This window comes from Microcebus murinus, chromosome 22, assembly GCF_040939455.1.
Source record: "Microcebus murinus isolate Inina chromosome 22, M.murinus_Inina_mat1.0, whole genome shotgun sequence".
In the NCBI taxonomy this organism is placed as follows: Eukaryota; Metazoa; Chordata; class Mammalia; order Primates; family Cheirogaleidae; genus Microcebus; species Microcebus murinus.
In genome coordinates, this window is record NC_134125.1 from 8,974,782 (window position 1) to 9,249,237 (window position 274,456).

The following is a 274,456-nucleotide window of genomic DNA, read 5'->3' on the forward strand; positions in this document are numbered from 1 at the left end:
TCACGCCTGTGAGCCCCAGCACTTTGGGAGGCCGAGGCGGGAGGATCGCTTGAGGCCAGGCGTTCAACACCAGCTTGGGCACCGTAGTGAGATCCTGTCTGTACAAAAAAACAGAACAATTAGCCGGGCATGGTGGTGCACGCCTGTAGTCCCAGCTACTCGGGAGGCTGAGGCAGGAGGATCGCTTGAGCCCAAGGAGCCGCTCCAGGCTGCAGTGAGCTGTGATCGGGCCACTGCACTCCAGCCTGGGCCACGGAGTGAGACTCTGTCTCTAAAATAATAATAATAATAATAATATACACTCGGAGAGCAGAAGAGATGTGAAGATGGCAAGTCGGGAGGGGACACAGCTGGGGCTGGAGCACTTTCTTGCGTCACTGCCTGTGCTTCCTTTATCTATAATCAGAACACAATGCGTGCTGCCTCCGCTTTCCAAAGCACTGGGGTCCTTCCTGCGTGGCTCTGCACGCCGCCTCCAGGAAGCCCTCAGGGAGGGGCAGGGAGGTGGCCGAGCCTTCCCACCAGCCCCCATGCCCCATAGGCACCGCGCTGTGACCTTGGTCTCTTGTCCCCTTGCTCTGTGGCGATTTACATGCTCGCCTTATCTCCTAAATGTCAGGGACAATGTCTGATTCATGCTGCGCCTCCCACACTGCTTGGCGGGAGACTCCACACACACTTGCGGGTTAGGTAGAATCCGCTTCCCCTCTCTCTGCCGATGATGCTCGGTGGGCTGTCCCCTCCGCTCTCCCACCGCGCCTAGGCCGGCAGATCCCTCAGTGTCAGCCCCCACCTGCGCCAGCCCCGCCACCCCAAACCAGGAGGCCGCCTGTGGTCCCCAGGCCTGTGTCCCCTCCTGGCGAGTGGCCCCATGCCTTCCGAGGAGGCCAAGACCGGGCGGGGCAGGGGAGGGCCCGGCTGGGGTGAGGCCTGGGTTCTTTGTCAGGGAACACAAAGCCCCGTTTGTGGCTGCCGGGCACGATTCCGGGCAGGGAGCCACGGGGACAGGAGGCAGCGGTGGGAGGCGCACACGGGCAGGGTTTGCAGGCCCTCCCGCGGGCTGGCTGCCGAGGAAGCAGGCCCCGTGAGTCCCCTCCTCCCCCCCCCCCGGCCTGCAAATGAGGTGTCTGTCTCCCCGCCAGCACCCCCACTTCCTCCTTCCTCAGCCCTGCTCTCCAAAGTGCACCCCACACCCGCCTGGGAATGGAGAAGTAGGAAGGGGGAGGCCGCAGAAGTGAAGCCTCAGATTGGGGGGGGTTGTTTCCAGAGCTGGTTGGTTTGTGACCAAGGGCAAGGTCAGCTGAGAAGTCGTGTCCTGCTGTCACTCAGCACCCAGGAGGCAGGGACAGAGACAGAAAGGAGGCCGAGCTGGCGGGAAACTGGGACTCCTGCCTCGCAGGAGAACTTGGGAGAAGCACCCCATTTAACAGAGGGGAATGCTGAGGCCCGGGGTGGATTGGCTGGCCTTCTGAAGACAGGTGTTGGGGGGTGAGGGTGTTTCTCGTCTCCTTCAAGCCATGAGCAGCCCCAGAGCAGGGATGGGTTGAGTGATCTCTATAAAAACAAACGTCAGTCCTCAGAGGAGTCGTTGAACTCCCCTGGGCCTCGGTTTCCTGTCTGTCACTTTTTAGCAGAGATCTGGCCCCTGCTTGGCTCCATCCAGCCCTGACCTAACCATCATCCTTGAATTCTGCACACCAACCTACGACCAGACCAATGGTTGTTCTCTCCTGGGAGGGGCCACACCCTCCTGCCTCAGGGCCTTTGCACATGCTGTTCCCTCTACCTGGAACACTCTTCCCCTTCTCTACTCAACCCTCCTCATCCTCCGGGTGTGGGCTCACACTTGCTCTCTCAAGACCTCCCTGTCCCACCTCCTTGCTCTCTAGACCTCTCCTGCTAACCCTCTTCATGTATTTGCGGGGTTATTCGATTCCTCTGGCCTCTCCGTTGGCCTCCATTGAGGGCGGGTTTTATCTCGTCCACCACTGTATCTGCGCATCTAGCGCAGCGCCTGGCATAGCGCAGATACTCAGGAAATGCTTGCAAAAACCACCTCTAAAGGAGTAGACATTAACGGCCAGGTGTGGTGGCTCATGTCTGTGATCCTAGCACTCTGGGAGGCCGAGGTGAGAGGATTGCTTGAGGCCAGGAACTCGAGATCAGCCTGAACAAGAGCGAGACCCCGTCTCTAACAAAAATAGAAAAATTAGCCGGGCGTGGTGGCGCATGCCTGTAGTCCCAGCTACTTGGGAGGCTGAGGCAGGAGGATCGCTTGAGCCCAGGAGTTCGAGGCTGCAGTGAGCTGTGATGGTGCCGCTGCACTCCAGCCTGACTGAGACCTTGTCTCTAAAAAAACAGATTTAAATTTTTAAAAAATAGAATAAATGAGATCATAAACCTGATTGCAAATTCACATCAATATATGCAGAAAAACAATATGTACAATTTAATGTAAAATGTTCAAAGACAAAAATGTACCTTATTTCAGTTCTATTTTTAAAAATATGTTCTTGCAAAATCCTTAGGAGTTGTTTTAAGCAATGTAGGCATTACAAGTGAGTGTAGATTTTTTTTTTTTTTTTTTTTTTTTACCTCCAAGGTTCTGCTTGAGTGAGTGTAGATCTGTAAAACAGCATTACTCTACAATAAGAAAATATGGGCTGGGCGCGGTGGCTCACGCCTGTAATCCTAGCACTCTGGGAGGCCGAGGCGGGCGGATTGCTCGAGGTCAGGAGTTCGAAACCAGCCTGAGCAAGAGCAAGACCCCGTCTCTACTATAAATAGAAAGAAATTAATTGGCCAACTGATATATATATAAAAAAAAATTAGCCGGGCATGGTGGCGCATGCCTGTAGTCCCAGCTACTCGGGAGGCTGAGGCAGGAGGATCGCTTGAGCCCAGGAGTTGGAGGTTGCTGTGAGCTAGGCTGACGCCACGGCACTCACTCTAGCCTGGGCAACAAAGCAAGACTCTGTCTCAAAAAAAAAGAAAAAGAAAAAGAAAATATGTTTGAGTGGGGAAAAAAATACTTAAAATGGAAAATAAAATGACCTGAAGCAAAGATAAGGCGCTAGTGTTTGTAGCTTCCAGATGGAGGACTCACTGGGATACTTTTTCTTTTTGAGATAGGGGTCTTGCTATGTTGCCCAGGCCGGATTTGAACTCCTGGGCTCAAGCGATCCTCCTGCCTCAGCCTCCCGAGCAGCTGGGACTACAGGCGTGCGCCATAGCACCTGGCATCCATGGGTATTTTTTTTTTTTTTTTGAGACAGAGTCTTGCTTTGTTGCCCAGGCTAGAGTGAGTGCCGTGGCGTCAGCCTAGCTCACAGCAACCTCAAACTCCTGGGCTCAAGCGATCCTCCTGCCTCAGCCTCCCAAGTAGAGTGGCTGGGACTACAGGCATGCGCCACCATGCCCGGCTAATTTTTTCTATATATATTAGTTGGCCAATTAATTTCTTTCTATTTATAGTAGAGCTGGGGTCTCGCTCTTGTTCAGGCTGGTCTCGAACTCCTGACCTCGAACAATCCGCCCGCCTCGGCCTCCCAGAGTGCTAGGGTTACAGGCGTGCGCCACCGCACCTGGCATCCATGGGTAATTTTTATATTACTCTGGGTACTGTTCCCTGGAACCACCACCTGCAGGGCCGGGCTAAGGACTGAGTGAGATGCTATATGCAGGGTGGCGCGCCGAGCACGATGTCTGATCCACAGTAATTGCTTAAACCGCGTCAGCGTCCCCCCTACTCCCAGACCTCACGCGGGGACGTCAGTCCTCCCAAGCTGGCCTCCCCCGGGTGCTAATCGTGGTCTCTGTTTCTGTCCCTAGCCAGGCTGGGGGCTCAAGGGGCAGGGCCAGGGCAGCCCCCTCTCCCGCAGAGGTGGAGCCTCGCAGGTCGGGACACGGTAGGCGGCCAGCACCTTTCCCTGGAGTGGGCGGCCACCCCGCCAGGAAGCGGCTTGGCCCAGCGAGGGGCGCCAACAGGGGCGACGTCTGGCCCCCGGTGTAGATCGGGAGTTAAAGGCTCCTCCCTCCCAGGGAGGGTGGGTCCCCCGGCCGCAGCCTGGCAATGGAATGTTGTGTCGCCGGTTGCCCAGGCAACCAGGGCCTTTGCTCGGCGGCTGCTAGAGTGGGAGCACACTCGCTCGCACGCCGCCCTCGCCCGTCAGAAGCCCGGGGGTCGCCTGGGCTCGTGCAAAGCTCCTGCAACTGCCGGGAGCATGGAGGTGCCCTGGGAGGAGTACGCCCGGCTGGCCTTGCAGGAGAAACTGCCCGCGTGAGTGGGACGCAGGGAGGGCTGCAAGGAGGGCGGCAATGGGTGAGGTGGCCCTTCCCGTCTCACTCGCTGCTGCCCGGGTTCTGGCTTCTCTGGGCAGTTCACGGTGGGGGGTTACTGCCCCCATTTCACAGAGGAAGAAACTGAGGCTGGGAGAGAGATGGTGACTGGGGGGGGGGAGCTCAGGGCTGGTTAGGGCAGAGCCGGGCCAATCATAGCCCGGGTCTCTAACCTGCTGGGGCTCCTCGCCGACATCCCCAGCTGACAGCCAGCTGAGATGAAATCCTTCGAAGCCAGGTGGGAAGGATTATTCCGCAGGTCTCGTGCCCCGGCCGCCCCGCCCCAAGCTGCATTTTGAGGCGGAGCAGAGCACCCTGGCTCTGAGCTCGGCAGGCAAGTGCTGTGTCTCCGCTTGGCTGCGACAGGGAGCTGGCACCCCCCAGCTGCGAGGTCCCGTCTTCCCCACCCCTCCCCACTCATCAGCTCTGCTCTCGCCTCCCCACCGCTACCACCTTGAGCGGAACCCCATTATCTTGGAATCCAGATTCAAACTAAGAAAAAAAAAGAACCCCGTTATCTCTGGAGCATCCCGCCGCCCCCCCTTGGTGTCCCGCGGCTGTCTGCTGTCGTCCTCTCCAGCCACGCTGGCCGCCTTCAGCACGCCCAGCCTCTTCCTGGGGCCTTCGCATTGTCTGTTCCCTTGGCCCCCACTCTGTTCCCTGGAGACCCGCTGTGGCTGGCCGCTCTCCTCTCCCGGGCCTGCGCTCCAATGCTGCTCCTCAGGCTTTCCCGCTCCCTACGGGGAGAGTCCTTTAGGCTGCTTAGATTTTCAACTTGGCGCCTGCCATGTCCTGGCGTCATCAGGAATAGCGAGGAGCTTGAGTTGCTGTGGCCTGGCAGGAGGCCAGCTCGTGGGGGCCGGGTTTCGTCTGTCCCTGTCCCAGCGGCGCCTGCGGTGCCTACAACAGCGCCGGGCACACAGAGGTGCTGCGGTGATGCAGCAGCGCAAGAGCGGAGAGCCCTGCAGCCAGCAGGTGGCCGGCCGAGGGGCACTCCGCACAGCGGGGGGCACAGAGCCTGGCTCGGCTCCCCTCACCCCCACCTCCTCCTCGGGCCCCTCAGGAAGGCGCGGGAGCAGAGCGGGGACCGCTTCCCGCAGGTGCACTTCCTGCGGCTGCTGGACAAGAGGCAGGAGCTGGCGGACGCAGACCGCGGCCTGCAGGCCCAGAAGGAGGTGAGCCCCACAGGGGACAAGGACTTTCCGGGACTCGTGGTGAGCAGAGGGCTGGGAAGTGATGGGGCCGACTTGCTGGCGACAAAGTCTGAGTCAAGTCATTTCTCCACCACGGGGAGCCTTGATTGCCTCGTCGTCAGTCAAACGGGGCCCAGGTGAGACCAGTTGTCGGTGCCAATAAATTCGGGTGCATTGAGCACCGAGTATGTGCCGGCACTGCATTGAGACCTGGAGTGCTCGCCGTGGCCCCTGCCTATGTGGGCACACAGTCTAGACAGGAAAACGGAGAAGTGCCCACGTGGTGGCCGCTATGGGGAAGCGGCACTGGGCAGGGACTGTGGGAGCCCAGAGGAAGCCCTACGTCCACATGGGGGTGGTCAAGGAGGGCTTCCTGGAAGAAGTGGCATCTTGGGGACTGCTGAAGAGCAAGTTGGCTTATCAAGCAGAGCAGGATGGGACAGGAGGGAAATCCTATGCAAGACTAGAAGGCAAGGACAAAACAGGTAGCCGGGCAGCTGGAAGACAGCCCAGGAGGAGAGAGGGTGAGAGGTGGGAAGCGAGGAAGGACAGGGACAGTGGCCTTCAGGGCCTACAGGAGGCGTCTGGGCTTCATCCTCGGGCAATGGGAGCCATGAACGGTTGGAGCAGGGGCGCGGCCCCAGGACCAATGGACGGAGGGCCCAATTGTGAACCTGGGCGCATTGGATGCCTTGAGCCCCCAAACACAGACACCCCGCTCCTCACCCCCAGGTGTTCCAGGCCACCATGGCAGCCCTGAAACGGCGCTGGGAACAGCTGGAACAGAAGGAGCAGGAGCTCAAGGGGTCCTTCGTCCGTTTCAACAAGTTCTTGCAGGTGGGTGCAGACGCTGGGGGCGAGGCAGGCGGTGGCCGACTCCCACTCCCGTGGGGGCCAGGTGGGTCACATGATGAAACAGGCGGGTTTAGTAACACAGAAGGGGCGGCGGGAAGTAAACGCGCCCTGCCTGAGTTTTAAAAGGGGACGTCGGGGTAGGAAGGGGCCGAAATCCGAGACTCTCGCCGAATTTGGCCCGCGGGCTGTGCGCGCGCGTTAGGATGTGAGGGCGGGTGGAGGTGGCGAGTCCTGAGTCCTGCGTGTCGCCGCCTCCCCGCCCTCGCTCCCCAGGACGCCGAGGCCCGGCGCAGCCGCGCGCTGCGGAGGGCGGCGGAGGAGCGGCACCGGGCGGGCCGCCTGGAGGCGGAGGCGCAGCGGCTGCGCGCCCAGCTCGAGGAGCTGCGCCGGGAGCGCGCGCGGCTGCGACGCCGGCTGCGGCGCCTGGAGCCCTGCGCGCGCCTGCTGGAACGAGCGCTGGAGCAGCGGCCCGAGGTGAGGCCCGGGCAGGAGGCCGGGGCTCGGCGCCACCGCGCGGCCTCCGGGACGGCTTAGGATGGGCGCACTACTGGAGCGCTGACTGTATGCCAAGAAGCAGCACTTATTGAGCGCTCCCTGTATGCCACTTTGTTCTTAACTTCCGCCCCTCCCCCCAAAACACACAATGGAGAGAAGCGGGTCCTGTTGTTGTCGACCCTATCTGACAGATGGGGAAACTGAGGATTCAGAAAGCTCTTTCTCGAGGTGACAGACTTAGACTAGTGTTGGCGAGGCAGGGTCCGACACTCGATAAACGTTAGTTGAACGAGTCAGGCATCAGTATGAATCACAGGTGCTGAGGCTCGGCCGGGTTGGTGGGGGAGGGGGAATAGGGGTCGTCCCAGCCCCTGTGACTCCAGTGGTCCCCACCTCCGGGCCGCGCGAAGCCCCCACCTTACAGTTGGGCTGACAGGCAGCGCCGGAGGAGCGTGGGCGGCCAGGTGTCGGGGGGGGGACTGCATGCCCATGTGAGTCCCCACCCCCAGTTCCAGGAGGTCCCCGAGCTGGTGGCGCGCTTCGACGGGCTGGCGGACACGCGGGCGGCGCTGCGGCAGGTGGAGCGCGAGCGGCTGGCCGAGCTGGAGGCGGCGCGGGCGCGGCTGCAGCGGCTGCGGGACGCGGGGCAGGACGAGCTGCTCGCGCTGGGCCAGCGGCGAGCGCAGCTGCACGAGCGCCTGGAGGCGGCGCGGGCGCGCAAGCTGCAGTGGGTGCGGCCCGCCCGGGAGCGAGAGGGCGCAAGAGGGCGCCGCCGCCGGTGGGGAGGGGTGCCAGGGCCGCTGAGCCCAGACGGGGCATCGCTTAGCCCAGAGCGCGGCTGCACCAACGAGGGGGTCTCGGGCACCCGATCGCAGCCGGCACGCGGCTCCCGGACCCGTCTTCTCCAGAGCGCCTGGCTGCACCAGGGCGGTGGGAAGAGGCCCCAGTCCCCTTCGGGCCACGTCCGGCCTTAATCGGGAGGGGCGGGTGTTCTCTAGGAATCCAAGTGGATTCAGATCCAGAACACAGCGGCTGCGAAGACCCTGCTCCTGGGGCGCGCTAGCATGTCAGTGCTCAACCTGTACCAGTTGGTGTGCCAGCATCGGAAGCAGCCGCCGGCCCTGGACGTTGAGGACACAGAGGGACAGCTGGAGCAGGCGAGGCCCCCCTTTTTATGTCATCTCCACCCCCCCCCCTCTCTCTTCAGAAACAGGTGCTTAAAATCCCACCATTATCGACGCTTCTGGGTTAAGCACTGGTTGGCCCCTTATGGTTAGGTTAGATGGCCAGCACCTGGGAGTCCTCGGGTCATCTGGGCTGTGATCGTGATCAGCCCTGTGGCCAGAGGAAAGACACACAGCCCCTGAGTCTCAGGGTCCACTCTTGAGCAGGAAGGCCAGGGTTCATGCCCAGAGTCCCTCTTTTCTCCCGGGATCAAACAGCAGAAACAAGTGGTAAGATCTATAAGAAACTAGGTTAAGATTCTGCTAATTAACCCCTGACCCTCTGATGGACAGGCCTGAACTTCCTCAGGGAGGGTGCGGGTGTGCAGGATTGGGCGGTGGTCTTTCTGCACAAGGGCACCACCAAATGTCACTTTGGCTCAAGTACACCTGGTTTTGTCTCCCTGTTGCCCTGTGTAGAGTGCAGTGGCATCATCAAAGCTCATGGCAGCCTCAACTCCTGGGGCTCAAGCCATCCTCTTGCCTCAGCCTCCTGAGTAGCTGGGACTATAGGCATGTGCCATGATGCCTGGCTAATTTTTCTATTTTTAGTAGAGATGGAGGGGGTCTCTTGCTCTTGTTCAGGCTGGTCTCGAACTCGTGAGCTCAAGCAACCCAGCCAGGCCTCCCAGAGTGCTAGGATTACAGGCGTGAGCCGCCAGGCCGGGCCTGTGTTTTCTACTTGGTCAGGTTTACAAGGTTGTAGAACACGTGATGTAAAATAGAGGGGAGGGGGTTTCAGACTTCAGACACTGGACCTGGACCCTGTAAGAGGTGGAGGGAAAGGAAAGACACCCCATCTTACCCATGACCCAGCCCCAGTCCTGTGCCCAATGCCTGGAATTCCAACCAAATGCCAAGAACTGGGTCACCCAAGCCTGCGTTCACTGACGCCACTGTTCTCCCCAGTGTGGCCCAGGTAACCCGTGGCAGGGACACAGGTTCCGTGGGACGAGGCAAAAGGCAGTCGCTTTTCCATCAACTCTAATCCTGCCGCCGTGTCAGTGCAGGGGTCCCCGCCCTCCGCCTCCTGCAACACTGCAGGGTCGTAACAGCTCCGTTTTCATTGTGTTTTTCCTGTCACCCCAACTTATGACAAGGGGTAACTTCATTTCCATGTCTAGTGGCGATATAAAGTTTCCCTCTCAGATGTTCACGTAAGTGACAATTGTGAGGGGAGCCCCCAGATAGTAACAGTTGTAAGTTCCCCGTCAAGTTCTAGTTCTAGGCATTGGATCTGTGGCATTTGTTAAGTTCATACCAACAGGTAAGTTAAAACTAAAACAAGGAACCCCCCCCCCCAGGAGAAGATGGGACTGGGTCACAAAACGGTGGATGCCACTGATCCAATTAAAAGAAAATGACATCCATGCAAACAGTACTTGCGTGATGGTGCAGGCGACAGCATCTGGAACTCCGTGAGGGGTCTGCTAATCCCCTCGGAGGCCTGGCCTGGGGCTTTTAAGACCCTAACAGTTTGGGATCTGTCACTGCCTCTGGGCACCACCACCATCGTGACTTTAACAGTGACTCTCAGGCGCTGGGATGTGACTTGGCTGTCGGGTCCCCCAGGTGAAGCTGTTCATCCAGGACGTCTCTGCCATGCTGGCCAGCCTTGGCCAGGCCAAGCCTGCAGCCCCAGCCTCCTAGCCCTGCCACAGGTGAGCTTGGGGGGGTCCCCACCTTTCCTGGGGGGGTGTGGGCTGAGTGGCACAGCAGGCCCCTAGTCCTTACCATCACCTGCTCAGGGCAGTGGGGGGGGGCACCACCTCCTGAACGGGACCGACTAGGCCCGGGCAGTGGGGCATGAAACACACTGGGCTTTGCCAGGTGCTTAGAACAGGGTACATTCCACACTAGTGGTTGGTAAGTAAAAGCACTAGGACCAGCAGGAGGGGTACCCGCTCCCTCAGGCTCCCTTCACCCTGCCTCTGCTGGGTGGGGGGCCCACCCAGAGACCCAGCTAGAGGTCAGGCCCTGCCCCACGCCCTCTTGCCCCCCACCCTCTGCTTGAGGCAGGGGCCCCTTGGCCCCGCCTCCTACTCCCCGTATGCTCAGAGCCTCATTTTCCTCACCTGCTGAATGGTGGCGGGACTCAGCCACCAAGTTAGTTGAGCTTTTAGTACCCGGGCCACCAGAAGTGCTCAGTGAAGATTTATTCCATTAACAACTCCATCCCTGGACCCGCGGCGCTCAGGCCGGTGCAGCCGCGACCTCTGAACCCAGAGCACGTGGAAGCAGCAGCAGCTGAGTTGCCAGCTCAGGTCTGGGCCTGCCTGGCTTTGTTGGTGAACTCCTACACACCCTTCACGACCCCGCTCCACTGTCTCTGTCCTAGGCAGCCGCTGCCCTTCTGGGGCCATCCGGCACTCCTTCTCACGGACGGACGAGGGCTCCTGCCGGGAGCGGCCCTGGTGCCCGGCACGCAGCAGCGTGCGGGAAGCGTCTGCTGCTGTCCCCCCGATGGCCGAGCAAGGTGCTGCAGAGCTGGGTCCTGGCCCTCACATCCTCTTCCTCATCTTGCCCTTCTTGGAGGGGGCGCCCCGGCCGAAGGCGCCCTGCCGCAGCTCCTGCGCGCGGCGCCGGTTGCGGGCCGAGAGCTGCTTGAGGCCCCCGCGCTGCAGGAAGCGCAGCTTCTGCGTCCTTCGCCGCTGCTTCAGGATCTGCTGTTTGGTCTTGAGCTCTGAGCGCACGCGGCCTGCAGGGGTGCCGGGGGTGCGGGGCTGGGACGCACCTGCCGAGAGAGTCCGGGAGCTTAGCCTGGGGGGCAGCTCCTGAGGTGGCCTCCACCCAGAAGCTCCTAGACTGTTCCCCTGCATCTGTATACAGTGAGAGGCTAATAAAGACCTAGGGAGTCTACTGTAGTGGTCAGTAGCGTGGGACCTCAGGCCAGAAGTGCTGGGGTTCAAGCCCCAGCTGTGACTTCTTAGATTCTGGGCATGTCACTCAACTGCTCTGGGCCTCAGTTTCCCCATATGTGAATTATGAATAATCCACCTACCTTGTTGGTGCTCAGAACACAGGCTGGCCCTTAGTAAGAGCCTCTTACACCAATTATCCAACAAATGTATAGTGAGCACCTACTGGATGCCAGGCTCTGGGGCCCCAGCAGTGACCAAGACAGACCTCAATCTCTGCCTACATGGACTGCAGGCTCTAGAGGCCAGAGAGGGGGAGGGACTGCTCTGAGGACACACAGCAAAGGGGCAGCAGCAGAGGAAAACAGCTCTGCCCCAGCCAGACAAGCAGGTGTCAGCACAGCCTGTTCTTCCAGCCTCCCTGGTGCCACTAATCCCTGTGTCATCCTCCTCCTCCTCCATGCTCCCTGTCCCCAACAGCTGCCTCCCAGGCCAGTGACCACTGAGGCGGCCCCAAATATCTCCACTGGAGCCAGACACCTGCCAGGGACCCACCACCTCCACTGAGAACAGAGCACAGGAGAAAACGCCTGCTTCTGCCCCCTGCACGGCAGTGCTGTGTCACCCAGGTAGAAACGGGGGCTGACAAGTGAGCTGTCAGTGGGGGCAGGGACAGAAAAAGGCACCAAGAGGGAAACAGATAAAAGAGATGGAGAGAGGGACAGAGTCAGACATGGAGAGAGACGTAGAAAGTCAAGGACGGAGGGAAGGAGTGATGCTGCCCAGGAAACACGTCCACCCAGGAGAGAACTGGCAGGGGATGGCAAAAGGAAATCAGAACAGGTCCCACGCTAAAGGACAAAGACAGAGGCAGTGACCAGCCCCAGGGTGGCCCAAGAGAGCCCAGGGCACGGTCCCAAACTCCCTCTCCCCAGCAAAAGCCCCAGGTGGGTCGTGGCAGGCAGCTGGGTGACCCAGATTCAGTCACTGCCCTCGTGAGCCACCTCGGTTTCCCTGCCTGTAAATGGGTACTCAGTCTTCTCGCCCCCAAGGTCACATATGGCACGTCTAGGACAGAGCCTGCCCCCACCCAGCAAGTGAGAGCCCTTCCCTGACAGCAAGCTTGCAGTGGGGGGCAGTGGGAGGAGCTGCAGTGTCCCCCCTTCAGCATACATCAAAGGGTGTTAACTGGGGGGGGGGTCGCTGCACATGGGCTTTGGCAACCCACACCCCGAGGAAGATCCTTCCTCAGTCTCCCCAGCAATCACCTCCTCCTAGAGCCAGGGCTGCCCTCCCACTGCCAGCTTGTGCAACATGAACTTCCCTGCGGCCTCACTGAAACCCCGTCCCCCCCCCCCAGTGCGTCTGCAGGGAACCCTTCCATGCTCACTTCCTGCCAGGTCAAACCATGTGCCACTGCCATTTGGCAGGCAAGAAATGGCCCATAGCAGCACTGGCGCAAGGTCCCCCCCACGCGTTCCCTAGGCTTTTGGACAACGAACTGCAATAGGTGAGCTGGTCATCTCCCACAAGTTTTCTATCCCACCCGTGAAGTGGGAGCGGTCAGGGCCATGCACCTGAGGCTCGGGCCGCCCAGTGCCTGTCAGGTGGCGCTAGTGACCATCAGAGGCCAGGCGAAGTCCACTGAGGGACAGCGGAAGGGGGAACCTGGGTGTGTGCATGTGAGAGGGACCCAGGGCTCTGACACCGTCGACTCCAACAGACCCAGGTCTAGGGCCCCACGACAGCCCCCGCACCCCTCCGCCCCGGCTGTTCTCTAACCCCACCTGCCCTGCCCACCTGCATGCCCACCCTGGCTCTCACCTTGGCCGCGGCCTCGCTTCCCGCCTCTTCGCTCTGGGCCTCTCCGATCAGATGCCCCTTCCTCCTCCGAGTCACGGTCATCAATTTTCTGTTTCTGTTTCCACTTTTGGTAGCTGGGAAGCCGGGTTAAGAAAGCTGCCCGTGGAGTCGCGAAGCCCCTGGGCTGCGAGCAGGCCCCGCCCCCTCCCGCCCAAGCGCCTCCAGGTCCCACCTACGGAGAGCTACGGAGAGCCCCTACGGAGAGCCCCGAAGCCGGGAGGGCGGGCCCCGTCCCTCTTAGTAGCGCTGTGCACGAGGAAGCCGCTCGCCCCGCCCCCTCCAGGCCCCGCCCCCAGCAGACTCGAGTCTCTTATTGGAGCTGAAGCCGCCCGCCCCGCCCCCTCCGGGCCCCGCCCCTAGCAGACTCGAGTCCCACTTATTGGAGCTGCCGAAGCCATTGGGCCCCGCTCTCCCCACCCTGCCCCTCTGGATACAGGTCACGCTTGTATGAGCTGCTGATGTAGCGGCCGCTCTCGGTCTTGATCTTCTTCTTGTCCTCCTGTCCTGACTGTCCCACGAACCGCTTCTTCTTCCGGTCCCTGCGGGAGAGGGAGTTAGGAGGGCTGCCGAGGGGGCTTAAGTGCGTCTCGGGGCCTGTTTCCTCGCCTGACCTCACTGGGTTGCTGGAGTATTGAAGCGTGCGTCTGGCACGCAGGTGGCGCTCAATAAACGTCTGTTTCCTCTCTCTCCTCACCTTTCCCTGGCAGTCTGGGTCTCTAGAGAGACAGTGGGGTCAGGGGGTCGGCACCAGCACTGGGACCGTGGCTCAGGGCCAAGGGTCTCCGGCAGGGTTTCTGATCCCCTGCCACTTCCTGGCTCCGTGACCCTGGGATCGTCCCATCACTTCTCTGGACTCTGGGGCCCTCATGAGCACACTGGGTCAGGAGCCCTGTCTAGCAAGACCTACTGCAGAAAGGACAGGCAGGGTCAAGATCAAAGCAAGGGGCCAGGACAGGCACAGGATCACCCTGCCCAGTGTCACCCGGGAGGAGGCTCTCGGGGGCCACCCTGGCTGCTGGGCGGGCAGTGGAAGGGGCCGTGGGCTCACTTGCGCACTCACCACTTGAGCTGCTGCCGGCCCCTGGTCAGGTTCTGTGCTTCGTCCCCCATGAGGTCCAGGACGGCCCCGGCCACCTGCTGCTCGAAGGTGCCCCCATCACCACCAATGCTCAGGCTGCAGAGGGAGGGTGGGGAGACCAGACTGGGTTAATGGGGACCCAGTGGGCCCCACTTGCCCCGCCCGGAACGCAGCCGGCCACTCACCCCCGCTCGCTGTCGAAGTCCTTGGGCCGGTAGGGGACGTAGAACTCCTGGTCCCGCTGCTGGGCCTCCTCCCTCCGCCTCTTGGCTCTCCTGCTGGGTCCCGGCTGCTGCCGCTTCCTGCCCAAGACCTCTACGAAGACGTCCTGGCAGACCAAGGCCCAGAGTCACGCCTGCAGGCCCTGGGGCGCCCCCAGTCTCCCCGCCCACAGCCCAGCCCCTGCCTCAACGACCAGCAGGGCAGGAGGGATGGGTGGGGCGAGGTGCCAGCCGGGGTGAGACCTGTGCTCTACAGTAGTGCCACCTCAGTCCCCCAGTTGTGTGACTGAGGCAAGGCCCTGCCCCTCAGGGCCTGGCCCGCTCTATAGTATGAGTCTTCAACTAAGCTTTTTGGCTACTAAACCCTCTGTCCCAGTGAGACACACGAGAGGGACACACTGGTGGACGCGCAGGCCCCGGACTCCCCTGCCAGGCGGATGGGACACTTCACGGTCCCCCAGCCCTGCCTCCCGGCCCCGAGGCCCAGGCCTGACACTGCCCTCATCATGGCCTGGCCGCTGCCAACCTTCCCTCCTCTGCCCTTCCGCCCGCCCCCACCTCAGGCGGGGACTGACGCTGCCACAGCTGACGCTGCCAGGCGCCTGCGGGACTCAGCACACGCTGGGCCCTGCGTCTGTGCCGGCCACGAGGCAGGAGCCGCAGCCTCTGGGCTGCAGTGCGCCAGTCCACACAGCCTGGAAACGAACTTTCCCGAAATTCACCCAATGTCAAAATCCCACCTCAGCCAATGGGGGCTACCCAGCCTGTGTGGCCCCGCGGTCTGGCTGCGGGGCCCGATGTGTCTGATGGCTCGTGACACCCAGACCCCACTGAGGGCATGTCACACGCAGTGCCTGCACGCTAGAGGGCCGAAACCCAAACTCATCAGCAGCAGGCTGTCGATGAGGGACGGTGGGCGAGTACCACGGCCGCGCCCTGCAGACGGGGACGTGGGGGCTGTCACCGCGTCCACCCCATCCGCCACTCACAGCCCCAGTACAGCCCGCGGGCTGCTAGGACTCACGCCACCCCTCCCCCACCCTAGGTCCAGGGTCCCCGGGGCAGGGCCTGTACCTCCACATTCTCTCCTTCCTCCCCCTCCTCCTCCGGCTGCTCCACCTGCGGTGCCGGACGGCTTGGGGCTGGGCCCACCGGCCCCTCCTGTCGCCCCTGCTGGAACCTGGTGATGGCCTTGCGGTCCCTCTGCCGCTTGGCGCGCATCACCTGGCTGCTCAGGTCCCGGCTGGAGGCGTTGATCTCAAAGATGGTCTGTGGAGGGGACACCCAAGTCCTCTGTCCGATGGCTCCTGCCCCAACCACCCTCCCCCACGGTGGGCTAATGGCCACTCCTCCCCAAATCTTCCCCACCGTCCGAGCTGGGCACTCTCATTATCTGCACTTCAGACAGACCCAGAGAGGGCGAGTCATCTGCCCAAAGGCACACAGCCAGGGAAAGCCCGAGCGTATCAACCCGTCTGAGTCTGAACGCGCTCGACACTCCCACTCCTGTTTTGTTCCTAGCCGGCTGGCAGGCTGGCTGGTCCTGGGCAGGTCTCCCTTTGCTTTTGTGCACCCCCTCCCACATGCACAAGACGGGGTGCCCAGTGGGAGCCAAGAGGTGAGACAGAGGTAAGAAAGTTCTGGAAAGCCAGCTCCTCAGGCCGCTAGCAGGCCTCGAGAATGTCACTTCCCTCGGTGAGCAGTCCCTAAGTGTAGGCAATGGCTGCGCCACTGGACCTGCCACTGACCAGCAGGGAAGCTTCCAGAAAACAAGGCATCTCTGGAGGCGCTGCCAACGCCGTGGGCACAGGTAAAGGCACTGCAAGCTCACGTGAAAATCCCCGGCAGGCCGGGAGAGCAACCCGAGTGCCGGCACCACGCTGCCCCTGTGGGACCGTGGCCTGCCAGCTGCCACCTCTAGGCTGTCGCCGCCCGGCGCCCGCTCACCGCCCGGCGCCCACTCACCGCGCGCGAGCGGTAGCTGCGGATGCGGTCCACCAGCTTCAGCCGCTGCAGCTCGTCCTCCCGGAAGCGTGAGCCTGGGGGCGGGGGGTGTGAGGCGGGCACGGTGGGCGCCCCGGGGCCCGCCCGCCACCCCCTGCCCGCAGACACTCACTGAAGAGGGGGTGCAGGCCCAGCCCTGCCAGGTCCAGCTCCTTGGCCCTCTTGATGGACTCGGGCGCGGGCGCGGGCCGCGAGCGCAGGTACTGCTGCTGGGCGTTGTCGGCCACGCGGGCCAGGCCGCGCAGCTCCAGCGACCGCTCCAGGCTGCTCTGCAGGCCGCCGTCCTCCTCGTCCACCACGCTCTGCGGCACCCGGCCCAGCACGCCGTCCACGCCCAGCGAGCCTGCGCCACACGGGCCGGTCAGAAGCTGCCCGCCGCCGCCCACCCGCCTGGGCCCATCCTGGGCTCCCAACTGCAGGAAGACGCCTCGCATGACAACTGTCCCTTATTGGGCAGACACTGAGGCCAGACAGCGACCGAGCGCATCCGCCCACGGGCGGGGACAGCTTCTGTGAGTGACGTTCCTTGGGCACGTGGCTCGTCCACACGGCGGGGCACACGCTCCGGGCAGCAGCTACCTCTGGCCTGGAGCCCACGTCCTGCTTCCTGCCTGTCACCCGGCCCGCCCCTGGGGCTGGGACAGGGGCCTCCTGGCACGCCCCTCCCCCACATTTGGCCCCAGCACTCTCTCCTTTGCCCCCAGGGAAGCCCCTGAAACTCGATCTTCAAGCCTCCACTTCCAGCCTCCAGCTCCAGTGACCCCACATGAGCCCCTACCCACCCTCAGCCCCTCCCATGCCCTCCTGCCGACCCTAGACTGTTCCTGCCGCAGCGTCTGCTTCCAACCTGCCTCCAGGCACAGGGGAGCCCGAGCACGGACACTGGGCCCTCAGTCACCTTAGGGAGCCACAGCCGGGATAGTGAATGCTACTGGCAGCCAAGAGGGAGCGGCGGTGGGGGAGGGGACCCGGCCTCTGAGGTGGCTGGGCTGGCCGGGCCCCCGCCGACCACTGGCCGGGCAATGCCGAGGAGGCCGCCTTGACTCTAGGAGTGGGGTGTCGGGGCTCCGGGCAGACCCGAAGCGCAGCTGGCCACCTCCCTGCTGTGCGGCACCGAGTGGGCCTGAGCCCTTTCCCTGTCTGTGAAGCACAGCGATGACAGCCCTCTCCACCACCAACGGACCAGCGACACAAGGTGCACTGGGTGCTCAGCACACAGCGACCATGGTGGAGGCCCACAGTGGAGGACCATGGACAGAAGCAATCGTGACTGCTGTCACCTGCCCCACTCGTTCCCACCCTGGAGTGCATAAAGGAACCATCTGTGAGCTTGGCGTGGACCAGGGGTCCTCAAACTTTTTAAACCGGGGGCCAGTTCACGGTCCCTCAGACCGCTGGAGAGCGCGGCGCACATTCCACACATGCGCACTGTGGGCCCGGGACGAGTCGGCCGCTAAGTAGGACAGGCAGCAGTGGCAAAAACACCCGGCGGGCCAGATAAATGTCCTCGTCGGGCCGCATGTGGCCCTCGGGCCTGGTTTGAGAATGCCTGGTGTGGACGACACTCGGTCTCTCTCCCTCCCCTGGGGCTCCCCTAGTGTAAGTCTCCCAGCAGGGGCCTGCAGGGCCGGGCAGGCTGCAGACGGGAGCGGCAGGCGGGCAGGGCCGCCCACCGTGGCGCCACAGCTTAGCACCCACTGCCTTCAGGGTAACCCAGGAAAGGGCAGACTCGGCCCAGCCAGATCCGACTGTTTCCCAGAAGACACCAAAAATCCGGACTGTTGCGTGAAATCCTGAGTTTAAAACGTACGGATCTTCTCCCGGCATCAAATCCACCCACCTCCTCCCAAAGCCAAGACAGGGCTCAGCCCCCTTTGCAGGTGCCCCCCACTACCCCCCCACCCCATGAACTACACGGGGACCCCCAGCTCCAGCCCAGCCGCCTCTCACCTGAGGGCTCCTCGTGGGGGCGGGCGAGGGTGAGCGCGCGGCCCAGGAACAGGTGCAGGTCCAGCAGGTAGGGGACCTCGTCCGGGGCCACCAAGGAGTAGGCTGTGCCGCTTCGGCCGGCCCGGGCCACACGGCCTGCAGGAGGGGAGGTCAAGCTTAAGCAAAGGTAAAAACATTCGTGATGCACGGTGATGTTTACAAAAAAAAAAGCAGACTATAAAAAGAACAGCCCCAACGATTCCGATTTTGTGCTGGGCGTGTCCACGCGTCCCGTCCCGCCGTGGTTTGTATCTGCATCTCGGGGAAGCGGAGCCTCAGGCACTTGGAGGTTTCATTTCAGGTTGTCCGATCGACCCTGTTGGTCACGTGGCGCATGAGAAATGCCCTTTGGAGGGGCCCTGGGGACCTCTCTGGGGACACGGAGGACCAGCCTTGCGGGACGGCAGACGGCACCGAGAGGGAGGTGTGTCCCCCAAGGCCCGGGGCCGAGACCCACGCGCCCTGCCTGGAGGGTGGCAGGGCGGAGACCCTGCGGTGACCCACACAGAAAGCAGCACCGTGGCTGTGGGGGCTGAGGGAGGAGTGACGGGGAGACGGGGAGATGTCGTCTGGTGGGTGGAGTTGCAGTTTGGGATGATGAAAAGTTCCGGGGACGGGAGGTGGTGACAGCCATACAACACCGTAAATGGACTTAATGCCACCGAACCGTGCACTTGAAAATGGCTAAGATGATAGACCGTATGTTATGTATGTTTTACCACGATAAAATAAAAATTAGAAGGAGGTGGCATTGAGCACCACGATAGTCTTGTGATAATAAAAAATTAAAAAAAAGGAGGTGTCAAAAGACACACCAAAATGACAGGCCTGGGTGACTCGCCTTCTGGGTGCTTTGCCGATTTGTCCCATTTTCCTACAATGGCTACAGTATGGATTGGATTGTATACCCCCAAATTCATGTTGAAACCCCATTACTTTTGTAATAAAAAAATTAAACAGGGGCAGGTGTGGTGGTGGCTCACACCTGTAACCCTAGCACTCTGGGAGGCTGAGGTGGAAGGATTGCTTCTAAGTCAAGAGTCTGGACCAGACTGGCCAACACAGCGAGATCCCATCTCTTTAAAAAATTAGCTGGGCAGGGGTCTGCCGGGTGCCAGCTGGGAGGGGAAAACTGAGGCAGCGTCACTTCAGGCACAATCAAGACCACTAGGCCGGGCGCGGTGGCTCACACATGTAATCCTAGCTCTCTGGGAGGCCGAGGCAGGAGGATTGCTCAAGGTCAGGAGTTCAAAACCAGCCTGAGCAAGAGCGAGACCCCGTCTCTACTAAAAATAGAAAGAAATTGATTAGCCAACTAAAAATATATAGAAAAAATGAGCTGGGCATGGTGGCGCATGCCTGTAGTCCCAGCTACTTAAGAGGCTGAGGCAGGAGGATCTCTTGAGCCCAGGAGTTTGAGGTTGCTGTGAGCGAGGCTGACGCCACGGCACTCTAGCCTAGGCAACAAAGTGAGACTCTGTCTCAAAAAGAAAAAAAAATTAGGCGGGTGTGGTGGTGTGTGCTTGTAGTCCCGGCTACTCAGGAAGCTAAGGCAGAAGGATCACTTGAGCCCAGGAGTTCAAGGCTACTGTGAGCTATGACTGCACCACTGCACTCCAGCCTGGGCAACAGAGCAAGACCCCATCTCTTAAAGAAAAAAATTAAACGGAGTGCATTGGGCTGGGAGCAATGAGGGGGAGGGGGGCTCAACACCCTGATCTGACAAAGGTGGGAAGTCAGGAGATGCCGTCCAGGGCTCAGGGGACAGGAGGCAGAAAGCCGGGACATGACCTAAAGGTTGCAAGGGCACCGGGAGAAAAGCTAAAGGGGCCGTTTTGGGGACAGGACGGCAGGGAGGAGCCGACGGCCACTGTGTCCAGAATGGCAGAGACAGACAGACAGACAAAGCCAGGGCTGACTGGGAGCCCAGAAAGAGGGAGGCCCACCTAAGTCAGAGCGTGGCTGCCGCCAGGACACGCCCAGGCCACCCCAGAGACTCTAAGTCGCCGGCCCTTCCCTGGGCCCTGGCTTCCCGCCCCCAGGGGCAGTGGCAGGGGCTGGCCGGCTCACCCACGCGGTGCAGGAAGAGCTTGCCCCGGGCAGGGAAGCTGTAGTTGACGACGTTGTCCAGCAGGGGGATGTCCAGGCCCCGGGCGGCCAGGTCGGTGACGATGAGGGCGGAGCACTTGCCGTGCGCGAACCTGGCGAGGTTGATCTTGCGCGCCGTCTGGTCCAGCGCGCTGTAGACGTGAGTGCAGCTCACCCGCTGCGCCGCCAGCAGCTGCTCGGGGCCGAGGGACGGACAGGAGGAGGCTCAGAGGGGAGGCTGGAGGCCAGGCCACGGCAGGGGCGGGCACCGTGGTGCCGAGCGAGACACCTGGTCCTGGGGGCTGGCACTCCTAACTTGAATGCCCGCCCTGCTGGGGACCCCGGTTCGTGCCTTCACGGGTATAAACGGGGCTATGCCACCTCCCCCTCTCCGCAGGGCTGTCTGAGCATCAAAGCGGAGGACGTGTGCAGAGGGCCAGGACACGAGCCTCTCCCCACTCTGCCACTAACAAGCTCTGTGGCCCTGGGCAGGCTACCAAACCTCTGTGCCTTGATTTCCTCATCTGTAGAATGGGGACAATAATCGTCCCTCCTCTGAAGCTGTCATGGGGCTCAGATGAGCTAATGCACACACAGCTCTGGGAACAGAGCCTGGGACACAGAAGGGCCACAAAACTGTTCACTGCCCTTAAAAAAAAAATTACTGCACAAAAATTACTGCTTTGGGCTCATTCGCCAGCGACCCCAGCAGCTGCACACAGGAGGCACCGTTGAGCATGGGACCCAGTGAGCCTCGCCCTCAGACCACAGACCGGGTAGTGGCTGCCACCGAGGGGAGGGGCCCCCATGCCCTGACCCAGCCAGGGGTTACACGGGCACACGCACGGAGAGACCGCCACGGTGCCAAGGGCGCCCTGCGCAGCCTTCCCCGCACAGAGCGAAGGGCGCCCTGCGCAGCCTTCCCTGCAGCCTTCCCCGCCCGGTGCGAAGGGCGCCCTGCACAGCCTTCCCTGCCCGGTGCGAAGGGCACCCTGCACAGCCTTCCCTGCACCCTTCCCTGCCCGGTGCGAAGGGCGCCCTGCACAGCCCTCCCTGCACAGCCTTCCCCGCCCGGCGCGAAGGGCGCCCTGCACAGCCTGCCCTGCAGCCTTCCCCGCCCGGCGCAAAGGGCGCCCTGCACAGCCTGCCCTGCAGCCTTCCCCGCCCGGCGCGAAGGGCGCCCTGCACAGCCTGCCCTGCAGCCTTCCCCGCCCGGCGCGAAGGGCGCCCTGCACAGCCTGCCCTGCAGCCTTCCCCGCCCGGCGCGAAGGGCGCCCTGCACAGCCTGCCCTGCAGCCCTCCCTGCGCGCGAGCCGCGCCTGGCTTTCACAGCGCCGGACCCGCTGAACACTGAGAGTCACGGAGCAGCGACAGGACAGGACGGCTGGGACCTGCTTAAGGAAGGTACTAGCTACATAAGACTGGCCATGAGTTGGTAACAGTTACACCCGGATAACAGGCACCTGCGCGTCCATTATACTATTTGACGATGTCAGTGCGTGTCTGAAGTTTTTCCTAATAAAAAATTCAAGAGAATAACAAAGTCTCGAGCCCTGGCAGGCCCGTGGGTTGCTCTGGTGCTGCCCTCTCGTGGCAGCAAACGAAACTGCAGCCCCGACGCCCTGCTGCTCTGGTGCTGCCCTCTCGTGGCCGCAGGCGGAACTGCAGCTCCGAGGAGCCGCCGCAGGCAGCACTGGTCCCCACACAGGAGGGGTTCAGGGGTGTCCTCCCCAACCCGGGCACCATCAGGGCCCCGCTCACCTCCGTGAGATACTCGGCGTGGTGCTTGGTGGCCACGAACACCACTGTCTGGTCCTGGGGCCGCACCACGTTGCGCAGCAGGTGGAGCAGCACAGCCGCCTTGGAGTCCTCGCGAACCAGGAAGAAGGAGGTCTGCGGGAAGAGGGGCCCGCGGTTGGCTCTCGGGGTCCTGGCCACCGGCCACCCGGACCTGTGGGCCTGGGACAGGGTGGCAGGGGCAGCCTCACCTTGAGCTGCTCATTGAGCTTGGCGTCCACGTCTAGCCGGATGAGCACGGGCTCCGTGAGGCCTGCGGGGGCACGGCAAGGTTGGGCAGGGGTCACCGAGGGACGAGACCCCCCAACCCCCGTCTCCACCCGCCTCTCGCTCACCTGCCCGGGCAAACTCCACCAGCAGCTTGGGCAGCGTGGCCGAGAACAGCACGGTCTGGTGGCCGCCGGGGAGGCGGGCGATGATCTCCTGCAGCTGCTCTGCAAAGCCCATTTCGAACAGCCTGGGAGGGCGGGGGCAGGGGGTCAGGGAGGGGAGGGGGGATCAGAGGGTCAGGGAGAGGAGGTGGGGCAGGAGGTCGGGGAGGGGAGGGTGAGGGCAGGGGGTCAGGGAGGGGAGGGTGGGGACAGGGGGTCAGGGAGGGGAGGGGGGATCAGAGGGTCAGGGAGAGGAGGTGGGGCAGGAGGTCAGGGAGGGGAGGGTGAGGGCAGGGGGTCAGGGAGGGGAGGGCGGGGACAGGGGTCAGGGAGGGCAGGAGGGCGGGGCAGGGAGGGTAGGGTAGGGGCAGGGGGTCAGGGAGGGGAGGGGAGGGCCAGGTAAGGGAGGGGAGGGGCAGGGGATCAGGGAGAGTGGGGGCAGGGGGTCGGGGAGGGGCAGGGGGTCAGGGAGGGGAGGGGCAGGGGGTCAGGGAGGGGAGGGGAGGGGCAGGGGGTCGGGGAGGGGAGGGGCAGGGTGGGGGCAGGGGGTCAGGGAGGGCAGGGTGGGGGCAGGGGGGCAGGGAGGGCAGGGTGGGGGCAGGGAGGGCAGGGTGGGGGCAGGGGGGCAGGGTGGGGGCAGAGGAGCAGGGAGGGCAGGGTGGGGGCAGGGAGCAGAGGGTGGGGGCAGGGGGGCAGGGAGCGGAGGGTGGGGGCACGGGGGCAGGGAGGGGAGGACGGGGCAGGGGCGCAGGCCACTCCAGCCAGTTCCTGCCTCACTCCACTCTCTCTGCCACGCAACCTCGTCCTGAGCCACAGAGACCTGGCGATCAGGAATCTGCGCTCCCAGTTGTTTCTCATTCACTCGGGCGGAGCGTGGTTCTAAACAGTCTTTGCTCCTCGTGGACCCCCGCCCGGCACGCGCTACTTTACCCCCACTTTGCAGCGGAGGCAACACTGTGCTCAGCTACAGGGGGGCCCAGCGCGCCCGCGGGCCGGCCCAAGTTCACAGAGCCAGAACGGCAGCTGGGATGGGAGCCCGCCCTGGCTGGCTCCCGAGGCCATGCCCTCAACCTTCTGCTTTCTAAAGACTCTCTGAGGTCGCGCTCGCTATGTTGCTGCGTTGCTTGAGGTCCACAGCCCACGCCTGGGGAGACGCGGCTTCTATCCGGCCCCACAGGTCTCCCGGCAGAGCCGTCCCCGGCTGGCCTCCCTCCCTCCCTCCCTCCGTCTGGGGACACCGTGACGCGGGCGGGGCTGGACGGCAGCCTTACCGGTCGGCTTCGTCAAACACCACGTACTCCACGCTCTGCAGCTTCAGGTTCATCTCCACCACGACGTGCACCAAGCGCCCGGGCGTGGCAATGACTCTGGAAGGGTGCAAGGCCAGTCACCCCCGCGCCCTCCCCCTCCCGCCACTGGCCATCTGGGAAGAGACCCCAGAGCGCCACCCGCGATCCACAAACTCACATGTCAGGATTCTCGTGCAGGGCTGCGAACTGGTCTTCCATCCTGGGGAGGGACGAGGGAGGAGCCTGAACAGGTGTCTCCAGTCTCTCCCCCTTCCCGAGATCAAACGCCCAGGGGAGCCCCAACCTCAGCCCCGGGGACTCAGACTGGGACTGACGACAGGCCACTGCTAAGACACTAGACAAGGGCGCTGCCCTGACGAGAGACTTACGTTGAAACACACACAAGAATTGTTACAACAAACAATTCCCCAAAGAGACACCTTGTTCCCTCTGTTGTTGCTCCAAATAGTAATGACGCTGACTTCGCCGACAGCGCCCTCTAGCCACTAACCCCGGAACTGCGCGCTCCAACTAGCGCCCAGGTTCCCTGCATCTGTGTTCTCGTCCTTTTATCCTTTGGGCACACGACCCCAACCCTAGTCCTCCTCTGAAACACCCCTGGGACACCTGTAGGAGCCAGAACCCCAGGACTAGCCCAGGGAGGCCTGACACCCCCAAGCTGTTGAGATAATAAACTACACTGTACAGGAAAGCACAGAAAAGCAAAACTGGGAGAATTAAGAGGGACCGTGAAGGGGCTGCCGGGTGAGAGAGGACTGTGGGGCGGCGGGCGGGCCGCGGCAGGAGAGTACATGCCGACCCCAGCTCGGACATGGAACCACGGCCTGGTCCCAGCCCATCCCTTCCTCAGTCTGCTCATCTGTACAGCAGGCGTGGCACCTGCCACCGGGGAAGGGGGTGCAAGCACTCAGGAATAACACGTCTTACCAACTTGAACCATTACAGACACTCCTCCAGTTCTGCACGTTCCGCTTTTAAACAAGGTGCAGTTAGGCCTATGGAAAGGTTACACCTGTGCTACCCGTTGATTTCTGAGACTCGGGGCGTGCCCGCGTGGTGGTGAGCATGGCGCGGGGTGAGGGAGCCCTTACTTGTCCCCGCCCAGGATCAGGGCGGTCTTGAGGCCGGTGAACTTGCCCAGCTGTGGAGACAGAGGAAGGGATTAGGGGAGTGGGGAGGCGCCCCAGCCCCCTCCCGGCCTCCCTTCCCGGCCCGAGGCTGCCCCGCTGCCGCCCGCCCGGCGCGGACGCACCTCTTTGGTGAACTTCATGGTCTGCAGGGCCAGCTCCCGGGTGGGCGACAGGATGAGGGCACGGGCCCCGCTCTGGGCGCTGCGCGTCTTGAGCCGCTCGAACATGGGCAGGAGGAAGCAGGCCGTCTTGCCGCTGCCCGTCCGGGCCATGGCCACCACGTCCTTGCCGTCCAGGATCACGGGGATGGCCTGCAGACGCGAGAGAGGGGGCGGGGATCAGCTCCCGCACCCCAACACCCAAGTGGGTGCGCTGGGGGATCTCAGTGAATGTGCGGGGGGTGGGGAGGGGGTTGCTGTCACCCAGCCCTGATCCCATGCCTGCCTATTCTTGCATACCTCCAGGGACAAACAGCTCACTACCCACAACTCTTTCTACTACTGGAGCATCCTTCTTCAGGGTGAGCCAGACTCTACCTCCCTGTCTGATCCTCCTCCTCGGGACCCCGAGACATGCTTTCCCCCACTCGGCTAAACAACTGAGGACAATAACCAGGAGGCCAGGTGATGACGGCACCTGTGAGCTGTCTGGCGGGGGCCCGGCAGCGGCCCTGCTCTCCCCACCGTGGAATGGGCGCGCTACGGGGCTCCGCTGGAGTAAAGGGCCACAGATGCGACAGCCGGGACAAGAGGCAGCTGCCAAGGACCAGACAGGAGGCCAAGCCACCCCTCCCCGCCCCTCACCTTCCTCTGGATGGGCGTGGGCACCTTGTAGCCCTTCTTCATGATGCCCTTGAACACCGGGTAGCTCAAGCCTGGGGGAGACATTCGAAGGGTCAGGAGCTGGGGACCCCCAAAGCATCACACCCCCCCGAAAAAAACTTATAGGACAAATGACCGCTCCATCATCAAATAAATGGCAAGGGAAAAAAAGAAAAGCGATAAACCAGAAACCGAAAGCTTAAATGAGACTTAAGAAACAAATTACCTACAGCAGTGCACGATGCTGATTAGAGCCCACTCTTTTTTTTTTTTTTTTGAGACAGAGTCTCACTCTGTTGCCTGGGCTAGAGTGCCTTGGCGTCAGCCTAGCTCACAGCAACCTCACACTCCTGGGCTCAAGCGATCCTCCTGCCTCAGCCTCCCGAGTAGCTGGGACTACAGCCATGCGCCACCGTGCCCGGCTAATTTTTTTTGTATATATATATTTTAGTTGGTCAATTAATTTCTTTCTATTTTCAGGGGGTCTCGCTCTTGCTCAGGCTGGTTTCGAACTCCTGACCTCGAGCGATCCACCTGCCTTGGCCTCCCAGAGTGCTAGGGTTACAGGCGTGCGCCACCAGCCTAGAGCCCACTCTTAATGTCACGAGGGAACGTGGCATCTCCGAACGCAGAGAGGGTTTAGATGACACTGAGAAGTTGCGTGTTTGTCTTAGGCGCGGTAAGTCCTGCAGGCCCGGAGGTTGTGTGAAGTATTTGCAGCTGTAAGCACCACAGTCCCGGCTGCTTTTTGGTCCATCTTTTATCTTGAGGATTCAGAAAGGCAAAACACACCCACAGGGAGAAGCTGGCAGCTGTTTTCTCTGATGACTGCGGAGGGTTAGCACGTTGCTGGTTTTCTAACTGGCCGTTCACATTCCTTTTGTGAAATGCCTGTTAGTTTTCTTCCCCTAATTCTGGACCCTGGTGTTTGTCTTTTTCTTATTGATTTGTAAGAGCTCTTTGTATATTAGAGGCAGTAAACCTTTGTCCCACAGGTTGCAAATGGGATTCCCAGTGTGGCACTCACATTAAATTAGTTTACATTGCTTTTTGGCATCCACATGCCTAATTCAAACAAACTCAAAGTAAATGGTGCTCAGTCACACTTAGAAAGGTCTTCTTTTCCATTCTAAGATTATAAAAGTAGTCATCTTGATATTTAGTGGGTTTTTTTCAGACAGAGACTCATTCTATACTTGGGCTAGAGTGCCATAGTGTCAGCCTAGCTCATGGCAACTTCAAACTCCCAGGCTCAAGTGATCCTCCTGCCTCAGCCTCCCAAGTAGCTGGGACTACAGGCATGTGCCCGGCTAAATTTTTCTATGTATTTTTAGTTGTCCAGCTAATTTCTTTCTATTTTTAGTAGAGACAGGGTCTCACTCTTGCTTATGGCTCAGGCTGGTCTCTAACTCCTGAGCTCAAGTGATCCTCCCGCCTCAGCCTCCCAAGTAGCTGGGACTACAGGTATGTGCCACCATGCCCGGCTAATTTTTTCTATGTGTTTTTAGTTGTCCAGCTAATTTCTTTCTATTTTTAGTAGAGACGGGGTCTCGCTCTTGCTCACGGCTCAGGCTGGCCTCGAACTCCTGAGCTCAAGTGATCCTCCTGCCTCGGCCTCCCACATTGCTAGGATTACAGGCGTGAGCAGCCACGCCAGCCTCATCTTAACACCCAAATCCTTGCTCTAGCTGCTACCAGTTTGTAAAGAGCAAGAGAGTTCAGCATTACTCAGCCAGCCGGGTGTGCCAACGCCACCCACCCATCCCGCCTTTGCCCTCCCTCTGGAATCTCATCCCGCTGTGCAGGAAATCCCTGATGGTCTTGGCCTGTCCCTGCGCCACCACCGCCTTTTCCAAGGCCTGCGCTGACCGCTCTGTCCTCGCGTCAGGCCTGCTGCCCCACGAGAAGGCCCTGAATGCCTTGGAGACCCCATCTGTTTCCTCTGTCTGCCGGACACCTGCCACCATGCTGGGCCCAGAGGGGACATCAGTCCTGCCCTGAGCGCGGAGGGTGTGGTGACCCCTGCCGCTGCTCCCCCAGCGTCCCTGCATGCCCAGCTCGCTCACCCACCCATGGACTGGAAGCCTCCAGACTTCTTCTTCTTCTTATTCTGGACGCGAACCATTTCCCGGGTGTCCGGCTCCACGTCTGAGGTGCATTCCGAGGTGGGGAAGGTGGGCAGGGGTCTGCCGGGTCCCAGCTGCAAGGGGAAAGCAGAGGCAGCGTCACTTCAGGCACAATCAAGACCACTAGGCCGGGCGCGGTGGCTCACGCCTGTCATCCTAGGTCTCTGGGAGGCCGAGGCGGGAGGATCGCTCAAAGTCAGGAGTTCGAAACCAGCCTGAACAAGAGTGAGACCCCGTCTCTACTAAAAACAGAAAAATTAATTGGACAGCTAAAAATATATAGAAAAAATTAGCCGGGCATGGTGGCGCATGCCTGTAGTCCCAGCTACTCGGGAGGCTGAGGCAGAAGGATTGTTTGAGCCCAGGAGTTTGAGGTTGCTGTGAGCTAGGCTGACGCCACGGCACTCACTCTAGCCTGGGCAACAGAGTGAGACTCTGTCTCAAAAAAAAAAAAAAAAAAAAGCAAAAACAAAGCCCACCAGGCAGGCTGTCCCAGTGCCCGTGTCTCCCCCATCAGGGCCGATGATGCCCCGCCAGATCACAGGACTTCTCTGCTAACAGGTCCTCCTCTGCCGGGCCGGCACCGGGGTGGGCGTGGGCTCCGCAGACACACCGCCTCAGCTGGAACCCAACTCTGTCACTCACCAGCTGTGAGACCTCGGGTGAGGGACTCAATCTCCCTGAGCCCGAGCCTCCACATCTGGAAGACAGGATGGCAAGAGCACGGCCGCACAGGGGGTCCTGAAGACTAAGCGGGCGAGCCTGAGGCTCAGAAGGGTGCCCAGCACGTAGCTGGTGACGTCACCGCCTCCATCACCCTGGCCTGTCATTCAACACCCTTAAAGAGCCAATCAAAACACCCGCTAAGCGAGAGGTACTAGACTCTTCCAAGCTGTCCCGCCCCCTCCCCCAACCAATCTCTGTCCCCATCCATCACCCCCACTCCACCTCCCTCCCTCCACTCAGCCATGACCCTGAAGTCCCCGCACAGCGCACAGCTAAATCCAACCGATGCCTCCTCCAGGGAGCCTTCAGTCCACAGGGCTGTCCCCTTCCTCTCAGAAATAGCATGTGCAGGACAGTACTTCACAGGAATGGCTAAACTCACACGGCACCACGCCAGGGGCTGCTCTGGATAAATTAGCCCACCTAAACCTCATAGCAACCCTATGAAGTATCGCTATGTCTATTTCACAGGGGAAAGAAACTGAGGCACAGACAGGTAAAGTGACCTGCTCAAAGTCACACATGCAAGCAGGGCACCGGGGATTTGAACCCTGGCCTCAGAGTCTATGTTCCTTCCACTCTGACCCTCTATGATTGACCCTAACCCTCTAGGTCACAGCCACAGCCTGTCTTGGACAGCCCATGAGCTAAAAATGGTTTTTACATTTTATTCATTTCTTTCTTTTGAGACAGTCACCCAGGCTAGAGTGCCATGGTGTCAGCCTAGCTCACAGCAACCTCAAACTCCTGGGTTGAGGCCATCCTCCTGCCTCAGCCTCCCGAGTAGCTGGGACTACAGGCGTGCGCCACCATGCCCGGCTAATTTTTTCTATATATTTTTAGTTGTCCAGCTAATTTCTTTCTATTTTTTCTTGCTCTTGCTCAGGCTGGTCTCGAACTCCTGAGCTCAAACTATCCACCCGCCTCAGCCTCCCAGGGTGCTAAGATTACAGGCGTGAGCCACGCGCCCAGCCCAGTTTTTATGTTTTAAAAGACTGTAAAAGGAAAAAAAAAAAACATCAAAAAAGACACTGACCTTACATTGCCCCACAAAGCCTAAAAGATTTACCATCTGGCCTTTTACAGAAACAGGGTGCCACCCCCTGCTCTAGGTACACGAAAACAGAGTGCCCGAGACACACGAGATTTATGAATGAGTGGAATGTACGGTGTGGCATTAAAACTTTTCAACAGTTTCTGAGACACACAACCATGCGCCTTCCACAGATGTGGAATCTGGGCACAGAGAGGTCAAGCGACCTCCTTCGTGTGAGCCACACACAGCCAGAGGAAGCTGTAGGAGGCTACTCTGTGCCAGGCCAGACTGATGGGCACCTGTGGGGACCGATGGACCACAGGTCTGCCCCCTTGGTGCTCACACCTGTCCCCGCTCCGTCCATTCACTCATTTGACACTGAGTAGTGCAAACGGCACAGGCCCTGGAACCTGACAGTCCCCGGTTTGAATCCTGGCTCTTCCACTCACAAGCTGTGAGGTCTTGGTCACATTTCTTAACCTCCTAGGCCTCAGTTTCCCCCTCTGGAAAAATGGGAACGACAGCACTTAGGTCGGGGTGAGAATTATTATTATTTATTTATTTGAGACAGAGTCTCGCTCTGTTGCCCGGGCTAGAGTGCTGTGGCATCAACCTAGCTCACAGCAACCTAAAAACTCCTGGGCTCAAGCGATCCTCCTGCCTCAGCCTCCCGAGTAGCTGGGACTACAGGCATGCGCCACCACGCCCGGCTAACTGTTTCTAATTTTAGTCGCCCAGATAGTTTTAACTATTTTTAGCGGAGACGGGGTCTCGCTCTTGCTCAGGCTGGTCTCGAACTCCTGAGCGCCGGCGGCCTCCCGAGCGCTGGGATCACAGGTTCGAGCCACCGCGCCGGGGTGAGGCTTGTGCAGCTCTTAGCAGGGAGCGTAGCACATGGTCGGCACGTACAAGCGTAATTTCCTATCACGTTCGCAGAGTTCTAGCGTCGCCGTCTCCAGCCGCCGCGCCGGGCCACCCCCAATCGCCCCGGGGAGAGCGCCCCAAACTCTCCAAGGCAGAGCTTGCGCACCCGCACTTCCCATTGGTCGGGGAGGAAGTAGCGCCCGCCCCCCGGGCAGGAGTAGCCAATGAGGGGCGCGCGAGCGGCGCGGCGGGGGGACCCCAGGCCGGACTGGGAGGCTCGGGCGGGCCGCGCGCTGGGGCGGGCGCGGGCCCCGTCGCCGGCCGGCCGGCAGCCCTCGTGCCCCTCGGCGGGGAGCCGGCCCGCCCGCGCCCTACCTCCCGCGCCCGGGCGTCGTCCTCCGCCTGGACCTCGAACTCGCCGTCCTCCGAGTCGCTGCTGCGCGCCCGGGACGCCGCGCCCCGGCGTGGCCGCAGCCCCTTCTTCTTCCTCCGCTGCGCCATGGCGGCTCGCGACCGAGGCCCGGCCGCCGCGCGCGTGCCGGCCGCCATGCGGGCCCGGCGCCGGAAGCGGGAGGGCGGGGCCGGCGCGGGCGCGCCCACTGCGCGGCGGGCGGGGGGGGGGTCTACGCGCTCGCTCCCCCCACGCGGGTGGTACGCGCCGGCCGGCTGCTGTCTGCCGGGTGCGCGCGCGGCGCACGTCGCTAGGGCCGGCCTCGCGCTGCGCCTGGGTGGCCGGCCGGTGCGCGTCCCGGGCCGCCGGACTCCGCAGTCCCCGATGTTGGCGGGGTCCCCGATGCACGCCCCGCGCTGCGCCTAGGCCGGCAGCCCCGGCGGAGCCGGCGCGGGGACGCGGCCCTGGGGCTGCCGCGGGACGCCCGCGGGCGGAGATGCGCAGGTAGGGGATGGCTCGCGAACGCGGGGCCGCGGGCGCCAACCCGGCCGCTGATCTGGGGGCCACTCGGTGGGGTGGGGGGCGGGCGGAGGCCCGTGATCTCCCAAGAGCAGAGTGTAAAGTGCGCAAGCTCTGGATTCACACTAGGTTGTACTTACGCTGTTTTTGCGTTATAGGTGTGACCTGCAAATGTGACTTCACCCTTTGAAGCCTCAGTTTTGTGATCTGTAAAATGGACCAAATCGAAGCTGCTTTACAGTGCTGTCGAGAGGGGTAAACGAGACAATGCTTGTAACGCTCTTTGCACGAGGTAGGCTTGAGATCCGTCTGGCCGTCATTGTCCCCAGCCCTGCACACACACACACAGCATATAGGGGAGTGCCTGTCCCCTGCTCCCACCATGGATTGTTTCTGGTTGGTGCCAAATGGGCACGGGTACATCTCTCCTTCACCCCATAGTCATTCTGTGAATATTTGTCGAGCACACACCGTGTGCTGGAAGTGCATTTTTATTTTTTCATTAAATATTTGCCAAAAGCACCCCTTTCCCCATCACTATGGCAACTAAAAATGTCAAACAGATGTCCTGAATGCGGCCTGAGGTTGACAGCCCCTCTTTGAGGAGGACTGGTCGAAGGGGGCCAGTCTTCTTCCACCGGCACTTCCTGCGTTGGCTCGGGGCTTCCACCCTGACCTGACCCCCTTTCACAGAGAGCCTTGGAGGCGGGGCCTGGCGGACAGGGCACACCTGCTGCGACCCAGGACCACGGGCAGCATGAAGACCCCTGTGGAGCTGGCCCTCAGCGGGATGCAGACCCTCCGCCTTCAACCCCGCTGCCGGGGCGGCTACCGGGTCCAGGCCAGGGCGTCGTACGTGGACGAGACTCTGTTTGGCAGCCCCGCAGGCACCCGCGCCCCCCCACCTGACTTTGACCCACCCTGGGTGGAGAAGGCTAACAGAACCGGAGGAGTGGGCACAGGGGCATCGCAGACCTCGGGGGCCCCGGGGACCTGTGAGACCACGCTCTCCAGGAGCAGCACGCCGACCCTCACGCCAAGGAAGAAGAACAAATACAGGTAACAGGGCGGGGAGATGCATTCCTAGGCTTGGTGGAGCCACCTGGGTTCCTGTTACTGCCCCGCTATTCACCTGCTCTGTGACCTTGGGCAAGCACCTTGACCTCTCTGAGCTGCAGTTTTCACGTGGAAAACAAGACCAGTGGTCCCTCCCTACCTAGTGGCATTGAGGCCTCTCTCCTTGCCTTGCAGGTGGCCACTTCTCACCATGCCCTCACATGGCCTTTTCTCTATGCATGCACTCCTGGCGTGTCCTCCTGTCATTATAAGGACAGCTGTCCTAACTGGATTAGGGCCCCACCCTTATAACCTGTTTAGCCTTAATTACCTCAAATTAATGTGAATAATTAAGGCCAGATATAGTCCCATTTGGGGTTAGACTTCAACATATGAATTGGGGGCGAATGACACAATTCAGTCCATAACAACTGGCCAACTAAATTTAGGGTGCAATATGAGCTAGATTAGATTAGATTAGAAGTTGATAGTTTGGATCCTTGAGCCAGGCTGGATTCGAGTCTTGTCTATACTGCATTCTTGCTGTGGGGCCTTACCCTACCCATGCCTCAGTTTCCTTATCTGTAAAATGGGGTTAATTTTGACATCTACCTTACATGCATGCTGGAAGAAATGATGAGATAATGCATGTGACACGCTGAGCCCTGGGCCTACCAATGAAAAGCCCTCAGTAATTATTTAGAATTTTATAAAGCTGCTCTGATGATGAAGCCAGGCCGGCTATAACAAGCTCAAACCGATCACCCTGTACGTCAGGCACTGTGTTTGGCAGTCTCAAATATGGTATGGGGGCCTACTATATTTGAGACAAAAAGTGGTGGGTAAAAGATGGTAAAGGCCGTGAAGACTAAGGTTGGATTAATTACTTGGGACTCCTGGTTGCAAGTGACAGAAAGCTTACTGAAACTGGCTTCCCTAGAAAAAGGGCATTTGGGGCTTATGCGATGGGCTCAAACTGTAGTTGGGATCGTCTCCATCTTAGTGCTGCTTTCCCTGCATGCCCTTCAGTCTCCAGTAGGAGTGAGGTGGCCTCAAGCTGCTTTGGACTGACATCCTGTCACTTTAGCAGGGAGCAAGGCCAGGTGGTAGGAAAACATCTCTTTCCTAGTAGTTTTGGCCAAGGTCCTAAGGCAGACTCTGATTGGACAGAATTGGGTCATCTGGCCATTCCTGGACCAATCAGTGCAATCAGGGGGATGGAATATGCAAATGGCCAGACCTAGGACACATGCCAGGTAGCTGGGTCAGAATGTGGGGGGAAAGCAAGACGTGGGGCAGTGATGCACGGGAGGGCTCTGGCCTCACTCTGGGTGCCAGTGTAGGGGACAAGGACCCCTGGGATCTGTAAGCAACCCTTCTCTGCTGCTGCAGGTGTCTGGTGGGGTGGGGTTGCTTGTGGCCCAGCTCACTGTGTCTCTGCTCCCTCTGCCAGACTGATCAGCCACACTCCGTCTTACTGTGACGAGTCGCTGTTTGGCTCCCGACCTGAGGGTGCCAGCCGGGAGTCCCCGTGGATGGCCAAGGGGGATGCTGCGAAACTCCGTGCCCTCTTCTGGACGCCGCCGGCCACCCCCAGGGATGGCCACTCGCCCCGCGCCAGGGAGACCCCGCTGCGAGCCGTTCACCCGCCTGGTCCCTCGAAGGCAGAGCCCAGGGTGGCAGCAGACCCCAGGAAGCTGTCCGTGGACGCCTTAGACTCGCCACGGCCTCTGAGGCGGGGACGTTCCCATTCCCTCTCCCACCTGAATGTCCCCGGCACTGGCCACCCAGCCACCAGTGCCCCCCACACAAATGGGCCTCAGGGTCCCGGGCCTTCCACATCAGGGGTGACCTTGCGGAGCCCCCTGGTAACGCCCAGGGCTGGCTCAGTCAGCATGTCAGTCCCAGCTACCCCCCGGCGAGGTGGGGCTACCCAGAAGCCAAAGCCACCTTGGAAATGAGGTTTTTTCATCAGGGTTGCCCCTGGCCAGGGTCTTCAGTGTCCCCTGGGTAACCCCAGGCATCGGAGAAGCCCCCACGAGGGCAGATGCAGTGGGGATGGGCAGTGCCTCTCTTTATCCTGACAATCTCTAGTTGCTCCCCGCCTTTTCCCCCAGTGTGGTTTTGGGGGCCACCCCTTCAGATGCCTCTCTGCAGCCCTGTCTCAGCCACCTTCCAAATTAGTGCCAACCCAGGGGCCCTCCAGCTCGCCTCATGTCTCGCTACCCAGCGTGAGAAGAGTGAGATGACAACCTGGAGGGTCCCTTCCTCTCCCTTCGAGCCAAGCTTCCTGCTCAGGATTAGCTTCCGGCTGAGTCTGGAGGCCTCGGAGGAGTTCTCCCAGGCTCTGTGTGGCCCGTGGGGGAACACAGGGGCATCTGGGAGATACATGGGTGAACAGTTTCTCATTTTAATCATCATGTATTTATTTTCATGTATTAAATATATCAGTAGCTCATCAAAGCCATGAGTGTTCACAATTCCTTTTTCCTTATGGTAGAGGCCGTTATTAGGCCCGAGTTGATGGTGGTAACAAATAATACAACAGGTAGTGCAAGGGTGTGGCAGGGATGGTGGCAGTAGCAAGTGGGTGACTGGAGTTTGGGAACACAGGCCTCGAGCAATGCTGGGCTCCTCCCATGGTTTCCAGCCAGTGCCCCAACTGAAGGGTTGGCTGGGTCTTCCTGAGCTCAGAATATGGACCCTAGTTTTTTTGTTTTCTTTTTAAGTTGTATGTTAACATATGTATACGGCTTCCAGCTGGGCTCCCTGCAGGTGGCTTGGAGGATGGGGGATGACGCCTGAGCTTTCCAGTGCTGGAGGCGGAAGGGTTGTGGGCAGGGTGGTAATCCCAGAGCAGAGCAGTGGGCAGCCTCAAACCTGAGGCCCTGCTCCTCCTGCAGTGCTCACCTGCCCCTGTGCCTGCTGTGACCCACGCCTTGCCCCCAGGTGGGCGCTGTCCCCATCATGCCGTGCTGATTGGGGCTGGGACAGAGGGGCTGCAGCCGAGGCTGAAGTGAGGAGCTGGGCATCTCCCGGCGCTGACACACGGCCAACAGCCTTGAGGAAGTGACGTTTATTTGTGGCCTGTTACTATGAATGTGATTTAAAATGTTTTTGAATTTTAAAAGATCATTAAAACCTTGAACTGCAGGGCTGCCCATCCCGGTGGCTCCCTGGCCTGATCTCTGGGAGGGCGAGGGTGCGACAGTGCCGGGTCAGGGGCGCTCCGGGTGGAGGCTCATTTCTTGCCCTTGCCCTTCGCCTTGCCCTTCTCCTTGCCCTTTTCCTTCTCCTTCGCCTTGTCCTTCGCCTTGCCCTTGCCCCGCTTCTTCCTCTTGGATCTGAGCAGGGAGCGCACCAGGTAGCCCTTCCACAAGGCCTGGATGAGCGTGGCCGCGCGCACCATCCGCACCATCTCCTGCTCCGCCTCCAGCCGCCTCTTGGACAGGATCTCCTGCTCCTCCCGGATCTGCGCGAACTCCTCCAGCAGCACGTCGTGCCTCTGCTGCAGCTCGTTCAGCTGCACCTTCTCCTCCTGGTGGATGGCGTCCAGTTCCTCGTACTCGTCCTGGGGGGAGGGCGTGGCTGGGTCGCTGGGCACAGAGCGCGGCCTCCCACGCTCCACGTGCGGCCCCACCACGCCCAAATGCCCGGCAGTGACTACGCTGAGCCTTTCTGCATCGGAGCTCCGTGGGCGTGAACAGAGCGTGGGCTTGCTCCGGCAGTTGTGAATCCCAGCCCCACCACGCCTTAAGGGACTTCAGCTTTCAGGCTTTTGTTTTTGTGCATCTGAAAGGGGACAATTCCAAACCTAGGGGCTGTTTCCAGGATTACATGGCTCCATGGACACAACATACTGTACATGGTGCCAGGCACCCAGTGGGGACACAAGAAATGGAAGCTGCTGCCTTGGAAGGGGTCAGTAGCACAAAGGTACCAAGAGTGGAAAGAACTTTCTCAGGTCCCACGCTGAGTCCCAGAGTTCTTCCTGTGTCTGACTGCAGTCTCTCCTGCTGTAATTTACACCTATTTTCCCTCCTTCCTCCTACATGTACCAAGAATCTACTGTAAGCAGAGCACTTACGGAGGACACAGAGCTGTCTTCCCTGGGGCACTCACGGCCACACAGAGCAAGGCCCTGGCTTTTCCCTCTCTGAACGGCACACCAGGCTTTGGATCACTCAGGCTGATGTCACCTCCAGTGCTTCCTGGGCATCCCTGGCCCCCAAGTTAGGGCCTCAGGCCACCGAAGTTATCCCAGAGCTGGGTGAAGGGTTTGGGGGTGCCCCAACATGTAGCTACCACTCCCTGGGCCCCTCCTCCAGGCCAGATCCTGTGCTGGCCGCAGATACTTGCAACAATCGAGTGTCCCTGAATCCCCACCTCAGCCAAAAGATGGATAGTACCGCTTCTGTTGGGCAGATGCAGAGACGGTCTCAGAAAGGTCAAGGTCCTTGGTTAAGGTCACACAGCTGGTAAGTGACACTGAGTGAACCTTCAAATGATAACGGGGACTTCCTTTTCTTCTCTGCTGTATCCCAGCACCTGGTACGTCCCAGGCACTCGGTAAGAACTGGCCGAGTGACGGAGTGCAGGGGTGGCGACAGGCGTGTGGGTGCGGGAGGAGCTGAGCTGGGAGGGAGGTGGAGTGTGGTCACCAGGCCCAGCGCCAGGCACTTGCCCCGCGGCCCACAGCTCTGCTCCCTCCTTTCCCGCCTCTCACCCTGTGCTCCAGGCTGAACAACTTCTGGAGACAAAGGGAGGGGACCTGCTGCAGGCCATTTGGGGCCTCCCTAGGGAGGCTCAGAACTCGGCCAATCTGTGGACCGTGCTTGGGCTTCTACTCCCCTTCCTCCAGGATCGTGGAAAAGCACCCGAGAAAGACTGATCCGGTGACACGTACCTGCTTTTCACCCATGTCCGTATCATATTTCTGGATCCAGTTCTCGACTTCTGTCTCCACTTTGTATTTCTTCTAAAAAGATCCAATGAGGCATTGTTGGATGGGATGATATGAACACTAAACAGCACTGAGCAGTCTACGGCAGCCGGCCCTCACGATTGTATTCACACAAGGAGGCTCTTTCTCCCATTCCACAGATGGGGAAACTGAGGCTCAGACATGCTAACTCACTTGCCCATGATGACAGAGCTAATGGGTGCTCCAGTACATTCCAGGCAGTGCGAGCAGCAGGTGCAAAAGCCCCGAGGAAGGAGCAAGCTTGTGTTTGAAGGGCAGAAATTGAGCCAGCGTGGCTGGGACAGAGTGGCCAGGAGGAGTGGTCCCCGACAAAGTCAGAGTGGGAGTCTGTGTCACACAGGGAGTCCCAGCAGGGGAAGCCTTTGCATTCTCATGCAAGGGAGAGGGAGAGGGGTGCAGTGGGGGGACGTGATCTAATTTAGTTTTTAAAAGATCAGCTCCAGCCAGGTGCGATGGCTCACACCTGTAATCCCAGCACTTAGGAAGTCTGAGGCAGGAGGATCCCTTGAGCCCAGGAATTCAAGACCAGCCTGAGCAAGATAGTTAGATTCAGTCTCCAGAAAAAAATATAATAATAATAATAAATTAGCTGGGTGTGGAGGCACAAGCCTGTAGTCCTAGCTACTTGGGAGGCTGAGGAGGGAGGATCACTTGAGCCCACAAGTTCGAGGCTACAGCATGCTGTGATCACATCACTGCACTCCAGCATGAGCGACTGAATGAGAGCCTCTCTCAAAAAAGTTTTAAAAAATCAGCTCCCATGGCCGAGGCAGGAGGATCACTCAAGGTCAGGAGTTTGAAACCAGCCTGAGCAAGAGCAAGACCCCATCTCTACTATAAATAGAAAGAAATTAATTGGCCAACTAAAAATATATAAAAAAAATTAGCCAGGCATGGTGGCGCATGCCTGTAGTCCCAGCTACTCGGGAGGCTGAGGCGGGAGGATTGCTTGAGCCCAGGAGTTTGAGGTTGCTGTGAGCTAGGCTGACGCCACGGCACTCTAGCCCGGGCAACAGAGTGAGACTCTGTCTAAAAAAAACAAATAAATAAAAATAAAAATCACCTCCCATACGTACAATGGAGTTTCATTCAGCCATAAAAAGGAATGAAGCACTGATACGTGCTATCATGTGGGTGAACCTTGAAAACATGGTGCTGAGCGAAAGAAGTCAGACACGAAAGGCCACATACTGTATGATCCCACTTACATGAAGTGTCTGGAGTAGGTAAATCCGTAGACACAGAAAGCAGATCAGCAATAGCTGGGGGCTGGAGGACGAAGGGAATGGGGAATGCCTTCTTGATGGGGACAGAGTTTCATTTTGAGGTGGTAATGATTTGGAACGAGATAGAAGTAGTGGCTGCACAACACTGTGAATGTACTAAATGCCACTGATTTGTTCACTTTAAAATGGTTAATTTTATATTATGTAAATGTCACCTTAATTAAAAATAAATAAATCAACTCCTAATCCTACAGACCAGGAGTTCTTAACTTGGGCACCCTGGGTGGGCTGGCTTCAAGGGGCCTGTGGCCCCCCAAGAATTATCCACCAGGGTGGATGTGTCGCCTGCACCTTTTTTTCTGGGGGAGGGGCCATGGCTTTCGTCAGATGCTCAAGAGTTGTGACACTAAAAGAGACTGGGGACAAGTATGAACAAGGGTCCCCTTTGTGAGGACAGAGATTTGGAAGCTGGGTGCAAGCTGGGCTGGGGTCTTGGCTGAGATGATGAAGAAAGGATGTTTAGATATTTATAGAGCACCTACTATGCACCAGCTCTCCACCTGTCATCTCAGGTAACTCTCATAACAACTCATTAAGACCGATTTTATCATTTTCATTTTCTAGATGTGAAAACAGAGGCTCAGAGGGAGCAGAGCAATTCGCCGGAGCCACGTGCTAGTGCTCTCTTTGCACAGCATCTGGCATGGCATCTGACAAGGCCGGTGTTATACCCCTGCGGGTCAGCGGAGTTGAGGAACTTGCGCAAGGTCGCAAAGCTGGCATGCACCAGGCCTGTGTGCTGCCCCCTCCTGCCTCTCAGGGGACACTGGCCTGGGTTTGGGCTTCTGCTCCCTGCCCCGCCCAACACCGCAGGACCTCCAGGAGTGATAGGACAGCCCCGCCACCTTGCCTGCCCCAGGGGCCCACTGTCCCATCCTCCACGCTTCCCAGGGCACCTTCCTCAGCGCCTGCTCTGCCTCCCGGTTGTCCATGACCAGGTTGTGGAACTGTGACCGCAGCATCAGGATCTCCTGTTGGATCTTGGCCACCCTGGCCTGCGAGGCCTTGAAGTCTGCCTTCTGCTGCTTCTCGGCCTCGTGCTTGGTTCGGAGGAGGCTGCTCTCCGAGAACTTGAGCACCTGATGCAGGTGGCTTTTCAGTTCTTGGATCGTGATATTGTCCTTCTCCACCTGGCCCAGGAAGAGAAAGGGCTCCGTTCACACCTGCACGACAATCCCAGGAGCAGTGGCCACTCCTGCGTCCTCCCCTAGGGCCGGGCATGCCACTTGCATCATTACCTTGCTGAATCCTACCCCCAACCCCACGACAGGAGACAGGGACAGCCTGATTGCAGACGAGGAAAATGAGGCTAAAGGAGGTGGAGTCGTCAGCCTGGGGCGGCAGAGCTGAAGCAAGATTTGAAGCCAGGTCTGTCTGGTTCAGAGCACATGTTCTTGGCCACTGCCTTCATTTCCTTGCATGAGTGAGGGGCATAAGCCTGCCAGAGTGGGGCCACCAGGCAGGTCTGGGACAGCGATGTTCCTACTGGGGCTCAGCAGGGGATGGCCCCGCTGGCAGAGACACATGGCACTATGCACAAAGGTGTGAGATAAACACACACTGCTGGGATTGCCACTGTGTTCTCCCTTGAGGCCTGTCCCCGGCTTGTCCCCTGCTCTGGGTCAGTTCTAGAGCAGGAGCAGGGGTGCACGACGGGACTGTTTTATAGATAAGCTCCAAAGGCCTCTCACAAACATTAGGGTCTCCATCTGAACACAATAGGGCTGTGGCTGCTCATGCCACTGGCCCTGAGCTGGGGTCAGCTGGGTTTAGTTAGCGGAAGGGCCACAGGGGATCTGAATTCACTTCCCGCACACAGCAAGCAGGGATGGAGGGATGCCTTTGGGGCGAACCTATCCCCAAAGACAAGGCTTCCTGCCCTAGGCACTAGGTTTTAGATCAGACAGTATTACGGGCAGTCGGAGCTTCTCTTGTAGGATCGCCACATCATGGTTGATTGGCGTCTCCCTGTCATTTTACACCGACGTTCAATGACATGATGAAATTTGCCCACCTGGGAAAAAATGGAACTTGACCCCGGATCAGTCCCATTTGAAAGCCCCAGCCTGGTTCCACCACCCAAAAGGGATCAGCAATGCCCCTTGAGGCCATCTAGCTGTCCCCTGATGGTGCCCTCCCTGCCCGAGCACCCAGCAGCCTGTCACCTATCCACTCAGCAAGGGTGCGTCATGCCCCTCTCTGGGGCCAGGCTCACTGGGGAACGCAATGCCAGGCCAAAAGAGACAGGTCCCTAATTTCTTGCAGGGAGCCAGACCCCCCACGAGATATCACAAATTACACACATTTATCAATGAAGTCTGATGAATGCCTTGAAAAACAAATTCAGTGAGAACTGCCCGACTGAGTGCATGGGGGAGAGAAGGCAGCAGATAGCCTCGTAGGGCCTTGACTCTCCCATCATCGTGGGGGATAAAAATGGGAGTTTTTATCCAGCAGCACTGGCTGGCTGTCCCATACCTGCTCTGTCCAGAGGTGCCATGGAGTAGAATGTTTGGCTGGGAACATGGCCCCAAGGACAGACTACCTTTCCTAGCAACTCTAGTCACTGAGTGTGGCTAAAAGATGTGCGTGGAAGCACTGTGTGCTACTTCCAAGTGTGTCCTTAAAGGTAGCAATCCTCCTGCCTCAGCCTCCTGAGTAGCTGGGTCTTCGCCTGGCTAATTTCTTCTATTTTTAGTAGAGACAGGGTCTCACTCTTGCTCAGGCTGTCTCAAACTCCTGGGCTCAAGTGATCCTCCCGCCTCAGCCTCCCAGAATCCAGGGATTACAGGCGTGAGCCATAGCATTTGGCCCATTCTTTGGGTTTCTGAACCAGCCAGGTTTATTCCCATCTCAAGACCTAAGTACAAGCTGGGCCTGGTGGCTCACGCTTATAATCCTAGCACTCTGGGAGACGAAGGCAGACGGATTGCTCAAGATTAGGAGTTCAAGACCAGCCTGAGCAAGAGCGAGACCCCTGTCTCTACTAAAAAATATAAAGACATTAATTGGCCAACTAAAAATGTATATATAAAAAAAAATTAGCCGGGCATGGTGGCACATGCCTGTAGTCCCAGCTACTCGGGAGGCTGAGGCAGCAGGATTGCTTGAGCCCAGGAGTTTGAGGTTGCTGTGAGCTAGGATGATGCCACGGCACTCACTCTAGCCAGGGCAACAAAGTGAGACTGTCTCAAAAAAAAAAAAAAAAAAAAAAAAAGACCTAGGTACGCACTCCCCTCCACCTGGAACAGGGTTTAGCAAACCAAGGCCCACAGGCCAAATCCAGCGAGCCCCTGTGTTTGTAAATAAAATTTTATTGGAATATAGCCCATTTACATACTATTGATGGCTGCTTTCACACTGTAATGGTAGAGTTGAGCGGAGTAGTTGCAACAGAGACCATCTGGCCCACAAAGTGTAATGTATTTGCTATCTGGCCCTTTGTAGAAAAAGTTTTCCGGCCCCTGACTTAGAAAGTTCTTCCTCACTTTCCTTGCCTGGCTTACTCCCCCCATACTCTTCATGTCTTGGCTTCAGTGTCCCTGATCCTTTTGGTCTAAGTTCTGTTCTCCTAACACTCCCTTATAGCACGCTGTACTTACCCTTTATTGTACTTTTCAAAACTGTAATGAAATGAGTTCCTTAATACCTACCTTCCCTACTGTGAACTCCAAGAGGCTGAGACCACGTGGGCTTATTTACAAGACTTGACACCGAATAAGTGCTCAAAACAATCTTTGTGGAGTAAATGAATTTTTAAAAGCTATTTAAATCATTGAGGAAAAACCCAACCACAAAAAGATTTGGGCTACTCGGTGTGGCCCTTTCCATAACTTGACCGATATCATGTAGCAATACCTCTGCATCCCTGTTCTTCGTTCTTGCTGCCAATTCATTTTCAAGAGCATCAATGACTTCTTGGTTCCTCCGATTTCGTTTATTGATTTCCTGAATGAACTGGGCCTTATCCCTAGCTTCCATGGGGCTAGTGAGTAGCTTCTCGAAGAGGAAACCCTGGAGCTCTCTCAGGCTGTCAATAAACTTCTGGGCTTCTTCCCTTCTTCCCAGTGTCTGCGTCTGCAGGAGCCCGAGAGCCTGGGGGTTGCTGAGCAAGAGTCTCATGACGTTCTTGGTGGAGTCTTTGATCCGCTGCATAAGCATCAGGAGGCTGGATTTCTGCACCTCCATGGAGAGCTCAAGGTCCCTGAGCCACGCTTCCTCCTCGATCTCTTCCTCATCCTGCAACTGCCTTTCTCTCTCCTCCAGGTACCTGGCACTTTCCAGGCAGGTCTGGCAAAGGTCCTCATGCTCTCTCACTGCTCTCAGGATGTCCACCCCCAGCACCTTCTCCATCTCCTCAGGGTTGGAGGCCATGTACGACAGCGCCGTCACCAGCTCCACCTTGTGGATGGCCTCCTCCAGGACGGACATGATTCTCTTGGCCTCAATGGTGGTGAGTTTGGTCTTAGAGGGGACCAAGGGCTTTAGCAGGTCGGCTGGATTTTTAGATGCGTCTGTCTTTCCTCCTATTTTGTTCATGGCGGGGCTTTGGTATAAAGGGGCCAGGGCTAGAATGTCTAAAGCCATTTTGTGGGCAGCCTTCTTTGCCTCTGTATGCCCTTGGAGGTTGAGACTTGGATACACTATCTGGGTACCGTGTTTTTATTGTCTCTGACAACCCTGAAAAAGGAAGGAGTGGGGGTTAGTGGAGCTGTGGTGATGCATGTGTGGTTAGGGTGACCACAGCAGCAACAACAGTTGACACTGAGAGTTCACCTTAGGTGCTCTGCCACTTTCATGAAGAACCTTTAACTGAAAACAATTTTTAGGGTTGTGAGGGTGTTAGGGCCACCAGGGTAGGAGGATCACGTGTGGAGGTGATTCTCGGACACATGTGTCAGGCAGGGAGCGACCAAGGAAACAGGTGCTGTTCTAAGGATTTAAATATAGGGCACTGGTTATACCAGTGATAGAATAGTTGAGGGGCCAACCAGAGGAAGGTAAAGCCATCCAGCAGTTGTCAATGGCATGCAGCCACCATGTAATGAAGAGGTCACCCAGGGCAAGCTGGAACCACAGTCATTAGATCCTGCTAGAGCCATTGCCGGACATGCAGCACAAAGCAGAGGGCAGGGAGGAGGGGTGCGGGTAGAGGCATACCTGGTTTCTCCCTTCCTGTCACCAGCCAGTCCCACACCTGTGCCTCTCATTGGCCAAAACCGGCAGGAAACCAACTGACAAGTGAGCTGGCATTGCTCAGGGACCAGCAGCCTGAGACCCAGAGCAGGACAGGGACAGAACAAGCAATGGAGCTAAAAGCAAACAAGACTAGGCCCAGCATGTTTTCACTCGTTTTTAAGTATTTATTTTATTTTGTTGTTAGAGATAGGATCTTGCTCTGTCACCCAGGCTGGAGCGTGGTAGCACAATCATAGCTCACTGCAGCCTCCAACTCCTGGGTTCGAGCGATCCTCCCACCTCAGCCTCCCAAGTGGCTGGGACTACCACACCTGGCTAATTTTTCATTTTCTGTAAGATAGAATCTTGTTATGTTGCCCAGGCTGATCTCGAACTCCTGGCCTCAAGTAATCCTCCCAAAGTTAAGTATTGATTTTAAAAATTGGAGGTTGGGGTGAGGAGTAAACAATGACTTTGAAATACAACTTAATAAACTGTCTTCTACTTGGCTACAGTGGTCAAAAAATAAATAAATAACTGTATAACTAAATGCAATGTTGTATGCTGGATTGGATCCTGGAATGAAAAAAGGACATTTCTAGATGCTCAGAAATATGTGAAAAAAAAAATGATTGGAACAACCCAGAGAAATCCAGATAACATCTACATGTTTTTTATTTTTTGAGACAGACTAACTCTGTCACCCAGGCTAGAGTAGAGACGGGGTCTCACTCTTGCTCAGGCTGGTCTTGAACTCCTGACCTCAAGCGATCCTCCTGCTTCAGCTTCACAGAGTGCTAGGATTACAGGCATGACCCACTGTACCCAGCCAAGTCTAAAGTTTAATTAATAGCATTGTACCACCTTCAATTTCTTGTTTTTCAAACATCAATGTTATATAGGATATGAACATTAGGGGGAGCTGAATGAAGGGCATATGGGAACTCCCTATTATCTTTGTAACTTTTCTTAAATCTACAATTATTACAAAATAAAAGGCTTATGTAAAAGACTGTTTGAGTCAGATCAGAGTCTGGGCTGGAGAAAAGGAAAAAAAAAGAATAAAAGACTGATTCAGAAAAATCTACAGTGGCAATCAGAAATCCATCATTTACATTGCCGCCATAGCAGTAAGGCTAAGAGTACTGATTTGCACAGCCCCACTTGGATTAAAATCCTTGCTGGAGGACACCCCCCAACCCTCCAAGCCTGGCTTCCTCCGCTGTAAAGCAGGAATCTTCAGGATTGAAGGGAAGCTTCTAGCACAGGGCCTGGGCACTGTAAGTGTTCAATAAATAACTAATAGTATTAGGCCACGGAAACTGAAATCCCAATTCTGGGACTTGTGATTTCCAATGGCTAGGCCCCCAACACACTGTCTCTACCTCTCCCCTCTTCCTTCTTCCTCCCTTCCCCTTATGCTGTTTACTTATTCCCCAGGTTAAGTGTCACCATCTGACATATCTATATGGACTTGTTTGTTGTCTGTCTTTCTCTCCCAAGAAGTGAGCTCCGATGAAAGTAGGGGCTTTATTTATTTTGATCACTACTGTATACCCAGTCCTGGAAAAAAAAAAAAAGAAAGAAAGAAACTGACCATCATCTTGGGAAAAGATTGGCTGTCACCTCTTTTTTTTTTGAGACAGAGTCTCACTTTGTTGCTGGGGCTAGAGTGCCGTGGCATCAACCTCGCTCACAGCAACCTCAAACTCCTGGGCTCAAGCAATCCTCCTGCCTCAGCCTCCCAGGTAGCTGGGACTACAGGCATGCACCACCATGCCTGGCTAATTTTTTCTATATGTTTTTAGTTGGCCAATTAATTTCTTTCTATTTTAAGTAGAGATGGGGTCTCACTCTTGCTCAGGCTGGTCTCTATCTTCTGACCTTGAGCAATCCTCCTGCCTTGGCCTCCCAGAGTGCTAGGATTACAGGCGTGAGCCACCGCGCCTGGCCCGGCTGTCACCTCTTAAAGATTACCCGTCCCGTTTTTATTTTCATATTCTTGTGTGTGGATGTGGGAAATGTTTGAAGAAAGGAGTGTTAGGACTTGATGCATGAGACAGTTTTGAGTTTGGGTGACTGGGAGAGGATGGTGGGGTCTGTAAGAAACTAGGGAAACTAGGCAAGGAAGTTTGGAGGGAGGACAAAGAGCTCAGTTTTCAACTCATTGAGTTCCAGCTGCCAGACTGGAGTGTGCAGTGGACAGTGATGTCTCAGCTTTCCCATGATCCAATTTTTCTTTGTCAGTTTTCCTTCCAGGATGTGCGGTCTTGGTGGGACTGTCAATCAGAGCCCTGCCCTCTCTCTCCTGGGAGTGTGAATCCAGAAGAGAGGGACACATGGTTGGGGAATGGTGGGAGCTGATTTATGCTCCAGGTGGGTTCCTAAAGATGCTGCTACTAAGATCCCCAGAACTTCCTTAGCTGTTGCTCTTTCTGATGCCTGGTTTGTCACCATTTTGCTTAGCCAGGGTCAGTTTCTGTTGCTTGCAATCAAAGTACCCTAGGTGATAAAATATCATAGGCAACAGACAAGATCAGAGGGCCTCCAGAGAGACCTTGGGGATGGAGATACAAAAGTAAGGTGGAAGGAAGTGATAGTTGAAGCCACAAAAGATACCTTTAGTTCAGCAAACCAAAGAGTAAACAGACAGAGGGGAGGGAATCAAAGGAACACCTAAAGCAACTAAGAACAAGGCGGCCAGATCAGGTGCCGAGGACGCTTTGTTTCTTGGCTGGGCAGAATGGATCCAAAATCAGAAGCCTCTTTGGGAGCTGAGGAGCAAGGCTGAGAAGGGCATTATCCTAGATCACTTTGATTCACACCCACTTCCTGCTCCCCAGTCCATTTCCTGAGATCCTTAGAGGCTTTTCCCGAAAATAAAGTTTTAGGGACAGCCACGAAGCTTCCTCGGCCTCTCAGAGGATGAAGGATCTTTGCCCCATGGCCACACAATGAATCTGAACAAAGTGGCTAATGAACGCACTTCCCCCCATTGTCCCCTAAAGCTCTCAGGCATAAATCAAAATGCCTGAATGCAACGTTCTATGAAATGTTTCCAATTTGCTTTCAGCCAAATTACCTCTTTTGCTTTAAAGGGCAAACTTGTGTTCTTTGATTATGGTGGTGCCCATCAGCTCTTGACAGCTCATTTGGGCGAACAAGAAAAAGCCAGTGGAACTAGGATTGAGGGGAAATGCATCTGACTCTGACGGCAAAAATCACAGGAGAATCTCTTTTCCTTGAATTCTAATATGATCATTTCATGTCCCTTTTAATGCCACCAACCTTAATATTGAAATCATTTCCAACTTGAGCCTCTCTTTTTAAAATTCCTGCCCTGAGAGTGAAGCAAGATTGTTAATGGATGGGGAACTTTAATTGGATCTTCCCCTTTATTTGTCATTAATTTCTGCTGATGAACTTTATAAATGGAAATATATCTTTATCATGCAAATTTTACCTCGTCTTCATTCAAATAGGCTCGTTAGATATTTTATTACTTTCACTCTCAGAACATTTTGAGAGGGGAAAAAATATTTGAGCTAAATTATATCTTTTTTCCTCTGGAGGGAAAAAGGGGAAGAAAACCCAACACCTGCAACTACCCGACAAGTCCAAATAGGTATGTGGAGAAGTCAGAGGATGTTAAACAAACAAACAAACAAACAAACAAAAACTGGAGAGGGAACTGGGTGCCACCTCACACCTGGAATCCCAGCATTTTGGGAGGCCAAGGTGGGGGATAGCTTGAAGCCAAGAGTTTGAGACCAGCCTGGGCAACATAGCGAGACCTCATCTCTACAAAGAAAATGTAAAAATTAGCCAGGTGTAGTGGTGCACACCTGTAACCTGTAGCTACCCAGGAGGCTGAGGTGGGAGGATCGCTTGAGCCCAGGAGTTCAAGGCTGCAATGAGCTATGATCGTGCCACTGCAGTCCTGCCTGGGTGGCAGAGCAAGATCCAGATTCAAAGAGAAGAAAAGATTGTCATGTATGAGAAACACAGCAGATTGATTTTTTGCTGGTCCAGTTCCAATGAATCCAGTCAAGTAGAGACCTGGAGAACAGACATGTTCTAGATTCAGTTCCTATAGCAGTCAATCAACTTAACAACTATAAATATGAATATATATTCATCTTCATATATATTCATACTTGTAAGTATATATGTATATAATTAACAATAACAGTGCATACATGTTTGTATGTTTTTCACAACTGAGCTGTATTTTACACATGCACACCCCCTATGTACACACAGGTACATATACCATGGCCTGAGTAGAAATGCCGGGAGACAATGAGGCAGTCAGGAACATTTCTGGCACTATGACGGGGCAAAGGTCATCACCAGCCTCGGTGTCTCAGATCACAGAGTGGAGGAGGCTCATGGGAAGAAGAAAGATTGCCAGAATCTTACAAGGAGGATACAAGGAAGTGGTAGAAACTACCTGCAGTCTAATTTTATAGCAACACAAAAAATAATATTGAGGGGCCTTTCTGGCTATGGTATTTTCCATATATTATTTCCTTTCTCTTTATTATTCAAATTTTAGCTTTTGTGCTGTTAGAGGGTGTATAGTTATCTCTTCTAATACTCAAGACACCCTGTGTATTATTATCATTCCCATTTTATAGGTGAGGAAACTGAAGTTCTGAAAGGTTGTAAATGAGCATGCTATGGGAGAATGGCTCGTGAAAATAGCTATAACAATATCTTCCATGCCAAATACTCCTTTGCACTGTCACTATGCCACTGCTCCATCAAGAGGTAGAGTCTACTTGACTTCCCCTTGGATTTTGAATGGCCCCACATCCTGTTTTGACCTACAGAATGCAGCAGAAGTGATGCTGTGAAATTTTTAAGGCTGGCCCTTAAGACATCCATAGCTTCCTTCCATCTTCACTGCTCACAACACTCCTTTCAAAAGCCAGATACCATGTAAGAAGTCCAACTGCCTTGAGACCACCATGCAGTGAAGAATCTCGAACTAGCCATGCACAGAGCAAAAGGCCATTTGGAGGAGGGATGAGGCATCAGACATGTGAGCAAAGCCTTCTTGGGCCTTACATGCCAGCTCAGTTGCCAGATGAAGACAGCTGAGTGACTGACTCCAGCCAACAACACATGGAGCAGAAGAACTGCCCAGCCAAGCCCTTCCCAAATTCCTGACCCATAGAACCCTAAACAAATAAAATGGTTATTGCAATAAACTGCTTTGTTTTTTAGTTGTTTGTTATGTAGCAGTAGACACCTAAACCATACACCTATAGGGCAGCAAGGACCAGAACTAAGCCAGATCTCTTTGAGTATGAGGCCCAGGCTCTTTCTCCCTCACTAGAGTTGATCTACGTTTCTGTCTACCACTGCACAGTGATCATGCTGGTGTCATGTTCCCATGGGCACATCTAGGATTAGACACAGTTTGTGACAGTGTCACCCTATCCCTTTCTCCTCACTTAGGAAAGCTTATCAGAATGCAAGTAAATGAGAGTGACTAAATTATTTTAGGAAAAGCTTTGAATCATCTCTCATTGACTTTTATGTTTGTTTGGTTTTTTCTTTTTTTAGTCAGTCATGTACATACTTTGGAACTTATTATTAATCAATTATCAAGACACACCTCAAAACTGATTACAACATGGGCATCCTTGGGCAGCATGGCATCTCACTGCATGAAACAGGACTGGTAGACCAGGAAAGAGGCCTTTAATCAGTATTGCCCAAATTTCTCTCACTAGCATACTACCTTATGATTTCTGCCAAATCTACAGACCAAGCTGTACTATTGTCAACTCAATTTTTCCTTTAAGTATACTTTCATTCTTAAGTACTTTTCACTAAAAAGGAAACTTTATATCTCCTCTGTTGACATCTTGATATTATTTCATTCTAGCTAGATACTATTATCCAGGAAACCAGAGACTGAGACCAAGATTTCTCTCATTAAAAAGATTAGACTGGGTATGGTAGTTTATGCCTGTAATCCTAGCATTGTGGGAGGTTGAGGCAGGAGGATTGCTTGAACCCAGGAGTTTGAGACCAGTCTGGGCAAGAGTGAGGCCCTGTCTCTACTAAAAATAGAAAAATTAGCCAGTCATGGTGGCACACACGTGTAGTCCCAGCTACTTGGGAGGCTGAAGCAGGAGGATCACTTGAGCCTAGGAGTTTGTGCTTGCAGAGAGCTATGATGACACTACTGCACTCTAGCCTGGGTGACAGAGTGAGACCATCTCAAAAAAAAGCAAGATTAAGCAGGGCATGATGGCTCACACCTCTAATCCCAGTGCTTTGGGAGGCTGAGGTGGAGGAGGATCACTTCAGGCCAGGAGTTTGAGACCAGCCTAGGCAACATAGTGAGACCCCATTTCTACAACATAAAAAAATTAGCTGGGTATGGTATCATGCACGTGTAGTCCCAGCTACTCAGGAGGTTGAGGTGGGAAGATCACATGAGGCCAGGAGTTGGAGGTTGCAGTGAGCTATGATCACACCACTGCACTCCAGCCTGGGTGACAGAATGAGACCTTGTTTCTCAAAAAAAAAAAAAAAAAGCAAGATAGATTAGCCAGTGGTAGAGAAATGTTAAAGACATACTAACAAAAAGAGAAAAGACACAAATTATTAGTATCAGAAATGAGGCCAGGTGAGGTGGTTTATGTCTGTAATCCTACCACTGTGGGAGGCTGAGGCAGGAGGATCACTTGAGGTCAGGAGTTTGAGACCAGCCTGAGCAAGAGTGAGACTCTGTCTTTACCAAAAATAGAAAAAGCCGAGTGTGGTGGCGCATGCCTGTAGTTCCAGCTACTCGGGAGGCTGAGGCAGGAGGATCACTTGAGCCCAGGAGTTTAAGGTTGCAGTGAGCTAGTATGATGTCATTACACTCTAGCCAGGGCAACAAAGCAAGAACTTGTCTCAATCAATCAATCAATCAAATCAGTGGTTGCCAGGGAATAGGAGGAGGGGGGAATGAATGGCAGAGCAGGGAGGATTTTTAGGGCAGGGAAAATACTCTGATACTACAATGATGGACACATTCATTACACATTTGTCCAAACTCATAGAAGATATAACAACAAGAATGAGCCCTAATGTAAAGTATGGACGTTGGGTGATAATAATAATGATGTGTCAGCGCAGGTTCATCAGTTGTACCAAATGCACCGCTCTTGTGGGAGATGTTGATGGTGGGCGAGGCTGTGCGTGTCTGGGGACAGGGGACATGTGGGAACTCTCTGAGCCTTTCTCCCAGTGGGAAATCAATTCCCCAGTAGGGACTACTGTTAAAAATAAATGAAACAGAATAGAAAATATCAGAGTGTCGTGCATGTAGTAAGTATTCTTTTGTGATGAAACGTGTGTGCTGGGTTGAGCAGGATAATGTATTTCTTTGGTTTGTGGTTAAAAAAAAAAAAACAGGCCGGGCGCTGTGGCTCACGCCTGTAATCCTAGCTCTTGGGAGGCCGAGGCGGGCGGATTGCTCAAGGTCAGGAGTTCAAAACCAGCCTGAGCAAGAGCGAGACCCCGTCTCTACTATAAATAGAAAGAAATTAATTGGCCAACTGATATATATAAAAATTAGCCGGGCATGGTGGCGCATGCCTGTAGTCCCAGCTACTCGGGAGGCTGAGGCAGGAGGATCGCTTGAGCCCAGGAGTTTGAGGTTGCTGTGAGCTAGGCTGACGCCACGGCACTCACTCTAGCCTGGACAACAAAGTGAGACTCTGTCTCAAAAAAAAAAAAAAAAAAAAAAAAAACAAAAAAAACCAACCCGTACTGTTGGAAAATCTCCATGTTAAAGGCATTTAATTGGATTCGTTTGCCATAGGATATAACCTGTTGCTGTAATTTGAAAGCTAGGGTCAAAGAGATACTTTCCCCTGATGCTCAGTTTTTAAAATGTTCTTGATTTTTAATCACTTTTACTTTCAGTTCCACTAATTAGGGCCCGAAGGGAAAGGAGAGAGAGAGAGAGAGAACATTTGCTTTGCATGAAACTATCTCAAACCTCTGCACTACTGACATTTGGGGCTGGATAATTCTTTGTGGTGGGGGCTGTCCTCTGCATTGTACGATGTTTAGCAGTATGCCTGGCCTCTACCCACTTGATGCCAGTAGCATTATTCAGTTGTGACCAGTTGGAGACAACATGTCTCCGCACATTGCCAAATGTCCCCAGGGAGGAGGGTAGAAGTGAATGGAAATTGTCCCAGGTTGAGAACCACTGGTCTATAAATAAAGGCCTTGCTCATTTGTGAAACTCCCAACTTCCCCACCCTCAAATCCAGTGCTGCGTCCGAGTTCAAAGGAAGCATGTCCAGGTCTAGCCCAGCCCTGCCTGGGGAGCTGATGGCTGTGCCACCTAAAGTCACCATCAGTTACAGAATCAAGATGAGATTCACAAGGTGGGTGTCCGGAGACCTGGGTTCTGACTCTCCCCTGCTTGGCCCTCTTGGAAAAACTCTGGGCAAGTCCTTTATCTCTGTGGGAACTGTGGAGACTGACACCTGTCCTAGCCACATCAAAAGGGGGCTGGGTGGAGGACAGGAAAGCCCTTTGGAGAGTTCAAAGCCTTCTTCAAAGGCAAGTGATTACTATCATATGCAGAAGCATAAATCAGGTGGTGCACCGGCCTCATTGCACAAAGGGAAACGCATGGGAAGTTAGCAACTGAGTAAGCAGGGAAGCATCACCCCTTTAATTTAATTTTCACTGGGACTGAGTATACACCCCAAGCTAAAGCCATGACATTTACGAAAGACCTTGTATGCCTGGAATGTGTTCCCCAGGGAATGCCCCGCCCAGAGCCAGGGCACCTGGGGTGCTCTGGGCAGCCTGTCCCGCCTAGAGGCAGGGGGTTGGATGCTATGACCCTGCAGCCTCTGTTGCTGCTGTTTTCAATCAAAAGACTGTTTTTGGCTTTCTGGGTGGCAGGTGAAGTCTGGGAAAGGGGACGGTGGATTTGATTCTTGCCTTCTACTTTTTTTTCTTTTTCTTTTTTTACTCACACAGGCATAATAGACCCGTGACCTCAGAACGTATCCACTCTCCTTCTCAACGTCACCACTGTTTTCACTACTTGGCCTTTTGGCCTGGCCTGGTTCTTCTGGTTATGACTCTCACTTCCTCTTGGTCACAAAACAGGTGGCTCAAGGCATAAGGCGTCGCTCTGATTTGATTAGGTGAGAAAATTCGGCATGACAGCTTCCCTTGCTGCTCGAGAGGAGGAAGAGAAAGGTCGGGGGAGCTTTAAGCAGGGAGTGAATGACATGGCCAGATTTGCAGTCTGGGATTAAGTGTGGCGGAAGGGTTGGCGGGTGCATGATGGCAGGAGGATCACATCACATTAGTCACAGTCCCTGGAAGAGACGAGGGTGTCCCTCAACAGGGACGAGGCAGTGCTCATGGAGAGATGTGAATGGGCTCTAGAAATACTGGAAAGGTAAAATCGGTGGGATAAGAGAAAGGCATGGGCACGGGTAATGAGGGAGAGGACAGGGCTCAGGATGAGGTGGTATTTACCCAAAGCACAAAGACTGGGAAGAAGCAGGGGGTGAGGAGGTGATAAGAAACGGCAATCTCAAAGCCCTCCTGCTGGCAGGCTCTTACAAATGATGTTCCTTTGGCCTGCGAGCAACCCCCACTGACCCCTGTGTTAGCTATTTCTTATCCCTTAGGTCTTAGCTCAGTGCCTACCCCTCCTCAGACTAGAGCAGATAGCACATTATAAGCTGTGTAAACCCCCTCTACCTTTCCTGAATAGGTATAATTACACCTGTAATCACAGGTGTAATTATTTTTACAGCTCTATTGAGATCTAATTTACGTTACCATAAAATTCACCCATTGTTAAGAGTCCAACTCAATGACTATTTATGTAAACGTATATAAAGTTATGTCACATCACCACAACCCAGTTTTAGAACATTTCTAGCACTCTCCCAAATTCCCATGAGCTAATTTGCAAACAATTTCTGTTTCTACCCACATTTCACTTCCCTGGATATTTCATCTAAATGGAATCATACAGTATGTAATCTTTTGCATCTCACTTTTTGCTTGGCACGGTGGTTTTCAAGCAGGGGAAACTCTGCTTTCCAGGAGACATTTGGCAACAATCTGCAGATAGATTTGCTCGTCACAATTGGGACAGGTACTCCTGGCATCTAGAGGCCCATGATACTGCTAAACATCCTACAGTTCCCAGGACAATCCGCCACCACAGAGAATTATCTGGCTCAATATGTCAATAGACCTGGGGTTGAGAAACCTTGATTTAAATCCTAGCACTCTGGGAGGCGGAGGCAGGTGTATCCCTCGAGGTCAGGAGTTCGAAACCAGCCTGAGCAAGAGCGAGACCCCATCTCTACTATAAACACAAACAAATTAATTGACCAACTAATATATATAGAAAAAATTAGCTGGGCATGGTGGCACATGCCTGTAGTCCCAGCTACTCAGCAGGCTGAGGCAGTAGGATTGCTTGAGCCCAGGAGTTTGAGATTGCTGTGAGCTAGGCTGATGCCACAGCACTCACTCTAGCCTGGGCAACAAAGCAAGACTCTGTCTCAAAAAAAAAAAAAAAAAAAGAAAAGAAAAGAAAAAAAAAGAAACTGCCAAACTATATTTCAAATTGGCTGTACCATTATATTTGCTTACCAGCTATGTGTCAGAGCTACAGTTTCTCCATATACATAATGATATTGGCATTGTCTGTCTTCATGATTTTTGAATCTCTATTCAACTCTTTTGCCCATTAAAAAAAATTGGGTTTGGCTAGGCACGGTGGCTCACGCCTGTAATCCTAGCACTCTGGGAGGCTGAGGCAGGAGGATCGCTCGAGGCCAGGAGTTTGAGACCAGTCTGAGACCAAAGTGAGATCCCTGCCCTTACAAAAAATAGACAACTTTAGCCAGGCATGGTGGCTCATGCCTGTAGTACCTGCTACATGGGAGGCTGAGGAAGGAGGATTGCTTAAGCCCAGGAGTTCCAGGTTGCAGTGAGCTGTTATGAGGCCAATGCACTCCAACCTGGGCAACAGAGCAAGATGCTGTCTCAAAAAAAAAAGAAAAAATAGGGCTGTCTGTCTTCTTACTGAGTTATAAGAGTTATTCATATATTCTAGATATAGTCTTTTATAAGATATGATTTGCAAATATTTTCTCCATGTCTGTGGCTTGTCTCTTCATTTTCTTATGAAAATGTCTTTTGAAGCTCAAAGTTTTAAATTTTAATAAAGTCCAATTTATTAATTTTCTCTTTTATGGCTCATGATTTAATGTTGTATCTAAGAACTTTTTGCCTAACCCAAGGTCATGAGGATTTTCTTCTATTTTTTTTCTAAGAGTTTTGTAGTTTTAGCTCTTACATTTAGGTCTATAATCCATTTTGAGTTAGTTTTTGTGCATTGTGTGAGGTAAGAGTTTATTTTTTGGCATATGGATATGTAGTTGTTGAAAAGACTATATTTTCTCCATTGAAATGTTTTGATACATTAACCATAAATGTAAGAGTTTATTTTTGAACTTTCAGTATTGTTCTATTGATGTATCTGCCTATGCTTACACTAATACCACATTTTCTTGGTTACTGTACCTTTATAGTAACTTTTGAAACTGGGTAGTATAAATATTTTTCCAACTTTGTTCTTATTTTTCAAAATTGTTTTGGTTATTCTAGGTCCTTTCAACTCATAATTTTTTTTTTTTTGAGATAGAGTCTCACTTTGTTACCCAGGCTAGAGTGAGTGCCGTGGCGTCAGCCTAGCTCACAGCAACCTCAAACTCCAGGGCTCAAGCAATTCTCCTGCCTCAGCCTCCCGAGTAGCTGGGACTACAGGCATGCGCCACCATGCCCGGCTAATTTTTTCTATATATATATTAGTTGGCCAATTAATTTCTTTCTAATTTTATAGTAGAGACGGGGTCTCGCTCTTGCTCAGGCTGGTTTTGAACTCCTGACCTCGAGCAATATCGCCCGCCTCGGCCTCCCAGAGTGCTAGGATTACAGGCGTTAGCCACTACACCCGGCCATCGACTCATAAATTTTGAGATTAGTTTGTTAGTGTCTGCAAAAATGCCTGCTGGGATTTTGATAGGTATTGTGTTGAATCTACAGATCAATTTAGGGAGAACTGACATCTTCACAACATTGAATCTTCTGATCCATGAACATGGAATGTCTCTCCATTTATTTAGATTTTCTTTAATTTTCTCAGCAATGCTTAATTAACTTTATTCTAGATATTTTATTCTTTTTTAATGTTATTGTGAATGGAATTGCTTTCTTCATTTTTAGAGTGTTACTAGCATATATAAATACAGTTGATTTTATTTTTTTTGAGACAGTTTCTCTCTGTTGCCCAGAAGAGTGCCGTGGTGTCAGCCTAGCTCACAGCAACCTCAAACACCTGGGCTTACGTGATCCTTCTGCCTCAACCTCCCGAATAGCTGGGTCTACAAGGCATGCGCCACCATGCCTGGCTAATTTTTTGTATATATATTTTTAGTTGGTCAATTAATTTCTTGCTATTTTTAGTAGAGACAGGGTTTTGCTCTTGCTCAAGCTGGTTTCGAATTCCTGACCTTGAGTGATCCACCTGCCTCGGCCTCCCAGAGTGCTAGGTTTAGTTGATTTTTAAATATTGTGCCCTTGTTAAACTTGTTTATTAGTTGTATTAGTCTTTTGTGGATTCCTAAGGATCTTCTACATATAGAATGATGACAGGTTTACCTCATCCTTTCCAGTCTGAATACCTTCAATTCACAACCCCCGACTAGCATTGACTAGAACCTTCAGTGAAGTAATGAATAGAAGTGATGAGAGCACAGCCAGGTGAGGTGGCTCACACCTGGAATCCTAGCACTTAGGGAGGCCAAGGCAGGAGGATCACTTGAAGCCAGGAGTTCAAGAAGTGATGAGAGCAAACATCCTTAGATTGTTCTGAATCTTAGGAGAAACTAATGAGCTTATGTTAGCTGTGGGTGTTTTGTAGATGCACCTATCAAACTGAGAAAATTCACTTCTATTCCTGATTTATTGAGAAGTTTTTGTTTTGTTTTACCATGAACAAGTGTTGGATTTTGTCAAATGCTTTTTCTGCATTTATTGAAATGATTATTTGATTTTTGTTATCTATTCTATTAATATGGCATATTACTTTGTTTTTCAAACGTTAAACCAATCTTGCACTTCTATAATAAATGTCAATTGGTCATGGCGTCTAATCCTTTCTATATATTGCTGACGTTAATTTGCTAATATTTTGCATCTATGTTATTGAGGAATACTGGTCTATAGTAGGAGTTGGCAAATTTTTTCTATAAAGGGCCATAGAGGAAACATTTTTGGCTTTGTTGGTTTATAGCCTCTTTGTATCTACTCAGCTTTGCTGTTGTAGAGCAAAAGCAGTCATAAACAATATATAAACAAAATGTCTGTGTTCCAGTAAAACTTTATTTACTGAAACAAGTGACAAGCCAGATTTGGCCTCTGAAAGAGCTTTTGAAGGATTCATATTATTTCTTCTTTAAGTATTTTTTTTTTTTTTTTTTTTTTGAGACAGAGTCTCGCTTTGTTGCCCAGGCTAGAGTGAGTGCCGTGGCGTCAGCCTAGCTCACAGCAACCTCAAACTCCTGGGCTCGAGTGATCCTTCTGCCTCAGCCTCCCGAGTAGCTGGGACTACAGGCATGCGCCACCATGCCCGGCTAATTTTTTTTTTATATATATGTCAGTTGGCCAATTAATTTCTTTCTATTTATAGTAGAGACGGGGTCTCGCTCTTGCTCAGGCTGGTTTTGAACTCCTGACCTTGAGCAATCCGCCCGCCTCGGCCTCCCAAGAGCTAGGATTACAGGCGTGAGCCACAGCGCCCGGCCCTTTAAGTATTTTTTGATAGAATTCACCAGTGAGTAAATATAACCTTGGGTTTTACTTCGAGGGAAGATTTTACATTTTTAATTCAATTTCTTTACTTGTTATAAGTCTATTCAAATTTTTGTCTTTCTTCTTGAGTTATTTTCAATACTTTGTCTTTCTAGGAATTTGTCAATTTTACCTAGAGACAAGGTCTCTCCTGTTGCCCAGGCTGGAGTGCAGTGGCTTGATTATAGCTCACTGCAGCCTTGAATTCCTGGTCTCAAAGGAGCCTCCTGACTCAGCCTCCCAAATAGCTGGGACTACAGGTGCGTGCCACCGCACTTGGCTAATTTTTTTTTTTTATTTCTATTTTTTGTAGAGTCGGGGTCTCACTAAAAAAAGAAAAAATACATAGCGGGCGTGGTGTGCGCGCCTGTAGTCCTAGCTACTCGGGAGGCTGAGGCAGGAGGAGGCTCCCTCCAGCCCAGGAGTGCAAGGCTGCAATGAGCTATGAACGCGCCACTGCACTACAGCCTGGGTGACAGAGCGAGACCCTGTCTCAAAAAATAAAAATTAAAAAAAAAGTTAAAAATAAGTTACTTGACTGACTGGTACCATCCCCGTCTGAGGGATGAGGAAGTAAGGCCACAAAGTGGACAGGTGGAGGGGCCAGAATGGAGGTGGGGACACCGAAGGGGATGGCCTGGGGTCCTGCAGGCGGGCGGTCCAGAGGGAGGTGCAATGGAGGCAGGTCTTGGGGGTGTCCTGAAGGTCCTGAAGGGGGTCCTGAAGCTGGGACGGGATCGCAGAGGGCCACCTATTCCCCAGGGAGCCAAAGGAGAGCGGGCTGGATCCCGTTCCACATCTTCCCCGATCTCCAACCCTTCCCCACCTGGTTACTCACGGCTCTGAGGGCGCCAGGTTTCCGTCCTCAGTTACCTGCGCGGTCCCTGTGTTGCTAGGTTACCCGCCAGTCTCAGAAGGAGGGACTCGGCGTCTGACTGACTTGCCTTTTCACCATTCAATTCCCCGTTCCGCTCAGTTATCCCCACCTCCTTAGATCTGACCAATCAGAAGCACCGTCTCTCTGACTTTCACCAATTGAAGACCCGGGACTCCCTTTGGGTTGGGCAGAACAACAAAGGCGGGGAGGATGGGAGGAGAAAGGGGCGGAGCTTTCCGCCTGGTCCCTTCTTAAGGGGGTCCTTGCATCGGCAGTGGGCGAGAACTGTAGAAGGACGTGAAGCTTGACCAACCAGAGCTTACCCTGGCAGCCCAGCGAGCCAACAGGCCGCGGGAAGGGGAAGTGGGGCGGGGCCAGCGGGGTTGAGAGGACGGTAGGCGGCGGACTGGAGAGCTGGCGCAGCTGCTGGGGTGGCAGCGGCTGAAGTGGCGGCCGCTGCGGCGGCTGCAACAGCTTCGGGCTCGGGGTGTTGGCGGCAGCGCAGGCGGGCTGGGCTGCGCGGTGCGGACCCAGGCGCGCGGTCCATATTGCTGGGGCGGCGCGTGTAAGAATCCAAGGGGTGCGAGGGCTTGGCCCGGGGGAGAGGGCAGGGGTCAGGGGTCAGAGGGTGCGGAGTGAGAGGTTGCGGCTGGGTACCCGGGTGTGGGAGGTGGGCCGGGCGGGCCCAGCGAGGCCGCTGGGACGTCACTACCGCGTTTCTCTCCGTCCAGCCCAGGCTGGGGCTCTGCACCCCTCTCCTCGCCCCGGCTTCCTGGGGCGACCCCCACGTGGGCTCCGCGACGGGGCTGGGAGCACGTGGAGTGGAGCCGGCGCTCCTGCCTCTGCCTTCCTCCGCCGTGGCTGGTCTGTCCGCCGCCCTCAGGTGACCCTGCAGGAAGCTCATGCCCCAGCGGACAGCGGGGTGGCACTGGCCCTCGTTCCATGCCTGGGTCCTCTCCCCAGGGCTGACCTTCTGGGTCTTCTGTGGATGGGGGAAGCAAAGCCCGCCAAGGGGCACTGGGCTGGGACTCAGAGGTCCTAGCTTCTAGCTCTGCCTCTGCACTGTGTGACCTTGGGCAAGTCCCTTTCCCTCTCTGGGCCTCATTTTTCTCACCGTAAAATGCTGGGTTTGAATTCAAATTGGGGACCTGGGTCTAGGAGTAAGGTATAGAGTAGTGGTTGAGCGGAGAGAGTCCATGAATTCAGACTCTCTGGGATGAAATCTGGGCCGTACCATTTCCCTGCTGTTTACTTATAAGAGGCAAGTTAAGTTAACCACTCCAAGCCTCAGTTTCCTCATCTGTAAAGTGGGGGTATTAGCTAAGATAGGATTTCTCAACAGCAGCACTGTTGACCTTTTGAGCCACATAATTCTTTGTTGTGGGAGGTCTCACTTTTGCGCCGTAGGGTGTTTAGTGGCATCCTAGACTCTACCCACTAGCAGTCCTCTGACTCCCATGTTGTGACAATCAGAAATGTCTGCTGGTGTCCCCTGGGGTACAAGATCACCTCAACTGAGAGCCACTGAGCAGCGTGTGCAAGCAAGTAGTCATATATTAAACAGAACTGAAAAACCACTAGCCGTTATGATATTAATGATAAAATTAAGAAGCCTCGGTGAGTTGATAGAGTCTCCTGCCTTCAAAATAAATACAGGAAATAATTGTCAAAGCTGAGTAATGAATACAGGGAAGTTCATTTGTATATCTTTGAAAATATCCATGGGAAAAAGTTAAACCGAAAAAATAATAAAAATGTAATTCTTAAGACTGTAGTGTCTCATCTGAGATTTCCTTTTCTGCCTCCCCCCTATGGAGATTTAAAAGGAAAATAAATCCCTAGATCTGGAGGAAACTTTGGAAAGTCTTCTCACAGGAAGTTTGCTGGGCAGAGAGCTACAGCAAGTAGAACGGTGTTTACTTTTGCTGCCTTGTTTAAAAAGATGTACTGTTCCCTACTGATGCACCGGCACTCCCTGTTTATGCACAGGGATCTGCCTGGAGTTACTCTGATGATTTATGAAAGAAGTAAATTGCCCAGTTGCCATTCACTGGGTCAGTTCAGAGGCAGAGTTGACTGAGCCCAGAGATCGCAGCTTGAGGAAGGAACCTGCTGGCGTTTTCAAGTTCAAAGGTCTGCAGTCAGATCTGCTGAGTCTTTGCTTTTCCTTTGGTCCTTCTAAGCGGAAGTGGGAATGTGTATAAATAGGAACGATAACAGGCTAGTTCTGAGTGTTTTAAATTGGGAGGTAAGGATGAGCACTTTTACTGTGTGACTCTGGACATCATTTTAAAAAAATACTTTTGTGCTTTTTCCTTTTCTCAGATGCCTAAATCTAGGAGAATGATGCCTACATAAGAATGATACGTATTGTTCACCAGCAAAGTTCAGAATGGTCTTGGGAGTCTGTGTCTAACTTCTCCTGAGAGGCTGTTTAGTAAAGCTGAAGAGAAAGATGTATATATTTAAATATACATACACAAATATATATATGGGCCAGTATAGACCACCTGCTATGCTAACTCTTAACTGGTCATTGAAGCTGGGTGCTGCCTAAATACAGCACCTGGACTTTGAGGAATTATAGTGTGATGGTTGGGAACACAGATTGGGAGGCGGGCTGCATAGTTCAAAGCTTGGCTTTCCAGCTGTGGGTTCTTGGGCAAGTTATTTAACCTCTCTGTGCCTTAACTTATCCCCCTGTAACAGGGGGATAATAATCCTATTAATACCCATCTCTTGGCTGTTTTGAAGTTTCAATCACTTTTTACTTATAAAGTGCTGGTGTGTAATAATATTCATTAACTACTATTATTTTAATGGTTGTATATAATATATTTTAATATATATTTAAAATCTTTATAATATATAATCTAATATATAATCTATATATAATATCTATAATATATAATATCTATAATCTATATATAATCTAATATATATTTAAAAATCTTTATAAAACTCACAAATAAATGTAAAGGAGGTAGAGATGGAACATATTAGCCCTAATCTCATTCTCAAGACATAATTACCTTTAACTTTTCAGTATTTGTTCTTGCAGGGTTTTCCTCTCTTATTTTAATGCTATTACACTGTAATAGCTCTTCCTTTTAAAAAAAAAAAGTGGAGATGTAATTGACCATTTTAAAGAGTATAACTCAGTATTATAGTGTATTCACAAGGTGTGTAACCATCACCACTATCTAATTCTAGAACATATTCATCAGTAATGGTTATCTTTTAATAATTGTCTTTTTTTTTTTAATCCCCCAAACCTAGAAGATGTCTCTAATGGAATTTCTGAGAAGCACCTCTGGCCCAGTGGCTTTGAAACGGAGCTCAAACCAGAGACGATTCAAAGCCTTGTTCATCACATCCTGAGGGCTGCAGGAGAGGCGGACATGGCTGTGAGCCTGGATGATGACGTGCCCCTCATCCTGACCTTGGACGAGGGTAGCAGTGCCCCCCTGGCGCCCTCCAACAGCCTGGGCCAAGAGGAGCTGCCCAGCAAAAGTAAGACGGTGGGGTGGGCTGGGGGGACCCCTACTTTTCTGTTTTAGAGTGGGGGAGATGATATGGGCTTTATGGTGTGATAGGAGAGGTGCGTAGCCTGTTACCTGGCCCCATGTTTGAGCCTCAAGTTCTGACACAGAAACTACTTCTGGGAGACTGTGGGGTTCTGATCCCACGCCCCCAGCTTTGTCATGCTCCCAGGGGTCTAGTCTAGCTTGCCCTCCTCCAGCCCTCGTTCCCTCAGCCACTCGCCTGCCTTGCACCTGAGTTACCTTGGCTTGTCCGTGAATGCTTGGCAGGGACCTCGGGCAAACCTGCTCCTTGGCTACCTTCCCTGCCCCATTCCTTGTTAAAAAAAGAAACAGATTTCAACACCAGCCTCCGTCTGTCCCGATCCGAAGCCGTTGGCAGGAAAGCGGAGCTGACTGCTTCTCTCTGCTCCCTCTCAGGCCCCAAGTTGCCCAGGACGGGGTGGAAGGGGGCGAGCATTTGTCATGATCCATTGATTTGAGGGTTTGGGGTTTTGCTTTGTCTTCCTCTGAACCAAAGCCTAGCACAAAGTGAACCCGAGAGAGCTGGTGAGCTTTACATTTTTAAAAGTTTTAAGTGTGTTTTTGGCAGGATGGGAGGCCTTAAAAACCTTTCTGGTCCTCATCCCGAAGCCGTTCGTTTTCATTTGCTCAGGCCTTGGGCTCAGGGAGAGACTTAAAATAACCTGTGTTTCCTGGAGGGTCCTATGATGTTGGGGACCAGTGCTTTAGGGTCTCCTTAGCGAAAGGCTGATCCGCCAGTGCCCTGCAGCCAGGGCGGGGGCACCATTCCTCTCCTGCTCACAAGGGAAGACCCTTGGGCCCAGGGACAGATGAGCCAGGCTCAGTGGCCTCCCCTGGGAAGTGAAGGGGGCAGTCAGTGTTCCTGGGGACGAGAGTGTGGCACGGGCCCTGGCTTCCGATAAACGGGCCTCTCTTTGCCTGGGAATTTCACTCCCATCTAGGGGGACAGAGCTGGGCTGCCCGGCAGGATTAGAACATAAACCAGATTCTTCCCTAAGCACCACTCAGGGCCAAGGAAGCAGTGACTCTGACTTCAGGCCCTTATCTAAGATCCCCTTGCAAGGTAGGGAGTCTTATTCCTCTTTTATAGAGGAGGAAACTTGGATCAGAGAGGTTAAGTAATTTGCCTGAGGTCACACAGCCAGCGAGTGGTTGAGCAGACAGACTTTGAACCCAGGAATGTCTGACTCCAGAGTTCCTTCCCCTCCTCTTCTTTCCCCTTTCCTCCTCTTCCTGCTCTGCCTTCTCCTTTTCTTCTTCCCTTCCTCTTCTTTCTCCTTTCCTCCTCTTTCTGCTCTGCCTTCTTTTTTCTTCACAAGCCTTTTATTAAGAGCTTGCGAGCTCAGGCCCTTAGTATTTACATTATCTCATCGTATAACCGCAAACTAGAGTTACTGGTATATCTGTATTTTACAGAGGAAGAGACAGCCTTAGAGAGGTCTGGTGACTCGGTGCTTTGGCCCAGTCTCGGCTTCCGAGGATACCAGCCAGTGAGGGAGGGTGCTTGGCCTGCTAAGGGTGTGGCTCAAGTCTGCAAATAGCCAGGCTCAAGATCCTAAAGGGAATCCTGTCTGTCACTGCGAGTGACCCTTTTAAATCCCTCCAGAGCGTCTGAGCCGAGGGTGGGCGTCCAGCTCTCCTGTGGGATAAAAGTGGCGAGAGCGACCCAGTCCTGTGTCAAGATCAGGCTTTGAACCGGTGATGGAGCTTGCTGAATAGGAACTGGGCCACAGCGACAATAAGACTCACTTTGGAGAGGCCGTCAGTGAGGTTGTTTTTATCTAGGTGAAGTCAGCGGCTTATTTTGGTCTGCTTTTTAAGAAAAAAAGGAAATATATAACTCACCGCCGGGGTCCAGGGACACTGTGTTTTCTGCATAGTGCATTAGTGCCTCAGTTTCTCCCTGTTATTGGGTCACTTGTTAAAACTGCAAAGGACTCGTGGGTGTGCTCCCCCAAGCTTGGCTGGGAGGAAGGTAGGGCCACTGGGCAGAGGAGAGATGTGAGAGGAGCTTTGCTCTGCCCCAGCATAGACCTTTGTTCCTCGTCCTTTCATTCTGGCATCGACCTTCCTCCCTGCTGTCTGACATCCATCTAAAACACGCATCCAGGCCGGGCGCTGGCTCACGCCTGTAATCCTAGCACTCTGGGAGGCCGAGGCAGGAGGGTCGCTTAAGGTCAGGAGTTCGAAACCAGCCTGAGCAAGAGCGAGACCCTGTCTCCACTAAAAATAGAAAGAAATTAATTGGCCAACTAAAAACATATAGAAAAAAATTAGCCAGGCCTGGTGGCGCATGCCTGTAGTCCCAGCTACTCGGGAGGCTGAGGCAGGAGGATCGCTTGAGCCCAGGAGTTTGAGGTTGCTGTGAGCTAGGCTGACGCCACGGCACTCACTCTAGCCTGGGCAACAAAGTGAGACTCTGTCTCAAAAAATAAAATAAAATAAGTAAAACACACATCCAACCCGGCAGTTGCCCTGTCCTCGAGCTCCTCAGGACCTGCCCATCCCTCTTCGACTCGCGCGCACGGCCTTGCATGTTCTCGCGCCTTCTTAATTGACGGGTCGTCTTCCCTGCCTCAGCCCACAGTGTCACACTGCTTTCAGTTGGGTGAGTCCCCAGTGCATTCTTTTTTTTTTTTTTTTTTTTTTTTTTGAGACAGTCTCGCTTTGTTGTCCAGGCTAGAGTGAGTGCCGTGGCGTCAGCCTAGCTCACAGCAACCTCAAACTCCTGGGCTCAAGCGATCCTCCTGCCTCAGCCTCCCGAGTAGCTGGGACTACAGGCATGCGCCACCATGCCCGGCTAATTTTATATATATATATCAGTTGGCAAATTAATTTTTTTCTATTTATAGTAGAGACCGGGTCTCGCTCTTCCTCAGGCTGGTTTTGAACTCCTGACCTTGAGCAATCCGCCCACCTCGGCCTCCCAGAGGGCTAGGATTACAGGCGTGAGCCACCGCGCCTGGCCCCCAGTGCATTCTTAAACCTCTCCACCTTGCTGGAAAGTCTGTCTGGCATGCCTTCCTCAGCCTCTGTGTGCTCTTTAGCTCCAGCCCTGTCTTGAAATCCCTGCTGATAACACCTTCTCTTTTGAAGCCTTCTCTGAACTTCCCCTTCCTGGCAGAGCTAATTACTCACTGCCCTTTTCTGTTGGTATCTTGATGAGGCAAGTAGTTTACTGGGTGGTAATTACTTGTTTGGCTGGCTGATTTACTTCCTAGGCCCTGAGTTCCGTTCATCTCCGTATCACGTAGCTCAGTGCCTACATCCATAGGTACCTACTACTACAAATCGTGGCCAGAATAAACCTAGTTGGGTTTCATGGCAGGGGCTGAGGGCCCTCGCGAGAGGTGGGCAGCGTCCATTCCTGCCTCTTCTTCTAACCACAGTTCAAGTCCCATCTCTCCCAGCACAGCTGATTGTCCCTGAGGCCAACGTCACTGACCAGTGAGGGAGGGTGCTTGAGGTACCTTGAGGTATTGGGGAGTTGGCAGAGTGCAGACAGAGCAGTCAGCAGAGCTGGCAGTCACATGGGCATGAGCCATTGGCAACTAAGCACATTCTCTAGGGTGTGATCCTTGAGCAAGGCTGGGCCTTTGTCCTGACCCAGTAGCCACTGTGGACTTCGTCTGGCTCAGAACCTACATTCTCCTCGTCTGCTTAGGTGTGGCCATAACTAAAATACCGTGGGTTGGTACTTGAACGACAGAAATCTAATTTTTTTTTTTTTAGACAGAGTCTCGATTTGTTGCCTAGGCTAGAGTGAGTGCCGTGGTGTCAGCCTAGCTCACAGCAACCTCAAACTCCTGGGCTCAAGCAATCCTGCTGCCTCAGCCTCCTGAGTAGCTGGGACTACAGGCATGCGCCACCATGCCGGCTAATGTTTTCTATATATATTAGGTGGCCAATTAATTTCTTTCTATTTATAGTAGAGATGGGGTCTTGCTCTTGCTCAGGCTGGTTTTGAACTCCTGACCTTGAACGATCCACCCGCCTCGGCCTCCCAGAGTGCTAGGATTACAGGTGTGAGCCACCACTCCCGGCCCAGAAATCTAATTTTTTACAGTTCTGGAGGCTGGAAGCCCAGATCAAGGTGTCAGCAGGTTTGGTTTCTTCTGCGGGCTCTTTTCTTGGCTTGCAAGCAGCCACCTGGCTGTGTCCTCACATGATTGTCCCTCAGTCAGTCTGTCCATACTCTTCTTACAAGGACACTAGTCCTATTGGATTAGGGCCACCCATACGACTGCATTTTACCTCAATTATCTCTTTAAAGGCCCTGTCTCATGGCTGGTCCATTCTCACTTGATTGTTCACAGTCAGTTACAGATTGAACCCCTTGTTCTGCTACTTTCCCCCCTCCTCACTACTGCACTTGACTAGTCTTTAAAAAAAAGAAAAAACATGGCCCTGTCTCCAAATACAGGGACATTTGGAGGTAATAGGGGTAGGGCCTCAACATGTGAATTGGGGGGGGGGGCAATTCAGCCTTTGACCTTCCTACCCTTTCCTTGGAGGTAAGTACCCAGGGATCTGGCTGAGCTGTCCGTGACCTTTAACCCATGCTAGGGCCTTATCTCTGCAGGAAACTGGAGGGTTTGGATTTTTCTCCTTATGTAGGTGAGAAAAGAATGGCTGCTAAAATGCTAATGAATGACTCACAGGCAGAACCGGTGTCAGGTTGATAAAGGAGGCAGGTATGAGCAGAAGTATTTAAAGCCTGGGGGCTGATGCACTCTGGGAGGCCTAGGCAGGTGTATTGCTCAAGGTCAGGATTCGAAATCAGCCTGATCAAGAGCAAGACCCCAAATAGAAAGAACTTAATTGGCCAACTAAAAATATATAGAAAAAATTAGCCGGGCATAGTGACACATGCCTGTAATCCCAGCTACTCGGGAGGCTGAGGCAGGAGGATCGCTTGAGCCCAGGAGTTTGAGGTTGTTGTGAGCTAGGCTGACACCACGGCACTCTAGCCCGGGCAACAAAGTGAGACTATCTCAAAAAAAGAAAAAAAGCCTGGGACTCAGGAATAACGTTGAAAACAGTGAGCGGGGCTGGTGTGGGATGGGCCAGTTGAGGGAGAGCCCGCGGTCCACACTGCGTATCAGGCAGTGTCTAGACCAGCACGTTCACATTGTGGGCAGAATAAGGAATTTTCCAGCATCAGCCCGATCACACTCAGCTTTTGCCTTCTTATTGCCTTTAAACTCTACCGCTGCCTGAGATGGGCTGCACCATTTGCCTTTTCTGCGTGAGGGAAGGGTTGGGGATGGGGGGGATGGCTGAGGTTTGAGCAGGGCGCTCAGTCTCTGCCTTGGCGCTGGGTGACAAGCCATGCACGGGGAGGCTCAAGGTAGCAGAGCAGAGAGCTCCCCTCCGCCTCCTCCTCCCTGATACCTGGCACGCCATCGGGAGTTACTAGGACCCAGTGCCAGTGTCCTCAGTGTGGAGGGTCACTGCCCCTGGCAGGGGCTGGCACGCGGGGCTGTCTCTCCAGAGTCTTCATGAAGCCAGAGCAAGTTGGCGGCAGGCTCAGTCAAGGTGGGCCGGAGCTGGTGGCCCGGGGCAGACACAGCCAGCAGGAGCTGGGGGAGAGCAGAGGGGCTGGTACCAAAGCACGACCCACCCCAGGTGGGCTCTGTCGCAGAAATCTGTGCTGTGGCTCCTTTCTCTGACCTCATGTCCCATGCGTACCTGTAAAAGAGTGAAGGAAGCCTGAGGGACTTGCAGCTTCTGTCACTTGTGATACCCTGGGTGGTGGAGTGGCTGAGCTGAGTGCAAGCCTTGGCCTCCGCATCTGTGGCATGGGACCACGATGGCATCTGCCAGTAGGGTTGTTAGAGGGGACTTGGTGAGAGCATATGTGTGGTCACACAGTCAGTGCTGGGGCAGCCACGGGCGTCGTTGTCATGGAGGAGACTGGGCTGCTGCTTTGGGACACCCTCCACGAGCAGAGGTCCTGAGCCCAGGCTGAGACCCGGATCCTTTTCGCCTGTCTCCTGGCACCGCGGGTGTCCCCTGCAGGCTGGGAAGCTGAGGCAGCAGCGTGGCAGCTGGAGGCCAAGCAGCAATTCTGTTTCACGGCCTCCCACAGAGCCTGGGCATTGACACCGCCGGAGTCATTCCCCTGGCTTTTTTAGGGTCTCACCAAGGCAGAATGCCAGGTGTCACCAGGCTGGCGGTGGCACCAATTAAAATGAGCAAGTATCCAGCATGCTGGGCTGGAGCCTCATAACCGAGGCTTGAAGCCGTCTCTTCCCAGCCCGCCATATCTTCATGGGGGGATCCTGTCTGTTGCCTGGGGGCCCCCTGCCACGAGATGCCGTCTCTCTGCCCTGCACGCAGGAAGCTGCCGTGTCTAAATGGCAGTCGTGGCAGCTTGGTGCAGGCTGGAGCGCCTGCTGCACTCCCTCCCCTGGCGGCCTTAGGGAGGGCTGAGTTCACGTTTGCTCTGAGAGCACTTCATGAGCCAGAACCGTCGACTGACTTCTCAGCCTCCCCGTCGGGGAGGGAACAGGGGAGGGCTTGGATGGCTCACAGAGGTGCTCCTCTGGGGTATCCGGTCGCATTGCCGTCCCCGAGGCGGCCTCAGAATACAGCACAGCGGCCCAGGAACGAAGCCTGTGTCTTCTGAGGAAGCACCAAGGGTCTAAACCCAGGAGGGACATCAGTCCTGTCCTGAGGCAGCCCCCATCCGGTCCTGCCTTGGTCACAGGGAGCCCCGGGGACAGCTCTCCATTCTAATCTTTTTGCTGGAGGGAATTCTCTCATTTAGGCATTTCCCGGGTCTAACTCTTCTCTGCTGTCAGGTCAGCCTGAGTAAGCGTGTGCACTACGACAGTGGCCACGGGCCTTGAGCCCTCGTGTGCCAGGCAGTGTCCCGAACGCTTTGCGTGTGCTGCGTCTCTCGTGTTTTTGTGGTCCTCCCAGCAGATCTCGGGGATCGGCCCTTACACTGTCATCGTACAGAAAAGGCCTTCAGGTCACGAAGCTGCCTTAGCAGCATTTGAACCCGTGTCCTCTGAGTCCAGACTAGTCTCCTACCTAACATGCCCCTGCCGAGAAGTGAAGCCCTGTGAATGAGGCATTAATAGGATTTGACCTGGATGTCTTTCCCAAAAGGAAGTTCGTTTCTATCTTTATCTTTTTTCTTAATTAAACTTTTCGTTTCCTACAAGACAATTATTCAAAATTAGAGTTCCACACCTGGAGCTCCCTTTCTTATCGTAAAAATTGCAGAACTGCCGGTGTTTCATTATAAAAGCTGTGTCGGGTCAGCCCAGGGAAGCCCGAAAACACAGGCAGGCGAAAACCAGACCTCAGAGACAGCCAGGATTTCTCCTCCCTGCATGCCCTGTCCCCGTTGTTCCCCTGCACGAGCGTGTGGCTGTCCCTGTTCTTCCCCTGCACGGGTGTGTGGCTGCATTTTCCATCTTGGTGGCTGGAACAAGACAATCTGTGCTGAAAATGGGAATTCTCAGGAGGCTGGGAAAGGGGGAGCAGCTTGGCGGGGCATAAGGGCGGGTGACCTTGCTGAGGGGGTGACCCCCTGAGGTGGTTGGTCCCAGTGGCAGGTGACCCCACTTCGGGACTTGCCTCGAAGACGTGCCTGGTCTGGGATGGGTGTCCCATTGGGGCCACTGGTGCTTGTGTTGCCTTTTGTACCTGGAACCCCTTTGCTTCATTTGCCTTTTGTTGGAGGTTCTTACCCCGCTGCAAAAAGCACAGTTTGTCCCCTGCCCAGACCATGCCTGAGGCCCCGGTTCAGAGGAAGCAACCTGAGAGCGTGGGTGGCCTGGGGCCTTCGGGGACAGTGTGCTCTCCGAAGGGGCAGCTGCTGCCTGGCTCAGCCCTGTCGTCATCATGCGGGATCACAGGCCGATTGTCAATCACAGTCTTTGATTTTTCAAAAGAAGTCAGAACCTACGCTTTTCATGGAAAGGCTTCTGACATTCATTCATTCATTCATTTATTTATTTATTTATTTATTATTTATTTATTTATTTATTTATGAATGACAGAGTCTCACTCTGTTGCCTGGGCTAGAGTGCCGTGGCGTCAGCCTAGCTCACAGCAACCTCAAACTCCTGGGCTCAAGCGATCCTGCTGCCTCAGCCTCCCGAGTAGCTGGGACTACAGGCATGCGCCACCATGCCCGGCTAATTTTTTCTATATATATTAGTTGGCCAATTAATTTGTTTCTATTTATAGTAGAGACGGGGTCTCGCTCTTGATCAGGCTGGTTTTGAACTCCTGACCTTGAGCAATCCGCCCGCCTCGGCCTCCCAGAGTGCTAGGATGACAGGCGTGAGCCACCGCGCCCCGCCAGCTTCTGACTTTTAAACATTGGCAACAAATCCATGCGTTTTCAACCTAGCCAGCTGAATAAAATCTGGGCAATATGCTGCCACTTTGTGACCTTCTGACATGGAACCTGATGTGGGACATTGCCAATTCAGCCTTTGTTTTTTCTTCAGAACAAACTACTGGAAATTACTGAAAAAAAAACAGCACAAAACCAACCAGCAAACTCTCTGTGGCCAGTGAGGTCATCTTCCCCTCGGGGTGGCATTCGGTGGGAATCAGAACTGGTCAGGACCTCTGGGAGGCCAAGGTGGGAGTTCGAAACCAGCCTGAGCAAGAGCGAGACCCCTTCTCTACTACAAATAGAAAGAAATTAATTGGCCAACTAAAAATATATAGAGAAAAAAATTAGCCGGGCATGGTGGTGCGTGCCCGTAGTCCCAGCTACTCAGGAGGCTGAGGCAGGAGGATTACTTGAGCCCAGGAGTTTGAGGTTGCTGTGAGCTAGGCTGATGCCACGGCACTCTAGCCCAGGCAACAGAGTGAGACTCTGTCTCAAAAAAGAAAAAAAGAACTGGTCAGGCCACTTCCACTTTGCCTCTGAGTGCTTTTCCTGAAGAAAGACCTGCTGCTCCAGCTTCCAGCTGCCTGGGAGCCTGAGCCTGGCCTGGAATTGCCGTGTCAGCCTGGTGTGCTCAGTCCCCACCTCCCCTCACCCGGGCTCCCCCCGACCACCCCACCATTCATAGGCCATTCGTCTCTCTCTTTAACCTCTCTTTTTGTAAAATTGGGGTTCTGTTTTTTGGTTTTTTTTTCTCATTCCCGTAGCTCTTGCTGAACATCAGCTCAGGCAGAGCGACCGTGCTGAGTGCCGGCTAATGGCTTGGAGCGGCTCCGAGCTGCCGGATGCGTTGGCTGTGGCTCGTGGGTGGTCATCGGCAGGCGAGATGTCTTCTCTCTGTGGCTCTCCAGGGGCCCCTTTTCTTGCGGGATCGGCCGTTCACACTCGGCTGGCCCGCCTGCTTGTTTGGAACTGCAGTTTTTACTGCACACCCCGGAGCCAGTCTGGGCACCTCAACAGGGCTCGGGTTTTATTAGTGCCAAAGTCCACTCCGCCTCCAGGCTGGCTGGCCCATTTGGTTCTGTTGCATGTTATTCTTTGCTCTTTCCTCTTGGAGACCGGACAGCTGTCCTAGAATGTAGGGGCTCCAAAGTCTGGAGATGGGGGTGGCACGGGCACACTCCCGGGCTGTGACGAATGCGTGCGTGTTAGGGGAGTGGAGATATCTGCTGACGCTCTGCGGCAGTTTAACGTTTCTTCAGAGCCGCTCCGTGTGCTGCAAAGGATAGGGTTGCATTTCTGGCGTCATCTCTTGTTAGCTGAGCAGCCTTGAGTGAGGAGCTTTTTCCTTCCTGAGTTTCAGTTTCTTCATCTGTAAAATGGGGATACGAATGTCTATAGTCTGAGTCCCTGAGTAGGTAATCAAAGAGCCTCCTGCATTAAGGATTTGAGCTCTTTCTTTCTTTTATTTAACGTCTCCAGCTTCCTCTCAAATGTGAGCTGGTGTTTTGCATTTGCTGAAGTATGTCGTTGTAGCAATGGAGGGACTACAGTCAACTTCCTTGGCTACCGTTCCGGTTGAGTTGCCGGGAGAATTAAAACCAAGTGGCTCCATCTCCTGCCCATTTTTTGGCGTGGCTTCTGGGTTTCCATTGTATTTTTCTTTATTCACGATGCCTCTCTTGGGCTACCTTCCCCACTTGGCAGAAAGGGAAACTGAGGCAAAAGGAAGGGAAGGCTGTGCCCAGTGGCTGGCTACGGACTGCACGGGGTTTCTGGTCCCTGCAGAAGTGGCACGCCTAGGACGCCAGGCTCTCTGTAGGACGTAGACTTCCTGCTACCTGCCACTGCCGCGAGGCGCCTGTGCCTCCCTGCCACCTTGCCGCTTGTTGGCGCTCTTCTAAACAAAGCTGCCCGTAGCAGCAGCAGATCTAGTGCCGGGTGTGCCCAGCGTTTGTGGAAGCCGAGTCCAGCCAGCCCCCGAGGTGCTGCTGGGACCTTCGATCTACGCTGGGTGGACACCTGAGCTAACACCTCAGCAGCCTTCACGCAGGTTGAGTCTCAGACCTTACTTGCTCTCCTGAGCACGAGTCGTCTGCCAGCCCCTCGCAGGGGGTCAGAGAGCACCAGTGCACCGTGAAGAATGCCTTCAGTTCCCATTTGCGCTTCCGTGGCTCCCCCCGTCCCCGTGCATCTCACGATTAGCATTTCTGATGCCGCCAAGTGAGTGTGGAGCAGATGTTCGCACAGGTGCTGCCCTCTTCACTGGGTAAACAGAGCAGCGTTTGCGGGCCTCTGTGTGTGCGCGTGTGGGAGAGAGGGAGGGGCGCGGAGCCTTCACAAGTGTCGCTTCAAGCATCAGAAGCACTTTACACACGGTGGGTGCTCAAGAAATACTTTGTGAGTGAGTGAGTGGTGGGAGGAAAAGCCCTTTGTTTCAGAGTCAGCCCAGTGGCAGGGGGGCAGGAAGTACAGTGCCAAGTTGGGCCTTGAAATTCACGGACTAAAGAAGTCACGTCCTGCCTCACCAAGACACTGCCCCTGGACATCTGGCAAGCCGTGGGGCGTGTGGCGGGGACAAGACACAGTGCTGTGTCTCAGGGAGGGTGGTTAGGAGCATTAGACAATGAAGATGACTTCTGGTGGCCCCTGGCGGATTTAACCTGCCCTGTACAGGTGAGCTGCCCACGGCTTCCCCTGGAAAAGGGATTTGCGGTTTTGCCCGTGCAGAGTGTTTGTGGATGGGCTATGCGGTTGACCAAGACCGCCTACCTTGGCTGTGTGTTTCCAGGTGGCGCACGGGTTACGATGCTCCGCCGTGAGGACCCAGGCACTCAAGGCCAGCTCTTCTGTGTGGCCCACCGCCCGGCCCACAGCTCCAGTCGGGCGGCAACAGCGGAGGCAGAAGCTAAGAGCTCAGCTGCCCGTCCACGTCCTCACTGTGTGACCTTGAGCAAGTCGCTTTGCCTCTCTGGGCCTTCGTTCTCCCCTCTGTAAACCGAGGATAGTAACAGGGTCTCGTTTGGTAGGGCCTTTTCACACTTAGAAGAATTAATCAGTGTAAAGCCCCCAACTGCGTCTGGTGTGTAGTCAGCGCCGAGCGTGAGCCGCCGTGGCTGGCGTTGTCGCTTCCTACTGCATCAGCCTCGTCTCTGGCTCTGGCTCTTTAAGCTTCAGGATTACTGAACCCTCTGCAGCCTCCCAGACACGCCCTTCTGTTTGCTTCTCTGCTTATGCCTGGCCTTCCCTGTTTCTGGAATGCGCCCCCCGCCCCGCCCCCGCCCACCTTGCGAACACCTGTCACCCTTCATCCTTCAAAGGCCAGCTCTGGCATCGCCTCTGAGCCCCTCCCCGCCGCAGCCCGGGGGCCCCACGGAGGAGGGCAGTTGTCACCACAGCCTGTTCTAGGCTGTTGCAACTAACAGATGACTTCAGTGCCCCAGGATCACACTCCACGTCACTCCTGATTGGGCGCTCCATGAAGACAAGAGTCCTGGTTTTGCTTTTTCAGATACTGAACCCAGCACAATGTCCGGTGCACAGTAGGTGCTGAACAAATGTCCCCTTGCGTTAAACCATTTGTGTTTGCATACAGGGGGTCAGCCTTTTTAGGCTTCACTCTCCCTTTTTCTCTACAAAAGGACATGATTTATTAGGGCTACTAGACATGTTTGCAACCTCAGGATGTCTTCCCATGAGTCCCTCATGCGGCTGGCTTGGGGGTGGCCACCTTGGGCCACAATCACTGCCCAGATGACCACGATGTGCTCATTTGCCGGTCCCTCCCCCGCCTGCATCGTCTCTGCCCCTGACTCCCAGGAGCCCGTTGTTTCTGATCTGCACCCTCCTGCCTTCCACGTCCCCTGGTTATGGCCACGGCTGTCAGCTTTCTAGCCCCTTTCCCTGCCAGTTCAAGGCCCCCCAGGGCTGGCCTCATGGATGACAGAGAATCCCGTTGGATTTGGCCACTTAGGTCTCCGCCAGGTGGCTGGAAGCAGTTGGAGGTGGCACAGGGCTGGCTACTTCCAAACCAGAGTTCCTCCTTCTAGAACAATGCTTGAGCTACGGGACTGCCCTGTTGAGCCTTTCTTTCTTCCTTTCCTCCTCTGGCTTAAGCCTTTGGCAGGACAGATTTTGGGCTTGAGGCCAGCGATTCAGCTGGGAGGGCTCCGTGCCAGTTCTTGTCTTTCTGGAGGTCGGTGCGCTTGTCCAGGGTCTGCCTGGCTCTGGAGCCTTTACTGATGTGCATGGGTAGTGTGGGTTGACCCTCCACGCCGTCCTGCAGCCAGTTTTCAGGAAGAGAAGGCCTGAGCAGGGGCCAGTGCTTTCTGCGTTCTTTCCGAGTAGCATCTTTCGCTCGGTTTTTATCTGACTTTGTGGAGCTGGCCGGCACAGAAACACCGCGGCGACGCCAGGCCTGGAAAACTCATCAGTGTCACTCTGGTTTGTTTTCCTCTCCTCTTTGAGCTTTTTCCCATGGAGTGGGGCTCTCAGTGACAACTGGCAAACGGTTGGGCGACTGCTCGTTGTCATTCTGGTAGGCACTGGCTTCCGGAGGGCTGCGAGTGCTTTGTGGGTACTCACATTTGTTTCTGCGATGCCCGGAGCACAGTTGGCGCCGGTCCCAGTTTTTAGATGAAGAAACTGAGGCTCTGGGAATTAAGGCCATGAACTGGGGGGAGGGGAGGGCCACAGCTGGAGTGAACTTGGGCGTGCAGGGTCACGGTGTGTCTTGAAGAGGACGCGCAAGGCTGTGTGCGGGAATGCATGGGGTTATGTGCACTGAAGGGAGTGAGGAGGAGGGAGGATAGAAGTGGGGCGGGGTCCCCGGTATAGCCTGGGAGAGTCACTCTGCATTGTTTCTGATCAGAGCTGCCTCCTAGGAGGAACTCACAGCCCTTTCATCCAAGCAGCCTCTCCCCAGGCACTAAAGGAAGGCTCCAGCGGTTTCCCGAGCGGACTGTGCTTGCTGGGCAGGGGTGGGTCGTGGAAGCCCTCCCTGCCTGCCCGCTCTTTCGCCCCTCCCCGTGCAGCTTTATGGCCGGCATATGGAAACTGTTTCTATTTATCCAGCACCACCAGGATGCTGCCGCACGCTGCGCTCCGGCGAACGGAAACCTTGGATTCCCCGCAGGGTCATTTCAGAGGCTGCATGCAAAGCAGCCAGCTGTTTTGCAGGGGAGCGTCTGGGCCCTGTGACATCAGCGTGGAGGAAGCGTTACCATCTGTGCAAACAGGTCATCCTGGTCTGTCTGCCTGTCCTCTGAGTGGGAGCTGCTCCCAGACTTTGAGTCAGAGTTTTTGTTGTTTATTGCAGTGCCTGTCGGGTCAGCTGTTTTCTTTCTGTTCTTTCCCTGCCTCGGAGTGATTTTCTGTTCTCCCCGCACCACCCCCGTCCCCCGACCCGGGCTGATTGCCAGGATTCAGGGAGGGTGGTTAAGGGGTAGGTGCCATGTAAATCTTTAGTGGCCACAGTCTGCAGTCCGCGAGGCTGTGCCTGTCCTGTCAGTCTGCGTTTCCCAAGGGAGCTCTCTGCCGAGGGCGCTGGAAGTGCAGTGCACAGCGTTCCCCTTCGTGGAACTCTCCCCGGCGGCAAAGAACGAGATCTGCCTGGCTGCCAAGAACGTTCCTGGTCAGCCTCCGCTGGCCCCTCTTGAAACCTGCTCGCGGAGAAGCTCTCCTGCCATGAGAGCCGGGGAGACTCTCCCGTCGCCAGGGCTGCCTCCTTCCCTCCCGAGTTTCCGGCCCAGCTGCCTCCCAGGGAGGGCGACATGCAGCGGCGGGGGCCACCCGTCACCCTCCTGGAGGAGGCAGCGGAGGGCGGGTGCCCTGACAGCCCCGTGGTGAGGTCGTCCCATCTGCGCCAGCTGGGCCCTCGTGGTACGCCTGGGTCCCTGCCTCTCCTGCTGGCCTGGGGGAGCCTGCCCTCCCCTGGGCACGAACGGTGCAAGTCAGAGGCCGCAGGTGTGGATTCGTCCGTGGGCTCTAATCACCACTTCGAGAGGGCCGGTCCCAACACACAGAGGATGGGGCTGGACTTGGGCGAGGTGGCGTGTGCACTTTGTTGGCTAGGACTCTTCCTGTTGCCAGGTACTTCAAAGGTGCGAGCTCCAGTCGTTTACCTGGAGGCCTGGGAGCCTGTGTTTCTCCCAGTGAATGCAAATTCGGTGCAGGAGGAAGGCAGGGCAGGCTCCAGCCCACCAGAGCAGGGGCTGCTAACAGCCACTGAGGCTGCCCAGGCAGGGGTCCCGGAGCGGGCCAGTGGGGGTGCCCCATGGGCTTCCGTGGGCACAGACCCTCTCCAGGCTGCATGCCCAGTGACCAGTCAGGGCACCCAGGAGTCCCCGCACACCCCCGCCTCCTGCTTCCAGGGAGCTCATTCCAAGAAGGCCACACTGGGGTCCCAGACACCACCGTCTGAACTGCAGGCCCACACGCTGACTCACCCGGACGGGGGTGCCGCCCTGGCACCGTCACCTCCAGCAGGTCCCCCTTCCCCCTGCCGGCCCCCTTTGCATGGACCTTCACTGCCCTTTTCTTTGGGAGGCTTTTGTGTGGACCTTCCGCTGCAACAACGCAGCACTCAGGAGTTGGAGGTTTCCATCGCCTCTCTGGCCACGTGTCCGGCCTCGGAAGTGGGAAAGAGGGCTGGAGCAGAGCTGGCCGGGCAGTGAGTCAGCGACCCACGGGGCAGCCCGGCCCCACCGCTGCAGTGCCCTGGAAGTGCTTTTGGCCTTGGCTGGCACGGCTGGCCGCGGTGCTGTGTGAAGGCCGCACATAAAAGGAGTGGGCCGGGCCTGGCTCCCTGCCTCCCGCCAGCGCCGTCTGTAATCCCTAAATGGGCCGCCCAGCCTCGTGCCGGTGTGAAGGAGGCTCTTTGAAATCACCTGTGGCTTCCCTGAAAAGCCCCTCGGCAGCCCTTGTCACCCTGGGCCTTTCAGCTCTCTCCCCGCACGAGAGCCACAAAAGAGCTGTCGCGCTTTGCCTTTGGGGACCTCGTGAGCACGCCACGTCCTGTTTCCTGAGAAAGTGTAAGGTTGAATGGTTAGACGCGCAGAACAAAGTCCGCCCTGGGAGGGGAGAACTCTCCATTCTCTCCCCTTAGCGCTTGAACCGTATTTTGGACGTTCTACCCTAAGTTACTCTAATACAGAATAGCCCCTCTTCAGCAAATCTGTAAAAGAATGATCTTTAAAAATACGGAGCAATCATGTCACGCCACTTCCCGACACGCTTTGGCGAGGCCTGCTGCACCCCGGCTGGAGTTGAGCCTCCTTCCCGAGGCCCGCCGGGCCCTGCCGGCCTCAGATGCCCACGGGCACGTGTGGAGTCTCAGGACAAGATGTTCTGCTCCACTTCAATTCGGAGGGCGTTTGTTGACCGCTTATACGTCGTGCCCGAAGCTGCCCTGGGCCCCGGGACACCACAGTGAACAAGACCGAGGTCCCTGCCCAGCCGGAGCTGGCGTCTGGGCAGGGAACCAGGCCCAGGAGCACACAAGTGCCCCGTCAGCTTGTAGCGCAGCCCCTGGAGGACGCCGCGGGCAGTGTGAGGGTGGAGCGACTTCGGGGAGGCCGGGGGCAGCCTCTGCTGGGACAGTTTGGGTGGAGACCCGGAAGGTGCGAGGGGCTGGCCTCCAAAGGTCTGGCAGGCAGAGGGAGCAGCACGCAAAGGCCCTTAGGTGGAGCGTTCCGGCGTGTTCCAGGATAACAAGGAGGCCATTGTGGGGGCGAGTGGGACAAGATGACGCAGAGAGGTCGTGAGTTGGGTTCCACAGGACCTTTTAATCCAGGAGAGGCTTGCGTGTTTGGGGCAGAGGAATGATACCATCTGGCTTAGTTTTCTTGAAGATTACTGTTGCACCAAACTATTACAGAAAGTTGACTTAAGAGCACACGTGCACAACAGGGTTCTCTGACCGGGAGGGAGGGGCAGGCAGGGCACAGGGAGACAGGGGCTTGTGTCCGTCCAGGGAGGGATGGCTCAGGCCGTGGTGTCGGGGAGGAGGGTGAGAAGCAAGATCTTGTGGCCCACTGTGCTCAGCATAGTCCCGGGAGGGGCTGAGCCTCCCGGTTCCCGAGGCCCCTCCTGCCCCGGATTCTCTATTGATGCAGCCGTTCCGTTCAGCATTTGCAGGGCAAGGGACATAGACCCTGTCACCCCACCAAGACCTTCTGCCTGTCTACCAGGCACTTGTGGGCCCCGGGGTGCATCCCAAGAGCTCTGGCCAGCGGGGGTAATGGTCTGTGTGCAGACCAGTCGCTTAGCCTCTTTGATTTGGGGTCACAGACAAACCTGTGTCACAGCTGCGTGCTGTCAGTCAGAGCAGACAGTGGCCGAGGGCCACGCCACGGCACAGCGCCACCCTCACGTCTCTCTGGTGAGACGTAAGTGATAAGTGGGTGATCCCGGAGGCCTGCGTGCTGGACCTGCCCTGTGACCCATCGGCCCCATTACGTGGGGACACCACACCCCCTCCCTGGCCCTCAGTTTCCCCATCTCCCAAAGGTGGGCACGGAATTAAGCGGTCTCCAGGATCTGTGCCAGGCCTCGAAGTCCCCATGTACCTGTGAACACAGCTCCCCACTCACCAGCCAGACCTCATCGCTGTGGAAACACCTTTTGGAGGCCCCGTGGTGGCAGCATGGGGGGAGGGACAGGTGCTCCTGGAGGGCAAGGGCTGTCCAGGCACCTACCTGCAGTCCCTGCCCAAGGCCCAGCACCTGGGATCCACCCGCCACCCCAGGGAATGCCCACTGAAGGAAGAGCAGGTGAACAAAGCAATTATATCTAAGGCTCCCCACGTCCTAGTGCTCTGTGGCCACCAGCTGCCCTCTGGAGCCGGCCCCGAGCCCCAGGGCGAAGCCCACCTGCCGTCGGGAGTTTGGCACAGGAGCGGGGGAATGGAGAGAGACGGAGCTGGAGTCTGAGCTCGCTTGTGTGCTGTTCCAGGGAGTCTGAGTCTTTCTCTGCGGGCAGGACAGCGAGGGGTTTTAAGCAGCAGAGTGACACGGGCACGCTTAGTCTTTACAGAGTTCACCCTGCGGTAAGGTGCCTGGCTCAGGTAGTCGGGGAAACGACTGGCCCGCGAGAGGCTGTCTGAGGGCTGCGGCGGCTTTCAGGCGGGGACAGGAGGCCCCACGAAGGTGGGCAGAGGAGACGGGTGGGAGAGCCGAGACCCTCCCAGATCCGGCGACTTAGGCCCGGGGGAGTGGAGAGTACGTGGCGTCGGAGATCTGTGGCTCTGAGGACTGTCCTCCCAAGGCAGCCAGGAGCTGGTCCTCCTGTCCCCGAGGTCCCTGTGGGTTTCAGCTGCGTGGAGCTGTTGTTTGCGGCTTCGAGGGGGTTGTGTATCAGGGAAGAGGGACTGTCTTTCACCCAAACCAGGACACTTCGGATACCAAGAGTTACCCGCTCCAGGAAAAGCCCACTGCTGGGAGTGTGAGTGGGGCACCTTAGCAAGGAGCAGCCTGCGCCGTAGGACACACGAGGCCACCGGCCACGGGGAGTTGCTGTGTGAGCGATGAGGACCAAGTGTCCTCTCCCTGCCAGGGGTGGGCGTGAGAGGGAAGCCCCAGTCAGTGCGCCGAGACCCCCTGTGAGAGGAGGGGCTGGGAAGGCCCCCTGGCGGGGGTCTCCAGGCAGCGGCTCACGCAAGACACTCAGGTCTAGCGCAGGCTGGGGAAGTGACGCTGGTGGCTGCTGCCATCTGTGCCAGCTTGCCGCAGCTCACCCTGCTCCGTCACCGTTACTTATTTTACCCGGGGCCCCGCTGTGTCGCCGGGGCCCCGCTGTGTCGCCGGGGCTGGCTCCTGCCGGGGCACGTGGAGGTCTCGAGGACGGGGCCGGGCACGTGAGGATGCGGCTCCATCCGGCTGCCCGCCTGTGGCTTGTCCTCCTCGGTCACATTCTGACTCATGCTTCCCTGGTCCATGTGAGCGGACGGAGGAAGTTTGGTTTGGCCTGCCCCTGTCTCTGCCTGGAGGGCTCAGTTGGTTCAGAAACGGGGCTGGGATCAGAGCAGGGAATGCTGCTCTGTCGGCACCGGGTGGGGAGGGTCAGAAGGACCGCGCTCAGGCCGCGTGCGGATGTCCCCCTCCTACTTGTGACTCCACTCTAGGATGTGAGGGAGCCGCTCTTGTGGGTTTGGTCCCTTCGCACTAACTACCCTGTCCCCCTCTTCGAGTGTCTGGTTCTTGAGGGACACGTAGCCCACTGACTAGGAGCCGAGCCGCCTGGTCTGTACCCCAGCCCTGCCGCTCACGAGCCCCAGGACCGCAGGGGGCGACTCAGCCTTTCTTTTTTTCTGAGACAGAGTCTCGCTTTGTTGTCCAGGCTAGAGTGAGTGCCGTGGTGTCAGCCTAGCTCACAGCAACCTCAATCTCCTGGGCTCAAGAGATCCTGCTGCCTCAGCCTCCCGAGTAGCTGGGACTACAGGCATGCGCCACCATGCCCGGCTAATTTTTTCTATATATATTAGTTGGCCAATTAATTTCTTTCTATTTATAGTAGAGACAGGGTCTTGCTCTTGGCTCAGGCTGGTTTCGAAATCCTGACCTCGAGCAATCTGCCTGCCTCAGCCTCCCAGAGTGCTAGGATTACAGCGGTGAGCCACCGCACCGGCCGACTCAACCTTTTGCACCTTAGTTTCCTCAAATCTGAATTGGGAATAATACTACCTACTTCACAGGGTTGTTGTGAGAGTTAAAGGGGTTAAAGATATAAAGTACTTAGATACATATCAGTTATCCATTGCTGCATAACAACAAATCACTCCCAAACATAGAGCCTTAAAATAACATTTATTTTGCTTGTGGGCTTGCCATTGGGGCAGGGCTTGGGGAGGTGGCTTCCCCCTGCTGTATGCAGCATCAGCATGGACACTTGCCTGGGCTGGAGGATGCGTTTGGGGAGGGCTCATGTATGTGGCCGAGCAGTCAGGGCTGCCTGTCAGCTGGGCGCTCGGCTAGGCTGTGGCCCTGGAGCCTTGATTCTTCTCCACGGGGCTCTCCGCCGGCTACTTGGGCTTCCTTACAAAATGGCTGCTAGGTTCCCAGAGTGAGTAGCCCCAAGAGCATGAGGTGGAAGCATTTTTTAAAAATATAAAATGGTATAATCATTCTGGAAAACAGTTTGGCAATTTCTTAGAAAGTTAAACATAGGATCTTGGCTGTTTCACCTTTAGGTATTTATGGAAAAGAAACAAAAGCGTATGTCCACGCAAAGCCTTGTACATCAGTGCTCATAGCAGCTTCATTTGAAATAGCCAAAAGCTAGAAACAGCCTGACTGTTGATCAACAGGTGAATGTCCTGCATCCCCCCAGTGGGATACTATTCGGCAATAAAACAGAATGAACTGTTGATACGTAGCACAACGTGGATGAGTTTTTAAATAATCATGCTGAGTGAAAGGAGCCAGAGGAAAGAACACGTACCGATTCCATTTATGTAGAGTTCTAAGAGATGCAGATTCATCTAACGGGGACAGAAAGCAGATCCGTGGGTGCCTGGGGAGGGATGGGCAGGGAGGCACGAGAGGGTGGTGGACACGTTACCTAGATTGTCGTGATGATGTCGCAGGTATGCACGTGTCAGAATCAAATTGCATACTTCAGCTATGTGCAGTTTTTTAACGTGTCATTTATACCCCCATGAAACTGTTCTTCAAAATGGATGGGGAAGCACTTTGCACATGGCCAGACTCGGTTGCCCTTGCTGGCAGTTCAAGATCAGAAGGGCCTTTTGTGACCCAACAGCCCTGTAAGCCCAGCCGGTTTCCTGCCCTGTCCCGTGTGGTTGGGAGCCTGACACGTTTGCTCCCTGGCAGCGGCGCAAATCTCGGTATCCAGGCATTGATTCCATTCTTTATCTTCCTACAGGCAGATCACTTACAGTGTGGATTATGGGGAGCCAGACTTTCATCCTAGATTCACTTCTTCCCAATAACTTCACAAGTTGAGAGTCATTTCTGGCTGTCACCACTTACCATGTGTAGCAGTAGAGACACTTGATTATTGTGACAAACCCAGCTCAACAGACTCAAACAGCTCAGATTTTGGAAGCGAAGGGGTGGATTTCGGTGCCGTGGGTGTTATCTCTTGCTTATTGTTTTGTTCTGTGTTGACTTCCTTCCCAGGCAGGCTTTCCCACGTGATGGCAGAGGCAGCCGCCAGTGACAACAGGGAAAGAGCCCCTCCTTCCTAATGGGTCCAGGAATAGTTCCAAGTTCAGCCCTCACTGGCCAAGCTGGGGCCAGCACCCCTGGCCTGATCCAAATCCCTGTGCCCAGGGGAGACCAGGGGCTCGTATTGCCAGGCCCGGGTCCCCTGCCCGAGGAGCCAGGCTGGAGTCGGCCAGGGCCACAGATGTGGGTGGAGAGCGAGGAGGGTGGCTCTGCAAAGGCAGACCAGGGCGGTGCTGTTGGAACAGGAGGCCGTGGATGTCGGCCGGGAAAAGCAACAGCTGGCCTTGCACCGCGGGGCAAATCTAGTTATTTTTAATTTTTAACCATGTAGAGTATTAACATGCTTCCAAAAGTCAAAGTGTACACAAAAAAACGCACTCCCTTTGAGTGACACTTCTACCCTGTCGCTCACCCCCCTTACAGGTAACCAGTTTCATGGAGTTCTCATCTTCCCTTCCTGCGTTTCATTTTATAAAGATAAGTGGATATATGTGTGTTTTCTTGTTCCCTCTGTTTTTTACACAAAAGATAGCAGCCTGTATATGCCCTTCTGTACTTGCTTTTCTTCACTTAACGAGAGAAAGAAATTTTTAACCAGCCATACTCACTCTCGCTGTCCCTAGAACACAGGATGGAGTGTTGGCTGGAAGATTATGGGATGTACGTTTGAGCGTGCGAAGTGACTGCCAGCCTTTCCCCCTGCTGAATGGTGTCTTTATTCTCTCCAGCCTGGGTGGTCAGTGACTCTCTGTCTTCCTCCAATGCAGATGGGGGCAGCTATGCCATCCACGACTCCCAGACTCCCAGTCTGAGCTCCGCGGGCGAGAGTTCCCCCTCCACGCCCACCAGCCCCAACTGGGAGATGAATTATCAAGAGGCAGCGATCTACCTCCAGGTGAGTGTCTCCCACCCGGCACCTGGCCGCTCTGTGCACCTGTCGGCTGGGTGGGGCAGCCGGGGCTCTCTTAGCTGCCCAGAAATTCAGTTCTGCCCTAGGTGCCCGCTGCTGCTCACGAGTGAGCTAGTTGTTCGTAAGACGGTCCTGCGAGCTAACTTGATCGTGCTCACAGAGCAGCAGCTTGTCCGCTGACCCCCAGTTTGGGGCTGTGCCTGCCCCAGGGCTTCCCTGAGTCTGTCTCCTAGCCCCCCCCCATCTTCTCAGGCCACTCTGAGGGGGCAGGTTCTCAGGAGGAAATTCTTTGTGTGCTCAACGCTGTCCGTAGCGGGTTTGCCAGCATGGCATGGGGCACTTAGAGCTCTTCCTTTCTTTCCTGTTTAACTTGCTGCTGCCTTCGTGTTTGCTATTTCATGATTGGTTTTCCCTTTTTTTGAAAAAAAAAATATTTTTAATAAAAGTAATGCATGCTTAGTACAACAAATTGAGCTATAAAGAGGAAATGAAAAACATTCACCAAAGGCAGTCACTGTCAACTGTCATTTCCTTCCAGGTTAAAAAAAGAATATGTGTTTTAAGAATAATATATATATTCTAAAATAATTTGAAAGTCATCTGGTATCTGCAGTTGTATAGTCTTTGTTTTATAGCATGTATTATAGTATAAGTTTTTTTCCCTCATGTTTTTATAACACTTTTGTAAACATAATTTAAATGGTTTTAAATTACATCAGGTAAATTATCCTAATTTACTTAACTATCCTGATAATCTTGGATATTTTTCCTTATTGTGAATGATAACGTAAGGACAATCCATGCATTTCTCTCTCTCTCTCTCTTTCTGTGTCTCATATCTAGGGTAATTTTACTAGGAAAGACTCTAAGTAATAGATTTACCAGGTGGAATCAACATTTTTTAAGGCACTTGCTATTTAGATATTTGGATATAAGGCTGTTCCAGGTGGAGCCTTCTCCAGGGGAGAAATTGCCTTTTTTACTACTACCAACCCCACTGGCCGTGGCATTTTTGCCTTAATCTTGCCATTCTTGTTTCTGTAAGATTTCAGTTTCTGTATGCATTGAGTAAGGGTTTGGATGAGGTTTTTCTTAAATTCATTTCAATGATAATTTTCCCTTATCTTTTTTGTCTGAAGCAGCTCTCCGTTGCCAGTATTCGTTTTCTCATTAAAAAAATAATTAATACAATTCAGACATTTATATGATAGTTCAGCGTCTGTCTCTCGTGTGTTCATGCAGGATCACATAGACCTGTGCTCCTAAAGCAAGGACATTTTGTTTCAGGTGAAGGGGACAGAAACGTTTTAGGACAGTTTTAGCCAGCGCAGGCATTCCTGTTAATGATCTAGCAGGGTCGCCTTATTCATGCCACCTTCTCCGAGGTTGAATAGGAGGGTGGGGTGGGTCAGAACACAGAGGCAGAATGGTTGGGGACCTCAGGAACCTGACAATTCCTCCTTTCCCTGAGCAGGTAAGGACGTTGGTAACAAAAATATGGGACACCTGCTAATCTTTGTATTAATAACAATCCTCTGAGGCCCTTGTGATTATCTCCCGCTTTACAGATGTGGCAACTGAGACTCAGGTGGGCCACGTGAAGTCCAAGGCCACCCAGCTAGTAAGTTGTAGGGCTTGGTTTTTTGTTTTTTTTTTTTTCTCTCATTCAAGGTTTTTATTTTTATTCAACTATAAGCAAACAGCAGAATTAACACAACATTCATCAACTCCAAACCAGCTTTTCTTACCCAATGAAGAGTGATGGATTTAGGGCCTGCTGATAACCAATCAGCTAGCACTGCTGCCTGCCTGGATGGCCACACCTCAGGGCTTGGTTTTAAACTATCCACCTAGCTTCCTAATTATGTTTGTTCTTCTATACATTGTTGCATTATTTCTGTACCTGACCACGTGTGTCCATATCCACGTGAAAATGGGTCACGTATTTGTGGAAAAGTAGTTACAGAATAGCAGGTGTACTGTGATCATTTTCATATAAAATTTATGTACACTTAGCAGCATATACGTGGGTATATGTACAGACATCCACACACATCTGGAAAGTTATTCTGCATATCAAAGGCAATTGTCTCTGGCTGATGGAGTTTTTACTACCTTCCAATTCTGTGTATTATTTGAATTATTTTACTGAAAAAGTATCATTTTTTAAAAATAAAAATAAAAGCAAAACCCAGATCCCTGTGAGCAGTGGGTCATGGCTGTTTCTGGAAGATGGGTTTAGCTGGTGTCAAGATGTTCTTTCTTCCTGTGCTCGCAGCTGCTCGAGTGCCCGCGGTGAGCCGGGTTGCTGGAGTGCTCGGGTAATTGGCCCTGGCTGTTCTGAGGGTAACTGGTGCCGGCGGTTTTCTCTCCTGCCACATTTTACCTGCTAACTCGCTCACCCTCGGGAGCCACCTGCTCAGCGGTCCTCTGGCCTCTGCGCCAGCACTCATTTCTGTGTGGACTTCCACCCTAGGGAGAAGAGAGCGAAGGCTCGGAATCACGACAGCTGGCCTTCCTTGTTTTTCCTAATCCAGTTTATAAATAGCAGCCAGGAAAAAAGGCCCATGTCTTCCTCTGGGGTTTGGATCAGAATCCAGTGACGTCAGTAACTTGTCCCTCCGTCCGCCCCCTGTCTCCTCCGGGGCAATTCCAAGACCCAGAGTTAAAGTCTGAGCCTCACGTGTCAGTGATTTCTTCTAGCCAGGCCTCCAGTCCTGGCTGTTTGTTGGAAGAAATTGCTCGAGAATTGCGTTTTTAGTAATTGAAACCAGAAGCTTCCCAGGCCACTGTGTGTGTCCTGCCCCCACCCCCCACCATGAGCATGGAGGTGGCGGTGCGAACCGCAGCCGTGCCCAGCCTGCCCGCCATCTGCCTGCCGGGATGTTTGCTCCCTTTGTTGGGCCTGCCCCGCGGGGTCTGCGGCCAGGTCTGCGGTTTGACTTTATTTTTTGCTAATGAGGGTAGCAACCTATCCAGCTTCAAGGGAGTGACTCGCTCAGTTACTCTGCAAACCTCAGGCAAGGCCTTTCCCAGAAGAGGGGTTTGTGAGGATGGCAAGGGTGGTCTCAGCCCAGAATAATCGACGTCTCGGCTGCATTCCTGGACAGCCGGGATGCTTTCGGAAGGGCTCTGGGTGAGGGAGTTCAGGCTTACGTGCCGGCTCCTCCACTCTCCTCCTCTAGGAAGTGGAGCCCGTGGGAACAGTCTCCACTCCGAGGTTTGTGCAGGAGTGAGTGAGGCAAGGCCTCCGCCTGGGCCGCCCGGGTGGGGCTGGATCGTACTGCGCAGTGGGGGCATCCTGTGCATTGTAGGATGTCGCGCAGCATCTCTGGAATCTGCCACTAGACGGCAGTAGCGTCTCCCACCCCCACTGTGACAACTAGAAATGTCTCCAGGCATTGCCAAAGGTTGGGGGCATGGTGGGGTGGTGGTTTTGCAAAATCATCCCCCGGTGAGAAGCACTGAAGCAAGGTGATGCATGCAGAACATGTGCCAAATAAGTGCTCACGAGGTCACTAAGCATGAGCTGCTGGTGACCGCGGACAGAGCTGCTCAGGTGGGAGCCCCTGCTTCCCCTGTGCCCGCCAGCTCCAGGGAGGCAGTGGAGACCTCGCCCTAGAAAGCTGACCCTAACGAGGAGGGTCAGCAATGGCCTTGGCGTGTCACATGCTTTTGTTTTCTTTTCTGAGATGGAGTCTTGCTCTGTCCCCTGGGCTAGAGTGCTGTGGCGTCATCGTAGCTCGCAGCACCCTCAAACTCCTGGGCTCTAGCGATCCTCCTGCCTCAGCTTCCGGAGTAGCTAGGACTACAGGCATGTGCCATGATGCCCGGCTAATTTTTCTATTTTTAGTAGAGCTAGGGTCTTGCTCTTGCTCAGGCTGGTCTCGAATTCCTCAGCTCAAGCGATCCTCCCGCCTCGGCCTCCCAGAGTGCTAGGATGACAGGCGTGAGCCACCGCGCCCGGCCTGCTTGTGTTTTCAGGTGGACCTCCAGGGCTTTGTCATTTATTGTTTACCTCAGTAGCAGAAGGCCAAGATGGTCGTTAGAGCAGAGATGCTGCAACCTGACCGTCCGACTCTATCACTCCAGGCCGCTGCTGAAACTCTGCCTGCTGTGGTTTTCTGATCTTTGTCAAATGCAGATAATCAAAGTCCCGCCTGAAAGGGAAGTTGTCAGGAGTAAATGACAGGAGTGATGAGTGACAGGAGTGACAGGAGTGAGAAGGGCTCCGGTGAAGGGCCAGCACGGCGCCTGGTCCTGGTGAGCACTTGCGTAGGGGCAGCTGCTGTCTGGTTACCGTCGGGGTGAAGGGATCCAGGGCGGGGCCCACCCTTCTGCAGAGATTAGGGAATTAGAGAGAAATGGCAAAGTACGTGGAGAAGTGGGAAGTGGGCATGGGACATCACCGCGTACCTGTTGGACCAGCTGTCCCCCGAGAGATGAAGGATAAGTGTGGGTGAGGACGTGGAGGAAAGGGAGCCCTCACGCACTGTGGGCAGGAGTGTCAGTTGTGCAGCCATTATGGAAAACAGTACAGAGGTTCCTCAAATCATTAAAACGGAGCCACCGCACGAGCCAGCAACCCCACTGCTTGTCTGTCTCCAAAGGAAATGAAGCCAGCGTGGCAAAGAGTTATCTGCACTGCCAGGTTCACTGCAGTGTCAGCCACAACGCGTGCCCATCGGTGGGTAAGTGGATAAGACACTGTGGTGTATTAATATAACGAAATACTGCTATTCCGCCTTTCGAAAGGAGGAAATCTGAGTCATTTGTGACAACAGGATGAAACTGGAGGGCATCATGCTAAGTGAAATAAGCCCGACACAGAAGGACAAATACTGCCTGGTCTCACTCACGTGTGGAGTCTAAGAAAGTTGAACTAGCAGCGGCGAGAAGGGTGGTGATCGGGCAGGGTGGGGAGTGGGGCATGGGGTTAAGGGCACAGAGATCCCGTTGGACAGCAGGAATGCGATTTTGAGATCCACTGCACTGCATGGTGACCGTAGTTAATAATGGAAGGTATATTTCAAAGTTGCTGAAAGAATAGATTTTTTTTTTTGAGACAGAGTCTCACTCTGTTGCCCTGGCTAGAGTGCTGTGGCGTCAGCCTAGCTCACAGCAACCTCAAACTCCTGGACTCAGGTGATCCTCCTGCCTCAGCCTCCCAAGTAGCTGGGACTACAGGCATGCGCCACCATGCCCGGCTAATTTTTTCTATATATTTTTAGTTGGCCAGTTAATTTCTTTCTATTTTTAGTAGAGATGGGGTCTCGCTCTTACTCAGGCTGGTTTCGAACTCCTGACCTTGAGCAATCCGCCCGCCTTGGCCTCCCAGAGTGTTAGGATTACAGGCATGGGCCACTGCGTCCGGCTGATGAAAGAATAGATTTTAAATGTTCCCACTGCAAAAGAAAAAGTGGCATGTGAGGTGATGGATATGTTCATTAGCTTGATTTTAATAATTACATAATGTATAAATATATCAAAATGTTACATTATACCCCATAAATACAATTATTACCTGTCAATTAAAAATAAAGTAAGATATAGGGAATCCTGAGTTAAGTAACTGTATGGTAGCGACACCCCTCTGGGCAGCTCTCGATGGGTTTAAAGGGTCTGACTAGGTGGGGCTTTTGGCTTGTTTTTTCCCCATAATGTTCATATAACCTATAATCATGATGGCTGAATCTGTGACGAGCTTACCGTGTGTCAGACCCCGTCCCAGGTGCCTTACACACGTTCTCACGTTTCCTCCTCTCGGTCGCCTTGTGCCCAAGCACCGGTGTCGGCCTCTGCACACCCCTGTCGCCCAGGCCGGGCTGGGACTCCTGGTCTCCAGCGAGCCTCACACCTCGGCCTCCCAGGTAGCTAGCTGGGACCACAGGCTGGCATCACGCCCGGCTCTCTCGGGAGCTTTTTATCCCTGGTTCCTCCAGGTGGTTTTTAAGAGGCAGCAGGTCTCTTGAGCCCCCTTAGCGGGCCGGGGTGACACTCGGCCAGCGTGCAGTTTCCTGGGGAATGTAACTTCGATTTTCCCTCACCTTCCGTCCCTGGCCCGGACCTCCCCTCGTCTGCCCGGGGCCTTCCTGTCCTCCTGCCCCCGGCTCCTCCGTGGTGCCCACGGTCTCCCAGCTCACGTGCCCACGGCGCTCTTGTCTTTTCAGGAAGGCGAGAACAACGACAAGTTCTTCACCCACCCCAAGGATGCCAAAGCGCTGGCGGCCTACCTCTTTGCACACAACCACCTCTTCTACCTGATGGAGCTGGCCACGGCCCTGCTGCTGCTGCTGCTGTCCCTGTGCGAGGCCCCCGCCGTGCCCGCGCTGCGCCTGGGCATCTACGTGAGTGCCCGCGGGAGGGCTGCGCAGAACCCCGGGAGGGAACGTTCTGGAAGGGTGGACACCACAAATGGACTTGAGACGGAGAGGTGTGAGGTGGTCCTAGAGGCCTCGGGAACAAATGGCTCGACCGTCTTGCCTGGGTGTCCCCGCTGGAGTGACCGTCCTCCCCCCAGCCTCTCTGGGATTCTGCCACCAGGGAACTCCAGGGAAGGGCAGGTCCCGTGGGCCGCACTCAGGGTCGGTGGATGGAGGCTGCAGGTGGGCAGGTCACCTGATGGGCAGTCACAGCAGGCTACCGCCAACCCCCAAGGAGAAGGCAGTCGGGTGTGGTCACCCATGGGCGGCTGGGGATGTGTCGTGGGCAGCCCAGCCGCAGCTGTCCTCACACCCAGGCAGAGCCAGCGTCCAGCGTGTGGAGGCGTCCTCGTCCCCTTCTCAGAGAGCATGTGGCAGGCACGGAAGGAAGCCCTGCCTGAGACTGCTGCAGCCATTCCCAGCTGGTCTGCACGCCTTTCTCTCCATGCCTCCCCCATGCCGCCCCCCTCCCAGAACCCTCTCCCCAGCCCTTCACCCTGCCAGCCCCTGCGGCTGCACCTGCCCAGCAGGCCGTTTCCCGCGTCCTGGCAGCACGTGACTTCCCGGCTGGGCGGGGGGTCCAGGAGGGCAGGGGCCACGTGGACCGGGTGCTCATTCAGGGTCTTTATCTGGCTTCTTGTTGGTCACTGCGTGTTTGTCAAGGGCCGGGTGAGACAGCCGAGAGGACTGGTCCCTGGAGAGGCTGCAGGCAGCCCAAGTAGAGGGAGGCTCATTTGAGGATTTCCTGTCCTTTTGTCCAAAATGAGGACAAGAATTTTGGGGGCTGCTATCTGCTTGACAGCCCTTGTCTCTTGGACTATTGGATTTTCAGTTAATTCTGGGATTCCCCCGCCCCCGCACCTTTTTTTTTTCATTTGACATTTCACTCTGTCACCTGTGCTAGAGTGCCACGGCATCATCATAACTCACAGCAACCTCAAACTCCTAGGCTCAAGCGATCCTCCTGCCTCAGCCTCGCAGAGTGCTGGGATTACAGGCTACCACGCCCAGCCAGTTTTTGTTTTATAGCCCCTAATTCATGCTTCCTTAATGTCTTTTATAGGTCTTTTGTAAATTATATGAAATGCTTCCTGGAACAAAGCTAGATATAAAATTTTATTTTATCTCTTTTTTCTTTTAAACTTCAGGCTCCTCACAGATTTTTCTTTTTTCTTTTTTTTTTGAGACAGAGTCTCACTCTGTTGCCCGGGCTAGAGCGCTGTGGTGTCAGCCTAGCTCACAGCAACCTCAAACTCTTGGGCTCAAGCGATCCTCCTGCCTCAGCCTCCCGAGTAGCTGGGACTACAGGCATGCACAACCATGCCCAGCTAATTTTTTCTATATATTTTTAGTTGGCCAATTAATTTCTAATTTTAGTAGAGACGGGGTCTCACTCTTGCTCAGGCTGGTTTCGAACTCCCGACCTTGAGTGATCCACCCACCTTGGCCTCCCAGAGTGCTAGGATTACAGGCATGAGCCACCGTGCCCGGCCTCCTCCCAGATTTTTCGTTGCATGGGTCAGCATGTCTGTTTCATGAATATCAAGTTTTTGTTTAGTTGTTCCAGGAAAGGCCCCATCACCAAGGCTCAGGCTTTGGGTGCCCAGGGCCGGGGTTTGGAGCTCTGGTGTGTGTCGGGAGGGGGTCCTGGTGGGGCTGGGCACAGAAGGAGCTGGCTGCGGGCTGGCTGGCGATGACGCCTCCCCACACCCTCCGGTTGCAGGTCCACGCCACCCTGGAGCTGTTCGCCCTGGCAGTGGTGGTGTTTGAGCTCTGCATGAAGTTGCGCTGGCTGGGCCTCCACACCTTCGTCCGGCACAAACGGACCATGGTTAAGGTGACGTGTCCTTCCGTCTGTCCATGTCCCTGCAGCATCTCCTCCCATGCCACCTTCAAGCCCGCATCCCAATTCAGAGTCCCCTGTGGGCCCAGTCTGCGCTCAGAGTGTCCCCACCATGCCTCCGGCCGTGCCGGATGCCCCCGGTGTCCTGGCGACACCAGCCGTCTCAAACGTGATTCAGTGTTCAGTACGTGCCGGCCCTGGCACGGTCACCTTGGAGGCGGGTGTGTCGCTGTCACTGTCCTGTATTCGTCCAGACAGAGGAGACTGGGATCCAGATCCCAGAGAGTAGGGTCGCCCCCAGCTCTGCCTGCCCCCCAGGCCGGCGCTGGCCTGTCACTGGTGGTGTGCCCCTGCTCTCTGTGCTGCGGAGCGTGGCGTGGGTAGGAGCGTGTCCGGGTGGCACTCTGTAGTGTGAAGGACGAGAGGTGGTCTAGGAGAGTGTGCCCAAGGAAGCAGAGACGAGGATGAGCTGCAGACCTCAGGGCTTCCTGGTGCTGTTGGGGAGGCCAGGCAGGGGGACAGGCAGGGGGACAGGCAGAGGGGACAGGCAGGGGGACAGGCAGAGGGGACAGACAGAGGGGACAGGCAGAGGGGACAGGCAGAGGGGACAGGCTAGGAGACAAGCAGGGGGACAGGCAGGGGGGGCAGGCAGGGGGACAGGCAGAGGGGACAGGCAGGGGGACAGGCAGAGGGGACAGGCTAGGAGACAAGCAGGGGGACAGGCAGGGAGGACAGGCAGGGGGACAGGCAGGGGGGGCAGGCAGGGGGACAGGCAGGGGGGACAGGCAGGGGGACAGGCAGGGGGACAGGCAGAGGGGGCAGGCAGGGGGACAGGCAGGGGGACAGGCGGGGGGGCAGGCAGGGGGACAGGCAGGGGGACAGGCAGGGGGACAGGCAGAGTGGCGGCTTTGCTGAGAGAGCTCTGTGCTGCCGCCCTGCAGACTTCCGTGCTGGTGGTGCAGTTTGTTGAGGCCATCGTGGTGTTGGTGCGGCAGACGTCCCACGTGCGGGTGACCCGGGCCCTGCGCTGCATCTTCCTGGTGGACTGTCGGTACTGCGGTGGCGTCCGGCGGTAAGGCTGTGTGGGGAGCTGGCCAGAGGGTCGCCATCGGGCCTGACCTCCGGGCGGGGAGCAGGACCCTGGGCGTCAGTGAGTGGTGGGGTCAGCCCTGCACGGTGGCGGAAGACACGGAAGACACGCACGCTCGTGCTCCCTCTGCCGCGTGACCCGCGCGGTGGTGAAGGCAGTTTTCTTGCTGCAGGGTAGGGTTTCTGGCTCCGGGTCAGGACTCTTGCCGTCTTACCTGCGGCCTTCCGGAGCTGGCTGCTGTCTCTAAGCTTGTTACCTGCCCAAACGCAGCAGGTGACTCACGCAGGCTCTCGTGACACCTCCACCGAGGCTGTGGGACTGAACTCAAACCAGACCCAGCCTAGACTTAAATTTCCTTTTGGAAACTGTGTCTGGAAAATTTCTTGGGGACTGTTGATGAGAACGGGCTACCGAGTGATTCTCCGTGCCCGTCCTCAAAGCTGGGAACAGGTGCCCCACGACCGGGTGGCCCTGGAATGTCCTCGTGCAGCCCACATCCCACTCGTGGGAGCTGACCTCTGTACTCAGGGTTATGCTCTTGGCCTTCTGCCTTCCTTGGCCTTCTGCTCCTTCCTCTCTGGCAGGGCATTTGCCTGCCGGGGCTTCACCAGGTGGAGGTGGCCGCGTGTGCTGTGTCTGTCGCAGTTCTTCCCTGTCACCCCCAAGTGGGGGTCTCAAGCCACTTTAGGAAAAAACTAATCACACTGTCACTCCAGGGTGCAGCGGGGTTTGGTATTCCGAGTCAGCGCAGCAGGCCCCCTGCTGATGAACGTGTCCCCCACGGGGGCGTCCCAGACAGCCCACCCCAGGCTGGGCGCCCCCCCACCTGGCCCGTCTGTCTTCCCCCCAGCAACCTGCGGCAGATCTTCCAGTCTCTGCCGCCCTTCATGGACATCCTCCTGCTGCTGCTCTTCTTCATGGTCATCTTCGCCATCCTCGGTGAGTTCCCTGCTCCCCCGGCCCCAGCTGGTCTCTAAAAGCAGGTTCACAGTCGAAGAATAACTGTTTTGACAGTCTCAGTCCTTTTGGGCAGCCGTCACAAAACACTGTGGGCCAGGTAGCTTATGCGCGACAGAAATTTATTTCTCGCAGGCTGGGCAGTCCAAGGTCAGGCAGTTGGTGTCTGGTCAGGGCCTGTTTCCTGCTGCGTCCTCACGGCGCGGGTGGGGCAAGGCACTCCCGGGGCCCTTCTGTAAGGACGCCGATCTCGCTTGCGAGGGCTCCACCCTCACGGCCTCGTCACCTCCCAGAGGCCCCACCTTCCACTTCTGTCATCGTGGGGGTTAGGACTTTAACACATGGATTTGGGGGAGACACAGACGTTCAGACCATAGCAGACAGTTTTAGAAATTCAGAAAGGTTTTAAAAGTAATGCAGACACCCACGGACTCACCGTCCAACGTGGGCAATGGAGTCTTAGAAACGAAAGGGAAGGCAGCTTGTAGCCTTTCACTGTCTCAATTCCCTGTCCCCCCAGCGGTGCCCCGTCCTAAGGTGGTTGTTCCCAGGCGTGTCTTTGTGTTTTTACTTCGTGTTTATATTTCCTTAAGCAACAAATCAGGAGTGTTGCTTTGTATGTTTAAAATATTCCTATAAGTGTTTACATAATGCGTGTGTTCCCTTCTGCAGGTTGCTCTTTCACTCAGCGTTTATGTTTTTGAGATTTATTCGTGTTGATACATGTAGACCAGCTGATTCATTTTCACTGGAGTGTAGCGAATTTGCCAAAACTCATTTATCTGATCTTCTGCCGGGCATTTTTCTTACTCCAAATCCCACTGCAGGGAACATTCCTGAGCGTTTCCTGGTACACGTGCCTAGGAGTCTCTAAGACACCTGCCTGGGCCGTGAGGGTCTGCACGCTTCAGTGTCACCAGGTATAAGGCACGTGTCCTCAGGCTGAGGCCCTGGCTCTCCAGACAAGGCTGAGCCTGTGACAGCCACATCCAGACACAGGGCCTTGGCCGTGGAGGTCCCTGCGCACAGCTAGGAAGGCTGAGGTCTTATCTTTAGGACTCCTCGGATGGCAAAGACAGTGGGACTAGCCAGCCCTGACTCTAAGGCCAGCGCCAGCGTGGACCCTGCCCTGTCCTTAGCGCCGGCTCCCCCATCCTCCTACTCCCCACCCCAAATTCTTGATAGAAATTCATTTGTGCTTCTCCAGGGAGGCTGATTTCCCCCGAGGGTACAGTTTCTCCCTTTTCCCACTCAAGATTTCAAGGCCTCCAGGGAATAGCCCATTTGGGAGGGAGGAAAGGAAAAACGTTCCAACCCGGGACCTTGGCTGCCGGGAAGGACGGGACCCCTTTGGAATTTTATTTAACTGCCCCTGTTCTTAGAACCAGAGACTGCAAACCAGCAGTCTGGACTCCAAATCCAGCCTACAGATGGGTTTCGTTTGGTCTGAAAACTTGAGCCAGCATTTTAAAATTAGATTCTACAAAAAAATACAGATTTCCAGCCTGTATAGAGGCTAGACCCAACAGTGCTCGGGTGTGTTCCCGTACGGCAGAGAGCGTCTGAGCTCACCGGGGCTGCAGTCCCCACTGCTCCCTGCTGCCCCTCCTGGGCTCGCTGACACCCAGGTTTGGGACCTCTGCTCTAATCCTTTATTTGATCTGTTTTTCTACCACCTTCTAGGTTTCTACTTGTTCTCCCCTAATCCTTCAGACCCCGTAAGTAGTTGGCATGTTTGTCCCTTCTTTTATGTGGGGCCTTTTGCCCAGACAGGGTGGCTGCAGTGACCCTGTTAGCCACACAAGGGAGGGGTGCTCAGCCTGGCTTGTGCAGGGTCCCTGTCACTCACACTTGGCCGTGTCCTTCCTTGAGAGCTGAGGGATCCCCTTCCCTGCCCTTGATCGGGACGTTGCCAGGATCAGGTTCAGAACGTTGGAATGTTTTGGCAGAGACGCGGTGGGAGGGAGCCAGGCTAATTGCCCAAACACGTGGCTTCCTGGGGGAAAGTCCCCGGAGTCAGGAGTCTGCCTCCGCCAGAGCATCACGTCCAGGAGGGGCAGGCCTCCGGACTGCACGTTTGCTTGCTCCTCTGGGTCCCTTGATTCCTCGGGAGGACCAAGGAGCGGGGGCGGGGGAGGGCAGGGTGCTCGAGGTGGCCCGCTGTGGCCTGTCCCTGGAGGCTCCGTGCTCTCAGCCTGGCCCCAGCGTGTTCTCCTGACTCTGTTTCCCTTACAGTACTTCAGCACCCTGGAGAACAGCATCGTGAGCCTGTTCGTCCTCCTGACCACGGCCAAGTAAGCGCGGGCTCTGCCTTGGCCCGGGCCCTGCTGGGGCCTGGGTGGCCGCCTCCTCCCAGCTCGGTGTAGCCCACATCCCGCTGGGAGGCGGGATCGGCCCCCCGAGCTGAGAGTAGGGGAAGGGGGGGTGGAGGCTGGGAAGGTGGTGGCGGGCTGGCCCGGGCCCCCTGGTGACCCCCGCCACTGCAGCTTCCCAGACGTGATGATGCCCTCCTACTCCCGGAACCCCTGGTCCTGCGTCTTCTTCATCGTGTACCTGTCCATCGAGCTGTACTTCATCATGAACCTGGTGCGTGACCATGCCGCGGGCTCGGAGGGGGCGCAGCGGTGGGGACGCCTTCGGCTTCCAGGGTGGACCGTCGGGGCGGGGAGTCCCGGACTCGTAGTCAGGTGTGGGTCTGGGGACCCCGGCAGGACGTACGGAGTTGAGCTGGGCGCTCGCGGTAGCGTCCTCACCCGGTTAGTGCTGCTGCTGCTCCTGCTGCTGGATTCTAAGCCAGGGCCGCTCTGGGCCTTGGCACTCTTACAGCAAACACACACAGTCATCCCTGGGCATCAGAGCTGTGGCCCGGCCCCAGCACAGGTGCCAGGATCCACAGGTGCACAGGTCCCTGATACGAGATGGCATCATATCCGCACGTCACCAACACACGTCCTCCCGTATTTGCTATCTAGACTACTCACGCTACCTCATACCGCGTGAGTGCCGTGTAAAGAGCTGTCAGACTGTGTCGCCTAGGGGATAATGACAAGACAGTACTCTGTACATGTTCGGTGCAGGCGCCACCATCCATTCCCCCGCCCCCAAGTATTTTCCATCCGCGGCTGGTTGAATTCCTGGCTGTGGACCCCACAGATAAGGACTGAGCGTCCTGTCGCTGTGAAAGCTGGCATTTGTGAAGCCTGAGCCAGGCAGCACGCAGACAGCTTTTGCCATGACTTACCGTCCAAGCCTGGAGGTTCTGTTATGATTATAGTGCTCAGTATACACATGAAGAAACCGAGGATCAGAGTGGTACAGTGACCCGCCCACACCTGCACAGCTCGGAGTGGCTGGGCCGGGCTCATTCCAGAGCCCTGTCCCCACCCCCTCTGTCCTTCCGTCCCCACGTGCCAGGAACGTCTCATGTGCTGCTACCCCGTTTGTCAGCAGCATCATAAAACCTGACACAGAGCACGTTCGCAGAGGGAGAACAGAAAGCCCTGTGCACAGGGAACTCTGGAGGTGTTTGCAGAGGCTGGGATGGCGCCAGGACCGTCCCTGCCATTGGGAACACGTCAATACCGGAGTTATCAGAGAGGGGTTTGGGATCAAGGCTTGTGTTCATTTTCTACTTCCGAAGAGCATCCTCATACCAGCCACCACAGGCCCAGTGTGGAGATGGAAACAACCATCTTCCCTGGGGTAGACTTGTGAAATCTCCTAAAAACGTGAAGTCTTAAAAAGGAAGATATTTTCTTTTTTTAATTCCTCAAGACCAAAAAGAAATATGCGGGCTATCTCTTTTTGTATTTGTTTTCATTTGTAAAGTATTTAGAGCTGTGAAAATCTAGGGCAGGGGCCAGCACACTCCTGGCCAAACCTGGCCCCCAGCCTGTGTTTGTAAATAAAGTTTTATTGGGACACAGCCATGGCCATTTCGTTTACATATCGTCTGTGGCCGATTTCCTGATACAACCACAGAGTTGAGTAGTTGAAACAGCCCATCTGGCCTTCCAAGTCTAAAATACTTGCTATCTGGCCTGTTATGGAAAAAGTTTGCTGACTCTTGATCTACAGGAAAAAAATGGTGGGCCAGTTTGAAGGGTAGAAAGGACCAGAGAGTTTCCCTTGAAACATTTTTGAAAGACAAAGTATTTCTGAAGGAGTCTTTCAAATGCCTCCCCCACCCCCCATAATGCAGACAGGGCTATCAATAAGCTGACTTCGGTATTAGGCAACCTCAGGATGTCATTTCCGTGCGTGCCGTCCTCCTCGTCCCCGTTATTTCTGGGGCCACTCGGGAAGCTGTGACTCACAAGGGGAAGTAACGGGGCAGGAGGAGGAAGCGTGGGCACAGTGGTGTCCCCCTGCGGTGAGGTGGGAAGGGCAGTGGCATCAGCCCCCAGCTGCTGGACTGAGCGGGACTGGGCCCGGGACCCAGGCCCCTTCCTCTTGCTGCTTTCTCCTGCCCTGGCTTGTCCCCTGCCCAGCCTGGGACGAGCTATAGGTGACACGTGGGAGAGGAGAGAAGGCAGGTAGACTTGGAACCTGGAGAAAAATCGTGTCACGGTGTCTTCATGTATCTGAAGAGAGAAACTTTCAAGTGGAAGCGAACAGCCTTCCTCTGTTGAGACTTGGAGACAAACTTCCGACACCGCGAGGCGCAGGCGGGAGTCCTGCCTGGGCACCCCGGGCTGGCGGGGCGAAAGGCTTGCGGAGGCAGAGGACGAAGCCCGGGCACGCGGGGCCCTGCGTGCAGGGCAGCCAGGCTCTGTGCTTTTCTCCCACAGCTTCTGGCCGTGGTGTTTGACACCTTCAACGACATTGAGAAGCGCAAGTTCAAGTCTCTGCTGCTGCATAAGCGGACGGCCATCCAGCACGCCTACCGCCTGCTCCTCAGCCAGCGGGTAGGCCGAGAGGGGCTGGGGCGCGTCCCTGTCCTCCCTCCCTTGCCCAGGGCAACCCCTAAGCACGGCAGGGCCAGCAACTCAGAAAGCAGGAGTCCTGCCCCTGGGGGCATGAGCGGGCGCCCTGGGTCTGGAGTGGCCGCCCCAGGGGGAGGGGGCCAGTCTGGATTCCGGATCTTCCTCTGTCCCCCTTCCTCTATTCCCCTCTTCCCTCCCCCAGAGGCCCGCCGGCATCTCCTACAGGCAGTTCGAAGGCCTCATGCGCTTCTACAAGCCCCGCATGAGTGCGAGGGAGCGACTTCTTGCTTTCAAGGCGCTGAATCAGAACAACACTCCCCTGCTCAGGTAGGGGCAGGTGCCAGGCCGGGCAGCGTGGCCAGGCACGGCATTCACTCGTTCACGGGAGGGAGCCGGGGTGTGGGAAGGCACCAGGTGGGCAGGCCCAGAGGCTTGGTACAGACTTTGGTTTGCTTCACGGAGGTGTTACGCCTATAGACTTGCAGACTGTATTCGTTAGGATTCTTTTTGCAAGTGTCAACAGTCCAACACAAATCTAGTTCGATCTGACTTGATAAGAAATGAGTGTGCTGGCCATGAAGCGGACTGGCCTAGCTGCTGACCCCGAGCGCCCAGTGGGGGTGGGGTGGTCCCACGTGAGCCAGATGGACAGAGGGGTGAAGATACCCCGTCGTGCGTACACACTGGGCACAGCTGGCTCAGCCTCCAAGGGGGGACCCTGAGAACTGCACGGGTAGTGCTGGCCCTCTAGACCATTCATGACCAAAGCCCGGTCGGTGGGGAAAGTGCAGCCTGCCGTGGCAATGAGAACGAGCGAGCTCTGCTGGGGTGGACTCAGTCGCAGGTGGTCCATTAAGGCTGCCGCTGAAAGAGGTGACATTTGTGTCTTAAGAATTGTAGTACCCCAGGGGCCACCTCGCCAGGGGACAGAACCTGTGGTTAGCATGGTCAGTGTAGACTAGGCGGGTCATGTATTCATAGTACCGCAAGGGCAGAGGAAATCCAAACGCCTGGGGGTGACAGTCCCTAGTCCCCTGGGCACTGATGCACCAGGACTCACAGGAGGTCCCCTCCTCCCCCACCTCACCTGTAAAGGTGACCAGGGACAGGTGAGTGGGAGAACCAAAGTTCAGTGGGAATGTGGTCTGATTTTTTTTCTTTCTTGCCTTTTCCTTACGCCAGCCTAAAGGACTTTTATGATATCTATGAAGTTGCGGCCTTGAAGTGGAAGGTGAGTGCTCTTGTGAGACTGGAGGTGGCCTGGGGTCCTTGGGGTCCAGCTCTCTCCCTGCTAGAGCAGCTCGGCTCTCAGCTGGGCACTGTGCACTTCGGGCATAGCAGGTGGCCCCCGGCCCCCAAATCTGCCCTTACATTTGTGATACAGCGTCAACGGTTAGCGGCGCGGAATCTCAGATTGCATGAGTCACTGTGTCGCCAGGCAAGTTACCAAACCTTGCCAAGGCTTGTCTCACCTGTGAAACAAGATAAGGGCAATCCCTGCCTGCAGGGTTCTTTTCAGGGTGATATAAACGCGATGCATACGCATGGCACGCTGTGATGCTCAGTGGGCACCGGCTGTCTGTGTTGTCATTTAGATCCCTGAATGCTAACAGTGTTCCCCAGTTCGGTGGGTCGAGCAGAACAGGAACGCCAGCCTCCTGGCCCCAGGGCTGGATTCTGGCCGCTGGCCCTGACCCTTCTCCCCTGTGGCCCCGTTGCCTTGCCAGGCAAAGAGAAACAGAGAGCACTGGTTCGATGAGCTCCCCAGGACGGCCTTCCTCATCTTCAAAGGTAAGTTGGCTTGGGGACGGCGTCTTGGCAGCCGGGGTTTCCAGAGACCACAGACGGGCATTTGAGGAGCGTATTCAGAGGGGGTGTGCATGAGTGTGTGAATGTCTGTGTGTGAAGAGAGAGCATGACCCACCCAGCAGGGAGGTAAGGGGTAGGAAGCAGAGTAGGAAAGAAATCGGTAACTTAACCAAACCAAGACAGCTCGGGGATTTTCCTTTCCTCATACAAAACCAAAGATGATCATTGAAAAAAACTTAGAAAGTCAGGTAATCAGAAGAAAATGAGAATTTACCACCCAGAGATAACCACTGTTAATTCTCTGATGTGTTTCCCTGTTGTTGTTTTTTTCTGTGCATTTTTGAAACAACAGGATCACGTTTCATATTCTGTTCTGTAACCTGCCCTTTCACCCAGCCACATGTTTCCCCTCCTCCCGTGGCAGGATATGTAGCTAGATCTCGTGGCCGCTTGCATGGTGCTTATGTAGTGTAAGACTTGAGATTTTTAATTGAGCACTCATATTTACCGAACAATTGCTACTTAGTTTAATGCCCGTTTCGAAGCTCCACGTGGGAGTCTGGTCAGCTCACAGGGAATCTCTTACGCAAACAGCCAGAAGCCTGGAGCTGGGCCCTTGGGAACAAGAGAGAAGGTGGTGTGTTTTATTCTGTGATTTCTCGCACTGCTAGGCCTGTGGGCACAGCTGTTATTCCATAGTCTTTAGAGGGTTTTGCATTCCACTGGGATGATGGTTACTCAAGTGGACGAACACACGGTCCCAGGTCGGGGTCAGCAGCAACTTAAGCGTCAGTGACGTAAATACCCGGGCTGCCTTCATGCATGAAGGATGTGGTAGGGGAATGTGTATGAAAATTTCCCTTGTAACGTGTCTTCTCTTCAAACAGGCATTAACATCCTTGTGAAGTCCAAGGCCTTCCAGTATTTCATGTGTAAGTGTGGAATCTCACAGCGGTAGGCCCCCTTCCTCCTTTGCTATTCCAGAAGGTGGGGAGGCAGAGATTAGTCCCGGGTCATCTTTCTGACTTTTTTTTTTTTTTTTGAGACAGAGTCTCACTCTGTTCCCCAGGCTAGAGTGAGTGCTGTGGTGTCAGCCTAGCTCACAGCAACCTCGAACTGGGCTCAAGCAATCCTCTGGCCTCAGCCTCCCGAGTAGCTGGGACTATAGGCATTCACCACCATGCCCGGCTAATTTTTTGTATATATATTAGTTGGCCAATTAATTTCTTTCTATTTGTAGTAGAGATGGGGTCTCGCTGTTGCTCAGGCTGGTTTCGAACTCCTGACGTCGAGCAATCCACCCGCCTTGGCCTCCCAGAGTGCTAGGATTACAGGCGTGAGCCACCGCGCCCGGCCTCTCTGACTTTTTATCATAGGGAGTTCCAAGCCTGCATAAGAGATCATAATGCGTATCTGTGTGCCCATCACCTTCCTTCACCAGTTACCATCTCATGGCTGGGCTGTCATTCATGTGACCCCCCCCCCACCTCTGCTGGTCATCCCCGCTCTGCACCTGGATCTTCTAGAAACAAATTCCAGAACCAGAGTCTATGTGCGTCTTAAGTTTGTTTTAATCTATAGGTTCCTCTTCCATCCCTTTTCTCCCTCTTGCAGCATTTAGTTGAAGAAACAAGATCGTTTATCCCTTAATCATGGTTTTGCATGTTCCTCTGTTGGTTATTTCCTATAATTTGGTAGTTACATCCAGAGATGTGTTGTCCAATTGTGGTAGCCACTAGCCACATGTGGATGTTTACATTTAAGTTAATTAGAATTAAAAATTCAGTTGACCAGTCACATCACAAGTACTCAATAGCCACAAACTACCAACCAATGACTACCACCTGGACAGTGCAGATAAGAAAATTTCCATTGTTACAGAACATTCTCTTGGACAGAACTAACCTGGAGGCCTGATCAGATTCAGTCTTTCCAAGGAACTGTAGCTCCTATTGGTGGGAAATGGTGTTAGAGACCACAGTTGGAGGTGCTGGGTGCTTGTTGCTTAGGGTTGCTTATTGTTTCTAGGCCTTTCCGTGGACAGAGCTAGGATTTTGTTTTTTTTAAAGGTGAACTATTTTGTGAGTTCATGCTTATACTTCACATTCGGGACCACAGGATTTTGTTGTTGTTGTTGTTGTTTGAGACAGAGTCTTGCTTTGTTGCCTGGGTTAGAGTGAGTGCCATGGCGTCAGCCTAGCTCACAGCAACCTCAAACTCCAGGGCTCAAGCGATCCTCCTGCCTCAGCCTCCCGAAGTAGCTGGGATTACAGGCATGCGCCGCCATGCCTGGGCTAATTTTTTCTATATATTTTTAGTTGTCCTGCTATTTTCTTTCTGTTTTTAGTAGAGCTGGGGACTTGCTCTTGCTCAGGCTGGTCTCGAACTCCTGAGCTCAAATGATCCTCCTGCCTCGGCCTCTCAGAGTGCTAGGATTATGGGAGTGAGCCACCGCGCCTGGCCCAGGACCACAGGATTTTTAACCTAACTTCGTTAATCTTACAAATCTAGATGCCCAGTCTTAAAAATCCAGGTTCCCCAGACAGTAACACAACTACTCATTTGCTGTGTCCCAGAATAACAATCCCAACACAATCCCAGTAGTATAACTGCTAGAAGCATCAGTCCAGGGGCTGTACATTCAGATCACTGTTTTTAGATCACCGGGAATAGTTCCTCGCTGTGTGGGTGTGTCACCAGCCAGATACACATTTGGGCTTCTTTATTTCAGGTTATTGTTTATTGTTAGGGACTGCTTTCTACTTTTGGGTGTGGGGGGACCAGAATCTCGCTCTGTTGCCTGGGCTAGAGCGCCGTGGCATCAGCCTAGCTCACAGCAACCTCAAACTCCTGGGCTCGTGCAATCCTCCTGCCTCAGCCTCCCGAGTAGCTGGGACTACAGGCATGTGCCACCATACCTGGCTCATTTTTTCTATATATTTTTAGTTGGCCAATTAATTTCTTTCTATTTATAGTAGAGACGGGGTCTCACTGTTGCTCAGGCTGGTCTCTAACTCCTGACCTTGAGCTATCCTCCTGCCTCAGCCTTCTAGAGTGCTAGGATTACAGGGGTGAGCCACCACGTCTGGCCTGCTTTTTACTTTTAATTTTGTTTTATAATTATGTAAAATATTTATATGGTTCTAAGTCAGATCTACAAAATGAACCATATTCAAGGAAGCTTAGTTTAATATCTCTGTCAGTTCCTCTACATGGCAACTTTTATTATGGTTTATCCTTCCATTTTTTAAAAACTATAATTAGATGTGTATATATTAATATCTCTTGTCTTAAATAAACAATAGCATACTTCATGCTCAGGCAATCCTTCTGCCTCAGCCTCCCAAAGTGCTGGGATTACAGGCGTGAGCCACTCTGCCCAGCTATGCAGTTATTTTAAAATCAGACTTTTCTAAGCGAAAACAAATGTTTTTAATACTCACACCCCTGTGTATTCATCTTTTACACTTACTTGGAATAATCTCTACATCTTAACTGGTATCCCTACAGTGACATAGAGGGTGTTTCTAGAAATGCGTGGCTGCATCGTGAAACCATTGGCGATTTAGCTCCTCTGGTAAGAGCACCACGCAGGAGGAAGTTCCCTGCCAAATGGGTGTGTGGAGCAGCCCTGTTCTCCCCTCCCCAGAGTTCCCGGAACTTAACCAGGGACTGCAGCCGCGACCTGTAGATTTCCAAGCCCGCCTGTCCTTTCTCTGTCTTTCATGGGCCTGTCTATTTCAGACTTGGTGGTGGCAGTCAACGGTATCTGGATCCTCGTGGAGACGTTTATGCTGAAAGGTGAGCCCCAGCTTGGGGACTGGCCACCTGGGCGGCACACCTGGCTTGCCCTTGACCTGCTACTGCTGTGTCTTACAGGTGGGAACTTCTTCTCCAAACACGTGCCCTGGAGTTACCTCGTCTTTCTTACTAGTAAGTGGCTGGCGCGGCTTGGCCGAACCGCGTGTCTTAAATGCTGTCTAGAAGAACTTTCCTTCGGTTTAGAGTCTCGTGGCGCTTCTCTAAAACAGGGAGCCGTAAAGAGATGGGGCAGAAATTTAGTCTGATTCCAACTCGCCCTCGTTTAAAAACTCTTTCGTGGTTCTCCGCTGCTCTCGGGATCAAGTCCAGGCCCCCGGTGTGACCCGCACCTGGGCGAGGCCCGCAGCCCGCCTGTTCAGCCTCGTGCCACCCTCCAGGCCCTGAACAGCGACTCTCCGCCCCGCTGCGCTGCCCCGGCCCCGGGCCTGTGCGTGGCTCACGTCCTCCGCCTGGGGCTTTCGTCCCCCTGCCCGTCTCTGCCCGACTTTCCTCGTCCTCTCGCCGAGTCCGAGCGCTCCCTGTTCACCTGTCCTTCCTCCCGTAGACGTGATACGCGCTGTGCGTGCAGGGCCGCCCCGTTCTCTCGGCACGCCGGCACCCAGCGCGGCGCCTGGCTTGGACAGCGCCAGGACATGGCTGTCGCTTGGGTGGACGGATGGCTGTGCCCTGCCCGGGCAGGGGGAGGGAGCCTCTTTCTTCTTAAGCAAGTTGCCCAGGTGGCCGCCATCTGGACCAGGCCCTGTCCTGGAGCGAGAGCGTGTCGTGTCACGGGTGCGGCTGGGGTGGGGACAGGTGGCCCGCGGGGGGCTGCAGACCGCAGGGCAGCCCCGGAGGAGCTAGGCGGGTGGGCGGGATGTGGCATCGGCGTCCTTCTCTCCGCAGTCTACGGCGTGGAGCTGTTCCTGAAGGTGGCGGGCCTGGGCCCCGTGGAGTACCTGTCCTCCGGATGGAACCTGTGAGTGGGGCGTGACCCTGACCCTGCCTGAGACCCTGGCGCCCGCCGCGCGTCCCTCCCCGCCCGCCCAGCACCCACGCCGCTCCTGCAGCTGCAGAGGGGAGGTCAGAGGACAGGCCGAGTCCTGTGTCCCCATGGAGCAGTTTTGCCCAGGGTCAGACTCTTGCCGAAGTCCCTCGGGCTGCTCACGCAGGCCCCTGGCCGTGGCCTCTGGGGTTCCTTAGGCCGGCCGGCCCTTCCTGAGTCCTTAGGCTGTCTTCTCCCCCGTAAAAACCACGACGCCCACTGAGAAGAGCGTTCGCCACCTCCCCGGCGGGCTGTGGCGAGACCACGAGGCCCTTTTCCCCTCTGCGCAGAGCGGGGAGGCCACTCGCCTGCCCGTTGGCATTGCCTGACCCGGGAGCTCAGGTCGCCTGGGGCGTGAGAGTGAATCAGTTAATAGCAGGAGAGTTGGGAGGGACAGCCCCTGGCAGGGTCTCATCGGAAGGCCCTGCCCTCTTCCCGCGGAACATTCCAGGGTCGGCTGGTCCCCGCTGTGTGTCCAGGTGTTTGCTAAGCTGAGACGGGGCCTGTCTTCGTGGCTGCAGGGGCCGGGGTGCGGGGGGCTTCTGTCCTCTGTCGTCAGACCAGCACGGGGCCCTCGGGAGGGGGTCCCGGGCACCGAGAGCGCTGAGATCTGACCCCCGAGGCCCCGTGCCTGGGCCTGGCCGACGCGAGCTCAGGGCCCCAGGGTGACAGGAAGTTGCCGGCTGGCCATCACTGGTTTTGCTGTGGCTGCCGTCTGGGCTCCCGGAAGGGGGACCGAGGGCCGGGAGAGGGCACAGTCGTGGGGGCTCGGGGGCCGCTGAATGGACCTCACCGCTCCTGCCCCCAGGTTTGACTTCTCCGTCACGGTGTTCGCCTTCCTGGGACTGCTGGCTCTGGCCCTTAACATGGAGCCCTTCTACTTCATAGTGGTCCTGCGTCCCCTCCAGCTGCTGAGGTGACAGGGCAGGCTGGGGCGGGAGGGGCAGAGGGAGGCCGGAAGGCCCTGGGTCCGGGCCGGGAAGTGACCGGGAAGCAGCCAGAAGACGCACAGCTGGCGGCACAATGCCACGCCCCTGCAGAGGCGCCAGGTGGGCCCTGTCTTCAGGGCGCGGGCCGTGCGGACGGCCGGCCTCCCCGAGCTCTGCCCACCTGGCATCACTGTGGCCACACCAGCCCAGGGGCCCGGTCGTGGACCAGAGCCGCGGGCTCTGTGGGTCACGGGCCTCTGGGGGCCCTGCGTGCTTTGTTGGCTCAGCCTCTCATCGCGAAAAGCCCTCATTCGGCCCACTGATTTCCCAGGGACACTGCGGGAAATCCCGGTAGAGCCCTGCCCGTTGCCGTGTCTCTTCCCAAGGAAGGGTCCCAGGGGCGCCTCCTCCTGCAAGGGTCCTGTCCAACCTGGCGGCCTGGGGCCACCCCGTCCCTTGCCAGGTGCACGAGTCACCTGAGCCAAGTAGACTCAGGTGGAGGAGAGGCCCCGTGGGAGGCCAGGCTCTAGCACATTCCGCCAGCAGGGGGCTGAGGCCACACACCCCTGCTTCTGTAAGTGACCTGTTGTTCTTGTGTCGCTCAGGCTGTTTAAGTTGAAAAAGCGCTACCGCAATGTGCTGGACACCATGTTCGAGCTGCTGCCGCGCATGGCCAGGTACCGCCCGCCTCCCAGCCCGCAGGTGCCGGCGGCGTGAGGCTGTGCCCGCAGGGGGGGAGCCGAGTGGTAGTTGGGGGAAGGAGTCCCAGCAAGGACTGGAGTCGAGGCCTGGTGGGCCTCCAGGGAGCCTGAGATTCTGACGCCACGGGTCTCCCCGAGCCATGTTCCTCCGCTGACCCGTCTGAAACGCTTTAGTAGGGAGGGCGGGAGCCGTCCACGCGCTTACCGCCTGTGTCTGCCTTCACAGGTAAGGGCGCCTGTGGTCTGGCTGCACAGGTAAGGGGCGCATCTCTGGTAAAGGGGCATCTGTCAGTAGCGTCCTGCCTGAGCGCGCCACGAGGCCCCTCCCCCGCAGGCACTGCCCGGTCAGCGGCCCCGGCGGGGGGCCTGCGTCCCAGTCCCTGCAGTGGGTCCCGGGAGCCGGGGCTGCACAGGAGCCGGCTCCCCGCCGGCCCCACGTCACCCTGTCCTTTCTGACCCTCCCAGCCTGGGCCTCACCCTGCTCATCTTCTACTACTCCTTCGCCATCGCGGGCATGGAATTCTTCTGCGGGATCCTCTACCCCAACTGCTGCAAGTGAGTGGGCAGCGGGGTGCCCTGCGTTCCTCGGGGGACAGGTGCGGGCGGGCCTCCTTCAGCCTCAGGGTCCTGGGGACACGCCTCTCCAGGCACCTGCCTTGCTTCGCTTTCCGGGGCTCAGCTGAGCGCGGGGAGCTGCACGAGGGGCCGGGCTCAGGGGTGTCTCTGGAGTGAGGGTGCCCGAGCCAGTCCCCGAGTCTAGGAGCGATGCCCCAGGGGCTCCCTCAGCTCCCCCTTTGTGCTGAGGGACAGAAGCCGCCCCAGAGCCAGCAGCCTGGCTGGGCCCGTGCTTCCTCTCCTTCCCTCTGGGCATGGCTGGGGACCTGGGCCAAGACCAGTCTCCTAGGGACAGCCGTTAGGGTGAGACAGACGGACACACGGCGGGAAGGCCGGCGGGCTCAGAGGTAGAGATCTGGGAGCAAAACCTCCCAGGGCCTGTCCCCTCCCCTCTCCTGCTTCTCCTAAGCCCCCACGGTAGATCGACACACTGCCGTGCGTTCTGGATCACGGTCTTCTCTTTACTGTTTTTGTGGCCTCAAGCACCAACCAACAGCTTTACCAAGACGTTGGTGGCCAGTCTGAGTGTCGGGCTGAGCCTGGAACCAGCAGCCCACGGCAGGGCCCAGGCTCTAGAATGTACCAGAACCCCGGGGAGCTGCTTAGAGCGCAAGCCCTGGTCCCAGTGTGCCTCTGAGCCGGTGGTCGGCCAGGGCCCGGGGCTCTGCCTCCTGGCAGGCTCCCTGCGGCCCCGGCGCCAGACTCCGACACTGGCGTGGGCTTGCCCGGAACAGCCGTGGAGGACCGGGAGGGGAGTGGCAGATGTGATCTCGAGACAGACGCAGCCTGTTCAAACGTGGGGCATGCTCAGGCAAAGTGGGGGGGGGGCCCGATGAGGAATTCTGTGTTCCCCGGGGTTGCTGCCCAGCACCCAACCTCGAGAACAAATCCGGGACTGGACACAGGCGGGAGGCTCTCGCCTCTATCTCCCCCCACCCCAGCAGGGATCGGCGAGAGAGAAATGCCAGGGGAAGGCAGGTGGGGGGAGCCTGAGGTCCCCGGAGCCCAGCAGTGAGGGTGGAGGCACAGGAGAGGGCCCGGCAGGAGCCAGGGCGGCGGCAGGGCAGAAAGATCCCAGGCTGGACCTCGTTTGCTTCAGCTTTTTGTCCTCCGCGGAGGTGGCCGACTGCCACATGACCCTCCCTTCTGCCTCCCTTGTCTTCCCGGCCAGCACGAGCACGGTGGCAGACGCCTACCGCTGGCTCAATCACACCGTGGGCAACAGGACGGTCGTGGAGGAAGGCTACTACTATCTGAATAATTTCGACAACATCCTAAACAGCTTTGGTGAGTGGAGCAAGCACAGGGGGACGCTCCCTGGGCACGCTGCCTTTGTCGCCGCAGGTCCCAGAGGGGGTGTAGCAAACCGTCTGCGCCTGTCCCTCCCAGCTGCCGGCCTCCCTTTCTGTGGTCCCGTCCGGCCCAGGTGGAGGCTGTGGGTCCCGTCTGCCCAGCGTGGGGTAGAGTCCAGGCCAGGTTCCCAGGGCTTCCGCAGCCACCGGAGTTTGCTCTCTTTGTCCTGATACTTTTTCGGTATCAGGAAGGAGAAGACCTTCGTGCCTTAGCGGGAAGGGGTACGGTCCAGTGCAAGGCCACCACCCTCCTCGCGGTGCCATTCGCAGGGTGGGACCCGGCCATGCCAGGGCTGCCACAGCGCCCTGCACAGCCCCTGCGGGTTCAGGGAGAGGCCTGGGTGCGGGGCGTGGAGGGCAGGGGCCCGGCCAGTCACGGCCTCTGCAGGGCAAGGGGGAGCCCCAGTGAGACCCACCACCCCCCGCCGGGCCCTGGCCGAGAGCACAGGCTGTGAGGCTGAGCGCACGCCCTCTTGGGGACAGGCCACGGCGGCAGAACTCCCTGTGGAGCAGGCGCTCGGGCAGGGCCTTGGCTGTCCTCCCTGGGGCTCGAGGCCCCAGCCGGCCTGCGGTCCCACCACGGTTTCGCGCGTGATACCTAGGGACAGGCTGCCCAGGATAGGTGGACACGGGCTGCCTGGAATTGACCTTGAAGAGGCGGGTCTGATCCAGGCACTTCTCTTTCTTCCTTCCCTTTGGCAGTGACCTTGTTCGAGCTCACAGTTGTCAACAACTGGTACATCATCATGGTAAGATCCCAGCCAGCCCCGGGGGTGTTTTCCCACCACCCTCGGAGGCCACGCCGGGTCTCCCGTCACCCAGCGTGGGGTGCGTGGCCCTTCCCGTGGCCTGAGAGTTTGGGGTCTCGGGTCACGTGGGTTGGTGTCCTGCGGGGAGGCCGTAGTATGGGCTGGACCCCAGAAGCCACCTCCCAGCGTTTGCAGGAACTGGCTTTCCCCGCCATCCCCCTTCCCGTCCCCCGGCAGGCAGGACACGCCACAGCCTCTGGGGCTCTGTTCTGTCTCCCGCCGCTGCGGAGATGGTTTTTCGATTAAGAAATAACGTGGCGAGCGGTGTTGGGGTCTTTTTGTTGTTTGTTTTATTTTGAGATAGGGTCTCGTTCTGTCCCCTAGGCTGGAGTGCAGTGGTGCGATCATAGCTTGCTGCAGCCTGGGCTCAAGCCATCCTCCCCCCTCAGCCTCCCGGGTGGCTGGGGCTACAGGCACCACCGCACCTGGCTACTTTTTAAATTTTTTGTAGAGACGGGATCTGGCTAGATGGCCCAGGCTGGTCTCAAACTCCTGGCCTCAAGCCATCCTCCCACCTCAGCCTCCCAAAGTGCTGGGATCACAGGCGTGAGCCACTGTGCCCACGCAGGCATTGTAGATTTCCCCCCGCTATTCCTTGAACTCTCCCGAGTCCTGTCACCAGCGGGGACAAAGGCCACCTGTGCTGGGCCCGAACCTGCCGCCAGGATTGCTTCCCAGGCACACGCAGCAGAGAGGAGCTGTCAGGCCCGGGGCGGGGCTCCCTCCCTCCGCCTGTCACAGCCAGGCGCGACCCAGGGGATCTGTAGAGAGCCTGACGCCTGGCTCTGGGCCAGCGCCCTGGAGCGGCCAGGTGGACGGTGCCGGCCCGGCCCGGGCGCTGCTCACTGGCTGCTCCCCTCGGTCTCCAGGAAGGCGTCACCTCGCAGACCTCCCACTGGAGCCGCCTCTACTTCATGACCTTCTACATCGTGACCATGGTAGGTCGCCGGGGCTGCGGGACGCTCCCGCCCCGTCTTCCCAGGCGTCGGCCGCGCCTGCTCCCTGGGCTCGGCCTCAGGGCGGGGGCCGGTCCTGTCCAGCGGGCTCTGTTGGTGTGGGCCCCCGCCCCCCGCAGGAAGGGGACACCCACACACCCCTCCCCCGTCCCGGCCAGGTGGTGATGACCATCATCGTCGCCTTCATCCTCGAGGCCTTCGTCTTCCGCATGAACTACAGCCGCAAGAACCAGGACTCAGAAGGTCGGTGCGGGGAGTGGCGTTTGCTGCCTGCCGCCCGTCCCTCCCTCCCTGTCTGGCTGTCTGTCTGGCTGTCTGTCTGGCTGGCTGGCTGGCTGTCTGTCTGGCTGGCTGGCTGTCTGGCTGGCTGGCTGGCTGGCTGTCTGTCTGGCTGTCTGGCTGGCTGGCTGGCTGGCTGGCTGGCTGACTGGCTGTCTGGCTGTCTGGCTGTCTGTCTGTCTGGCTGGCTGGCTGTCTGTCTGTCTGTCTGGCTGGCTGGCTGGCTGGCTGGCTGGCTGGCTGTCTGGCTGGCTGGCTGACTGGCTGACTGGCTGGCTGGCTGGCTGGCTGGCTGTCTGGCTGGCTGGCTGGCTGGCTGGCTGGCTGGCTGTCTGGCTGGCTGGCTGACTGGCTGGCTGGCTGGCTGGCTGGCTGGCTGGCTGGCTGGCTGGCTGGCTGGCTGGCTGTCTGGCTGGCTGTCTCTCTGTCTGGCTGGCTGGCTTTCTGTCTGGCTGGTTATCTGGCTGGTTGTCTGTCTGTCTGGCTGGCTGGCTTTCCGTCTGGCTGGTTATCTGGCTGGTTGTCTGGCTGGCTGGCTGGCTGGCTGGCTGTCTGGCTGGCTGGCTGGCTGGCTGTCTGGCTGGCTGTCTGGCTGGCTGGCTGGCTGGCTGGCTGGCTGGCTGTCTGTCTGGCTGTCTGTCTGTCTGGCTGGCTGGCTGACTGGCTGTCTGGCTGTCTGTCTGGCTGACTGGCTGGCTGGCTGGCTGGCTGGCTGGCTGGCTGTCTGTCTGTCTGTCTGTCTGGCTGGCTGGCTGGCTGGCTGGCTGTCTGGCTGTCTGGCTGGCTGGCTGTCTGGCTGGCTGGCTGGCTAACTGGCTGGCTGGCTGTCTGTCTGTCTGGCTGTCTGGCTGTCTGTCTGTCTGTCTGGCTGGCTGGCTGTCTGGCTGTCTGGCTGGCTGGCTGGCTGACTGGCTGGCTGGCTGGCTGGCTGTCTGTCTGTCTGGCTGGCTGGCTGGCTGGCTGGCTGGCTGGCTGGCTGTCTCTCTGTCTGTCTGTCTGGCTGTCTGTCTGTATGTCTGGCTGGCTGGCTTTCCGTCTGGCTGGTTATCTGGCTGGTTGTCTGGCTGGCTGGCTGTCTGTCTGTCTGTCTGGCTGGCTGGCTGGCTGTCTGGCTGTCTGGCTGTCTGTCTGTCTGGCTGGCTGGCTGGCTGTCTGGCTGGCTGACTGGCTGGCTGGCTGGCTGGCTGTCTGGCTGTCTGTCTGGCTGGCTGGCTGGCTGGCTGGCTGGCTGGCTGGCTCTCTGGCTGTCTGTCTGGCTGACTGGCTGGCTGGCTGTCTGGCTGTCTGTCTGGCTGACTGGCTGGCTGGCTGGCTGGCTGGCTGGCTGGCTGTCTGGCTGGCTGGCTGTCTGGCTGGCTGTCTCTCTGTCTGTCTGTCTGTCTGGCTGTCTGTCTGTATGTCTGGCTGGCTGGCTGGCTGGCTTTCCGTCTGGCTGGTTATCTGGCTGGTTGTCTGTCTGTCTGTCTGGCTGTCTGTCTGGCTGTCTGGCTGTCTGGCTGTCTGGCTGTCAGCTCATTGGCTGACCTGGGGTCTGGCAGTCCCGCCATCTGGCTGTCCAGCTCATCTGTCTGGCTCGTCTTTCTTAGATCTCTTATTTGCATTGACTTTCAAATACTTAATGTCAGAAAAATACTCATGATCTAATTTTAGAACAAAAACAATGCATCTCCTAGTTGAAGAAAAAACAAATAGTAGAGAAAGGCTCATTGTAGAAACAGCAGCCCTGCGTCCTACCTGTTCCCACCTCCCCTCCAGGGACTTGCACCCTTAGCTGTTTCTTCTTTTAGTTCTCTCCGCATTTCCCAGTCATGGGTTCACACTGTGGTTCTTGACTTTTTTATGTTTTTTGAGTCGAGGTCTCACTCTGTCGCCCAGGCTGGAGTACGGTGGCCAATTTTAGCTCACAGCAACCTCACACTCCTGGGCTCAACAGACCCTCCTGCCTCAGCCTTCCAAGTAGCTGGGACTACAGGCATGCGCCACCACACCTGGCTAATTTTATTTTTTGTAGAGATGGGGTCCTGCTATGTTGCCCAGGCTGGTCTTGAACTCCTGGCTTCAAGCGATCCTCCTGCCTCAGCCTCCCAAAGTGCTGGACGACAGGCTTGAGCCACAGCGCCCAGCCTGATCGTAATTTCAATGGCATACTTATCGTTTGCTGCAGAGGCAAATAGTGTTCCTTCTGCCCCTCAGCCGTCTGGCTCTAATAATTGCCTCGCTCTTCCCAGCTCGCACAGCTTTCTGCACCTTGATCCTGCTTTCCATATTCTCCATCCTATTAATACTTCTTCCCAAACCTCTGTCGTTTCAGCCTATACATCGGTTTTCTTTGTCATTGGAGATTCCCTCCTGCACCCCTGTGTCTGTCCCCTGCCTAGACCACCCACAGACGCTCCTGACACCACAGCGGAGCAGGGCCAGGGGGAGGGCAGGGCCTGCAGACAGGGGTGGGCTAGAGAGGGAACCTCAGGACCCCTGCAGAGGGGCAGCAGGGAGGGTGGTGAGCCAAGACCAGGCCGGGTTGGAGGCTCCAAGCCCCAGGCTCCTCCCCACTCCCACCCTCCCTCCCCGCAGTTGACAGTGGCATCACCCTCGAGAAGGAAATCTCCAAAGAAGAGCTGGTGGCTGTCCTGGAGCTCTACCGCGAGGCGCGGGGGGCCGCCTCTGACGTCACCCGGCTGCTCGAGACCCTCTCCCAGATGGAGAAACACCAGGTGAGCAGCCACGGGCTTCGGCGGGTGGAGGGGGTGGGGTGAGCACGGCGTGATCCCTCCCTTCAAATGCTGGTGACACCCCTGGGTGACACTGTTGCAAAAGCCGGAGGAGGAGTGGGCCGGGCCAGGCTGGCTGTGGCGCCAGGGCTGAGGTGCAGTGGCACCATCGTCGCTCAGTGCAGCCTCAGACCCCCGGGCTCTGCGCCTCTGCTCCTCCTAGCAAAGCTCCATGGTGTTCCTGGGACGGCGATCGAGGACCAAAAGCGACCTGAGCCTGAAGATGTACCAGGAGGAGATACAGGTAGGCGCCGCGGACCTCGCGGCCGCATCCTCGGCCCAGCGCCGGCCCAGGTGGCGTCTCTCCCCGCCCAGCAGGGCTGCCCTCCAGGTCCCTGAGTAGAGGTAGAAGGCTCAGCGGGGACACGTGGAGCCACCTGTGGGGACCAGTGGCGTCTGGGGCCCGGGCGGGGCCGGCCTTAACTCATTGCCCGGCGCAGGCGGCTCTCCTGTCTGGCCGCCGTTACAGGGCAGGGCCCCTGTGAACTCTCCGGAACCCCCTTCCCATCTCGTACCCCGAGCTCCTGCTGCCTGGGCCTGGGAGCTGGTGTGCGCCAAGCACGCCTCTAAACGGCAGGGGGGACGCCATTGTGATTTCTGCTGACGGGGCCATATTGGGACTCCCGGCGTGTCCAGGCGGGGTCCCAGTCCCAGTTGGGTGGAGCTGGCAGCGGGGTGACCTGTGCGGCTGGGGGGCTCGAGTTGGCCGGGAAGGGTGCGGCCCTCAGCCCCGTCTGCTCTGCGCCAGGAGTGGTACGAGGAGCACGCCAGGGAGCAGGAGGAGCAGCGGCTCGGTGGCAGCGGCGACGTCCCCTCCGCCCAGCAGCCCCCCGGCAGCCGCCCGCGCTCCCAGACCGTCACCTAGCCCAGCGCCCGGAAGCCGTCTCGTCTATGCAATAACACAATAGTATTATTTTACTACGACGTATGGAACTAACGTGTGTGTGTGCACACACTCATATATATGCACATACTCATATAGAGGAAGAAAGAAGACAGGATGGGGCTTGGTTGGCGACCACCTTGCCCCGTTTTCCTTAACTCAGAAGCCAGCTGGGTGTGAGGGGTCAGGCCGCTAGGTCTGAGCTCTTCCTAACGTGGAAAGCTCTAGAAGCCCCCTTCACAAGAATACCACATGAATGGATTCTGCCGAGTTCTGCAGGGCTTGCCCTGAGCCCCGGCCCCGCCACGTCCAAAGCCGCCCCCGCTGCTGCTCTCAGGCTCCGTCCCGCCGACAGCTTCCCCGCCACGGCCCGGGTTTCTGAGTCTTGCTTCAGGGACAAAACCACTTAGGAAGGAAAGAGCCCCGATACCCCAGGGTGGTGTTTCTGTATGTATGACAGTGTCCCAGAACGTTCCTTTGGGGGCAAGTGCCCAGGACCTGACGGAGAGCGGAATCAAGGGTGTGCTCAGAGCTCAGATAGCCGGCGGCCGGCCACGCGAGATCGCGCCGACCCGACCCGCTTCCTTCCCTGGCTCTGTAAGCTTCCCTCTGTCCTTTGGTTTGACCCTCCCGTGGGAACCAGGCATCGCGGGTCAGGCGGCGGCTGCCACCCAGACCGATTCCTGGAACGTGCTTTCTTGACTAAATCCCTTTCCTTTGGTTTACCTATTCGAGAACCTGCTAACGTTTTGGTTCATTAAGGGTCACGCTAAAGGCAGCGGCAGGCCCTCGCACTCGTGTGCTAGCTGTCGCTGTTGGGCAGGAGTGCACGGCACAGAGGGCTGCAGGACGTCGCTGCCACCCCCTGGCGGAGCCTGGCCCGGTCCCACCTCCCCCGGGCGGTCACCTCCCGGGACGCGGCTCGCCCAGGGCTTTCAGTGGCAGGACTGGTGGCTGCAGAAGGAGGCTCAGATGCACGCCCAGCTAACCAAATTCCCGGCACCCCGTGGAGTCTTAGATGCGGTCCGAGCGTGGTCAAGGAAGGATGGCGCTCAAGCTGGAGCAGGCCGCCGGGTTGCCAGCCGTGGCGAGGGGGCGGCGGTGGCTGCAGAGGCAGGGTTAGCGCAGAGGTAGCCGTCGCCCGGCCCTCCTGAGCCGCAGGAGCAACAGGACACGGGGTCCGCAGGGGCAGCTCAGGCAGCGGAAGGAGGGTGCAGCGTGGGCGGGGGAAGCTGTCACCGGGACGTCCTGCGGCCGCGTCTCGTGACTTCAGAAGGTGGCGGACAGAGGCTCCCTTGGCCGCATCCTTCTGGCCACAGAGCGGGCAGGACAGAGCCTGACCCCAGGGGAGCAGCACCCAGTCCCCTCCCCACCCCGGCCACTGCCTGGGCCACGCCGGACCCACGGCCAGCACCGCCCAGCTCCCCCTCGCCGGGCGAGAAGTGGTGGGTGTTTCGGTTTTTAAAGCACAGCCCTTTGGGAAAACGACAAATCATGGAGAACCACTGTGAGTCCCACGTGGGGTCAGGAGACTGACGTTGTCCCCTTCCTCTCTGGAGGGCCAGCGGCCATCGCGGGAGCTCGCCCTGAGCCCCAGGCCAGAACCCTTCCCCTCCACGGAGAAGGGCTTTATTTGCACAACCGGGTGCCTTTTAGCTTTTGTGTATTGAAACGGGCACGGCGGCAGCAAGGGTCAGGGTACAGCTCCCAAAGGCGGCCGCCTAGTCCCTGACCCAAGCAGCTGCCCCGTGCCAGTCCCTTCCCCCGCTGGGCTGCAAGCCAGGAAGGGCCAGCAGCCCGGGGAGTTGACGCCCCCACACCCCTCAGAGAGAGCCGCTTCCAGGCCGGGGGCGGGGTCGCAGCCCCTCCAGAGTGAGTGTCGCCCGTGCGCCCAACCCTGCCCTGGGAGAGGGCCTGGTTCAGGTCCAGACAGGACAGATGCAAGTGGCAACAGTGCTGACGGGCCAGGCTCCAGCCAGTGGGAGGCACCCTTGTCACGGAGGCTACGGACAGCCATCCCCGAGGAGGTCCCCTGGGGCCCCACCAAGTTGACACTCGGATTTGCCCACCGAGCAGGGAACAGGGGTCACCCAGGCTGAGAGCTCCGAGGGCACCGGATGTGATCAAGCACAGATGCCCTCTCACCCTCCCCGTCACAGCACAGTGCACCCGAGTGGCACTCGCCGATGGCCAGGGTCATAGCTCGGCAGCCGTGGCAACCGCACCGTGACCCTGCCCGACACAAAGGCGGTGTGGGGGGACGCTGCCTGGTGCCACCTCCCCCTCCCCTTCCCTCCCCTCCCCTCCCCCAGCCTCACCCCACACCTCGAGGACAATCATTTTGTACGGATCACGGGAGCTACGCTGTAAGGTTTTGTACATTGGTGATTTGCTACCTAGAAAACCCACTGTGTCTCCGGATTTCTGGCATATTAATAAAAGAGCCTCTGCTTTGTAAATGTGGCTGCTGCCTCTTGACTTGCGTGGCTTCAGGTATTGTGGGGACAGGGGCGGTGCCATCCACGGCCCCACCCACCGCAGCCCGGCCGCCCTAGCCCCGGGGTCAGAACTGAAAAGAGTGGGGCGTGCGCTATTCACTATATGCATGAAACATTTCATCATTTTTTATTTGGAAAAAAGACAGTTGAATCTCTTTTCTTTACCTGTGTAAGGCACCTGGGCAGACTGAAGGGTCGCTCATTTCAAAGGCAGGGCCACTGCGTGACAGCAGGAAGGCACCAGGGAGCCCCGAGGTAGGCACAGGGCACAAACTGGCCCCCGTTTGCAGCTGGGGACTCCCAAGGTTCCGGGCACAGGGGCGTCTGGACAGTCGGGATTGTCTAGGGCCGGCCGGCGTGGCGCGGGCGGGCGGGGGTGGGGACAGTGGGCTCCGGAAACGTATTGCTGTTACTCGCACCCTCTTTCAGCTCTGTTAACACCACAACTTGCAAGAAGTTGAAAAATCAGGTTATCTGAAATTCTGTGTCAGTTGGTGCAGCCCTGGAGCGCAGCCTCGGTGGCCTGAGGCCTGGGGGTCCTGTCACCCGGTTGGTTCCCTGAGTCAGGGTTGGGCGGCCACTTGCGCCCTGAGGAGGTGGCACCACAGGCCCAGTGAGGGGTCGGGCAGAGCCTGCGTCTGCGCAGGTGTTGCGGCCCTGACACGCCAGGGGGCTCCAGCACGAGGCTGCCCGCCATGCCGCCCCTTCCCCATACCCCGCCGTCCCCAGAGAGCTCTGGCGGTGACTGAAGGCGGCCTCGGAGAGCTTCCGTCCGGACCCGCGGCCGGGGCAAAGCCATCTCCGAAGTCCAGCAATGAGCCGGTGGGGTGCTGGCAGCTCAAGGGACGTAGCGGTCCTCCCGCGCACAGCAGCGACGTCAGGCTGGCAGCGAGAGCCCCAGAGCCACCACAGGAGCCCGCGCCCACTCACGGGCGGGCTGGTCCCCTGTCCTCCCCTGGCGGGGGGCCGAGGGTCCCCTGCGGCGAGGCCACCCCACCAGGCGGCTTCGGTCACGCGCCTCTCAGGTGAATCACTCCGAACTCGGTGAGCAGGGCCACGAGGAGGAAGCTCAGGTAGAACAGGAGCAGGCAGAAGCCGTAGCCTTTGCTGAGCTGGAAGCACTGCAGCGGGACGGCCACCAGGGAGAAGACCAGGCTGAGCCCCAGCGCGCCCGCCAGGACCCAGGCCAGCAGCCCGTCCGGCTCCAGCTGCGGGGGACAAGGGGAGAGCTGGGGCACTGCCTACCACCGCCCGCCACCGCCCGCCACTGTCCATCACCGCCCGCCACCGCCCCGCCAGCCGCCGACAGGTGCGTGTGTGAGGGCACCCTGCGTGTGGCAGGTGACCCAGGCGTGGCCCCAGAAGTTTCCGGGCTCTGAAGCAGCAGGGAAAGGGAACCTGCTCTTCCACCTGTTTGGGGGGCTGCCACCCTGTGGCCGGGGCCCCCACCCTGCCTTGTTTGTTCGTGCAATATTTTTATTTTTTATCCCACAGGTTGTAGTTCATGTAGTTGGAACAATATTTTTAAATAGGAAAATTTCACCTAGGATTTCTTCTCTAGAAAAACTGGACTGTCTGGCCATACGAGGCCCACCTGGGTCACCCACACGTTTCTGTTACCTGCCCGGCCCTAGGTGCCTGAGTTTTCGACCCTCTTGTTAAGAATAGTTCCTCAAATGCAGCCCTTGTGTTACCTGCCTGGGCCCCGGGGAGCGTGTTAAAAATGCAGATTCCCAGACCCCAGCGCCCTGGAACGCGGGGGCAGGAGGGCTCTCGTGCCCCCAGGAAATTCACAAGCATGTTTGAGAAGCTCTGCCAGCCCAAGGGTGTTGCAGAACCAAATCTGCTGGGCGCCCAGGCTGGGGTGTCTCCAGTGGACGGCACCTCTAATCTCTTCCGTCCCGGCCCTCCCCGTGGGCAGCCTTAGGATACAGGATTCAGCCTGGCCCTGCGGGCCTGTCCTGGAAGCTTGGGAGGTGCCATCAGCCCCAGTTCACAGGGGAGGAAACTGAGGCCCAGAGATGTCCTAACTCACTCGAAGTCACACAGTAAGAGACTTAAGCACCCAAACCCAGGGTCTTCCTCCCAAGTTACATTTTTTTTTTTTCAATCCAATATGCAGACTATTTTCAAATAGTCTACAAATCAGACTTGTCCCCAGGAAGTGTAATCTGCTGGGATGGGGACGGGGACGCTCTCCGGGGCCAGAGGGCTGGAGGGTGGGGGGTGGCGCTACGCTGCGGTCCCCTGCAGAACTGTCCGGCCACTCACCTTCACCTCCGCGTGGCTCCGGGAGATCTGGAGCAGGCAGCCCAGCCCCACGCCCACGAGGATGTCTGCAGCCAGCTCAGGAGGCTCCGTGAACGGTCTGCCCTCAAGCCAACCGCGAGGCCCGTCCCTCCTACTGGCTGCAACCCGGGGGTTGGGACGCCACAGCAAGAAGAAACTCGGCTTTCTTTACGATCTATGCCCGGCCCCCCCTGCTGCTGCTATCTGAGACCCCATCGGTTTGGGTGCCTCTAAGAAGGTGGGTGTTGAGTGTACATCCTATCTACACTCAGTCTGCAAGGACTGGAGAAGGTGCCAGAAATGCTCAGCGCCTGTAAGCACTCGGTAGACAGGGAAACTGAGGCCAGGTGAGGGGAGGCGACTGCCATAGTCCTGTGAGTTAACAGGTGATGGAGCTTGAGCAAGGCCATCTCGAGGGGTCGTTCAGGGCTCCCTCCTCCCCACCCAACCTGAGAGGCCAGGAGCGGGTCTCGGTGGGCACGAAAGGGCCCCAAGGGACCTGCTAAGCCTGGGACCAGCTCACCCTACGGCCCTGTCATTGTGGGCACTCTCCGCAGACGTCGGGTGCTTTGTGACGATGTGACTTCATTTAGCAACCAGCAAGATCCACTGCTTGTTGGATGTCTGCCGAGTGCCGGGCACCGTCTGGTACTTTCCCTCACCTTCCCTCTTACCCTTCCCATGTGTAATTTACAAGGAAGGTGGCTGAGGTTTGGAAAGTGTGGCATGTGGCAGGGGCACCAGAGCTGGCACCCACGCCCATCTGGTTTCAAATCCCTTTTTTCTCTGTGGCCCAAGCTGGCTATACCTGTCCTTCCTACTATATAGGCCAGGGGTTGGCAAACAACAGCCCTCTGGCCAAATCTGGCTCACTATCTGCTTTTTATAAATAAAGTTTTATTGGAACAGAGCCGCGCCCATTTGTTTATGAATTGTCTATGCCTGTGTTCGCACTACAACAGCAGAGTTTTGAGTAGTTGCGAAAGAGCCTCTGTGACTCACAGAGTCTAAAATATTCACTGTCTGGCCTTTTAAAAAAAAAGTTTGCCAGCCCCTGACGTAGAGCATGACATGTCCTCATAGGCGAGAGAAAGAGGGTCTCCCATAGGGCGCCTAAGCTCGCCGCGTGGGCATCTGCTGGTGCCACCCCCGCCCCCGCAGTGATAACACCTGCATCCCCTGGGCGCTCGCCAGGTGCCAGGATTTCCGTCCAGCTCACTGCATCCTCGCAACAACCCTGTGCGGTCAGTGCTCCCAATATCCCCATTTTACAGATGAGGAGCCTGAGGCTCTGGCAGCCACGACACCTGCCCAAGGTGTCACACCGAGAGCCGATCCCAGAGGGTGGGGACCAGCGCCGGCGCTGGGGCTGTGGTCGGCCCCGCAAAGGATACTGAAGATGATGCCACCGAAGCAGGCCGAGAAAGCCATCCTTGGGTAGCCCTGGCGCGCCAGTGTGAAATCCGAGAAGACGTCTGCATGGAAACGAGAGGGCCCGAGTGGTCAGCGGCTCCCCCAGGCCCTCCTTGGCCATTCGCGCCTGGTTCTCACCCACGGGGATCCAGGCGACAAACACTGAGGTGCTGTGTGCGAGGCCACGACCCTGTAAGATATGGTTCCCTCCCCGTTCCTTTTACACCGCTGTTTCCCGCCAGGAGCGACTCTGTGGGCACAGTGTGACATGCTGCTACCAATCTTTCACCCAAGTCCCATCTGCTGCTAGCGCGCACAGCACCTCCGTGTGCATTAGAAAAAGCTACCCAAAGGTCAGTAGAGAGAGGGCTAGATTTTAGCTCCCCTCTCCCCTTGCCTGGATGCTCTTGTGCAGTGCACAGCCCGGCCAACCTTACCTGGCTGCCGCAGCTGGAGAAGGGTGTACATGTATGTATATGTGTGTGTATGAATGTCTGCACACGTCACATGCCCATGTATATATATATATACATCAAGCATGGTTGGCTGCAATGGACTCCATGCCCTGCCTGAACTCTGGGCAGCCACCGAGCGTCCCACATCAGAGAGTGGGGAAGAGGCAGGGGCCTCTGTAGAGTCTCCTGGCCCAGCTGCAGTGTGGGCCACCTCACCCCGAAGCCCAGTGACGGTCACTCCAGGACGACAGTGGGCACCAAGCATACGCTAAGGGCAGACACCCTGCACACCCCGGCTCAGACGAGACTCTGGCTGGGGGAGCAAAGGACTCCTATATGGCTGTGCTCACCCCAGAACCCCACCCAGCCCTGAGTCACCTCCGATGCTGTTCCCCCAGGCCAGCAGTGTGAGCCCCAGCACGGTGTTGCTCAGCCGGAAGACCACGCCCAGGGACCGCAAGATGTTCACGACCTCCGTGGCGGCCGCGTTGATCCACAGAGCGCTGGTCAGGAAGCCCAGGAAAGCAAAGAGCTGCGGAGGGAATGGCGTGTGGCGGGACCAAGGCCAGCCCCAGCAGGGACACAGCCTCGGCCCCTGCCCCGTAAAACGGGATCATGGCAGTATCCACTCATGAGCATAACACAAGCTTTTATAGTCTATGCAGCTAGAGCCTGCATGTAGTAACTGCTCGGTAAAACCTTAGTTCAATGTGATCACTTTGTTGGGAAAGGAAGGGTCCATCATAGCTTGTATCAGATTTCCAGTCTATGAGCCGAATACTGCCCATCACCCCGAAAAGTAACCCTGTACCCATCAGCAGTTGCTCCCCATTTCCCCCTCCTCAGCTCTAGCAACTTCTACTAGCTGTGTCCATGGATTTGCTCATTATGGGCATTTGATATAAGTGGAATTATACAACACGGGCTCTTTCTCTGCTGTCTTCTTTTCAGTGTAACGTTTTCAAGGTTCATCCATGTTGTAGCGTATATTGGTGCTTGAAAAAATAAGAAAGTTGGCCGGGCACAGTGGCTCATGCCTGTAATCTTAGCAGTCTGGGAGGTTGAGGCTGGAGAACTGCTTGAGGCCAGGAGTTGGAGATCAGCCTGAGCAAGAGCATGTACAGGCAGTCCCAGCTACTCGGGAGGCTGAGCCGAGGAGTCTAAAGTTGCTGTGAGCTATGATGACGCCACTGCACTCTAGCCCAGGCAACAGAGTGAGACTGTGTCAATCAATCAATCAATAATAAAAGGCAGTTTTCCCTAAATAATAAAAGACCACTTCCCTAAATGATCAATTTGCTGAAGATTCAACCCCCTGTGGGTTGGTAAATGCATTCAGAGTTTCTAAAAAAAAAAAAAAATTATCAATAAGTATTAAGAAATGAAAAATTGGCCAGGCATGGTGGCTCACGCCTGTAATCCTAGCACTCTGGGAGGCCCAGGCAGGAGGATCGCTCAAGGTCAGGAATCCGAAATCAGCCTGAGCAAGAGCAAGACCCCGTCTCTACTAAAAAAATAGAAATAAATTAATTGGCAAACTAAAAACATATAGAAAAAATCATCCGGGCATGGTGGCGCATGCCTGTAGTCCCAGCTACTCGGGAGGCTGAGGCAGGAGGATCGCTTGAGCCCAGGAGTTGGAGGTTGTTGTGAGCTAGGCTGACGCCACGGCACTCCTGCCTGGACAACAGAGTGAGACTCAGTCTCAAACGAAAAAAAAAAAAGAAGAAATGAAAAATTTAAGTAAACTTTTGAAGGAAAAGTCTCTGGACAAGCTGCCTAAGAATTCCTGAGAGTGTGCAGACTAGAGAGAACACAAAAAGACACCAAGATTGTCATCATTAAAAACCTGGTGCTTCCTCATCAGCGTGACGGAAAACAGGCTGTCAGTTCCTCAAAAAGTTCAACACACAGCTACTATCTGTCTGAGCGATTCTACTTCTAGTAAAATACCCAAGAGAAATGAAAGCACAGCTCCACGCAGGAATGTTCACGCAAATGTTCACAGCAGCATTATTCAGAATAGCCAAAGAACAGAAACAAACTCACGTCCATCCACAGAAGAATGGCTGAACACAACGTGTCCGGGCCACACGTGGAACATTATTCAGCCACAGAAAGGAATGCAGCCCTGACACATGCTCCGACATGGATGAGCCTTGAAAACATCACGCTAAGTGAAAGAAACCAGTCACAGAAGCCATGTGTCGCGCGGTTTCTATTTACATGAAATGTCCGTGATGGGCCAACGAGCAGAGACAGACGGGAGAGTGGAGGCTGCCAGGGCCGGGGTGGGGGAAGGAGGAAACGGAAGTGACACTAATGGCTGTGAGGTTTCTCTTTGGGATGTGAAATGCTCTGTAATTGATTGTAGTGAGGGTGGCGTGACTCTGTTAACTGTAATAAAAAGCACTGAATGGAACACTTCAAATGGGTGGATTGTTTGGTCTGTGAATTACCCATAAAGTCCACAAAGTCAAGCTTTAGGGTTTCAGGTAACCTGTCACCGTGGGAAGCAACTGCTGGTCAATCTGCCCCAGAGGCGGGGCGGGACGCCGCCTGGGAGAGCTCACCCAGTGCAGCCTGGGGGGCTTGCGGTTGGACGTGGCAAAGAAGGTCACGGAAGCCAGGGCTGTGCCTGCGATCACCACCACGGCCCAGACGGGCAGGAGGCCGCCGATCTCGTAGACGCCATCTGAGCGGGACAGGAGAGGGGCCGGGACTGTCACAGCTTCCACTCGCACCTCCTCCCGGACACCCCCCCCCAGAATGACCGAGGGGGCTGGGACCTGCACACAACCCACTGCTGGGGTGTAAGGCAAACTCCGCCTGCGTGCCCAGCCCCGCCTAGGGTGCTTCCAGAGGAGGAAAAAGTCAAAAGCACAGGCCCTGCCCTCTAGCTTGTCACATGTGGAAGGAAAGACGGACACACAAAAAACCCTCAACATGGAACTGGAGTGGGAACGGCTAAGACCGACTCGCAGCCATTCCCCTGTCCCTCCTCCACGGCAGACATCACTAATCAACCACACGCTCGGGCCAGCTGAGCCTCCGGCCAGGCACTACCAATGGATGGACGCGCATGGCTCCCTGAGATGAACTGTCGGCGACGGTGACACCCAACTGTACCTGCCGACGGGTGCCCAACTCCTGCTCTCGGTAAGTCCACGCCTCCACCCAATCCATTAACAGGCCGTGAAGGTTCCAGAGCCTTCTTACTAGACCACTAACGGGAGGAACCCTACAGGCAGGAAGAATGCTCTAGAATTCCCTGCACACCGCGCTTTTCACTAGAGAGTGGACACTGGTCTTCAAGTGATGAATGTTCGAGTGCCCAGACAGGGCCCTCAAGGCCGTCCTTTTGTTCTTCTCGGGGCAATTTTGACAGAACACAGTTTTTTTTTTAAATAATGTGATGTTTACCCACAGCGCTGGCTTTGGGACCGGGTCCCTGGGCAAGCAGCCCTTTCTCTGCGTTAGCCGAGCCTGCGCTGGAGGAGTTTCAGGAGGTGGCTGGGGCGCGGGGGGCACTGAGGATGTGAGCTGAGTGGTTTGCTTTTTGTTAAGATGGGGTCTCACTCTGTCCCCAGGCTGGAGTGACACCTATTAAGCACCTGCTGTATGCCCAGGAATCTGCCGCCAGACGCCCTGGTGTGGTTGGGAAGAAAACCCCAGAACGTGGGGAGGGCGAGGGGGCCGGCCCGGGGGAGGGGACACTCACAGACGCCCGACTGCAGGGTCAGGACGAGGACCAGGGGGCTGATGACCAGGTGCAGACAGTTGAGGGGCCGTTTCCAGTTCCGGTCGTCCCTGTCCGGGTCCACGACGGGGACCGTGAGCAGCATCAGGAACTCCACGGGCAACTGTCGGGCGGGCACGGGAGGGAGGGCGTGGGCGGGGAGGCCCGAGTCCCGGCCGGCCACACACCGGTGACCTCGGTGACTCAGGACCAAGGCTAGGGCGCCCAGGCGGGACCGCGTGAAGCGCCGGAGTGAGTCTCCCACGCTCGGCTGCTGGAACGCACGAGCACACGCTAGCCACGCGTGCTCCCGGCCCGGAGGACAGATGTCCCCTAGGTGAGGCCATCAGCCGAGCTCCACGGCCCGCTGTCCCCACCAGGTCCCCAGCCACCTATTCTGAGCGGGTCCCAGCAGTCGCCGGGCCCTGCCTGCCATCGAGCTGCAGAAGGTGGCGCAGCCGCTGTGTGGTCATTGCCATGAAGCCGCCAGCCTGTGTCCGCCCCTCCTACCTTGAACACCTTGAGGGCCCTCCAGTAGGTGGACTTGCTCCTCCACTTCCTGAGGTCCAGGGGGTTGAGGGCGTGGGCCAGGATCTCGGCCGTGGTCTCCTGGTGCAGCAGCGGCCGGTATTCATCCCCTGTGTGCGGGGCAGGGGGTGGGGGGCGTCCGTGGCTGCCTCGGTCTCCAGGAATCCCCTCCCCGGCCCCCCTCCAGGCTGGGCCCGGGGCACGGCACTCACCGTAGTCATAGCTGTTGGTGTTGGAAGACGCCCGGTCCTCCTCGGCGTCCGAGGGGACTTCTGCAGGAGAGAGGCCACTAGGGGGTCCAGCCCTCCCAGAGCTGTTCTGGGGGAGGGCACCCCGGGACAGGCCGGTGTTAAGGGTGCCGGCGTCCACACCCCCACGCGGGCTCGGGAACCCTTACGCAGCGGGAAAGTCCGGCCCCCCTAACGTTTTCAACGTGAGGACGCAGCTAAAATGCTCCATTTAATGAGGGCGTTTGAAGACATAATTCAAACATGGGACTTCGGTGTACTTTTCGGAATCTGAAGCCCATACTACAGTTCTCTTGCAGTTGGAAACTCTTCGCAGGGGTCCTCTGGAATGCTTATAGGCCTTGGGGCCCAGGAGGTGGCGCACGCCTGTGATCCTAGCACCCGGGGAGGCTGCGATGGGAGGATCGCTTGAGCGCAGGAGTTTGAGACCAGCCTGAGCGAGAGCGAAACCCTGTCTCTATGAAAAATAGAAAAACTAGCCATGCCTGTAGTCCCAGCTACTTGGGAGGCTGAGGCAGTGAGCTATGACACCATTGCTCTCTACCCAGGGCGACAGAGTAAGACTCTGTCTCTAAAATAAAAACAAAAAGAGTGGCCTAAAAGTAAAATCTCTTCCTTGAGTGAGGTGAGGGAGGAGTCAGTTCTAGCCCTAGTTCTATCTCTGTGAACTTGGGCCCCTCTCCAGGCCTCACTTTTCCTCTTTCATTTCAGCCTAATGAGCTATGACGGGTCTAGAAGACAGCACAGGAGTGATGTGTGCTGAACCCTGAAAGCTTGGTGGCCAAAGAAGAGAGAGAGAAAAAAATCGTGGCAGACTTCCTGGAGGAGGAGTCACCAGCACCTGCCAGGGCCTGGGGACATGCTAGGAAACTCTCAGGCTAACAGATAGACTTAGAAACAAATTAATGACAGAAGGGTTTGTCGCAATTGCAACTTCTGGCACTGCAGGTAGAGGAGTGGCCTGGGGTCTAGGTTTGGGACCCAGAGTTAGAGTCCTAGCTCTGCCCCTCCCCCGGCTCTCCGGCCTCGATCTCCCTGAGCCTGTGTCCTCATCCCTAAAACGGGGACAGTAACAGCCCCTCCCTCAAGGGCATGGTACTGAGAGGAAGGAGTAACGTGATACGTGCGCCCAGCAGGGAGTAAGCACACACGAATACATCTATGTGTGCACGCGTGTGGTGCTTGTGCGTGCAGGTATTCATGCGTATATGTGTGTCTTTGCTTATGTATGTTGTGTATGTGTATGTTGTGTATGTATTTGTATACGTGCGTGTTGCATGTATCGGTATACGTGTGCATGCTGTGCATCTGTGCGTGTGTTGTATATGTATTTGCACATGTGTGTGCATGTACTTGTGTACATGAACGAGTCTGGATTTCACCCCAAGGGCGGTGGGAAACATGAAAGCATGTGACAATCCCCAGGCACGCGGCCCTGGCAACAGCAGGGGGAAGACTTGGACACGCAGGTACGAGAAGCGCCGAGGCTCGGCGTGGAGGGAGGCAGGCCTTGGAGGAGCGAGTGGAGGGGCAGGGTGAGGAGATGGGCTTGGTGGGGACAGTGGCAACGGCCTCAGGAGGCACGAGGGAGCGCGAAGAGCACAGAGGCGCTCGGTCCCCACGGGTCCTGTCTTGGGGGCTTCCCGCAGACCCTTACCCGGGGTCCCCGGCACCGAGGAGGCCAGGGATCTTCTCCGTTGCCACCGGTAGATCCAGGTGCAGAGGATCACAGTGACCACGTAGAACACATACAAGCCCAGGTAACCTGCAGACCGGGCGCAGGCCGTCACCAAGTGGCATCCTGGCTGCAGGCCCAGAGACCGAGGGCAGGCGGTTCTGTCGCTGGTTGTGCTGGCCCGGCCTGGGACCAGCAGGTCAACGCCACCCCCTTGAGCCCCCACAGCCCTGCTCCTGCTCCCCCCCAGGGCCACCCTCCTGCCGCCTCCCTGGCGATCAGGGACGTGAAGCCGGGCGCACAGAGCGATCTCTGGCCCTTATTCAAGTGCTGCGGGTCCGAGTCTCTGTGACGCCCCAGGACCGTAGCTCACGCTGGGCACTGGCTCCAGGCCTCCTGCCCGCACTGGGCTCTGGCACCCGCCCCTGCCCCTCCCGCCATGGGGTTCGGGGTGCTGACAGCTCCCACTGCTATGGGTTCCTGGGCATCTCAGTGTCCCTCACTGGTTTCCTCGTTCCTCCGTGCAACTGTCCCTCCATCTGTGCCCCTTGAGCCACCTGAATGGACCGTGTTTGCTGCCAGAACCCTGGTGGCCGGGTCAGCAGCCCAGCTGCACTGCTTGTTAAAACTGGAAACCGTGACACTGTTGACCACCACCTGCCCCCGCGCCCGGCCCTGCCCCGAACCCCGGTCCCTTTTCTGCTCATGCCGTTTGAGTCGGGTTTCTGCCATGTAGAATCAAATCAGCCCCCCACCGCGGCCACTGCTCCTGTCTCTCCCACCGGCCAGCCCTGGCGCCCCCAGCCCCGCAGCCGCTCACCCAGGGCCCACGCCAGCGTGACCCTGCCGCGGAAGAGCACGGTGAAGGTCAGGAACACGGCCACCATGTAGAAAACGATGTCCCTGAGGAAGGGCCTGGAGGCGGCCGTGAAGGGGTGCAGGATGGCGATGCCCCCGGCCACCACCGTGGTCACCAGCACGCCCGCGCCTGGGGAGAGGGGCCTAGCTCAGCGCCCCTGCGCCCCTCTGCCGCCCGCCCCACCCCAGCCGGGCTGCTCTCACCAAACAGCGCCCCGAGGGCCAGGCCCGCTGTGCGTGGGTCGGAGAACGCCACCAGGGCACTGAAGATATCGGGTGCGCCGTTCCCAAAGGCCAGGAAGGTGACACCATGGGGACAGCGTGTCAAGGAGGGGTCGGTGCAGCGGCCACAGCCCTCCCGGCCTTTCCTGGGCCAGGAGCCGCCCCCACCCAGCCTCCCCCACGGTCCCCTGCCAGGCCTGGACGGAAGGATACTGCCACGTTGTGGGACAGCTTGAGGGTGGTGGAGATGGCCGACAGGTTGGGGCAGAAACTAGGGAGAAGAGCAGACGGTAAGCGCCCCACCGGGACCGGCCCCAGGCCCAGGCTCACGGTGTCGGCCTCCTGGGCCCCGTGTCCCCGTCTACAAGCTGGACCGAGCCCCAGGCCAGACTCACAACTTTGCCGCGGTGACGCCCAGAATCAGAAACAGGTAAAACAGCCAGAAAACCTGGGGGGGGCAGGGGGAGACGGTGGATTAAACCCAGCCGGGCCCACGGCCCCTGCCACCACCTGCCCTGGGCAGGGCCTCACATAGAGGGTGACGGCCAGGGGGAGGAGGGCGGGAGGGAAGTGGCAGAAGACGCCTTCCAGGTAGTCCAAGTAGCCCCCTCCGCTGCGGCAGTCGGGGTTGGTCCGGATGAAGTCACAGCGGTCAGAGGCGTTCAGGCCACACACGGCGCGGCACTGCGGGAGGGGAGGGGGACACATCAGAGGCAGGGCCCCCCCCCACCAGGGCCACTGGACCAGGCCCAGCTAAGCAGCTAAACGTCCCCTCCCTTCAGCCTGGTCTCCAAGCCCCCCGTGCCCCTCTGGTGCCAACTGTGCACTTTTACTTTTAAATATAAACTTGTATTTGAACTTAACACAAGTAACTCATGAACACATGTTTGTTTTTTTTTTTAAGTATATATAAAGATTTCTAAATTCCCCCCTTCTCATCCCTGCCCTCCCTCATCCCACCTCTCCCCAGCGGTCCTACCATAATCAGCTTGAAGCACATCCTTACAGACATTTCTCAGTTCAGTTACATTTGTACACATACCCTATTATACAGCTTGTTTTGTTTTACAGAAATGGGTCCATCCTAAATCTCTCGTTTTTGCAATTTGCTTTTACCGCTTAACATATATATTAATAATATACATTAATACATATAATATAAATCAAAACATACTGACTTTTATATGCCAGGCAGAGTGCTAGGAGCTTAAACCCTGTATCAATTAATCTGCACATCAATCCTGCGAGGGAGGTACTATTACTGTGCTCGTTATACAGATGGGAAAGTGAAGGATGGAACCCAGGCAGTTCAGGCCCTAGAGCCCCACCACACTCCCAGCCTCACTGCAGGTCTTTAACAGTAGCAGAATATTTCATTCCTGGGAGATATATAACTGAGGCAACCATCTCCCTACTGGTAGGTGTTTGGGTGTGTCTAATTTTTCAGTATAACCAACAACCAACTTCCTTACACATGACTCTCTGAAAACACGTGAGAATATTTTGCCAGAGAGAATTCTAGAAGTGAAAAATGCTGAGTCAGAAGGTATCCTAGTCTGAATTTTTTGTTTTTTGCTGTCATTTACTTTTGATTGTAGCCGTCCTAAAGGGTGTGAGATAGTACTGACAAAGATTTTTGAACAAAAAGTTGGAGAAGGCCAGCTTCATACTTCATGCCTGTAATCCCAGCTCTTTGGGAGGGCAAGGTGGGAGGCCAGGAGTTCAAGACGAGCATGGGCGATATAGTAAGACCCCTGTCTCTACAAAAAATTTAAAAATTAGCCAGGTGGAGTGGCATGCAGCTGTAGTCCCAGCCACTTAGGAGGCTGAGGCAGGAGGATACAGCTATAGCTCCATCTATAGCAATTCACTTCCCCTCTTTGAGCCTCAGTCTCCCCATCTGTAAAATGGGAGTAATTATACCAACCCCATTGATGAAGGAAACAAACGAGATTTTTTTTTTTTTTTTTGGTCTGCATTTCTTTGCATTTGCCCTGAGCCCGGCCCCCAGTAGGGGCTTAATACATGTGTGTTCACGACTACCTGGATGACAAAATGCTTTTGTGCAGCCTTTACCACACTCTTGCAAGGTAAAGGAAATGATTCCCATTTAACAGATAGGTAAGCTTTGGCCTCAGGGCCAAATCCAGCCCACCACCTGGTTTGGCACAGCCTGCAAGCTAAGGATAATTGTTACAGTTTTACATGGCTGGGAAACATACATCAAAGGAAGACTATTTCATGAGACATAAAATCGGATACAATTCAAATAGCCATAATTATTGACTGGGGCCCAGCCACGCCCGGGCATTTACATACTGTCTGCGGAGTGATCAGCTGCAGAGACCGTGTGGCCTACAGGAGCCACAGATGTTCACTATCCGGCCTTTTACAGAAAAAGTCTGCATCGGAGGTTGCAGCGTTTGCTGCGTGCATCCCAACTCAGGCCCGGGAAATCTCCAGCAACTATTCCCACTGAGAAAATGCAGATGAACGTCCCAGATTTCTGCTCTGAGACCCCAGCCCCAGCTCCCACCCAAAACCCTAGGTCAGGCTGGGCTCCCTCCAAACTGGGAAGGGGGGTGGTGTAGCCTGGCCCCAAGCCCAGGCCTGCGGCTCTGCTGGGGCTCAGGAATTTCCCAGGGAGGAAAGGTCACCCTGGGGCCTTCTGACAGAGACAGGGGGCCCAGCCAAGACGGGAGGACGCTGGAGGGGGACCCAGGGAAGCAGGCCGGCTGCCTACAACCACTTCCTCTTCTGCAGAGAACAGCAGCAACAGCAATAGCACCGGGGGGCGGAACAGTCCCCGCACTGAGCTCTCGATAATGAAACTGCCTAAAATTAGGTTGGCACCTAATTTTAGTCCTTCTAGGCAGGTGACCTTGGGCAAGTAAATTAACCTCAGTTTTCTCCTCTGAACAACGGGGACAATGTCACCCATGTGCCGCGGATAAGGACGGGATGAGCAAGATGGAGCTCACGTAGCAGAATCAGCACCTAGTAGGTGCTCAGCAAATCTCAGTGGCAATACGGTCACCTAAGTTTCCATCTCTTAAATACTTGCATGCATCCTTTCCTTCCATCTGTGCCCGAAGACAGAACAACTGCAGAGGTTCCCCTCCGGCCTCCCCACCTCTAATCTTACCAGAAGGTTCTTTCAAAAATGTCCCTCCTCCAGCTGCTGAAGAGCCCTCCTTTGCCACCTTTTGTCCCTGCTGTCCTCTGCCCTTGTCAGTCTCCAGGCAAGCTGGTCTGGTCGGCTGTCTGGTCCAGCATTGCCCAGACCCTCCTGGCCTTGGTCCACCTTCTGCATGTGCCGTTCTTGCTGGTTCACCACTCCTTCCCCCCGGCTAATCCACATTCATCTGCTAAATCTTAGTTCCCAAGATGCCTCCTCCAGGCAGCCCTCCCTGACTACTCCCAGCCTAGGCCGCACCTCCCCTCCCCAGTTGTCATAAGCTCTCATCACCCCAAGTCTTCTCCTTCTAAGCACAGACCACGGTTTGAAATCACCCGGTTGTCTGCAGGGTCATAGGATTGTTTAACATCTGCCCCCTGCCCCCACCGAAAGTCTGGCATGGTGCCCAGCACATAGTAGGTCTTCGTCTGTTTTGCCACACACTGTACTGGGCATCATCTCATTCACTTGTCTTCATAAGAGAAGTAGAGGGTTGGCGCAATTGTTTCCACTTCGCAGATGAGAAAAGGGAGGCACAGAGAGGCAAAGTGACAGAGCCAGCGCTGCCTGAGAGTCACTAGCTGGAGCTCCTGGGGGAACTGCCCCTTCCTGTCCCCTTGCCCGCGACAGCAGAGTGACTCAGCAGGGCGGCTCCCCACACCTGGCCTCGGAACCTCTTCCAGCGCCGCCTGCCCCGCCCCTGCCCCGCCAGACATCCCGGTCCCCGGGTCCCCCAGGAGCCGTCCTCAGCTCTCAGCGTTGGTGTCTCGCTGAGTCTAGGGTGGGTGACTTCTCGCCCCTCCCAGTCCCTTCCCAGCCTCCTTCCCGAGTCACCAACTCTGTCCCAGGGAAGCTGGAGAGGCTCGAGCTCGGGCGACAGGAGAGGGCTGCAGACTCAGCCTCGGGCCGCTGAGGACTGGGAGGACTGGCAGGTGCCGGCCCTGCCGAAGGCCCTCGAGTCACAGAGCGGAAAGCAGCCCCTCCACCCTGCAGAAAAAGGAAAGAAACCGCAGCAGCCTGGCAAGTCCGTGCACCTGATTAGGCCCCTGGGCCGCCAGCTTTCAACCCCGTGCCCGTAGGACCAATGCGGAGGACAGGGACAGCTAAGCGGATTGCGGTGTGACCTTCAGCAAGCTGCCTGACGTCTCCGGGCCTTGATTTCCCCATCGTTAGCCCACGGTCTTTATCAAACCTGTCTGGCCACCGTCACCTTGGGGCCACCTATGTTTGGTCACCTCTTGCGTGCCCTAATACAGGAACACGGACTATCGACGTCCACACTGACTCTAGGAAGAAGCCACACAATGACACGACTAGGACATCAACGGAACACGCTCAAAACTTTTCCGTTTTGTTAGCGCCCATCAAGAAAGGCTTGGGCTTTTCATAATCTAGAGGCCCCTGCCCAGACGTTGCCACCTGCGGGGTCTGGGGGCGGATTTGGCGAGTTCGGCACAGAGATTATCTGGCAGAAGCCACAGACCACCCAGTTTTCCCGTCCCCAAGAGGCAGCACGCGACTGTATGTATAATTGCTCAAACTACAAACCACTTTCCCATCTGTAAAATGGGCTTAATTGCCTGCTCGCCTGCCTTAGAGAGTGCACGTGTAGGCGCTACGCAGCCTCATAAAGTGGGTACACGCTCGCAGCCCCCAGTCTGAGTTGGGGATCCCCGCCAAAGAACTCACGTGGGAGAACCCCGGCCCCCTGCAGCTGCAGGGGCCTCTGCGGGTCATCCCAGGCAGTCCTCTGCCTTCATTCTTTCACTCTGGATCCGCTGTGACCTCTCCTCCCCTTACAGACACCCACGTGGAGTGACACAGGCTCCCTGTCGCCCGTCTGCGGGGCCCACACCCTCCCTGGCCTGGGAGGGGCCTCGGTACCCCAGAGCCCACTGTGCCCGACGCCCCGACCTCTGCCAGCCCCCCCACCCCCCACCCCCCGGCCGGTCAGCCCAGAAAGCTGGCGCCATCTGTGACTCCTCTCCTTGCCCCACCACCCCGCCCCTCCATCAGGACGTCCTGCTCACTGTGCCGCCAACGTTTATGCCAAACCCCACCGCTTTTTCCTGTCCCCACCATCCCCACCTCCACCGTCGCTCACCTGGGTGGCTGCCTGAGTCTCCCCGCTGGTCTCCCCGCCACCGCCCTCTCCCCTCTCCCTCCATTCTCCCCAGAGCAGCCAGAGAGATCAGATTTTGACATTCCTCTGCTTGAAAACCTCCCCTGGCTTCCCGCTGTCATAAAACAATTCTCACCTCCTAGCCTCATCCTATCAAGCCTTTGGTAACCTGGCCATCTTCCTCTCTCAGTGTTCTTCCCCTCACTTGCCCTGTTCCGGCCACGCTGTTCCAGGAACGCACTAAGCTTGCCCCTGCCTCAGGGCCTTTGCACTTGCTGCTCCCTTTGCCCGGAATGCGTATCCCCCAGATGGCTACGTAGGTGGCTTCCTCTCTCCATTTAGGGCCTTGGCTCAAAGATCACTTCCCCACAGAAGCCACCTGTGACCACCCAATCTGAAACAGCTGGAAATGCTCACACCCTCCCCACCCATATCATTTTATCTATTGTTTTCGGTGCACTGAGCGCACCACCACCTGAAACTCCTGTTTACCTCTTTACGCGTCTGCCCAGGAGACAAGGAGCTCCCTGGAAGCAGTGATTTTTGTCTGTACTGTCCCCTGGTTGATCCCAGGGTTCGGCCAGTGCCTGGCACATACTAGATGCTCAATGAACGGTTGTCATGGGGAGGCATGCACCCGCACCCAACCTGGCTTCCTGCCTGGATACTCACGTCTTCTATGGGGGTCTGGTTCAAACTTAAGGCTGGGAACGGCGGGCTCCCGTGGGCCCCTGTAGACAGGCCCCCGGCCCCAGACACCGCCTCCACCACCAGCAGCGCACCAAGCAAAGCCCGCACCCCGCACGGGTGCAGCCGTCTGCCGGCCATCGGCCCCGCGGGGCCTGGGCCTCACTGTCCACTTCCCCTTCTGCAGTCGGTCAGCTCCAAACGGCTGGTGGCTCCAGTGACCTGCAGGGTAGAGCTGAGAAGGGGGGACAGTGTCACCGAAGTCCCCCAGACCCAGCAAGAGGGCCCTGAAAAACTGTCCAGCTGCCGGGCGCTGTGGCTCACGCCTGTAATCCTAGCTCTTGGGAGGCCGAGGCGGGCGGATTGCTCAAGGTCAGGAGTTCAAAACCAGCCTGAGCAAGAGCGAGACCCCGTCTCTACTATAAATAGAAAGAAATTAATTGGCCAACTGATATATATAGAAAAAATTAGCCGGGCATGGTGGCACATGCCTGTAGTCCCAGCTACTCGGGAGGCTGAGGCAGGAGGATCGCTTGAGCCCAGGAGTTTGAGGTTGCTGTGAGCTAGGCTGACGCCACGGCACTCACTCTAGCCTGGACAACAAAGTGAGACTCTGTCTCAAAAAAAAAAAAAAAAAAAAAAAAAAAAAACTGTCCAGCTAAGGAACGGCCCTCCCTCCTCCCCCAGCAGAAGCGCAGAAACACAGTCTGCGTGGAGTCACATGGGGGGCGGGGCTCTGCTCACTGAGCACGCACGGGACAGGTGCCCCAGCCCGAGACCTGGAAGGGACTGGGGACTTGAGATGGCATTCGGAGACTCCTGCCTCTGGGGCCAGATGGGTGAGATCAATCCGGAAGGGAGCGGTGGTGAGGACTGGGCAAGGGCTCTCAAAACCAAGAAAACGTCCCTCTAGGGGTGAGCCTGGCCTCTGGGCCACCAGCCTGAGACCTAGAGAGCCCAGCCTGGGACATTGTAAAGAGCCTACTAAGCAATGCTGCTGTTCTGTGTGTCATAAGCAAACCAGGCGCTTTACGCAGTTGACCTCATTTAACTCCCACAACATGCTGAGAGGGGGAAGCTACTATTATTATTCCCATTTTACAGATGAGCAAACTGAGGCACAGTGAGCTGAACCCAGGCCTGTTTCCACACTCTCAGCCATGGCACCACGCCTCCCTAATCCAATCCTCGGAACAATTCTGCAGATTTTCTTGTCCCCGCCCTACAGAGGAGACAGTGGGGCTCAGAGGAGTGATGTAACCTGCCCAAGGCTCACAGCAAAGAGGCCAACGGCTCTTCCGATGGGGAAATTGAGGCCCAGGGGGAAGTGAATTGCTCCAAGTCACATGGCCCCTTAGCAGAGGAGCTGGGCTGGTCTCTAGCAACTGCCTCTTCCCTCAACACCAGGGCAAAAATGGCTTCGATTTCTTCCAAAGAAATTAAACTGACGGGAAAATAAAAGTCCTGGGCAAACCGAACTTCTTCTTTTGGCTTTTTTACGTGTTCTAGGATGAGTGTTTTTTTTTTTTTTTTTTGCAACCAGGAAAACTAAAGCCAATGAAACAACGTTGTTTTTCTGTAGGTCTTTGCACAGCTATTTCTCAACGTCCTGGCAGCCCGAGGGAAAGGGAGGAGCAGGACGGGAGCACGGTCAGCAGGTGAGAACCGCAGCTGGGACCAGGAGCAGCTCCTCGCTGCTGACACACAGTCAGGCCCTTCTCTTTTCCGTGGTTCTGGACGACTCAGGTGCCGTGGGTGCTACTCTGCCCGGCACCCACTTGAAACCTGACACTCCTAGTTTCCTATTCGCCTCAGTCACTCACTATCTGTGCGGCCTTGGGGCGGTCACTTCACCTCTTTGAGCCTCTGATTGCTCATCTGTAAAATGGACACAAATGCGGCCAAGGGGGCATACAGTGAGCGCTCAATAAATGCTCGTGCCCCCAGTGTCCCCAACACATGGGGACAAGCATGTGTCTCCTCTCTACCGTCCGTCAAATTCTTCCACTTATTCACCAGTGGGCATTTATGGGACGCCTCCTGTACGCCTGCACCTGTGCCAAGGCTGGAGGGTCTGCAGACCGGCAGCGGGGACCCGGGACCCGGGACCCGGGACCGGGCGGGGACCCGGCTGCGCTTTCCAGGGACGAGCCCGGGGACATCGCCGCGCCGGTTCCCAGCGGACGGGTGTCGAGGGGCTGAAGTCCGGGTGCCCGGGTCCTCCGGCGGCGCCCTCTTACCTCGGGCCGGGCCTGGGACCCGCAAACTCGGAACCTCGACTCAGCCGGGCCTCGCGGCCTTCGCGATCCCCGCCCGCCCGGCGCCCCGCCAGCCCGGCGCCCCGCTCGTCCCCAGCTCGGCCTGCGCTCGCCCGGCTCGGCCCGCCCGCTAGGCCACGCCCCGGGCACGCCCTGACCACACCTCCTGACACGCCTCCGGACACGCCCCCGAGGTTCGCCACGCCCCTTCCCTTAAAGGCACAGGCTCCCGGGGCAGGACCGAGGTTCTTCCAGGCACTCCATCTGTGTTTCCGTCCCCCTGTCTTAGGTAGACCCATAGTTACAGGGCGAAACCCGGAGATTCAGTTCCTGAGGGTGGGGAGGGCACGAGCGTGTCGAACTGCTTCTGGTAATGAATGGCGAGGAGCAGCCGAGAAGCCCCCCAGGTGGAGGAAGCCCCGCACTATCCACGAATATTCTCTGTCCTGCCTGAAATGTCACCCCCATATCTATAAAAGATTAGCCGGGCATGGTGGCGCATGCCTGTAGTCCTAGCTACTGAGGAGGCTGAGGCAGGAGGATCCCTTGAGCCCAGGAGTTCCAGCCCGGGTGACAGAGTGAGACCCTGTCTCAAAAACATAAAAGAAGAAAATGGCAAAACAAGGCAGGACTGGGGAGTTGGTGACGGGGTAAACTCCCTCTCCCCAGCTGCCCAGCCCAGCCTTCTGGGCAAGCTCTGGTCATCCCGCCTTGCCTTCTGCTGGGGTGAGGTTGCCGGGAGGCAGGCAGACACTGGACCTGGGGGCTAGGGACCTGGGGGTAAGTGTCCCCTCCCAGGCCACGCGTCTGTCATTAGCACGCATGGGATCCCACTGTCCCTCTGTCTCCAAGTCGGGCCTGCTCTCTCCTCACCTGCGGGGCCTCGGAGCCCGGCCCGCCACTCGCGGCCCTTGGCGGTCCAGCGGGGCACACCTTTCTGATGTCATTTCTCACCCACCTGCTCCAGCTCGGGCTGCCCACACAGCCACTGCCTTGCCCCTCTGAGCCCCTGCCCCGCTCCGCCCTCCCTTTCCACCTGACAAACTCCCACTCACGGTGTCAGGCCTCCGCGTGGTCTCGCACCCTCCCCCTGTCCCTCCCAGAGCCGGGGCTCCTCACCTTCCCAGCAGGCCTCGAGTCCCCACCTCTGGGCCGGGAGACCTGGTGATCAGGAGCGAGATACGTTTAGGGTCTCAAAACATCAGGTTTCTGTGGGACCTTCTGTAAACAGACTCTGGGCCTCAGTTTCCTTTCCTGTAAAATGGGGACGACAGTAGTACCTACCTCATGGGGCCCTTTGTGAGATGAAGCAGACACTGTGAAAAGTCCTAGACCCTGTGCCTGGCGCTGAGTAAACACCCTGTCAGCGGAGGCCACCGTTGTCCCTGCTATTCCATTATCCCTGCAGCGTAGGCGCTCGCGTGCCTGCCTGTGTCCCCCACGGGCGGGAGCACCTCCCAGCACGCCCAGGCCCAGCTGGTCCCCACGTCCAGCGCCAGGGCGCCCCCGGCTAGTGTCTGCGCGCCTGCTCGGGTCAGCTGCTGCCTGGGGAAGCAGCTCCAGACCGCTGAGTCTGAAGCCAAGTTCTCCTTGCCTAAGGGGCCGACCCTGGCAGCCAGTGTGACGCCTAGATGTCACCAGCCTAGATGTCACCACAGGGACAGGCAGGTCCCTGTGTCCCGGGACCAGGGTGGAGCAGGAGATGGGGGAGAGAGGGTCTGGGGGAGAGAGGGTCTGCGTGTCTGTTGAGAGACTCCTGGAGAGATCCGGGGTGAGGGGGAGCCCCAGGCGACAGAGAAAAGGGACAGATGGGGCCTGGGACAGCCCTGGGTCACCGTTGCTCTGGGGGGTGGAAGGGCTGGTTGGGGTTAAGGCCTATTTCCCAGGCTGGGAAAGGCCATTTTGACATCCGTAGGGGCAGCCTCAGAAGACATCCAGATCCAGGTTCAAATCCCAGCTCTGCCACTAATTGGCTATTTGACCTTGGATGAAGTCATTTCACCTTTTTGAGTCTCTGTTTCCTCACCTGAAAAGTGAGGACAAAAACAGCACCTATAGGGCACTCACTGGGCTGTGGTGAGGATTCACTGGATTCCATCTGTAAAGAACCCGTAGCGCAGTGCCTGGTATTTGTATTAATAAAAGTTGAATAAATGGGCTGGGTGCGGTGGCTCAGACCAGTAATCCCAGCACTGTGGGAGGCTGAGGTGGGAGGATCGCTTGAGGCCAGGAGCTCAAGGTTACTAGGAGCTATGATTGCACCACTGCACTCCAGCCTGGGGTCAATGCGGTCCCAGCAGTGGGAGCCGACCTCTTACTGAGCAGGGTCTGGGTGCTTCTTTTCAGCCTGGCTGGTGGCCTTGTAGGGCTGGTGACCTCAAAAACTGGCTAGAACAGGGTGGGGGAAGCCTTGGACGGGGGCCAGGGGCAGGTGGCCAGGCCGAGACCCCTAGGCATGAATCCACACTTTGTCTGCAGCCGTGGGCAAGAGAAGCTTCCATTTCTTCCAGGCTCAGAGAGGTGAGGTCACTTTCCTAAGGTCACACAGCCAGCAAATGATGGAGCTGGGATTTGAACCCGAGCCTGTCTGAATCTCCAGCTCCATGCTCCTGTCAAAGGCGAAATAAAGATGTGGAGAGGAAGCTCTAAAGGAAACGTTTTGCGTGGGAGGCAAGAAGGGCCATGCCGGCATGCAGGCAGACTGCTGTCCTGGCCTGCCCGGAGAACAAAGACAAAGAAAGCTGGAGGCTTTATAAAAAGACAAAATGTTACGTTTTGGTTTTCCAGAAAACACAGCGGAGCTAGTAAAGGTTTGGGGAGCTGGTGGCCCTTCTGGGTGAGTGACAGCCGAGGTAAGACTGCTCGCAGGGTGTTTCAGGAGCTGCAGACACAACCGGGTTCAGGTTACAACAGGCGCTTTCCCCAGCTGGGCTTGTGGAAAGCGGTAATTCCTGGAGCAGGTGCTCTGTGTCCCCAAGTGCTTCCCAGCCCCCTGCCGGGCCCCTGGACTGCGATGCCCAGTTGGGCGTGACAACAATGATCCAATCTGTACATCCAACTTTCACGCCGCTAACCACTGCCCTGCCCTGTCTGGCTGAGGATGCCGATTGCCCTTGCTCCCGCTTGGCGGTTTGTTAGTCCGCAGTGGGCACGTGAGCCGAATGCCAAGGAGAGGTGTCACCCAGAATTCTTGTCACCCAGAATCCTCCGTCAGCAGCCTTGGCCGGATGCAGGATGCCTAGAAGGCACCATCAACGCCGATGAACAACACTGACTGAGTGCCGCTGAGTTTCAGGGGCCGTGCGAGGGTCTTTTGATGACGGGTAAGCTGAGGCACAGAATGATGACATCCCTTTGGCCAGGGGCCCTGAGGGTAGGAGGGTTGGAGTGGGGACATGGTTAGGAATTCGTGGGACGCGCGCCCCCTGGTGGCCACAATGGGCGGCGCCCGTAGTGCTGGGGAACTGAGTTCAAATCCTTGTTCTGACCCTTCCTAGTTGTGTGAACTAGACAAGTCGCTTTGACTGTTCGAGCCTCAGTTTTCCCATCTGTAAAACGGGGATAGCAGTAGTGGGAACTTTTTGGGTGGCTATTGGGGACCTGTGATAGAAAGCATTCACAGTAAGTGATTAACAAATGGTAGCAATGACTGGTATTAATACTGATGAATAAAAGTTATAGGAGTCTATTGTTTTGGATCAAGCTCCTGCAGTGGGCTCCGACAGACCAGACTAAAAATCACAATGGAGAGTTACCCACACTGAGGTTTTCTGCGTCACCAAACTGTCACTGAGTTGTCATCTGGCATTCAGGGAAATTAGGGGAGAAAGATAACTGGCCCAATTTCCCAAACAGGCCAGCTTCAATCTTCAGTGGACGTGATAATGCAGCCCCTCTGTTTTAATCCTTACCTCAAAGAGTAACCTGATGTTAACAAGTCAGTTAGCTTTCTATATTTCTGTCCCCCGCCTTACAAGGAAAGTCACCTTGAAATGACCAATCAGCTTTTCATTCTGTTTCTGCCTTCTTTAGCCCCTTTTCTGTGTATAAAGCCCATCTCTGCTCAGCTCATTGGAATACTTACTGTATTTTATGGAATGAAGTGTTGCAGGATTCTAGAATCACAATAATGCCAATTGGGATCTTTAAACTATATTTGTTGCAATTTTGTCTTTTAACAATACCAGGGGAGTAATTCTTTTCCAATGGATGGGGAGGGCTGCAACGCCCCTCGGGCCCAGCTCACCCAGGGTCTGGGGAGCGGGGGTGGGTGGTGGGGGTGGGGGGGATGGGGACGGCACCTTCAAAGTGTTGGACAGCTACTTTGTGGGCCGGGCATGGTGGCTCATGCCTGTAATCCCAGCACTTTGGGAGGCCAAGGCAGGAGGATCAATTGAGCCCAGGAGTTGGAGGCCAGCCTGTGCCATGAATTGTCTGTTCTTGTTTTGGGCCCATTTTTTTCTATCTGGTTTTCAGATTTTCCCCTTCACATTTTAAGAATTCTTTAAGTATTCTTCATTTACTAGGGGTTTTAGCCCTTTTTCTATGATATATGTTATAATTTTTTATCCTAGTTCATCGTCTTATAATTTTGCTTATGGAGTGTTTTGACATTCACAAGTTTAAAAAATTATTTGATCAAATGCATTAATCTTTTATTGCATCTGGGTTTTAGTCATGTCCCACACACAAGTTACAAAGGAATTCACTCATGTTTTCCTTTAGTACTGCACAGTTTCACGTTCTACGCTGAGATTCTGATCAATTAAGAGTTTATTCTGGTACTTGGTGTGAGGTATGGATCTTGGATTAAAAAAGAATAAAAATGCACTTGGGGATAATCGGAAAAACTGTAATAAAAACCCTGCATTAGGTAATCCCATTAAATAAATGGTAAAGAATCCTGTGGAATCCGTATCATGGTGTTGTCATTATGCAGGACAATGTCTTTGCTGTTAGGAAACACAAGCTGCAGTATTTAGGCTTGACATGTTACAATGTCTTCAATAAACTCAAATAGTTCAGCAAAATTATATATAGGGAGAGATTAAGTCAATATGACAAAATATTAGCAACTGATGGCGGGGTGTGTGAGTATCTACTCTACCATTCTTGCAGCCTTTCTCGAGGTTTTGAAAATTTGCAAAGCGAAAAGTGTGCGTAGCTGGGGGGAAGTGCGTTAAACTGGGTTTGCGTAGCCGGAAGGGGGCGCCGGGGCCCTTTAAGGTGGGCCCCGCCTCTCCTGTGTCACGTCTGGCCCCGCCCACCCCGGAAGGGCCGGCCCCGGCCCCGCCCACCCCAGGCCCCGCCCCGCGGCGGCGCAGTCACGTGAGCCGGCTGCTGCGCGGCGCTCCGCGCGGTCATGGTGGCCCCGGTGTGCGGCAGCCCGGGCGGCCGCCTGGCCCGGGCGCTGACGCGGGCGCTGGCGCTGGCCCTGGCGCTGGCCCTGCTGGTCGGGCTGTTCCTGAGCGGCCTGGCGGGCGCGATCCCGCCCCCGGGCGGCGGCCGGGCCCGGGCCAGGCAGGCGCCACCGGCCTCCCGCAGCCGCTCGGTGCTCCTGGACGCGGCGGCCGGCCAGCTGCGCCTGGTGGACGGCCTCCACCCCGACGCCGTGGCCTGGGCCAACCTCACCAACGCCATCCACGAGACCGGGTGAGGGTTGGCGCTCCGCGCGGGCCGCCGGGCAGGGCCGGCCCCGCTCGGTGAGGGCGCCCTGGCCCCCGGGCTCACTCGCCGGCCGCCAGGCTGCGGCTCCCCGTCCCGGCCAGGCCCGCGGGAGGCCGAGGGGCGCCCCTCGCCCGCGGTGACTGCGCTTCCGCCCCTGAGACGTCAGCCGCCCACCACCCAGGCCCCAGGGCCGTAGCCGGGGTAACACAGTGACTTCCATCCGGGGCCGGCCCCTTCTCCCCGCCGCTGTGGGGCTGGCCCTCCAGGGGGCGGCCTCTGCCTTGCCGGGCTGTGGCGGGCGTGTGGGTGCCGGCCCCGCCTCTGCTCCTCAGCCGGGCGGCACGACCGAGCCTGGAGCGCAGGCCAGTCCGAGAGCAGGGGCTCTCTAAATCCACACAGTCCCAGGTGGTGCCCTTGCCGCGGCTCTGCTCCGCCCTTCCCTTCTCCTCCTGGCCCGGGGAGAAGTCCTTGGCCAGATGCTATGGAGCCGAGCGCCCGGTGCTTGGCAGTCCTCGTCGCTCTCCTTACTGCGCCGACCCACGCTGTCATCTGATGTGTGAGTCTCACCTAACTCCCCCGCCTGTCTGGGCTCCCACTTCCCCATCTGTGGCCCAGATTTCGAGAATGTGCTCTGGTTCGGGGGTGGCGTGGTGCCCTTCCTAGGCCTGTACAAGGGCTTGTGCCTGTTCGTTTGTTCATTCTCCTGGTGCTTGGTCCGAGGGACACGGGGCCGAGCAAGGTGGGGTTCCTGCCCGGTGGGAGAGACAGTGGCAGAAGGGAGACCAGGGTGAGCAGGGCCTGGGCCCTGGATCCAGGCTGTGTTGGGGGGTCTTAGGGAACCCTGTGTGCCCCCCACTCCATCCTGGGCATATCCCAGTGTCCCCTCCAGCAGGCACAGCCAGCACTGCTGCCCCCATCTATTTTGCTGGTATGCACTGACTTCTGCAGGCACTGGGGAGACACAGGAGGCTGAGGACACCCCCATTCTCAGGGGACATGGGGGTGTCAGATAGATGGGAGATTTGGGGGAGAGATTTGCTACAGACGCAGGAGCTAGGTGGGGCAAGCCAGGAAGGCTCCCGGGGAGAGGAGGCCACGAGGTGGGCTAGCATCTACAGAGAGAACTGAAGTTTTGTGGCTGGCCACAGGGGCTGCCGAGACTCTGTCGTCTGGTGGCCCATTCTCTGCTGACTCATACGTGTTTTGGGGCCCGGTTAGCAGAGCGGGAAGGGCATGGCAGGTCTCTGCTGGATGCTAGCGAGGGAGGGGGCGCAGGCGAGGCCCAGCATGGGGAGGGGCTTTGCCTGAGGAGCCCCCACTGGCCTGTATTGCTCCCAGTTACAGTAAACATGGATGTGGAGAGAGGGCGTCCTTGACTGTGCTGGATGGAAAGTTCTCCCTGGCTCAGCCCTACTGCTGTATGACGTTCGACAAATCCCTTCACCTCTCTGAGCCTGTTTCTTCCCCTCCAGGTGGGACTGAAAGGGTCATAGAACTTAAGTGGGGAAACAGAAAGCTCCGCTGTTTATTTACTGACAAGAGGAATGAGTAGAGGAGAAAGCAGCAGGTGTCCTTTGCCCTCATTGTACAGTTGTGGAAACTGAGGCCTGGGTGGGGAATCCAGGCCTCTTTACGCTTCCTGGTCTCCCCTCACCATCCTGGCATGTTTTCTGTGCCGTCTCTCATTCCTTCCTCTTCTGCTCACGTGCCCCTTTCCCTATGATGCTGGGAAAACGTATTGGGAGCCCCCATTTTCCAGGCAGAGAAACTGAGGCCCTCAGAGACAGCTTTTCTAGGACTCAGGGGTAAGGTGAAAGAAGAACATCCGGGGTGTCCTGGCCCCCGATCAGCAGACTCTCTGATCTGTGGGGGACTGTCACATTGTTTCCGAAGAGTGAATGTTGGGAGTTTGACTCCTGTTCACCCAGAATTGAGGTCCCTCCTCCTTTCTGGTGAAATCCCCAGATTTTGCCACTGGGGATCCTGGGATTGTCAGGATGAGTTCCCCGTGCCCCCATTACCCTTCCTCTTTCAGTGGTGCTGTGTCTGATTTTGGACCCACACTCCCCAGGCAGCCTGGAAACCTTTAGGATTTGGTGGTTGGAGATCAGAGGTGCGCCTGGGGCATCTCCAGCATTCCTTTTTCTATCTGCCAATATCCAGCACCTTGTTTTTTTTTTTTTTTTTTTTTTTTTTTTTTTTTTTGAGACAGAGTCTCGCTTTGTTGCCCAGGCTAGAGTGAGTGCCGTGGCGTCAGCCTAGCTCACAGCAACCTCAAACTCCTGGGCTCGAGTGATCCTTCTGCCTCAGCCTCCCGGGTAGCTGGGACTACAGGCATGCGCCACCATGCCCGGCTAATTTTTTTTTTTTATATATATCAGTTGGCCAATTAATTTCTTTCTATTTATAGTAGAGATGGGGTCTCGCTCAGGCTGGTTTTGAACTCCTGACCTTGAGCAATCCGCCCGCCTCGGCCTCCCAAGAGCTAGGATTACAGGCGTGAGCCACAGCGCCCGGCCAGCACCTTGTTCTTGAGGCTGCTTGAAGCAAATCAGCTTTGGGTTGAGAGAGGAAGTGAACAAAAATAAGACGGAATTAACAAATTAGTAATCCCGGATACAGCCCAAAGCCACCAACCAACAGGCAAAAACCCAGCTCTGTAAAATGGATAAATACGGTCCAGCTGTTTCCGGGAAAAGTTGCAAGAGGTAAATGTGTACACTCAGGAATGAGAAGGTGGGCTGGGCGCGGTGGCTCACGCCTGTAATCCCAACACTCTGGGAGGCCAAGGTGGGAGGATCACTTGAGCTCAGGAGTTCAAGACCAGCCTCAGCAAGAGCAAGACACCATTGCTACTAAAAATGGAAAGAAATTAGCTGATCAACTAAAAATAGAAAAATTTAGCTGGGTGTGGTGGCACGTGCCTATAGTCCCAGCTACTGGGGAGGCTGAGGCAGGAGGAACGCTTGAGCCCAGGAGTTTGAGGTTGCTGTGGGCTAGGCTGACGCCAAGTGCTCTCTAGCCCGGGCTACAGAGCGAGACTCTGGTTAAAAAAAAACAATGAGCAGGGGTGGTGACCACAGATGGGGGCATCCCACATAACGAAGGGCAGCCACACTGTGCTGCAGAGTGGCCGCTGATAAAGAGATACTGTGACCCCCAGCCAGTGGTCTTGCTTTTTCTAACGTGGCCTTTCTCAAGAGGCCCCTTGATTAGACTCTTGAGTTGCCTTAGAGGCATTAGCTGCCCCTGACATAAAATCACAGTGTGGCCCATAGATTTCCCAGAAAAATAAAAAAAAAAGATTGGGGAGACAGATCCAAGTGCTGCTAATTTTTGTCAAGCAAGTGCATTAAACACAAAGCAGAACAGTATTTATCGACCTGTGTCAATATTTATATCATAAAAGATCAGCAATTTTAGAACCAAACAAGCAGAAAGGACATAATCCCTGAGAAAAGAACAGTCTTTAAAAAGACATCTAGTTACAGAAACACTCTAAAGCAGCTGTCCTCAAACTACGGCCTGCGGGCCACATGCGGCCCTCCGAGGACACTTACCCGGCCCGCCGGGTGTTTTTGCCACCGCTGCCTGTCCTGCTTAGCAGCCGGCTCGTCCCGGGCCCCCAGTGCGCATGCGTGGAATGTGCACCGCACTCTCCAACGGTCTGAGGGACAGTGCACTGGCCCCCTGTTTAAAAAGTTTGAGGACCCCTGCAAGTGTTTCCTTTTGGCCAGCGACTGAGACAGAGTTTGTCAAAGTCGTCATTCAGCACAGCGGCAAGAGATTTCGCAGTCTGTCTGCTGAAGTCCGAGCCTCCCCATTTTACAGACGGGGCAGCGGAGGCTGGCAGGGTGGGAGGAGGCAGAGCTTCCGGTTTAATAGCAGAGACATCTAGGTTCAGGTCCCTGCTGGGCACTTCCTACAGGTGACTGTGGGCAGCTGCCTCACTTGAGTGATGAGAATCCTTTGATGAGGGCCTGAGGCCAGGCTCAGGGCTCCAGTGCTGAAATCCGGCAGCTTAGCGCTAAACCTCAAGAATGAGGATCTCCCCCACCCCAGGGGCTCTGGAAAGACTCGTGTTGCTGGCCACATGCCACCTGTGTGGGTTTCCTGAGGACTCAGGCAGAACGAACAAAACCCGTGTGCCCGGAATCAGCCCGGCTGCCCTTTGGAATAAGGTAGAACACACGAGAAAAGGCCAGGGCTGCTCCCTGAGCAGAGGCGGCCACGGAGTCCTGGTGTGTGGGGCTGTGGCCTGGGTTGGTGGAGCCGTCACTTTCCACTCATCCTTCTCCCGTCTGCCCCGCTTGAACCAAGCCACAGCGCGCTTCTTTTTTAAATTTGTGTAGTTATTATAAACGTTACTAATTTTTCATGATAAAAATTTTAGCAGACAAAATTTTCATGACAAAAATTTTAGAAGGGTAGGATGGGAGATAGGAAGTAAAAACCTCCTGCCCGCCCCTCCCCCATTTTTCTTTACAGATATAACTGCTGTTAGCTCTTTGTTCCAGAATTTTCTATGCATGAACAGGCCTAAACGTACTTGCATACATATGTATATGCAGAGGTGTGTATGTGTGCGTAATACTTTTATACATGGGGTTATCCTCTGCCCACTGTTTAGCCTTCTCTGCTTTTTTTGTTTTTTTTTGAGGCAGGGTCTCGCTCCGTCACTTAGAATGGAGTACAGTGGCGCAGTCACAGCTGAATGCAGTTCCGAACTCCTGGGCTCAAGCGATCCTCCTGCCTCAGCCTCCCAAGTAGCCAGGACTACAGGCACGTGCCACCATGCCTGGCTAATTTTTTAATTTTTTGTAGAGACAGAGTCTTGCTATGTTGCTCAGGCTGGTCTCGAACTCCTGGCCTCAAGAGATCCTCCAGCCTCGGCCTCTCCAAGTGCTGGGATTGCAGGTGTGAGCCACCGCATTCAGCCACTCTCCTTTTTTTTTTTTTTTTTTTTTTTTTAACTTTACCTCTGGCCTCATCAGCTCACAGCAGACTGTGGTTCTAGAAACCCAGGCGTGTATGGGTAGATCACTGTTGCAGGGCCCTCAGGGTGGACATTTTGGAGGGCCCAGTTTCCCAGGTTTTGGTGGAAAGCACTGCTGTGAACAAGGACCCTGCCATGCGTCTCTCTTCCATCTGCCTGGCAAGCTCCTATGTAAACCTCAAAACCCAGAATAGCTGTCACCTGTTCCATGAAGGCTTCATTGATTTTACTCACGTAGCAGCAACACGCTTCTTTAGGACAGCCCCTTGGCACTTTATTCCCTTTCTCGTCATGGTAGTTACCCTGGGATGTCATTATCTGTTTCCTGCCCTGTCTCTTCCCCCCATGAGCTTTGCGAAGGCCAGGGCTGAATGTCATTCATCCTCACGTACCCTCAGTGTCTGGCACCCAGCAGGCACTCAGAGGGTACTTGGCTGACCGTGTCGGGTGTGGGTACTTGGAGTCTTTCCCTTTCCAGAATCTTCTCCAGGGCTGAGCTGTGTCTGCCCTGGACCCGACCAGGGGCTTTGTAGCCAGGGTCCCCAGGCCAGCCCTGGCGGAGCCTGACTGTCCCGTCTTGTAGCCTCTTTGAGGTCTCTTCGGTGTCTTCCTGTTGCCCTCACTTTCTTAATAGAAATAGTCTTAAAAAATGCTTCCCCCCTAGTTGTAGTAGTGACACGAATAAATACTTTAGTGTCCTTGGAGGAAAAATGTAATCTGGATCGTAAAGGAAAAGATTGCTAGGTCTGGCTGCACAAAAGCAAACACTTCTACATGGCAAGGACAAATGCAAAATCAATTAAAATGCAAACATTTTCAGTATTAACAATAAGCAAAGACCTAATACATATAGAATTTCACCAACCAATAAGAAAAGACTTTTTTAAAAACCCAAGAGAGAAAAAAGTGGATAAAGGGTATCAACCCCAGAACTATAAATGACCGATAAAAATAAGAAAATGTATATAACTGAACTAATTAAAGAATTACAATTCATTAAAGCAACATGATGGAATTTTTCAACTTTCACTGGCGAAGATGAAAAAGTTTGCTGGGAATCATTTTAAGTGAGGGAGGGGGCAACAGGAGTTTGCTGATGGGAGAGAGGCAGTCTCGGTCCCACCCCCATAGCAGACCTCCCAGTCTACCTCCTGACAAGGGCTTCAGGTGACCAGGACATCCATCAGAGTCCAAGAAGTGCTGCCTCAGAGGAGTGGGAGCCAGCCTGCCCGGAATCGAATCCTGCCCCTGCCAGCTCTGTGACCCTCCAAGCGTATCAGCTGGTATCGGGCAGCAGAGCCGAGTAACAAACCAGCCCCAAACCCAGTGGTGTAGACCAATAACGCGGGGCCTCGTGGATCCGTGGGGTGGCTGTGCTTCACGCCGCAGACCTGGTCTGCTCCACGCGGCTCCCGGGTTGGCGTGGCCAGTGGGCCGGCCGGGCACGCCCTTCCGCGCGGCGATGGCGGAGCCACGAAGGGCAGGCGGAAACACGGGCGGCCTCCCAACGGCCGATCCTGCAGCTGGCACACTCCCGCGTCCCATCCGGCGAAGCGGGAGCCGGAGCAGGGCGCAGGGAAGGGAGGACGCGCGGCCGTCGGCGAGGAGCTGCTGGGAAGTCACCTAGCACAGGGCGTGCATTCGGGCTGGCGGTGGCGGTCTGCCACAGCAGGGCCGTGACTCTGCTTTAATTTCCTCCTCTTCCTCACGGTGGGGACAGTAATACCACCTACCTCGTGGGACTGCAGGGCTAGCGTGGGGTCTATGAGTTAGTAGACATGAAAGTAGCCCCCGATCGATGTTAGCCGGCCGGCGTTCTTGTGGGTGAGAGAATGCAGACGGGGGGGCAGCTTTTGGGGAGAGGCTGTTTGTCAGTATCCGTTAAAATGGAAAATACACGTGTCCTTTGACCCAGCAGTTCCTCTTTCAGGGATTTAGCCCAGCAAACGGCTGTGGCCCGCTGTGTCAACCGTGGAGACAGCTGGGCGTCTAGCTGCCCCTGCCCGGACTGAGTGTCTCCTCCTTCCCCCCTCCAGGTGGGCCTTTCTGGAGCTGGGCACGAGTGGCAGCTACAATGACAGCCTGCAGGCCTACGCGGCCGGCGTGGTGGAAGCCGCTGTGTCCCAGGAGGTAAGGGCCATAGTGGGGACCTGGGGCCCCCAGCCTGCCTCACCCCCAGGGTGTCCCCAGGGTGCCTTCGGGTTTTTTGGGGGGAGGTTTTAAGGTATGTGCAGAGAGAGTCTGTCCCCACCCATGCCCATAGCTCTCCATCTAGCTGGGGAGAAGAAAGCTCACATGCATTCTTTAAAAAATGACACAGGTACTATTCGATACGTAGAAGAACCACATAACAAATTCTAAGTTACGAAGCACAATAATAAAGTGAGCGCCCACACTAGAACCGAGAATGTTGCCGGTGCCATTGAACACCCCTGACCCCGCTTCCTGGCCCCGCAGTGCCGCCCACCACCCTGAACGTGATCGCTACCATTCCCTCGCACTCATCCACTCATTCCTTATATTGACATGTAATTCACATGCGATAAAGTTCACCACTTAATAATGTACGTTTCACTGCTTAGTGTGTTCATAAGGTGGTGCAACCATCGCCACTGTCTAATTCCAAGACATTTTTGTCACCCCAGAAAGAAACCCCAGACTCATTGGCCAGTAACTGTGCCCCACTCCCCAGCGCCCCGCCCCTCCTACTCCACTGCCTGGCTCTGTGGATTGGCCTGTTCTGGACATTCAACGCAACCACGCACTATGTGCCCTTTTGTGACTAGCTTCTTCCACTTAGCGTGTTTTCAGAATCCATTCATGTCGAGGCGTGTATCAGCGCCTCATTCCTTTTCACTGCCGAGTAATATTCCGCTGTGTGGATGCACATTTTTGTCTGCCCTTCCTCCGTGGGTGGGCGTTTGAGCTGCGTCTGCCCCCTCACTCTTGTTAAACTGCTTTTGCTGCACGCGATGAATCCCTGAGCAACACGCTATTTTGCTTTACCTGATTTTGAGTTCTACAGAAGTGATAATTATGCATTTAAGAAGGCAGCATCAGAAGCAAGCAAGGCTGTGGAGTGACGGCCACCTCCCACGCAGGGGTGGGGGTGGCATTAGCTTGAGGGCATGAACCTGCCCTAGGACCCGAGGCTCACTCCTTGGGTGTGTACCCTGGAGTGACCTAGGGACAGCACGAGGTGCTCAAGGCGGCCCGAGTGGGGGCACGCGTGATGCCCCTCGGGCGGCCAGGCGTCAGCGTGAGGCTCAGTGAACGCGAGGGCAGCGGAAGTGGGCGGGCAGCGAGGGTGACCTGAGATGCCTGGTGGCGAGAGGGGGATGCCCTGGGGGACTCCCGCTTATGGAATTCGCACCGCGCCTTCTGAGAGCCCCTGTGGGTTGGGATGGCCTCCCGGGACCCACAGCGTCTGGGCAGCGTTCCTGTGCCCGGCCGGGCCGCTTTGGGTGCTGGCGGGGAAGGACACACGCCTGACCCCTGGGGGGGACACTGAGGCAAGGCCAGGCGTGGGGGAGGAGTCCGCAGCACCCGCCCCGCCCCCACCCCCGCAGCTCATCTACATGCACTGGATGAACACGGTGGTGAACTACTGCGGCCCCTTCGAGTACGAGGTCGGCTACTGCGAGCGGCTCAAGAGCTTCCTGGAGGTCAACCTGGAGTGGATGCAGGAGCAGGTGGCGCTGAACAAGGACTCCGTGTACTGGCACCAGGTGGGCCCGGCTGCCTCGCCCGGTGGCGGGGAGTGGGGGACGGGGGGTTGGGCCACCACTGAGGCGGCCAGGCCCCCAGCTGGCCACGTGTCCTGTCCCCCGTGCTGCCGGTCAGCCCTGTGGCGTGTCCAGCTGCACTGCCACCCCGTCCCCATTCTTATCCCCATCCCACTCGGCCCCTCAGTCTCCACGTGTCTGAACTTCCGTCTGTCCACATGTGTCTTCAGAGTGGCTGAAAACACAGCCGTGGTGCACTGTCGAACTTGCACACGGGAGGTCGCCCGGTAGGTTGCTTCCGTGGTCGCTTCCGTGGCCGCTTCTGTGGGCGCAGTGCCCGCTGGCGGGTGGGGGACTGACAGGCCGGGGGGCTGGGGAAGCTGGTCCTCTGTTCCCTCGGCCGATGGAGCGCCCGGCCGTGCCCACCTTTGAGCTGCGGCGTCCGCAGTGGGAAGGTCAGTTCTTTGTGAATTCCCTGAAAAGCCTTAGGAGTTTGACTGCAAAGTGCACGTGACAGGCTGGCCTGGGACATGGCCATCCATCCCCGGTCCACCTGGCTCAGGCCAGGTTCGTGTTGTTGCCTTCAGTAGAATTTGTCACTGTCCACCCACCTACCCACTCACCCCCGACCTGTCCACTCACCCACTGCACACACACCCCTCCACCCGTCCCATCATCCATCCACCCGTGTGCCCCAACCTGTCCACCCACCCACCCACCCAGCCGTCCATCTTCCCACCCAGCCGTCCATCTACCTACCCACCCAGCCATCCATCTACCCACCCACCCAGCCGTCCATCTTCCCACCCAGCCGTCCATCTACCCACCCACCCACACGTCCATCTACCCACCCACCCACACGTCCATCTACCCACCCAGCCAGCCGTCCATCTACCCACCCACCCAGCCGTCCATCTACCCACCCACCCAGCCGTCCATCTTCCCACCCACCCAGCCGTCCATCTACCCACCCAGCCGTCCATCTACCCACCCACCCAGCCGTCCATCTACCCACCCACCCACACGTCCATCTACCCACCCACCCACACGTCCATCTACCCACCCACCCACACGTCCATCTACCCACCCACCCAGCCATCCATCTACCCACCCACCCACACGTCCATCTACCCACCCACCCACACGTCCATCTACCCACCCACCCAGCCGTCCATCTACCCACCCACACGTCCATCTACCCACCCACCCACACGTCCATCTACCCACCCACCCACACGTCCATCTACCCACCCACCCAGCCATCCATCTACCCACCCACCCACACGTCCATCTACCCACCCACCCACACGTCCATCTACCCACCCACCCACACGTCCATCTACCCACCCACCCACACGTCCATCTACCCACCCACCCACACGTCCATCTACCCACCCAGCTGTCTATATACCCACCCACCCAGCCGTCCGTCTACTCATCCAGCCATCCATCTACCCACTGGCCATCCATCTACCCACCCAGCCATCCATCTACCCACCAAGCCAACTGTCTACCCACCCACCCCTCCGTCTACCCACCCAGCCATCCGTCTACCCACCAAGCCACCTACCCATTTATCCACCCACCCGTCCATCCCTCCCTTGTCCGTGTGTCCAGCTCACCTGCTCACCCGTCCACCTCCCCTCTTCCCCTCATCTACCCGAGTCCCCACCTGCCCAGCCCAGCCCAGAGTCAGTGCTTCCGTCCAGCCGCCCTGTTGATGGACCCCATTTAGTTGCCCGTCCTTCGTCCACCTGTCCCTCCACCCTCACAAGCTGCCTCCCACCCGCCTGCCCATGAGCTGTCGGACCCCCCATCTTCGTTCCCATCCTCCCCGGCCGTCTGGGGCTGCGTCACGTCTGCTCTGTCTCCCTGGGGCTGCGCAGTGCCTGGGACGAGCCCACGCTCCTCTCTGCGGCCTCAGCGCCTGCTCTGCCTCTCCCTCCCCAGCTCCCTCTCCCACTCGCCGCCTCCTCTCCCTGCTCCTGCCTCCCTGCCTGCCAGGCCCCTCGCAGGAGACGACTTACCCCTGCCCCAGGGCCTCGAACACCTGCTCCTGCTGCCCGGAACACTCTTCTCCCCCCACCCCTGCCACCTGGCTACCCCTCCACGTGCCTCACCTCTCCTCACCCCTCCCTTTCTCACTGAAAGGAGAAACTCTAGCGAGGAATTCAGGGCCCGTCTTTTCAACTCCGAGCCCCCTAGGGCCATGTCTGCTCTGTCCACTGTGATGTCCCCCGTGCCGAGCAGTGTCTGATGTTGAGGCAAAGCAGTGACAGTGGGGAGAAGTCAGATGCGTGAGGCAGGTGCCTGAGGCAGCAGCACAGGCAGGAACTAAAGTCAGGCCAGGCTGGGAGGCTTCCTGGAGGAGGAGGCCTTTGAACTAGGCTGTTTAGTGGAAGCCAGTTGGGGTCAATGCAGGGTGATTCATTGAAAGCAGGAGGGTGCGCAGCACGGAGCCCCCACCCATTGCAGGAGAAGGTGTGAGCCTGGGGGAGAGGCCTCACCCTCCCTCTGCCCCCGCCCCCTCCCCCAGGTGCGGCTGACCCTCCTGCAGCTGAAAGGCCTGGAGGACAGCTACGAAGGCCGTGTGAGCTTCCCGACTGAGAAGTTTACCGTCAAACCCTTGGGCTTCCTGTAAGTGTCGCCCCCAGAGCGGACAGGGTGGGGGACAGGGCCATGCACCTGCTGGACAGACCGAGGTCCTAGTGCTAGCTTTGCCACTTCCTGGTTCCATGGCCTTGGACCAGTCAGCTAACCTGACCCTCAGCCTTCTCCTCTGTGAAGTGGGTACATCACAGCACCCAGAGCAGGCGCCGTAACCCTCCGGTGCCCCGGCCCTCCCCAGCCTGCTGCAGATCTCGGGGGACCTGGAAGACCTGGAGCCCGCCCTGAATAAGACCAAGGTCAAGGCTGCCCTGGGCGCAGGCTCCTGCTCCGCCCTCATCAAGCTGCTGCCGGGCCAGAGCGACCTCCTGGTCGCCCACAACACCTGGCACAGCTACCAGCACATGCTGCGCGTCATCAAGAAGTACTGGTTCCAGTTCCGGGAAGGCCCACGGGGTAGGCGGGAGTGGGGACACACGGGTGGGGGGCCTGGGAGGGGTGGGCAGCCGCGCCCCACTACGCGCACACGCGTCCCTTGGGGCCGTCGCAGGGGATCGATTTGCCTTTTAACATGTTTGTTTCCTTTCAAGTGTTTACTTTTCAAGGTGGGTCAGGTGGCCGCCCCACGTGACCAGCCACGCCCACGTTTAGAACAGCAGAAGCTTAAACCACAAGCATTGGGGGTTTGCTCCCGTGTCCGGGGGTCGGCTGGTGGTCTGGTATTTGGGGCAGGCCGGGCTCACCGGCGCTGGGCGGCGTGCGGCAGGTCAGCTGGGCGGGCGCCCGGCCCTCCCGAGTCTGGGGGTGACCGGAGCCGGCAGCTGGCCTTTCTTCCCAGCAGGCGAGCCCAGGCTCGTCCCTGCGGCGTCTGGGCAGGGACGTGCCGGCCTCTGGAGGCCTGGTTTTGAACTCCTGGCCTCAAGCAATCCTCCCGCCTCAGCCTCCCGAAGTGTACCAGCTTTTACGTTTACACGCGCACACGCACACACACATATGTCAAAATGACCTCGTTTGCTAAGTGGCAGAATGGATGGGGTGGGGCGTCCTCTGGGGCGGGCCTGCTTCCCGCCTTGAGACCCAAGTCTTGGGTGGGGCGCGGGGCCCTGCATGCGCCTGTCTAACCCTCGCGCCCGCCCACTGTCCCCCGACAGATGACGACCCCCTGGTTCCCGGCAACAAGGTGGTCTTCTCCTCCTACCCCGGCACCATCTTCTCCTGCGACGACTTCTACATCCTGGGCAGCGGGCTGGTGAGTCCCCTCTCGTGTCTCCTCTGTCCCCGGGGGTGTTTCTCCCCAGCAGCTCTGGGCCAGGGGGACAGGGCAGGAGCTGGGGAGGGGGGGCGATGGAGGACCAGGTGGACGCAGCCCCGCCCTGCCGCCCTGGGCCCACACCGGGCCCTGCCCTGGGACTTGGACCCCCACGAGGGCTCGTGGAAATGCAGACTCCCAGGTCCCACGTGGGAAAACCTGCAGCTGGCCTGGGACTCTGCATCCTGCCACTCGTCTGGGGACCTTTGGGGGCATCCTGGACCTCAGTGGCTTCATTTTGCTTTTATGTATTGAGGATAAACCTCCCACCTCTCCCCTGCATTCCCACTTGCTATCCCCAGAACCCGCTGACCTGGCCGGGTTTTCTGAATCGAGCTCTTTTACAATGTGTTGTTTTTATCGTTTTTCCTGGCTGGGGTCCAGACTCATTTAGAAATCTGTTCCTGGCATCCCAGTGAGGCCCACGATCACCAGGGCAACGCTGCAGGGGAGAAAAAACATCACTTTGAGAAACACCCTCCTCCGTGCAGAGGAGGCCAGCTCCCTGTGGGTCTGGGGCGGGAGGGACTCCATGGCCTGTCCTGTTTCTTTGCTCTTCTCTCCTTTCTTTTTTTCTTACAGGGTCTTATTCTGTTGCCCAGGCTAGAGTGCAGTGGCAACATCATAGCTCACTGTAACCTCAAACTCCTGGGCTCAAATGATCCTCCTGCCTCAGCCTCCCAAGTAGCTTGGGACTACAGACATGTACCACCATGCCCAGCTAATTTTTAATTTTTTTGGTAGAGATGGGATCTTGCTATGTTGCCCAGGCTGGTCTCAAAGGTCCTGAAGCGATCCTCCCACCTCGGCCTCCCAAAGTGCTGGGATTACAGGTGTGAGCCACACACCTGGCCTGGCCACTTTTTTCTAAGTGTGGAATGATACAGGAGAGGGCCAGGCAGTGGGTGGGGAGTGAGGCAGCTGGAGGGGCCAGTGTACATCCAGAGAAAGGCATGTTAGCATTTCTGGAGGCCTGGAGATTCAAAATATCAGATCATTTCATATCTAGAACTCCCATATTCATAATATGCACTGGGGAAAGTCAAGTTCAACAAAATTGCCTTGGCTGTTGACATAAGTTTTGTTTTTAACAGGTAAGGCTTTATTCATAGAGTCTGCAAGACAGACAGGGGTGCAGGAGGACATGGGGGGTGGATTGTAGGCAGCGGCGGGCACCTCCCCTGCTCCTCCTCCTGTTATAGGGTCTCCAGGGCCGCTGGCCGCAAGGTCTGCCAGGCTAACGGCCTCGAGCCACCTGACTTTCCCTGCAGAATTGCAGGGACAGGCTGGGAATGGGGTGCGTCTTTCTGGGGCAACTTGGTGAGAGAGTAACTTCCTAGGAGTCCCACTCAAAGGCTGCCTTGGGGGCTGTTCCCCAGGGCAGAGCTGCGTGGGTGCCTGACCCTGAATTCCTCTCAGTGCTTCTCCGCGGAGCCAGAGAGGAGCAGTACCTAAACTGGGATATGAGTTTTAAAAAAACTGTTCAACACTCGATTAGGAACCACGGCAGATGCAGCGCTGCCACTTGGTGGCAGCGTGCCCAGGTCGTGCAGCACCCCCTGGGCTGTCCCGCAGGTCGCACTGGAGACCACCATTGGCAACAAGAACCCGCTGCTGTGGAAGTACGTGCAGCCCGGGGGCCGCGTGCTGGAGTGGGTGCGCAACCTGGTGGCCAACCGCCTGGCCCTGGACGGGGACTCCTGGGCAGACGTCTTCAAGAGGTTCAACAGTGGCACGTGAGTGGGCTCCCGGCCCTGTGGCCTCCCCGCCCCCAGTGACAGACCGACCCTCCCCTTAACACTCAGGCCTCGGGGACCCGGGGTGGCACCAGGGCCACACACCCACACCTCTGCAGAGCCCCCCACGGATTGTCACTGGGGTTGCAAGAATCCTAGCGTCCCCTCCCTCATCGTGTACCTGGGGACACTGTAGGTGGGGGGGGGGGGGATCTGTGCCTCCCGGGCAGGCTCCTCAGCCCAGGAAGAGAACTTGGAACTCGGGGGCTCTGGGCGGAGTGGGGCGGGCTGCTGGGCGCCGCTACGGGGATGGCAGCGCCTGTGACCCGGGAACATTCGGGTCCTGCAGGGTCTTGGGATGTCTGTCAGAGGAACTCACCTTTGCTCTGATGAGCACTAGGAAGCCATAGAATACTCTGGAACAGGCAAGCAGCATGACCAGAGAGGGGTTTGCAGACACCTGGTCAGCCTGCAGTATCAGGGTGACAATTGAATGGCCGGACACCCCCAGGCCCACTGCCCCCGTTCCTGGCCGTGTGGGGCCCTGGGGGCAGGGGACACGGGGCAGTGGCCCCAGGCTCCGCTCAGTCCCCGTGCTTGCGCACGGCAGGTACAACAACCAGTGGATGATTGTGGACTACAAGGCGTTTGTCCCCGGCGGGCCCAGCCCGGGGAGCAAGGTGCTCACCGTCCTGGAGCAGATCCCGTGAGTGTCCGGGGCGAGGGGCAGGGGGCTCCGGGCAGAGGCCCGGCAGCGTGCTGGAGCCACGTGGGGGTGGGAGAGAGGGCCGTCCAGGACGGGGGCTGCAGGCTCCGGACATAATCCGTCCCCCAGGCAATGGGGAGCCATCGGGGGTTCTTGAGCAGGGCAGTGCTCGTGGGAGCCCCTTTTCTGACCACCTCTGCCCCATCTCTGCTGGTCCCAGGGGCATGGTGGTGGTGGCGGACAAGACCTCGGAGCTCTACGAGAAGACGTACTGGGCCAGCTACAACATCCCGTACGTGCCCCTCCCCGTCGGCCTCGCCCCCTGCTCAGCTCTCCCTGCGGGCGAAGGCTCCTTCCCGGCTGATACTTCAAGCCCAGAGAGCACAGAAACCCCACCCACCCCTTCTCTAGCCAGGAAGGCCCTGACAGTTTTGGGGTGCAGTTGCGTGGCTTAGGCCAGCATCTATGTGACCTCCTAGTTCTGGCACCCACAGCAGGGTGGCACGGGACGGCCACGCCCAGGGACTGACCCCTGCCAGGGTCTCCAGCTGGATCCGGAGCTGCAGAGCCGCCACCTTGGGGCTCACTTATTTTACCTGGTTACCGCATTTGAGCCTCTGACTGCTGCACACAGTAGCTGTGTTTCCTGTTCCCATTTCACAGATGATGAAACTGAGGCTGGAGAGAGTGCCTAATTTTCCCAGGCTTCCCTGCTGGTGAATGGTAAAGCCAGGGTTTGAATCCATGTCTGTGGGACCCCAGGGCCCAGGCTCGGCCACCTTACCAAGCCACCACCAGCACAAATGAAAGTCGTTACCACCGCAGTCCCGACTGTCTTAGTTGTGATTATGTTCTGGTGTGACCATTTCTCCAGCTCCCGGCCACGGCGACAGCCTGTCGGGGCCAGCGTGGGTCGAGGGTGACAGTCCTTGTCCCCGGCAGGTCCTTTGAGTCTGTGTTCAACGCCAGTGGACTGCAGGACCTGGTGGCCAGGTACGGGGACTGGTTTTCGTATGACGGGAGCCCCCGGGCCCAGATCTTCCGGCGGAACCAGTCGCTGGTGCAAGACATAGACTCCATGATCCGGCTGATCAGGTGGGTGCAGGTGGGTGTGGGCGGGGGAGAGCGAGGCCGAGTCACTGGCACCTCCTGTGCACTTTGCTGCGCCGACCTGTTGGGGCCGGGGTCGGCGGGGCGGTCAGATGGTAGGGCCAGGGCCGCGGCCGCCAGCCTCACGTCACAGGGAGGCGCAGGGAGCGACAGGCACAAAACCTGCACCCTGAGGTCCCAGTCCCGGGGAGCGCCCTGTCTCCTGGGAGGTGCAGAGACCCGCCGATGTGTCCGCAGCTGTCGGATGCCCGGAAACGTGACCGAAGGCCACACGGTGCCTCGCCTGGCTTGGCGGGGGGCGTGGAGGGCCCCCGAGGAATGTGCCGGAGCAGAGAGCTGAGTGACTGACGGGGGTGGAGCCCAGGCAGGGGCCGCGTCAGCACCGGCCTGGCGGCGGGAGGGGCCGGGCAGGTTGAAGCTGGCTGGCGGCTGTGGCACGGGTGGCCGCCATGAGGGTTGGCCTGTCCTCAGCCCCCCTTCCTGGTGTGACTGGGGTTCCTTCCTCTCCCCCAGGTACAATGACTTCCTCCACGACCCCCTGTCCCTGTGCAAGGCCTGCGAGCCCCAGCCCAACGCGGAGAACGCCATCTCCGCCCGCTCCGACCTCAACCTGGCCGACGGCTCCTACCCCTTCTCAGCCCTGCGCCAGCGCTCCCACGGGGGCATCGACGCGAAGGTGCACCCCGGGGGGAGGGGCCGGGAAGGCCGGTCAGAGCAGGACTGTGGTTGGGGTCAGGGTCAAGGTGACGGTGTGGGTTGGGGTCAGGTTCAGCGGCGGGCTCGGGTGAAGGCTAGCGTGGGCCCAGGGCCCTGGCTCAGCCCCTCTCCGCCCTGCCCGCAGGTGACCAGCATGTCGCTGGCCAAGGCCCTGAGCCTGCTGGCGGTCAGCGGCCCCACGTGGGACCAGGTGCCCCCGTTCCAGTGGAGCGCCTCGCCCTTCAGCAGCCTGCTGCACATGGGCCAGCCCGACCTCTGGAAGTTCTCGCCCATCCGGGTCTGGTGGCAGTGAGGCCCGCCACTCTGCTGCCTTCGCCCCTGCCGCCCCGCAGGGCCCACCTGCCGTCAGCCCGGCCTCTGCCTGCCCCGGGAAGGGGCTCGGCCCCTGCTGTGCACTGAGTGGGCAGGGTCTGCTGGATCGTTCTCCGGGTCATCTCCCCAGGGAGCGGCAGGGGCCCGGCCGGCTCCCCGTCCCCCGGAGCGTCTCCTCTGCCTCCCCGCGACTTGCTCTGTCTCCGGCTTCTTGATCCCACCTCTGGGGCCCCATCCTGGTGTCCCTTCCTCCCGAGGGCTTGGAGGGGTCCTGGCGTCAGGCCCTGGGCCCCCGCAGCCCTCCAGCCTGGCTCCTGCTGGCGGCGCCGGTGGGCTTTCGGCCCGGGCCCTGGGCGTCCTCTCCGGCCGGCGTCCCTGCCCCCAGCCCCACCCCGCCCTGAGCGCCCTGGGAAGCAGCCCCCGCTCTCCCTTTCCGCGCAGCTTCCTTAAGGACAGAAACTTGAAAACAAACCAAAACCAAAGTTTCTGGCCACGTGTGGCTGGAGGGTCCCGAGTGTCCTCACCTCGCCAGGGCAGGCGGGAGTGTCAGCCCCCTGCTCCCGCCCCGCGCCCCCACCCGCCTGCCCCAGCTCCCCGCCGGAGGGAGCAAACCGCAGGCTGTGCCGCCATTAAACAGACGGGCGAGGCCCCCCGTGCAGTACCGTGCTTCTTGGGGCCGTGGGGAAGGCGGGGCCGGCGCCCTTGCTCCTCTCAGGTTTGGGTTTGCACCACGTCCCGTGCGTCGTCCTGTCCAGCTTCTGTCCGCCCTGTGCATTCACGCACCTGCCAGCCCACCTGCCCACCCATCTGCACAGCCCCACCATCCGTCCGTCTTCCATCCATCTGTCCACTCATGCCACATCCATCCGTCCACCCATCCACTCGCTAACTTCTGTCCATCCACTTATTTATCCACCCACCCACCCATCCGCCCACACGCCTTCACCCATCCACCCATCTGTCTTCACCCACCTATCCATATCCATCCGTCTTCCATCCTCCATCCATCCATGCGTCCACCCATCCACTCACTAACGTCTGTTCATCCACTTATTTGCCCACCCACCCATCCATATCCATCCGTCTTCCACCCACCCATCCATATCTGTCTGTCTTCCATCCATCCGTCCACCCATCCACTCACTAACTTCTGTCCATCCACTTATTTATCCACCCACCCATCCATATCCATCCGTCTTCCACCCACCCACCCATATCTGTCTGTCTTCCATCCATCCGTCCACCCATCCACTCACTAACTTCTGTCCATCCACTTATTTATCCACCCACCCATCCATATCCATCCGTCTTCCACCCACCCATCCATATCTGTCTGTCTTCCATCCATCCGTCCACCCATCCACTCACTAACTTCTGTCCATCCACTTATTTATCCACCCATCCGCCCACACGCCTTCACTCATCTACCCATCCATCTTCCATCCATCCATCCACCCATCTGTCACCCATCCAGCCCTCCGTCCATCTACCCGCCCACCCACCCGTGAATATCTGTCTGTTCGTTTTCCATTCATCATCCATCATCCATTCATATCCATTCAGCCATCCATCCATCCCGATGTTCTGGGTCCTCTTCTGGGGCCCTGTTAACCACCAAGACCTCCCTAAATGGTGCTGTGAGGTACAGACGCCTCCCCGTCTGCTGTCTCTCGCACACTGTCCCAGTGCTGTGTGCTTGGGGGGAGGAAAGCACCCAGTTGTTAACTATGGACTCAACCTCTCCGAGCCTTGGTAACCTGACCTGTAAAATGGGGTCACGATGTGAGCAGCATTTCCCTGGGGGGTGTTTTGCAGCCCGCACAGGGCCCCTCAGCATTCATTCATTAGCAAATGCTTATCGAGCCTCGGTTCGTGGTCCCGGGGTTGCTCATAACAAGCGCTGCAAAGACCCCCTGCTCTCAGCAGACACAATAAACAAACGTGCCGCGTGTGCCCTGCTGGTGAACGCTGTGGAGAACACAAAGCACGGACGGAGGCCGGGGCTGGGTTTGCTGTCCCTCCTCCCTGTATCGTCACCGTCCCTGCCATCTGGGAACCCGCAGCTTCAGGCTTGGAAACGGACTTTCTGCTGGTGCCTTCCCAGCTCCCCAGAGAGCGTTTTCCTACCCGAGCCTGTTCATCGTGGGGACAGCCTGCTGGCTGGGATCTGGGGACAGCATGCTGGCTGGGAGGGTTGGGATCTGGGGACAGCCTGCTGGCTGGGAGGGCTGGGATCTGGGGACAGCCTGCTGGCTGGGAGGGCTGGGATCTGGGGACAGCCTGCTGGCTGGGAGGGCTGGGATCTGGGGACAGCCTGCTGGCTGGGAGGGCTGGGATCTGGGGACAGCATGCTGGCTGGGAGGGCTGGGATCTGGGGACAGCCTGCTGGCTGGGAGGGCTGGGATCTGCGCGTGTTCAGAGGGGAGGAGGCGTGGGGCGGTAAAGGACGTGCCCCAGAGTCTCTAGAGCAGGGTTGGGGGCCCCGCCCTCCTTCCTCGGCTCCTTGCGGTGGTGGTGCGGGCGGAACTGGGGTCACACCTGCTGTGTGCCTGTCGCTGAATTTTCGCAGCCGGTCCTGAGGTTGGGGCTTCTGTGAGACCCACTTGGCAGGTGGATGAGCAAAGGGTCACTCTGGTTATTCCCCAGAACGATTCTGGCCCCTCTTGTGGCTTCCTGGGAGGCGGGATTGGTCAGGACGCCAGGCGCTCTGAACAGAGTGTGGGGGTTCCCGCCACTGGTCTCCCGCTGGGACGTCCGCTGCCCGGGCAAAGGCAAGACCCACTTCACAGAGGCAGCCATGAAGGCAGCATCCCCCGGCCCCTGCTGGGAGTTTCCCACAATCCTCAGCGTCAGGATGGCGGCTCCAGGTGCATCTGGGGGTCTGCCCCCCATGAAGGCCAAGGCTCTGTCTGGTCAGCTGATCAGCATGGTTCTTAAACTTCACTTTGAACTTGGGGGCCCCCCAAAAGAGCCCTAGAAGCTGCTATAGGTGGTGAGGGGACATTCCGAGCGGTGGTTGGTGTGTGTGGGGTCCCTCCGACCCTGCAGCCAGCCCCGGCAAGTCCTCTTTGATCCCGAAGACGTGGGCTCCCACTCAAACTTTTGTCTCAAGAGAAGGCTCCGTGTTTCGAGAGGGTTTGCAGGACATTGAGCTCTAGTCCACCCACCCCTTCCTTGTCCGTGAGATGGTGTCCGGCGTCAGTTTGCGCACCCCTCTGCTCCCAGCGGGCCTGGGATGAAACCTGACTCCCAGAAGGACTTCCAGTGTGGGGGGTCGCCCCACCTGCCTCTGCAGCCGGATGCCTCGGTGCAGGCGGCTTTCCTCCCACCCGAGTCCCTCTGTGTAGCCACCCGCTCCCTGTGCTGTGAGGACGTCCCCTCCCGGCACGGCACACAAGCCCAGCGGGAGTTGGGGCCTCACTGTCGGGGGTGAGTGGGGTCTGCGCCGGGTTAGAGCCAGGGCCGGAGCAGTCTTGGGGGGAGGAAGGAGGGCAGCGCAGAAGGAAAAACTCAGAGAAGGATCTTTTTTTTCATAAATACATATTTTCAGTGAAAAAGTTTGCACCTTAGAAAAACGAGCCAGGGTGGGGGTTGGGCTTCCTGGAGGAAGGCCGGGACGGCACGTCCGCCCCGGGCCCGAGGCCCTGTCCACTTCCCCAGGGGGAAGCCAGGGGGCCCCTCCCGCTGTGAGCAGGTCCCTGCCACCCACCCAGCCCTGGGGACCTGGCGTACTTGTGGGCGGTTGTCACCCTAGCGCAGTGGCCAAGGACAGGGGCAGAGCAGTCACGGAGATACGAGGATCCAACTCGGCCTCCCCGGCCACCGGCCCGTCCGCACGGTGGGCTGGCGGTGGAAGCCCACCCGCCGGCCCAGGCCGCAGGCTCCAACCAAACGAGGATATTTACAACAAGGCCTGGATAAAACTCCAGCCCCTCCAGGGCCTCCTGGTCAGGAGGGGACACGTGGGCGGGGCGCCCTCACTCGGGCAGCCCGTTCTTCATGCCCAGCTGTTCCTTGAGGGCGCGCAGCTGGGCCAGGCTGATGTTGCTGCCCCCGCAGACGATGACCACCACGGACGGCAGCGGCACCCGGAGCTTGCCCTCCCCTTGCAACTTCTGGACCACGCGGCTGTAGACGGCGGCCAGGGCCGCGCCGCAGGCCGGCTCCACCAGGATCTTCTCCTCATCTGCCGAGAGGGGGCACGGTGAGGGTGGGGGCCTGGTCCCCAGGGTGGGAGGGACGGGCAGGCCACTGGGGGGCTTGGCAGTGCCCTGGCCACAGACTCAGGGCCTGGGGGGCATCGTGAGCACTAACACTGATAGGATGATCGGAATTGCCTGCGCACTGTGTTGAGAAGGATTCTGAGGTATCATCTGGGCAAGAGTAGTGGGATGGTTGATTAACCAGGTTAGCTAAGCTAGCTGCGGATATAGGAGAATTAAGTGGCAGAATAAATGCTACCTTTTTTCTTTTCTTTTTTTTTTTTTGAGACAGAGTCTCGCTCTGTTGCCCAGGCTAGAGTGAGTGCCGTGGCGTCAGCCTAGCTCACAGCAACCTCAAACTCCTGGGCTCAAGCAATCCTCCTGCCTCAGCCTCCCGAGTAGCTGGGACGACAGGCATGCGCCACCATGCCCGGCTAATTTTTTCTATATATTTTTAGCTGGCCAATATTTTTTAGTAGAGACGGGGGGTCTCGCTTTTGCTGGTTTCTAACTCCTGACCTTGAGTGATCCTCCAGCCTCGGCCTCCCAGAGTGCTAGGGTCACAGGCGTGAGCCACCGCGCCCGGCCTACCATTTTTCTTTTAGAGAAAGGATCTCACTCTGTCACCCAGGCTGGGGTGCAGTGATGCAGTCATAGCTCACTGTAACCTCAAACTCCTGGGCTTAAGCAATTCTCCTTTCTCAGCCTCCCAAGAAACTGGGACTATAGGCATGCGCCACTGTGCCTGGCTAATTAAAAAAATTTTTTTTGTAGAGATAAGGTCTAGCTATGTTGCTCAGTCTGGTCACAAATTTCTAGCCTCAAGTGATCCTCTCACCTCAGCCTTCGAAAGTACTGGGATTAGAGGTGTGAGCCATTATGCCAGGACTTTTTTTTCCCCTGCCATCCCTGTCCTCTAGGCTGAACCCAGAAAGAGTCCAGCCTAGTTAGAGACCCACCTCTGAGTCCGACTCTGAGTCCCTTGCTGTTCTTTTTCACTCTGGCTACCAGGAAGCTCAGACTCAACATTTTAAATATTCAGTTATTGTTCACTGCTGTCATAGTTATCGACCTTACTTCTTCATTTGTGGCTTTCGGTTTTCTGTTTCTACACTGAATTATATTATCTTCCATTAACGGGATGTTCCAGGCAGGGATCGGAGAAAGAACTGGGAAGAAAATTTGGGGAAAAATGGGATCTCCTGGCACATACCCACAAACTTCTCGATGGCAGCCACAGCCTCCTGGTCCGAGACAACCTCGGAGAAGATGGGGTGTTCCTGGAACAGCTTCAGGGCCTGGGCTCCCACGGTCTTCACGCCCAGGGCCTTGGCAACACTGGGAGAGGTGGGGACAGAGAAGGGCGTGAGGGTGGAGGAAACAGAGCCAGGGGCCACGAACAGGGAGGACTTCTTGAGAAAGTGCTGGGCGCCGAGCACTTCATAAGCGTTAGTTAGCGATCAGGACAGTTTTTGCTGTTACCAATTGGTTCCATTTTATAGAAGGGGAAACAGAGGCAGAGAGTGTACGGTCGCTTGCCCGAGGTCGCGTGGCTAGGGAGTGGAGGCGCGGGGGCAGGGTCCGCGTAACCCCAGCACCGGCACTGGTGCCCAGTGGGCGGATGCCCTCCCCGGCCTCCCCGAGGGACCACTGGGCCTTTTCCCGGCCCAGCTCCCCTGTCGCCTCCCTCCTGGCCCATAGCGTCTTGATGGCCTGGCCCGTCACCCTTGGGCAGCACGTGGCTCCCGGCAGGCACTCAGCCAGAGGCCAACACAGCAGCTCCCGGTTACCGGGCTCAGGAATCCAGAAGTTCTTACCTGGATCCGGTCCTCTCCTAGCTACCGCAGAGCCTGTTGTCTGCCCCAACGTCCCTGCTAGCTGCCCATGTGGATGCCTGTATAGACACCTGCCAGCCTCACTTGCAGCTAGGTGTGGTCATGTGACCAAGTTCTGGCCAATGAGAGGTAAGTGGAAGTGTGTTTGTGTCTGTCTTTAAAGGTTGGGGCATAGGCCAGGCGCGGTGGCTCACGCCTGTAATCCTAGCACTCTGGGAGGCCGAGGCGGGAGGATTGCTTAAGGTCAGGAGTTTGAGACCAGCCTGAGCAAGAGCGAGACCCCGTCTCTACTAAAAATGGAAAGAAACGAATTGGCCAACTAAAAATATAGAGAAAAAATTAGCCAGGCATGGTGGCGCATGCCTGTAGTCCTAGCTACCCAGGAGGCTGAGGCAGCAGGATTGCTTGAGCCCAGGAGTTTGAGGTTGCTGTGAGCTAAGCCGATGTCATGGCACTCTAGCCTGAGCAGTAGAGAGAGTGAGACTCTGTCTCAAAAAAAAAAAAAAAAAAAAAAAAGAAAGAAAGAAAGCCTTCTGCCCTTGCTTTCTCCTTCCTGCAAGATGGGATGTGTCCAATAGTCAGCACTCAGGCAGCTGTTGTGGGCCATAAGCACGCATGCTAAGGATGGTGGGGCAATAAACTCAAGGGCCCTGGGACCCTGACTTCATGGAATTGCCCCTGGACTGTCCACCTCTAGATTTATTTTTTTATTTTTTATTTTTTTGAGACAGAGTTTCACTTTGTTGTCCAGGCTAGAGTGAGTGCCATGGCGTCAGCCTAGCTCACAGCAACCTCAAACTCCTGGGCTCAAGCAATCCTGCTGCCTCAGCCTCCCGAGTAGCTGGGACTACAGGCATGCGCCACCATGCCCAGCTAATTTTTTCTATATATATTAGTTGGCCAATTAATTTCTTTCTATTTATGGTGGAGACGGGGTCTTGCTCTTGCTCAGGCTGGTTTCGAACTCCTGACCTCGAGCAATCCGCTCGCCTCGGCTTCTCAGAGTGCTAGGATTACAGGTGTGAGCCACTGCGCCTGGCTAGATTTATTTTTTTATATATGAGAGAAATAAAGTTCAATCCTGTTTAAGCCACTGCTATTTCGGGCTTCTGTGTAGTGAGGCCAAAGCCTAACCCTAATTAAACACCGTCTGTGAACGGTTTGGGCTGTGAGACGAGCCTTGGGAGCAGGCGCTGTTACTCACCACTCTCTCCCCAGGGTCAGCCGGTGTCTTGTACGTATTAGGGGCTCAGTAGATAGTTGGCAAGTTAATGGGGTGTGTAAACCCCGACGCAGAGAAACTCAATAGATGATTAGCAGTAGACTTGCCATGTGAGAAAGTGTGACATGGTACAGAGTCTCATGCAGATTGGGTTCCAGTCCCCGCTGTACCACTCACTGGCTGTGTGACTCTGGGCAAGCGACCAAAGCCTCAGTTTCCTCACCTGTAAAATGGGGCTGACACTGGGATCCACCTTGAGGCCAGTGTGTCCCCCATGCTTGCGGGACACCCGAGGAGGCGCTCCAGCTGCTCACCTGGTAATCTTGGGCAGGGAGACGAGCTTGCCCGCAGCGGTGGCGGCGTGGAAGCTGTGGGCGCCAATGGTCTCCATGGCGATGATGGGCACGTCCCCCCAGCCCACCTCCTGCAGCCCCTGGACCACTCCGCACAGCAGCCCGCCGCCGCCCACCGACAGCACGATGGCCCCGGGCTTCGCGCCCAGGGACTCCTTCAGCTCCTTCACGATGGAAGTGTGGCCTTCCCTGGAGGGCGGGGGAGGGTGGCAGGTCAGGGCTGGGCTCCCCGCAGACACCAGGCGGGCCCGGGACACGCCAGCTCGGGTTTGCACCCGGCCTCATCCCAGGCCCCTCCGCTGGTTCCACCTAGACTTCCAGCTGCCGGCGTCTGCATCTACCCGAAGGCTTTCTCTGGCCACCGGAGCTGCCCACAAACAGGGCAGCTGGCAGTGCCAGGAGGTGGCACCCCCAGAGCAGCCCTCGGCTGATGACGGTGGCGTCGTGTAAACGTCCCAACTCCGTCTCGCGGGAGGGAAGGCTCCGCAGCTCGCCCTCTGCGCTGGCTCCCAGGGGCCCAAGGGATTGGGCTCCAGCTGCCCGCAGCAGTCACCTGCCCGCGACAGCTGCCCTGGTCGGTCCCTTCTGGCCCCATCTCCCCACTGACCCTCCACCCAAATAAGCCGCTGCCCCCGAGAGCTTTGTCCCAGCGTCTGCTTCTGGGCAGCGCGGGCAGTGTGTGTCCCTGCCGTGGTGTCTGCGCGTGCGTGCATGCTTGCACATGATGGCGTGCGCCCAGTGGGTCTGTGCACGTGTGTGCAGCCGCTGTGCACGATGGCGGGCCCAGTGCCACCCGCACCACGTACCAGATGAGGGGGTCATCAAACGGGGAGACGTAGACCCAGCCTGGGTTGTTCTTCGCCAGGGCCTTGGCCAGCTCGAAGGCTTCGTCCAATGTCTGCAAGGCCACAGGGGGGCGGCAGGGTGAGGCCCTGGGGAGAGCCGGCGCCCTCTGCGGCCCGAGCCCCGGGTCAGCACTCACCTCGCCCACCACCTTGACCGTGGCGCCTTCGTTCTTGAGCCGCTCGATGGTGAGTGCGGGCGTGGTGCTGGGCACCACGATGGTGGCGGGGACGCCCAGCTTCCGGGCGGCATAGGCAGCCGCCATGCCTGCGTTGCCCGCTGCCAGGGGTGGGGGTGGGGAGCGCGTCAGTGCAGGAGGCTCTGGGGGCCACTTAGGGCTCTGGACTCTGCCCCAATCCCGGGTGACCCCTGGCTTCCCCCGGAATCCCCAGCTGGGGACTGCTGGCTCGTGGCTGGGAAGCCTGGCCCGGACACGCAGCAGAGGGCGGGAGGGGCGCGGGGCACTTACCCGAGGAGCAGACGAAATGCTCACAGCCTCGCTCAGCCCACTGCAGGGACAAGAGGGGACAGTCAGGCCCACCGCCTGGCCTTCGCCTGCCTGCCTTCTCCCTCCCGCCTGGAACACCTTCCGTGGTTCCGATTGACACCAGCCTCTTCTTCCCTCACTTGGAATTTGTTCTCCTCTCGTCTCCCCAAAGAGACTGGCTCGGGGAAGGGTGGGGGAAGGAGGCGACAGACGGCTCTGGGATGGGACCGTAGGGACCCTCCTGACCCCTTAACCGGAGGAGGCCCTAACGGTGGGCGCTCAGGGGCGGCCCTGGAACTCCTGTCATTTCACCCAGCACGGGCCCTGCCTGTCACCTCCCCGCCCCGCCCCACCCTGAAAGGACGCCGCAGACCCCGCCCATACCATTTTGCAGAAGTGCCCGATGCCCCGGATCTTGAAGGAGCCAGAGGGCTGGGCACTGTCCATCTTGAGGTAGACGCTGGTGCCGGCCACTTTGGACAGGGCCATGCTGTCCCGGATGGGCGTCCTCATGTGCAGGGGCTCTCCGGACGTCATGGCTGGGGGAGGAAGGAGACCCGGAGGGTCGGGAGTGCTGGCCCTGGTGCCGGCCGCTGCCACCCCTTCCTTCACCACCCAGACTGCGTCCTGGGGACCAGGGTTCAAATCTCGAGGGGGGCCACCTACTCACCATGTGACATCAGATAGGTAATCCCCCAGAGCCTCAGCTCCCTCAGCTGGAGCACTGGGGCAAGGATGACCCCCCCCCCCAACTCCTGCATCCCCTACACACCGAAATAACATCCAGACCTCGCAACTCTCGGAAGTCAGGACGTGGAGGCGGATTTGCACGTTCTCATTGAGAATGAACTATTACTACAAGATGGTTACCTGGACATAGCAAAGGCAGGACACCAGGAATAGTCCCTTTGTGCAAAAACATGCAGGGACATACACACGCATGCAAATCCACGTGCTTCCACGTGCACAGGGCATCTCAGGAAACATATAAGAAACTGTCAGGCGGTGGCCTCTGGGGACAGCTGCAGCCCTTTTGTGCAGCTTGCATGTTTTACCATGCGCCTATGTTACTTATTTAAATACAAACTCTTTAAAAAAACTAACCTTGAAGCCGGGCGCGGTGGCTCACGCCTGTAATCCTAGCACTCTGGGAGGCGGAGGCGGGCGGATTGCTCGAGCTCAGGAGTTCGAAACCAGCCTGAGCAAGAGCAAGACCCCCGTCTCTACTATAAATAGAAAGAAATTAATTGGCCAACTAATATATATAGAAAATTAGCCGGGCATGGTGGCGCATGCCTGTAGTCCCAGCTGCTTGGGAGGCTGAGGCAGGAGGATCGCTTGAGCCCAGGAGATTGAGGTTGCTGTGAGCTAGGCTGACGCCACGGCACTCACTCTAGCCTGGGCAACAGAGCGAGACTCTGTCTCAAAAAAAAAAAAAAAAAAAAAACTAACCTTGGAAAGTCCAGCATCCAGTTAGGACAAGCTCTTTCATTGTCATTAATTTGTATAATAATTATTATAGTATTGGATGACCACGTGTGAAGTGATTGCCATGCGCCAGTCACTGCGTTGAGTTTCACAGCTATTAATTCATTTACTCCTCCCAGGAGGTAGTGCTTTTGCCCTCCTCTCCTGGTGGGGCGCCGGCTCAGGCTGCGTTTTCCAGGGTGGCCTCTGCAAGCTCTCTGGTCCCCAGGCACCTCTCATAGGGCGCGGTTGCCTTTCGCAGTGAGAGGCGGGGGTCTAGGTTTTCTGCCCTCGAGCCCTGGGCTCGGGTGACTGCGGTGGAAGTGACGCTATGTGACTTCCAAGCCGCGGCGTGCTGGCAAATGTTTAGCAATCAACTCTCCAAAGGAAAGGGAAGCCCCGATTCACGGCTTGCGCCAGCTTCCATGACGTGTGTGCACCTACCACGGCCAAGGTCAAACCGCCAGTGAGGGGCTGGGAAGAGACGGGCGCAGCCTGCTCTCTTGAGCCTGCGTGGGCTGGTTCCCGCACTCACTCTAGCCTGGGCAACAGAGTGAGACTCTGTCTCAAAATATAAAAAAATAAAAAGAGACTGGGGCACTCCAAAGCAGGGCATCCCCAAAACTGTTTGAATTAACTTTTGTCTCCCAGAGGTTACCTCCCCCAAAATGACACCCCTGACCCCCCAAAACAATGCCACCCCTGACTGACTGGGCATGAAAGCCCTGTGCCGGTCACCAAGCCCCGTCCTCAGGGAGGACTCCTGGTCGGACGCCCCTTTCAGGTGGCTTTGGGAAGCCCTTCCCACCCTGTGCCTGGTGGTGCCATCCGCTGCTTTACAGTAAGGGGTCCCGGCTCCCGCTGCAGGCACCCCCACCCTCTGCCCCGCTCCCTGTACAGCGGGCACCTGTTACCCGTGCCCGGCCCTCGGGTCCCACCTGCCCCGCAGAACGCACGACTTGGAAGAGGAGGTTGTCCAGGCACGCCTGCCTGAGCGAGGCCCGCAGGAAGTCACCACCTCTCTCAAGTTGGCATGCAGTGAGTGCTCAGTAAATATGAACTATCAGGCCGGGCGCGGTGGCTCACGCCTGTAATCCCAGCACTCTGGGAGGCCGAGGCCGGCGGATTGCTCAAGGTCAGGAGTTTGAAACCAGCCTGAGCAAGAGTGAGACCCCATCTCTACTATAAATAGAAAGAAATTAATTTGGCCAACTAAAAATATACAGAAAAAATTAGCTTAAGCCCAGGAGTTTGAGGTTGCTGTGAGCTAGGCTGACGCCACGGCACTCACTCTAGCCTGGACCACAGAGTGAGACCCTGTCTCAAAAAAAAAAAAAAAAAAGAACTATTAGTAAACGTGGGCTGGGCGCTTTAAGCGCGTATCTCGTTCTACCCTCACAACCACTCTGGGAGGAAGGTTCTACTGTTATCCCCATTTTACGGACGAGGAAACTGAGGCACAGGACCAAATGCAAACTCAGCCCATCTGGCTCCAAAGCATGGGCTTTTATGACTCTTTCTGTCTTCCCCGGTTCCCCTGGGAAACCACGGGCCAGTCCTGGGGCGAGGCGGCGGGTGGGGTCCACTTACTGGGCACAGGCGATCGAGCCGGGCGGCCGGACAGAGCGAGCAGGGAGGCGGGATTGGCTGGGTAGGAGGCCCACGGAGAGATGGAGAGATGGAGGGACGGTAGACGTCTGTCTGCTGAATGTTCCCGGGGCCACCGGCCTGGGATTTATTCCCCCAGCGCCTCCGGGCAGCCAATAGGGCCCTGGGGCCGGCCACGCCCCCTCCGGGCCCCGCCCCCTGGCCCGGGGCTCCCAGGAGCGGAGTGGGAAGCTGGCCAGCTTCTCTCCCCCAGCTTCCCTGTCTTTCCCACACACCCCCCCACCCGTTTCCACTCCCCTTTCCCATCCTCAGTTTCCCCCTTGCAAATGGGAACAATACCTACTTCCCAAGGAGCCTTAGGAGGATTGCATGAAGATCACGTGTGATAATGCACTTAAAGTCGCCAGCATGGGCTTGGGTGTAGTAGCTGCCCAAGAAGCAACGAGGATACTCAAGCCAGAACGTCTAGCAGCCACTGAGCCCCGAGCAAGGTACAGACCACACAGGAGGTGGCTACTATTGTTATCCCCATCCTGCAGAAAGGGAAGCCGAGGCACATGGGCGTGTCACTTGCCCCAGGTCACGCAGGCCGTGAGAGAGGAGCTGGGACTGGAACCCAGCAGTCTGACTCCCACAGCGGCAACCCAAACACAGTTCCTTGTCACCTTTCTTCATTGCCTCCCCTGCCATCCTTTTGTGACCTTAGGGCATGAAGGGGCAGGTGGGGAAGACGCAGGGGCCGGATTCCAATCCTGGCTCTGTTTACCGGCCAGGTGGCAACAGGCAAGTTGCTTTGCCCCCTGGAGCCTCTGTTTGCTCATTGGTAAAATGGGGTGATGAGGGCGCCTCCCTCCCGGGCTCGGATGACTGGAAACAATGTGTGCATGGGAGGGGCTGGGGCTGGTGAGTGCTCAGCAAGCGTGGGCAGCCATCACCACCAACCATCATCATCGTCGCTGCAGAGGTGGGAAGTCTTGCGTCTGAACACTGCCCATGCCCCACGCCAGGCCTCCTGTCCTCAGCTGCGCGGTCTGTCTGTCCACAGGGTGGTTCTCTCTCTCTCTCACACACACACACCTCCCGCGGTGGCTGCCAGCTCTCCTCCCGGCCCCCTCAACAAAGCTGTCTTGTGAAGCTGGCCGGGACGAGAATATCGATGAGACGGAGGACGGCCAGGGCACAAACAAGCCTGCACAGCCACCCCCTCTTCGGGACAAGCTGTCTCCTCGCTGTCCCCGCTGGCCTTCCGCAGCACCCCCAAGCCCCCTCCCCAGTGGGACGTGCACAGCCATGCGCTGGGGACATGGGGTGGCAAAGCGGGGGACACGTGGGCAGCGAGAAGCTCACGTGTGTACGGGTGCATACAGCCAGCACGCACACGGCCGGAGCACCTGCGGGTGCCCGATCCCAAGCCCCGTGTCTGCTGGGTGGGGTCTCCCTTGCGCCCCGGACATCCTCGGGAATGGGCGCGTGGAGCCCGCGTCACAGGCGGGGGACAGGCTCCGAGGTTGAGCAAAGCCGCCGAGAGCACCAGGTGGCAGGTGGCAGCGAGACACGGGCAATGGGGAGGGCGGAGGGGGCCACACTCGGGGGGCGCAGATTTAGGCACTGGATGCTATCTCCACGTGGGGCTGTCCCCACAGTCGGGGCGGGGAACCGAGGGAAGACAGCCATTAGCTCTCTCGTAGCGTCGAGTTAATTTACACTCCGTGTCATGGCGGGATACAGGCGGGGGCAGGTTTGGAGCTGCAAGTGCTAGGGACAAGGACAAGACGGCTAACTCCTTAGCTCTCCATGCGTTGTTCCGTCTGCTTCAGCAACGATGTATCAGTAAAAAAACTGAGCATGTAAGAACCAAAAAGAGGGGAAAAGACAAAATAATGTATATCACTGTCTTTGATTTTCTGTCTGGGCATATCCATTTTTTAATAACTCAATGGAGCTATAATTCACATACCATACAATTCACCCATGGACAGAGTATTGATTTTAGGGGTTTTTCATCACCCCAAAAAGAAACCCTCCTCCCCTCCCCCCAGCCCCTGGCAACCACCCATCTGTGTTCCCTCCGTGGCTTTGCCCCGTGCTTTTGTCATTTCGTGTAAACGGAATCGTGCAGTGTGCGGTCCTCTGCGTCCGGCTTCTCTCACGTGGCGTGGTGTTCTCAGGGTCCACCCACGTGGGGGCCTGAGTCCGTGCTTCATTCCTCTTCCCGATGACTGATGTCCCACCCCAGGGTAGACCACGTTTTGTTTATGCGCTCATCCATGCATGCACTCTGCTGTCCACGTACCTCTTCGCTTTTGAACGTATAAAAAACTGCTGGCTACAAGTACATGAATGGGCCTAAAAAGAAAGAAAACAAAACAAAACAAAAACAAAAAAACAAACAAAAAAACCTGCTGGGAGGCCGGGCGTGGTGGCTCACGGCTGTAATCCTAGGTGGATTGCTCAAGGTCAGGAATTCGAAACCAGCCTGAGCAAGAGCGAGACCCCGTCTCTACTATAAATAGAAAGAAATTAGTTGGTCAACTAATATATGTAGAAAAAATTAGCCGGGCACGGTGGTGCATGCCTGTAGTCCCAGCTACTCGGGAGGCTGAGGCAGGAGGATTGCTTGAGCCCAGGAGTTTGAGGTTGCTGTGAGCTAGGCTGACGCCATGGCACTCACTCTAGCCTGGGCACAAAGTGAGACTGTCTTAAAAAAAAAAAAGAACGCAGAGCCCAGGGTTCCAGGAGGGGAGCAGAAACCCTTGCTTGGCTGGGAAACCCCAAGCAAGTGCCTCCCTGGTCTCCGCGGCCGGGCTCTGTTACATCACAGCCTGCCTGGGACGTGTCCCCGAGCGTGGCCCAAGCCGCTGTCCTTGGCTCCGGGAGGCGGGGGTGCTGACGGTTGTTTTCACGCCCCGGAGGAACAGGCAGCTCTCACCTCTGTTTGCCTCCCTGGCCGGCACAGCCAGCACCTGCGGCTCCTGGTGAGCTCAGGGCTCTGGCTCCTGCTCCGTGGGACCTGGCCTGGAGCCGCCTCCCTGCCGCGTGACCGTGGGGCAGTCGCCCAGCCTCCCCCGCCTCCGTTTCCCGCCCCTGCAGACGAGGACGGTGGTACCTGCTGGGTGTTCGCAAGGCCCCGCGCTCCGAGCCTCCCTTGTGTGCCAAGCCTGGGTTGGGGCCTCTTTGGGATCCTGCGGCCCAGCTGTGAGCGTCCTGGGGGCAGACTGGCCCCTGACCCTCTGGCCTCCCCGCTGCATCTCATCCACGCAGGGCAGCTCCAGCCTGCGGTTTCTTAGGCCCCAAACTGCTTGATCTCTGTCTCTCTCTCTGTATCTGCTGCAGCAGCAAGGCCCGGCAGCCTGACCTTCCAAATATCTAGAATGCAACCACTTCCCAGCAACCCTCCTGCTACCACCCTGGTTCAAACCCCGAATCCTGTGCCTGGACCCTTGCAGTAGCCTGCGTGTTGGGCTCCCTGGCAGCCTGTGCCCCACACGGCACTGGGAGGGAGCCTGCTCAACCTGCGTCTGGTCATGCTGCTGCTCTGCTCAAGAACCTCCCGTGGCTCCCACCTCACTTAGAATAAAAGCCCTGACAATAGTCTTCATGACCCTGTTCCACCTGACTCCATTACCTCTCTGCCCTCCTCCTCTCTCCCCTCCATCCGCTCTGCTCCAGCCACACTGCACACTGGCCTCCCTGGTGCTCCTTCTACACTCCAGCCTCCCCCCTGCCTCAGGGCCTTTGCATATGCCCTCCCCTGCCCAGCTCATTCTTCCTCCAGATATCCACGTTGCTCATGCCTTTACCTATGTAAAGTATGTACTTAATGTCACCTTCACAGAGAGGACCTCCCTGTCCTTCTATCTAAAATCGTACAATCTGCTTTTGTTTTTTCTGCAGCGTTGTCATCTCAGAATCCCTATGTCACTTGTGCCACCATGCCTGGCTAATTTTTTCTATATATATTAGTTGGCCAATTAATTTCTTTCTATTCATAGTAAGACGGGGTCTTGCTCTTGCTCAGGCTGGTTTTGAACTCCTGACCTCGAGCAATCCGCCCGCCTTGGCCTCCCAGAGTGCTAGGATTACAGGCGTGAGCCACCTCGCCCGGCCAAGATTCTTAACTTTCTCTGTAGATAACGTCACCTTTTCCCAAGCTGAAGGGAGTGTTTAAGCTATCCCCCAGGCCTGCATTCTAGTCCCATGGCCCACCCAGGCCAGCCAGCGCCCAGACCGAGAACTTGACTCAGTTAGACCTGTGTCCCCAGGGCCTGGGGCAACACAAGAAGATGGTTTCTACATCCCTATAATTTTGTCCCGATTAACAAACCTAATTGCCTAATCCCTTGCCTGCTAAACTATCCTTAAAAAACTCTTCTCCCAAGTTCTCCGGAAGGTGGATTTGAGACATTTCTCCCGAGCCCCCGATTGGCACCGTGCAGAATAAAGACCTCCCCTGCCTTTCGGCTTTACCTGCTGGCTCTTGCCTGGGCTGCCTCTTGGGCGGTGGGCAAGTGGACCCGGTTGGGCGGCAAGGATTTGGGAGCTGGTCTGGGATTGCCCACGGGGCGCTTGCTCGCGGTGGCAGGGATCCGGAGATGCGCGTAGTGGCTGCCCCATCCCCTTGGATGTTCATCCATGGTGCTTGGATCCGTTGGCGGTGGAGAAATGGTTTCTGGAACTGCAAGACGTGTTTGGTGAGTGTTGAAAACACCCAGGACCGCTTTCCCTCTACGGATTGATTGATTGATTGATTGATTGATTTGGAACTTTTCTTGGGCTCCTTCATGAGTGAGTCTAGTTTGGACATCCTAGTGAGTTTCACATGGAGAATTGGGAGGGCCCGTCTGGAGGGTTTAACTCACCCTTAGAAGGCCTTTTGCTTTGATATCCACTTTAAAATAAGTGCTTTGTTAAAAATTAATGGCCAAAAATGGATGCAATTTACAAAAAATACATTTTAGAGATCTCTTATTCCAAACAATTGTCTTATTTGCATTTATGAAAAAAATGATAACTCAAAGAACATGTAGCAATTTTGTGGCTAGCCTTAAAAATTCCTCTGACAGGCAGGACGCGGTGGCTCACGCCTGTAATCCTAGCACTCTGGGAGGCCGAGGTGGGTGAATTGCTCAAGGTCAGGAGTTCAAAACCAGCCTGAGCAAGAGGGAGACCCTGTCTCTGCTATAAATAGGAATAAATTAATTGGCTAACTAAAAATATATATATAAAAAATTAGCCGGGCATGGTGGTGCATGCCTGTAGTCCCAGCTACTCAGGAGGCTGAGGCAGGAGGATCGCTTGAGCCCAGGAGTTTGAGGTTGCTGTGAGCTAAAGCTGATGGCACAGCACTCTAGCCCGGGCAACAGAAGTGAGACTCTGTCTCAAAAAAAAAAAAAATCTTACTGGATTTGACCGTGAGTTTGTGTTTTTAGATTTGAGCCTCTGGACTCGGGTGTCTGGATAGGTGGCTACGGGGAGGCCCAAGGACATGTTCTGAGTGTCTACACCAGCAGCTGCAAGACAGGATCTAGCTCAAAATGGTCCCCTTATTCCCCCACCCCGATTTGCCCCCTGGCTATCCTGGGAGGAATTGGATCCTCCAGTCCCGTTTTCTGTCTCAAACTCTGCAACTGGCAAATGGTTTGAGGGCACAGATAGGCCCTGTCCTTGGTAGCCATCTTTGATGCCACGTGGCTACCGGAGGCCCTGGGGGACCCGGAGGGACATTAGGGTTAGGGTGCCTGTGTTGTGTTCCAAAATGCTTCTCAGTAACTTAAAATCTTAAAGTTGTGTTATGCTAAGTTAAAGAGGATAATCATAAAATGTCTCACTCATTTATAAGATAAAATACTAAAATATTAATTATTAAACATAAGTTCAAGTTTATATGCCTTGACATCCTTTTTTTTTTTTTTTTTTTTTTTTTGAGACAGAGTTTCACTTTGTTGCCCAGGCTAGAGTGAGTGCCGTGGCGTCAGCCTAGCTCACAGCAACCTCAAACTCCTGGGCTCAAGCGATCCTCCTGCCTCAGCCTCCCGAGTAGCTGGGACTACAGGCATGCGCCACCATGCCCGGCTAATTTTTTTCTCTATATATTAGTTGGCCAATTAATTTCTTTCTATTTATAGTGGAGACGGGGTCTCGCTCTTGCTCAGGCTGGTTTGGAACTCCTGACCTCAAACAATCCGCCTGCCTCGGCCTCCCTGAGTGCTAGGCCAAACTAGATTTTTTTAATGAATTTTTGTTTGAAACATTGCTGAATCTTTTTTTATTTTGTTTTCCAGAAGTCAAGAAAATCTTTTTCCTCCTCCTTGTGCTATTTGTAGCTTACAACAAAGTATATATTTGTAATCAAAATGTGAGGCATTTCTTTTTCTCTCTACTTGATTTCTACAGAATTCGAAATCCATTTGTGAGTATTCTTAATTTATGGCAATATAGTTATTTGCATAAGTTCAATGAGAATCTGTTTTCTTCTGCAACAGGACGACACTGACTATATTTCCCAAGAATATGCCACTGGGGTGGCATATTCTCCGAGAGGTACTGCCACTGCGTCAAGGAATTAAGGTTGACTTTATAAGGCCAATAAAAAGCCCTTCGGAACGACTGGCCAGGTACCTCATCAATAACATTTCTTGATCTGTGGTGAGTAAAGAAATGTCACTTGCTGACGACAGGTCTAGGAACCTCAAGTTACCTCGGGACCTCGAGGAAAGAGGAACTTACCCAATTCACACAGGTACCCAATGGCACGGAGAAATCCTTGGCTTGACTAGAGAAACTTTCGAATCCAATCTGAGATTCCTTATGCAAAAGTCCCAGCAAAGCCAATGTTAAAAGAAAGAAAAGCCTAGAAGGCTAATAATCATTCTTGCTACACCTTATGCAAATAATCGGGCAAACATAACAAGAATAAAGTTTATTTTGGCAAATAAATTGATCCTACTATGATCCGTCTTTAATAAAAACTAGAGAGAGGAAAAAAGTATGGTTCAGAAATAAAAAAAACTAGGGTCCACCTGTTGTTGGATTCTGGTCTTGTCCACTGTGTTTGAGTCTTTGATATTTGTCTACAATTTGCATTATTAAATCCTGAGGTCCCTCCTGGCTACAAGTTTCCAGACGAAGTTCCTTATGGGCCTTTTAACAGAGGGTCGCCAGGAGGATATTAGGACACCTGGTAGCAAAGCTTTGCTTTTTAGGAATACTAGTGTTTTTTACAGAGGGTCTGCTGTCAGAGACGGGGTTAGAAATCTGCCCGTGCCTCTTGCACCGATCGCAGAAGAAACTGCAAAAATCCTTAGGGTTCAGCAAAGCCCATGTCATTGTAGATAATCAGGCAGCGCTAGATTTCCTGTTGGCTAGACAAAGAGTCTGTGCAGTGACAAACACGACCTGCTGTCCCTCAGGAAATGTTGAAACCAGAATAGAAAAGAAATTCCCAACAATCTGTACGGCTATGACGGGGCTCTCCCAGTGACCCCACACCCGATTGGTTCTGGGATTATTCACTTGGATTCCCTAGAACTTTGGATCAGTGCTACAGGGGCTCTGGAAGCTAGGTGCCCTCTGTCTCATAGTCCACTGGCCACTTAAGTGTCGTGGTAAGACTGTAAGTAAACGGTGTGAATGTTCTCGTCGTGCAAACCTTAGGTCTGAAGCCCAGCACCCACAGATATTTGCAGATGACTGCAAAATAATTTCTCCCCTCTTCTCCTGGGCTGAACCCCCAAACTCCATCTGTTCTCAGCCAGAAGAAGCCAGAAGGTTCACAGACCCTTTCCCTTGTCCACACCTCAGGAATGAGAGTGGGTGAAAGCCCAGGGGGGATTGAAACCGTCCTTCAATAACGGGGTGCAAGGCGAGAACTGTGGTAAGGGACTAGCTAAAAATAATGAGAATAATCAGTAACTGTCCCCCTGTAATGGCCTCCGGAGCCACGCCCCTGGTGTCCATAAAGATTGTTAACTTTCTCTGTAGATGACATCACCTTTTCCAAACCTGAAGGGAGTGTTTAAGATATACTCAGGCCCGGTGCGGTGGCTCACACCTGTCATCCTAGCACTCTGAGAGGCCGAGGCGGGCAGATTGCTCGAGATCAGGAGTTCGAAACCAGCCTGAGCAAGAGCGAGACCCCATCTCTACTATAAACAGAAAGAAATTAATTGGCCAACTAATATATATAGAAAAAATGAGCCGGGCATGGTGGCGCATGCCTGTAGTCCCAGCTACTCGGGAGGCTGAGGCAGGAGGATCGCTTGAGCCCAGGAGTTTGAGGTTGCTGTGAGCTAAGCTGATGCCATGGCACTGTAGCCTGGACAACAGAATGAGACTCTGTCTCAAAAAAAAACCACACAAAATGAAATAAAATAGAGAACTTTGTAAATTAAGCTCTGTTTTCATAAGAATGTAAAGGGGAAAAAAAAAGCCTCATTATTTAAACACCCTCTGACAAGAACCCTCTGCATGAGGTATTGTCATTTGCCTTATTTTCCAAGTTGGAGGGTGGGGACTGTTTTTCCTTAAAAAAATTATTTTCGAGTAGTTTTAGGTCCATAGAAAATTGCACTAAAACCGCCAGGATGGCATACAGCGTGCCCGTAGACCCCACGCTCAATTCCTGTGTCGTGACCGTCCTACATTAGCCGGGTGCATTTGTCCACTTTATTGAGACCACCTTAGTTTGTCTCTAATGTCCTTCTCTCTGTTCCACAGTCCCAGCCAAGAGAGCGCATTGCATCTGGGTGTCCCCCCTCTGGGCTGTGACGGTTTCCCCGATGCCTCTTCTTTCCGATGACCGTGACGGTTTGAGGAGCCCCGCTCAGGCGTTTTGCAGAACGCCCCCCGGTCGGGGTCTGTCTGATTTTTTTTTTTTCCTCCTGAGTCGCCTGGCTCTGTGCTACACGGCCGGGACGCGGTTCTGGCCGCACCCCGGCAGGTGACCTATCCCAACCTGCTCATCCCAGCCCCGACCACCTGGCCCAGGTGGCCTTTGCGGGGTTCTCCTCTCTTTCCGGGTGTGGCATTTCTAAAAGCTGCACCTGTCTGTCCTCCGCACGGACCCACTGTTTGTTTTGGGCGTTTACTCTCCCTGTTTGGAAGTTGTCTTTCTGTCTGCGTGCCACTCAGGCCTGCATCACACTGGGGAAACGGTTGCGTAAAACCAAAGGACTTCTAACACTTGTCACCCCCGCCCGTGACAATGACGCGTTTCTGGGTCCGTGCTGTCTCCTAGACAGAGTCTCTAGACCCGTGCTGGCCGATACGTTAGTCACCGGTCACTTGGGGCTGTTTACATCTAAATTAGCCCAAATTATATACAATTTAAAATTCAGGGCCGGCGAGGTGGCTCACGCCTGTAATCCCAGCACTCTGGGAGGCCGAGGCGGGCGGATTGCTCAAGGTCAGGAATTCGAAACCAGCCTGAGCAAGAGCGAGACCCCGTCTCTACTATAAATAGAAAGGAATTAATTGGCCAACTAATATATATAGAAAAAATTAGCCGGGCATGGTGGCGCATGCCTGTAGCTACTCGGGAGGCTGAGGCAGGAGGATCGCTTGAGCCCAGGAGATTGAGGTTGCTGTGAGCGAGGCTGACGCCACGGCACTCACTCTAGCCTCGGCAACAAAGCGAGACTCTGTCTCAAAAAAATAAATAAATAAATAAAAATAATAAAATAAAATAAAATAACTCAGTTCCTCAGTGGCACTGGCCACATTTTAAGGGCTCAGTGGTCACTGCAGATTGGAGAACGTTTCCACCCTCACATTTTCACTCTGGGGCCCTGCTGTCCTCATCCTGTCCTTCCCTGTCCCCACTGCCCCCGCTGCTCTGGGATGACCATTGTTATCGCACATTGTTCTCCGTGAGCCTCTGCGCACAGCCACAGACTGGCATACTGGGCGCTTTTGGTTATTGCTTTAAAAAAAAAAAAAAAAGGTCATTACACACTGTACATGTTCCTTCTCCTTTTCTCATTTATAATACATCATAAACATCTCTTTGGGTCCATAGATTTAGATCTGATTAATTCTTTTGTTTTTTTCGAGACAGAGTCTCACTCTGTTGCCCCAGCTAGAGTGCCGTGGCGTCAGCCTAGCTCACAGCAACCTCAAACTCCTGAGCTCAAGCGATCCTCCTGCCTCAGCCTCCCGAGTAGCTGGGACTACAGGCATGCGCCACCGTGCCTGGCTAATTTTCCTCTTTTTGGTAGAGATGGGGTCTTGCTCTTGCTTAGGCTGGTCTCAAACTCCTGAGCTCAAATGATCCTCCCACCTTGGCCTCCCAGAGTGCTAGGATTACAGGAGTGAGCCACCGCACCCTGATCTGATTAATTCTTTGTGATAGATGCATCAAATCCTATGGTGGGGGTGTATTATGACTTATTTTGAATTAATAATCTCCTAAGTCAAGAGCATCCAGACTTCCATCATTATCATCATTATTATTACTTTTTTGCTATTCTAAATAGCACTCTCATACTCATGTCCGTGCCCTCTGGTACTGTTTTTTTTTTTTTTTTAAGAGAATAAATCCTCCCAATTAAAATTCCTTGGTCAAAGGTGTGTGTACTTATCAGATAGCAATAGATTTGACAGATCCATTTCCCTAAGGGCTGTGGCAATTCCTCATCGCACAAGCTACAGATGAGGGTGTTTATTTTCCCACATACTTGCCAGCACTGCTTGTTCTTGCTATTTTGCTTACAACAATGTTTTGCTGACTTGATAGTTTTAAAAATAAAAATGAAAAAAACAAACAAAAAAAACCCAAAGGCCCAGGAGTTCAAGGCTGCAGTGAGCTACGATCATGTCACTGCACTCCAGCCTGGGCAACAGAGACAGACCCTGTCTCTTAAAAAAAAAAAAAGAAATTAAAAATAATTTAAAAATTGCATTTCCCTGCTCCTCTTGTTGCCGAGTCTGTAATGCTTTGTTGCATCTGTTTGCTTTGAGGGCCAGGAAAGCATCTTATTCAACTCCAGCACTCCCTTCGTAGGGCCTAGATGTTGGTAGTTTGGGGTAATATTTGCTGGATGCATAAACGAATGGCTTAATTCCGAAAGTCTGATTCACGAGGACCAGACTTTTCTTTGGCCCTGAGGACAGACGTTCCATTGTCACCCTTTTATTCTGCTGGGACATCAATTTCCCCATCCACAAGAAGGACCCATGAAAAAGATGCCCCTACGGATTCCTTCAGCTCAGGCATTGTGGCTACGAGTTTCCGTGTCTCCTGGGACAAAAGCATCCAGGTCGGATGTGGGGTCCCTGGAAGATTGGTCCTGTGGCCTACCTGCTGGGCAACCTGGGACAAGTTCCTTAACCTCTCTGTGCCTCAGCTTCTCCCTTGACAACTGATTCCTTTTCTTTTTTTTGGAGGCAAGAGGAGAGAGGGATCCTTTGTACCGGGGTCTCAAACTCAAATACTCACAAGCGGCAAGCAAGGGGCTGTTAAGGTTTCGGGGTGCAACAGGGAAACGTAGAGCCAGGCCCCTCTCCAGAGGACAGCGTGACTCAGCTCCAGCCCGTGGGAACGTGGCCCCCCCACTTTGAGGCCGTTTCCAGCGAGGTTGTTGTCCACTGGTTGGGCTGGGTGCTGGGCTCCTGAGCCCCAGTTCTGCCCCCATTTGGTGGCCCTGAGTCTCCATGTTTTGGAAAGTGATGACGCAGAGGCCAGGGCTAAACCTGCCTGCCGGGAGGCCGGATCGCAGGTGTCAGCCGCCCCTCTCTCCCCGCCAACTCCCTTGCCCTGGGGACAGAGAGCCAGCTGCTGGCGAGGATGGTGTAATGAAGTTTAATGAATAACCCAGGGCACTGGCCAGGCTGGGTGTTTGGCGGCCCGAGGTGTCAGGGACAGGGGCTGGGTGACGAACATGGCTCTCGGGGGGACAGGTCAGTGACCTGGCCCACCTCTCCAGCCTCCTCTGCCCTCTGGTGCAGCCACTGCGGCTTCCCCACCCCTGCCTCTTCCTCACCCAAGCCAGAGACTCTGCAGCCCGGCCCCTCTGGGTCTGAGCCCTGACTCTGCCGCTGCTGTGTGGCCTTGGGAAAGTGACTTGGCCTCTCTGAGCCCGCGTCCACAGTGCAGGGTTCATTATCATACCCACTTTTCCAGGAATTTGTAAGCATTCTGCGATATAATGACGTCATGTCACTTTGAACATTCACGTGCCACGTTTGCAAGTTTTTTGCCATATTGTTCTGTCATCTCTTTTATATTTAATAATAATAAGAAGAACAATAATAGTGGCAACAGCAGCAAACACAGTTCTGATGTTTTGCACACATTAACTCATTTGATCCTTACATCGGCTCTACTAAGGAGGTAGTATTTTATCCCCACCATACAGTGGAGGGAACAATGCACAGAGAGGTTAAGTGAGTTATTCAAGGCCACACAGCCAAAGAGTGGCAGAGCTAGTATTTGTATCAAAGCCCAGCTCTGGGGTCTGTGTTTTAACTACTAGGCATTCTGCCTCTCTGTGCCAGAACTGCTACTGCTACTATTACTACTACTGCCTAATATTTGTCTTTAAAAAGACTCTATTTAAAACTTTAATACCTGCCTTAGCTTTTTCTGAAGCCATAGTATCCATGAAATTATGGATTTGGTATTTTATATACATACACATGCATATACATATCTATATTCATATACTTCCTCATGCAACAGAAATAAATACCAACTATTAAAAAACCTTTGGGATATGCTGGCCAGTATAAATGGGCTGACATACAGTAGGCATGCATTAAATGCAGCTGTTGTGCTTCTTGTCTGAGCCTGAGCTGTGTGCGAAGGCCCCACCTCCTCCGGGAAGCCCTCCCTGATCCCACCCTGCTCCCAGCTGCCTTATAGGGACCTTCTGCCTCCGTCCTCACAGGGGGTGTTAGAGTTGTCACTGGAGTGGGTGTTTTCTTCTCCCCTTCAAGTTGGGGGCCACCCTCAGGCATGAACTGGGTTTTATCACCTCTGGGTCCCCAGTGCCCAGTCTGGGACGGGGCCCCTGACACCGGGTGTGTGTTTAATGTGAGGATGGGGATAAACTTGCCATGGTCCTCTTCGGTGATCAGCCAAGCAGGTCGACTTAACCCCAAGTGGCCGGGAGTTAATCATCAAACCTGGGGAGATCCCACATGGTCCAAGAAGGACACAGAATGTCTGGACTGCCAGGTCTTCCTGGACCTCACTTCTCATTTTACAAATAGGGAAACTGAGGTCCAGAGACAGGAATGATTGGCTTAGTTTCACCCAGTGAGCTGGTGAAAAAACAAGTCATTCCTCTGATCACATCATTCCCCTACCTAAAGCCTTCTGTGGCTCCCTAGTGCCCCCGGGTAAGGTTCAAGCTCTGGACTGGCACAGGCACCCGTGTAAACTCTGGACCCAGCCTGCTTCTCCAGCCCCAAACCCGCTTGGTGCCCCACCCCTGCCTTCTCTCTGCCTGTCCCACTGGTTGCTTCCCTGACCCTGGAGCACATCATGTTGTCCAATTCCAGACCTTTGCACGCCTCGTGCTTGATTCCTGGCTCAGCTCGGGCTGCCCCCTCCAGGCAGCCTTCCCAGCCCCGCCCCGCCCCCCAGCTGCCAGCCTCTGATAGCACCCAGCATAATTGCCCTTTGCCACCCCCGAGGGCAGGGGACATGCCATCTGGTGTGAGACTAAAGGTCCCAGGAGGGGCTGGCACAGAGTAGGTGTCCAATGCATACATATTGATTTGTTCACAAGGGCAGAAATTAAATTAAAAAAATATTTATTGAATGCATGAATAGTTATTCGTTGGAACAGTAAATAATCGTTGGGCATAAAATATCAGAGGCGGAGGGGTGCTTCAGAAAAAAAAATCTGCCTTTCTCACGTGACAAATAATCATCGTTTCCTCGTCCTTGTTTTTTTTTTTCATCGCAGACCCACGCTGCCCCCCACAGTGGCTTGGGGAAGCAGCTTGGCGCGGGGGACAAGCAGGAGAAGATGCAGAGGGAGGGGGACAGGCTGTCCCCGCCGCCTGCTGGCTGGGAGGACTCGACTGAGTGGGCTCCCCTCCCTGAGCCTCAGTTTCCTCATCTGTCAAATGGGACGAGGTGCTGCATGAGTCGCGGGCGGCGAGGGTCGATCCCCCCAGCTCCTCGCCCGCCGCCTGGGTCTTCGCCCTGAGGGCGGGGCGCGGTCCCTTTAACTCGGGGGCGGGGCGAGGCCGGGCGGCCGCACGCACCTGTGCCCAGGCGGCCGGCGGGGCTGTCGCAGCGCGGTAAGGGTCCCGTCGCTGCGGGTCTGCGAGCGCGGGTCTGCGGCGGCCGAGTGGGCCGGGGCGGGGGCGGGGGGCTGCTCCGGGCCCTGCGGGGACGCGGGCTCAGCTCGGGACCCTGGGGGCGGGGGCGGGGGCGGGCCCTGCCGGGCAGGTGGGGTGGGGTGGGGCTGGCACTCTGCCGGGCAGGGGCTGGCCCTGGCACCAAGGGTCCGGCTGCGAGGTGCCACCCCGCCGACCTCTGGGGCAAGGCCTCGGGGACAGGGGACAGGGACAGGGGACAGGGGACAGGGGCTGGGTAGGTGGTCCCCACCCCGACTCAGGTGCGACAGGTGAGGCCCGGTGAGGACAGCGACTAGGCTGGAGCCCGAGCCCCGTGCTTCCCGCCGCGCGGTCCCCGCAGGGCAGTCCCAGGCCGCGTCCCAGCCCCGGCCGCCGCTCCCGGCGACAGCTGCGGGCCGGCGGGAGGCTCGGGTCGGCGGGGCGGGGCGGGGCGGCCTCCCCCTAGCGGCCGGCAGCGGAACTGCGGGCCGGGGCTGCGCTTTCCTGGTCCGGGGAACGAAAGGGGCCTTGAATTCCTTCCTTCTCTCCCTGCTAGCTTTGCTCCCTCTCGCCTCCTCCTCCTCCTCCTCTTCTCGTCCCCAGCTCCCTCATCCACGCCCTGCTTGTTGGCTCAACACCCCCGGAGGCTTGCGGCTGCAAGTGGAGTTCGGTGACCGCCAAGGTCCTCGGCCCTGCCCCTCACTCACCCTTCTGTCTGCACAGGCTGCAGTCCCAGTTCATGTCTCCCTCAAGGTCGCGCTGCGCCCCTGGGCTCTCTTGTCATTCCCCTCCAAACTCCCCCACTTGGGAACCGCAGGTCAAAAAAGAGTTAAAAGCCCCTTCAACCAATCAGAAGGCCTGGATCTGACTCGCACGCTCAAACTACTGAAAGCCCCCAAGCCCCCAGTAATCACAAAACCAACCATTTATCACATCGAATGAGATGATTGGGAGGCTTTTAAAATTTTATTTACTTTTGTAGAAATGGGAGCTCACTGTGCAGCCCAGGCTGGTCTCAAACTCCTGGCCTCAAGTGAACCTCCCACACCGGCCTCCCAAAGTGCTGGGATCACAGGTGTGAGCCACCATGCCCTGGCCATGATTGGAAATTTGAAAAATTATCAGCTATTTGGCGATATTAAGAAATTATTTAAGGTATGAGAATGAACCAAGTAGTAGGAAAAAAAATAATAAAACAGAAAAAAATATTTAAAAATTTTAAAAATGAAAAATTAAAAAAAGAAATTATTATGATTTTAGGTGTGATAATGGTATCATGATTACATTTTTTTAAAAAAATTAGCATCAATGAGGGTTTACAGAAAATAAAATTAGCCCACTTTATTTTTTTTTATTTTTTGAGACAGAGTCTCACTTTGTTGCCCAGGCTAGAGTGAGTGCCATGGCGTCAGCCTAGCTCACAGCAACCTCAAACTCCTGGGCTCAGGCGATCCTCCTGCCTCAGCCTCCTGAGTAGCTGGTACTACAGGCACGCGCCATCATGCCTGGCTAATTTTTCCTATATATATTAGTTGGCCAATTAATTTCTTTCTATTTATAGTAGAGACAGGGGTCTTGTGCTTGCTCAGGCTGGTTTCGAACTCCTGACCTTGAGCAATCCGCCCGCCTCGGCCTCCCAGAGTGCTAGGATTACAGAGCCACCGTGCCGGGCCTGCCCACTTTAAATATAGAATTCAATGAGTTTGGACAAATAGATACAGTCATGAAACCCTGTGGCTAAATTAAAGAAAAAGAGTTCTTTGTCTTTAGAGATAGATACATTCTGAAATATTTATAGAGGAGATAAAATAGTAGGAAAATACAGTGATAATAAATGGGAAGAATTGGGGACCAATTCTTCCCATTTCGGGAAGGGACAGAAGGCACTGATACAGCTAAAGCTGAGCGATTCTCTGTCCTCTCACTGTGCTGCCGTTTGCTTTAACAGAAGTTTTTGCAAGTTTCTCTGCTGAGAGATATCTTCCCCGACTGCGCTTGCTAAAATAACATCCCTCCCAAGTCACTCCTATTTGAACTTCTGTGGTCTGTCCCCCCAGCGGGAATGTGGGCTCTGGCCGAGTGGGAGCCTCTTCTGACCTGTGGTCCTAGGTCCCCACCCCTGGACCCACCCGGCACATAGTAGGTGCTCAAGAAGCGTTTCTCTGAACGAATCAATGAGTGACGAGTGAATGAATCTCCCCCCCCCTCATTCATTCCTCATCACGTGTGGGTCACACTCGACATTCCCAGCACTGTGGGCAGCCGCCGTTGTGACAGAGCGAAAGGGCCCCCAGTCCCAACCTCTTTGTCCAGATGGGGAAACTGAGGCTCGGAGAGGACCAGATGCTTGCCGGGAGTCTCTCAGCTTGGCAGCCAGATGGGGTTCAGGACACCCAAGCCCAGGGGCTTCTCTGCCTCGCCCTCCCCCGTCCTGGCTAAGGGGACTCTCGACTGGAGGTGGCTGGGCCGTGACTTCTGTGCGCTCCTGCAGGCTGTCGCGCGGGTGCGGGCATGGAGAGCTCTGTGGCGGATCGTGCCCAGGGCGGCCCCTTCCACACGGTCACCCCCACGCTGGAGAGCTGGGCGCTGTCCCAGGTGGCGGGCGTGACTGTCTTCCTCAAGTGCGAGAACGTGCAGCCGACCGGCTCCTTCAAGATCCGGGGCATCGGGCATTTCTGCCAGGAGGTGAGGGTGTGCGGGCGGGGGGAGCGGTGAGGTCGTGCGGGGCGGGCGGGGGGTGTTCGGGCAGGAGGGGAGACGTGAACTTGAGCAGATGAGTGGAGACAGGTGAGGGCAGGAGGAGGGGTGGAGTGTTGGGAGTGGGATGGGGACATTCTGACATCAGGTCTCTGTGACACCCGCTCACTTCTCTTCCCAGATGGCCAAGAAGGGATGCAGACACCTGGTGTGCGCCTCAGGTGACCCCACCATTTCCCGTTTCATGGGGGTCCTCGGGGCAGGGGCCGGGGGAGGAGGAGCAGGCTGGAGCAGCAGTGGTTGTCCAGGGATTGATTGGCCTTCTCTTAAAGGTCCAGCCTCACCAAGGTCACAGATGAGATGGCCACCACACATGTCCTCTCCTAGCCTTCTTCCCATAATTTAGGGCTCATGGTGGGAGCAAGTGATAGAAACTCAGTTCATGCCGGTTTAAGCCACAGGTTCTAAGAACTGAAAATCTCAGGATAAGTGGCTTTCAGGAACAGCTGGAACCAGGAGCTCTCCTCTCTATTGCTTCTTCTCTTGGCTTTTCTTTCCTCTAGATTAGCTTTATATTCATAGAGGCCTTATGATAGCGAGGTGGCCACCAGGAGTTTCAGGCTTGCAACCTACCACTCGGCCAGCCCGAGTGAAAAGGGAGCTCCCTTCGCAATGGCTCTCACCAGTCCTGGAACTGGTCGTTTTTTGGCTCAGCTTGGGTCACGTACTCACCCCTGAACCTGTCATGGGTCAGGGGCTTGAGTCCTCTGATAGGCTCTATTTAAACTGTCTGTTCACTTCTGGAGCTAGAAGGAGGAGTCAGTGGTGGTGGTGGGGGCGTATGAATGGGGCGGGGGAGGGGTAGCGAATCCCAAAGGGAAGTGGAGGGGGAGGGGGTGCATCACCCGGCAAACGCATCTCTGCCCACCGCACCCCTTCCACTCCCACAGGGGGCAATGCGGGCGTCGCTGCTGCGTACGCGGCTCGGAAGCTGGGCATCCCTGCCACCATCGTGCTCCCCGAGAGCACCCCCCTGCAGGTGGTGCGGCGGCTGCAGGGGGAGAGGGCCGAGGTCCAGCTGTTTGGGAAGGTGAGGCCCCCCTGGAGGGGGCTGTGCCCGCTCCACCCCGCCCCACCCCCAAGAGATTCTGTCCCCCCTTTTTCTTTGGACGAACTATGGCTGGAACCCAGTTTTCTCGGGGACGGCTGAGCTGAGGGGCGGGTGTGAGGAGTGGCGCGTCCCGAGGGCTGGGACTTTATGTCTCCCAATTGTTTCACTCAAGATAGCGACCTCCGGTTCAGCGCGTGACTTCATTGTTTTTCCCACGGCTGAATAAGTCCCATTGTGTGTCCCTGACGCCGCTGGATTTCCACTCTGCCTCTTTGGGGGCAGTGAAGGGGGCTGTGCAGGAGGGGAGGCAGCCGGGGACCTCCAGGTGACACATGTCAAGGACTGCGCGGTTTCGAGTCTCATGTTTGTTCCAGTAACTCCGGAGCATGAGGCTCCTCTCTCCATCTGGACGGGGCGTTCTTTGTGGGCAGAGACCATTTCTCTGGCTTCTCTCCTGCCCCGCAGTCCCCGGCGCAGGACTGGGCTCTGCAGGGTCCCCAGGACGGGCAGAGGCTATTTCTGGCTCCCTGGGGACGCTTGTGTCCCCCTTGGAGGAGGAGGCTCCCGCCGAGACGGGCTGGGGTGGGCTCCCTGGGCAATGCTGTCTTGTTTCAGCTGACCGGGAGGCGACTGCAGGCAGCCGGGCAGGAGTGTGGCCATGAGGCAGGGCGGGGGAGAAAGCCCTTAGACAGGGCATGAGTGGCCGGGCCACCTCTGTGGGCAACCAGGCTCAGTTCCTGCCATGGCGTCTGCTCCTTGCCACCTGCGGGCAAAGTCGCGTGGCCAGTGAGTGCCCTGCAAGTGACCCCTGGGCAGGCTGCAGGGGCACGGGCCTCTGCCGCAGATGCCAGGCCAGTGACAGCAGGAAAGCCACCGCTGCTGTGGTCGGCGTGGGCCCGCCGTGTTCGGGGCCTGCCTTAAGTGCCACCTGTCGGCAGGGCCTCCGCTGGCCGGGCCTGGTTTGCACAGACTCCGTCTATAGTGACCGAGTGGCTGTCTGGGGCTTGGTCTGAGGGGGCTGGTCCCCTGCTGGTTGGTTCGTGGTGGACACCATGCGGCTGGCCTTAGAGATCACCTGCTCCTGCCCTCCCCCCTCCCTCCCCCCGCTGGCCTGGCTTCGTTCTCCTGCAGCGTGGTGCTGGGAGGGTCCCTTCAGGGCGATGGGAAGCGCGTGGCATTCGTTTGTGCACCCAGTGCCTCTGTCCTCGTCTCAGGAGGCCGCTGGGCCCACTCCAGGTCTGGGCTCGTCCTCGGGGTCCCCAGCCTGCCGGCCCCCAGGCCCTGCCCAGCCCCCGTGGCACTCCCGGTCTTCTGAGCAGCCGTGGTCTCTCTTTAGGTCTGGGACCAGGCCAATCTGAGGGCGCAAGAGTTGGCCAAGAGAGACAGCTGGGTGAACGTCTCCCCGTTCGACCACCCCTTGATATGGTAAGGTGGGTGTCCCCTCCTAGGAAGTGCAGAGCTGGGGGCCTTCCCACTGGACAGAAGGGAAACTGAGGCCCAGGGAGAGAAGAGGCTTCAAAGCCAGACCGGCACGGGTTCAGACTCTGCTTCTGCCACTTACGAGCTGCGGGACTTTGTGCACAGCACCTCGCCACCCTGCCTTAGTTTCTACACGTGGGGGACGAAGGTGACAGCACGAAGTCCCTTTGAGCATGTGCTTGGGGGCTGGGTGACAGGCAGAGGCTCTCCCTGCACCGTTCTGTGTGCCCGCCCGCTGCTGCCTGTTTCTGAAGTTGGGGGGATTAACGGGGACAATGTCCAAGGAAGCGCCTGGGAGGGGGACGGGGCAGGAAGAATGACGGATAATGGACACCCCCCCCCGCCCCTGTGATCCCCCCCAACCCCGGGGGCCTTTGGGGCCACGGCCTCTCTCACTCTTCTCCCCCCCAGGGAAGGCCACGCCAGCCTGGTGCGGGAGCTGAAGGCAGCCCTGGGGACCCCGCCGGGCGCCCTGGTGCTGGCGGTGGGGGGCGGCGGGCTCCTGGCGGGGGTGGTGGCCGGCCTGGTGGAGGTGGGCTGGCAGCACGTGCCCATCATCGCCATGGAGACCCTCGGGGCGCACAGCTTCAACGCGGCCGTCAAGGCGGGCAGGCTGGTGACGTTGCCGGACATCACCAGGTGGGCGCGGGCTGGGGACACTCGTCAGGGGCTGGGGGGTGGGGATGTCGCTGCCCTAGGGCCCCCCAGTCCCAGCAGCGGGGGCATGGGTACCCGGAAGGCTCTGCTGGGCCCCGGGACTCCAACCACGGTGACGTGGATCTCGGTCAGGAGGGACGCTGAAGAGCAGCGAAGAGGGGACTCGGTTCAACCTCATCGATGACTGAGACGGGGCTTCGTTGCAAGAGCAACGTAGGGGTGTTGCAGACAGGTTAGAAGGTGTAGACAAGCCACGAGCAACAGAAAACAGAACGTCACCGTCATCCCACCGTCCGAGATCAGCACTGCTCAGACTGAGCTGCCCTTTTCTGTCTTTTCCTTTGAGACTGGTTATTGCTCTGTCACCCTGGGTAGAGAGCAGTGGCGTCATCGTAGCTCACTGCAGCCTCGAACTGCCGGGCTCAAGTGACCCTCCTGTCTCAGCCTCCCAAGTAGCTGGGACGACAGGCATGCGCCACCACACCCAGCCACCTTTTCTGTTTTTTGTAAAGACGGGGTCTCGCTCTTGCCCAGGCTGGTCTCGAACTCCTGAGCTCAAGCGATCCTCCCGCCTCAGCCTCCCAGAGTGCTAGGATTGCAGGCGTGAGCCCCCGCGCCCGGCTAGAATAGCCTGTTAAGTCAGCTTTCTTAAGCACCTACTGTGTGCAATGTTCTAGGGGGCCAGATTAGCAAAACGAAACTCAGTGCATGCCTCAGTAGAACTATACCTGACACCTGAGTCTCTTTCTGGCTTTCTGGCACAATGTCCCCTCTTTCCTGGCCGACACCCGCCCGCCCATGTTCCGTGCTGCTTTTGCCCGGGAATCCTCTGAGTCTTAGCTCGTTCTGTCCTCGCTGCCTGGGGTGCCACCCCGCTCTCCCCGAGGAAGCCCGCTGAGGCCCCGCTGGGCAGTGGCGTCTCATCTGGGAGACCCTCAGGGCACCGCGTGTGTGTCTGTGTCACTCTTCAGCCACAGAAGAGATTCCGGGTGTGCCTTTAGGGTTACTGGCTGGGGCAGAGGAGCTGGAGGGCAGGGACTGGCTCGTTGAGCTCTGAGCCCACGGCACCCGTCCCAGGAGCCTGGCACGGCAGAAGCTCTTCCTGAAGTCCATGGACTTGCCATTGCTGTGAGTGACCCCTAGGGTCACTGGGCTGGACAGCTGGGGTCGCCTGGGCTCCCCCTTGCCCCCGTTGAGTTCTGTCCCTCCAGCCCCTCTCCCACTCCCAGAGCATCACCCCCCCAGGTGGGTATAAGAACTCCCTCAACCCCATGCCAGCCCTGCTGCCTATTTTTTTTTTTTTATAGCATCTTCATTGAGATAGAGTTCACATACGGTACCATTACCCATGGAAAGTGCATGGCGGTGTTAGTATATCCACAGAGCTGTGCAATTAATTTTAGACCATGTTCACCACCCCCCAAAAGAAACCACACACCCTTGGCCATCACCCCCCGGTCTGCCGCCCACACCCACCCCCGGCGCCCAGCCCCGGCCATCACTGCCCCACGCTCCGTCCCCACGGGTTGCCGTCCCGGACGTTTCCTAGGACGGAGCCCTGCAACTCGCGGCCTTGGACGCCTGGCATCTTTCGCTCGGCATCATGTTTGCAAGGTCCATCCGTGATGTCACGTGGTCAGGGCCCTTCCGCTGTGTGGGGGGGGGGGACATGCTTGGTCTGTCCCTCCACCAGCTGGTGACCGTTCAGACCCTTCCCATGTTGGGCGATTCTGACGGCGCTCGCGTGCGCGTTTCTGCGCGGATGTGGGCTCTCCTTTCTCTCGGACGCCCAACTGCGACGGCCTGTGACCAGGGGCCTGTGAGCCCCTTACCGTCCCCCAGGCATCCAGCTCGTCCCTTCTCCGCCGCTGGCCTGCAGGGCTCTACGTTCCGCGCTGAAGCCCCTCCCTGCCTCCCCCGGGCTCTCAGGCTAAAATCCGGACCACGTCCCCAGCCCCGGCCGCCGGCCGCCTTTACCGGCCCAGTCCTGGCCCACGCGGAGCCCCTGCTGGGCTGTTCCCGCTGCCTGCGACACTCCCTGTCCCTGCTCTTCTGCCGGCCCGTGTCTCCTCCTCACTCGCCCCGTCCTCACGCCCCGTCGCCAGCTCCCCGCAGCGAGCATTGATTTACTCGCGCTTGTGTTTGCTCACTCGTCGCTGCCTCGCCAGCTGTCTGCCCTCTTAATAACCTCGGCGGCAATAATAATAACCACGACTGACACTTCTGTAGGGCTCGCTACCTGTCAGGGCTCTGTCCTAAGCACTGTCCATGTTTTTAACTCACTTAGTCGCTATGACAACCTCACGAGCCCCATTTTTCAGTTGATGAGACTGGGGCTCAGAGAGTTGAAGTGACTTTCCCAAGGCCACACAGCGATCGCCGAGCCAAGTTTCGAAACCAGGCAGCCTGGCTCCAGCGTCTGCGCTCTGGCCCTTGCGGGGGTCACGGGCTCTCCCCAAGGCTGTCCTGGGCCTGAATCACACCCCCCCAGCTCACAGCAGGTGCCAACAGGTGGCTGATGCCAAACACATCATGCAGTCTGCTGTCAGACCGCCTGGATTTGAATCTACCTTCTGTTACCGACTAGCTGTGTGTCCTTGAGCTTGTTACTTAACCTCTCTGAGCTCTGGTCCCCTCCTCTGTAAAATGGAGCCAGCCCATTTCTAACTCAAAGGGCGGCTGAGAGGATGAAAACAGAAAACCCATATATCCAGCACGCTGCACACGTTTCATAGATATTAGCTGCAGTGTAGATATGATAGCTATTCATGAATAAAACCAGTGCTTGGCTTCCTGGGGTCTGTGTGAGAAGTGGCTCCATCGAGGCTGTAGGATCGCAGGGCCCGATGCACGCGGACCAGACCCGAGTCGCCGCTCCTCGCTGAGCCCCTGCGCCCCCGTCCCGCAGCGTGGCCAAGTGCCTGGGTGCCAAGACGGTGGCCGCGCGGGCCCTGGAGTGCACGCAGGAGTGCCAGATCCTCTCCGAGGTGGTGGGGGACGCCGAGGCCGTGAGTGCCGTGCAGCGGTTCCTGGGTGAGTGAGCGCTGCCCCCTCCTGGGCTCGGGGACCCACGGAGCCCCTGGAGCCCCTAGCAAGAGCGTGCGCCCTCTTGTCCGCGTGCTCAGCACCTAGCTCGGGGCTGAAAGTGCACTGATTGCACGACAGGTGCACGTGGAGTAGGGGAAGCGGGCGAGGGTGAGGAAGGAGCGTGGCCTGCTGTCTCCAGCCCCAGACTTTTGTCCATGCTGCTCCCCTCTCTGGCCGCCCAGCCTGGCCCTGTTCTCTGTGGGTTTCCTGCAACCACACAGCCATCGTGCCACCTCCTCCAGGAAGCCTCCCCTGGTCACCTGCCCTCCCCCTGCCTGGGCTGGGGCCTTCCTATGCACCAGGCCCTCTGTTCCTACCTGCCCGGTTCTTATCCATCCGTGCCACTAGATGGTGAGCTCGGTGAGGGTGGGGACTGGTGTGTCCTTTTCACAGTTGTGTCCCCAGGCCTTTCTGGCACAGGGGCTGGCAGGGAGTGGGCACTCCCCAAATATTTGTTGACTGGATGGATGACTGTATGAGCGGGCAGAAAGGTGGATGATGAATGGAGGGATAGTGGATGGATGGACGGATGGATTGCTGAATGACATAGAAATGGATGGATGGATGGATGGACACGTTGATTAATGGACATGCTGATGGATGGACAGACAGACAAGTGATGGATAGGGGATGGATGGATGGCTTACGGGTGGATGGATGGATACGTTGATTGATGGATACACTGGGGGGTGGACGGACAGACAGCCTAATGATGGATAGAGGGATGGATGGATGGATGGACAGATAAGAGGTGGATGGCGAGGGATGGATGGTCAGGTTGATGGATGGGGAGAGAGCCCGGCCAGTGACGGATTGCGAGAGGAAGAGGGGAGCGGCTGGCTGGGGAGACGGCGGCGTGGGCCTGCCGTGCCCAGGGCCTGCTGAGCGCTGATGGGCTGTTTTCTCCCTTCCCCCCGTCCCCGTCCCCCTGATCCGGGCAGATGACGAGCGTATGCTGGTCCAGCCTGCTTGCGGGGCGGCCTTGGCAGCCGTCTACTCGGGCCTCCTGGGGAGGCTCCAGGCCGAGGGCCGCCTGCAGCCCGGGCTGACGTCGGTTGTGGTCATCGTGTGCGGAGGCAGCGGCATCGACAGCCGGGGGCTGCAGGCTCTGAAGACGCAGCTGGGCCTTCCCTGAGCGGCCGCGGCCCGAGGACACCCCCGTGGCCAGAGTTGGGGGCCTCTGTGCCGCCCGCTTCCTGCAGGAAGCCCTCCCGAACTGCTCCAATAAACCCGTTCTGAGTTGAGTTTGTAACCCTGCGGGCCTTGTCTTCCGCCTCCATGACCCCACAGAAGGCACAGAACCGTCCTGGAGCCGGGTACGTGACAGTGACTCCAAGTCGCACAGCTCGGGCAGCAAAGCCAAGGCTTGGGCACTCAAGTCTCTGAAGGAATCCAGCGACACTGAGCATCTAAACGGGCTGTTCTTACCTGGAGGGGCAGCTCGGGTGACCAGGTCGGGAAGGAGAGGGGAGGTTCTGTCACCTCTCAGGCCTGGGCGGGAGAGGACAATGTCCCCAGTCTTTATCAAGTGCCCATTACATGCCAGAAACTCTGCTAAGAACTTTCTACTCTTCTTCTTTAATTTCTTTTCTTTTTTTTTTAGAGACAGGGTCTCACTCTGTCAGCCATGCTAGAGTGCAGTGTCGTTGTAGCTCAGTGCAGCCTGGGCTCAAGCGATCTTCCCACGTCAGCCCCTGCGTCCTGGAACTACAGGCGCGTACACCACCAAGCCTGGATGGTTTTTGGTTTTTTGTTTTTTTTTTTTGAGAAAGTCTCACTCTGTTGCCCGGGCTAGAGTGCCGTGGCGTCAGCCTAGCTCACAGCAACCTCAAACTCCTGGGCTCAAGCGATCCTCCTGCCTCAGCCTCCCGAGTAGCTGGGACTACAAGCATGCACCACCATGCCCGGCTAATGTTTTGTTTCTATTTTTAGTTGCCTGGCTAATTTTTACATTTTTTGTAGAGATGGGATCTCACTATGTTGCCCAGGCTGGTCTCAAACTCCTAGCTTCAAGCGATCCTCCTACCTCCGCCTCCCAAAGGGTGGGATTACAGGCCAGCCCTGTCCTATTTAATGTTTACAAAGACAATAGGAAGTAGAAATCTTTATTATCATCCCTGTTTTACAGATGGGGAAACTGAGGCACAGGAAGCTTACATAACTCAGCTAAGGTCACAGAGCTGGGATGTGGCCCATCTGGGTTCAGACTCTGTGATTTTCAGTGTCACTCCATATTGGACATGAACTCTCCGTGGGGAGGTGGGTCGCGGTGGGATATTGGGGAAGGGCTTAAGACCCCCCCCCCAGGTTGGTCTGGACGCACCTGTGGCTGGCAGGGAGAGGCAGGTACGGGCCTGGGACAGGACACCTGGCCGGGGAAGCATCTCTCAGGAAACGGGATGGGAAACTAGACTCCGTCGGCGCCACTAGGGGGCAGCAAAGCGCGTCCTATGGGGAAGGCGGCTCCGGGCCGGAGATGCGGCCTTGTGGGTCCCGCGACTCTGCCCCTGGGGTCCTCGCCCAGCGGGTGGGGGGTGCCGAGGTCCACCTGGCCTTGGCATGGAGGAGCCTTTTCCAAACCCTCCCAGCCCTGCCAGGAGACAAAGCTCAGAGAGCGCAGGGTCCACCCTGCAGCATGGTCCCTGGCAGAGCCCAGCCCCCGGCCCCCTCCGAGGCCCCCTCTCCCGCTTTGCTGTGTGATCTCGGGCAAGTTCCCGCCCCTCTCTGGGCCTTGGGCTGCACCTCAGTGCTGTAGGAGGCCCACCTGCCCCTTCCCGCCTGCGCCCCTTTGCCCGGGCTCTGCCCCCTGCCAGGCGGCCCTCGTTTTCTCAAGAGCAGGATGGGACAGCGGCAGAGACCTCCCTCTGCCACCCCGCTGCCTGCCTCGGTCTCCTTCCGACTCTCTTAGCCCCAGACACAGCCCTCGATGGCCGGGGACCGCCTCCCGCTCCGCAGCCCCCGGGAGCCAGCCCTGTTTTCCTGGAGTCACACCTGGAGAATTCCCCAGAATAGAGGAGACGGTTCGAGCCCCAGAGCCGGGCCAGGCAGGCCCGAGCCTGAGCACCGCTCCCGGTGACCAGCCTGGTGGCTTCCAGCAAAGGACGCACCCTCTCAGCGCCTTGGTGTTCTCATCTGCGAAACGGGTTGTTTGGGGGTTGTTGCTGTGGACGCCCCCTTTGTTCTTTCTGCCTCCTGGACATCCCGCCACCAGCAGTGAGGGCTGGGGAGGCGCTAGAATTTTTTGTTTGTTTGTTTTTTGAGACGGGGTCTTGCTCTGTCGCCCAGGCTGGAGTGCAGTGGCTTCATCATGGCTCACTGCAGCCTTGAACTCCTGGGCTCAAGCGAGCCTCCCACCTCAGCCTCCCAAAGTGCTGAGATTACAGGCGTGAGCCACTGCGCCCAGGTGGAACTAGAATCCGTTCGTGTGTTGAGCACCTGCGGTGTGCTGTAGGCTCTGGCAATGGTTTCATTTCATCCCACAATAACCAATATGGTAGACACTATGATCCCCATTTTGCAAATGGGGAAACTGAGGCACAGAGTAGTTGAACCACTCAGTCCAGGTCACCCAGCTGTACAGAAACCCCAATGTGTACAAACCTGAGGCCCATGCATCTCCCCGCTACTGCTCCCGCCCCTTCTCTCCTTTGTCTAAGCTGTGCCCACCACTGTGCTTCTGAACCCTACACGTGCCTCAAAGCCCAATGCGAGAGCTGCCTCTTCCAGGAAGCCTCCCCGGACTGCTTCAGCCAGCGACAGAGTTCCCCCAGCGTGTGCTCCTGTGGTGCGTGGCAGAGCCCGCCTCAGTTCCAGGTGCTCTGTCTCCCAGCCTGGCCTCTGCCCGCGGGGCCGCGCTGTCGCCTGGCCTCTGGGAGACGCACCAGGTGCTGTTTGCTCGTGTCTGGGTCTCCCGAGCTGGAGATAAGGAGCGGAGGGGGCTGTTGACCCTGTCCAGATAACACACGGCAATTCGCTCAGTTCAGCCCTTCCTGGTTGGCACCCCAGGAACGCTGGGAGCAGGTGGGCGGTGCAGGGGAAAGACCATGGGAAGGTGATCGACTGGGCTGGGCTGGGGCTGGAGTGACTGGATGTGGCAGGGATGGGCTCTAAGGACAGAGGCTCCTACGATCCTGCCTCTCCCTTCTTGGCCTCTCAGCTGGGGAAATGGGGAACCTCTGAGGAGGGTCCCGGGAGCAGGGGCCTCTCTGTGATTGTCCAGACTGCATAGAAAACACTGCAAACAGGGCCGCCAGGTGCGCGTACCTGCCTGGGACGTGCCCAGCCTCTTAGCCTGGCTGCAGGAGCTCTCCTGGGGCTGGTGGCTTTTGGTCCTCTGTGGCTTCTAGCAGCCGAGGCTCCTTCTGTCCCCTCCCTGGTCTGACCCTAACACCTCCAGGGTCCTCACCTGCATCTGGGCCTCCTTTCTAGTTAAAGCCGGGGGACGGGGAGGTTTGGAGTCCAGCCTTTCACTGGCCAAGGAGGTGCTCTCACCCCGCAGGTGGCCCGAGGCCGGGCATGCCAGGGGGCCAGGCTCAGGCCGCTGCTGCTCCCGCTCCCCAGCCCGGGCAAGAGCAGGAGCCCAGCCCAGGGCAGAGCAAGCACCGCAGCGATGGCCGAGGCTGACTTTGTGTCCCAGCGCCTTTGGGCTGCTGTAACAAAACCCCATAAACGGGGTGGCTTACAAACAACAGAAATCTATTGTTCACAGCTCTGGAGGCCGGGAAGTCCAAGGCCAAGCTGCCAGCCGACTCCGTGTCTAGCGAGGATCCATTCCCTCATAAATGGCCATCTTTTCACTTTAACCTCACGTGGTGGAAGGGTCCTCCTTTCACAAGGGTGCCAGTCCCTTCTGGAAGGCTCTCTCTCCATAACCTAATCACCTCCCAAAGGCTCCACCTCCTACTACCATCACCTTGGGGATTAGGATTTGGACATATGAATTTTGGGGAGCACAAACATTTAGACCACAGCACTTTGCATCCCACGTTGGCTGTGTGTGGTTGTGTGTGCACCTTGCACTTTTATGCGAGTGCCCAGATGAGTGCACAAGTGCTTGTGCATGTGTGAGGGAATACTTACAATGTTTGGGAGCTATTTGATTTTTCCCCTTAGTGTGTAACGCTTCATATTGTTGCATTTGGGACATACGACGTCAAACTTAGATATCTTAGTCTGGGGGACAGGCATTGAGGAGGGAAGCAAGCTGGAGAACTCACGCTCTGTGCAAAAGAGGTAGCCATTGCTCAGCTCCAGCCAGTGGTGGGCCAAGCACAACAGATCCCAGTTTCATAGTGTTCACGCAAATTCAAAGCCATTGGGGAAATGCTGTATGTTGTGTGTGCCCATGTATTCATATAGAGGCTCTGACAGGTCCTGCAGGAAAGTCACTTCCTGAATCCAGAGGAGGAGGAGCATGCGACTCCAGCCTGAGCCAATCTGCACATTGCATTTACCCCCTGGCCGTGGTGATTGGTTCAGGGATGGGCCCAGAAGTGAAGCTGTCCAATCGGAGTAGCTCTCAGGACTGGAGCTGGGAATGGGGAGGCCCCCATGGGCTGTTCATTTCTGCAAGACAATAAATTCCCTTTTAGGTGTAAACCTAGGCTTCCTGTCATTTGAGAGTAGAAGGAGCCCCACTGATGGCGTACACGCTTAATATGTGTCTCTTGAATCGAATTGATTTGCTTTGAGCTGCTTGGATTGGAGTCGTATGTCAGGTTGGCCCTCAGCAAAATGAGGGCAATCCTCTCTTTGGATCCACTTTTTATTTTTGCTCCCAGGACCCTCGGAGTTCATGCTGCCTGCCCTTACAAGAAAGGCAAAGTAAAACTCGCTGTGATACTGCTGACAAGTGGGGTGGCGGTATTTTACGAAGATGGGAGGATGTTTTAAATCATATTGGGTGGAAGTGACCGGTGTAAATAATGGTGAGGGCTGGGGGAATGCAGAGAAACTGCCAACATTTAAACTTAAACCCCTCAGGAAGACAGTTTCCTAATTTTCCATCCACCTCAGGGGCTTAGAAAATTACCCTGGCTCTGAGCTTCCAGCCCGAGCTTCCCAGAGGCTTGGCAGGGCCGTTTGCTGGTGGTGAGGGCCACAGCAAAGTCCAGAGAGGGACAGCAGCTCACTCCGGGACACCCAGTGGGGGGCCGAGGATCTTCCCGCTGGCCTGGTAGGGTGCTGTGTGTGCATGAGGACATACAGCCCATTTATTGGGGACCTCAATGTCCAGCTCCTCCAGGGCTTTCTGGGTCAGACTAGGCAGCCAGTGTCCCACGCAGAGGGATTTGGGAACCAGACTTGCACACCTGGTTCCCTAACTGTGTTCCTGGTTCATTTCACAGTGAATAAATGAATGAGTATATCGGTTAGGATTAGGTTCAGTTTTGTAATTCAGGAAACAATAAAATAAGTGGCTTAAACAAAACAGAAGAGAAAGAGAGAGAGAGAGAGAGAGAGAGAGAGAGAGAGAGAGAGAGAGAGAGAGAGAGAGAGAGAGTGTCTTTCACTTAAAAGTTTGCAGTCAGGCAACCCAGGGCTGGTGTGGTGTCCCAGTGGTGTCAGAGACCCAGCATCCTTTGCTTGGCTGTGAATGGCTTCCATTCCCATGGCCACCTCATGGTTCCAAACGGATGTCGGGGAGACAGCCATCGCATCCTCATTCCAGGCAGCAGGCAGCAGGAAGGGATGAAGAAAGGCACGTATCTTCTGTTTAAGGACACTTTCTATCATTGACACACACTCCTGCTCGTAGCTCATTGGCCAGAACTCAGTCACCGGCCATTTCTAGCTGCAAGGGAGGCTGGGAAATGCAGTCTTTGTAAAAGGCAGCCATGTGCCCAGCTAAAACCAGAGGTTCTGTTACAGAGGAAGAAGGATAGAATGGTTACCGAGGATGACAAGAGGGCTTTGCCATACAGAGTAAAGCTACAGTGCTATTTCGGGTCTAGTAGGCAGCTCTGCTCTGCCAGCTCACACAGGGACCCAGCTTCCTTCTATTTGATTGCTTCACCGTCCCTTAAAATACCGTCCTCATCCACACGGTCAAAACTGGCTCACAATCACCAAAGCTGTAGTAAGGTGAAGGCGGAAGCAGAGGGTGAGACGTTTCCGTGGAAGGGCATCACCCGGATGTGGCACACTTCCCTTCTGCTCACGGCCCATTGGCCGGGACTTCATCACATGGCACACCTAGCTGCAAGGGTGCATGGGAAATGTAGTCTCCAGCTGGGCGGGCACCCAGCCAAGCCCCAGGGTTCCATTTCTGCAGAGAAGACTTGGGACTGGAGGGTACTTAGGAGTCCCCACGACAACGAAGAATGAGGGAGTGATGAGTGGGTGGCGGTGGGTGACAGGGTGAGAAGGACTTCAGCCCCGAAGTCCGTCTGCTGTGGGGTAAGGCGTCCAGAGGCCCAGCCCCAGACTGCTGCCTGTTTCACTGGGGACCCTGGGCGGGGCTCTTGAGGCTTAGACCGCGTCATGCCGTTTGCACGGAGAGGCAACAAGTTTGGAGAAACATCGAGAAGGTGGAATGGACGCAACTCCATGACTGATTTGGTGGGGGGGAGGCGGTGAGGGTGGCCAGTGGGTTTCTGGCTTGGATGAACATCCGTATAGATGTCTGAGACAGGGGCCCACAAGGAGCGAGTATTTGGGAGAGGGATAGGAAGAGCCCAGAGATTCACACAGTCATTCACTTAGCAAATACTTGTTGAGCGCCTACTGTGGGCCAGGCAGTGTTCCAGGTGCTGGGCACACAGCCTAGGCCTCAAGGAGCTTGTGTTCTAACCCAGAGACAGACAGTGGCAAAGCCCCGCCCCCAGCACAATGTCAGACGCTGATAGGTGCTTTGAGGGAAGATGAGGCAGGATGAAGGGGAGAGAGCCACAAGGAAGGAGTTTGGGTTATTTTATTGTCCCGGAAGATTTTTAAGCAATCCTGAGCATCTTACTGTGTTACAAAGTTTGTCAAGATGGACCTCTGACAGATAAGAAAAAAATTTTTTTTTAATGTAAGCACACTACCATTGTCACAACCATTGCGAGGAACAGATAATTCCTTAATATTGTCTAACACCAAGTCTGTGTTCAGTTTTTCCCAGAGAGTCTAAAAAATGTCCTGTTAGAACCAGTTTGTTGGGCCGGGTGTGGTGGCTCACGCCCGTAACCCTAGCACTCTGGGAGGCTGAGGTGTGGGCTGATCGTTTGAGCCCAGGAGTTCGAGACCAGCCTGAGCAAGAGCGAGACTCTGTCTCTACTAAAAATAGAAAGAAATAATTGGCCAACTAAAAATATATACAAAAAATTAGCCAGGCAGGGTGGCGCGTGCCTGTAGTCCCAGCTACTCGGGAGGCTGAGGCAGGACGATTGCTTGAGCCAAGGAGTTTGAGGTTGCTGTGAGCTAGGCTGACACCATGGCACTCTAGCCCAGGCAACAGAGTGAGACTCTGTCTCAAAAAAAAAAAAAAAAAAGGAACCAGTTTGTTGGAATCAGAATCCAATCTTCTTGTTGCATTTGGCTGATCTGTTTCTTTTTAAAAGTCTCTTAATCTATTACAGTTAGTTGAGAGAAGGTGGTGAAAGAAGGCCTCTTTGAAAAGGTAAAATTGGAGCTGAGGCCTGAAGGACGTGAAGAAGCATGCAGGGCACGCAGGGAATAACAGAGGAAACAGCATAGCATGTGCAAAGGTCCTGGGGCGGGAATATGTGAGGAGGCCAGTGTGGCTTCAGGGGAGAGCAGCAGAAGATGGATGGTAGGCAACGGACAGAGAGGTGAGGGGTGGGTGTGGGAGGGGGGAAGTGGCACCAGGTCGTGGAAGGCCTTGCAGGCTGTGGTCTGGACTTTGGATTTTCCTCTGAGCCTGAGGGAGAGCCCTGGGAGGGTTAAGCATGAGACCACACACCCTTGCCTGCCTGCCTCCCTCAGCCCTGTCCCCAGACTCGGTTTCCATCTGGTGTCCTGAGCAACCTCTACCTCTGCAGTGGACACTAGTGGTGTCCCCCACCCTGAGCCCCTTAACCAGGTGGGGGCGGTCCTAGGTCATCCCCTACTGCTGGGGCTGTTGGCCGCTAACGGCCCACGGCTGCACCTGCCCAGAGACTTGCTAGCGGGAGCCGCCTTGTCTCGAGATGCATGGGGGGGGGGGTGGCCACAGCCAGTGACAGGCGTATAAAATGCAGACCCCTTTTGCTCAGGGCAGGGGCAACCCCATGGTGCCATTCTGGGTCCGGATTTCACCCGAACCTTGCTTCCTCCCGGTCCTCTGTTCTGCTCCCCTCATTCTCATGCCAAGAATCCCCGACTCAGGCTGAGCCCTACCCCAGCCTAAACGGACCCTTCCCCGCCACCCCTGTCCCACCGGCCTCGCTCCTCCCCAGTGTTTGTGCTTTTTAAACTCCACCAAAAATGTCACGGGCGGGTTTCTTGCTTTGCTTCCAAACTCCCTGATAAATTCCACCGGCTGGGCAACCCCAGGAGAGGTTTTCTGGAGCAAGGAACCCCATAAATCAGCCCGCTGCCACTCCGGCGTGGGCAATATCTTATGTAAAAAGGTGTTTCCTGGGAGCGCCGCAGGCAGGAGAATCCTATTACAAGCCGCCCCATTAATTATAAAGAGTCAAGTCAACCCTTTCCTGCGATTTTTTATCTTAAGTCCGAAAACTGATTACCTTCACCAATCCTTCCCTTTCTAAAAAGATCTAAAAAATAAAATAAATGTTTGGAGAATAAATACCAAACTTTCTCCTTTTAGGGGAGAACAGGGGAGAGAGAGAGAGAGAGAGAGAGAGAGAGAGAGAGAGAGAGAGAGAGAGAGTGAGAGAGAGAGAGAAAGAGAGAGAGATAGGGAAAGAGCAAGAGATAGAGAGAAAGAGAGAGAGAGACAGAGAGAGAGAGAGAGGGAGAGAGACAGAGAGAGAGAGAGATAGGGAAAGAGAGCAAGAGAGAGAAAAAGAGAGAGAGACAGAGAGAGAGAGAAAGAGAGGGGGGAGAGAGAGAAGGAGCGAGAGAAAGAGACAGAGAGAGAGAGACAGAGAGAGAGAAAGAGAGAGAGAGAGAAAGAGAGAGGGAGAGAGAGACAGAGAGAGAGAGAAAGAGAGAGAGGCAGAGAGAGAGACAGAGAGAGACAGAGAGAGAGAAAGAGACAGAGAAAAAGAGACAGAGAGAGACAGAGAGACAGAAAGAGCGAGAGAAAGAGAGGGAGAGAGAGACAGAGAGAGAGAGACAGACAGAGAGAGAGAGAGAGAGAGAGAAAGAGACAGAGAGAGACAGAGAGAGAGAAAGAGAGAGAGGGAGAGAGACAGAGAGACAGAGAAAGAGAGAGACAGAGAGAAAGAGAGAGAGAGAAGGGAGTGGGAAAGGGCCCTTTTTCCTTCCTTTTAAGGTAAAAGTGCTTAAATGTTTAGCCCGTGAGGGGCGTATTTTCTTGGCTCTGTAGCCCTTGGAGGTGGGTCCTGTAATTTGTCCCATGTGACAGATGAGGGACACGAGGACTCACCTGAAGTCACATGGCTCGGCCCGTTTTTCTGAGATGGTGAGGTGGGAAGAAGATCGGCAAGGTTGGGCATTCAAAGACCTGAGTTCAAATCCCACCCCTGCCTCTTCACTAGCTAAGACCCTGAGCAGGTGAATTAACCTCTTTGGTCCTCAGTTTCCTCTTCTGCCAAATGAGGGAGAAAAACGTCCTGGCAAGGGGTTCCAGGGAGAAGATCTGCAACGAAGCACAGGAAAGACACCAGCCAGTCCCCTGCTTGACCCTCCCAGGGCTCCCAGCTGCACCGAGGGCAAGGGGCCGGCGCCTCACGGCAGCCTACCAGGGCCCTGTACCGTCTGGCTCCACCAAAAATGAGCTTTTGGGCCTCAGCTCCTCCTTCTGTCCCCATAGACCCTTTGCATTGCAGCCACTGGTTTCTCTCTCTTCCTAGAACCCACCACGCTTATTCCTGCCTCAGGGCCTTCGTCTGTGCTGTTCCCTTTGCCTGGCACACTCTTCCCCCAGGTCTCGGCAGAGTCGGCAACTTCTCCTCATTTAGGCTCCAATGTCGCCTCCGCAGAGGGGCCCTCCAGGCTCGCAGCCTGCCTCTTAGGGCTGGGTCTAGGGTAAGGGAGGTGGGACTCCCGCCTCGGCAGCAACATATGAGGGGTGTCAAAATGATAAAAAATATCGTGATGAAATATTTAAAAAATTAATGACGAGTCGATAGTGGCATTCCAAATAAAGACAGGGTCTCACCTAGAACTTGCACGACCCCTCTCCCCCACTCACCCTGATCCCAGACCTGGCAGAGCCTGTCTTTATTTAAAATGCTGCCGTTTTGTTCATTATGGATTATTTTGCATTCATTTTGATTTTTCAAAATATTATGTTAAAATACTATTTTCTTTTCTTTCCTTTTCTTTTCTGAGACAGAGTCTTGCTCTGTCACCCTGGGTAGAGTGCAGTGACGTCAGCCTAGCTCACAGCAACTTCGAACTCCTGGGCTCAAGCGATCCTCCTGTCTCAACCTCCCGAGTAGCTGGGACTACAGGTGCGCACCGCCATGCCCGGCTAATTTTTCTATTCTGAGTAGAGACGGGGTCTCGCTCTTGCTCAGGCTGGTTTTGAACTCCTGACCTCAAGCGATCCTCCTGCCTCAGCCTCCCAGGGTGCTAGGATCACAGGAGTGAGCCACCAAGCCCGGCCCTATTTCTTTTGATCACTGAGTTTTTGGAGTGTCCTCCTTAAATTTTGCACCCAAGGGGAGTACCCCACTTGCCTTACCCCAGGCCAGCCTGGCCGAGTGTCCCTCCCAATCCCTCCCAGGGCCACCAATTTCATAACCCTCTTTTCCTACCATGATTTGAAATTATTGTTTATTTTTTCTCTTGCTGTCTTTTTCCCCCAAGCAGAATATCACTTCCATGAGGGCTGGGACCAAAATCTATTCTATTTACATATATAACCCGGAGCCCAGAGAGTGCCCAGTGCATACTAAGCCTTTAGCAGATATTTGCTGAATAACTGAATGAATATGCAGATGAAGAGAAGGTTCAGGAAGTCTGGTAGACATCTGCACAACTTAGTCCAAGGGTCTTCCATCCACTTCCCACCCTATTTTCCAGATGAGAAGGCTGAGGCCGAGAGAGGGTGAGTAACCTATTTATAGTCACACAGCACAACCATGGCAAAGCCAGTCTCAAACTGAAAATCCCATGGCGCTATGTGGTCACCACTGACATGGCTCTGGTGGCGTAGAGTGGGCCAGGTAGGGACCAGGTCTTTCTGAGTAGACACATTCTAGAAATATTGTCCCCAAACCCAAACTATTGTCACCGAAGGTTTTTCCGGGTCTATGCATTATCTGTATCAGTCATCCATTCATATATTTTTTTGAAGCCTTCAGTGCTGTTTAGAAAGAAAATGTTATCACCACTCTAAAGAGAAACAGTATCACTTCCTGGAATTAGATACTATGTGTGGAAAGAGATACAAAGAGAAAACAGAACAATGTCAAGTTACATTGTAACCAGCCTGCCAAGTCCCCGAGCCTGAAACCCGTCTGTTTGATAAGCCAGTGTTAGGGGGCCCTTAAGACACGCTAACCCCGGAGACCCTCCTTAAAACAATCAAAGGGCTGAAAGAGACCTGAAAACAGAGCGACTTCCTTACGGGGGACCAGGCACCTCTGGAAATGCCCTGTTCCTCCGGGGACACCTGTCCCACGTTTCAGGAAACCCAACCCTGGTGCAACAGTGACCCCGAGGCATCACACAATGAGGCTGATTTGCATTTCAGGGACCTCAGAAAAGGGTGCAAGGCAAACTCTTTCTCCAGTTCCCTGAATATGTAACAATCAAACTGCATTTCTTCTTTTCCCCCCCATATTTTTAAGGAGATGGAAACATAACATAAAATTTCCCATTTTAAAACAAATAGTTCAGAGGCATTTAGGGCATTCACAGCACTGCACAGCCGCGTCCTCGATCCGGTTGCAGGACATTTTGATCATGCCCAAAGGAAACCCTGTATCTGTTTGGGACGCAGTCACTCCCCAAGCCCCTCTCCCAGCCCCTGGCAACCACCAATCTGCTCTCTGCTTCTGAAGTGGAACTACCTATTCTGGCCGTTTCGTGTAAATCACACACCATGTGGCTTTTTGGGACTGACTTCTTTCACTTAGCGTAAGTGTTTTGAGGTCCGCCCATGTTGAACCTCATGCTGAATCCCACTCCCCTGTGTGGCTAGACCACATTTGGCTCATCTATCCCTCTGCTGCTGGTGTATTTCCTTGGACACCGAGGGTCAAGTTATTCTCCACCAGACCCTGACCTCCTACCATGTGTCAGACCCCAGGCCCTATAATGTTCCACGAGGCAGCATGGATCGTCTCAAAGTATGTTCTGGAAAGTCATAACTGCATTTTTGTCCAAATAAGCTGTGAAGTTTTAGTCCTTGTTTTTTTTAAAAAAAAATGTTTTAAGCAATTCCGCAAAGAAGAAAATAAAATAGGTAACAATATGGCACCCAATAAATGGCCATTATTGTTATTATATTATTATTTTGTTCAGTGTTTATTACCCAATGGCCCGCTCCACGCCAGGCACTGTGTTTAGACTACGGCATACGTGTGCTTGCTTGAGCTTTACAATGACACTTGGAGTTAAACATTGCTGTGCCTTTTTCATAGCTTTCGCAAAGCTGAGGCTCAGAGAGGTTGAGCGCCCAAGCTCAGATCACACAGCCCCTGGTCTCAAGTTGCTCACGGCCTGAGAGTGGGGACACCAACACAGTGGGGTTGAGCTGTTACAGTGGAAGAAGACGCGAACAGACTGCTCCACGCTGGCTCAGCCAGCTACTTTACCTTCACTTAGTCAGGCTGACCCCAGAGTTGGGGTCCCAGCTGGTTTTGAACAAAGAACATTTATTCCATAAGGCTTTTCTCTAGTGGGAAAGGGACTGCTGAGGATCTGAGTGTGGTTTCCAAGCTTCAGTAACTGGATGTGCACACGGGTGCCGTGGGGATCGTGCAGATTGTGGCCCAAAGCGGGGCCTGAGACGCCCTGCTTCTAACCCGCTCCCGGGTGACGCTGCTGCTGCTGCCGGTCCGCGGACCACACTTTGAGTAGTGAGGGGCGAGCAGATCCGAGCTCTGATCCCAGCTGCACTGTGAATTCTCTGTGGAACCTTAGGCCACTCTCTTGCTCTCTCTGAGCCTCAGTTTCTTTCCCCGGTCAATTCTCTGAAGAACATTCTCTGAGCAGCCTCCTCCCTTTCTTCGTGCTTGCCAGAAAGGCCCAGGCCGCCCCTGCTGGGGTGAGGGATTTCCTTCCCAAGCCCCCAGGAACCCATCAGCAGGTGCTGGGGGCCGGGGGGGGGGGCGGGCAGAGGCAGGTGGGATGGTCCTGCCTTCTGGCCCCAAATTCAGACAGAGGGGGCCAGAGGTGGCCCGGCGCTGGGGAAGCCGCAGTCGAGAAGTTTCTGTTCATCACGGAAACGGCCCATTTGCAATGATCGGTTGCCCAGGTGTTAATAACGCTAATGGCATAGGAAGGGTAAACTTGGTCACTTGGCTGAACAGAAGAAATATGCAGAGAAGTGCTCGACTTTCCATAAATCAGCCGTGTGCAGCGCTACGAGGGAGGCAGGACTTAAAATTCCGGTCAGGAGATGGGTATTCTCATAATCCGAGCCGGAGAGGTAATTTATTCTGTTTATATCTTTTTACTGCACGACAAGGCTTGGGAGCAGGCACTCTCCACAGCCATTCTGCATTTTAAATATTAGTCCTGAGCACGGTGGGTCAGCCCTCGTGCTCCGTGGGGTGTAGATTTCGGGGCAGGAGGCGAGCTTGCGTGACGGGGGGTGGGATACATGTGGTCCGACTGCCTGGTGGTGGCCAGAATGACAGTCCAGGGGCAGCGGGGGACAGAAGATGTCCCTTTTTTCCGATGCGAGAGGGCATGGCCAGAGCCTGGCTAAACTCCTTACCTGCTTGTCTTGGAATATTTTTCTCCTCTCGGAAATCTTTTATTTTTAAATGATAATAAATACAAGTGATGAAGGGATAGGAGGAGACGAGCAGAGGCCTTAATGGAGGAGAAGAGGGATGAGGTGGCAGGGGGGAGAGAAGCACACGGGGCGGGCGTGCAGGAAGCGGGAGTCCTTGTGTCTTTCGACCTTGGCAATTTTCATTATGCCCTTTGCTCTTGCGGCTAGCTTCCTTGCGTTGAACCCAGAAGGGGGTTTGAAACCAAATCCAGCGAGTTTGCCATCAGTAAGAATGATAATAACATTCATTTGGGCCCTTTCTTAAAGAATCCCTTTTTGTGGCAGCTGAATTTCATTCATCCATTCACTCATTCCGTTGCGAGAAGACACCTGTGTCGGGCTGGCTCTGTCCTGGGTCCAGGGGCGACGTGGGCTCTAGAAATGAAAGTTCTGGGTTCGAAACCTGGCTCTGCCACTCCCCTGCCGTGTGACCCCAGGCAGCCTGCTTCGCGTCTTGGGCCTCAGTCTCCTCATCTGCAAAGTGGGAATACCGAGGCTCCTCTCGAAGGGGAGCTGTGGGGGCTGAATGAGGTGCCAGTCAAGGGGCCCAGAGGGAGGTGGCAGTGGCTCCGTGGGGCTGGGAGTCATCAGAAGCTCTTGGAAGTCTGGTGACTGGGAAGCACCCTGGGCCCAGCCCCAGAGAGCAGCTCCAGCCAGGAGTGGCGGGGCCTGGGGCTGTGCATTTTCAGCGAGCTCTCTCCTCCAGCCGCGCTTTGAGAAAATGCTCGTGGGTGCTGAGGGACCGGTGTCCCTTCCTGACTGCCCCATCCCCGCCCGGCCTTTCTCAGGAGCTGCCTCCTTAGCTGAGTGCACTGGGTGTCGTGGTGGTGACGCCTGTGGGGGGCAGGTGGGCTGGGGGTGGATTTCTCCTCCCGGAGTCCCTGGACCGGGTTAGCATGTGGGAGCTAAAATGAGCTCACAGGAGTGGGGGTGACTTGGGGCTGGGTTGGGCTCCGTCTTTTCTCTTGTCACCCTTCAAGGAAGCTGGTGTGTGTGTGTGGGTAGAATGGGGAATTGAACCTGTGACCTGGATCTCTTGAACCTCAGCCACAGGCTGAGTCACTTCTTTTCAATCCTCACCATGAGCCGTGGATGAGATGACATCGTGAGGCCATTTCACAGTGCAGCAAACTGACACAGTGACCCGCCTCCGGTTCCTGCTCCCTTCTGCCTCCTTCCCCTCCTATTCCTCTTTTTCTCCCCTCTCCCCTCACTTCCTCCTTCCTCCTTTTCCCTCCTCCCTGCCTCTGTCCCTCTGTCACAAGCCTGTTTGCCTTGTGGGGAGTGTGGGGTGAGTCCTCCCCTCCTCCCACCTCACTTCCTGCATCTCATTCTGATGAAAGCTCTGAGTGAGCCTTCTGCAAATTCACGCATGCCCAGAAAGCATTTGGGGGGGCCCTGCAGAGTTGGGGCCCACCTTGCAAATTCTCTCTTGGTCTCTAGAATCCATCAGATCGGGGCACCCCACAAAGGCAGAAACACAACCCAATGCATGGACTGGACTCCCAGTCTGCCACTCCCGTGCTGTGTGACCTTGGACAAGTCTCTTGACTTCTGCGAACGTCCTAATGGGGCCATCAATACCTACCCGGATACAAACCCAAAGATTTAGCTGCAAGGATTTTATTCCAGTGTGGTTTAAAGAGGCAAAATACTGGAAATGAACTCAAATATCCAACAATAAAATTGGTTTAAAAAAAGAAAAGAAAAGCCAGAAAAGGATGGCTCAGCCATTCAAGGGGACTTTAAGCAAGTCACAGAGGGAGGTGACTCTGGCTGTGAAGATCGGGTTAGGAGTCTGGAAGATATTTCGGCATGAACCAGACCAGGTGACCACAGGGTGTGTACGTGCAGGGTATGACCTCTAGTTTCAAAATGAAAAAAAAAAAAAAAAAAAGGTCTGGAAGGAAATGTGTCAACCACATCACCATGATTCTTGAGATTCCGGATGATGGCATTTTCTTCCTTTTGTTTATCTGGAATTTCTAAATTTCCCAGAGTGAGCAAGTAGCATTTGTCTGACGAGGACACGCGTGCTAGCAGGGAAAACTGCGCCATCTTGCATTATCCTTGCGAGGTCCCCGTGAAGGAGGGTGAAGGAGCCGAGCCCCCAGCACGTGCCTGCCTGCTCCGTGGTGCTCCACCCCACCCACCTCCCCGTCCTCCCACCTCTCCCCGCTGCTGCTAACATGGCCCAGCTCCTCCCACCCCAGGCTTGGGTGAAATGGAGTCCAAACGCGGGACACTCGTCCGTGCAATTTTCCCTCTCTCATCTGCTTTTCTAATCTCACAGGGCCCGAGTTGGAAGGGGATGTTGGAAGAACTCCCTCCAAACCCCACTTTTGCAAGTAGGGAAACTGAGGCAAAGAGGGGGCGAGACTTTAGGTGGTGGCCTCAGGGGTCCTAAATCTCTTTCCATCTTGCCTTCACCTTGTGCATGCACGCATCCGCCCTGCTCTGGCAGGGTGGGGGCGGGGTGGGGGCACTTCAGACCTCATATAGCCTTGAAGACAAAAGCATCGGTTACCTGCCTGCTTGCTTACTTATTTATGTATTTATTTATTTTTCGGCCACCTGGAGTTACATGGGGGCGTAGTTGGTAGTGGAGCTCTAATTCTTTTGATGCACCAGGGCAGACAAATCACACACCCATTCAAGCGTTCTGAAGACCTACTATAACTCGAGCCGGCTTGTGTTAGCGCAGGGTGTCGCAAACCACGGGAGGTTCTCTGCCTGGCACACAGTTGCTGTCAAACATGGCAGCCACGTTCACGAACGCGGGAGTCGCCCAAAACGCTCTCCCCTCTGGGGGTGAAGAGAGACCTTTGCATTTCTCAAGTCTGGTTCATGTCAGACACAAGAGCCAGAGAAAACCACAGTTCCATCCACTCTGCGTGACTCCCAAGGCAGGGGACAAAAAAAAGAAACCACACAGCGCTGAGGGAAAAAAGAATTTTTTTATTAATCTTTCTTTTTAAAAAAAGTTGATTTTTTTTGTTTTTTTGTTTTTTTTGTTTGTTTGTTTTTTTTTTTGGTAAACCTCTTTCTCCCTCCCCTCACTCTGCCCACCCTCCTCTTAAAAATATAAAAATGTCCAACCCCAGATAACTAGAGTACAATAAATAAACAGTAAACACAAAAACATACTTTATTTGTTTCTTCTTTATACAAAATAAGGAAACTAGAAGCGTTCAACTTCCAAAAAAGTATAATATTGTACATCCTGACAGCCCAGCCTCCAGGCCCGGGCGGGGAGGGTGGGCTGTGGGGGGGCGTCAGAGCCCGCCCAGCAACCTTGGGGCCTGGCCCAGGGGAGAGCAGGACGTGGGGTGTTCGAGTCCCGCCTGCACCCTCGGCTCAAAACAAATGTCAAAGTCAGGAAGAGGGGAGCAGGTCCGGGCTGGGGGGTGGGGGGGTCCTGACTGCCCGGCTTCTAGAAAAGCTGACCTTGAGCCTTAAGACCGGCCGCCAGGGGGCGCCCGCGGGCAGGTGGAGTCGTCTTCTCCCGGGACACACCCCTGCAAGCGCGCGGCTCGCTCCTCGCTCTCCCCGTCTCTCCCTTCCTCATCTTGCTCCCTTTCCCCTCTCTCTCCGTCCATCTCTCTCTTTTGCTTATCACCTTGGTTTTTTTTTAAAGACGGGGAAAGCAGAGCGAGAAATAAGATGACAAAATGCCACTCGGATTGCAGAGGGGGGCACATGGTCTCCGCGCTTGACCTCACCCTCTCTTACTCCAAAGAGGGGGTGGGCGGGTGGGTGGGTGGGTGCTGCGGGACCGGGAAGAGCGTGCTTGAAATCTCTGACCCTCCGGAGTGCTGACTTTGGTCCCAAGACATTGCTCAAGGCCCGGGAGAGCCCTGGCGGTGGGCTGGGGCTCCCGCAGAGGGGTGGAGATTGGGGTCGGCCCCCCCACCCACAGCCCTCCCCCCAGCCGAGAAGCAGCTGCTGGTTGAGTGCGGACCCGAGAGAGAACCCCCGAGGGAGACCCACGTCCTCAGCGTCCGCGTCGCTCCGGGAGTTTTGGTTTCTGGAGGCTTGGTGCCGGCGGCGCCCCGGGCCGCGCGCGGGGTGGGGGCGGCCGGCGCGGTGGCCTTACCACACTGCGGCCTCGTTGAGCTCGGGGTTGGGGTGCGACAGGGGTCCGCTGTAGCCGCTGGTGCCGCTCATGGGGAAGGGCGGGCTGGGCCCGCCGCTGAACACCTCTCCGGGCATGGGGTGCAGCGCGCCCGGCAGGCCCGGCTCGGGGCTCGGCGTGTCCGGGTGCGAGATCATGTCGGTGAACCGGGGGTTGTCGCCCGCGTGAGGCCCGGCCAGCGGCGGCTCCAGCGCGCCCAGCGGCGTCGAGCCGGGCCCCGAGGCAGCCAGGAAGCCGGAGTCGGCCGGGGACTGCGCCTGCGACGGCGGGCCGTGCGCGAAGAAGTCGTAGTTGCCTCCCGGCGCGTAGTAGTCGCCCTGGTAGTCTGCGGAGGGAGGGGGGGACACGGAGCCGTGAGCGGGCGAAGTAGGCGGGCGACCCGGACCGGGATCCGCGGGGGGGACCCGGAGAGACGAAAGCCAGAAATGCGGGGACCGTCTGGGGCGCAGAGACCCCGGCGGGGGAGAGCGCGACACAGACCCGACGCTGGAAAGAGGCCAAGGGAGGGGGAGCCCCGAGCCCCCGCGGGACGGTGGGGGCCGCAGGCCCACGGGGAGGGCTTGGGAGAGACACCGAAAGGGCAAGAGACTAAAGCTGTAAGAGACGCGACAGAGAGACGGGAGAGACTCAGGGGCCGTGACAGGGAGAGATGCAGGCGTAGAAAGACGCAAGACTTCAAGTCATGGTTTCCTTAAAGAGGGACAGAGACCACAGTGGCCAGAGACACAGAGACAGACGGTGTCTCAAAGCTGGGGAGCGAGTTACAGAGAGACACGGAGACGGCAGAGACAGAGGCGGGGAGAGGGGGGCAGCCGGGAGCCAGCAGACTGGTAGAGACCGGGAAAGAGACCCAAAGCCCTCCGCAGAGACAGGAGAGCCGAGAGATCGGAGGTCGAGCGAGAGACGTTGGAGGAGACGCAGAGACAGAGAGATGAGACAGCCGGGGTTAGAGACAAGCAGAAAACCCGGGCGGAGGGGAGAGATGGAGCGAGACCCATGCGCCCAGAGACTGCGAGTCAGTGGGTTGGCGACGTGCGCCCAAGGAAACTCCAGAGACGCGGAGGCTGAGAGGCCGGGGAGCAGCCGGGTGGGGACGAAGGTGTGGACAGAGCAGAGCGAAGCGGTCGAGACCCAGACGGCAACCCGGCCGGAGAGAAGCTGGGACTTGGCAAAGGGGCCGGCGGGCTGTGCCAGGGGCGCAGGGGGCCTCAGCGCGGTCTCCCCGACGCCTGGCGCGAGTCCTTTGCCCTGCCAAGTGCGGCCCGCCCCCGCGCGTTCATTCAGGTGAATACTCGGTCCCACCGCTTGTCCCGGCCTCGCCCGGCCCAGAGCGGAGAAAGCTGAGCTCCGGCGACTTGGGGGAGGGCAGGGAAGACACGGACATTCATTTGCGGGGTCATGCCCAGAGCTCCGCGGGTGCCTGGGTGGAGGCTGGACCCTCCGGCCTCATCCCGGTGGGTTTGCCAGAACACTCAGGTTCTGAAGCGTTTGGGGACATCGAGCCCTTTGAGAAGCTGGTGATAGTTACAAGTTCTCTCCCGAGAAAAATGCACAAATTCAGGGCGTGCGGGGACTCCAGGTTGCACGCCCCTCCTGCCTCAGGAAATTGCTTTTGCAGTCACTCCTTTAAATGCCGCCCACAGCCCCTCCTCCAGGCCGTCTGCTTTCCCGTCCAGGTGGGCCCCTGAAGGTTTAGGCAGAGGACCCGGGAAAGGGGCACCTTGTGGCCCGCACCAGTGACAACAACCCGCTTTGTACGCCGCGAAAACCGGCGCCTCCAGCAGTCTCTTTGCGAGCCCACTCTCCTGCCCGGTTCTGGGGTCTCAGTCCCAGGGCGAATTCCGGACGCTCCCGCCACTCCCCGCCCCTCCAAACCCTGAAATCTGTCCAAATTGGGGGGGGGTCTGGAGGCGTGGCTTGCAGACAATTTGGGCAACAGCTAAAACGGTCGCCAATTACTTTTTAAAACGACTAATTCCATTCTCCCAAAAAAGTAAAGGGGAAGGTTGGGAGCGGCGAATTTGGAGCCCCAAAGGGACGGGCCGGGGGCCGGGCGAGGCCCGCAGCGAGCCGGCAAAGCAGCGAAGGCCGCGGCCCCGGCGCGCTGCGCGCCGCCTCCGCCCATATGGCGGCCGGGCCGGAGGTAATTGGAACAAACGCCGTCTGAAAAGGGCACAAAAGCCGCAGCTGGGGCTTTGTCCGCGCTCCCACGGGGAGCCGCCGGCCCCGCCGCCCGGCCCCTTTCTCGCCCGCTGCCGGCCGCCACCGCCGGGATCTCCCAGCGCGGATTAGGCGTGGCTGCCTCGCTGGGGGCTGGGGAGTCCTGTCCCCCATTCCGGGGAATGAGCCTCCCCCAGTCCAGCTCCCCACCCCTTCCAGCAGGCGCGCAGGGAGAGGCGGCAACGGGATTGGTGGGGGGCGTAATGGTCCTGGGGGGAAACCTTGGTTAATTACCCGGGCGGGGAAAAATTCCGGGCCGGTACCGCCCCCACCACCTCGCTGCTCCCGGGATGAGATTTTGTGCAGGAGGCAAAACTGGGTGGAGAGAGCCGGTGACCGGAACCCGGGAGGACACGCCCACCGCCCCCGCTGCTCGGGGCTGGGGGCTGCAGCTCCGCAACCTGGCTCTGCCACCTGCGGGTTCCCACCCAGGAAAAGCACAGCTTCGCATTTTGCCCGCAACTTCTAGGGACCCTGATCGGGTCTCAAAGTCTAACCTCCTGGGGCTCTGGATGTGCTGAGGTCAGTTGTGGGGTTCTCTTACCTTCCCCCTCGGGTCTGCCTGGGTGTCTAGCTCCTGCCCCGTCCCACGTTGCCACTGAACCCACTTTTCTAAGAGAAGTTGCCCGTCCCCAACCTGGGCTACTAGCGGGAAGCAGGCGTATGGCACAGAGTGACTCTGAAACACAGACCCTCTCCCAGTCCTGGGGGCTCCCCAAATCCAGAGGCTCAAAGGGAGGAGGTGCTTCCTCGAGCCCACAGTTCTGGAAGAGCCAGCATAGCATTGTCCTGGAGCGAGGAGCACAGAAAACTGAGGTGGGGAGAGCTGCGGGTCACCTACCCAGTGTGAGGGAAACGAGGGGAAGGGAGAGAAGAAGGTAGGAGAGGGGAGAGGGGGGTCCAAGTGGAGAGTTCACCTTTGTAAACACACCCTCTACAGCCCCAAAGGCAGAGAGAGTGGGGATCTGGGCCCTTGCACCCCAGTCCCAACGAATCCCGGGGTGCTTGGGGCTGGAGGGCGGGCCAGAGTCCTGCCCAGAGCAACTGCCGGCATTTGGCTAACAGTGCCAGACGCTGCGCGCACAGTGCCGGCGGTGGAACTGGAGCTGCTGCCTCCAGAGCGAGCGAGCAGGCGGCCTGGAGTGAATCCAGACCCCCCTTCCCTCCCTCGGCGCTGCCCTCAGTCCCTGGAACCCGCCTCCTGCCAAGCACACCAGCGCGCGCCAGGGCGGCAGGAAGGCTGCGTGTCCTGCGTGCCCGCCGCGTGTCACGAGTGAGGATGCAGTGCCCGCCTCGGTATGAGGTGCGGGAGTGTGTGTCTGTAGATTTGCGTGTCTCAGTGGGTGTACCTGGGGTGGCGGTGGAATGTGTTTGTGTGCGATCATGTGTCCGGATGTCCCTGAATCCAAGTGTGTGTGAGAGCGCGCCCATGTGTCCTGCGGGGGTGAAGGTGAGGGTGTGTGTCACTGTGTATCTTGTATGTGTGTCACTGTATGGGTGAGTCCACGTCTCTGACTCTGTGTCCAGCAGGAATAGGGGAGCGTGCACGTGTCCGTGGCTGTGTATGTCGTGCGGGAGTGGGACGGAGCGGAGGGGGAGTGTCGGGGGCGACTGAAAGCGAGCTGGCCGGGGCCCTGTGCCCTGCGCCCTCATCAACCAGAAGAGCGCGGGCGGAGGTACGGAGCAGCGCGTCTGGGGCGCCCCTTACCTCCGTAGTAGGTGTATGGGGTGGACCCCAGCATTTCAGACTCGTCCAAGCGGCCGCCCAGCGGACGCATGCGCCGGGGACTCCGGAAGAAGGCGTGTCTCCGCGCGCCCAGAGCGCTCAGCTGTTTCATCCGGCGTTCTTTGGACCGTCGGTTCTGAAACCACACCTGGGACGGAGGAGCGGGCTGTGAGCCTGTGGTCGGTCGCCTCCCCGCCCCTCTCCTCCCCGCCCGTGTCGCCCCCGCTGGGTCCTAGCGCCTCTTCCGCACCAGGGCTCCCCCGAGGCGGAGGCCGGGCCGGATTAGGCCGGGAGGGGTGGAGAGGGGCCTCGGCGAACCAGCCAAGGGTGAAGGATTTCGCGGACCCGTGGGGCGACTCATAAAGACTTGGGCTTCCCGGTCCTCGGCTGGCCTCGGCCTGACGGCTTTATAAAGGCCCCCTGCCCGGCACGGCTCCCCCTCGGCCCTCGGCCCTCGGCCCCAGAGCCGGGCTCTGGCCGTGGGTCTGTCTGTCCGCGCGCGGCGCAGGGAGGGGCGTGTGAGGAACGTCGCCTCTCTCTGCTCCGGAGGAGGGAGGAAAGGAGGGCCCAGGGACCCTAGAGAGGCTTAAAACCTTCCTTGAACAATGCGGGGGGGAGTCGAATTCAGAGAGGTGAGGTGACCCGCCCCGAATCGCACCGCCAGGAGGACAGCAGGCTGGGCTAAATCTTTGGACTCGGAGTCCCTGGCCTCGGCGGGCGCCCGCTGTCCCGGCCTCTGGCGCAGCGTCTGCTCCGAGACCAGAAGCCCGAGCGCCTCTCGCCAGAGAGGCTCCAGAGGCCCCTCCGAGGCCCCGGACGCAGCAGGGCCAGGGAGGCGCCGCGAGCCCGGGCCGCACCTGGATGACGCGCATGTTGAGGCCGGTCTCCTGCGCCAGCTGCTCGCGGATGTGGCGCGTGGGCTTGGGCGTGGCGGCGAAGGCGGCCTTGAGCGTCTCCAGCTGCTTGGCTTTGATGGTGGTGCGCGGCCCGCGCCGCTTGGTGCCCGAGTTCTGCTCCTCGTTCTCGTTGTTGGCCGTCTCCTTGTCCGACGAGGTCGAGTTGTCCGTCTCCTTGGGGTCGTCCTGCAGCGGGTCCTGGAGGTCCGGGGACAAACTGCGGTCCGTACAGGATGACACTGCGGGGCGGATGGGTCGGGAAGGGGACAGCGCCGTCAGCTGCGGCCCGGCCCGGCGCCTCTCCAACCCAGGGGCCGGTCCCAGCCGTCCCAGGCTCCCGCGGGCTGCGCTGGGTTCCCTCCCAAACCTGTGACAGCCCCTCCCCCAGGGCCCGGCGCCCGCCCACTCTCTCCGGGCAGGGCTGGGCCTTTGGAAAGGCTTCCTAAGCCCTCTCAGCTATTGCCTGGGGGGGGGGGCGGCGGGGAAGGCGCCCTCCGGATCTTCCTGTCTCTCTCCTTCTTCTAGACCCCAATCAACGCCCTCCCAGTGCACCTAGAAATTACCTGGAGCTCAAATGACACAGAAGGAATTGAAATGTGCAGTTTCAAATTAGGGAAGGAGGGCCACTTGGAACAGCCGCCTGAATTGGAGGAGTGCGGAGAAGAGCTGGCCACTCCTGGTTCCCCAGCAGGACCGGCTGCAAGGCTCTCTTCCCCAACCTCTAACCCCTGGCCTCGCCCTAGAACTGCCTCGTGGGCGACCGAGTCCTGAGCTCTGAGCTGGGCACAGACCTCCCACAGCGGGCGAAGTAGAGGCTGCCCAGGGCAGGAGGGCGCTGGCGCCCAGGGCTAGGAAGGGGCCCAGGCCTGCATACCTGAGTTGAGGCTGCCCTCCTTGAGGCTGGACGAGCTCAGGTAGTCGTCTTTGCACACGAACTTGTTCTCGTCGATGACGTAGAGCTCCTCGCCCGTGGACAGCTGCTTGTTGCACACCATGCAGGTGAAACAGTTGAGGTGGAAGACTTTGCTCCGGGCCTTGCGCACCAGGTCGCTGGGCGAGATGCCTTGTGCACAGCCAGCGCACTTGGTGCCGAAGCGCCTGCGGACACAAGGTGCCCGTCACCGTGGGGTGGGCCTGGCGTCCAGTCCTCAGCCCCTGACCCCTTCCCACCCACCCTGGCTTCCTAGAAGCCTCCCCTTCCTCCTCCGTTGAACAGAGCCCCAATCCTGCACTCCCAGGCCAGAGCGGGAGACGGAGCACAAGTGTCCCGGGCTGGTCTTGGGACCTGGGCTGCCATGCCTCCACTGGCTTCATTCGCACCCTCCTGGGCTGTGAAGGGGCAGGCGATGGGTGCAGCCTTGAGCCGAGCAGAAGGCCCCTAGTGTGCTAAGATGCCTCCCCCCATCCCAACCTGCCAGACCTGCCTGAGCTGCTCCAGGCAAACTCAGAGTTCATGAAGGATTTGAAGCCAGGTGGGCAGGGGCCATCGACCACTTCATGGCTTTGCCTCCTGGATCCTGTCTAGTCTGCTGGTGCCCAAGTAGGGCCAATCTGCCAGGCTGGCTGGTCCTAGCAGGGAGCCCCTCCCCTGGGCCAGACTTAAGCAGGGAGGGGGAACCTTCCATGGATTCCCAGCACCAACTAAAAGGCTTTCCAAGCCCCACTCTGAGCCCCCCCCATGGAGCTAGGCAGGAGCTGTGGACAGCAGGACCTCGCAGGGGGGGTAGACTCTAGGAAGACTGAGTTCCAGCCCCCCATCCCCACCCCAACCTCTGGCCCTGGCAGGCAGCAGGGGAATGGGAACAGAAGGCAACCATAAACCTTGCACAGCCAGGAGAGGGATCTCTCAAATGCCCCCTTTCCTGCCTTCCTGATCTCATTCCTTTTCTTTCTTCCTTGAGCCCAGAGAGAAAGCTGGTTTCCCTTGAAATAGGTGGTACAGACCCCCAATGCCAGGGGTGAGGTGCAAGTTGGGGGTGAGGGGGAGGGCCCAGGACTCTGGGGACCCCATATCTACTCACACCCACGTCTCTAAACAGGGCGAATTTGGGTGACATTGATGTAGTGAGGGCATTAGAAGCCATAAGTCACTTTTGGCCTTATCCGGCAGCGTAATTGGCCATATGCACCTTATCAAAAATCATTAGGCGCCTTGCAAGCCCCGCCAGATTAGGGGCGTCGGGCCTCCGGGCCGGGGAGTTTACACGTGTAAAGGCGCGGCTGACATTTTCTCCTATTCAAATTCCCTAGTGCGGAGCGCTGGGGCCGGCGGGCCGCCTTTCTCCGCGGTGTTGATCACGCCCCCCTTTCTCGGCGCCCGGAATTCGCGTTCACAAAGCCGGCCCTGGGCGCGGGGTGGAAGCAGGCAGGGCTAAGCTGCCTCCAACCCCACAGGAATCCAGGCTGCCCTTCTGCATTTCCCAGCCGGGAAACTGAGGCCCAGAGAGGCGATCTGCCCTGGCCCACCTGAGGGTCGCACGGGCTAGGGGGAGGTGGGCCACACAGCCCCAACTAGACCCCGGAGGTCCTGATTCTCAGCGTCGGTTTCATTTGTGCTTTTCAACACGGGAGAAAATGTTTAAGGGGTCAGGAGGCGAGGAGCGGGAGGTTCGCTCCCCCATCGCCAGGGGAGACCCTTCGCTGGCCCCCCTCTGGAGCTGAGAAGTTTCTGTGTGTCCAGGAGGGCGGCCTGTGGGTTCACGCAATCTGCCCAGAGGGAGGAGCCCCGAGCCGGCCCTAACTCCAGCAAAAATCCCTCCTCTGTCGGCTTGGGGCTTGAGGCTTCCGTCCTGGGGCTGCAGCCGCCGGGAAGGCGCAGAGACGGATGGAGAGCAAGTTTGTCGGGGCTTCCCGCCCCTGCCCCAGCACCGCTCCCAGCCGGCCTCGAGGAGCGGCCGGGAGGCAGCCAGACAGCTCCTTCCTCCGCCTGGGCTCGGGCCCTTCCTGGCCGGGGGGCAGGAGGAGAGCAAAGTGCTGCCCGGCTCACCACCGACGCTTGTGAGCCCGGGGGCTCGCGTGGGTACCGTGGTCTCCCTGCCCCGACGCCCCAGTGAGGCGCGCGCAGGGCGGGCGCGCAGGCACGGGGCGGCGCGGCCTCTTACCTGAAGAAGTCATTTTTGCAGTAGAGCTTGCCCTCGCGCGAGAAGCACTTCTCCGAGAGGTTGGTTTTGCACTCGCAGCACTGAACGCATTTGATGTGCCACGCGCGGTCCAGCACGTTCAGCAGGAAGCGGTCGAGAATGGGCCGCTCGCAGCCGGCACAGTGCACCATCATAGCCGCGCGCCCCGGCGGCTCGGGCCGCCTCGCCCTCCCTTTGGGCCCCCGGCCCTCGGGCCTTCCGGGCCCGCCGCTGCGCTTCGCCTCCGGTCTCAGCAGCCGCCGGGCGAGTCCAGTCCGGGCCAAGACTCAGCCGGTCAAGTCCTCGGGCGAACGCTGGCCTGGAGCCGGGCTGCCCGGAGTGGGGTGCGGGGTGGTGGCGTTCACCACCTCATGCCACGGGCCGCGCGCCCCGGCGCCTGTTCCGGGCTCCCCCAGGTGTCTCGGGTGGCTGCCGGCCTCGGCGCTGCCGAGCGGCTTTCCCCGGTGGCGGAGGCGCCGGCACTTTCCCCCACTTTCAAGCGGTCCCGATCCTCATCTTTGTCTGGCCGCCGCCTAATTCGCGCATCCTTATTCAGATTTGGTGACGTGGCGCAGCACGTAGGGGGCCCGGCGGCCAATGGGCGCACCGTGGCCATGGCAACCTCTTAAATTTATAGCATATCTAAATTGGCTACAGCTTTGCGGTCCGGACAGAGCAAAAAAAACAAGGCATCAGTATTGTTGAGTATTAGCTTGTACCTGGTTCCGAGGCTAAGTAAGTATTTACCTTCCAGTTTGGGGCTGGGGGGCGGGGGGCCGCGCGGTCGCAAAACTGCGTCTCTCTTCCTCTTTCGCTCTCTCTCCTCACAAATACCAGGGGGTCAGGGTTCCAAGGCCTAGTCTGGGAGGTCCCCCGCCCCATTCGCCTTCCCTGGAACTTGCAGAAGTTGCCGGGGCCCGGAGCGCGCCGCGTCGCCTCCAGTTCCCCAGCCCAGCCCGCCAGATAGGAGTCACCCGCCCCGCGCCTCTGGGGTCAGCGCCCCGAGCGGAGCTGCGCCAGCGCGGTTCTCCGGGCTCCCGGAGCTGGCCCCGGCTTCTTTTGTCATACGCGGGGATGGGGCCCAGGCGCGCCTTTCTCATGGAGAGAGCCAGTGGAGGCCGCGCGGCTGCTTGGGTAGCTTGCACCGCCCGGCCGCAGAGCCCAGGCCCAGGTTGGGGCGGTGGTGCCATTAGGCCTGGCCCCGGACTCCCGAGTTTCAGGCCCGAGCGCGCCGCTCGCAGAGCTCTCGGGGAGAAGTGGAGAGGGCTGAGTTGGGGTGGACGGGGCTTCCCGAAGACAGCTCGCAGGTGGTACTCACCACGTCTCTCCTTTCCTTGCCCACCTTCCAGATCCCTGGTCAGCCAGGCGGGGCACTGTGGTGAGTGGGTCGCACCGCCGAGGCGGGGGACGCGGGCGACTGCGTGGGCGTTGTTTGCGCTCACACCGCGCGGGCTGAGCGCGCAAGTTCAGTCCCTCACTGGACGGACGCAGGGGGAGAGGCGCACGTGTGCTCCGGGCTCTGCGGGGCGCCGAGGGTGTGGGGAGTGCGTGTGGGGTGATCGCAGGCGGGTGGCGAGGGGTTGTGGGTCTGAAGGCGAGGCCTCCTTTCCCTTGGGGCCACCTGCGCTCCAAGTTGGAGAGGCGGGGAACACCCGGCCAGGATGTTCTTTCCCTGAGAAGCTCTGAGAAAGAGGGCTGAGGGGGCAGGGCCTGGGCTCCAGGGCTGGAACTAGTGGGCTTTTTGTGCCCAGACTTGGCCGTGAGCGTTTGTTTGGGTGTATTTACTGAATTTGTGCGTGTATGCTCAACGTTTGAGAATTGCATTTTCACATTTGTTTTTAGTATGTTAGTAATCAATCCTGTGAGTGCGTTTTGGTATGTGTATTTTTGTGTGTGCAAATTTGTGTGTTTATAATTGTGTATGGTCCTGCTAACGTTTGTATGTATCAACGTGTGCACTTTTTTTTTTTGCTGGGCTGCGTGTATGTGTGTATGCTTACGTGAGACCGAATGAATGTGAGGGTGTTTGCATGTGTATGTGTGCATTTGTGTAAGAGTATTTGTGTATGTGTGTGCAAACACCGGTGTGAAGGTGTACTTTAAAAAATAGGAATATGTGTATTTGCATGTAGGTGAGCATGTGCATGCCCGAGACCCCGAGCTGGTTGGGTGTGTTTGTGAGTGCAGAATTTTGAAGGTCTATGTTTGTGTGCCAGTCACTCTGTGTGCGCCTGTGTGTGTGTGTGTGTATTTGTGCAGCCAGTAGAATTTTTGTTCATGCAACTCCTGTAGGTTTTTTGAGGGGCGTATTTTTATGTGTGTTTGTATGTGGCTCCTAATGGCACTTACCTTGACGAATTGGAGGTGGGGGGAAGCAGGATTTGTGGCTGCCTGTGTTGAGGCCCAGAGATGCTCACTTGTCCCCCTGTTTCTTTTCAGGTCTAGTGCTGTCCCCACAGTCTCTAGGGGAGGTGATCTTGCTGGGGACAGGGAATTGATAGGTGCCTGTCACTGGGTGGAGCATTGACCTACCAGCCAGGCCTCTGGAAAAGGAGTCCCCAACCTGGGCAGCTTCTGCCTTGTCGCTTTAGTTACTTGGGCATCCAGCTTGTCCGGGGACAGGTGTCTACACTGCAGAGTAGTGAGGCCAGCTAGAGCCGGGCTCTGCTGGAACAAGCAGGATGGATCTCATCTGGCCTCCCAGGCCCAGCCGAGAGAGGCTCCAAAGGAAAGCGGAGTTTCTGGCAGCACCTGCCCTGCCCACCTGGGGCGTGAAGGATCCTTGAGCTCTGGCAGGGCAGAGACGGAGAGACATAAGAGCGCAGAGAGGAGAGAGGCGCCTGGGCTCCTCCTTCTGCCTTCTCCGTCTTTGTCTCACTGGGGTCTTACTCTGTCTCTCCTGAGTTCATCGTGTCTCTGCTTTTCTTTCTACCTCTGTTTCTCTTTTATGCTCAGTCTGTTCTCTTTCTGTTTCCCTTTCCTTCTGTTTCTTTCTCTTTCTTTCTCTGTTTCTCTCCCTTTTTTGTTTTCCTTCCTCGGCCTCTCCGCTGGGGCTTCCGAATCCGGCATCCGCTCAATGCTGAGATTCGCGCTTCTCATTGTGCACTGACCGCACAGATTTTGGGGTGTGCGGAGCACACTTGCACGCCCCACCCACACACTCCACAGTCATTAAAAACCTCCCTCCGACCACTTTCTTCTCTGCTCCAGACTAGGCTCATGGAGCCCACTCTCCCCCAACCCCCGCCCCCCCAATATCCAAAGAGCCAGGTCTGGTGCGTGTTCCCGGCCTGGGCTATGCTCACCCACCGGTAGCTGGGGCCTGTGTTCCCGGCTGCATCTGACTCTCAGACAAATCCACTAGCCCCCCTCTCCTGGGTGGTTTCGATGAGGTGGCACAGCCAGGCCTCAGCCTGGGGATGTTGCAGGAGCAGGGAACAATGTCACATAGCAGCCCTGAATAGGGATGTGGAGAGTCTCCCGGGGCTCAATCCCTGCTTGCAGGAGACGAGGAAACTACTTCCAGAAGCCCTGCTCTGACCCTCCACCCTACCCCAGTCAGCGGAGTCGCAGCCCCCCAGAGTTGCCCTGGGGACCTCACCCCCAGTGCAGCACAGCTCCCAATGCCCGATGCCCTGAAGCCAGCTCAGCCTTCTCCATCCCATCACCTTCCCGGGTGCACAGCTTCGGGAAGTGCCAGCAGACCCACGATTAGACGCGTCCTACCCTAACGGCGCTAACAGATGGCGACAAGGCAGCGAAATCCCCTCCTATATGTAACTAATAAACCGCTTGTGTCTTAACAGGGTGATGCATGGAGACGCAATGTCCCTTATACAAGATGTTGATGGAATTTACTATATAAAAATCTTCCTCCTAGAGTAAAGAGTATCAACATTACAACTCGACAGACGGAGGCGGGATAAGTAAAACAGACAAAAGACAAACAAGATAATAATCTGTTTCCAATCACTTAAGCCCCGTAGAGTTAGTAATATGCGGCTTGCATATTCCCCCTTGAGTTTGGTAATTAATTACCGCGGAGGAGGCGCACACCCGCGGGGGGGCGGGGAGTTTTGAGGCGCTGCTGAGCTGGGGCGTGGGGTGGGGGGGACTTTCTTGACTTCTTGGGTCGGGGACACGGGGCAGCGGCCGGAAGGCGGGCTCTTCTGGACTTTGGGAGCTGCCCTGCCCTGCCTGTCGAAGAGGACATTTCAGTCGCACCTCTCCCCTCCTCACCGGAAGGTCTCCTGCCTCGGGGATTCTGCGGGCAAGCGGGCGCGGGCCCTCTCCGGCGGCCAGCCTGCCTCCTCGCTCCTCCTAAGACACTTCCTCTCTCTGCGAGGCCAGGAGTGGCCTGCTTCTTGCGCAACGCGCGCTGGGACCCGGGAGGCCTCTCCTTGCCCTCTTCTCCCCGCAGTATCTCGGGCGCCGCAGCCGGTCCTCTCCCGACTTCGATCATTACCCCTCCCCCCCCACACGCGTCCCTCCCCCCCAAGAGCCAGCTCGGCTTTAACATTAAACAAACGCAGCGAGCGCCTCGGAGCTGCGCTCTCGGCCGGTCTGCGCGGCGGCGGCGGCGGCGTTACAAATTGTAAATTTAAATTGCTCGCCGGATTCATTACCTCCCCTCTTTGATTTCAGCCAGCCGTGAAAAATTATACTGGTGTACCACTGAGAAACTGTTTTGCCGCAAAGAGCCTACGCCTAATCACTGGCTTTCTCCCTCTGACAAAAGTGTAATTATTTTGTTTGGGGTGTAAATATAGACCGCGCCGCGCACACACACTCAGCGTCCCGCCGCGCCGCCGCGCACCGCCCGCTGCCGAGCCGAGTAGGCTCCGAGCAGGAGCGGGCGGGAAGGCTGGGCCCGGCTGCCCCAGGCCCGAGCAGGGCGGCTGCTTTGGCGCTCCGGTGAGACCCAGCGAGCCGAGCCTGCAGGCCGGGTCCGGGTTTGCCCGAGGACCCCGGGGGCCGTGTGCGCCCAGGCGGGCCGGCCTGGACGCCGCTGGGGAGTGATGGAGCGGTCAGGGCACGCGCTGAGGCCTAGGCATCCGAGGAGGGGTGGCGGGGGTGGGAGTCCAGTGGAGTGGGGGAGCATGAATTTTCTGGGGACCCCGTGGGGACAGCCAGCTGGGGACAGCCCGGAGCCCAGGCAGGGAGAGTGGCTATGCCTGATTCCCGGCTGGTGTGCCCCACTCGCGCTGGCGCTGTGGTCCGCTTGGTTTCCAGAACGTCTCTATGGGGCGCAGGGCCTTCCTGTCAGTTGAATCCTGCACGGCTTAATTAATGGTCTCGGTCTCGTTAACTGGGCAGGCCCGACCCGGGACATTTAATCAAAAAGGCAGGGAGTTCTCCCTCCCTTCCCTCCTCTCTTCCCTCCTTCCTTCCTCCCTCCCTCCCTCCCTCCCTCCCTTCCTTCTTCTCTTCCTTCCTTCACATAGAGAGCTTCAAGGGATGGGAATGAAATCAACCCCTCTCCAAGTTTACCCCCTTCCCAATCTTCCTTCCTCCCCCGGCTCCCGGCTCCCGGAAGAAGGGCTGCAGTATGAACTCAACCCCAGTCCGATATCCCGGCTGGAACTTTAAGGGAGCGGCAGGTGGAGGGGGCATGGGTGGGCGTCACCATCAGAGTCAGCTTCAAGGGGCCGCAGTGCGGGCGGCTAGCAGAGGTCTGCTGGGCTCACTGGCACTGGGGCCGGTGGGGAGGGCAGTGGCTGAGCAACTACCTAGCCCAGAAACTAAGTCCACGTGCAGGCTTGTGAGCACCAGCCAGCTCAGAGTTGTCACCGGGGTGAGGTGTGGGGGTCCCCTCTTTCCTTAGTGCAACCCCCACTTCCTGGAATACATCCCAGAGGTCCCACTCCTTGGGCTGTCCGGCCAGCTCAAGCAGGCTGCAGTCCCCTGTTGGACGCTCATCCCAGGACAGACTCAGGCTCTAGTTGCTGGGAGAGCACAGTCTGGGGGTGACTCCCAGAAGGGGGCCTGGGAGAGACAGAAGGAAAGGTGCAAGCCGGTCCTCCACCTTGTGAGGGAAACGTTAACATTTTCATTCAGAGCGGCAGAGCCCAGTGCTTGGTGCAGAATGGCCCAGCTACAGGGTCAGATGCCCGGCAAAGTGCAGACTGCAGCCGTCCAGCTGCCCTGGGCGAGCCCGGGGCCCGGCCGAGCACAGAGCACTGCCCGATTCTCCTCATCCTTGCACCGGGGGCTGACAGGCAGCGCTCTGGCCTGTGGGACTGTGCTTTCTGTCCCTCTGCCCCCACTGAGGCTATCTGACAGTAGAGGCCATCAACCCCGCCCTGGGGGCTGTTTCTAAGAAAATGCCTGCAGCCCTACTCCGGTTCTGGAGCCCAAGGAGTAGGCACTTTCCGGGGACCCCTAATGTCCAAAAGGAAGGTCCCCCAGACTTTCTAATTATCCTCCCTCCGACCTGCTAGTCCATGTTTGAATTCGTGTTTCGCTCCTCTTGTCTTTATACTTGCCTTGTCTTGGGTAGCTCCAGTTCTCTCTCCCTCCCCCCTCCTCTCCCACACCCTCTCCCCGCCCCTCCATATCCCACCTCCTTTTTGTTAGCCTAATATGGGTTCCTTTAGAATTCACTGGACTTTGGCAGCCCCGCGCACGGTGTGTGTGTGTGTGTGTGTGTGTGTGTGTGTGTGTGTGAGCGGCCCGTGCGCATGTATTTCTCGGTTGCTAATGATTGTGTGTTGATAGAGTAATGCAGTGGCCTCATTAGCCTTTGTTTAGAAGGTGTTAAAAGGGAAATCTGCATCGGAAAGCGGCGGTTTACACAGCAGCGGGGCTGAACACCGGGTGCCGGAGCAGCTGGGGGTGGGGGGCGCCCCACCTCCCCAGGCACCCTCCGCTGCGACCCCGGGAGGGGGGAGGGGACCAGGCAAGGCGACCCCCAGCTCCTTCCTCCCAAGGCGAGTATGTTTACCCGGCTGGGCGCCCTTCTTCTGCTCTGCGGGGACCGCAGCGGGGATCGCGCTTTCTCTAAAACTCCTCTGAGCTGCTCCGCGGCGGCGCGCGGTGGCCTTTCTCCCCCAGGTTTCTTGGGGAGGAAGAAGGGGAGGGCAGAATGCTGTTTCTGGGGAAAAAAAATTCCAGGGATGTTTTTAGGGGTGTTGGGTGAGGCATCTTATTTTGGAGGCGAATACAAATCAGTCCGCAGAGGCTCGGGGTCTTGCGGCGGGTGGGTTGGTGGCCATCTCCCTGCCCCGGTGCCCATGCGCGGCCCCACGCTTTAGAAGGTCTGCAAAGAGTCCTCTTTCTTTCTTCCTAACACACCCGCAGACCCCCACAGGAAGAGCCTTTCTTGCATGGAAGGTTCCTTCTTAAACTTATTTTCCTAGTCTACCCCCACCCTAGGGCTCCGCTTAGGGACAAATTCCGAGAGAGAACGAGTCGTAGCGAGGCTGGCCTACTTCCCTAAAGCCTGGCGGAAGTGCATAACTTTATCTAGCCTGGGCTAGAGGGTGAGGGTGTGCGTGCGTGTTTATGCATGCGTCTAGGATTTGCAGCGGGAGCCGAGTGCTCGGCATTTTTCAGCCTCTGGGTGAAGCAAGGTTTCAGGCAGAGCAGAACGTGAGAAGAAATCTCGTTTTATCCCGGATCCTACGAAAGGACCCAGAAAAGAAATATTTTGGGTAGCCTCTGTGGGTGAAGCTTGTTGAACTTGGAGCCAGTCGCTTTTCCTGGGCAGAGGGAGAAAACTCGCTGCAGAATGCGTGCGGGCTCAGGTGGCAGCGGGATTGTATAGGTTCTGTTTGTAACACAATTCACCTCCATTTTTATTTATTTATTTATTTTAAATGATTTATGTATTTATTTATATATATATATTTTATGCTGGGACACGATTGCATCAGAAGAAACAATTTCTCATCTTTCTGGCTTCCCCCTGCAAGTGTCGGTTTTCTGTCCCCTGGATTTGAGGTTGCGGGTCTTGGGGCGAGGCTCAGCCGGTCTGGGCATCCGTGCATGTTCATAGCCTCGAACTCGCACCCGCGAACCATTCGACGTCGCTGCTTTTTTGTTTGTTTGGTTTTTGTTTTGTTTGTTTTGTGGTCGAAGGCGAGGTGTTGTCTAGGCGCAGATCATGGGCGGCTGGGGGCCTCGGGCAGTGACAGTGCCATGAATTCTAAACCCAATCTGAACTCGCCACGGCGACCCCCCACCCCTGGCTCGCACCCCCCGCTCCCACACCCTGTAGGCAGAAGCGAGGTCCTGCGGGAAGCCGGGTTTGAAAATCGGCCGCTGAGATGCGGAGCGATTGGATCAGGGCCGAGTTCGGAGGACGCGGGGAGAGGGTAGAAAAATCTCTACCGCTCTGCTCTGCTCTGTCTCTCTTTCTCCCCCGAGCAGGTTGGTCGGAGAAGGCAGGGGCGAGCCAGCGGTCGCTGCCTGGCTGTGCACCAGCGCCGGAGTTTGGACCAAGACAAAGACAGGAGCTGTCCGCGGTGCTGAACCCGCTGCTCGCCGCGGGCCCAAAAGGCTCCCGGAGCCAGCCCTCTCCTCACTTGCCTCCTCTCTCTCTCTCCTTCATTCTGTCACTCTCGCCTTCCCTTGCTTTTATTTCACTTTTTGGGGGCCTCTCCTTAGAACCTGCATCCTGTACGCAGCTATACATATATATGTATATCAAAGAACAAAACGATTGATTAAAGATGGTGTCTTCTCCTTGCTTCCCAAATGTTGTTGGAAAGGTATGTTTTAACTACACCCTAAAACAGATACAAAGAGCTATTTCCACCCCCAAATAAATGGAAATTATAAAACAATAGAACTAAACCACAACAAATGCCATAAATCTGTCCTTTGATTTATTCTGAACAAAAGGTGAGGGGTTTAGAAACTTTAGCTTCAGGAATATATCCCTGGCACCCTAACTTCTCGGGGAGAAAAGTAGAAGAGTTGGGGAGGATTGGTGGTCCCACACAAAGGTGAACAGACTATGGCACCTGCCCAAGTGAAGAAAGATGGCTTGTCAGGTTCAAAGTGATGGACATTAAGTTGACTTAACCCTTTGAGGTAGAGATGAGATTTGCAAGGATAACAATCTTCAGGATTATTAAAAGGGAACTGATTCTTTTTGAGAGTTTGGGTACAAAAGAGTTAATCTATTTCTTCATTTTCTAAGTGTTACCTGGGCGCCTATACACTCTTGGTGTATAACCAAGAGTATTCCTCTGCTCAAATTTGCATGCAGCACTTGTCTAAATAAGTTTGTGCAAGGGAGAAAAAAAATCACACACTCCCTCCCCCTGGGGAGCCACCCATTTTAGTGCACACAGATCTATATGTATCCCCTCTGGCATCTCCAGATACACTGCCTTCCAGACAGCCCAGATGCCCTGGGGCCATGCCTTCATTTGGCCTTCACAGCACCCTCCAAGCCACCCGCACTGCAGAAGTGCCAGCATTGCTGCTACAGATGGAGAGGGGGTCGCTGTGAATTCCATGGAGTGCAATCACTTCCGTTCCCTCCCTGGACATTGTCGAGCTAATTTGCCTGTAAAGGTGGAGGAACCAGAATTCTCCACCTGGAAGAATTTGTAATAAAGGTTTGTATCTTAAGGTTGGGGTAATGACACTCCAGTGCCTCCAGACACTGACTGTCATCTTCTTACTCAGACACCCTTAGATCTTTCATTGAGACCTATGTGGTCATCCCTTTGGACCATGAAACTTTCAACCTCTCAGAATGCAGAGCCTCATGGTGCCAGGAGAGAAGCCCTGACCTTGGGTGGGGTGGGGGGAGAAATTTGTAAAAAGCCATTTCTTGAGTGACCATTATGTGCATTTGATTTCTTGGTCTTCATTACAACTCTGAAAAGTAGTAGATATTTATCATGGCCCCATTTTACAAATGAGGAAACGGAGGCCCAGATATGTTTATGAAATTACTTATAATTATGCAGTGAAACCTTGTGATTCTAACCCAGATTTCACTGGCTTTGGAGACTGTGCTTGCTCTAATATCCCATAATTTTCTGAGGCCACACTGATGGTTACATTGTGGTTACAATGCTAATTTTTTTTTTAGCACAATCCTTTTGGTTCACTGGCCATTATGACCTATAGTCTGGATTTGAAGTTGGTTTAAATCCTAACTTTGAAAGAAATAAAAATGGAGAGGACACAAGGGTCTCCCTTCATGTGGGTTGGGTGGGTATTTCACAGAATGGGACCAGCTTAATGTGAAAATCTCTTAGACCCACACTTAGGAGTCATCCTTGACTTCCCCTTTCTCCCTGCCTTGCATCCAATCCATCAGCAAGTTCAGTTAGCTCTGCCTCCAAAATATATTCCAGCCCATCTACTTCTCATCTGCCCTTCCATTATCATCTGGTCCAAGCCGCCACCATCTCATCTGTTTTATAGAAGTAGTCTTCTGACTGGCCTCCCTGTTTCTTCCATCCTTGCCCTCCTCTGCAATCTATTCTCCACACTAGAACTAAAGTTATATTTTAAAATCATAAATCAGATCTTGTCATTTCGCTTTTGACCCTCCAACAACTCCCCATTGCACTTAGAATAAAATCCATACTCCTCAACCCGGTCTGCAGGGCTCTGTGATTGGCTCCTGCTCACGTCCCCTAACATACCCTCCCACCCCCACTGTGTCTCGCACAGACCTAGTTTTTCTCACCTTGAGACCTCTGCACTTGGCTTGCCACTCTGCCCTCAGATCCTCGCAGGGCTAGCTCCCTTTTTTCATTTATATCTCAGCTCCAATGTTAACTCCTCAAAGAAGTCTTTCTTAACCATCTTATCTCAAAGCACCCCATCTCCCATCACTCTTCAGCCCACCTCCCTATTTTCTTTGTAGCCCTTATCAATATACAGAATGATCCTATTTATATGTTTAGGTGCATATTGTCTGCCTTTCTTAATAAAATAGCAGTTCTACGAGGGCAGAGAGACTGTGTTTGTCTTGCTCACGGTTGAGTCCCCAATGGCTGGCTCAGTACCTGGAACATAGTTGTTCAATACATATTTGTTGACTGAATGGATAATGAATGAATACATAGAGCTACAGAAGTGAAAGATGGATGGACAGAGCTGAAAAGAGACTGAGCTTTGTCTGCCCATCTTCTGAGATCTGCAAGTGCAGCAGCTTGCAGATCTGAGGAAGGAAAGAAAAGCTTGCCCAAGGGCCCCAAGAGGGAGCAGTCATTGGGTGGATTCTGCAGAGTGGATTCAGGATCAAATTGGGGTGGAGGGATGGGTCTGTGGCTTTGGAGAGTGATTTTTATTGTTCTTGTTGGGTCTGAAACAGTCATGTGATTACAAACAAAAGGGTGACAATGGAAAACATAGCAAATCAGGAAGACATCCAAATTACATTTTTTTGGGGGGGAAGTTTAGGCTGCCCCAGTCGTAGGGGAGGTAATACAGTATAGTGGTAACAGTTCAGATTCTGGAGCTCTCTTTGTGCCTCAGTTTCTGCATCTGTGGAATGGGGGTAAAAGTGTATACCTGTCTTGTAGAATGACCATGAGGGATTGTTTTGGTCTGTTTTATTTGTGTCAGAATCTTATATAGGAGAGGAAAAAGGGAGCAGAGTACGGTGGTGGTGGTGAGGGGGGAGGTAATGGAGCACAAAGACTGGGATGCAAAGGGGAAGAGATGAGACTCACCTTTGAAGACCTCATCTTCTCCTTCAAGGGCTCTTCTCTTGTCTGGCAAGAAAGAAGAGGGCTCTGAAGTTAGAGGAGCTGGCTTTGAGTCCTGGCGGCTCCTGTGCAGGGCAGGTAGGTGGCCACGTTCACCCTCCCCGGGTCTCAGTCTCCATGCCTGTCAATGGGGCAGCAATGGCACCTCGCAGGGTTGCGGGAAGCATGTAGGGAGATGAAGTTGGGCAACTGCAGAGCACCCTGCCTGTTAGCTTTTGTCACTGGGCCTTGCTGGGGGGCTGCTTTCTCTACTCTTGGCAAAGAGAAGCATATCTTTGAGCGGGTGAAAGTGAGTGAATCCATTTGGTTGGACCCTGGACTAGATAGAGAAGGAGGATGAGGGCTAGCTTTTCGGAAACAGGGGTAGAGAGCTATGTGCTTGGAGTCACTCCAGGACCTTCCAATATCTAGTCTTAGGGCTGGAGATGGCCTACCTTCACGCAGCGCTCATTCCCAGAGGTTTTAGCTGGGCCTCTGTGGTCACTGTCACCCTGCAGGGGAACTGTCCTTCACATAATGGAAGCATTCTGCAGAGATGTGTCTTCATTCCGTGTCTCCTGCCTCCTTGGACAAAACACAACAATATGAGCCCCCATTATGGGACAGGGCTTGTGCTGGGTCTAGGGGGTGGTGTTTACAAAGGTGAATTGGGAATATGCATCCACCTTCATTTGCTCGTTTGGTAAACATGAACTGGATGCCTACTGTGTGCCAGGGACAGTATCAAAAGCAGCAGATGTCACCGTGAATGAGCACTCCCACCTCCAAGCTGCTAAGAGCCTAGCAGGAGAGACCCACGCATCAACATAAATTTCTGCACAACACCTTCATGTTACTATAGGAGGAAGAGCTGTTCATTCATCCACCAAAAAGTGCATCAAGCTGGGGGCCTTTGGTTTGGTTACTTAATCTCTCTGAGGCTCATTTTACTCCTTTGCAAGCCAGAAAAAATAATAAAGATAAAAGAAATTAATAATCACAAGGAGTCGTGGTGAGGATTAAGTGAGATGACAAACGTAAGGTGCTTAGCACAGCGCATGGCACAAGGTGAATGCCCAGTTAATGATGGCTGCTATTAATTACTAGTGATGAAATATTAAGCAATAACAATAACATTACAGACTTGTCGAATAATTGTTTGCAATGAATGCATGAAAGTGCCTTGTCTACAGAAAGCAATCGATAAATATTTACAGAATAGAATCATGCCCTTATTAAGAAAAATAGGAAGGGGTAGTTCCTTAGCATGGAGAAGGAGGGTGTTAGGAGATGTCTGGCCCAGATCTCCAGAGCTACTAATCCGTTAGGGGTAAAAAAAAAATCCTTTCCCCAGCTCTAAAGCCAGCCAGGTATCTCTGCCCTCCCTCCCTCCCTCCCTCTTCTCTTTCCCCTGCTACCCATTTCTGTTAACCTGGGTGTCTGTTTTCCCCTCCTGTGTCCCCCCTTTCTGGGAAGCTGCCCTTTATATAAATGATTTTCAATGGGGAAAGGGTATGATTTTGTCTCCCAAGGGACATTTGGCAATGTCTAGAGACACGTTTGCTTGACACAACTGAGTGGGGGATGCTACTGGCATCTCTTGGTAGAGCCCAGGGACGCTGCTAAACACCCCACAATGCGCAGAAGAGTGCATTCCCCCACCGGCTCCGAATTATTTCCACTCAAAATGTCAATAGTGCGGAGGTGAAGAAACCCTGCCTTCCCTTCGGTAGGAAGGAAGCCCCCCTCCCACTGCCCGGGTCCCTGCGCTGCCAGCCCCACCGGGAAGGGGGAGGAGTCACAGCAGCCAGGCCACGCCCACTCCCCCATAGCCAATGGGGAGCCGGGCTGGGCAGGGCTCCAGGACCAGTTGCTGCACAGGCTTTTGCAAGAGGGCTCTACGGTGGGCGAATGTTAAAACCTCTCTGAGCCTCTTTGCCTTTCTCCTTCTCCCCTTGCTTTGGCATGTTTGGGGGCCCAAGGCAACCAGACCGGAGAAAGCCTTGCTTTTTGCCGTCGGGCCCCTCTCTGGAGGGAGCTTATCCAGGTATCGCACGCGGCTCTCAGCCTGGCCACGACCCTTGGAGTCTGCAGGTGCGGTGCGGGCAGAGGGACCAGATGTTTGCGAGGTGGGAGGGGCCCAGCCGCCCCCGTCTGGTTTGCCTCAGTGCAGGGGCCTTTCCCCCATTGGGGCCACCTCTCAGGGGCTTTTTGGAAAGTAAACAACAGCAACAGCAGCTTGTCTGGGGACAGCACGCGCTGGGCCCGTGCACAGCACTTCCCATGCGCCATCGGGGTAGGTGCTATTATTCCACCCATTTCACAGATGAGGAAACTGGGGTGTGGAGAGGTCGAGCAACTCTTCTGGGGTTTCACAACCAGGAATTTGTAAAACCAAGATTGAGTCCAGAGCTGTCAGGCGGTAACTCAGCAGCACCCTCTTCCAACAGGGATGCTTTTATTTGATTAACCTTAAGTTGCCTAACTCTGCCACTCTTCTGCTGTGTGAACTTGGGGGAATCACTCTACCTCTCTGGGCACGAGTCTGGGAAGTGGAGATCGTGGATCAGCAACCTCTGTCCTGCATGGGCTTGAGTTGGTGTGTTTATTTGAACTTACCATCTTCCACTGTAGACAGGGGCGGCCTTTTCTGGGCTCTGATTCCAAGAATGTTTAGAGAGGAGATTAAGAAGCAGACGTCCCAGCCCCCATCCCGTGTTCTCTATACCTAGCGATTCCTTTAATGTGGCCGGAATCTCAAGCCCTCCTGTCCACCGTTCCTCCACCTTACAGACGTCTGAGGCCTGGAGCCGAGATCTGGGATTTCCCACGTGGTGGCCAAGAAGGCAGGAATAGAAGCCCAGGGGCCGCAGGAGCAATCGGGGCTGTAGGCATTACCCAGTCAACGGCCTGTCTGTCCCCTCCTTCAAAGACTTCTCCTTTCCACCTCATCAAAGAATCAAAATGAATCAGCAGATATTTATGGAGCCTCAGGGCACTTTGTTGGGTAGGCAAGATGAATCAGACCCGCTTCTTGCCCCAGGAGTTCAATGGGGAAGATTAACTATGAAACCAGGAAAAGAAACGAAATGACCCAAGGAAGGAAGAGCTCGAAGTCGCCAGGCTGAGCGGTGTACATAGAGTGACCTCTGACTGTTCAGATCCCCCGGAGAGAGGGAGGGGTGGGAGGAGAGGAGGAATTCTGGTCTTTGCTCCAATATAAAAGCACAGACCTGCCACTCCCTGGCTGTGAGACTGTGAGCAAATACTTTACTTCTACGATTTTCATGGCTTTTCTAATCGAGACCCTCAGTGTCCTCAGAGACACTTTGGAGAGGGTAGGTATTGGGGACAAGCCGCACTATGCATATTAGGAAGGCCTGGTTCTGCCTTTGGGTTCTGCCTTTGGGCAGAACCCTGTGTGGCCTTGGGAAAGTTACTAAACCTTTCTGTTCCACCCCTCAGTCTGTGAATCGGCCAGAGCTTCCTGGAGAAGTGTTTTCGAGCTATCTGCGGTGTAATGATTCATATTTGACAGATGTAGGCTTCTGTTTCCTTCTGATGACAAGTTGATCTTGATGAAAAACCACCCAGAGACCAGCTCTTCAGGAATGGGACGTGGTGGGGGAGCTTGGCCCGTGGGAACTGAGGGTTGTTCTCTATAACCTTCTCACCTGGGGCTGGAAGCAAGGACACATGGAAACCTGTTCCCATCCTCCCTCTTCCAATCTATCCTCCATGCCCCGGCAAGAGATGGCGTGAGGGGCCTGAAAACCAACTATGGGGTTCGGATCCCATCCTGGAAGGTGGGGTGCTGTGGGAAGTGGACTCTCTCCCATCATGGCCCTCACTTCCAGCAGGGTTGCCTCTTCAATGCCTTTCTCCCCGAGTGTGGAAGAGACCAGCTCATGGAGGAACATTTCGAAGATGAAGACAGATGTCACGGACTAGTGACCGGGAGGTGTCGATCCAGAGCAGGCTCCCTTCTGTTAAATCCTGGCCCCTCCCTGGTTAGATTGAGGCTCAGAAATGGGACTTGATCAAGGGCTTGAAGACCTGGAGGTTTGTGAGTCTCTGAAATGAGGGTCTGCCATTCGCTGGAGAGATTAGGTCTGTTTAGGGGGCCTGGGAAGGGCTTTGGGATGGAAACTATGGGGAGGCAGATTTAGCAACTATAGAATGTTGATCTTGGGCCGGGCGAGGTGGCTCACACCTATAATGCTAACACTCTGTGAGGCCGAGGCAGACAGATTGCTCGAGGTCAGGAGTTTGAAACCAGCCTGAGCAAGAGCGAGACCCCCATCTCTCTACTATAAATAGAAAGAAATTAATTGGCCAACTAATATATATAGAAAAAATTAGCCAGGCATGGTGGCGCATGCCGGTAGTCCCAGCTACTCGGGAGGCTGAGGCAGGAGGATTGCTTGAACCCAGGAGTTTGAGGTTGCTGTGAGCTAGGCTGACGCCACAGCACTCACTCTAGCCTGGGCAACAAAGCGAGACTCTGTCCCAAAACAAAACAAAACCCTGTAATTCTTATAAAAAAAAATAGAATGTTGATCTTGCCAAATGTTAGGGCTGCTGAAAAGGGGTGAGCCACCCCATCACTGGGGGAATGCAAGACATCTTTGCAGGTGTCAAGGGTCTCCCACCAGCGACTGGACCAGACCACGGGTCCCCAGACACCTGCAGACTACATGCACAAGAATCAATGAGGCACTTGCTGAAAACCCTTCGTTCCTTCACGGATGCGGTTGACATCCATTGTGCACCTACTACGTGTCAGGCGCTGGGTTAGGCAGGCAGCAAGGCCACGACAGCAAGGAGACACACAAGACCCTGGTGCTCGTCCAGCTCCCCTTCCAGTCAAGGAGACAGAGGACAAACGACACACCCATGGGGGTCACTTTGCATAAGTCAATCAACTCAGGTGACAGGGCTGGGAGACCTGAGTTTGGATTCAGGTCCCAGGAGGTGACGTTTACTCTGGGGCCTGAGTGACAACCGCGTGCCAGCCACGGGAAGATCGGGGGGCTGTTCCCGATGGAGACACGCTTGCTGGTTGGCAGAGGGACTGTGTTGGGGGACTGGGGTCAGATCCCGAGGGCGTTGTCGGGATCCTTGGGGTGTGTGGATTTTACCTGCCTGCACTGGAGTTATCAGAATCCCCAGGAGGTGGTGGGCCAGAGAATCCACCTTTTAAATCTGTTTTCCTGGAAGTTCTGAATGCAGCCAGCTTCCAGACTCGCCAGAGCAGCCTGCACTTTCTGGAATGAGAAGAGGAGAAAGCTAGAGGAATCTGGGGTATTTTCCTTGCTGTCTTCCTGTCCTCCACTGCCTGCCTTTGCTGTTCTTCTAGGGGACACTTTTAAGGTAGGGGGTGGGTCCGAAATGAGAGATGAGTGAAGCTCGAGGTAACCTACTGAGTCCTGCTCCTTCGGGCTGGAGGTTCTAGAAACCCTTTGCTGCAGAGCAGTAGTGGGCAAAGTGGTTCTCTTTGCAGGAGAAGGGCCGGGCCAGGGGCTGGCCAGACCCGCTGGTGCAGGATGGAAATGCAGGGAGCTTGCTGGGCTCAGATGGTTCAGTGTGTCAAGTTGGTGGCAGTGGTGGCCCAGATCAGGTGTGGGGGACTTCTGAGCGTGGGGACCCGGCGTGACCGCACAGGTGGCACCTCCTCCCTGATGCTGGTCCTGAAGGAAGGACAGAAAAGGAGGGAGGCTATGGGGGAAGAAGAAGAGGTGAGGGAGGGAGGGGCGCAGAGCAGCGAAGGGGGGAAGAAAAAGAGGGGACCTGGGGCTGCAAGTCCGTGGGCTCACAGTGGCCTTGGCCAAGGATGGCTCGTGGAGGGCTGTCTGCTGCCAGGCAGGGGGACAAGCCCTGGACTTTCCTTATCCCGGTGAATCCTCCCAGCAGCCCCAGGGGCAGGTGCCGTTATGGTCCCTACTTAACAGAGGGGGAAACTGAGGCTGAGAGAGGTGAGGTCACAGCCCCAAGGCCACACGGCTAGGAGAGGCAGACCTGTGACAGGAAGGCTGTCAGCCACTGTTCTATTCCTAACATCCCCAAAGCCAGACTGGCTCAGGGAAGGGTAGGGACCAGTGTCCTGGGCTTTCACCCCAGTTCTAACGGTGTCACTGAGACACCTTGGGTACATCATGTTCTGGCTGCCGTGAGCCCAAAGATGGTGGCTTCACCCCAGCCTTCCTGCTGCCATCCTGTTCCTTCCGGGCTATTCTGTACCCATCATTGATTTTTATTTTTATTGTGGTAAAATAAATATAACACAGGGTGTGGTGGTGCATGCCTGTAGATCCAGCTACCCGGGAGGCTGAGGAAGGAGGATCCCTTGAGCCCAGGAGTTTGAGGCTATAGTGAGCTGTGACTGAACCTAGGAAGAGCCACTGCACTCCAGCCTGGGCAACATAGTGAGACCCTGTCTCTAAAGCTTGCTATTTTTTTTTTTTTTTTTTTGAGACAGAGTCTCACTTTGTTGCCCAGGCTAGAGTGAGTGCCGTGATGTCAGCCTAGCTCACAGCAACCTCAATCTCCTGGGCTCAAGCAATCCTCCTGCCTCAGCCTCCCGAGTAGCTGGGACTACAGGCATGCGCCACCATGCCTGGTTAATTTTTTCTATATATATTACTTGGCCAATTAATTTCTTTCTATTTTATAGTAGAGACGGGGTCTCGCTCTTGCTCAGGCTGGTTTCAAACTCCTGACCTTGAGCAATCCGCCCGCCTCGGCCTCCTAGAGTGCTAGGATTACAGGCGTGAGCCACTGCGCCTGGCCCATTTTAGCCATTTTTAAGTGTGCAGTTCAGTGGCACTAAGTACATTCACAATGTTGTGCAACCATCACCCCTGTCTAGTTCCAAAACGTCATCCCTCCAAACAGAAATTCTGTTCCCTTAAGCAATACTCTCCGTCAACTCCCCACCCTCGGCCCTGCAACCTCTAACCTACACTCTGTCTCTAGGGCTTTGCCTATTCTCGGTATTTCATTTAAGTGGGGTCATATAGTATTTTCCTTTCATGACTGGCTTCTGTCACCTAGCGTCGTGTTTTTGCAGTTCCGAAGCCACATCATGCCCAAGTCACATTCCCTGGCACGGACAGACCACGTCTGCATGTCCATTCCCACCTTTTTGCTATCATGAGTGGTGTTACCACGAACGCGCACGTTCTGTGCGAGCCCCTGTTTGCAGTTCCTACAGGCAAACGCCGAGGACGCAGTGATGTTTGCAACAGAAGTCAGATCGTGTCACTCTCCTGTGGCGGCTCTTGTCATTGTTGAATAAAACCCAAGCTCACCCCCTGCCTGGGCTCCCCACTGCCCGACTGCCCTCATTCCCCAGGGCTCTCCTCCCGCTCCTCTGCCCCAGCACCCCGACTTCCTCCTTCCCCACAGCCACGCGTGTGTCTGCCCCAGGGCCTTTGCACTGGCTGTTCCCTTTGCCTGTCAACCCGCTGGCCCCAGACAGCCACGGGGCTCAGCCCCTCGCTTCACTGAGGCCTCTGTTCAAATGTCACCTTCCCTGAGAAGGACTCTCCAACACCTTTGTCTCAAAGAGTAGGGCCCCTGCCCCCGTGACGCCCTGTCCCCCGCCCAGAGAGCTTTTCTTTGGAGCCCTTCTTACCGTCTGAAAGTCTGTCGTTTACATATTCGTTCCTCCGTGTATTATCCGTCTCATCCCCTAGAAGGTCAGCGTCGGGCGAAGCCCTGAATCTCCAGCCTGGCCCCGTGCCTGGCACAAGGCACCCACGCATTAAACCTTAGGAGGAAACATCTGCATTTGCTGATGTTCAACCTTTAAAAAATGGCAATTTCTAGTAATTCAAACTAATCTTGAATGAACGAATGAATGAATGAATGAATGAACACGCGCTTCTCCTCTCTGACCCTCTGCTTTCTCGCCTCCCGGGCGGGGCTGGCGAGGGCTGGGCGGAAGCCCTGGGGACGTCGGCTGCCCCCTGCGCCCTGAGGCTGGAGACCCGGGCATGGCGGGTGGGGCGGGGCAGGTCCTAGGGGAGGCGGACGATGGGAATGACACTGGTTAGCTGAGGAGCGACCTCCCGACACTGGTCAGATACATGCGGCTGCTTGTAGGGACGGCAGGCCGCCACCTCTGCGCCTGGGGCAAGAGAACAACACGCACGGGCAGTGTGTGCGTGTGTGTGCGCGTGTCCATCTGTGTGTGCACGTGTGTGCATGTGTGTGTCTCCTTTGTGTGTCTCTGTGTGCGTCTGACGGTGTCTGCCTTTGTGTATCTGTTTATCTGTGCTTGTCCGTCTCTGTCTGTCTGTTCATCTGAATCCATGTGTCTTAGTGTGTCTGTCTGCGGTAAATGTGTGTGCGTGTCTGTATTTGTGTCTGTCTGAGTGCGTCTGTCTGTCTTTGCGTGTGCCTGCGTGCCTGTCTCTGCCTCTGTGTGTGCCTCTCGCGTGCCTGCGTGTAGCCGCCGCCTGGACCTATGCACGAAGCTCCTCTGCACCCCACGGAGCGCTGCCTTTTCCAGTTAAATCCCAACCTGCTCACCTGAGCGCCCACTATGCGCCGGGCCCCGTACTCAGAGAGTAAAGCCCAAACCAGAAGCCCTGGGCGTGAGGAGCTAGCAGCGTCCCGGGGAGCCGCTCGAGTGGGTAGAGGGGTGTCGTTGATAACGGCAGACGGCAACTGACCACTAACTAGGTGTCTCAGCTTCGTTCTATGGGCACTTTAAAATCTCATTTCCACTCCTGTGAAGTGACTACCATCGTTATTCCCACTTTGCACGTGGGGAAGCTGAGGCATTTGGGTTGCGAGGAGAACCCGCGGAAGATCAGATAGTCCCGATCACAGATGGCCTTGAATCTTATGCTATACTTGGACTCTGTACCATGGGCCATAGGGAGCCATCAGAGGTATTTGAGCAGGGGAGGAACTAGGTCATTTCCCTGGCGGCTCAGTGAAGGCTGGTTGGAAGGAAGGAAGACAGCAGACAGAGGGATCTGATGCCGGGCAGGCGTGCAGTGACTCACGCGAGCACGAACGGGGCCTGAACTTGGGCAGGGAAGTCTGGGGCGGAGGTCGAAAGTCGCTGAGCGGTTCGTTTGTGGCACTGGAGACGTTGTGGAACGTCCTTCCTTGGGTGGAGGTCAGGGCTGGGGGCAAATGTCTTGGCCTTCCAGCGTAGAGCTCCCTTCCAATTTTCCATCTATGTGTCGAATTTCACCAAACCAGAGCAGGCTTCCTGGAGGAGGTGACGCCAGCCCCAACCTGGGTGAGGGGCGAAGCCAGGAAGGAAAGAGAAGAGATTGAGAAGTGGCCGAGTGTTCAACGCCGCGCCCCTGCTCAGGGGCTCCGTACATCCGGGGAATTGCTAAGTTCTCAGGGACCCCTCCTGGGTGTGCGTCCTCCAGCAAGCCGTGGGGAGAGTTGATTAGTGTGGGCGGCAGCGGGGCCGGCGTTTCTAATTAACACGCAGGCGGGGAGAATGCCTCTCCTTCCAGAGCCTGTGTGCCACTGATTGAGTATCAAGGCTGGGGCTGCACCGGGAATCGCGCCTGTCGGAAAATAAAGCCTGCCTTTCCTCTCGTTAAAGGAGCAGCACCCATTTCCAGCGCCCTGCTCCCTGGGCGGGCTGCCCGGGCCAGGGGGGCGCCGAGGCCACGGAGACCCCCGGGCCCGGCTTGGGGCCTCAGGGCTCCCGGCCGGGAGGGAGGGGAGAGGCACTGGGGTGGGGGTGGGGGAGGCGACAGAGGAGGACGGAGGGGAACCCCACATGGGTTTCTGGGAGCTCCCGGGTTCAGGAGGAGAGGGGAGAGAGAAAGAAAAAGGCTGCTCCTGAGGCAGGGGAGAGGGAGAGGGGCGAGCAAACACAGGTTCATTAATCTGTAGTTCGTCTGCCTTTTCTGTTAGGAGGATGAACTTGATGAGTTAATTAAGTCGCAGTCTGTAAAACCAGTTTATTTGCATAGCAAACTCCTGGGCCAGTGTGCTGTGAGTGGAGTGTGTACCAGCAGACAATTCGGGGGAAATTACAGCCTCATTAATATGCTAATCTGGTTGCAGGCCTGGAACGGAGTTTTGGGTTGGTGGTGCTCGGGGGTGGTGGGTGTTCGGTTGCTTAGCAACCTTTTCTCCAGGTAACCCTTCTCTGGCTTGCCCTTGATATTCCCAAAGGATTGCAATGTGGAAGAGGAGGGAAGCGGGGAGAGCATTCTGTTGTCACAGAACAGTGGGTAAAATAAAAGGCAAACACACACGCTCATTCACACACGCAGCCGCGCTCCGCCGACAGGCGTGTGGAGGCGGCCGGGGAGGCCGTGGGGGGGGGCGGTAGGCAGACAGCAACATGCAAAAGCACAGTGTGGGGTGTCTGTGGAAGTAGACGCCGGGGTGTGACACCCTCCCCCAACACGTGTGTGCACACAAACACAATTGGCGCGTGGGTTTTGTTTAACAAATAAACCCACATAATGAGACACTCAGTGTATGTCATAATGCACACTCTATGCAATATACCCCCCCCTCTCTCACACACACACACAGAGGCACCCAGACCCTGTGTGCGAAGTCTTTACCAAGAACACAATGGGTGCAAACGCACTAAACACAGTGTGATGTTCCGATCGTGCAAATGGTCCATAATACCAACTGTAACATCCGCACATGAACACACACACACGCTGCGCAGAGCTTGTATGAACAGGCCCTGGAGAAAATGACAGGTAGATGTGTTTGTACGTGGACACACGGAAATACACAGGCACCCCACGTGACATGGGTGTGAGCAGGCGTGGGGCGGAGCGTAGCGGGTGTAGACGCAGTGTGTGACAAGGTATACTGAGGGCCCCAGGGCTCCGGGCCCGGCACAAGCCACACACCGTCAGAGGCACACTCCTGTTCTCTCTCTCCTCTCTGGAACTGACCCTGCTTTTTTTTTTTTTTTTTTTGAGACAGAGTCTCACTCTGTTGCCTGGGCTAGAGTGCCGTGGCGTCACCCTAGCTCACAGCAACCTCCAACTCCTGGGCTCAAGCGATCCTCCTGCCTCAGCCTCCCGAGTAGCTGGGACTACAGGCATGCGCCACCATGCCCGGATAATTTTTTCTATATATATGTTTAGCTGTCCAATTAATTTCTTTCTATTTTTAGTAGAGACGGGGTCTCGCTCTTGCTCAGGCTGGTTTCGAACTCCTGACTTCGAGCTATCTACCCGCCTCGGCCTCCCCGAGTGCTGGGATTACAGGTGCAAGCCACCACACCCGGCCTAAAATGATATTTTATTGTAAATAATGAAATATACAAGACTTCAAAATTTAACTATACATCTCTATCATCTGTTGATATAATCTCTCATCTATAATCTATTACCTATATCTATAATCTATCATCAATGATCTATTATCTATGATCTGTCTATAATCTATCATCTGTAATCTACAATCTGTCATCGATAGTCTGTCCATGGTCTCTCTATCTGGAATCTATCTCTCTATCTGACATACACCAGAGCAGGTTCCTGTCGGGGAAGATGAAATCGTGAACGGCAATTGTGGTAGACTGGATCCCTGATGGTTGTTCCCAATCCTGCACTCCCTCCTGGTTATAGGACTATACTCTCCATGTTGCCATGGCTTCAATGTGGTGTGGGGGTACTTCCCTTCCCCTTGACTCTGAACTAGGCAAACTGACTTTTGGCCAATGGGATGGGAAGGGACGTGGCATAGGCAGAGACTTTAAATGTGCGCGCGGGGTTTGCCTCGCTCTCTTGCACGTTTATGACCCTCCGTGGCAAGCTCGCGCTGCAGGCACCTGCCGCCCCTTTAGTCTGGGCCCGGCGGAGCAGACCCCTGCCCTTCCCTGGCGCCGGGCTGTCCCCGCTGGGCCCAGCCCGGATGGGCCATCCATAGCCAACCTGCAGACTCGCGTGGGTGCAAAAACAGATTTGGGGTTGTGCACCTCTGGGATTTCTAGGTTGTTTGTTATGGAGCATTATTGCACCGCAGCTGACAAATACAGGGAAAAAGGGAAAAATAGTAATAGTAATAAAATAAAAAGCAAAAGAGGGGTCTTGCCTGAAGAAGTGATGACAGCATGCCCCATGAATCGAGGGGAACCATCGCCTTAATTCCAACACCTGGGGTTCACAGCGAACCACCGCACCCACTTGCAAACTCCCTGCCTGTCTGCAAGGCGCCTTCTCTTCTCGGCAGAGCGACTGGGCCCAGAACCTCCGAAACGGGGAGACCCCGCCTTGCTCTCTGTGTCTGGGGGAGCCTGGTCTTAGCGTTTCCAGCGGTTGGGGGGGGTGGGAATGTACCTGCATTTGTCTGGTGTGCCAGTGTGACTCTGCGGTTCCCCCAGCACTGTGCCCTGCACACGCTCAGCGGCTTCGCCCAGGCTGTTCCTCCTGCCTGATATGCCCTTCCCATGGCAGAGCCGTCTTTATTCCTCAAGACTCGGAGCAAATCGGCACCTGGAAAACGTTTATGTGTTAATAGTAACTTCCCGCAAGTGCCTCGAGTGCACCCTGCGATAACTTCGCGAATGTGATCTTATCCCATCTTTGTAAGAACCTCGAGAGGCAGCTATTGCTGCTCGTTCCCATTTTGCAGATGGGGGACTGAGGCTCACGGCCCTTGGCATTGCTGCTCATTCCCATTTTGCAGGTGGGGGACTGAGGCTCACGGCCCTTGGCATTGCTGCTCATTCCCATTTTGCAGATGGGGGACTGAGGCTCACAGAGGCTAAGTTACTTGCCCTTGGCTGCGAGTCATAAAAAAAACCTATGAGTCTGATGCCAAATTCTGGGTCCCAAAGAACTCTGCTCCTAGATGTCTTATAGGATTTCCCCTCTGTTGGTCTCTCCGCTCCGCCAGGATGACAGGATTGTTCTGTGCCGGAAACCTTAATGGGCTTGAACCTGAAAACATCACCTTGGGGAATGGCTTCATCCCTCAAGAAATTATAAATATTTCATTTTCCCTCTTCTCTCCCGCCCTGTCAGCCCCGAGATGGAGTTATCGACGGGGCCCGGGTGATGGACAGATCGGCGGGGTTCTGTATTGATGGGTTAATAGATTGTTGGCTTTTTTCCCCCCATTCTCTGAAAAAAAAAAAAAAGAAGTCTTGACAGCTGTTTTCACTGTCGTGGGGGTGGGTGGAGGCTGCTGGGGACGGTGGCTCCGGCAGACAGCCCTGTCAGCTCGACCTTGAACATTGATCCGGAATCCGCCTACCCTCCGCCCGGCCGGAGGCCCCTCGGCTCTCACCGGGTCAGGGCAGGGGTCCTCGCCGGCCTCCCTGCTCCTCCCCTTGCCTCTCAATCCATCCTGCGCCCAACGGCCAGAGGCCCCGTCTCGAAGTGTCAGCCGTACCCCGCCACCGCTCTGCTGCAAGCCCTCAGATCTCCCCGTCACGACGTCCTCACTGTGGCCCCAGCACCGCCTGTCCCCTCCTCACTGTGCTGTAGCCACTGTCTGTGTTGCCTTTGCCATTCCTCAAACTCTCCAAGCGTGCTTCTGTCTTTGGGTGCTCGCACATGCTGTTCCCTCTGCTGGAATGCTGTTCCTGCTGTTGCTCCTCTAACTCACGTCCTCCCCTCCTTCACGTCTCTGCTCAGCCGGCCCTTGCAGAGAACCCTCCCCTGACCACCCTGCGTACACACCCTGTTGGTCCCCAGCCCCTCATCCGGCTTCGTTTCGCTCCACGGCACTTGTCGCTTCTTGATGGTGCTCCTGCAGTTACTTGTTTGTTTGTTGACCATTTCTCTCCTTAGAATGGAGGTTCTAGGACACCCACAAGGGCAGGGGCTTTGGTTGACTTGTTCAGGGCCAGCAAATTACATCCCTCAGGCAAAGCCAGCTCACAGCCTGTGTCTGCAAATAAAGTTTTATTGGAACACAGCCGTGCCCGTCCACTGATGCACCGTCTACGGCTGCTTTTGCCCCACCACTGCAGAGCTGAGTCATGTTGTGACAGAGACTTGCAAAGCCCGAAATATCTACTAACTGGCCCATTACAGAAGAAGTTGGCTGACTCTGACTCAGAACAATGCCTGGCACAAAGCAGGTGGTCAGTATTTATTTGTGGAACAAATGAACGAGAGTTAGTTTGTTTTAAAGATCAGACTCTGACCAGCAGTTTATTTTATTTACTTACTTTTGGAGACAGAGTCTCACTTTGTTGCTGGGGTTAGAGTGCCGTGGCGTCAGCCTAGCTCACAGCAACCTCAAACTCCTGGGCTCAAGCGACCCTCCTGCCTCAGCCTCCCGAGTAGCTGGGACTACAGGCATGTGCCACCATGCCCAGCTAATTTTTTCTATATATTTTTAGCTGTCCAGGTAATTTCTTTCTATTTTTAGTAGAGATGGGGTCTCGCTCTTGCTCAGGCTGGTTTCGAACTCCTGACCTTGAGCGATCCTCCTACCTTGGCCTCCCAGAGTCCTAGGATTACAGGCGTGAGCCACCTTGCTTGGCCTGACCAGCAGTTTAAATGGCCAGGCGTTGCAGCCACGTGCAATTCCTGCCTTTTGAAGAGATGGATCCCTGTGTTCTCTTCCAGGACTCCCACGTCTACCAGAACTCTCTTGGTTGCAAGTAACAGGAAATCCCACTTGATTGACAGGAACCAGAAAAGGAAATTTGTTAGCTCATGAATTGCAAAGTTGGAGGTAGACTACTTCAGGTACAGTTGGATCCAGGGGCTCAAGCCTCCCAGGTTCAAGGCCAGAGAAAGGAAGAGTTTCTACTTTTTCTGGGAGCATGACCTTGGAGAAGTTGGTTACCTTTCAGAGCCTCAGTTTTCTTATCTGTAAAGTGGGAGGAATAGTGGCCCCTGCCTCATAAGGTAGCTGCTAGAGTGAAATGAGTCAATCTAGTTGCAGTAGGCTGGATTAAAAATATCCACTGCTAATCCCAGACCTGTGAATATGTTACCTTGTATGGCAAAAGAGAGTCTGCAAGATGCAATTAAATTAAGGATCTTGAGATGGGGAGACTATTCCGGATTTTCTGAGTGGACTCAGTGTCGTCATAGGAGTCCTTACAAGAGGGGGACAGGAGGGTCAGAGTTAGGGAAGGGGATGTGATGGCAGAATCACAGGCCAGAGAGGGAGAGAGAAGATGCTGCACTGCTGGTTTGAAGATAGAGGAAGGGGCTACAAGCCAAGGGATGCGGGTGACTTCTGGAATCTGGCAGAGGCAAGGACACGGATTCTCCCCTAGAGCCTGCAGAACGCACGCAGCCCTGCCAATGCCTTGATTTTAGGCCAGTGACCCCTACGTTGGCCTTCTGACCTGCAGAACTGTAAGATGATAAATCGTGTGTTGTTGCAAGACGCTAGGCTTGTGGCAACTCGTCACAGCGGCAACGGGAGGCTAACACACCAGGTCCAACACTTCACGCTGTGCCAGGCTTGTAATAGGCTCTCAGCGGGCGGGAGCCCCCACCGTTAGTGGGCAGATGTTACAGCGCCCCCACCTGTGCCCACCTCTTGGATCAGCCCGGAAATCTCCGACAGGGCCCCCAGGGTAATTCCCAGCCCCTGAAACCAGGTGACATCCTCGGGCAGGTGCCAGGCCTGGGGCTGGCTTCCTAGGAGACGTATCTGGGACCCGCAGCTGACCCAGATCTGCGTGGGACCTAAAAGCCACCTCCTGAGTCCCCGGCAGCCGGGCTGTCCTTCCACAGAGCAGCCCCCTCCCACGAGGTTCTCTTTACCCCCCCCCCCACTAAGCTAGTTTCAAACCGCCCCCCCTCCCCGCCCCACTATTGATCTCCAACCTGTTACTTCTTAAAAGCACTTTGTGGCAGGGGCCCAGTGAACCCACCAGGTCTTTTGTCACCATCTGTCCTTTGCTCATTGAGGTCAGCAGGAGGATCCCAGGCCGGCGAAGGTAAAACCTCCGGCTCCTCCGAGCAAAAGCTTTTGTGGGCTCCGCTTGCCGATGGCGGAATGTTCTCTCCCGTCGGGGTGCAGGGCCATCCTTCCATCCTTCCAGCTGAGGGCTGGTCCCCAGGATAGCCTCTGAGTCCTGTGTCCTTGTGCTCATGGGATGTGGGGACAGCCCCTGCTCCAGGGGCAGCCGACCCCCTCGGGGGCTGCCTGGAAGGAATGCTGTTTCCATGTAAGTTTATTCTGTTTATTTCACACTCATATGGTACTTTGTGCAAAGCATCGTGTTTTAAGTGCTGCCCACGTAGTCACTTAATTTTCTTTACTTTTAAAATTGACAAGTAAAAATGATGTATACTTATTGCGTGCAACAGGATGTTTTGAAATGTGTGTATGTTGTGGGATGGCTTGATCAAGCTAAGGAATAACTTATTTCATCTTCAAAGCAATCTTGTGAGGTCCGTGTGATTATTCTCTCCGTTTTTAGATCGGGAAATGGATGCACAGAGAGGTTAAGGAATGTGCCCAAGGTCTCACAGCTGGTTAGGGGTGGAGCTGGGATTTGAACCTGGGCAGGCTGTGTGTTTAGCCGCTACACCGTGTGCCTTTCCATGTACTATGTCAATTGTTCTTCCCGAGGTGTGATGCTCTCGTTTCTGTTTCTTCTCCTTCCACCCTCCCCCCCCCATTGCCTACCCTAGGGGGCTCGTCCATCCTGGGGGTTTTGGGAGTCTGGGGCCAGCCGTCCAGGACTTGAGTGCTGCTTCCCCATCTTGTCCCTAACACAAATGACCTGCCACTGACCAGCTGGAGGGAGGTGGTGCTCTCGTCAACCCTGAATGATAAGACCACAAAATTGGAAAATCGAGGAAATCAAGGCTCAGAGAGGTGAGGTCACTGCTTGCCCAGGGCCACCCGGTTAGGAAGTGGCCGGAGTCCCCGGCATCCTGGACCTAGGCTGGGGGTGCCCGCAGACAGGGAGGGCTCACCGTGCTGGTTTCCTGGGGTTGCCGCAATGAACTGCCACACACCGGGTGGCCTGGAACCACAAACACGTATTGCCTCCTAGTTCTGGAGGCTTGAAGTCCCAAATCAAGGTGTGGGCAGGGCCATGCTCACCCGGAAGGCTCCTTCCTCGCCTCTCCCGGCGGAATTCTGGTGGGCGCCGGCAGCCCTTGGCTTGTGGTGGCATCCCTCTGCTCCCCACCTCATGGGAGGTTCCTGCGCCGTCTCTTCAAATTATCTTCCCTCTCTGTGGGTGCGTCTCTGTGTCCAAATTCCCCCCTCCTTTTAAAATTTTATTTATTTATTTATTTTAAGAAAGAGTCTCACTTTGTTGTCCAGGCTAGAGTGAGTGCCGTGGCGTCAGCCTAGCTCACAGCAACCTCAAACTCCTGGGCTCAAGCGATCCTCCTGCCTCAGCCTCCTGAGTAACTGGGACTACAGGCATGCGCCACCATGTCGGGCTAATTTTTTGTATATGTATTAGTTGGCCAATTAATTTCTTTTTTATTTATACTAGAGACAGGGTCTCACTCTTGCTCAGGCTGGTTTCGAACTCCTGACCTCGAGCAATCCGCCTGCCTCGGCCTCCCAGAGTGCTAGGATTACAGGCGTGAGCCACCGCCCCCGGCCCAAATTTCCCTCTTTTAAGAGGAGAACAGTCATATTGGACGAGGTCAAACCCTAAGGACGATGTCTTATCTCTGCAAAGATCCTATTTCCAAATGGGGTCACATTCTGTGTCCCTGTGGGTCAGGACTTCGACATACCATTTTGGGGGGGACACACTTAAATGCACAACGGTGACATTGCCGTGAGTGGTTGGGGAAGGGAGGACGTTTGCCAAACACAACCTCCATCCCAGCGTACTTCCTTCCCAAGAAAGGGACCCTGGACTTCTAATCACTGGAACTTTGTGTTCCCTTGTCCGACAGTTCCTTTGTCACTGTGCTCCCCAAGAGAGTGTCAGCTCTGCGCCTGGCACAGCACGCTCAATAAACATTCGAATGAACAAATGAAAAAAAAAGAATGAAGTAAGTGACATCTCCTAGTTCTTCACTTTTTCCAGGCCCAGAGGCCGAACTGGCTTGTAGGGGGTCTTGAACCTGTGGCTGAGCCGTTAGCGGTTCAGCGTCACGGAAACCCCCCCCCAACCCAGCCGCTAGCCCAGCAATGGTAAAATTATTAGACCCCATTATGAATTGGATTTTAATCTCCTGTAAATAGTCCTGCCATTATAGTGTCATAAGAAGCAATTAGGACCCCCTCCCTTCCTTCTACCATCCGCAGAGATGTTCTGAGCTCCCCAGCCGCAGGCAGGGGTGGGGGCTGATGGGGGCAGAATTCACCAGTTGGGGCAGAGCAGGCCCCCACCCACCCATCTAGTGACAGGGCGGGGAGGGCGGGGAGATGGTAACAGAAGGAGATGGAGTTGCCCTTTGGTATGAAGAGGAAGCTCCCAAGTCAGTATTTCTTAGGGACAGGATGCACGTCGGGGCTTTGGAGGGATGCGACCCAGCCTTGCTTTCGGTCTGCAGGTGGAGGTGGGGTGTGTGGCTTTTGTCCCCAGCATGCCTTGATGGCCCCAGACCAAGCCACCATCATCTCGTACCTTTCAACTGACCTCACCTTTCTCTCCTCCTTCCAGTCTCCTCTCCGCATGGCAGCCAAAGAGAGCTCCTGCCCACAGAAGCCAGAGGTTGCAGAGGGGGAAACTGAGGCAGAGAGTCATTCCATAGCTTTGCCTAGAGTCCTGAACACCTGGGATAGTCAGGAAGAGAGGCACTGTTACTGTCCCCCTTCTAGTTGTCTTTTGCTCAGGCTCCTCTCCCCAGAGCCTCCTCCTCTCCCCCTGCTGAGCAAAAAAAGGGCGGAGGGGGCCTTTCAGGGCTGGGCTGGGGCTCAGAGCAGCCGCTGAATGGGGCCTTGAGTGGCGGGGGCTCTGCCGCTGGGGAGGGGGCAAGACCCTTGGCCGTGAGCTCAGGAGTTTCAATCTCAGTTCTCCCTCTGACTGGCTGGGGACCTAAAGCTTTCTCTCTCTGGGCCTCAGTTTCCCTATCTGCAAATTGGGAGGCTGTTTAACTGCCCGTAAGGTGGAGGGGGCGGGGTTACTGTTACTGAGAGCTCCCTGCAAGAATAAAGCAGAGTCACCTTCCATTTCCTGCAGTGTTAGGTCCCCAGGAGGACAGGGGGACAGCCCATCCCCCAAGGAGACTGCATGGACCTTCACCAGAACACTTTGATTTGCATCCTAAAGGCCAGCCCTCCCAGGACAGGACGGGGCTGGGCGGGGGTGATGGGGTTAATGAATCTGACCGGCCACCTCTCCCCAGAGGCCCCCACTTCCAGGTGGGGCTGCCCTGCCAAGTGGGATGGGCTTGGGGGGCTCCATCTGGTCTCCAGTGGTCTTGCCTGCAGGACTCAGAGTGACTGGCAGGTCACAGCAGGCCTGGCAGAGAGTCACTGTGGTGGCGGTGGCGGCAGAGGGGGACTTCTGAGCAGGCCTGAGGCTGGCAGGGGTTATTGTGTCGAAGGAGATTCTGGGCCCGAGGGAGGGACTCTGAAAGAGGACTCTTTCTAAACCCAATCTTGGACCACACATGCCAAGGACTCTTGCTCATTCATTCATTCAGCAAACATACATGGGACACCTACTATAGATGTGTCGGGGGCTGTGGGAATACAGCAGGGGCCAAGAGAGACAGGAACCCTGACGTTCCGGTGTCCCTTAGGTGCTGCATGCGCCATGGCTTCTTTCTGTCACCATTGCGTTTGTGAGACGTGGTCCTGGTTCTCATGGCTGTGTAACGTTCCCTTGTGGGAACAAGCCACGTTTGATCCATCTATTCAGTCGCTGATGTGTGCAGGGCGGTTTCCAGTGCTGGGCTATTCCTCCCTCCGGACGACATTGTCTTCTTCCCCACATCTTCCCTCCAGGCCCCATGCCAGTCTTCCCCAGAGCCCCTGAAGACAGAGATTGGCCAGGTAGGTGACAGCTACCCGAGGGCCGGGCGGAGGGACGGGCCCCCTTTAGGGCAGGACCATCCCACGCCCTCCAAAGTCATCCTTGCACTGTCCTACTGCCACCTGGGGTCACCAGGGGCCTCTAAGCCCTGGCAGACTGAGGGCTGCCCGGCGCCCCCAGCAGCCCCCCACCCCCCACGGTGTCCCGCTCAGAGCCTGGCCGCAGTGGCAGGTGCACCTAGTGTCGCCCCACGGGCTCTCCAGGCTGACACCCGCTCCCAACCGACAGGGGTGCCCCGGAGGAGGAAGAGACAGGGAATCCAAACAACAGAAAAGGGGGAGGGGGCAGATCTCCATAATTATAGAGGAAGAGGCAGTGATAAAACGATAATGGGGGCGTTTTGACCCGGGCTAACCAGTTCTGGAGCTGCGAAGTAACTCGGAGATGCGAGATGGAGGGCAAGGGGCCACCGCCGGGCTGCAGCTGAAACGCGCTTTCACAAACAAGACGCAAATTGGATGCAAACATCTAATTAACCTTCTCCCTGGGTCCCCTCCGCGGAGGGGGGGTGGCCCTCCCGAGGCTCCTAGCGCCAGCCTTCCCTTGGGGGATGGATTTGGGGGAAGGGCAGGGGGGGAAGCCAGGCGTTTTCTTTCTTTTGCCTTTTCTTTTCTTTTCTTTCTTTTTTTCAAACCAGCTCCCCTCCGGGTAGGGGCTGAGCTAAGCCCCCAGTGGGGCTGGTTTTCTGAGCCTTTAGGCTTGATCCCGGAGATCTGCATTCCTGTCTAATAGCCCCCAAACACGCCTGGCAAACCCACTTTGTTCACCAGGGCCAGGTATGTGGCCCTGGAATAAGGAGAAATGGAGAGTTTTGGAGGGTGTTTTTTTCTGTTCTCTTGGGTGGGGGTCGGTGCTCCAAAGCTCTTGGGTTGTCGGATGCAACAGGTGCGAGCCCAGGCAATGCACCCTGCACGCCCCAGCGGGCCCTGGCCCGGGCTCCACCCCTGACAGTTGTGTCGCCCTGGGTGTCCTGACTGCTTCCTTCCTTCATTCACTCAGCAGATATTTATTGAGCACCTACTGTGCACTAGGCCCTGTTTTAGGTGCTGCCAATACAGCTCTCCCCCAAACCCAGACAAACACTGCCCCCTAGACAGAACTCTGTCTGTCTTCCTGGCTGTTTGGGGGTGCATGCGGGCAGTGGGCGGGGAGGCAGAGCACGAAGGAGGAGAAGGCCTCGGCCTTGTGTCTGAGAGCTTGAATGCCGGGTTCGAACCCCGGTTCTTCTGTTTCCAAGTTTCACGGTGTAGCACAACTCCTCCAATTTCTCTGTGCTCAGTGTCTTAGCTTTTTCTTTAATTTTTTAAAATATTGAAGTACAGGAAACTTGAAAAAATAGCAAAAAAAAATCCACTACAACCTTAAATATAAACATTGGTCTGCCCGGGCGCGGTGGCTCACGCCTGTAATCCTAGCACTCTGGGAGGCCGAGGCGGGCGGATTGCTCAAGGTCAGGAGTTTGAAACCAGCCTGAGCAAGAGCGAAACCCCCGTCTCTACTATAAATAGAAAGAAATTAATTGGCCAACTAATAGATATAGAAAAAAAATTAGCTGGGCATGGTGGTGCATGCCTGTAGTCCTACCTACTCGGGAGGCTGAGGCAGGATTGCTTGAGCCCAGGAGTTTGAGGTTGCTGTGAGCTAGGCTGACGCCACGGCACTCACTCTAGCCTGGGCAATAAAGCGAGACTCTGTCTCAAAATAAAAAAAAAAAAACAACATTGGTTGCACTTTCTCCCTCTCTCTCTCTCTTCCCCCAGTGCACATATATAGTATTAATATATAATGTTTTTTTCCTGAACCACTCTTAGGGTAAGTTGCAGACATGGTCCCTTTACCCCTAAGTACTCCGGTGTCTGTTTCCTAAAAACCAAGACGTTTCCGTATATACTGTACGGTACCATGGTCAAAACCAGGAGATGTTCACGGATCCGATACTGTGATCTGATCCGCAGACCTGCTTCAGATCTCCCCATATGTCCCGATAACGTCCTTCGTAGCAAAACGAAGTCCCGGCTCCCACGTGGCATTCAGTTGTCCTGTCCCTTTAGACTTCTTTCATCTGGAACGAGCTCCTCGGGCTTCAGGGTTCATGACACTGGTGTTTTTGAAGCCAGCGGGCCAGTTGTTCTGCAGGATGTCCTGCAGGCAGAGCGTGTTTGGTATTTCCTGGTGACTGCACTCAGCCGGTGCGTTTGGGCAGGAATCCGGGGTAGGTGAAGCGTGTTCCTCTTGGCACACCGTAGCTCGAGGGGCCTCTGTCCCAGGGTGGTGTGCACGTGGCGCGATTGCTCACTGCCGGGTTTTCCTTCTGTGAGCAATGAAGGCACGTTGTGGGGATGTGTTTGAGGTGGTTTTTTTTTTTGAGACAGAGTCTCGCTTTGTTGCCCAGGCTAGAGTGAGTGCCGTGGCGTCAGCCTAGCTCACAGCAACCTCAAACTCCTGGGCTCAAGCAATCCTCCTGCCTCAGCCTCCCCAGTAGCTGGGACTACAGGCATGCGCCACCATGCCCGGCTAATTTTTCCTATATATATTAGTTGGCCAATTAGTTTCTTTCTATCTTTTATAGTAGAGACGGGGTCTCGCTCTTGCTCAGGCTGGTTTCGAACTCCTGACCTTGAACGATCCTCCCGCCTCGGCCTCCCAGAGTGCTAGGATTACAGGCGTGAGCCACTGCGCCCGGCCTGAGGTGGTGTTAATATCGGGTCACTCTTTGGACTTCGACTCACTAGTTTTAGCAGAGTTTGGGGATTCTTGCCTGAATCGATGATGACGATGGTATTTCCTAAATGCAGGTTTTTTAGCTCGAATCTTCCTTCTATCTTTATTGCTTGGCTTTCTCCTGGAAAGAAGAGAATCCCTCACTCATGCATTCATTCATTTACTCATGTCGGCATAAGCTCATGGACTCTTCTTCAGTGGGTAACGCTATTTATTTTGATCCTCAACTTTTCCAGATTTGTCCGACGGGAGCTCCTTCGGGCCGGCCGCTGTGCCCTTTCGACGTGTCCCCGTGGTTCTCCGAGCCCGCCCTCACTGCCTTGGGCAGGCAGGGTGTTTGGGGGCCCCCTGTGCTGTCCCAGCCCAGCGCTGTCGTGGCCATTTCTCCAAGGAGCCCTGGCTCCTCCTCGTGGGGACTGGTGTGTGGAGGCCACGATCCCAGGTGAGCTCGCCGCTGCTGGGGAGTGGCTCAGTCCCTTCATCTGTTGAGTGGGAAATGGTCACCCCCACCTCCTAGACTGAAGGGCCATTAAACAACCCAGCACCTGAAATGTGCGTGGAACCCCGCCTGGCACAAGGAAGACGAGTGTTGGCCAGGTACGTAAGAAGGACGCACGATAGTTCGATGCTGATGAGCACTCCAGAGAAAAATAAACTGTGGGGATGTCGCCATGTTATGTAGGGTGGTCCAAGGAAGGCCTCGCCGAGAAGATGACGTTTGAGCAGAGTTCTGGGGACGTGAAGGAGCAAGCTAGGTCCGTACCCGGGGGAAGCAGACAGGAGGGACAGCCCGTGCAAAGGTCCTGAGGCAGGGACGTACCTTGCATGAAAGCAGATGCCAGCTCCCCAGACTCCAGGGAAACCAAATTTCTAAGTGGAGGCACCAATTTATTTTTGGTGGCAGAGTGATGTAGGAGAAGATTGAAACCAAAAACCTGGCTCAGGAACCTCCGGGGACCACACGGCCATCATGGACCAAGGGCTTGCTTCGGGCCCGGGACCCTTCTAAGCACTCGTGTGGCTTGTCTCACCAGTCCCCATCATGCCCCTGGGAGGCAGGTGCTCTTCGAGCCCCATTTTACAGGTGAGAAACTCCAGGCTTGGGCTGAATGATTTCATTTGGCCAGAATGCAGCCAGGAAGCGGGGGGACGGGCAGAATCAGGCTCCAAAGACTTCGCCAGACTAGAATAGGCAAGGAGGCACGTGCTGCTCTCTCACCTCTGCTCTGTCGCTGGCTCGCTGTAAGACCCTTGGCGACCCGGGCCTCAGTTTCCCCATTTGGTAAAAGAGCAGCGCCTCCCTCCCTGGGTGGGGAGGGGTCCACTCAAATCAAACTTGAAGGAGAGGTGTGCGGGGGCGGAGGCCGCCCCCTGTGCAAGGCGGGGGTGGGGGCCGTGGGCACCCCGCTCTGCTTCCCTGCAGCCGCCCCTCCCCCACGGCCCCTCCCACGGCGCCCCCCTTCCGCTTTTCACCCCATCTTCCCCAGGGGCAGCCAGCCAGCAAAAAGAGTCCCTGGGCGGCAATGATGAAGATGGATGTGTGATTGATTCGGCCCCCCTTCCCTCTGCCCTTCTGGTAGAAAATTAAAAGACCATTTGTTAAGGGGCGCAAGTCCTCAGGTGCGTCCCGGGGCTGGACAATTTGTCTCTGTGAAAAGGATGCTATTATGAGAGAGGCTGGATGCAGGCGGAGGGGGGCGGGGGCGGCTGGGGAGGGGGAGGCCCCGAGGAGCGCAGGGGCTCGGGCAGGGGTGGGGGAGGCGCAGACAATGGGGGGGAATAATAAATACATCGGAGCGTGCCAGCCGCGGGCCGCGGGCTGCGGAGGCGCCAGGGGCAGGCGGGCGGCTGGGCTGGGCGAGCCCATGTGCTGGGGCCGCCGAAGCCAATTCCTTTTTCATGACCCTTGTCTAGGACCAGAAGGGTGTCACCGGGAGCCCCGCCGCCCTCCATTAAGAAGGGTTTGTAAATGACCCTCTTTAAGGAGCGAGTTTCTCTTTATAGACCTATAGTGGGGGAGGCTTGGAGGGAGCCCCCCTCGCCCTCTTGGGGGTCATTAAGTGATTAGAAAGAAGGGGCCAGTTCTCCAGCCGCCATTCAGATGAGGGGACACATTTGTCACCGGCCCTATTATTTATTGTTTTTTAAAAGGTTGCATTAGAGGCCCCTCCTGCCGGGCTGGCTCCCTTTGTGTGCTCCGGCCTGCCCGGGCTTCCCGAAGGCGGGGTGCCGCCCCCCTCGCACCCACCCCGGCTCGGCCCCCATCCTCTCACGGCCTTCCTGTGCACCCAGCAGCATGCCTGTCCGGTCCTCTTGCTCCGGCTCCTTCTGGTGGCCTGTGGCCCTCCCGGGGGCTCCGGGCTCTTGCTGCCCCACCGGGGTCCGCATGCAGGACGAGAAGGTGAGCTTTGCCATGAAGACCCTGCCCGCCAGCGCGGACCTGGCGCCTGCTCTCTCCCTGCAGGGTTAGCTGTTAACTTCTTCTTCTTCTCCCCTAGCATTTGCATTTCTTGATCGGAGTGGCTGGGCCTCGTGGATTGACAGGCGCCCGGCGGCGGGGTGCTCGCAAAGACCCTTTGGGAGCCGGCATTCGCGTCTTCTGGGAATCAGGAAACTTTATCCCCATTGGACGGATGGGCAAACCGAGGCTCAGAGATGTCGCGGAGTGGCAGAGATTGTTGGGGCAGAGTTGGGATGTGAGGCTGAGTCTCAACACTCAGGAGGGACAAAAAGACATTTGCAGGAAAGAAAGTCCATTCAGCCCTAGGATTCTAGAAAGCTCTTTGCTTTGGGTAAGAGAGATCTGCAGGTGACCAAGGGCCAGGGGAACTAACTTCTCCATTTTCTCATCCAAGGAGAATGAAACAAAGTGACCTTTAAAAAGTACTAACTTTGAAAATTTCCCTTCCCTGCTTGGAACCCGACTCCCTGCCCCGGCCCAAAGGACTGCCACTTCCTCTGTCACCTGCTCTACCTCTCCTCTCCTCTGCCCCACCGTGGGCCTGCTCCGGCCCCTGCACCTGTGCCCAGACTCGCCCGGGAGCTCTTCTCCCTGTCTTTGTCCAGCCCCGTTTCCCAGCTTTCCTGAACATTCGACTCACCTGGGCAAGTTTTTAAACGCTCGAACCTTGAGTCCAGACCAGACCTGCCGAGGCAGATTCCCTGGGGCTCTGGAGCAGCCAGTTCCTACCCCTGTTTCGGACCTGAGCCCAAAGGCCACTCCCCGCCACCCCCGACCCCCAGGCTGGGTCAGGTCACCTTGCATTGCCCCAAGGGCTGCTCAGCCTCTCCCCCTCTCTGTGATGAGCATGTATTTGCCGCACGGGCGTCTCCCGTGCAGGTGGGCGCTCGGCGTGGCCTTGTTGAATGAAGGAGAACCTCACAGTTGAACCAACGCCTGGGAATAGAATCTAATGGAGGCTGCAGGTGTGTCACCCACGTGTGCCCTTTTCTGCCCAGAGGGCCTTGGGTGCTCTCCATGAGATGCCCAAGTACAGCCTGGCTTCCAAGTCCTTCCCAGTGGCCCTTGGGACACCCTCCCACCCCCCCCCCCCCGCTGCCCTGCACCTCCCTGCCTCCCCTCCCTCTCATCAGCACCCCTCCAGGCCTTGGCCCCGCCCCCCAGTGCCCAGCAGAGAACCTTCCACACAGCAGGCGACCAGGGGATTTCTGCTCAGCGAATAAAGAGGAGTTGGAAGAGGGATCTTGGAGGCATGTGCAGTTTGAGAAAGCATATTCAACATTATAATGCCATTTAATGTTTGGAAAAATGAAGGAGAAAAACCTAAGCAGCCAAGTGGGAACATTTTAACATCACCGGAGCAGGAGTGAGACCACACAGGTTCGAATCCCAGCTCTATACCATGTATGTGCTGTGTTATCATAGGTGAGTTACTTAACCTCTCTGTGCTGCAGGTTTCTCATCACAAAACTGAGGCTTCTGCATGTTATTATCATGACATACTACTATGTACATTATATATAATATTTAATCATAGTATATGTATGTTATACAGTGCATTACAATTATATTATCATCATTAAATGAATTGATGTGTATAAAGCTCTTGGGACAGTGCCTGGAACATATGAGGGCTCAATGAATATTATCTGTAACTTTTATTATTTGTAATAGAGACAAAGGTGCAGGGACACCTTCCTCCCAGGGAGGACTCTTGCCTTTTGTGACTCAGGGATCCTCGGGCTTGGGGAGGACCCCATCGCGATCCCTCTGCGTGGACAGTTCAAAAAGGGCTATGAGTGAAAACAGGGCTCATGACAGCCCCTCTCTGGGCACCAGGCCTGAGCTCGTCCCACCTGGCTCCTCCTCCGGCCCCCTGGCCAGCGCTGGGCATGGGCGAGGGGACCAGGGCCTGACCACGCAGCCCTCTGTCCCCAGGGAACACGAGAAAAGTCAGCGTGAAAGGCGGGGCTTTGCACAAAGCTAAACGTGTTTCATGCAAACCTTTGTCCCTTTTTCTGAGATTTTTGTCCTTCCTGCTTTTTTTTTTTTTTTTGGTGCTAAAATGTCGGTTCTATCATCAAATTATGGGAGCCAGTGGTTCTTTCTTTCTTTTCTTTTCTTTTCTTTCTCCCCCCCCTTTGTTTTTTAACATTTTCAATCTTGGTGAGTTAAAGGGTTGACAACCTTATAATAGTGCCCCATTTTTTGGGGGGAGGGGGAGAATTGACTAGTCTGTAAATTCCCAGTGAACCAATGACAGTGTGACTTATTTATTCAATGTAGTCCATGTGGCCACACGACAGGCTGAGTGACCTTATAAACACAGGACTCAAATCCTGCTGCTCCCCTGCCTAAAGCCCTTCCGTTTCTCTAAAATGAGTACCTGATTTGTGGCCCCGGACTTTGAGACTCTATGTAATCTTGGCCTTGGGCTCCCTCCACTCTGGCTTCTGTCCTTCTCCAAACACACCAAGTGTGCACCTACCCCAGGGCCTTTGCACGTGCTGTTCCCTCTGCCTGGCATGCCCTTGCGCCAGAAAGCAGCATGACTCTTCCCTCTGCCTCGTCCAGGTCTCAGCTTAAATGCCACCTCAGAGAGGCTCTCGCTGACCCCTCTGCAGAAAACAGCCTCCACCTTGTCTCCCTGATTGCATTTGATCTCAGCACCCTGCTTCCCCCTGTCGTGCGTCCCCTGTGGGCCCCACCATCCCAGCTGAGAACCATTTCCTGAAAGCCATGTAGAACTTCAAGTAGTTCTTGACACCGAGAATCAGCTGGGTGGCTTTTTTTTTTGAGACAGAGTCTCACTCTGTTGCCTGGGCTAGAGTGCCGTGGCGTCAGCCTAGCTCACAGCAACCTCAAACTCCTGGGCTCAAGCGATCCTCCTGCCTCAGCCTCCCAGGTAGCTGGGACTACAGGCATGCGCCACTGTGCCTGGCTCATTTTTTCTATATATATTAGTTGGCCAGTTAATTTCTTTCTATCTTTTATAGTAGAGACGGGGTCTCGCTCTTGCTCAGGCTGGTTTTGAACTCCCGACCTTGAGCGATCCTCCTGCCTCGGCCTCCCAGAGTGCTGGGATTACAGGCGTGAACCACCGCGCCCGGCCAAAGTGGGCGGCTTTTAAACATACCGATGGGCAAGCCCCGTCCTGGCTCGATGGATTGCAGGGGGCTCCGTGGGGGGAGCCCCGGGCGTCGGGGCGTGTGAAGAGTCCCCTAGGGGTCTGCTGCTCGGGCGGGGCTGAGCAGCACTGGGCTGACCCTCGAGAGCCGCTTCTCCCTTCGTTTGTTCTTGATCCGCAGAGAAGAAACCCGAGTCTCCGACAGCACAAGGGACGCAGTCGAAGGCTCACACCGAGTGACGGGAGGCGGCACAAAGACCCGGGTGTTGCTGAAATGCCTTTGTTAAACCAGATAAAAAATTATAAAAAGGAGAAAATTCAACCCCTTCCCCAAATAAAGAGATGCATAAACTCACAGCGAAACGAAAGCAGCAACCGCTGCTCTGCAAGTGTCGCCAACCCCCCTCGATCCGGAGCACAGGGACCCCCAGGGGCGCTGCCTCTCCCCGGGCCCCCTCTCCATTTCTCCAACCCATTTTATGCTCCGGAATAGCATCTGTGTCCTGCTTTCTCTCCCGGGACGCTCGCGGAGTGCCAGTGGGCTGCAGGTGCTGCCAGCCCGCACATCTGTGGCGCCGGGACGCGGCAGACCCCCGCCCCTGGCGTCCTGTCGTCAGCCAGACACCTCCGGGTGAGGCCGCTGCGCAGCCCGCCCTCCCCGTGGGTCTGAGCCAGGGCTTCTGGGTGCAGCAGCAAGTTCCCAGCTGAAGCCGGACGCCCCAGTTCCCGCTTCTTTGCAGTGGGCATTTTGATGTTCTCAGGGCACAGAAGTTCTGTCCCATTAACCTAAATCAGGTTATTAATAAGGTTATTTTTGCTTTTTAGAAATGATTCCTCATCACTCCCTTCTTTTGAAAGTCTTCCCGGGTCATTTTAGATCAAGAGCCGGCAAACTCCATCCGGCCCCTGGCCCGCCACCTGTTGTTGTCGATAAAGTTTTATTGGCACACAGCCAGGCCTGTTGGTGGACACCTCCGTGTGTGGCTGCTTTTGAGCTAAAGTAGCAGGGTTGAGTGTTTGCGACAGAGACTGGATAGCCTGCAGGGCTGAAAGTATTTGCTCTGTTCCTTCACAGAAAAGCTTTAGGGCCTCCTGTTTTAAGATGGTGACTTGGGTCACTCAAACCGTCCACACCCTACCTTCCTCCCACAGCTGGAAGGCCCGGCCTTGTTGACTTTCTGTCCTAGCCCCTACCACACCCCACTGCTCACTGTGTGCCAGCCACACTGTCCTTCGGCCGCCACCCAAATGCACCAGCTCCTTCCTACCTCAGGGCCTTTGCACCTGCTGTTCCCGCTACCTAGCTTGCTCTTCCCCCATTCGCATGACTTGCACTTGCACCTCTGGCCCTCCCCCACCACTATTTTTTTTTTTTTTTTTTGAGACAGAATCTCGATTTGTTGTCCAGGCTAGAGTGAGTGCCGTGGTGTCAGCCTAGCTCACAGCAACCTCCAGCTCCTGGGCTCAAGCGATCCTCCTGCCTCAGCCTCCCGAGTAGCTGGGACTACAGGCATGCGCCACCGTGCCCGGCTAATTTATATATATAATTATATTAGTTGGCTAATTAATTGCTTCCTATTTTTATAGTAGAGACGGGGTCTCGCTCAGGCTGGTTTTGAACTCCTGACCTTGAGCAATCCACCCGCCTCGGCCTCCCAGAGTGCTAGGGTTACAAGCGTGAGCCACCGCGCCCGGCTCCCAACCACCTTTTAAAGCACTTTGGTTATGTGGTTCCTTGTTTCCTTGTCTATTGTCCACCTCCCCCCTTGTCCCCTCCAACGAGACGGTGAGCTCCATGAGGGTCAGGGACTGTGTGTGTCTAGAACGATCACCACCCAACCCTCAGGAGGGAGAAAAGTGCCTGGGTCTGGATGAACTTGAGAAATGCTTGTAGGAATGAATGAATGAATGAATGAATGAATGCATGCTTACTTGGCAAGGGTTGCCAGGAAGTGGTAGAGAAGGCCCCCTCTGGGCACATAGCAGGTGTTCCCTGGAAGGTGGCACTGGGTAGTAAGAGTTCTCAGAGAGACGGGGTGCGCTCCCCCCACCCCCAGCTAAAGGACAGAAGGTCCGGAGGGTTTGCGGGGCCCCCTCTGGTCTCCCAGCCCTGCCCGTCTCCCTCGCTCGCTCTTCTCTCCCATCAGGTGTTTTGCTCGTCTTGGGTGGTGATTGAGATGGCAAATCGGAGGGACGGGCTCGCAGCCAACTCTGCCAGCCTCCCCTGCCAGCAGCGGGGAGAAGAGAGCGAACCCCAGCAACGTGGCAGGCAAGCCCCTCTGCGTCCGGCAGGAGAGGAGCCTCGAGTCTGGCCCCTCGGTCCACCCCACGGTGAGAGCCCCGGCTGGCCGTAGGCACGAGCCCCAGCTCCTCTCTGTTCCCAGCCAAGAAGCACCTGATGTCCCTTTGCCGCCCCCGCGCCAAGCTGAGGGGGCAGTTTTCTGCTAAATGGAGACCAGGTGGTTCCGGAGGCAATTAGAGCCCCGAGCCGGCACTGGGCACTGGTGCAGGGGCTGCCTGCTTCCCTGCTCCCTCTTCCTGGCTTTATTTGTTTGCTTTGGATTAGAAAGGCTCGTGCAGAACCCAGCCTTGTTTCCGCTGTCCTGTCTCCACTCCCTCGTGCAGGGAAGGGCCTGACGCCTGCAGTTCCCCTATGAACTTGGGGCAGCCTTGCACTCGGGCACCTCGTTTGTGACATGGGACCAAGTCCTGCCTTACACGGTTGCTTGCTCGTTGTGAATGCATTTCGAGAAGTTACTTCCTGTGCAAATGTCTGTGAGTCACGTAGGCAACTATGATCTGGAGGCAGAACATTCTGGTGGGGATGGAAGGTTTAGAGACATGCTAGCTTCCATCTTTCACTCTTGCTTTGAAATCAGGAGCTTCCTATACCGGCCATCAGCTAGGGCTGGGCAAGTCTCTGAGATGCCAGGGAAGTGATTTATTTCCCTGAGAATCCCAAGTTCCCTTTACTGAGGGCCTACTGTGTGCCAGGTGCTGTGCCAGAAGCCAGCAGGGTGACAGCTGGTGAAACCCCACCAACCTGCCTGGGGCAATCACTGCTGTTTTTCAACTGTGGCCGCAGGCTGAGCTCACAGTCCCAAGACCCAGATTCCAACTAAGCAAAGGTCAGGGCGGGAATGTCCCCAGAATGACACTGCCCCCCCTGGCGAGATGGCCCCTGAGCCCTGTGATGAGGGGGTTTCCCTGCCGTGCGCCCAGGACATCCCTGACCCGGAATCTCATGGTGAGAAAGTCACCCCCTTTCCGTCCTCTCCCAATCTTCCGTGTTCCGTCCGGGAGAAAGTCTCGGCTGGGTACTTCTCGGTCTTTCCCACCGTTCTGGCACAATCTACTGCCCCTTTTGAACCAGAGAGATCAGGCCCCCACACCCGCCCTTCCGCAGACAACAGGGGCTAGCTAGAATTTAATAACACTGTTTCCCTTTTGTGATAGTTATTTTTCTGGTTACCTTCTAATGATCACATGCAAGCAATTTCACATTTAAGGTCAGGATGAAAAGTTTCCTTCTGAAATAAAATCAAGTAAAAAACAGAATCGATTTAAATAAACATGGGAAGTAACTTGTGTTCGAAATGCTATTCCAGTCCGGCAAGAATCACGCTTGGGGACATTTGAAAATGACACCAGTGTGAGAGACCCTCACTTTGCCCAACCTCACGCATGTAAAGAGCGTGCAGTGCCCTCTCTGCACTGGGCATGTTTCTTAGATGTCTTTGGCTTTGGATGTCTAAAACTGAAATTATTAGCCCCATCTTACAGATGAGGAAACTGAGGCTCAGGGAGGTTAAGCAATTGGCCCCGAATCTCACGGCTAGCAAGTGGCCAACACAGGACTTGAACCCAGGGACTCTGGCTCCAGGTGCTATCTACACAAGACTGTAGGGTGCAACCACTTGGCTGTAGTTCTAGAACAGAAAGAAGTGCCACCCAGAGACAATGTATGTTCTAGAATACACCCCTCCTGCCCTGTGACCACACTTGGCCTATTTCCTAATTGGTTTGATCCAGAAGTTAAGTCATTTCGGAGGTAAAATAGCCCATGAGGCTGTTAAAAGCCTGGCCTGAACTCAATCCACCAAAAATTCCATTTCCTTCCCCAGTGGGATTTTGACATCCACCGAGTCGCTGTCTTGGGGCTTCCGTTCTGCCTTTGCTGGTCCCTTTCCCCAAACCCTGGGCTGGGGACACTCTCCCCATCTCCCCTAGCCCCGTAAGCCCCCGGGAAGGCGGGCCAGGCCCGCCACGGGCCCGGCCGCGTCCTCACTCCAGTCCTGCCTCTTTGTCTCTCTACCCTTGGGACAAATGTCTCATTCCCCAGGGTGTCAAGGGGAAAATTAATCACCCGGGGGAGATCAGTCAGCCTGCTGACTTGGCAGGGGAAAGACAAAGAGAAATAGGGTGTTTCGCGGATTGGTTGGGTCCCCCATTAAGGGACGGAAAAATGCTTGCTTTGCGATTACAAATGGGCAACATTTGTGCCGGCGACTCCCGTCCCCCCTCACCTCGGGAAATCGCTGCTGATGCGGTTCTGGGGAAGGTGGCCGTCTCCTTCCCGGTCCGGACCGTCCTCCTGCGGGTCAGAGCCCAGCCCCTCCGCCCGCCCGGGCGGCGCCTGCGTCCCTCCAGCCGGGCCTCCCGGTCCAGAAGCCGGGCGGCGGCCCTGTGGCACCCTCCCGCTGGCGTCTGTAAGACCACACTGAAGCCAGGTCTGGGTGGCGGGGCAGTCACCGCGCGGGCTCTCTAGTTGGGGGAAAAGGAGCCCGTGTGACCTCACAGGTTGCTGGATTTCTTTGTGTGTCCCCGTTTGCGTGGTGGGGCTGATAATAGTCCCTCTCGTGCCGGTCGTGGGGCTTCCGTCCCCGGTTCCACTGCCTGCCCGGCTGCGTGTCCCCAGGGGCTGACCCATGGCAGCCGTGCCCGGGTGCTCTCGGGGCGGGCAGGGAGCCCAGGCTCTGTTTCCTGTTTTTTTTCCTTCGATCCTCAATCCAGGCCTTTAAGACCGTCTTTAAGAACATCAAGGGTTGACCTGTCTTAAAATGGCCCGGAGCCACCCTGCCCCATTGGGTAGCCTGGCGTCGCAGGTGGCTGTTTGAATGAATTAAAATGCAATACTATGAAAAGTTCGGTCCCTTGGTTGCACTAGCCGCATTTCAAGTGCTCGGAGCCACGTGTGGCCCGTGGCTGACATACTGGACAGCACAGATCTAGAACATTTCCGTCGTCACAGAGAGTTCACCGATAGGCGTGGTGGGGAGCCGGGTCCCCCAACTTCCGTACTCTTGGCATTTGGGCTGCATAGCAGTATCCCTGGCTTCTGCCTAGTAGATATCTCCAGACCTCACCAAGTGTCCCTTGTTGGGGACAAAATCGCCCCTGGTTGGGAACCGCTGTTCTAGATGATTAAAAAGAATTCTCAGAACTAAAGGAAATGGGCATATTAAGATAACAGTAAGGATCGGAGTTTCAACGGCAAGAACGTCCTTGCCAAGATGGTGGTGAGAACATGGATTTGGAAGTCGCCTACACCCTTATGCAAAGCCCCACTCTGCCCCCTTCTTGCTGGGTTACTCTAGGCAAGTCGTTTTACCTCTCTGAGCCTCAGTGTTCTCAGCTGTAAAATGGGGGTAATCGTAACAGCGCCTGCTGCACGAGGTTGTGAAGCATGCAGTCAGGTAATGCGTGCATTCAAAGCACCTGGAAGACAGGGGGCTCTCGAGAAATGTGGCTTCCTCCTTTCTTACGGGGAAGGATGGGGCAAGGGCTTCTCCCGCAGACAGGAACTCCCATGCCAGTGCTCCCGGGAGGCGGGGACGGGAGAGGTCGCCCCCTTTGAGGCCCCCGAGCCAGGAGCCAGGCGTACCCCTTTCTTGAGCTCCAAGGAGATGATCCGGGGACGCTGCCCTCGGTCGGGTCCAGCTGGGGTGGGTGTGGGAGACCTGGGCCCTGACGTAGGGATGGGACGAGGGCAGCCCGCCGGGGCCGTCCATCCAGAAACATCCGTCACAGCGGAGGAAGGGGCCGGCAGCTCAAGACAGGAGGGCTTCGCCGGCGGGAGGGAGGAAAATTGATGCCCGCAGGAGACAAAGGCAGCGAGAGGGCCCCGGCCCCAGCCCTTCGGCAGGTGATACGATTGATGGGCAGATGAAGGAGGCAGGCTGAGTGATAGATAATTTCAAATCGCCAGTAAACACGGCTGTGGGGACTCGTAGCTTTTCTAACAAGTGTGACAGGGTGTTGGGGGGAGATGAGGTGACTGATTAGGAACCGGAGACCCTTCTGAGCAGCAGCGGGGCTTGGTGGAGCCGCCTTGGGTGGGAGGCAGGTGGGAATGGGGACCCGGACGGACGGGGCGCTGCGCTGCGGGCCCCGCAGCTCAGGTGCCTCGGCCTTTGTTTGGGATGTTCACTCATTCACTCAACAAATGTTTACTGAGCACTTATTATGCGCCAGGGGCTGGGCGAGGTGCTGCAGGTACATTGGGAGAGAGACACAGTCCCCAGCCCCACGGAGCTTCCGTTCTCGTGGGAGAGACACTCGGCACTCCGCTCAATGCAGGAATGAACGAGTTAACTTCTAGGTTGCTAGGGCTTCTCTGAAGAACTCGAAGCAGGGTTGGAGGGAGTGGCTGAAGGGCAACTTCAGTGGCCGGGGGGACTTGGGGACAGCTTCTCTGAGGAGTGGACGTGGGGCTGAGGACTGAATGATGAAAAGGAGCTAGTCATTCAAAGAGGTGGGGGGACAGGAGTGTCCTAGAGGGAGGGGACAGCAGGTGCAAAGGCCCTGTGGTAGAAATGAGCTTGATGTGTGTTACAGGTCTGTGTCCTTCAAAAAGATCCATTATGAATGGGGCCTTATTTGGAAATAGGGTGCTTGCAGGTGGCACCAAGCTAAAATGGGGTCGCTGGGCAGGTGGGTCCCAGTCCACTGAAACTGGGTGTCCTTATAAGAAGAGGAGAGAGACAGAGGAGGTGGGCACGCAGAGGGAAGAGGACGTGAGGACACACGAGGGAAGGCCATGTGACCGCAGAGGTGGAGATTGGAGCCATGTGTCTCCAAGCCAAGGACCACCAAGGACCACCAAGGACACCAAGGACACCAAGGACGGCTGGCAACACCAGAAACTGAGAGAGGGACACAGAGCAGGTTCTCCCCTACGGCCTCCAGAAGGAGGGTGGCCCTGTTGACACCTTGACTGTGAACTTCTAGTCTCCAGAACTGCGAAAGGACACATTCCTGTGTTTTAAGCCCTTTAGCTCTGGCCCTTTGCTACGGCAGCCCTAGGGAACTAGCACAGCGCGGCTGAGGAGGAAGAAGAGGTCCAGGGTGTCTGCACCAGGAAGGGCAGGGTCCGTTCCTTGTGGGGCCGTGTGAGCGGGGGTCACTTTCAGACGAGGAAACTGAGGCCTGGAGAGGGGACGTGACTCGTGGTAGGTCTAGGGGAGCCCCCGGGGGGGTCTTGGCGGTCTCCTCCCTCGGTGAATCAGGGCCGCCCCAGGAGGCTGGGAGAACGCAGCTGGAGTGGTGAGTAGCCTCCAAAGCCAGGGCACAAAAGGCGTTGCGGCTTCTGCCTCTGCTTCTGGGGCTGCTCTCCTGGCAGGCGCGGGCCGCCATGTTGTGAGGATGCTCAAGCAGCAGCAGGGAGCCCAGCTCAGAAGTGAATCCTCCAGCCCTGGTAGAGCCTGCAGGGGATGGAGCCCCCGCTGACATCCACCTGCAACTTCTTGAGCGACCCCGAGCCTTTTCCTGTTATTTCTAGCTGGCAGATGGGAAAACAGAGGTCATGTGACCAACCCAAGGTCACGCGGCTCAGGGGTGCACCTGAGAGAGGGACTCACGCTTTTCTGCTCTCTTAACTGCTACACGCTGCCATTCTTGTGAGCAGGGCCTACGGGCACTTCCTTGAGGACGACGTTTGTTTGTATCAGTGGTTCTCGGAGTGCGGTCCTAGCTCTGCAGTGTTCCCTGGGCTTGTGAGAAACGCAAATTCTCAGGTCCCTCCACAAGACCCGCTGAATCAGGAGCTCTGGGGGTGGGACCCAGCGCTCGGTGCTCTAACCAGCCCTCCAGAAGATTCCGATGCAGTTCAAGGCCCCTGTTCTGGAGAGGGACTCTGCTCCCCTGCGCCCCACTCTCCCCCGGGGGTGTTCAGTGGACCGGTGTCTGTCTCTGACCCTGCAGGGCCAGCTTCAGGCACTAGTGGCACTTGCTCATCTTCAAGCTTTTCTCCCCCAAGACCCTCTTTTGCAAACCCTAACCCGGCTCCTCCTTGTCAGGCAGGCAGCTCCCATGGCCACGGAACTAATGACCGGGTGGCAGCCGCTACTGACGGGAACTGGGCAGCTCTCTGTCACGCTTAGTTCGGCAGTTTGTTTGGGGGGTTGGGGTTTGATTACCTGTGTGCCTGTGGCTGGAGTTTTACACCACAGGAGTGTCGCGTCCTCCTGTTTCCTGTTAGAAAAACCGTTCCTGGTTTGCGTAGTGGGATTAAGTGTCATAATATCGCATGGGCTTCTGAGACAGGATGATCGCTCCCACCTGTGTACGTTTGAGACCTCTGAGTCAGAACATCAGAATTCTTCCTCCCTCCCTCCCTCCTTTCCTTCCTCCCTCCCTCCCTCCTTTCCTTCCTTCCTTCCCTCCCTCCTTTCCTTCCTTCCCTCCCTCCTTTCCTTCCTTCCTTCCCTCCGTCCCTCCCTCCCTCCGTCCCTCCCTCCTTTCCTTCCTTCCCTCCCTCCTTTCCCTTCCTTCCTTCCTTCCTTCCTTCCTTCCTTCCTTCCTTCCTTCCTTCCTTCCTTCCTTCCTTCCTTCCTTCCTTCCTTCCTTCCTCCCTCCCTCCCTTCCTCCCTTCCTTCCTCCCTTTCTCTCTACACCCACCCCCAAATCTTTATTGAGCATGCTTTTTGTGTTAGGCACATTAAATGAAACCCTCACAAAAATCTTGCAAGATTTAGTTATACTCCCCATTTTATGGAGAGCAACGCCGAGGCTTAGGCGTGTTACGATGGTTTGCTCGAGGACGCACAGGATGCTCGAGGAGGACCCTGGGCTCAAGCAGGGAGTCTGACTCCAGTGCCCAGGGAGGGGAGAGAAACCCGCTTTCCTCTACTTGGTTTGGGGTCATCTAAAGGGCTGCAGCCTTGAGGACTGTTGTCACTCCCGTGGACGGAGGGGAAGTACGAGCCTGCCGTGAGCGTGAACCACGTGGCGGACACTGCACCCTGCAGTCTGTGTCAATTACAGGCTCCCCAAGAGGGCACCATGGCGGTCCCATCACTCCCATTTCACAGAGGGAGAAGTTGAGGCTTTTAGCAGTTAAGTCCCTTGCCTGGCTCACACAGCAGTAAGATGGCAGAGCTGGGATTCGAAGCCAGATTTCTAACTTGATCCAATTCCCTTTCCATGGTGTCTCAGATCCTAGCATGGGGTCAGCTTTCCTGAACTGGCCAGTGGTTTTCACATGGCACAGAGAAGCAAAACCCCTGTTGTCCAGAGAGAAAAGGAAATCTCATCCTAGCCTTTCCTAAGGACTCTGATGATGGTATTAGTAGCCATCATCCAATGGGTGCCTGCCTGGATCCAGGGGCTGTACTCTCAGGTGGTCCTCACGACAGCCCTGTTGGGGGGGTACCACCACCCCCACTTTACAGACGAGGACGTGAGGCCCAGAGAGGTGAAATGATTTGCCCAGGTTTTCACAGTGAGTTTGTAGCAGAGCTTTGATTGGATCTGCTGCTGACTCCAAAGCCTGCACTTTCTAGGACGGCTGTATCAGCCAGCGAATGCTGCGTAACAAACTGCCCCAAGACAAAGTAGCTTAACACAACAACCGCTTATTATATTTTTACTTTTCTATGGGTTGGCTGGGGTGGTTGGCTTAGATAGAGTCTCTATACTAGCTTGGGGAACCTTAGCAGTGCCAGCCTTGTCCACTTACCTCCTACCTTCTTCCCTGGAGCAGTGGGCATGCCCTTCACATGGCAATGGCAGAAGCACAAGAGAACAGGTCGAAACACGCAAGTCCTCTCAGGGACTGTGCCTACGACTGGAACACCATCACTTCTGCAGTCAATTAGCCACAGAAAACTGCATGGCTGAACCCAGCCAAGTTCAAGGGATGAGGAAACAGACTCCTTCTTAGAGAAAGCGCAAATGACAAATGTCGTGGATATACGGAAGTGTAAGGAATTGTGGCCAACGAAGTCATCGGCCACATCTGCTCAGTAGTTTGCAATCCGGATGGAGAGAGGACATTGATCTATCACAAATAAGAATGCACCCGGGGCGGTGGTGGTGGTGGGGGACCACCAGGAGGTGAACATCATCCTGCTTGATTCTAAAAGCTGGAGGAGGAGGTCTCAGAGGGATTTTGGAAAGAGACCAGTTTTGAATGGTCCCTGAGGGATGTCGAGGAAGAAAAGAGAAGGGAAATGCATTTAATCCAAGGGAAGCAGGGAACTGAAACCAGCCTGCAAGCTCTCGGAGGGCAGGGATCATTTTACTTATCATGAAACTCTTTGACTTGAGGCTACACCTGGTGCATAATAGGTGCTTTAAAAGGAGGACTGAATACATGGGGAGAGTGGAGGTGAGTGAGGAGGTCATGTTGGGTGTGGGTTTCCTTCTCCCTGGGACCTTAGCAGACTCACTCTGGGCTGGCTCAGGGACAGTCTGGGCCAGAGACGGAAGGACGACCACGTGACATGGCAGGTGTGTGTTCCAGCCCTGTCTTTTATAGCGGCAGCAACAAAAGTTCCCGCTTTTATTGTCTGTCTTCTTCTAGCTTGTAAGCTCCAGAGGGGCAAGGATTTCTCAAATTTTGTTTCTCACTGTATCTGCAGTACTCAGAATGGAGCCTGGCACATAGCAGTTGCTCAATAAATATTTGCTGCCCGGCGCAGTGGCTCACGCCTGTAATCCTAGCACTCTGGGAGGACGAGGCAGGCGGATTGCTCGAGGTCAGGAGTTCAAAACCAGCCTGAGCAAGAGTGAGACCCCCCTCTACTATAAATAGAAAGAAATTAATTGGCTAAGTAATATATATAGAAAAAATAGCAGGCATAGTGGTGCATGCCTGTAGTCCCAGCTACTAGGGAGGCTGAGGCAGAAGGATCGCTTGAGCCCAGGAGATTGAGGTTGCTGTGAGCTAGGCTGACGCCACGGCACTCACTCTAGCCTGGGCAACAAAGCAAGACCCTGTCTCTAAATAAATAAATAAATAAATAAATATTTGCCAAACAAGTGAATGAGTGGGTTATATTCGCACACACCCCACTAGGTAGGGGTTATTATCATTCCCATTTTGCAGGTGAGGAAACTGAGGCTTAGAGAGTTTCAGTGACTGAGCAAGGTATGTGGCTGGGAAAAGGCTGACTGTGAGAGCCCAAGGTTTTCCTTTTACTCCCTCTGATTTCCCAAGCAGCGCCATTACTGGAATAGCAAGCAAAAGGCAAGAAAAAATACCCCCTTGCAACCCCACACTGCAGTTACTTTTCGAGGTTTCAGGGCAGGCCTTAGCCACATGCAGATGTCTCGTGCAGCTTACCTGTTGGCGAGAGGCCATCAGCCACTTGTTCCAGGAAGACAGTTAGGAGTTTGGGGCTCAGATGTTGGGAGATGACGTTGGATTGCCCCAAGAAACATCTGCGTTGTATCCACCCAGGTCCCTCTGTGGAAGCCTCGGGCGGGCAATAGCTCAAGTCTTTTATCCTAATTCCTTTGCTGGGTGCCATGGGGCTTGGCGATGTCATGAGACAGAGATGCCCAGGAGACGGGAGCAGCCAGAGGCCACACGTGACCCACACGAGCACACATCTTGGGGCACAGCTTTTGCTTGCAAGTTGGTGCCAGTGGCTGTCTACTGACAGACAACGTTGTCACTTTCCATCCCTCACAATATCCCTGGGGAGGCGCAGTCTCGTTAGCTCATAGCAATATTAGCCGCTCTGGGCCTCAGTTTCCTTCTCTGTGTAATGGGAATGAGAGTAGCCACTTCATAAGGTCATTGAGAGACTGCACGGGTTAGTGCTCAGAGGGCACCTAGAACGCGGCCTGGCTCACCTAAGCACCTGGCCGTGTTAGTACCTCTCATTATCACACCGTCCGGGGTGCTGAGCTGTGCGTGCATTTGTCGTTGCTTGCGCCTGTCGGATTGTGAGCTGGGCACTAGCCCTTGCACACGGCCTCACTCCGTGCTGGTAACTATTCACCGTGCCACTAACGCACAGTCCC

General features: G+C 56.1%; 10 protein-coding genes and 1 long non-coding RNA gene across 18 annotated transcripts; 6 read left to right on the forward strand and 5 right to left on the reverse strand.

Annotated features, from left to right (window-relative positions):
- The first annotated feature begins 4,097 nt into the window (after positions 1-4,097).
- On the forward strand, positions 4,098-10,527 carry CFAP73 (cilia and flagella associated protein 73). The gene is made up of 7 exons (XM_075996594.1): positions 4,098-4,279; positions 5,402-5,513; positions 6,264-6,368; positions 6,660-6,860; positions 7,880-8,038; positions 9,677-9,765; positions 10,443-10,527. Exons 1-6 carry the CDS (start codon positions 4,224-4,226, stop codon positions 9,752-9,754), a joined length of 711 nt encoding a protein of 236 aa, XP_075852709.1. The 5' UTR covers positions 4,098-4,223; the 3' UTR covers positions 9,755-9,765; positions 10,443-10,527.
- Positions 10,246-30,974, reverse strand: DDX54 (DEAD-box helicase 54). Its single transcript, XM_012752251.3, has 20 exons — positions 30,762-30,974; positions 27,705-27,834; positions 25,617-25,687; positions 24,936-25,124; positions 24,775-24,824; positions 23,841-23,882; positions 23,645-23,740; positions 22,338-22,459; positions 22,194-22,255; positions 21,967-22,098; positions 20,188-20,398; positions 18,079-18,213; positions 16,241-16,471; positions 16,090-16,163; positions 15,199-15,393; positions 14,089-14,231; positions 13,886-13,999; positions 13,260-13,364; positions 12,787-12,899; positions 10,246-10,838 (listed from the first exon to the last, which is right to left on the reverse strand). Exons 1-20 carry the CDS (start codon positions 30,933-30,935, stop codon positions 10,606-10,608), a joined length of 2,622 nt encoding a protein of 873 aa, XP_012607705.3. The 5' UTR covers positions 30,936-30,974; the 3' UTR covers positions 10,246-10,605.
- A 93-nt stretch (positions 30,975-31,067) lies between these two features.
- RITA1 (RBPJ interacting and tubulin associated 1) lies at positions 31,068-34,815 on the forward strand. Its single transcript, XM_012752240.3, has 4 exons — positions 31,068-31,281; positions 31,455-31,588; positions 31,990-32,355; positions 33,806-34,815. Exons 3-4 carry the CDS (start codon positions 32,054-32,056, stop codon positions 34,311-34,313), a joined length of 810 nt encoding a protein of 269 aa, XP_012607694.2. The 5' UTR covers positions 31,068-31,281; positions 31,455-31,588; positions 31,990-32,053; the 3' UTR covers positions 34,314-34,815.
- On the reverse strand, positions 34,754-58,647 carry DRC10 (dynein regulatory complex subunit 10). Of its 2 annotated transcripts, none has more exons than XM_012752235.3 (5): positions 58,565-58,647; positions 42,481-43,302; positions 39,519-39,752; positions 37,259-37,330; positions 34,754-35,923 (listed from the first exon to the last, which is right to left on the reverse strand). In XM_012752235.3, the coding sequence occupies exons 2-5, from the start codon at positions 43,207-43,209 to the stop codon at positions 35,594-35,596; spliced, it is 1,365 nt and encodes a 454-aa protein (XP_012607689.1). In that variant the 5' UTR covers positions 43,210-43,302; positions 58,565-58,647; the 3' UTR covers positions 34,754-35,593. The 2 variants fall into 2 exon arrangements, with proteins under 2 accessions (XP_012607689.1, XP_012607690.1); XM_012752236.3 differs by having other exon boundaries at positions 58,553-58,637.
- A 314-nt stretch (positions 58,648-58,961) lies between these two features.
- On the forward strand, positions 58,962-117,269 carry TPCN1 (two pore segment channel 1). 3 transcript variants are annotated; one of them, XM_012752241.3, is made up of 29 exons: positions 58,962-59,168; positions 60,593-60,736; positions 61,883-62,116; positions 83,484-83,611; positions 89,797-89,973; positions 91,772-91,885; positions 92,833-92,963; positions 93,832-93,920; positions 95,622-95,656; positions 96,174-96,232; positions 96,425-96,524; positions 98,729-98,845; positions 99,066-99,190; positions 100,046-100,094; positions 100,591-100,654; positions 101,560-101,604; positions 104,417-104,473; positions 104,552-104,605; positions 105,377-105,449; positions 106,324-106,431; positions 107,050-107,121; positions 107,611-107,700; positions 108,932-109,047; positions 109,815-109,861; positions 110,791-110,859; positions 111,036-111,120; positions 113,731-113,870; positions 114,091-114,171; positions 114,676-117,269. In XM_012752241.3, the coding sequence occupies exons 2-29, from the start codon at positions 60,622-60,624 to the stop codon at positions 114,790-114,792; spliced, it is 2,691 nt and encodes an 896-aa protein (XP_012607695.2). In that variant the 5' UTR covers positions 58,962-59,168; positions 60,593-60,621; the 3' UTR covers positions 114,793-117,269. The 3 variants fall into 3 exon arrangements, with proteins under 3 accessions (XP_012607695.2, XP_075852710.1, XP_075852711.1); XM_075996595.1 differs by having other exon boundaries at positions 61,886-62,116; XM_075996596.1 differs by lacking the exon at positions 60,593-60,736.
- A 258-nt stretch (positions 117,270-117,527) lies between these two features.
- SLC8B1 (solute carrier family 8 member B1) lies at positions 117,528-137,096 on the reverse strand. The gene is made up of 16 exons (XM_075996597.1): positions 136,963-137,096; positions 134,708-134,957; positions 129,267-129,419; positions 129,131-129,183; positions 128,950-129,006; positions 128,718-128,824; positions 128,476-128,643; positions 127,638-127,745; positions 125,945-126,004; positions 125,715-125,842; positions 125,187-125,328; positions 124,039-124,160; positions 121,844-121,997; positions 120,992-121,072; positions 119,580-119,644; positions 117,528-118,516 (listed from the first exon to the last, which is right to left on the reverse strand). Exons 2-16 carry the CDS (start codon positions 134,861-134,863, stop codon positions 118,319-118,321), a joined length of 1,752 nt encoding a protein of 583 aa, XP_075852712.1. The 5' UTR covers positions 134,864-134,957; positions 136,963-137,096; the 3' UTR covers positions 117,528-118,318.
- A 5,201-nt stretch (positions 137,097-142,297) lies between these two features.
- On the forward strand, positions 142,298-160,514 carry PLBD2 (phospholipase B domain containing 2). Of its 2 annotated transcripts, none has more exons than XM_012752245.2 (12): positions 142,298-142,632; positions 149,680-149,773; positions 151,213-151,371; positions 153,905-154,005; positions 154,217-154,431; positions 155,127-155,224; positions 156,860-157,020; positions 157,631-157,726; positions 157,947-158,018; positions 158,669-158,821; positions 159,350-159,512; positions 159,678-160,514. In XM_012752245.2, exons 1-12 carry the CDS (start codon positions 142,343-142,345, stop codon positions 159,843-159,845), a joined length of 1,770 nt encoding a protein of 589 aa, XP_012607699.2. In that variant the 5' UTR covers positions 142,298-142,342; the 3' UTR covers positions 159,846-160,514. The 2 variants fall into 2 exon arrangements, with proteins under 2 accessions (XP_012607699.2, XP_012607700.2); XM_012752246.3 differs by lacking the exon at positions 142,298-142,632 and adding an exon at positions 142,988-143,203.
- A 2,853-nt stretch (positions 160,515-163,367) lies between these two features.
- On the reverse strand, positions 163,368-171,993 carry SDS (serine dehydratase). 3 transcript variants are annotated; one of them, XM_012752250.2, is made up of 9 exons: positions 171,865-171,993; positions 170,719-170,815; positions 169,192-169,346; positions 168,790-168,829; positions 168,460-168,599; positions 168,284-168,375; positions 167,439-167,666; positions 165,281-165,405; positions 163,368-164,051 (listed from the first exon to the last, which is right to left on the reverse strand). In XM_012752250.2, the coding sequence occupies exons 3-9, from the start codon at positions 169,342-169,344 to the stop codon at positions 163,843-163,845; spliced, it is 987 nt and encodes a 328-aa protein (XP_012607704.2). In that variant the 5' UTR covers positions 169,345-169,346; positions 170,719-170,815; positions 171,865-171,993; the 3' UTR covers positions 163,368-163,842. The 3 variants fall into 3 exon arrangements, with proteins under 3 accessions (XP_012607704.2, XP_012607703.2, XP_012607702.2); XM_012752249.2 differs by having other exon boundaries at positions 170,719-170,835; positions 171,865-171,990; XM_012752248.3 differs by lacking the exon at positions 170,719-170,815.
- Positions 171,994-186,034: 14,041 nt separating this feature from the next.
- SDSL (serine dehydratase like) lies at positions 186,035-196,446 on the forward strand. Of its 2 annotated transcripts, none has more exons than XM_012752242.2 (8): positions 186,035-186,132; positions 188,663-188,856; positions 189,050-189,089; positions 189,819-189,958; positions 191,316-191,404; positions 191,870-192,097; positions 195,024-195,148; positions 196,144-196,446. In XM_012752242.2, exons 2-8 carry the CDS (start codon positions 188,683-188,685, stop codon positions 196,335-196,337), a joined length of 990 nt encoding a protein of 329 aa, XP_012607696.2. In that variant the 5' UTR covers positions 186,035-186,132; positions 188,663-188,682; the 3' UTR covers positions 196,338-196,446. The 2 variants fall into 2 exon arrangements, with proteins under 2 accessions (XP_012607696.2, XP_075852714.1); XM_075996599.1 differs by having other exon boundaries at positions 186,124-186,167.
- A 16,722-nt stretch (positions 196,447-213,168) lies between these two features.
- Positions 213,169-222,850, reverse strand: LHX5 (LIM homeobox 5). Its single transcript, XM_075996839.1, has 5 exons — positions 222,309-222,850; positions 220,082-220,305; positions 219,169-219,446; positions 218,294-218,459; positions 213,169-214,690 (listed from the first exon to the last, which is right to left on the reverse strand). The coding sequence occupies exons 1-5, from the start codon at positions 222,479-222,481 to the stop codon at positions 214,323-214,325; spliced, it is 1,209 nt and encodes a 402-aa protein (XP_075852954.1). The 5' UTR covers positions 222,482-222,850; the 3' UTR covers positions 213,169-214,322.
- A 137-nt stretch (positions 222,851-222,987) lies between these two features.
- Positions 222,988-231,104, forward strand: LOC105864389 (uncharacterized). Its single transcript, XR_012914296.1, has 3 exons — positions 222,988-223,061; positions 223,676-223,704; positions 230,697-231,104. It is a non-coding gene; the product is annotated as an uncharacterized LOC105864389 (long non-coding RNA).
- The last annotated feature ends 43,352 nt before the right edge of the window (positions 231,105-274,456 follow it).

Excerpts from the sequence above, each read along its gene's own strand:
- CFAP73 (XM_075996594.1), top strand. The coding sequence starts at position 4,224 with ATGGAGGTGCCCTGGGAGGAGTACGCCCGGCTGGCCTTGCAGGAGAAA. Across the intron at positions 6,369-6,659 it reads GTTTCAACAAGTTCTTGCAG|GACGCCGAGGCCCGGCGCAG; the intron begins GTGGGTGCAGAC and ends CTCGCTCCCCAG. Across the intron at positions 6,861-7,879 it reads CGCTGGAGCAGCGGCCCGAG|GAATCCAAGTGGATTCAGAT; the intron begins GTGAGGCCCGGG and ends GGTGTTCTCTAG.
- DDX54 (XM_012752251.3), bottom strand. The coding sequence starts at position 30,935 with ATGGCGGCCGGCACGCGCGCGGCGGCCGGGCCTCGGTCGCGAGCCGCC. Across the intron at positions 25,688-27,704 it reads TGGAGGCTTCCAGTCCATGG|GCTTGAGCTACCCGGTGTTC; the intron begins GTGGGTGAGCGA and ends TGTCTCCCCCAG. Across the intron at positions 14,000-14,088 it reads GACTTCGACAGCGAGCGGGG|CCTGAGCATTGGTGGTGATG; the intron begins GTGAGTGGCCGG and ends CTCCCTCTGCAG.
- RITA1 (XM_012752240.3), top strand. The coding sequence starts at position 32,054 with ATGAAGACCCCTGTGGAGCTGGCCCTCAGCGGGATGCAGACCCTCCGC. Across the intron at positions 32,356-33,805 it reads AGGAAGAAGAACAAATACAG|ACTGATCAGCCACACTCCGT; the intron begins GTAACAGGGCGG and ends TCCCTCTGCCAG.
- DRC10 (XM_012752235.3), bottom strand. The coding sequence starts at position 43,209 with ATGGCTTTAGACATTCTAGCCCTGGCCCCTTTATACCAAAGCCCCGCC. Across the intron at positions 39,753-42,480 it reads CGAAGAACAGGGATGCAGAG|GTGGAGAAGGACAATATCAC; the intron begins GTATTGCTACAT and ends TTCCTGGGCCAG. Across the intron at positions 35,924-37,258 it reads CGGACATGGGTGAAAAGCAG|GACGAGTACGAGGAACTGGA; the intron begins GTACGTGTCACC and ends CCCTCCCCCCAG.
- TPCN1 (XM_012752241.3), top strand. The coding sequence starts at position 60,622 with ATGAAAGAAGTAAATTGCCCAGTTGCCATTCACTGGGTCAGTTCAGAG. Across the intron at positions 62,117-83,483 it reads AGAGGAGCTGCCCAGCAAAA|ATGGGGGCAGCTATGCCATC; the intron begins GTAAGACGGTGG and ends CCTCCAATGCAG. Across the intron at positions 93,921-95,621 it reads GGTCATCTTCGCCATCCTCG|GTTTCTACTTGTTCTCCCCT; the intron begins GTGAGTTCCCTG and ends ACCACCTTCTAG.
- SLC8B1 (XM_075996597.1), bottom strand. The coding sequence starts at position 134,863 with ATGGCCGGCAGACGGCTGCACCCGTGCGGGGTGCGGGCTTTGCTTGGT. Across the intron at positions 128,825-128,949 it reads AAGCTGTCCCACAACGTGGC|TGGTGTCACCTTCCTGGCCT; the intron begins AGTATCCTTCCG and ends ACGCTGTCCCCA. Across the intron at positions 121,998-124,038 it reads AGCCCCCCAGGCTGCACTGG|CTCTTTGCTTTCCTGGGCTT; the intron begins GTGAGCTCTCCC and ends TTCCCTCCGCAG.
- PLBD2 (XM_012752245.2), top strand. The coding sequence starts at position 142,343 with ATGGTGGCCCCGGTGTGCGGCAGCCCGGGCGGCCGCCTGGCCCGGGCG. Across the intron at positions 155,225-156,859 it reads ACATCCTGGGCAGCGGGCTG|GTCGCACTGGAGACCACCAT; the intron begins GTGAGTCCCCTC and ends GCTGTCCCGCAG. Across the intron at positions 158,019-158,668 it reads TGGGCCAGCTACAACATCCC|GTCCTTTGAGTCTGTGTTCA; the intron begins GTACGTGCCCCT and ends TGTCCCCGGCAG.
- SDS (XM_012752248.3), bottom strand. The coding sequence starts at position 169,344 with ATGACGTCCGGAGAGCCCCTGCACATGAGGACGCCCATCCGGGACAGC. Across the intron at positions 167,667-168,283 it reads TTTGATGACCCCCTCATCTG|GGAAGGCCACACTTCCATCG; the intron begins GTACGTGGTGCG and ends CCCGCCCTCCAG. Across the intron at positions 165,406-167,438 it reads TCCCTGCCCAAGATTACCAG|TGTTGCCAAGGCCCTGGGCG; the intron begins GTGAGCAGCTGG and ends CACCTCTCCCAG.
- SDSL (XM_012752242.2), top strand. The coding sequence starts at position 188,683 with ATGGAGAGCTCTGTGGCGGATCGTGCCCAGGGCGGCCCCTTCCACACG. Across the intron at positions 189,959-191,315 it reads AGGTCCAGCTGTTTGGGAAG|GTCTGGGACCAGGCCAATCT; the intron begins GTGAGGCCCCCC and ends GTCTCTCTTTAG. Across the intron at positions 192,098-195,023 it reads ACGTTGCCGGACATCACCAG|CGTGGCCAAGTGCCTGGGTG; the intron begins GTGGGCGCGGGC and ends CCCGTCCCGCAG.
- LHX5 (XM_075996839.1), bottom strand. The coding sequence starts at position 222,481 with ATGATGGTGCACTGTGCCGGCTGCGAGCGGCCCATTCTCGACCGCTTC. Across the intron at positions 218,460-219,168 it reads TCAACATGCGCGTCATCCAG|GTGTGGTTTCAGAACCGACG; the intron begins GTGCGGCCCGGG and ends CCTCCGTCCCAG. Across the intron at positions 214,691-218,293 it reads CCCATACACCTACTACGGAG|ACTACCAGGGCGACTACTAC; the intron begins GTAAGGGGCGCC and ends CTCCCTCCGCAG.